General features: G+C 44.3%; 6 protein-coding genes and 1 long non-coding RNA gene across 11 annotated transcripts in view; 1 reads left to right on the top strand and 6 right to left on the bottom strand.

The window, feature by feature from the left end:
* Positions 1–16485: 16485 nt before the first annotated feature.
* On the bottom strand, positions 16486–52668 carry NUCKS1 (nuclear casein kinase and cyclin dependent kinase substrate 1). Of its 2 annotated transcripts, none has more exons than XM_081297487.1 (7): positions 52442–52668; positions 33803–33852; positions 31189–31294; positions 26526–26581; positions 24222–24374; positions 23291–23437; positions 16486–21890 (listed from the first exon to the last, which is right to left on the bottom strand). In XM_081297487.1, exons 1-7 carry the CDS (start codon positions 52456–52458, stop codon positions 21691–21693), a joined length of 729 nt encoding a protein of 242 aa, XP_081153613.1. In that variant the 5' UTR covers positions 52459–52668; the 3' UTR covers positions 16486–21690. The 2 variants fall into 2 exon arrangements, with proteins under 2 accessions (XP_081153613.1, XP_081153612.1); XM_081297486.1 differs by having other exon boundaries at positions 20898–21890; positions 23291–23440; positions 52442–52665.
* Positions 52669–63779: 11111 nt separating this feature from the next.
* Positions 63780–72917, bottom strand: RAB29 (RAB29, member RAS oncogene family). 2 transcript variants are annotated; one of them, XM_081299686.1, is made up of 5 exons: positions 72309–72917; positions 69453–69524; positions 68549–68730; positions 67089–67210; positions 63793–66809 (listed from the first exon to the last, which is right to left on the bottom strand). In XM_081299686.1, exons 1-5 carry the CDS (start codon positions 72430–72432, stop codon positions 66695–66697), a joined length of 615 nt encoding a protein of 204 aa, XP_081155812.1. In that variant the 5' UTR covers positions 72433–72917; the 3' UTR covers positions 63793–66694. The 2 variants fall into 2 exon arrangements, with proteins under 2 accessions (XP_081155813.1, XP_081155812.1); XM_081299687.1 differs by lacking the exon at positions 69453–69524 and having other exon boundaries at positions 63780–66809.
* A 10781-nt stretch (positions 72918–83698) lies between these two features.
* SLC41A1 (solute carrier family 41 member 1) lies at positions 83699–105054 on the bottom strand. 2 transcript variants are annotated; one of them, XM_081300533.1, is made up of 11 exons: positions 104719–105054; positions 102026–103048; positions 94531–94638; positions 93162–93233; positions 92459–92603; positions 92138–92314; positions 91484–91631; positions 90559–90638; positions 89458–89592; positions 88983–89131; positions 83699–86342 (listed from the first exon to the last, which is right to left on the bottom strand). In XM_081300533.1, the coding sequence occupies exons 2-11, from the start codon at positions 102398–102400 to the stop codon at positions 86157–86159; spliced, it is 1575 nt and encodes a 524-aa protein (XP_081156659.1). In that variant the 5' UTR covers positions 102401–103048; positions 104719–105054; the 3' UTR covers positions 83699–86156. The 2 variants fall into 2 exon arrangements, with proteins under 2 accessions (XP_081156659.1, XP_081156660.1); XM_081300534.1 differs by having other exon boundaries at positions 92168–92314; positions 104719–105052.
* A 9570-nt stretch (positions 105055–114624) lies between these two features.
* On the bottom strand, positions 114625–134929 carry PM20D1 (peptidase M20 domain containing 1). The gene is made up of 13 exons (XM_081300535.1): positions 134673–134929; positions 131988–132074; positions 130324–130556; positions 129575–129661; positions 128932–129065; positions 128396–128515; positions 127341–127416; positions 126836–126897; positions 126536–126614; positions 123592–123663; positions 120340–120508; positions 118423–118522; positions 114625–116983 (listed from the first exon to the last, which is right to left on the bottom strand). The coding sequence occupies exons 1-13, from the start codon at positions 134839–134841 to the stop codon at positions 116860–116862; spliced, it is 1512 nt and encodes a 503-aa protein (XP_081156661.1). The 5' UTR covers positions 134842–134929; the 3' UTR covers positions 114625–116859.
* A 27965-nt stretch (positions 134930–162894) lies between these two features.
* SLC26A9 (solute carrier family 26 member 9) lies at positions 162895–191161 on the bottom strand. The gene is made up of 22 exons (XM_081297849.1): positions 191146–191161; positions 185183–185325; positions 183735–183877; positions 180942–181081; positions 180739–180849; positions 179961–180136; positions 178304–178468; positions 177591–177743; positions 177139–177221; positions 176253–176400; positions 175897–176010; positions 175653–175730; positions 175008–175103; positions 173308–173414; positions 172505–172574; positions 172282–172374; positions 171793–171903; positions 170910–171191; positions 169872–169926; positions 168602–168747; positions 166838–166909; positions 162895–165292 (listed from the first exon to the last, which is right to left on the bottom strand). Exons 3-22 carry the CDS (start codon positions 183857–183859, stop codon positions 165245–165247), a joined length of 2373 nt encoding a protein of 790 aa, XP_081153975.1. The 5' UTR covers positions 183860–183877; positions 185183–185325; positions 191146–191161; the 3' UTR covers positions 162895–165244.
* On the top strand, positions 172536–178219 carry LOC308651104. The gene is made up of 3 exons (XR_014022492.1): positions 172536–172641; positions 176204–176422; positions 178085–178219. It is a non-coding gene; the product is annotated as an uncharacterized lncRNA (long non-coding RNA).
* Positions 191162–214362: 23201 nt separating the features above from the next.
* Positions 214363–221552, bottom strand: part of RAB7B (RAB7B, member RAS oncogene family) — a 29640-nt gene continuing 22450 nt past the window's right edge. For both annotated transcript variants that reach the window (XM_081299683.1, XM_081299682.1), the window contains one exon: positions 214363–214576. In XM_081299683.1, coding sequence (XP_081155809.1) covers positions 214466–214576 — 111 coding nt within the window. In that variant the 3' untranslated portion in view covers positions 214363–214465. The remainder of the gene's footprint in view (positions 214577–221552) is intronic.

Below are 221552 nucleotides of genomic sequence, written 5' to 3'. Positions count from 1 at the left end.
GCTCAGGAGGCTGAGGCAGGAGGATGGAGAGTTCAAAGCCAGACTCAGTAATTAGGCAAGGCCCTGAGCAACTTAGCAAGTCCCTGTCTCTAAATAAAATATAAAAAGGGCTGGGATGTGGCTCAATGGTTAAGCATCCCTAGATTCAATCCCTGGTACAAAAAAAAAAAAAAAAAGTAATAATAATGATGATGATGGACACAAAGAGGATTGGAACAGAAGTGTGCTGTGACCGTTGGAGTGGCATAGAGGACCCTGGAGGGCTGGGGAGAGCTCCTTCTCACTGGTCTCTTCCAAAGGGAGCCCTGTCTATCCTTTTTCTGTCTCCCCGACCCAAAAGGTAATGGGAGAGAGACCTGGGGGAGAAGGCCATAGCATTTTGGAGTCAAGAGCCTATTGTCCCTCACCACCACCACCTCTGGCTGCATCCCTGGCTCCAATTAGAATCTAGAGGAGCTTGGGACCTGGGAGGCACCAGAGGCAGGAAGAGAGATGAGAAGAGAGAGAAGAATCAAGTCCCTTCTCTTCCAAAGAGACCCCCAAGGGAGGTAATCCTTGTTCAGAAGAAGGGAGAAATAGGAACAAGGAAAGGATGTCTCTATTTCCCCCTCTCCAGTGACCTGGGGCTGGGGACAGTCCCATGATAGGATCAAGAGGTTAAGCATCTTTGTCAGATCAAAGGCAGATCTGGACAGAGGGCCCTGTGGAGGGCCAGGCACTTTCTGGAAGGCGTTGGCAGGACCAGGAACATTGGCTGCCTGGGGTTTGGAATCTGGAGGGAGAGGTGGCTTGTGGATGATTTGCATGTGCTTGGGTTGAGGGAGGAGTTTCCTGTCCAGTGTGGCCCCTGTAGCCTTTCCAAAGAGAGCTGCCCACTGTCCATCTCAGGCCTTTAGTAAAGGAAGGAGGAGCTCACCTTGAAGGGAGAAGAAGCAATGAGTGGAGTACCCACCCAGATGGTAGCTGAAGCTACCTTGATTCCTGAGGAGGAGCCCATGGCAGATTACTATAGTGCGTGAAAGTGACACTTAGGCCCCAGAGAGGTGGCCTGCACCTCCTGTAGCCTACTGCCTAGTCTCTCAACTGAGCTCAAGTCCTCCCTCTACTCTGTGCCCCTCTGCAGCCTACCTCTAAAGCAAGCACCTTTTCAGGGGTCTGTAGCTTATCACAATAGCTCTGATGGCTGTACTTCCCCTGGGAGGGGAAACAGCATGGTAACTAACATCTACCCAGGGACTCTTGGTCAAGAACTTTATATATACTACTTTATTTATGTCTTATGAATATAACTCTTAATTCCTAGGAAACAATACTATCTTTATCTTACAGATGAGGAAAGAGAATTTTCAGTGTGGTTAAATGCTTTGCCTAGAACACACAGCTTAGAAGTGGGTGAGGTGGGATCCGAACCAGAGGTGCTCTCAAAGCCCTGATCCTGCCACTATCAGGGCTGCTTCAGTGTCCCTGGGGCCTCCCTGCACATCATTTCCCATACAGCCTTGTGCTGCTGCCCATGGCCATTCCCTCTCGCTCACCTGTATATTGCACCTTTGCTTCCTATAGACAATTTTGTCCTCTTGTAATCCCACCTGCTTCATGCTAATGATGACCATGTGTCCTTTGATCAATCCTTTCTTCAGACGGTGCCTCGATTTTTGGTTCACTGTTTGTGGTAATTACCATCATCCACTGTTACTCTTGCTTTCTATATTCCCTGAAGTCTTACCAAGGAATATGGACTGAGGATCTTGTAGGTGTCCAGCACAATGCTGTGGCTGGACAGAAAAACACATGAAACCTTGAGGTTCATACAAACACCTGTCCATGAATGTCCATAGTGGCCTTCTTTGTCTAGCCCCATACTAGAGACAACCCAAGTGTCCTTCAACCGGTGAATGGCAAAACAAGCTCTGGCACTAATATACCATGGATTACGACAGGGTGTGATGGTGCACACCTGTCATTCCAGCAGCTCAGGAGGCTGAGGCAGGACAAACGTAAGTTTGAGGCCAGCTTTTGTAACTTAGCTAGACCCCTGTCTCAAAAAAAATAAAAAGGTCTATGGATATAGCTCAGTGGTACAGTGCCTCTGGGTTCAAACCCCAGTACTACAATAAACAAACATACCACGGGTTACTACTCAGCACTAGAAAGGAATGAACTACTGATGCCTGCTACCTCTTGGATGGATCTGCAGAGAATTATGCTGAGAAAGACAATCCCCAGAGGTCCCATGCTGTAGGATCCCCTTTATTCAACATTTTAATTCTATTTTATTATATTAATTAATTAATTAATTAATTTTTGGTACTGGAGATTGAAACCAGGGGCACTTAACCACTTAGCCACATCCCCATCCCTTTTAATTTATTTATTTATTTTATTTTGAGACATGGTCTCACTAAGTTGCTTGGGGCCTCACTAAATTGCAGAGGCTGGGTTTGAATTTGTGATCCTCCTGCCTCAGGCTCCGGAGTTCTGAGATTACAGGCATGTGCCACTACATCCAGCTCCTTTATTCATTTTAGAAGTAAACCTTTAGAAACAGAAGAGCGGTTGCTGGGGATTGGGTACCAGAAAGGGAAAGGGAGCGGTGTGATCATAAAAGGGCAGCTTGGGGCTGGGAGTGTAGCTCAGTGGTAGAGTGGTAACACTCACCTCGCTTGTGCAAGGCCCTGGGTTCTACCCACAGTACCACAAAAATAAATAAAATAGAAGGGCAACTGGGGATCCTTGTGACATTTAGAGTCTGGATTATGGTGGTGGGTACTCAAACATACACAGGTTAAAAATTGTGTAGAACTAAAACACACACACACACACATACACACACATGTAAAATGGGAAATCTAAATAAGATTGATGAATTAGCCTGGCACACAGCTATAATCCCAGCTCCTAGGGAGGTGGAGGCAGGAGGATTGCAAGTTCAAGGCCAACCTGAGCAAAACCCAGTCTCAAAATTTTACAAAAAGGCCTGCAGAAGGAGTTCAATAATAAAACATTTGTCTAAAAGGTATATGTTTTATTCCAATCCCTGAAAAAAAAAAAAAACTGGTGGATTGTATCCGAGTCAATATCCTGGTTGTGATATGCTAAAGTTTTGCTATATCTTATCAGTGGAGAGAACTGGGCAATGTTTCTGGTTGTGGGTTTTTTGGTTTTGTGGTGCTGAGGAACAAACTCAGGGCTTCTTGTATGCTGGGCATATGCTCTACCACTGAGCTACATCCCCAACGCTGTGTTTTTTCCTTAACACTGCATGTGAATCTTTTATTTAATCTCAACATTGGCTGGGGACGTAGCTCAGTGGAAGAACATGTTCCTAGCAGGCACAAGGTCCTGGGTTCAATTCCCAGCACCAGAAGAAAAAACAAAGTAAAATAAAAGACTTAAGAAATCTCCTGTCCTCAAGGGGCATGCAGTCTCTAAGGTGTCCCCTGTTTCCTTCCCCTCCCTTTTTCTTTTATCCAGTTCCAAAGTATTTGATGCATAATAAATTACCACCCTGGTTTACCTCAGGGAAGTCGGGTTGCTCAACGGTCAGGGAAAGACCATAAATTCAGGTCAGTCTTCACTCCTGATTTCTCCAGATGCTGTTTCCTCTGTGTTGGCATTTTATTTTTACAGATACAGAGTATTGGGAGGTGGAGGCACTTAGAACCTCCAGGGTGGTGGCCTAGAAATCAGAGGCAGTTGAGAGAGAAGAGGCCAGAGAGACTCTCTCCTGCCTGGTCTCCCATCACCCTGGCTCCCAGCAGACCAGCTTACTGTTGGAACTGAGGGCCGTGGAGCTCCGTGGGGTTTTTTCTCTCCCTCCCTCTCTCTCCAGTAGTGGAAAGAGGAAGGGTGCCCATAACCCTCACATCCTGGACTCTGCTCCATGAGTAACCTCTCTAGGGAAGCAAGAGCCCAGCTGTTTCCTGCCCCTATAACGCTCCCTCACATCCCCCTCACCTTTGGTCCCACAGGGGACTCTTTTTTAAAACCACCTCCCAGGGACTGTGCTGACTAGGGAGGCCCTGCAGGGAGAGGGAGATCCTGCAGCCCAGTCCTGGGACTCCAGCCAACCTCCCCTGGTCCCCACTGTGGCCCCGTCCCACCCCCCCCCCAAGATTGAGGCAGCCGGCTCCGGCTCCGCTTGGTCCCCAGCAGCTGTACACAGCAGGGAAAGGGGACAGTCACACTCCCTCTCACTCCCAGGCAGCAGCTGTTTTTTTTTATTTTGCGAATTAAAAAAAAAAAAAAATTGGCTTCCTAGAGGCGCTTTCCAACACCGGCCTGTATCTGCCACCTAATCTCATCCTTTGCTTGGATTCTTTTAAAGCATCCATGTCCCTGTCACATCCAGAGGCAGCTTTTGGAGGCTTCTGCTGGCAGAAAGACACTGGCCCTGTCCCAGGCTGGGCTGGGCACCCCTGGAAAGGGCAGGGAAGGTGCGAGTGGAACAGCTGCTTCCCTCCTTGTCCTTCCCATGATACCCATGAGCCGGGAGGGGGCATCAGGACCTGGGTTTCCCAGCTCAGCTGAGAAACTATTTCCTTTCATTAAAGAAGCATGTAATTAGCCCGGGGAAGTGGGAGGGCCCCAGGGAGGAACGTATCCTTTGGTTACATTGAGGAGAGAGGGGCTCCGGAGAGATGAGAATCCCCCTTCCTGCCTCCATCCCCCAACATGCAAACACTCCATCATCTGCCTCTGTTTCTCTTGTTGGGGCTCAAAGCAACGCCCCAAAGTGAAGGCCCCAGAAGCAGTTTCTCCTTCCCTTCTGTTTCTTGCCCCCTATTCTTCCCTGAGGCAAGCCATAGAATCCAGAATTCCTCTTTCTCAAGTTGTGCCATAGAAATTAGCACCCCTTTCCCCCCAAACCAGCATAGAGCCTAAAATTATTACTCTAACCTTCTCCCACCTTTATGTGTAAGAGCTAGTTGTAAAGAAATTCTCTGGCCTACCTATTTTTTTTTTTTTTTGTAGTTGTTTATGGACAGCATACCTTTATTCTATTTGTTTATTTTTATGCAGTGCTAAGAATTGAACCCAGTGCCTCACACAAGCACTCTGCCACTGAGCTACAGCCCAGCCCTGGCCTACCTCTTTTGATATTAGGTCATAAGATTCCTACTCCAGGGTTGGGGAAATAGCTCAGTTGTTAGAGTGCTTGCCTTACGTGCATAAGGTCCTGGGCTCAATCCCCAGCAACACACACACACACACACACACACACACACACACAAGAGATCCCTATTCCTGCCCAATGCTGCATGGAGAGACCAAGAAGAATCTGAACAGCCAGCCTTGCTGGGTCCAGTCTCTGACCATTAGATCATAACGTTTTATCCAATCCTATTTTCACACGGCTGTCCATTCTTCATCCAACTTGGGCATAAAAATGGACAGTTTTCCCTGGATCTTTGGGTCTTCAATCTGAAGACTCCCGTGTCACATAAAACTTTGATTAAATAAATTCATGTTCTCTTTTTAACCTGTCTTTTGTTATAGAAATAGGCGAGGGCTGGGATCAACCCTTTTCTCCCTGATACTCTCTTATACACATGTACCAGCCAAACACACAAAAGAAATGCTAGGTGCCCAGGATATATAAGTACCCTTGAGATCTTGTTGAATTAGGAGCACACTGTGGCAGGACACAGGCACAGGACTCCCCCAGCTGTAAGTTGAATTCCCAGAGTTACTAACCCTCTTTGTCCCTGCTTCTGGTCCAGGCTAGGCCTAGATTGCTGAAAGTGCTTTAGTGGTCAAGTCCAGATGAAAAAGCAGAGGACTTTCCTGGGGCTCCTGTGAGCTGGGCAGGGCCAGCAGGGCCTACGGGCTGGGCTTCTTCAGAAAAGCCAGCTTCATTCCTTGACTCTAAGAATAAAGACCCAGGAACAAACAAAACGTAAAACCAAATCACTAGGAGGGAAATGGTAGGACACAATTAGATCAGTAGTTCTCAACTGGAGGCAATTTTGTCCCCTGGGGGATATTTGCCAATGTCTGAAGACATTTTTGATTATTACCACAGGGCAGTGGGTACTATGAGCATCTAGTGGGTAGAAAGACAGGGCTAAACAAGTTGCTAAACATCCTACAATTTTCAGGACAGCACCCCCATAGCAAGGAATCATCTGATCCAAAATGTCATTTAGTGCCAAAGTGGAAGAAGCCGGATTTAGATCAATAAACACTTCTCTGACTCTTTTATGATCAAAATTCTCCTTCTTCCTCATTCCTAAGTGTGCATTGTGGGGGAACCCCACACAACTATCCATGAACAAGATATCACTTCCTGATTGTTTTGAGCAAACCTTTCTTCTCCCAAAGAAAAATATGAAAGCAAAACTCCTAACAAGACTTTTCTCCTTAAATTAGCTTATGCATCAGCTTTTATCCCTTTCTACAGTGACATGTTAAAAAAAAAAAAAAAGAGAAAGAAATAGCCAAATAGTTAAAATTGTACATCCTGGAAGGGAGGGCACAGTCCTGTTTACTTGGTCACCACTGTTTATCCTGAAGTCTGCACTCTACAAACAGTCTGGCAGCTGGGCTAGAAGGGAGGGGTCTTCAGGCCCTCAGGGGCGAGGCCCTCCTTCAGACCCAGCATCTACCCTTTTCCTTTGAGAAGGGTGGGCGCAGGACTCCCTCCTGCCATGAGCCACAACTTGAGTTTCTAGAGGGAGGGGGAGCCGTATGGCCTTTCTGTCCCTGCTCCTTGTCTCATGTTCGCTGTCCATTCACCATCAGCTCTTCCCACCCTGCAGCAAGACAGACCCCCTCAATGCTGCGCTAGCTTGGCAGCTGGAGTCTGTCCACCTAGGCATGGGGGTAATTCCGGGCCTTTGCAGCACACACTGCTAAGCCTCTCCAGGGAGGCAAAGGCGTGCTAGTATATCTTCCTGACTGTAAGACACAAGCCAGCTTCCAGAGAAGCGAGGGAGGAGCAGAAGGGCTGTGTGGGTTTATTTTGCATCTCCCTGCTCACCCGGCCCCTCCACCACAGCATCAGAGAGGGAGGGCCAAGTGGGAGCTCACAGCAACCCCAGCCCATCCTGGCCTCCCTCGCTTACTTTCCCAGGCACAGCTCCCACAGTAAATGTCTCACTAGGGTTACTAGCTACCCTCCGGGAGCCAGGGAGATCTGAGCATCCAGGAGAATGTTGGGGACAGGCCTGGCCTGTGCCCTTCCTAAATCCTAGGGCATTCCAACAAAGAGCTCTGTCTGGCTCCCTTCACAAATATCAAAATGTACACAAGAGGCACCTTGTTTGCCAGAGAGTTTGCAGGGCAAATATAAATAAACAGATAGCACCTGAAGCAAGGTGCACCAGAGGCAAAGAAGGAGGCCATCAGCAGCACTGAGATATGCAGGCTGTGTGATTCTCAGCCCTCGTTCCTGTCCCCTTATTTACCTAGATTGCGCCATCATCCTGAAGAAAAAACAGTGGAGACCAAAAACTTCCCTGTGCAACAAGCATGAACGGCACTGTGGTTCACAGACCAGGCCACACCTGACTTTTGCTATTGATGCTTTATTAACTTCTCAGCCCCCCGCCCCCAGGGGAAACATTCCCAAAAGGCCTCCTGTTAGATGGTTTCAGGTATGAGTCTCAAGACTTTCTTTTTTATGCAGTGCTAAGAATTCTTGGATGTTACTGACAAAGTGATGTTACTGACAAAGTTCACCGTCTCTGAAGCTGGGACTCAGGGGGTCTTGCACCTAGCTGGTTAGTGGAGAACCCCACTCCAACCCAGATTCCTGATTTTCTGTCCAGAGTTTTTCCCTCTCCCTCTCTCTCTCTCTTCATCTATGTTGGTTAATTCACTGCTCCCTGATATTTCTGTCAGAGGCTGCGTCTTCTGGGAAACAAGCAAAGGGAACCAACATGCAATTGATTGATGTTGACCTTAGTCAAAAAGGTTGCCGAACATTGTGACTGTCAACCTACGTGACCTGAGCACAGTGTTTAACCATCTCTAGGCCTAAGTTTCTTCCTGTGTAAACTGGAGATAGTCATAGCACCTGTACCTTGTGGGAGTGTGGTGAGAATTTGAAAAAAAAAATATTTATTTAGTTGTAGATGAATGCACAATATCTTTATTCATTTTTATGTGGTGCTGAGGATTGAACCCAGTGCCTCATACATGTGAGGCAAGCACTTTACCACTGAGCTACAGCTCCAGCTCTGAGAATTTGATAATAGAAGGCAGAGGGAATGTTCAAGATGATCCCTTGAATGCAGCAAGTCCTTCCTAACAGGAGCTACTGTTGTTACCAAGAATTAGTGTTGGGAGAAGTGCAAGTTAACAGCCAAAATGAATTTTCCAGGGTGAGGTGTAGACTATGGAAGACCTAAAGATCTCACTAGAGTGGCTAGGAGTGTTGCTCAGTGGTAGAGCACTGGCCTAGCATGTGTAAGATCCTGGGTTCCATTCCCAGAACCCCCCCCCCCACACACACACCATTTGTCCAGTTTTCTTTCCAGAAAAAGAATGAAAAAAAAAAAAAAAACAGATACACAATCCCAAACCAAGACCTGAATCTGCAGGAAGACCAATAGGCAGGATTGGAAAGTTATAGGATAAAAGGCAGAGGTGCCAGAAGAAGTGTGTGACAGTGGGAGTCATTGAAGAGAAAAGGATAAATTCTCCCTTTGGTGACTCCTACAGAGGTACAGAGCATCTGAAAGTGAAGAAAATTATTTCCAGGAATGGCAAATGAGGATGCAACTCCAGGTTTTAGTTAGTACTGCTGAGCCAATCCATCAGTTAGGTGATGCCATAACTGGTCTGTCTCAGCATTGCTAAGGCCAAACTGCCTTTTCCAACAAGCAGGAAAGGATAAGGATTTAGTTCAGCTGATCCTTTGGCATGATTGAAAGTAGCAGTGTTTGTGTGTCATAGTTACCTGGAGGAATTGTTAAACCCGAATTGCCAGGTCCTATCCCCAGAGTTTCTCTTTTTTTTTGAGGGGGAGGGGTTCCAGGGATTGAACTCAGGGGCACTTGACCACTGAGTCACATCCCCAGCCCTATTTTGTATATTATTCAGAGACAGGGTCACACTGAGTTGCTTAGGGCCTCGCTAAGTTGCTGAGACTAGTTTTGAACTCAGGATCCTCCTGCCTCAGCCTTCCAAGCCGCTGGGATTACAGGTGTGTACCACAGCACCAGCCAGTTTCTTTCTTAAAGGCTCTAGGGTGGGACGCAATATTTAACATTTCAAACAAGTTTCCAGCTGAGGCTGAGGCTGCTGATCCAGGGCCACATTTTGAGAACCACTGATTTAAGGCACTTTTCTACAGGCTGCCAAAGAATATCCAATACCTTGCTTTCTAATAACAGTTGCCTATAGTTACCAGCCACTCTTTCTCATTGATTAGAAAATGAAGATATGTATTCTCAATTAAGAGTTTTATCCTAAAAACAGAAAAAAAACCCCAAAATCCAAAACCAAGAGATCTCTTTTGAGGGGCTGGGGATGTGGCTCTGTGGTAGAATGCTTTTCTGGCCCTGAGTTCGATCCCAAAATAATCTCTTTTGAAAGTCTGATTGACATAAACAGAAACTGAAAATGGTCTGTCCAGTGGATGGAGAGAGGCCTCAATAGCAGTTCTCCTTATTCCTTACTCCACTTCTTCGCCATTGGATGCTTCAAGTTGAGAATCTGCCTTGTCTCTATCTGGCCAAGCTAACATTCCAACTCTAGAAGAATGTTGTAAAAGCTAAGCCTGGGGGCAAGAATGCTACCCTGATTTTCACTCAAGTTTTCCTAATAGCAGACTCTTAAGGGGAACAAAAATCTAGTTCTCACGACCTTAAATGTTGACACTTGTCCAACATGCCTAATGAGAGGAAGCATGTGTCATGCACATTAACGGAACTCAGTGATAGCAACCCAGTTGAGAAAACTGAAATTTTTACTAAAGCCAAAAATGAACAATTCTATCTCATTCAGCAAGATAACATAACAAAGGGAACTTTCAACTTTGGGGAGTTATCTTATCTCTCCCCAAAGCACAAATGATGTTCTTCACAATCTGATGGGAGAGTATGTAAGATAACAGGCTCCTGACCAAATTTTAATATTTATATAGTCTGATTATTACTCAACTTACATTAAGCCAAATATTTTTTTTTTGTACTGGGGAATGAGTCCAGGAGCATTTAACCACTGAGCCACATACCTGACTTTTTAAATTTTTTTTTTAATTTTGAAATGGTCTCATTAAGTTGCTTAGAGCACTAAGTTGCTGAGGCTGGCTTTGAACTTATGATCCTCCTGCCTCAGCCTCTGGAGCCACTGGAATTATGGGCATGCACCACCATTTCTGGCAAGTCAAACTTTTTTTTAAAAAGTCTCTTCTTCATCTGTTGAAATAAGTTCTTTTTCCCCCCAAAGACTGAAGAGAGAATTTATGGGGGGAGAGGCATCTATCTTGTAGCATGTCCCTGGAGTTCAGTTGTCAAAATGCTATTAGTCTATAAAAGGGTCTCAGAATAGGGGCCCCCCAAAAAGCATTCTAGGGAGGCTTTAGTATTGATGGTGTCAATACAAACGTGTGTGTGTGTGTGTACATATATATTACATATGATGTCACTTTCATCTAATGGTTTCAGCTGAGCCCTGGATTCTGTCCCTGATTGTGGATCCAATGGATAGTTTTGTGGCTTCCTTTCTGAAAGGTATTAAGTTAGAAAGACCAAGGACATAGAAATAAGGTGATTTCAAATACCCAAAATCTGCTACTGACGAGTATCTCTAATCAGTTTTCCAGACCAATTAAATGTTCTCTCACTTGAAATATGCCTATATGAGGAAGACCATTTAAAATCACTGGATGAAATTCTTTTTTCCTACTAGAAGCTGAAGGAACAAACTCAAACCAACAGGTCTGTACACTTACTATTGCAGGTGACTTGGGAGTTACTGTCACTCTCCCTTTTCCTTTAAAACCATTCTATATTGAGGGCTGGTTAAAGATTACCTTTTTGCAAGAGTGTTCTTACTAATAAATAACCCATTTATACTTCAGAGACATGTTAAAAGGATTGCAGCACTGAAGGAATGAGGGTTTTTGCCTGCAGTGTCCCTGCCTAGAGGTACATTGCTGCTTTTGTTTGAGGATGATCAGTCTTCAATGCCTGCAGTAACCTGTGTGCATAGAGAGCCTGTTTTCCAAGTGTTGGGTGCACACAGTCTCATTCCTTCACATAATGTCCCTGTGAAGCAGAGAAGAAGTCTCTTATTATCTCCCACTACATGAAACAGAGAGAGAGAGTCATGGTACGGTGGTGGATGGATAGGTGACTTGCCCAAGATCACCCTGCAAATTGGTTTTCTGATTTTATCTAAATCATTCACAAAGCTTCTCCAAAGCATGTCACCAAGTGAGGAAAAGTGACTGGGGGCTCAAGAAAAACAAGTAATTATTTACAGGTGTGGTAGTTCACACCTGTAATCCCAGCTACTCAGGAGATTGAGGCAGGAGGATCACAAGTTTGAGGCCAGACTGGGCAACTTAGTGAGAACCTTTCTCAAAAAAAAAAAAAAAAAAAAGGGGGGGGTGCTGTGGAGGTAGCTCAGTGGTAGAACACTCCTGTGTTCAATTCCTAGTACTGAAAAACAAAACCAAATGAACTCCAAACAACTACTTACCCTAGAGTGAGCATTATGGGCAATTCTCGGTTTTCTGCCTGAATGCCTGTTGCACTTTTTACACTAGTCACAGAAATTCTCTAGAATAATTCAATTTTAAATATCTCATGCTTTAGTTTCTTAAACCATTGGCACATCCCAGATGTGCCAATATCCTGAGAGCCAAAAGATATCTTAGACTGTCTTTCCTATTGAGGAACATGACACAACTCTTCACTCCAGCATAGATCCCAATTTGGAGGCTGGAATATAGTCACCATAGTTGTCATCATCAGTAGATATTGCCAGCCAATTTAGAGGCAAACTATAGAGGAACAGGTGTTCTAGGAACGCCTATCCTATAGCCACTGTCTGGAATTGTTAGTGTGTTCCCCAGTTAGACTCAATTCTCCCAGGGAATGGCATCTGCTTCTCAGCCACTACTCAATGGTGCCGACTTGTGAAAAATGAGTAACCCAGAAGCCAGTAATAGAGCCATGGGGTGAGTAGGAAGAGAATGAAGGAAAGCAGGACTAGAGGATGACCTGCTTTGCTGATGGCCCAAGGCTGGCCCATTGTGCAAGGTCTAGGAAAATACCCACACCCTTGAACGAGATCCCGTCTCTATCCCCTATCCCGTGTACCTGAAACCGCACCAGCATTTGTTACAATAGAGCTTTGGAATCTGCACTCTGCATTGTTCCAGGTTTACCAGGAAATGCTGTTTATCTTGCAGTCCAGCCAACTGTGTGTCTATCTACAGAACAGCTGGTTCCACATTCATTTACAAGCATTATATTTGCCTCAAAAGCACTAGCCCCATGGAAACCAACTGTTCCTTCCCAAAAACAAGAGAAGGAAAAGAGAGAGTGGCAAAATGAGGTCAGAGGCAGGAGGGAAAGACAAAACAAGGAGCTTGGAGTTTGAAATTGAGATGTGGCATGCATTAGGTATGAAGTTAGATTAAGGGGCTCAAGATTATGTTCTAAGATCTAAACAGAATGTCAATTCTTTTTTTGTGTGTGTGGGGAATGGACACTGGGGATTGAACTCGGGGAATTCGACCACTGAACCACATCCCCAGCCCTATTTTGTATTTTATTTAGAGACAGAGTCCCACTGAGTTGATTAGGGCCTCGATAAGTTGCTGAGGCTGGCTTTGAATCTAGGATCCTCCTACCTCAGCCTCCCAAGCCACTTGGGATTACAGATGTACACCACCATACCAGGCAATTGAGTCTTTCTTGATTCCTCAAGACATTTAGTGCCTTATATAAGAAGTTTGTTTTATCATTATTCTTAACCACTTTAGAAGTAAAACTGTTTTTGAAGAGCTTAGTACTTTTATTCCATTATAGCCACAGGTAAGGATTGATTAGGGCTGGGAATATAGCTCAGTCAGTAGAGTGCTTGCCTAGTATTCACTAAGGCCCTGGATTTAATCCCCAGTACCACCACCAAAAATATATAAATAAATAAATAAAAAATTTTTGAGTATATGTCACTATTTACACTTTTTGGTAAAGATCATTATTTGATAATCTATTTTTGGTTAATTATACCACAGTTCATTAAATGGATAAGAATCACTTTTTGCCACATATCCAATCAGCCATGGTTACTAAATTGGTAGTCTTTTTTTAAAAAATTATTTTTTAGTTGTAGTTGGACGCAATACCTTTATTTCACTTATTTATTTTTATGTGGTGCTGAGGATTGAACCCAGGGACTCGCACATGCGAGTCTACCACTGAGCCACAACCCTAGCCCCCAAATTGGTAATCTTTTCCTAACATTTAGGCCATCCTTTTCCCTGGGTCAATTCCTTTCTATCTCCTTCAGAGCCTGACTCAATTTATCCACCCTATCTCTTGTAGTCAGGGGAATTCTGACTACTTAGAGAGGACCTATTCCTGTTCCTACCCAAGACAGAGACAGAGGACACATTACATACCCATCAGACAAGGAGGTAATCTTACATATTGGAATAAAATGGCTTTTGTGTATATATTATATTCAACTTAATAGCTAAAACATTACCAATAACACTAATATATAAGTGTACTCTTCCTTGCTCTACCCGTTCTTTAAAGTTAGATTTCTAAACAAATCACTTCTGGTGCTAGCTTAAGAGTAAATTCAAGGCAAATCTCATTGGATTGGTTCAAGTTACCATTGTTACTTGCTAATTATTCCCAAGATTTTTTATCATGTTTTAAAGTAATTATTTGCTTTACTAGGATGGAAACTCTGACTGCACTTTCTTGCTCCTGACCCCTGAATTAATACACATTTATTTCACAATATTTGTCCAGGACTTTACTATCGAAACAGGGCACACCCATAAGCAACACCAATTTCTCCTGGTGGTGACCCAGTGAAAGCATGTCAAAATGGATAGCTGTTCACTTGATTAAGATAATGGAGGGAAAAAGAGGCATGTCATCAAGATCAAGGAACAGCTGGGCACAGTGGCACACACCTGTAATCCCAGTAGCTTGGGAGGCTGAGGCAGGAGGATTGCAATTTCAGACTAGATCGGGCGCATTCAGGGTGGTATGGCCATAGACAGGATTGCAATTTCAAAGCCACCTTAGACATTAGCAATAAAAAGGGCTGAGGATGTTGCTCAGTGGTTAAGTGCCTGGGTTCAATCCCCAGTACAAAAATAAATAAATAAAAATTAAAAACTGAGGAACACAAGCTACCACATTACCTGGAAAACGGTCTTGGTATTTGTTGTATGCAAATACATATATCAGTGCTTCTTATGCAAGAAACAAGGTTTATGAGCTGGAGGCCAATTTCAAAAGGCAACACCTGTTTCAAAGTAGGGCCAGGAGATCACAGCTGCATTTTGAAACCTTAACACACTATCATTTTGGGAGGCTGTCTACGTAAGTTTGGGAGTTATAAGAAGGGAACACCATGAGATTACAGGTGTGCATGAATCAAGAGATCCTATTTCCCATTTAACATCCAAAAAAGATTGCTGCTGTGTGTACTAGGATGATAAGTGTGTACACTTTCTAATCCAAGTAGTGGCAAGGTGTCCTGATATACAGGATGCAGAGCCAGTACCTGAACGTGAGAAAAAGCAGTCACAGTTGATGTGAAGGACAAACACTGCCCTCTACTGGCAGAAGGCAATATTATGTAGTCAAGATGACTAATCTTTTTCCTCAATAATTGAAAATATAAATAATAAATAATTTGAAAATATCCCCTGCTTCATGGCACTGGGGATTGAATCCAGAGGCCCTCTACCACTGAGCTAAGCCCCTATCCTTTTTTAATTTTTATTTTTTTGTAGTAGAGATTTAACCAAGGGGTGCTTAACCACTGAGCTATATATATCTAGCCTTTTTAAATTTTTAAACAGGGTCTTGCTAAATTGCTGAGGCTGGCTGAGATGACAGGTGAGCTCTACCACACCCAGCTATTTTTTCTTTTGAGACAAGGTCTCCTGAAAGGTTGGCCTTGAACCTGCAATCCTCCTACCTGTCTCCTGAGGGGTCATGGGAATTTTGAAGTACTTAATGAAAAATCTTCATACCTCACTGAAAAGTTGTACTTTTATTAATTTTTGTTGTTGTTTTGCATTTTGGGGGATGGAATCCAGGGCACTGAACTGCTAGGCAAACACTATCACTGAGCCACATCCCCAGCCCTTTCATTAAACCTTTGTTGTAACTCATTGGATTGGTTCAAGTACCATTGTTACTTGGAGATGCCAAAGAACAGCAAAATGCTACTACCAGCTGTGACAACATGACACAAACCTGATTCAAACCCTTGTACCACATACTAGCCCCATCAGGTATCACATCAAGACTCATTCTACTTGAACCAGTCTATTTTCTGTAATATTGGAAGGAAAAAACATCTTGCCTATTTCATAATCATTGTGAAAATTAAATGAGGTAATATGTAAACACAAACTTCATAAGACTGCAATGGGCTGTACAAGTACATTATTAATTACTGTACAGTCAGATTTTTAAATAAGTCAAGGTAGTTCTAAATATATTTTTACCTCCATGTGTTCAATGTTTAGCCACTTGGGGTTTTTGAAATTCTTTAAACCAGATTATATGTCTTTAGTACTGTACAGAAACTTAAAATTTGGTATATTAACCACAAAACACAGATTGAGGAAAAATGGATTGCTAACATTCTTCTGATATCCCACTTTGGGACAACTTTATTAGGAAATAAAATAAACCTAGCTAGTCACTGACATATAACAGCATGCACAAAAGCATTTAATTTCAAAGCAAAGGGGAGCATATAAGTCAGTTACAGTATTTGCTGACAAGGCAAGTATATAAATGAGGGGAGAGACTAAAAAGAATAAAAGCCCCAATAGCAATGTCATAGCCCTGTTCTAACAAGGGAGCTTGTACCATGTTCTTCATTTAAGTCATAAAAGATGATTTAGTGTAGTTCTAATTGGTATTTGAAATTGAATGGAAATATTTGTGAGCATAAAAATTATCTTTTATAATACAGATCGCTGAGATAAACTTTGCCCTTCACAATACTTCCTGTCTTTGGATAAGAACATGAGGAAAAACACTAGTTAGGGATCCTTCTGCACTCAGTCCAGTCCTCCCTCTCTTAGCTCATTACAAATTAGTGAACCCACTGCCTCTTGATTTTGTGCTTTCAAGACAAGATAAGCTTTCCTTTTTCAACAACAGGGGGGTCACTGTTAAAAGTTTCTAAATTATTCAGGGAACTGTTTCTCCCCAAAGTCAGGCTGGACAGAGATATGATGGGCCAAGGTAATCGGCTGTAAGTCAGTGTATTTGTTTTGAAGTATTACAAGAAGTACACAGAGCACACATCTGGGTTATAAAAGCCCTTTTATAAAGCCATTTTTAAACAAAACAAAAAAAAAGTTTACAAAAGAAAAAAAAAAGATACAGAAAAAGAGTTAACTTGCTTCGCATGTCCCCAAAAGAGGAAAAAAAAAAAAAAATAAAGGGGACAATGCCAACATGCTCAACAATAAGGGGTTCTTTTTCTTATTTTTTTTTAATACAAAATACAAGCAAAGGATACACATACTTAAAACAAAGCTCAGGAGCAGACACGCAGTCCTGGAAACCCTTCAATAAAAGCAAAGCGGAGTTTGTTTTTTTCTTTGTCTATGCAGATACATACAGAGACTGGGATATGTAAAAATTAAGTATCACAAAAGACCATCACACGATTCTACCAATGCATGTTGCATCTATAAGCCACGAACATGGTCAACAAAATCATGTTCACTTCAACCCCATTTCACTTAAATTAAAGAAAAAAAAAACTTTTAAATAAAGTGGTTACATTCAAACTTTAACTTCCTTAGTACCATGCTGCAGATTTCAGCACTGTTAAGGTATTGCAAGAATGCCCAACCTTCTGGTGTCAGATCATGTATCTAGCCACACTGCAATATGAAGAAAGGGTCACAGCCCATGGACTAATTAATACATTTAAGCAGGTTCCTTTCTTTTACCCTTCCTGCTCAGAACATAAACGATTAAGGACTAAAATCAAGGAAGACTGGGAATTTTAGAGCTGGCAAAATGAAGTCTAAAAGATGAATCAAAGCAAACAATTACTGAGAACTTGGCTGCTGCTTAACCTGGCAAGTCTGTCTTTCCTGAAGTCTTACAGGATTAGGTGTGTAAGGTTTGCTGCAACACGTTCATGGTAAACAAACTAAGTAGAGCTCTTATTTACAAATCTTGTAACAAATACTTCTGGAGGAAAAAAAGAAAAGAATTCACTAATTTCCAGAAGACAAAGGTTTAACTGCCAGACGTACACAAACACACACTCACACGCACACCCACACGATACTTCAGGGGTTTTTATACATGTTATTTTAGGGCATAAGCTGAGTACTACACCCCCACACCCCATCAAAAAAATAATAAAAAGGAACAACAAAAACCCCAATTTTACCCTCCCCCCCATAATCTAGAAAACCCTCCCTCACCCCTGATGTACAAAGTGTCTGCACAACCGGTGGCATTCTCCCAGCCACACAAGGCATGCTCATACAGATGTCACCAGTCAGTCACTCCATTGGCATGGCAACGGGCAGGTATACGGGATTTTTCCCAATAGTGGTTATTAGTCAGCACCACTGTGAATTTTATCAATTAGGCTTTGAATAAAAGTATAACTTATAGATTTGATATTTAAAAAGAATCATATTGAGTTTGTCTAAGACAAAAGGAAATGAGTTGAGAATGAAACTCAGCTAGATAGCTTGATGTCCCAATATTTAAACAAAAAACCAACTGTCCAAGTAAACTCAGCTTCATCCACAGAGAAAGGAACAGATTTCTACCCTCAAGAGCAACCAGCTTATTTTCCCTACCCTTTGGCAGGAAATGTGTATGTACTACTTGTTCTAAGTCTTTCAGCTTGAATGCCATAAAGACCACAGCCCGGTTTTCTTCCTTTCCAAATTACCTAGGTGAGTTTTTTTCTGTTTAGCTACTGGGGATGCAGCCAAATAAAGACTGACACTCCAAACAGCAACAAGGGCCTCACGGTCTTTTATAAAGCTTTCCCAGTTACTCCTACTATTAAAATCTGCTCTTGCCTTTCTAACCCTTAAAACAGCTCTTACAATGAAGTTTGTTTAAAGAAAAGCATTATTCCCTTCCCCAACCAGTATTCAAAAATCCACTTGTTACTTGAATGTTCACGGACATAAAAAGAACTATTAAAAAAAAGTGACTCAAGTTCAGTGTAGCTGACCATATTCACAAGTTACCAAAAAAACTACTAGAATATAACTCCAAATTCCATTTTTGATTTGTTATCTGTAAGACAATGCTTGAACTTACAAAGAATAAGTACTGAATTTGAGGATTGAACTGGGGCAAACCAGTTACTGTGGGGAAACAAAAACAAAACAAACGAAAAAAAACCCCACAACCCACTATCAAAGCTTCTTCAAGAAAACTCAATTACTATTCTTCCAGATCAAAAGATTTCCACTCATTACCTCCCTAAAGAAGGAATCACCCATTAATTTTCCTTTATAGAATCAAAATGGAGGGGAAATATGAAAGGGAGAAATGTTTTAGAAAGTAGGACAAACCTACCATTACTGAGATTAATATTTATCCTTTGGGCCCACTCCTCTGATTCCAATCTGAGGTGACGAGGGCTAAAAGCAGCAGCAAGTTACCAATGAGTAAGAGGGAAGCTATCCATTTCTAGTTAGGGGAGGGGAGGCTGGAAAAAAAGAACCTTAACAACTAGAATGTAGTGTCAGTCAGCATAGCTGCCGAAATCTGTTACAGAGGTAAACCTAGCACAGCTAACTAAGAGAATTCGGATAACATAAACAAGCACCTTCAAAGTTAATGTCCCACTTCCTGAGCACTGCAAAATAAGACAGTGAATGCTATTGCCACTTCACCATAGGCACACTAGATAAAAAGAGAAGTTCAGCCGAGGGAGGTGCCAATGGCTGGCCACTATTGGCTTATAGCTACAACACATCCTGACATCATTATCAAACCTGACTATTGGGCACCTGTTTCCAGTTGAGTCACCAAAACAGTCCTCCCATTTGCATGCATGATTTGAGGGGAAGACTAGAGTGTTTTAAATCATCAAAAGAGGAGAAAACAAAGGTAATTCAGAGCCTGTCTCACCTGGGGACACAGATCCTTCTGTCCAGCCTATTAGAAATAGAAAATATATTTTTCAACTTAATTATTTTTAAAAGGGACCCTAAAAGAGAAGCCCAATCAAATGCACACAAGTTAACTAGAATACACGATTATCTCTAAAGTATGTGCATATATCACGATCAGAGATGTTAGTGCAGAGTAATGTCTTAAAGAGACAGTTACACACACACAAAATAAAGAGAACTCCTCCCCAATCCTTACAAAACAAAACCTTTCAAAAGCCCAGATGTTTCTAGGAATGTAAGACTTAAAACCCCCAAACAACATAAGTGCATGGTGGAAACACTGATAGGTCTTTTACTTACAAACACAAACCTTTTTTGTTAAAAATGGATATCTGAATAAAATCACTAAAGCACAGAAAATAATCCTTAACACCCTCATTACAATGTTTGCAACCATAAATTTAACCACCATGTAAGATAAAAATCCAACTGCTATTTATGTTCAAGTCCTGCAATTTTTGGCCATGTATTAAAAACTCCTTATTCATTCTTTAACACACAGTGCAACAATGAAATGACTGCCACTGGGTGTTTTTAAAAAATCAAAGTTAAGAATGTTCCTTAAAGTGTCTTCATAATTAAGAGTGAAAATAATTCCTTAAATAACCCTTGTCCTAGGAACACCTGCAAGAAAGTTATATTGTCTGAGAAATACATGCTGTCGTCACTTAAAAGACAGAAAGAAAACAAGAGGAAGATATAGAGGAAGCAAATCTCAATTAAAAAGCAGGAAAAATGCAGAAATTAAATTTCACCATATTTTCAATTTATTATTATACCAGGATCCCTCCCTAACCTTTGCTCCTTTTAGTTCAGGGTATCAGCATATGGAGGATCAAACTTGCAAATCTATTTCCTAACTACTTTCCTAAGGCATGTAAAATGTCTATTTACCAATGGCACACAGGCCTCCTAAATGCAGGATTTCTCTAAGCTTGTTGAGTCTCAGTCTCTTGCTTTGAGAAACATGAGCAGTAAGCAGGGGGTCAGACTAAGTCAAGAAAAGCCAACTCAATAGTATGGAAGCAACATTTAACATACTTCCTATCCTGTCAGTAAGTGAAGAATAGTTAGGAAAAGTGTCCCCTAGTGAGCTGGTAGGCCTGGGGATAGGGGGCGCAGTGGTGTTCTATGTAGCAGCAGGAAGCAGAGATGTACTTCACACCATATTTCTACAAAGAAATGGGAAGATTGGGATATAAAAAGGAAAATGTTCTATAACAAATAACCGCATGGTTCATGGGATCTGAATGTACATTTATAGCATAAAAAGAATTTCAATTCTGTTTTCATAAAGGAAATACCTCAACTCTCTGTGACTGAGTTTCATATTAACCGGAACTTTATTTGCTTAAAACCTAAAACATTGTCAGTTTGAGAAGAAACCCCCTGTGATGTGTAGATTCACCTTACCATTCAAATTCTAGGGTGTCTATTTTCTTTTTTTGATCCTTGGTAAAATTTTATCCAAAAAACAGGATACATATATATATTTTTAAAACATGAACCATTAGAGAATGAAATATGAAATCAAGAGTGATTTCAGTTTTGGCGGCTCTTGTTTTTTTTTTTTTTTTTTTTTTTTCAGTTCCTTAAAGACTGTAGCAGGATAAAAGGATCACTGGCTCCGAGTCTCTTTGAGATAATAAGTGATGAGATAAAAAAGGAAAACCCACACCCCCAAATAAGGTCAGGTAAACCCAATCCCCAACCCCCAACCAGGTAAAAAATATGAGTACTTTTAGTAACAATTCAGAATTCATCTTTATATCCTACCTGCCTCATCAGTGGAAGTTTAGAGTCATGATTTTTTTTTAGACATTTATACTTATGCATATAGACATATAAACTCATATTAGATGACAACTGATTTTTTTAAAGAGTCCAGGCAGAGAAAAGAAGCAATCATTTTTAACTAAAACCTCTCTATGTTTTTGATTACTGTTCAACTTGCTATTGTTTAGCAAAAAGCAAAGTTTCCATAGTGTTCATCTCAAATCTTATTGCTTTACAACTGTGGTATACCTTCCATTAAAAATAAAAAGATGAAGCAGTCAATCCAGTGATTAAGTTGACATGGCTTTCATTGGGAAAGGGGGGTAGTGGCAAAGAGAAGCCCAATAGACAAAAGGTAACTTAAACACTTCAACATACAATGGTTTTCTTAAAAAAGAGAGAAAGAGAGAATGTTATTTTCAACAAATGGAAAAAAGCACTGAAAGCCCATGAGTCAAGCCATAGCCAAAACCATGTTCTATCTTACGTAGATTCTCTTTTTTCCCCCTCTTTTTTTCTTTTTTCTTTTTTTAATAAAATCTCTCCCCAAACCATTATCACTTTTAATCCTCCCCAGACTGGGCTTCATCTTCAGACCCTTCATCCCCAGATTTCTCAGGTGGGGGGCTTGCAGACGTCTTCTTTTCAGGAGGACTCTCTGGTTCTTCATCTTCTTCTTTGGGAGAAGGAGTCTTTTCCTTTGAGGCCTTTGAAGCTGTGGGGCGACCCACTTTCCCTTTGCCTTTCACTGGACTTGGCGTCACTGAAAGAAGAAAAACAATGTTTAGGGAAGAGAAAAAATGTCTTTCTGTAAGAATAAAATCTATAAAACACCAACCTATCTCAATTTCTAAACAAGTCTTGATATATTTCTACAATATGTTGTAGTAGGTTCCAAATATTTTTTAAATTTATTTTTAACTGATATATAAAAACATAAAAATTGTGCATATTTTTATATGGTATAATGTGATGTTTCAATATACATATATGCTATGTAATGTTTATAAACTTTTTTTTGGTGGTGGTACTGAAGATTGAGCTCAGGGCCTCACACATGCTGGGCAAGCATTCTACCACTAAGCTATCCCCCCAGTTCTTTTAAAATTTTTTCTTAATTTGGGACAGGGTCTTGATAAGTTTCCAAGGCTGGCCTAGCATTTGTAATTCTTGTGCCTCAACTTCCTGAGTAACTGGGATTACAGGTGCATGCCACTACACCCAGCTCCTCAAACAGTTATCTAATCATTTATCTAATGTTATCAGTAATACCTTTAATAAAGAAATATGTTACAGAAAATGCATGTCATCCTTAGTGGCTTGTCAAACTATAAGTGTTCAAGATGGAAACTGTTTTTACGTTTAAAAAGCAGGACAAGAAGAGGGAAAGATATGACTTAATGTGCATAGAAACTGAAGCCATCAAACAATTTTTGGTAGTTCCATCATTCCCAACAGCAAGAAGTATTTTTTTTTTTTTTAGGAAAAGTTAAAAAAACCTCTAATTCTACATGGGGTGTGGTGGCTCACGCCTGTAATCCCAGCAACTCAGGAGGCTGAGACAGGAGGATTCCATGTTTTAGGCCAGCCTCAGCAACTAAGCAGGGCCCTAAGTAACTCAGTGAGATCCTGTATCAAAATAAAAATTGAAAAAGGCTGGGGATGTGGCTCAGTGGTTAAGTGCTCATGTGTTCAATCTCTAGTACCAAAAAATGAAACCAAAACAAAACTCGTAATTCTATTTGCCAGAACAAAACTACTTACACAAAAAGCAAATCTAGATTTCTGATTTAATTAACAAACTAGCTCCAACTAGGGAAATATCTGGCAGAAAACATCAGGACTGAGAGAAAATAAATTCATATTTTCAAGAGTGATTTTATTCTCATAGTACAGAGAATGAGGCAGAAACCAGAACTGAGAACTTGAATGCACTATTGTAGGACAATTTCAAATCTTCAGACTGGATACGGGGACTATGATATATATCAGTTGGAGAACAGGGCAGTTAAAAGGTATGCTGACACAGTATTCCTACTACTATATCTGAAACAAATAAGCCATCACCAAATTTTACTTATACCTAGAAGTAGATGAAGACAAAGTACTGGTTCTTAAAATTTTTTGAAAGTAGCAATTAAATTTCACATTTGCAGAACTTACCTGTAGCCTTTAGTCTGGGTTTGGGCATTTTCTTTTCTTTTCTCTCAGGTTTGGACTTCTTAACCATCTTTTTATTTTTCTTTTTTGAACTGCCGTAGTCACTATCATCATCGTCTTCCATTAGGAAATCTTCGTCACTGCCTGAATCTTCTGAGAATAAAGAGAATTTCAACATCTAACTTAATGTAAACATTCTTCCAAATAAACAAAGGGAAAGACTGTGAAGAATGATCAGAGGTTGGGATTTGGGAGTCAAACACTACTGGATTCTATTTGTAATTGTTCTAACAATGTGGTTGGAGTCATCACTGGCCCCATCTGTAAACGGGCTTGGCATGTACCTCACATAAAGGTTACATGGCTGATAAAGAGCTGCTTGGAGACAGAAGGGACAAAACAATCTAAATAAAAACTTAAACCGTAAAATAACTTTTGGTAGTTTTATTAGGCCCATGTAGGACTGGTTGAAACCAGGGAATCAAACTGACCTGGTACTTTGGGCCCGATGTTGAATAAATCAAACAAGGAAAATTACAGGTAAAACAAAAATTCATATCACTAATCTAAATAACCTGTGCAATATCTACACTTTGCTATTAATATTTTTTTTTTTTTGGAGGGTGTCCTACATTCTGTACCAGGCTAAAACACATCTCAAATCACAACATGTAGTCATTACTTTAATATTTGTTCATTTTGTGTTTGAACCTGAATATCTTTAATAAAATAGGACAACCATTACAAATAGTGAATAATGAGAATATCTGAATACTTAAAATATTAATGGGTCATCATCTCTTTTAACAGGGACTATCAACCTAATTTAAGGGGCTGTATGAAACATTCAGTATCTTAGAAAATGCCAAAATAACCAGAGTCATAGACGATAATCGTAACCAACAACCAAAGGACACTAGCCAACTTCACATACTCTCCTGGAATGGTGCCTCATCTTCTTCTTCTTGTTCTTCTTCACTGCCCACATCTTCCATGAGCATTTCTCTCTGCTTAGAAGCTGCTTTAGATGCTGCCTGCCTTTGTTGACGTACATTTTTATGATCATCTTTTTCATCTTCACTGTCCTCTGCAATATGAAAGTTATCATGATGAAAGGATCAAATCATTTTTGCATATCAAAGATGACTGAAAGAGTCAACCTAGTGGCCAATATAGTATGTAAAGACGGCTTTATTTCTTTTTTTCTTTTTGGTACTGAGGATTTAACCACTAAATTTACCACTTAGTGGGGCAATTTAACACTAAGCTATATCCCCAGCCCTTATTATTTTTTGAGACAGGGTTTCACTAAATTGCTTAGGGCCTCTCACTAAATTACTGACACTGGCCTTGAACTTGCAATACTATTACCTCAGCTTCCCAAGCCACTGGGATTATAGGTGAGTGCCATAGCACCTGGCTTTATTTCATTCTAAAAGGGTAAATTCTATCCTTAAAAATTTCTGCAAAATATAAAAAGGAGGAGTTAAAGTTCACAAGGAAAGAACCTGAATAATTCTATATACCCAGGACATTTATAAAAATAACTTAAACATGTAGTTTTAAGCAAATAACAAAGCTGAATTAAAGAGTGAACACATTTCCTATAACATACTTTAAATTTGTATCACTATTTTGCTCTAAAATTCTCAATTACATTCAAACCTATGTTCAGTGTTTTTAGAAAAGACAGAAAAATATTTTAAAGTATTTTTAAGAGGGGATGAATGTTTTCCAGTGATCTTAAGATATAAGACAAAAACCAATGTCAAATCATTACCCTTTACAATTTAGAGGGGCTAGAGGGAACCCTTTAAAAACATGTTTATATCAATTAGCTAAAAATACCTGGGACAAGCTTATAAAAAATTACTTTCACATATTACAATTTAATTAAAACCTTTTTTTTTTTTTCAATACTCAGGGTGTTTGAGAATAAATTTGGTTTAAAGACAGTCTGCCAGGTCCCTGGCTCTAGAACAAGCTATGCTGTATTAGACTCTAGTATAGCCCTTTTAAGCTCTCTTATTCTACTAAGGTTTAGCTGTCATTCTTCTGAAACACTCAGGGTCCTGTGAGCCTTGCCATGCTCAGTGTTCAAATCCTCACAGTCACTGCCAAAAACCTCATCTACAGACAATAGAGAAGAAAGCTGAGTTGGTGGACCCTAAAATAAATTCACCTATTCTTGATATTAGTACAGAGTTATGTATCTTGAAATGCTCAAAAAACTAATAAAGGTAAGATATTCAAGTTAGGATTCACAAGGCAAATAAATAAGTGTATGCTACATTATCTTAAGATCACCAGATAGTATAAAATGTTAAAATGATTTATTTTCAATGTAGGCAGCCAAACAGCATACATATAGCAGGAAAGTAAAACAGAGTGAATTTAGCAGAACCTTGTTTACCATCTAAATATCAGCTAAATAGCTGTCTAGTTAAAAGGAAAACCCAAGAAGACAAAGCAGGGATATAGATCAAAACTAGTGTCTGGGAGCAATAAGGAAAAAAATCCTCAATTCTTTTAAAAGTTAAACTTAACATTTAGTATCAGCAATAAGTCATCAGGATTGAACATTAGTCCATGGAGATGCCTCATTAATTCTTACAAAAAGTTTTCTTTGTAGGTGGTTTCTTTCTTTCTTTTTTTCTCTCTCTCTTTTTTTTCGTGCAGATACTGTGGATTGAACTCAGGGATGCTCTACCATTGCCACTGAGTTATTTCCCCTGATCTGTATTTTTTATTTTGAGGTAGGGTCTTGCTAAGTTGTTGAGACTAGCCTTGAACTTGCCTTCCTCCTGCCTTAGCCTCCTGAGGTGCTAGAATTATAGATGTAAATGTAAAAAAGTGGCACTGAAATTTAAGCCTTTTTGCTTTTCAACCTAGAACTGATAAAGGTTTATTTCACTTAGATTATACACATATATAAATTTAGTTTGAAGTCTTATCTGTTCACGTAGAATGTTTTCAGTATTGACTGTGCATAAGAATAATCTACAGATACTTAAAAACACACAGAAAGCCTCAACAGTCCACCTATATTCATTTAATTGGAAATCTTGGGGCACAACCCAGAGTGCCTGTTTTGTAATAAGCCACCAGGACAGAATCATTATTAATTATTTGAAGTTAGAGACATCTTTGTATGTCTAGTTTTTGCAATAGTGCCTGATGTACAAAATTGCTTGTTAAAATGCCTAATGAACTTATCACATTGAAAATAGTTTAATACCTGCAGAGTGAGAATCATCCTTCTTGGTCTTCACATCTTTTTCTTCTGAGTCCTCACTATAAGGTAAAGGAGAAAGGGTAAACACTTAAAGTCTTAGATCAATGTCTAAATGACCACAGATCTCTGATGTCTGACTTGAGAAAAGCATGAAAATAAAATGTTCAAACAAATGCTGAACAGTAAAATTGCTTCTATTATTTCTTCACTTCACAGTGATGTTGGTGAATAAGCTTAATTTTATCTATTATGGAAAACAAATTGCTTCCAAAGGCCCAAAGTGAAAAAGAAGGTGTCTCAGCACAGGCCTGGTTCATAAGAAAAAGTATTTTCCATAGAGAAAGTAAAAAATATAAAATGAAAATAAAACAATTTAGTTATTTACTAATAATTTTTGCTTCAAATATTTCAGAAACCAAATGACTCAGGAGGTTGAGGCAGGATGATTGCAAGTTTGAGGCCAGATTCAGCAACTTAGTGAGATCCTGTATCAAAATAAAGTCAAAAAAAGGGATGAGAATGTAGCTTAGTACTAAATATAAAATGAAAATAAAACAATTTAGTTATTTACTAATAATTTTTGCTTCAAATATTTCAGAAACCAAATGACTCAGGAGATTGAGGCAGGATGATTGCAAGTTTGAGGCCAGATTCAGCAACTTAGTGAGATCCTGTATCAAAATAAAGTCAAAAAAAGGGATGAGAACATAGCTTAGTGGTACAGTGCTCCTGGGTTCAACACCCAGTACTAAAAAAAAAAAAAAAAGAAGAAAGAAAGAAAGAAATATCAACAATGCCTGCTTTGTACCATGGAGAAAGTAAGAGTGAGCTTACAACCACTGTGCAAAAGAAGCTGAGGAGCTTCAAAGTTAAATGGAAAATTTAAAAAAATATTTATTTATTTTTTGGTGATACTAAGGATTGAAACCAAGGCCTAGAAATATGCTAGGCAAGTAAGCATTGAGCTATATCCCTAGCCTGGTCTCACTGCCCATGCTGACCTCAAACTTGGCAATCCTCTTGCCTCAGCCTCCCAAGTAGCTGGGATTACAGGAATATCCCATAAAAATAACTTTTAAGGCTGGGGTTGTAGCTCAGTGATAGAACACTTGCCTAGCATGATGAGGTACTGGGTTCAATCCCGGCACTACATAAAAAAATAAACAAATAAAATAAAGGTATTAAGGTATTGTGTCCATCTACAACTTAAAAAACAAAAAACAAAAACAAACAAACAAACAAAAAAAAACCTTTTCAAGTCATAAACATTCATGTCCTCAAATCTTAAGTTGGGAATTTTATCATAAGCAAATCATTTGGCACTTACTCTTGAGTGCCAACATTTTATGACTTCATGAGAAATTTTGATGAACAAAAAAGAAACACTCATCTGTAAAACCTGCCATCTTGACCTTCCTTTTTTAAACATCAGGTCTTATAAATCACTTTGGTATTTCCCATAATGTAGACCATAGTCAAATGACAAATTACTGAACTAAAGAGAACAACTATATTTCTTTACCAAGTAATCTGACTCTGAGATACTTTATAATTCTGAAACTTGTGACTATACTATATCAACATTTTTCATGTAAAATAGGGACTTAAAGGTTAGAATTGCGAGCTTACTGGTAGAGTGATTGCTTTTACAAGGCTCTGGGTTTGACTCCCAACACCCCCCCTCCACACACACACAGGCATTTAATTTACAAATATAACCAATGATGAAGAATTATATCATTGTAAACACTATTAGTCTTTGAGCACCATTATGGCAAAGTCAAATGAAAGCTGAACTTTTAAGTGAAGAATAATAGAAAAATCAACACAGCATTATTCTAAGGGAATACACAAGGCATCTAATCCAATGGCAATAAAAATTCAGAGAGATTTCAGAGAGAATAATAAAATCAAATGGTTGCAATAAGAAAAGCTTTAGACTAGATATAATTACATTGATGAAGCATTATAACAGCAATAAGCAGTTCATTCCTAGGAGAAATATAAGTGAATACAATGAAAAATTGTTGTAAATCGCATCCCTGGCCCTTTGGAACTTTGGAAGACTTCTCTCCCAATGGTATAATTTTATATTATATTTTTCCTAAAAAACATATTTGGAAAAACAACAACAACAACAACCCATAAAGCAAAAACAAAACAAATAATAATAATAAAAAAACATTGGAAATTCTTCAACCAAAACCAAAACCAAACAAAAAACCCCTAGATATATGCATATATATACATGCATACACACACCCACCCACACACACACCCACTCCTCCCTCACCCCCCCCCCCTTCCTAGGGATTGAACCTATGGCCTTTATAATGCTAGGCAAATGTTTTACCACCGAGCTACATCCCCAACTTTTTTTTTTTGTAATTGTAGATGGACAGAATGCCTTTATTTTATTTGTTTTTATGTTTATGTGGTGCTGAGGATTGAACCCAGTACCTCACTCATGCTGGGCAAGCACTCTGCAGCTGAACTATAGCCCCAGCCCCATCCCCATCCCCATCCCCAACTCTTTTTAAATTTTATTTTGACGGTCTTGCTAAGTTGCCCAGGATGGCCTAGAACTTGGGATCCGCCTGCCTCAGACTTCCAAGAAGCTGGAATACAGGAGTGTGCCATCACATATGGCTAAATGTATAGATTTAACAATAAGTTTAGGGCTCCAAGTTTCTTAGAAGAAATGAAAAATACTATGTAATTTCTTTGAACTGCTCATCTGTAGTAGAGTTACTTGGAAGTGGCATAGCCTAATGGCTAAAATATGGATTTTGGGTCCAACTGGCAGGGTTTCAAAACCTGCTTGTTCATTTGCTGGGTAACCCATCTAAGTTAACATCACTTAACCTAACAGAGGTGTTAAGAGAATTAAATGATAATGTATATAAAGCATATAATAGAGTCTGACATTAATAGTCAAAGTGGTAGCTATCCTCACTCTCATTATTATCATCATCATAAAAGAAGTCTTGAAGTTATGCTGCACTGAGTATGAGACTGTGTGTGAAAACCTTGGAAAACAAGCAAAAGTTACAAGATTATGGCTTCATGAGGCAAAATTAGTTAAATTAAAACTCAGTTTTAGTAAAACTAAGAGAAGAGAGGGCTTGGAGTGGAAGAGTGCTTGCCTAATATGCATAAGGCACTGTGTTTGATCCCCAGCATGGGCGAGGATGGAGCCCACAACAATGATTAAGTTATTTAAACAAAAGAGAATTGAGTATGAGATAGTAAAACTCTGCAGGCCACTCTACTTAAGATTCTATAAGCTTCAGTTGATTTGACCAGTGATTTGTGACTGAATGAGAGGTCACTTGTTCTTTGCTATCACTACAATGAAAATGTCAATACTGATTTTAATAACCAAGTATACTCTTAAGCAGTCTTTATGATTATGTTGAGGTTTGAGGTAGCAGCAGAGGCATTCTTAGGGAATTCAAATATTTACTTTTTAGTTATAGTTGGACACAATACCTTTATTTTATTTATTTATTTTTATGTGGTGCTGAGGATCGAACCCAGGGCCTCACACATGCAGTAGACAAGTGCTCTACTGCTGAACCACAACCCCAGCCCCCACCAGCACGCCCCCTTTTTATTTTAATTTTTAAAATTTGTTCTTTTTAGATATACATGACAGAGTGTACTTGACATATAATAATACATGATGTATAAATTATTCTAATTAGGACCTCAATCTTGTGGTTGTATATGATGTGGAGTTTTACTGGTCATGTATTCATTTATGACCACAAGAAAGTTATTTCCAATTCGTTTTACTGTCTTTCCTATTCCCATCCCCCATTGCTACCCTTCATTCCCCTTTGTCTAATCCAATGAACTTCTATTCTTCCCTCCCCTTCTCTTGTTTTTTTTTTTTTTTGGGGGGGGGGGGCAGGCAGGGGGCAGGGGCAGGAGTGCCAGGGATTGAACCCAGAGGTGCTTAACCACTGAGCCACATCCCTGGCCCTTTTTGTATTTTATTTAGAAAGAGTCTCACTAAATTGCTTAAGGCCCTGCCTTTGATGAGGCTGGCTTTGAACTGATGATCTTCCTGCCTCAGCCTCCCCAACTGCTGGGATTATAGGCATGCACCACTGCTGCCAGCTTATTGTGTGTTTTTTCTTTTGGTTTATTTATTTATATTGTATCAGGGATTGAATTCAGAGGCCCTTAACCACTGAGGCTCATCCCCAGCCCTTTTTTATTTAGAGACAGGATCTCACTGAATTGCTTAGCACCTCGATGTTGCTAAGGCTGGTGATCCTGCCTCAGCCTCCCCAGACACTGCAATTATAGGCATGCCCCACTGTGCCCTACTTTTTATTTTGACACAGGTTCTCACTAAGTTGCTGAGTCTGGCTTCAAACCTGTGGTCTTCCTGCCTCAGCCTCCTGAGCTGCTGGGATTATAGGTATGTGCCATCAAGCCTAGCTAATCACTTTGGATTTAAGGTTGAATCTGATCAAGCCTCATGACTCAACTCTAGACCTAGAGCATGACCCGAGAGAATGAAATATGCAAAACACTAAGTAGACAGTAAGAACAATCCAAAAAATATAAGGAGATTTCACCAACTTAAAGATCAAAGACTGCCCTCATTTCAGAGTGACAGAATCAGCAAGAATAGAAAAACAATGCCTCTTACCTATCTTCCTGTGAATTCTTTCCAGATCGCCTCTTATTTTTAGCTTCTCGAGGAGATGATCGAATTTTCTTAGCAGGAGGACCTGAATCTCTTCCATAATCTTCATCTAAATAGAGCATTTTTCAAATTCATTTAACTATATTATGTTTACATGTTAAAAGCACCAACTTATATTTACTAACAATAATTATCTCATGTTACTTAGATGGCAAACAAAGGATTTTCCTAATATTTTCTTTTATTTAAAAAAAATTTCCAACCTAGTTTTATCACATTAATTCCATTTTTGTATATTACCCTCTAGTCCTCATATATATATATATTTTATATACCTATAGCCAAATCTCGTCATTTTATATCATTCCATTTTATGATTTTCCCATCGTCAACATCTTCATATTTATTTGAATATTATTATAATAATGTTATGTCAAAAGCATTTTAGAAAGTAAAAAACTTAGAATTCTACAGTCCTAACATAATTACTGTTATAAAGCAAATTACTTGTAAACTAAAATATCAAACACATATAATGTATTCTGGGTACTCTAGCACTTCAGAAAAATAGCTCTAACTTCAAAAGCCTTATACATTACAGAAAATTGTCCTACATCAAAAGGTGATTATTTCCAAAACTATTTACTACACCATTTTACATGTAATGGCAAGAAGATGGAAGTAGTCTGGAGCTTCAGCAATTATTAAGTGACTAGATATATTATAAATTCCATGATGGACTATCATACCATTTAGAGGAATTTTTCAAATGACCTTTAATAAAATTTGAAACATACTTTTAAGTATGAGGGAGATAGGGTCAAAGACCAAGACCTCAACTCCATTCCTACTGTCCCCCTCTCCCAGGGATTGAACTTAGGGGGCACTTGACCACTGAGCCATATCCCCAGCCCCATTTTTATTTTATTTAGACACAGTGTCTTACTGAGTTGCTCAGTGCCTAGCTGTTGCTGAGACTGGCTTTGAACTCGCAATCCTCCTGCCTCAGTCTCCTGAGCTGCTGGGATTACAGGTGTGTGCATCCATGCCTAGCTGTATTGGCCATTTCTTCATCCACTTCTTAGAATTTGGTTCTTGCTTGCAATTATTCTCTCCTGCAACACTAATTATGTGGTAGCGAGGAGTCCTTTTCCACTCCATGTGGGACAGAGTTCAGGGTTAGAATGTTACCATCCCTCAGGAGAATCCACCAGGCAGCACTTCAAGAATTTAATGTCCACTCCTGTTGGGGATGGAGGTACACCCTTAAAATCCCAGCAACTCAGGAGGCCGAGGAGGAGAATGGCAAGTTCAAGGCCAACCTCATCAACTTAGCCAGGCCCTAAGCAAGTTAGCAAGACCCTGTCTCTAAATAAAATACATTTTAAAGGGCTGGAGATGTAGCTTCAATTCCATTTTTAAAAGGTTAAAAAAAAAAAAAAGACTAGGAATTAACAAAAAGGTTGAAATACTATTTGCTAGCTAATGGGCCTTGAATATTCTCTCTGCCTCAGGTTCCCTAACTATAAAATGAGAATAGTAATACCACATCTCATTAATGGGACTGTTCTAAGGAATAAATTATTAATACAAATGTTTAGAGCAAAATTCCTGGAGCAAAAGGCAGCATTTAGTATTTAGTTTTTACTCCTTTGTATATCTTTTTTTTTAAATATTATTTTTTAGTTGTTGATGGATCTTTATTTTATTCATTTATTCATATGTGGTGCTGACAATCGAACTCAGTGCCTCACACATGCTAGGCAAGTGCTCTGCCTCTGAGCCACAACCCTAGCCCTCTTTTGTATCTTTCTGCATTTTTCAAAGCTTTCCCAAGGGGGGGAGGGGTAGAAGAGTGGGAAGGAAGGAAGAAAAGAGGGAAGGAAATACTATGATGAATTAGTTAATAAATCAAAGTTGTTACACAAAATGGAATCCCATTTTAGATACTTTATTATGTAAAAACCTTAACCCTGCCCTCTAATACAAGACACAGGTTTTACTCTGATAATAGCCAAAATTTTTTGAGACGGCGTTTCGCTATGTTGTCTAGTTTGGCCTCAAACTAGGGCTCAAGTGATCCTCCTGCTTTAGTCTCTAAAGTAGCTGGGACTACAAACAGGCTACTGTGCCTGGCTAGCAGGAGATACTTTAAGTAATAAACACTATATTGGAATTATAGGACATTTAACTTTAGGACTCAAAAACCATGTGAGAAAAAAAAAATTAAGTGTTTATTATCTATGACTTACAAGAAAGCTAATTCCCATGCAAATTCAACTTTTATTTTGGTTAACACAAATAATTTGGATAAATATTCTAAAAATAAAAAAATAAAACTTATTCTACCAGGTACGGTGACACATGCCTTAATCCAAGTTGACTCAGAGGAGGCTGAAGTAGGGAGACTGCAAGTTTGAGGCTAGCCTCAACAACTTAACGAAACCCTCTCTCAAAATAAAAATGCTGGGGGATGTAGCTGAGTAGTAAAGTGGCCTAAGTTCAATCCCTAGTACTGCAAAATGAACACATAAAATTTATTACTAAAATATGATATATTAGCTGCCAACTCCACTAGTCAGTCCAACATAAAATTTGTTGAAATCACAAAACATACCTGCATCATCAGATTCCTGAAACTGTGAGTAATCAACAACCTTCCTGTTTCTGTAGAAAGAAGAGAATAATTAACATCATATATATGCAAAACTTTTCCAAGATATCAGAACGTACAATTTATTTCATACGCAGAATTAGAGTAGCTCTCTGAAAATTATTTAATAGTTCCATATTTTAGCCAAAATACTTCATTTAAAAAAAATTTACTTTTTAGTTGTAGGTGGACATAATACCTTTATTTTTATGCGGTGCTGAGGATCGAACCCAGTGCCTCATGCACATTAGGCGAGCGCTCTATCTCTGAGCCACAACCCCAGTCCTTCACATTTTGTTACAGGAAAATGCAGCTTAATTCAAAATATTTCAAATTATTATTTTTATACTGCTCATCTCAGAGGCAGTTCAAATGCCATAAAACTACCTTTCCAAAATACACGTCAGCAAAATAAACTAACTCACCACACCTTCATTATACAGATACCATATTTGCAAGGCAAAATTGTAAATTTTTATTCTTACCGCTATACACATGTATAGTTCATAAACAAAATTACTGCCAAACTTTGTTTTCAAGGCAATAACAATTTTTCAAAAAATACAATAACACTAAATTAAATGTTATACATGAGAAGGAGACTAAAGCTTACTGGTTTAGTCAAAAGATGTTTTTTATTAAAGGGTATATCATTTAAAAATTTTTTTTTTTACTTGTAGATGGACACAATATCTTTTTTAAAAAAATTTACATTTGACAATTCCCACACCTCAACAAAAGTGACAATGTAATAAACATACTGGTTGATTCTGTTCTCTTCAGACTGTTTAATGTCCACAAACTGTTTTAAGTCTTCTTTTTTGGATTTTTCCAGTGCTTTTTCATTATTTTCTCATCTTCCCTGACACTTGGTGCAGTATCACTTGACTTGGTTTGTGACTGAGTCATTCTCAGAAGTGGAACCACTGGATGGGGCACTCTTCCTTGTGGTAGCTTATCATTTCTCCATTGGAGAGCTGTTTGCACAGTACTTGGATTCATTTGAGTTAATGGGAAGGTCTGCAGGGGATGCTTCCATCTCTGCTTTGGCCTTGGAACATTTCTTCTTCTTTGAGGTCTTCACTTTCTTTTCCTTGGGTGTTCCCAAGGTGACGTTATCATGGTTATGATTATTGGATGCATTCTCTCCATTTTTAGTGTTGCATTGTGGCTGGGACCTCTTGTTATCATTCAGTTTTCCTGCCTGTGTGATAATCTCATTCTTGGACGTATACTGGCCAGTTTTGCCACTTTGCAATGGTGTCACACTCTCTTGATGTGCTTCAAAAAAGTTCAACATGACTTGTCTGCCCTGGTTCTCTACTAGCTATGCCATCTGACTCAATTTGAATCTTCTCATTGCCCTGCTTCTAGCTCCAAATCAGAGTGGTCTGGATGCAGTGTACCACTCGCCTTTTCTGGGCATCAACTCTCTCTCCTTCATTCAAACTTCTCAAAATATTCATCCAATTCCTTCAGGATTTCCCTTGGTCACTTACAACTTCTGGCCACTTGTGCTGCACCCTTAGATCAGCAGAGAGGTTTCTGGGACCTTTGGCGGGTCACCAGACCAGGCTGGCTTCCAGAGCTGCTGCCCCAGGTGCCAGCCTCAAACTAATCTTAATTTTTGCTTTCTTACTAAATCTAAATTTGAAATTCCTCCTTTAGAAATATTAGCAAGCTTCCATGTTAGAAACCACACAGACCAGCTTCCAAAAGTGTCTTAGAACATCACTTAAGATCCAAAGACAGTGAGTATAAGCACTGGTTATTTAGTATTATCATGATATGTAAGGATGATATGGGTGTGAGAATTTTCAAAACACACGTGGGGCTTAGCTGTAGAAAGAGGTATTGTCATATCCTCAGTTTTAGAGAGAGAAATAAAAATCTAGAGGAATTTTGCTTTGTTTTTCTTTCTTCTATCAAAAGCCTGAAATATGCTCCAACTAAATGTCTATTAAGCCTTGAGACTCTCTTACTTGGCCCCCTCTGAGTGCTATTTTCCCTTCACTTCAATAAATCTGTACTTTGCCTGTTTAAAAAAAAAAAGTCTATTAATTCCACTTATATGAGGGACCTATAGTAGTCATATTCACAGAGGCAAAAAGTAGAATGATGGTTGCAAGGGGCTAGAAGAAGGGGCATGAGTAGTTAGGATATACTTTCCACTATTAAACTGTACATTAAATGGTCAAGATGGTAAATATCATATTAAATAGGTTTTATCCTAATGAAAATGTAACTATTAAAACTATTTAAAAAAGTATTTGGGGGCTAGTATGGAAATGCCCACTGTGCTCTGGAAAAATGATTATTTTTAATGACAAATGCCATGAAAAATAGTATTATGATTACAATGCATCTTCTGTGTTATTTACAAAACAAAGAAAAAAGGACATGGAAACAAGGAAAGGAAAATACCCAGAAGAGGGACGATTTAAAAACAAAACTTTTTATTTAACAAGTCCATGAAATAAACCAACAGTAGGTAGGATTTATCTTATTTATTTTTTGTAATCTAGGGATTGAACCCAGGCCCCACATAAGCTCTACCCTTGAGTTATACTCTCAACCCCAGAAGAGGAAGTTTGAAATCTTAATCCCTAATAATTGGACTCTAGGTTCCAAACTTGTAGGCATAATTTTAGTTTATCTCGTACTTGTGATATGGCAACAAAAATATCACTCAATTTCTGAGTGTCAAGTATCCATAAATAAATCCCGAGACTACTTTATGCTACCAGAATAGAAAAGGATGCATCATATGAATATAAACTGAACACGTTCATGTCTGGATATCCACATTTATGGCAAAGGGCAAGGTAAAAAGTTTGCTTTTAGGTCAAATTTGAGAGCTCTGTTAAAGCTTATTTTTCTGTTTTATAGAATAATATCCAATATCCTTCAAGTCTTTGAGATCTCATCTCTTGCCACTTGACAATCAAGCAACCTAGAAGTTCCTCCAATCCTGTGGTTTCTTACCACTTGCTCCTGTTGCTTTGTCCCAGAAGGCTGTGCAGGTTACTCCCACTCAAATCCAACCTGACCTCTCAACACTCTTAATCCTTTGATACTATGTAATTTGCTAAAACTTCTGTCTTACTGAACTTAAGCTTCTTGTGGGCAGGGGTTGTCTCTTCTTCATTAGGAACACCAAATTCAAGCAATGTATTTTTTAAAAATATTTTTATTAGTTGTTGATGGGAATTTATTTATTTATTTATTTATTTATTTATTTATTTATTTATTTATTTATATGCAGCGCTGAGAATCAACCCAGTGCCTCACACATGCTGGGCAAGTGCTCTACCACTGAGCCACCAACACAGCCCCTCAAGCAATGTATTTGATGTGTAAATGGATTTAGCATCTGCAAAGGGTTAGGGTGGGAAAAGGCATCAGTGGCAAGGAAGTTTGCAAGACTGTCATTTTCAGCCTATCAGGCATTTGACTAACAAATGCCTTTCAAGACAAAACTGTTTCCTTCCTATGAAATAACTTGTTTCTTTAATAAAATTTCAAATTCAAGGCTAGCCTGGGAAAGTTGGTGAGATCCTGTCTCAAAAACTTAAAAAGGGCCGTGATGTAGCTCAGTGGTAACACACCCAAGTTAAATCTCCAATGCCGCAAAAAGAAAAAAAGGAAAAATCCTACACACAAAAACAACTTAGTTGAAGTCTATTATTAAGTATATTTGCTTTATTCTAATTTTCAAAGAGAACTGCAGAAATTCTATGCAGACAATACTGAGAAATAAGAAACTTTCAAAACTGAATTGAAAGATGATCCCTTCCTTTAAAACCACCAATATTTTAACTTTTAAATGATCTGAAAACAGCCAGAATTTTGAGAATTATGTTATTTGGACCTGAATTATGTTATTTGAACACTACGTCATATATCAATCACAAGAATAGGATCCTAAAAAGTTATACTCCAAGTATGTATAATATGTCAAAATATACTCTATTTTCATGAATAGCTAAAAATAACAAGTTTTTTTTAAAAAATTGTCATTTGTCATAAAAACTATTAAAAGAGAGTAAAGGGGCTGGGGTTGTGGCTCAGCAGTAGAGCTCTCACTTAAAACACGCAAGGCCCTGGATTCAATCCTCAGCACCACATAAAAATAAATAAATAAATAAAGGTATTGTGTCCAACTACAACTAAAAAATAATAAAACAAAACAAATAGAAAAAACAGAGGAAAGCAAAATATGAGTATAGGAATGGAGTCTTATTAAGGGTAACTAGCCAAACCAAATTAAACTAATAAAAAATTGTTAAAAAGGAAAGGATTATTTAGGTAAATGATCTATGGTAACAAGGGCCATTCATAATGACTAGTTATATTAACTTATAATAATAATTTGATTGATTTCTCAAACTATGTCCTGCCTTTTAAAGATACCTAAAAAAAAAAAATACCAATTCTACTAAAGTCAGTCCTCTAAATGTGGGTTCCACATCTGCAGATTTAATGATGGACTAAAAACATTCAGTGTTAAAAAAAAAAAAAAAAGTGTACAGACATTTTTCTTTGTCATTATTCCCTAAGCAATACAGTATATAACAACTACTTTTGCGTGTGTGGTGCTGGGGATTGAACCCAGGGACTTAACGAATGCCAGGCAAGTGCTCTACCAATGGGTTATACCTCAGACCCAGTATAACAACTATTAACACAGCATTTACAGTATACAGACATCATAAGTCATCTAAAGATGACTTTAAAACATTCAGAAGAATATGCATAGGTTACATGCAAAGATACCATTTTATATAAGAGATTTGGGTATTCAGAGATTTTCTAGCCTAAACAGAAACAACATTAGTCCCTCAAAATATTATTATTTAAATTCAAGCCAAAGCTAAACTAACTCTCCAGTGTATAATGAGTAATAACTAGAACTTGGAGGCCCATATTGTAAATTTACAATATATCAGAGAGGTCAAAAACGAATTTCCAAACTGGATTTAAATCCTGACTTTGCCACTTACTAGTGGTATGTCCCCAAGGAAGTGCTTTCTCCTCAATGAACTTCAGTTTTTCTTCACTTTTAAAACAGGAATACCTCTCAAGATTGTTCTAAGAATAAGCGAGTGTCGGGTAGATTATTCTCCAATTAATATCAGCTACTATTTCTTACATCTCCCTATTTTTTTTTTTTTTTTTAGGTGTTGATGACCCTTTATTTTATTCATTTATCCATGTGGTGTGCTAAGAATCGAACCCAGTGCCTCACACATACCAGGCAAGCACTCTACCAATTAGCCACAATCCCAGCCCTACATCTCCCTATTTTTATACTAAGTGATTTTTAACTTTATGGCAAAATTTTCAGGTTACCATTTAGATCCAATGAGGCTGGGGATATAGCTCAGTTGGTAGAGTGCTTGCCTTGCATGCATAAGGCCCTGGGTTCAATCCCCAGCACTACAAAAACAAACAAACAAACAAAACCCCACCATTTAGATCCAAGAAAGCAGCAAGTTATAGCATTTTAAAACCATCAAATGGGTTATAACAATTCCCAATACTCAAATCAACTTGAGTTCCATTTAAACTAGTCTCAAAGTTTGCACCAGAAAGAAAAACTGCGACCCAACAAGGAAAACAATACAAAATCTAGAGCATAAAAGCTTTATTTAAAAAAATTTTTGATTTTTTTTTTTTTGAGGTCCTGAGATTGAACCCAAGGGCCCTCTGCCAGAGCCATATCCCCAGCCCTTTTTTATATTGTATTTAGGTATAGGATCTTTCTGAGTTGCTTTTAGGACCTCGTTCAGTTGCTGAGTCTGGCTATGAATTCATGATCCTCCAGCCTCAGTTTCCTGGGCCGCTAGGATTACAGGTATACACCACTGTGCATGGTTGGCCTTCAATTTGTGACCTTCCTGCCTCAGTGTCCAGAGTCGCTGGGATTAAAAATGTTGCATCACAATGCCTGGCAGAAACAAAAAAACTATATGTATGTATGTATGTGTATATATATAGATATTTATTTATTTTTGGTACCAGGAATTTGGTACCAAGTTTGCCTAACCACTGAGCCACATCCCTGACCCTTTAAAAACTGTTTTTGAATTTTTGAGACAGGTTCTTGCTAAAATTACTGAGACTGACCTTGAACTTGCAATTCTCTTACCTCAGCCTCCAAAACTGCTGGGATTACAAATGTATGCCACCACTCCTGGCAGAAACACAGAAACTTTAAATACCAATTTTGTGCCTGTTCTCACTTAAAAAGCTCATATAACCACTGTATCTAGATTTTAGGTGTAACTTGGGGAGAGAGCTTGGGGATGTAATTTGGTGCTAGAGCATGTACGTAGTATGTGCAAAAGCACTGGGGTTCACTCTCAAGCATCAAGGAAAAAAAAGTTGATTTTGGTCATAACATACCAACTCCTGGATGATCCCCACAGGGCTTTGAACCAGGAAGCTTCCACTTTTATATACATTTAAAATGTAGAAATGAAAAATAAAGTGGGGAGCTAAGCAGAGAACACTAAAGGATCTGTTTGGCATAAATTATAGATAACTCAAAGCAGTATACTTTTGTTCAAACAAAATCTGCCTAGGGCTGGGAGTAGTTGTGCAAGCCTATAATCCTAGCACTTGGGTGGGTTAAGGCTGGAGTAAAAAGTTCTAGGCTAGCCCTGAAAACTTAATGAGAACCCCATCTCAAAAATTAAAAAAGGGCTTGGGAGGTAGCTTTGGTATAGTGTCCCTGGAATTTAATCTCCAGTAGCCCAACAACAAAGCAAAAACCAACCAACCAGAAAACTGCCTAGAAACAACAAATAAAACACAGCTATTTATAAGTATAAGTAGCATGTTAAGAGTATAAACTTGGGGTTAGGAGTATGCTCAAAGGTACAGCGCATGCTAAGGCCCTGTGTTCAATCTCCAAGACTGCAAAAGAACAAAAAGTTAAAAATCAAAAAAAAAAAATTCTAACACTACAAAGAAAAATAAAAAGTATAAATTGGTCTTATAATTCACATTTTAAAAAAAAGTCTCTGGGCTGGGACTGTGGCTCAGTGCTAATGCACTTGCCTTGCGTGTGTGAGGCACTGGGTTCGATTCTCAGGACCACATATAAATAAATAAAAGATCTATCAACAACTAAGGGGAAAAAATATTTTAAAAAAGAAATGTCTCCTGGGGCTGGGGCTGTAGCTAAGTCATAGAGTGCTTGCCTCATGTGTGAGGCACTGGGTTCGATTCTTAGCACACATATAAATAAGCGAATAAAATAAAGGTCCATCAACAATAAAAAACATTTAAAAAATGTCTCCCAAATTATCCATATTTAAAAAATAAAATGTGAATCAAATGTCTAATATATCCCTGAAATTCAACATTATGAAGACTACTGATCTACAAAATCAGATTTTTTTGTGAAACCATGAATTTTGATTACAAGAGCAGTTTCAGAGTTGCTCCATCTAAATCCTCATTTAATTCTCACACTGCTCTAAGAGGAGCTAATTAATATTGTATCAATTTTGCCTGAGGAAAATAATGCTGAAAAAGGCTACATAACTTTACTTCAATAAACAATTTACTACAACAAAGACTATTTTCCAACCTAAGTCCATCCTAATTCAAACTCACATATGCTACTGAGGCAACCTCTAGAACTTTCCTAAACATTATAAAGCCAACTCTTCTGTGGAACTGATTTTATTAAAATTTCTGCACATCAACTATCTGCTCCTTTTTAAAATTTAGGACGTTTACCTTTTTCTATTATTCTATCCCTCAGATGATTAAGCAATCTTACATATCAGATATTTCAGGATAAAAAATGTTAGCTCATAGAGGCCCAGGATGCCTGAACTTAGTTCAGGACAATTTCTTACAATTATCTCACTTATCTTTACCTTCAAGTTCCTTCTAAGATATAGAATTAAAAAAATTTTTTTGTAGTTGTAGATGGACACAGCGTGCCTGTATTGTATGTTTATTTTTATGTGGTGTTAAGGATCAAACCCAGTGCCTCACATGTGCTAAGCAAGCACTCTGCCACTGAGCTACAGCACCAGCCCCTAAGATATGTAATTTTAAGTCATTCTATTATTCACATTTAAAACATCAAGGGCTGGGGATGTAGCTTAGTGGTACAGTTCTTGCCTAGCAAGCACTAGGCCCTAGGTTCAATGTTCAATCCATAGTACCATACATGAATATATATGCAAATACTATATATCTATATATACATACACCCATATAAAATATTTATATATAAATACATGCATACACTATAAATGTGTGTGTGTGTGTATGTGTGTATGTATGTGTGTGTGTGTGTGTGTATATATATATATATATATATATATATATATATATATATATCTTAATCTTACATATATAAATGAAAAACAAAGTTACCAGATACAGGAAAGCAAACAAACAAGAAAATTATAGAAAGTCTGGAGATGAGCCAGACATGTTTTTTAGATAAATGACATTTTTCTACTAAACATTTTACTAACTTGTCTTAATCCACACAAATATTAATTCCTATGTAGTATGCTTTATTACCAAGGCTCAAGATATTTCACTGACTTACCATATTCAGTTCCACTACACAGGAAAATCACACACAAATGTCAATGAGTATAAGATAAAATATTTGCTATATGAGATGGGCTAGAAGATTTTTCCCAATTGAATTTTACTGTAAAACCTATGCAAATGGGGACAAAGAAGTCTCAAATGGTGAAGACTTAGGGGTCTCAGGTTTACACATTATTGAGCTAAAGGATTGCTTTTCAGCAGAGGGTGTTTGGAAACCATATGGAATCTACTCAACTGCCTAACTCAATCACCAGGGACAATTCTGTGGCCTGACCAAGTGAGATGTATTGACTCATTAAAACAAAGCACATCAGTAATGCCAGGCATCTGATATCAAGAGAAAAAAAATTCTAGGATTTTGGGGAAATACAGAACCAAGGTAAAAAGAGCAGGTCTCGACAGGCTCTAAATGTAGGAGTATGTGTTAGAGGGGTACACACAGGTCTGGACTGCAAAGTGGACCAAGGGTCCTATTTCTTGGGAAAGAAGGCAAGGTAGATCTGGAATTTCATGGCTAGCAATCCCTCATCCAAAGCACTGAAGCTGTAAATCAAGACTAGTTCTCTATGTCAAAGTGACTAAGATCTTCCTGACAAAAATGTGATGTTATAATTCTAAACAAAAAAACTTTCTAAGTCTCTGATTTTAAAGAAACCAGGTTTCTTGTTAAGAAAACAGTAGTGACTGAAGGGTGCAGTGGCACACTGTAATCCAAGCAATTTAGGAGGCTAAAGTAGGATTGCAAGTTCAAGGCCAGCCTCGGCAACTTGGAGACACCTGTCTCAAAAAATAAAAAAGGGCTAGTGATGCAGCTCTGTGGTCGAGAACCCCTGGACTCAATCCCCAGCCCTGCCTAGAAAAAAGAACTGTAGCAACTAAAGAACAGGTTGCCATGAAACTTTACAGCTGTGACATGATCTTGGAAGACAACTTCATCTGTTATCCTAGCTCTAAACATAGCAGGATAGGCTGGGGATATAGCTCAGTTGGTAGAGTGCTTGCCTCCCATGCACACGGCCCTGGATTTAATCTCCAGTACTACAAACCAACAACAACAAAAACATAGCAGGGTGGACTTCTATTTTCTCGGTAACCCAATTTTTAATTTCTCATGTAGTTTATTTTTCAGGTTATGATCTTGACAAATGAAGGATTCTATACAACCAAAAGTAGTTGGAAAGGAAATCTCTCTGAAGAGTACCTTGCTTAGTGAAAACTGAACAAAAATACAATTCAAGGCACCTGAAAATATGCAATACCCAGTTGCAACTCTTGGCAGCAGGTGGTCTCTTCATCTAAAGTATTTCAAAGACCTATAATTATGACTACTTAAATGGCAGTTATTTTAAACATGGAAATGCAATTCTATAATCAGCTTCATTTCCTTGACTCTAGATAGTCAAATATTTTTAAAATTATTCTTTGGTACTGGGATTAAACTAGGGGCGCTCGAACACTGAGCCACATCCCCAGCCCTATTTTGTATTTTGTTTCAAGACAAAGTCTCACTGAGTTGCTTAGTGTGGCCTTTGCTGAAGCTGGCTTTGAATTCGTGATCCTCCTGCCTCAGCCTCTAGAGTTGCTGGGATTACTGACGTAGGCCACTGCCAACTGATAGTCAGATTTTCCCACAATAAAAAAAAGGATGCTCTCTTCAACAAATGGTGTTGGGAAAACTGGAAATCCATATGCAACAAAATGAAACTGAATCCCTTTCTCTTACCATGCACAAAAGTTAACTCAAAATGGATCAAGGAGCTTGATATCAAATCAGAGATACAGCGTCTGATAGAAGAAAAAGTTGGCTACGATCTACATACTGTGGGGTCGGGCTCCAAATTCCTCAATAGGACACCCATAGCACAAGAGTTAATAACAAGAATCAACAAATGGGACTTACTTAAACTAAAAAGTTTTTTCTCAGCAAGAGAAACAATAAGAGAGGTAAATAGGGAGCCTACATCCTGGGAACAAATTTTTACTCCTCACACTTCAGATAGAGCCCTAATATCCAGAGTATACAAAGAACTCAAAAAATTAGACAATAAGATAACAAATAACCCAATCAACAAATGGGCCAAGGACCTGAACAGACACTTCTCAGAGGAAGATATACAATCAATCAACAAGTACATGAAAAAATGCTCACCATCTCTAGCAGTCAGAGAAATGCAAATCAAAACCACCCTAAGATACCATCTCACTCCAGTAAGATTGGCAGCCACTATGAAGTCAAACAACAACAAGTGCTGGCGAGGATGTGGAGAAAAGGGTACACTTGTACATTGCTGGTGGGACTGCAAATTGGTGCGGCCAATTTGGAAAGCAGTTTGGAGATTCCTGGGAAAGATGGGAATGGAACCACCATTTGACCCTGCTATTGCCCTTCTCGGACTATTCCCTGAAGACCTTAAAAGAGCATGCTACAGGGATACTGCCACATCGATGTTCATAGCAGCACAATTCACAATAGCTAGACTGTGGAACCAACCCAGATGCCCTTCAATAGATGAATGGATAAAAAAAATGTGGCATCTATACACAATGGAGTACTATGCAGCAATAAAAAATGACAAAATCATAGAATTTGCAGGGAAATGGATGGCACTAGAGCAGATTATGCTTAGTGAAGCTAGCCAATCCCTAAAAAACAAATACCAAATGTCTTCTTTGATATAATGAGAGCAACTATGAACAGAGAAGGGAGGAAGAGCAGGAAGAAAAGATTAACATTAAACAGAGACATGAGATGGGAGGGAAAGGGAGAGAAAAGGGAAATTGCATGGAAATGAAGGGAGACCCTCATTGCTATACAAAATTACATATAAGAGGTTGTGAGGGGAATGGGAAAATAAACAAGGAGAGAAATGAATTACAGTAGATGGGGTAGGGAGAGAAGATGGGAGGGGAGGGGAGGGGGGATAGTAGGGGATAGGAAAGGTAGCAGAATACAACAATTACTAATAGGGCATTATGTAAAATTGTGGATGTGTAACCGACGTGATTCTGCAATCTGCATTTGGGGTAAAATTGGGGGTTCATAACCCACTTCAATCTAATGTATGAAATATGATATGTCAAGAGCTTTGTAATGTTGTGAACAACCAATTAAAAAAAAAAAAGGATGCTCAATTTGACCAAAGTGGTCCTGTGCTAAATCAATTATTTTCTCTACTTGTATACAACATTACAGAGTCCCCTAGGTGCTGTCTCAACCATCCAAAAAACTACTTCTGAATCTTAAGTTACATTTATCCTTGCAGCTAAGAATTTTTAAAAAGGCAAACAATTAATACTTTATAGCAATAATATCTTTAGTTCAAGTAGACAGAAATAAATTCTGGCTATGCAGACTATAAATCACACAACTACATAGGTTCAACATACACATGGACTATAATGAGGATGATGTCCCTGAGTTTTATAGTGTGGTGGCCTTGTTTTACATTTCTGGAAACAAGAGACCAAACACTGCTCAAAACAAAAATCTTTATTTGAAATCATTTTCTCCTTCTTAATAATGAATGCTATTTTTTAAATTTTTAATATCTTAATTTATATTTTTAGGTTGTAAATGGACACGATATCTTTATTTATTTATTTTTATGTGGTGCTGAGGATCAAACCCAGTGCCTCACACATGCTAGGCAAGTGCTCTACCACTGAGCCACAACCACAGCTCCATGAATGGTAATTTTAGAGCTCAAACCAATGAGAAAAGCTTTAAAAAAATAAAATGCTTGCTTTGTTAAATGCAATGTAGTAATACTCCAGTGAAGTTCAACATGTCCATTATACAAACCTAAAAGAGGCTGAAACACATGCCCCCCCCAGTTTCTTTTGCTATGCCATGCTATCTCCCCCAAAGAATTAGTTTTTTATCTCAGTCACCAGCACCTCAAAAGCAAAAGTTTTATCACCAAGACTTAAAAAAATAAAAACTTAACCACTTACTTTTGAAACTTTGTCAAGTTAAACTCCTAATATTAAATTCCTTCTAATTTTAATGGCATTAACAAGTTTTGTTAATAGATGTTGAAACTTTCAATTGCCATGATTTTTCTTTTAGTCTTTATAAAGGATCAGTGATAAGACTCTTTTGTTCTTTGAACAAACTACTTGATCACATAATTCTTTTAATATACCTTGGATTCAGTTTGTTATTTGTCTGTTTGGATTTGTTTTGGCGTCAATTTAAAAAAAAAATATATATATATATATATAAAACAAGCTGTGGGTGGCACACGCCTGTAGTCCCAGCAGTTTGGGAGTCTGAGGCAGGATCATAATTCAAAGCCAGTTTCAGCAATTTAGGAAGGGGCACTTAGCAACTCAGCAAGACTCTGTTTCTAAAAAAACATAATAAAAGGGCTGGAGATATGGCTCAGTGGTTAAGCACCCCTGGGCTCAACCCCAGTATCAAAACAAAACAAAAATGTAAAATAAGCACATAACTTTCTTGTATTTCTTTGGCATATTTTAATCAAGGGAAATGTCCTCATATTATGAAATGTGTAAATGCAATAATACCATTTATCATTTACATTTTCCCTCAAAAGACTCAAACTAATTTCAATTTTTCCCCCTACTCAAGTTTATTCTCATTTAATTGCTTTACATGCTTTGTTCCTTCCAAGAGTGTCCTTTACCACCCTCCCAACTTCCTTAAGGTTAACCCTCCTCACAAGTCCCAATATGAAATGTCATCACCCTCCAAAGACAGTGTACAATCATTGCGGGAAAAACCACACCTTGTGAGGGTGCCACATGAGAAAGATCATAATGGCTTTTGGTTGTTCACATCTGGATTCAAATTCCTGATTTGTCTCTTTAATAGTTAGGTGAACTGTGCCAGGTATTTAATTTTTCCAAGCCCCAGGCCTCACACATGAAATGGGATAATATATACCTTGCTTGAAGAACTACTGCATGATTTTGAAATAGTTGTATAAAGTACCTGGCCAAATACCTGGCACCTAAGAGTTGCTCAGTGACTGACAGCTCTCTTGAGTTTAGAAGTGATTTTTTTCAATTTACGCCATTAAAGGTCCACAATCCCTAATTCACAGTTCAGAACGCCCTAAGTTCTGAAAACCAATTTTTTTCATAATTTACAAACCCATCTCCTCTGTGAATATTCATAAAACTTCATAAGATACCAATGTGTTTGATTATAGTACTACCCCAGAGGTAGTACTTTTATGTTATATGTACCCCATTATCTTTTCTAAATTAAAAAGAAAACCAAAACAACTCAAAATTCCCATATTTGGCCCCAAAGGTTTCAAATCAGGGACCTGCACCTGTAATATATTCTCTGTGGAACCAAATACAGCACATATGCAGAAAGTAGAATGACTAAGATTCAGGCATTCTAAATGCAGCCTTGCTATTATCTGTGTTTAATTCTTTGGGTTTCAAAATCATCACCGGTAAACTGAAGAAACTGATTTTAATGTAATGCTTTTAATTAAAAAATATATCTGAAAATTATTTTGTATAATGTCAAACAACAGTGCTCATACTGAAATATCTTGGCTATGTTTTCTCCAAAAAAATTTCCTATGTGGAGCTAAAATCTATGAATAAAGAATGTATTCATGGGCTGGGGAAGTGGCTCAAGTGGTAGCGCGCTCGCCTGGCATGCGTGCGGCCCAGGTTCGATCCTCAGCACCACATACAAACAAAGATGTTGTGCCCGCCGAAAACTAAAAAAAGATTAAAAAAAAAAAAAAAGAATGTATTCAGGCTGAGGGGTATAGTTCAATGGTACAACATTTGCCTAGCATGAACAAGTCTAAGCTGGATCCCATGCAAAAAACAAAAACAGAAACAACAACAACAAAAAAAACCCTGACCATTTTAACACCAAATACTAGGTAGTAAAGAGTGGTATCATGAAAGAATGCTATAGCTAGATTTGTATTTATTAGATCATGGTTCTGCTACTACTCTATTACCTTGGGTAACAAAAGCTTTTAAGTTTTTCTGGGTATTAAAAAAAATACCCTGGTTAAATATTTTTAGAAAGGATAAAACAAGATAAAGTGAAAGCACAGTGCCTGACTGCATTTTTTCTCAATGAATGTTTATTCAGTAGTCTACTCTATTTTAATCATTGTATTATTATTTCAATTAATCAAATATGTTGAAAAAGTTGAGTGCTTTTAATTTCTCATAAAACCAACTTCCCCATTATTCAGGCTTTAAAAATTATGTTATCCTTTTTTTCCTTCTTCCTGGTTCTGGGGATTGAACACAAGGGTGTTTTTACCACTGAGCCACATCCCCAGCCCTTTTCAGTTTTTGAGACTTCAAAGTTTCAAACCATGTCTCAGCTTCTACAGTAGTTGAGATTACAGGTGTGGACCACCACACCCAGTCTGGGATTGTCTTTTTAGATAAAAGCTAATAATAAAATGTACGGACCCAAGGTTAATAAAGTCATACTCATCTCGCACATATCCATAAACACCAAAAAGAATACCTGAAGAGATATAAGGAAACTGGCTTATTTACAGCCATGACAACTTAAGTGTCATCATGTGCTTGCTTAGTAACAAATTACAAGCTACCTTGAATTTCCAGATTTCTAAGTTTTCCCTATAACTGAGGGCTTTTTTTGGTATGGGTATTACTTTTAGTTGTAGATGGACACAATCTTTATTAGTTTATAATGTGATGCTGAGACTTGAACCCAGTGCCTCCCACATGCTAAACAAATGCTCTAACACTGAGCTACAACCCCAGCCCCAACTGAGGGATTCTTGAAACTTTTTTTTTTTTTTGCTACAAACATATTTTTAGAGTCTAAACACACATTCTTGAAAAGAAAGCAATCTGGATTCTTGGGAAAACTGTTAATTTTCATTGTAATTATAAACAATAAAAGTAACTTGTAAGAGCCTGTTTTCACATTTAAATTTTTAATGGCAAAGACTCTTTGTATTCTCAAGTATTAAACAAAAGATATCAAGCACACCTCTGTTACAAAGAGGAGCAAGACTGACTGACTTGAGTGACTTGGATCATTTTCAACAAGGGAGGAGGATCCCTGGAGAATATACCAAGCTGGGATCAAGAAACCTGGTTTCTAGTTGAGGGCCTGTCAGTAAATCTGAGCTTTCTTTCTCATCTTTTACAAGTGGCACTTTCCTTCCTTCTACACAAGGATTAAGAGTCACAAAGCACTCTCAAGTTAAAAAACACCATATACTGTTTTTGAATCACCACAGACATTATTACTACTTCTCAGGCAGAAGTAAAGTGATTACTATGGGGAATTAAGACTAGGTTCTAGGTTCAATTTTGGGACCTACTAGTAGTATGTGATACAAAGCATGTCATTTGTCCACCACATTAAGTCCTGTGAACTGAGTTGTCTTTTCTTTCTAGTTCCAGGATTATAGTTTTATGTTATTAATTTGAAACTAAGGGTCAACATATTTGAGCTGTCATAAATACTGTAAAAGGTAAAGACAGCTACCTTGTATGAACAAAATTACTTAGAAATAATATATTATGCTGGGGATGTGGCTCAGTAGCAAAGCATATGTTTAACATGCATGAGCCCCTGGGTTCAATCCCCAGCACCATGAAATAAATAATTTAATAAGAAATAATGTACTATATCAACCTAGACATCCATGGAAAACCATGCTGTATCCAATCAGCCCATTATATGCTTTATTTAGATACTGGTGTCAAAGCACCATTAATTCATTTCTAAATGCCCTTTAAATATTTAGGTTTATATTAAAATAAACATTTACAGTAAAAACAAGAACTAGAAAAATGGTCCATGGACAGAAATGTACACCAAATGATGCACTGACATTGATATTTTTCAACACATACTTCTTTTTTGATTGTTTTAAAATCAAGTCAATGTCTACATTCTTGTTGTTAAATGATCTAAGGTAATATAGATTCTTAATTACACTTTGAAACTATCGCATTTCCCTAAGCTAGGAATTATTTATAGCAAAATTTGACAAACCACCAAACTCAAGTTTATTTGTTTCTGTTTTATTATTGGTCATAAGTATATTAAAGACTCTTTAAAAAATAATTACAGAGACTTTATCACTAAAATATAATCAGAAACCAAACTGCTCTGAAATTAATAATTTGAAAGTGACAAGAGAAGCCCACAATATATTGACTTCACTCTTCAAATTATGGGGATAGACAAAGTTTAATTATGTTTAACAACACATTAAGAAAAAGTTGTGCAGAAATCCCAATACCTCTAAAAAATAATAAATGTGCTTAATATATTTATGTCCACAAAGTGATAACCCCAAGTTTTCCAGTAAAAAAGTTCTGTGGATATTTCATTATCTAAATCTAGGAATACAAATTCATCACAACCTAGTGTACTGATTTCATGGCAGGGAAAAATAGTAATTTAGTTTCACCACACAGTAATTACTTCCAGGAGACAAAAGATCGAATCCAGATAAAATAAATCTTTATTATAATATTGTCTAATTACCTGATCCTAAGGAAAAATTTCCTGATAAAATATACTGGCCACTTTCTATGCCAAATAAGTATTCACACTGTAATTTGAAAGAGCCATCTAGAATCCTTACCAAAAAGCCAGCAAAACTTTGTCAGTAGGTGGTGATGTACAGAGATGCGGATTGAAGTTGGATGGCACAGAAGCAGTCAGGTAGTTAGCTCATTCTCTGCATTCCCACCCAGGCATAGGAGTACGCAGTCCCATACCACCACCAGTTGGAAACGGATCCTCTAGTAGGACACAGAGAATGGTGTGCAACAAAACTGTTCCCAGGATCCCAAACCTTTTTTTAGAACTCTGAAAATACTTCCGTTGCCCACAAAACTTGGAAAAGGGAAATCGACAACATGAAAACGTTTAAAAACTAAATATCTGTTTAGAAAACACTATACAAAGTAGCCAATCCTTTATAGTAAGTGTATTTATTACAACAGCTCTCCTCTTTAAGGCCTTAACAGATCGGACTAAACCACACCCCTCCGTAAATGGCACATTCCATACAACAGCCTGGAGAATGGTAGAGGGCGATCCCACCGACCCCTGGGGGAGCAGCAAACTTGTTGAAATTCTGAGACTAAAGTCTGATGGTTAACGAAATCTAGCCCCTTTATGATTAAAAAGTCACTCCGGGGAGGGAGAGGGTTACAGAAATATCCCGAGACGTGTAGGCCGGGTTAGGGCGGAACGAGAACCACACGGGATTTGGATCGTGCTGTTAACCCGCACCTCCCTGAGTACGGACATTTCCCCGAAGGACATTTCTGGTCGGAGGAAAGAGCGAACTTCGGGGTTAAAGTTCTCCAAACTCCGGGGTGGGTAGAGAGAGCCGTGCATTATTTTTGGGAGGTCCAATCCCTCAACTTTTTGCTCCAAGGGTAAAGAACGGGTCCCGCCCACGTCCGGCCCGGGAGGCGGGGCCTGGGGCGACCCCGAGGACGGAGGCGGGACCGGGCAGCACTGCTGCCCCTCCCCCTTTGCGTGGAACACCCTGTCTGCTGGAGCAGGAGGGCGAGTGCCCCCACCTCGACGCAAGGCGCGGGATGAAGGGGCAACACCGTGCTTGCGCCCCTCCTCACCAAATCTGGGGGGGCCGAGCGCGAGTCTGCCAGTCTCCCAAACGGGATCTGAGGGGCCCGCCCCGAGGAGGTGGGGCCTGCTTGGGGGCGCTGACTTCACACCCCTCCCCCTCTGGCCCTGGCGGTTCGGGAACACCCCGCCCGCTCCAGTGCGGCGGGTGGGGGAGGCATCAGAGCAGACCGGAGTCCTGCAGCGGCGCGGGTAGGGGAGGGGCGCGCGCACAGGCGCGCTGCCGCCACCCCCGCGCGCCAACAGGGCCCCCCACGCTCAAGGGCGCGCGCGGGCCCCGAAAGGGAGGAGGCCGCGCGTGGCAACCGGGAGGGCCGATTCTAGGCTCCGTCTCCCATTCCTTCGCCACTCACCCCCAACCCCCTCCAACCCGCTCCAGGCCTCGGACTCGCACTGACCTGACAGGCCGAGACATGTTCGCTGTCGAAACAGGACCGAGTCGAGAAGCCAAAGACCAGGACCCCCCCCACCCCGCGCGCTCGGCGCCCCACCCCCCCCGAACTTCGGCCGATGGGGCCGCTGCCGCCGAACCCCGAGATGCTGGCTTCTCAAACTCCGCCGCTCCTTGGTTCAGGGCCCCTGGATCAGACGAGCCCCCCGCTCCCCCGTCTCTTCAAAATGGATGAATCAAACCAGCCGAAAATGCGCCAAAGCAGCGGCACCACCAAACCCACTAGGGTTTGGGCGCCCCGCCCCAACACGCTCTCTCATTGGCGGCTTCTGCCAGATGCGTCCTGCTTATTAGTCAGTTTAAATCATCACGTCTCTCAGGCCCCGCCCCTCCCCCTGGCAGGCCCCGCCTCCTCCGTGAGGTCCTGTTAATCAAGATGCTCTGAGAGCGCACGGCCGCAAAACAAAAATGGTCGCTGCTCAGCCCGCCCCCTGGCTTCCACTCCAAAGTTGCAGATTCGTCTTGAGCTGTATCTTGAAATGACTAGAAAAAAAGATTTATATAGGGTTCAACGTGGCTCAGTGTTCATGAAATGGTGTTTCATTTCGTCTGCCTTGATCACTTAGGAAATCTGCTAGTAGCAAAACCCGTGGGCTACGCCGCAGATTCGTCACTAAGGGGCTGCTTTAGAATTGGAGGGAAATTCCTTAGGTTCAAAAAATTTGACCTTAAACCCGAAAGCCCTTAAACCTGGCTCCGGCATTACCCCTCAGGAGACCAACCACGCCGCTGAAGTAGAGAATCAGGATCATAATCAAAGATGTCTTCATCCCCAATTTATGTTCTCCATTCTGGACCTTGAGATCCATTTCAGGGTCATTAAAATCCCCGCCTAGAACGTTACTATTCCAAGAAGCAAGAGGTGTATAATAATTTGGAGAATGAGCTCTGGTATCATAAAATGTTTCCTGTGGAATCCCAGATCCACCACTTTATAATTGTATAACTTTCTCTCACTGTGCCTCAGTTTTCTCATCTGTCAAATGGGAAACAAGTACCTACCGCACAGGCTTATTAGGGTTAAATGAATAGATATGTGAAAAGCCTTTAGGACAGTCTGGCATACATAAGTGCAATGTGTATGTGCTACACTTAATTTTTAAAATATGACCACATCCTTGGGTAGAGGCGGGGCTGACTCCCAAATCATAAATGAAGGAAAGTCAGAGCTTTCTGTTTAAATCCACAAACATTTGTTGTGTACTTAAATTTCAGAGAACAGAGATTTCAGAGATCCCTATGGGAACCACTAAAGTTTACCCCACCATTCATTATAAATAGTCTTCAATCCCTGCCACAGAGCCTTTATAACCAACTGAAGATGCAGTCCCCAAATGACAACAAAACACATCACCATCTGCCTCCTGAAAGTCTCCCTTTGTAAAACGTGGCTTCTCTGAGGGAAGAGGATAGTACGGCCAACCAGTGAAACATTAAACAAGTTATCTCTTGTCTACTCCAGGTCCTGCCAACTTCTCCCCTACCCTGCTTTTTCAAAAATTATGGCTAAAAGATTACACAGATGAGCATATTTACGTGTACGGTAGTATGGCATTAAGTACATTTATGCCATTGGGTGATCATCACCATCATCCATCTCCAGAACATTTCCATCTTCCAGGAAGGTAACAGATACTCTGTGCAGGTTAAACACTAACTCCCTCTCCCTGCACCCAGCCCTGGGCCTCACTATTCTGTCTTCAGTGTGTATGAATTTGACTACTCCACATAGCTCCTATAAGTGGAATCACATAGTTTTTGTCCTTTTGTGATTGGCATATTGCACTTAATTAATATCTTCTAGGTTCATCTACCTCATAGCAGGTGACAGAATGTCCTTCTTTTAAAGGCCAAATTGTATGTATATGCTACATTTTGTGTATCCATTCATCATGTCTGGACACATGGGTTGCTCCCACCTATGGGTAGTGCCTGCACATGAGTGTGCAGATATCTGAGTCCCTATTTTTGCTTCTATTCGGTATAGACCCAGAACTGAAATTACTAGATTACATGGCAATTCTGTTTAATTTTTTCAGGAATGGCTGTATGTACCAATTTACATTCCATCAGCAATGCACAAGTGTTCTCCTTTTTCCACATCTTTACCGGCACTTATTTTGGCTTTGGTTTTGGTTTTATAATAGCTATTCTAATAGGTATCCAGATATGTTTATACTAAGTGTCTTACCATTGGTAGTATTATCAGAATACCAGTGCCGAGATTGGGGTGGTGCTGTGATCAAAAAGTAGTTTTGTTGGAGGCTGTTTTATTAGAACAAATTGCTATTATTTTAGCAAACACCGTTATTTAGTATTATGAAATGAGGCAGAAGCAGTCTTGTTAATCATTTATTAGGTAATGAATGGAACTAGCCATAGTCAACATGTCCAGGCAGAGAAAAAGTTCACAACAGGTCTTCCAGGACTTGGCCTGGTTGTGTAGTCCAAGGCCAGCTCATGGATGGCCACTGAATGAAGACTCTCCCCATCTGAGGTGTGAGTCATGTCCTCCCTGTCTCTTCACTGAAGCTTCAGCTGATGCTTCCCCTCCATTTGCTCATTTATTCACTCATATTTCAGCCAACACTGGCCAGGCACAGTGGTGCATATCTCAGTGGTGCATATCTGTAATCCCAGCAGTTTGGGAGGCTGAAGCAGGAGGATCGTGAGTTCAAAGCCAGCCTCAGCAACTTAGTGAGAACTTGTCTCTAAATAAAATATAAAAAAGGGTGGGGATGTGGCTCAGTGGTTGAGTGCTTCAAGTTCAATCCCTAGTACAAAATAGTAATAATATAAGAGATTTCACCAACACTGTCTTTTAGGAAGGAAGTAGCTTAACATTTGAACTTCTAGTTTACTTTTTACTGGACAAATTCAGAACTTCTGCCTATTAGAGCTAACAGAACCTAGAATGCATGCTCCAAGGTAGATTCCCACTACTGCACCTCCAATCATCCCTGTGTGCCTATCTCAACCGTAACAATTTTATTGGAATCTGAAGAAAGACACGGATCATATATGATAGATCAGATTTTAAAAGCACCATCTGAGAACTCTGAAGAGACAGTATGTGTAATAAAACTCTGAAAAGCTATAAAAACAGAAAATGATCAGTTGACAAAAAAGGCAGTTATTCCTTTTCTCCGGAAATGAAATATAGAGGAGGGTGTGATGGTGTGAGCCTGTAGTCCCAGCTACTCAGGTGGCTGAGGCAGGAGGATCACTTGAGCCCAAGTATTTGAGGCTGGCCTGGGCTACATAGTGAGACCCTGTCTCAAACAAAAAACCACTTGGCTTGTTATCCCAATGCTTAATTTCCCCTATGATTTTAATTGTATTTTGAGAAGTAGTCTTTTCCTTCTTCATTGCATATATTAAAGACAGTAAAGGCAGGGGATATATGCTTAGCATGCACAAGGCCCTAGGTTCAACCCCCAGCAAAACAAACCCACACACAAACACACATACACATACACACAGGAAGATCATAAGTTCAAGGCCAGCCTCAGCAATTTAGCAGGGTCCTAAGCAACTTAGCGAGACTCTGTCTCAAAATAAAAAATAGAAAAAAAACTAAGGCAGGCCTGGTGGCACACGCCTTTTATCCCTGTGCCTCTAGAAGGCTGAGACAGGAGGATCACAAGTTCAAGGCTAGTCTCAGCAACTTAGCCTCAGAACTTAGCAAGGCCCTAAGCAACTTAGTGAGACGCTGTCTCAAAATGAAAAATAAAAAGGGCTGCGAATGTGGCTCAGTGGTAGAGTGCCCCTGGGCTCAATCCCTGGTACAAAACAAAAGAAAGAAAAAGAAAAGACTGAAGATGTAGCTTGGTGATAAAGGGTCCCTGGGATCAATTCCTAATATGAAAAAATAAATAAATAAATAAAAAGACAGTCCCTGCTTTTACTGATCACAGGAACACAGAAAGGTACCACTCTTTGAAGACTCTTCTAGGAAGTTAAAGAAAGCCTCTTTAATTTTTTTTTTTAAATTTCTATTTCCAATCTACTGGCTCTGTTCACCCTGCCAACCTAGAAGGAAGAATGGGATCTGTAATCTGTGGTAGGTTTAACAGGCAACACTGCCTTCATAAAGCACAGCACTCACATCCATCCTCAAATTAAGTGCATACAGCTCCATAATAAAGTCTTAACTCCTTAAGCTAGCATTCAAGCTACTACGAGAGATATTTCTTAAGCACAGATCTAACATGACTTTGCTAAAATCCCTCCATGAATTAGGAAAAATATTTGCAATATATAGCAAAAGATCATTGTCCTTAATATATAAAATAAATCACTAAGAAGGAGCTGGGGTGTAGCCCAGTGGTGGAGTGTGGGTTTAGTGTGGAGAGGCCCTGGGTTCAATCACCAGCACAGATGCAGGATGGTGACTCACAGAAGAAATAAAAATGATGAATATACATTACATATCGTTCACTTATAACAAAATAAAAGCCAAATAATTTAGTTTTTTTCACTTCTCAAATCAGTAAACTGTCTTGTTAAAGACATTGGAAAACTGACCTCCCAGACCCTATTAATGGATGTGTATATATGGATATATTTTACAGGGAAATTTGATTCAAAATTTAAGCAAAATGTGTATATCCTTTTGGAGTATTTCTAGGAGTTCCTAAAAAAGTTTTCATGTAAATTCATAAATATATAAAGATAAGAGTTCATAATAGAGGAAAAAGGAGTACCCCAAGTATCCAATAATAGGTAACTGGATATATAAATTATAATATCTCCATACAGTCCTATGTAGCAATGAAAAGCAAGAAAGCAGAATTCTGTGTTCTTACATGGGAAGCTATCCAAGATACATTCAAGAGAGAAAAGCAAATTGCCAAAAGCCATATATAAGCCTGTTCTTATTTAACTTTATTTTTTGTAGGGGGAGGGGCTCACAGCTGGGACTGTATATGTAGAGAAATACCTATAATAATACCCAATCTCTTAATCAATTTTTATTTCAGAGATGACATTACAGAATCCTATCTCCTTTAAAAATATCTATATTATTTAAATAGTAAAAAATTGTCTTTATTCTTGGTCCTACTACAAACTAGCTGTATGATCTTGGACAGGTTCCTCGCCCCCTCTACTCTCAGTTTTTCTATCATAAGCACAATGATCCCTGAAAATTTTTTGGATCCTCATTCCTAGAAACTGTGACTATGTGAGGGGAAAGTAAGCTTCTAATCTGTTGATCTTAAGATGGAAAATTGACCTCGATTATCCAAGTGGGCCCCAATAGAATCACAAGGCTTCCTTAAAAGTGGAAAAAAGGGTGCAGTGGTGCGTGCCTATAATCCTAGCAGCTGGGGAGGCTGAGGTAGGAGGATCAAGAGTTCAAAGTCAGCCTCAGTAACAGCGAGGTGCTAAGCAACTCAGTGAGACCCTGTCTCTAAATAAATACAAAATTGGGATGGGGATGTGGCTCAGTGGTTGAGTGCCCCTGAGTTCAATCCCTAGTAAAAAAAAAAAAAAAAAAAAAAGTGGAAAAAGGAGGGGCTGGGGGTGATGCCCAGTAAAGAGCGCTTGCCTAGTATGAACAAGGCCCTGGGTTCCATCCCTAGCACAGCAAAAAAGAAAAGAAAAAGGAGCCAAAAAGGCCAGAGTGATAAGAGATGAGAAAAAACGGCTTTGAAGATGAAGAAAGGGGGCCCAGAAGCAAGAAAAGAATGCTTCCCTATAACTAAAAAAATGCTGTCCTGCCCACACCTTGATTTCAGCCCAATGAGACCATGTTGCGCTTATGACATCCAGAATAATTAGGTTTAAAAAAAATGGTGTCCTAATATGACATTTAAAAAGACTAGTATTTATGTATTTTTCAATAAGAAAACAAGATTAAAAAAATCCTTTCACAGGTACTACATCCCTTCACTTGGTACTACAAGATGAAGTCCAAATGCTTTGGCATGGCCTACAAAGATATCCTTTATTTGACCCCACTTCAAATGTGTTTTCTCACCTCTACTCTTGCAATGGCCTGATTGTAAAATGCATATGTTGAAATCTAATCCTCAATGTGACGGTATCTAGATGAGATATTTGAGAGGTGACTATGTCATAAGGATGGAGCCCTCCTGAACGGTATTGGTGCCTTTATGTAAGAGGCCTGAGGGAGCTTGTTTGCCCCTTCTGCCAGTTAGATACAGCAAAATTGGTGTCATCTATGAAGCAAATAGCCTTCACTAGGGCTGGTGTCTTGATCTAGGACTTCCCAGCCTATAACACTGTGAGCAATAAATACATTTCTGATACTCAAAAATTACCAAGTTTAACACTTTGTTATAGCAGCATGCACAGACTAATACAATCCTACTGCCACCTCCCCACTTCCAGCTCCAGCTGTGACGAATATCCGCTTTCCTCTGAGCAAGTTGTGCTGTGCATCACATTTCCCCTGGCTTCATTCCCTTTATTCCACCTGTCTGAAATGCATTTCCTTCCATAGCCCTCCAGTTGGCAGACTCATTACTCAGTTTGACTGTCCTGTCTGTCATAAGGCTTTTCTGATCTCCCCTCTCAAGCTCTACCACTCTTAAGTAGTAAAGACTTGGCACTTTCCACACTGAAGAATTCTTTCCATGTCCCTCTGTTTTCTGATCACCCTTCCGGGACAGGAGCCTTCTCCTCCCCAGCCTTGCATCCTACATACTTAAAGAAATACCTGGCACAAAATGGGCATACCACATGGGCCAAATGAATCACCTAAACAAGCTGCCAATCATCTTTCTAACCTTATTTTTTAAAATATTTTTTGTTTGTAGATGGACATAATACCTTTAATTTTATGTGGTGCTGAGGATTGAACCCAGTGCCTTACACGTGCAAGGTGTGTCCTCTACCACTGAGCCACACCCCAGCCCTAACCTTACTTTTTAAAAATATTTTTTTAGTTGCACATGGACACAATACCTTTATTTTATTTACTTATTTTTATGTAGTGTTGAGGATCGAACCCAGGGCCTCACATGTGCCTTACAGTGCCTCACAAGGCAAGCGCTCCACCACTGAGCCACAACCCCAGCCCCTAACCTTATTTTTAACACAAACTCTTTGGTCCATTGACTACTTTCCAAACTTGCCTAAGCATTTCAAACTCCCTTTCTGCCCAACCTGAAATCTTATCCCACCTTTTTCTCAATCATTATCTATCTCAAATTTACTTTAAGAACTCTTTTTTGACCTCTTTCTTCTTTGGATTTCTAGGGCACAGATCTTATATCTCCTACAATTCCTGCTGCAACCCTAGATACATAAATAGCAGGCAATTAGATGTTTCAAGTATGAAAATGATTGAACAAAAAAAGTCTGCATTAAAAAATTAATGGAAAGCAAATTTACTGAAATAAATTAGAGGTCTTGATTGGGTTGTGGAGCTATGGCCAATTTGGGGGTCTTCCTTCTCATTTCCTTAATGAGCAAGTATAAACATTCTTATCATAAAGGTATTAGAAAATTTATCTACCCACTTAACATATTACTCTTTCCACCACACCGAAATTTGTTAAATGGAAAAACTTCAAGGATGCCACCACCACCAAAACACACACACACACACACACACACACACACACACACAGTGGAAAGCACTGTGATGTAGCAAAGGGCTATTTCTGGAGTTGATTAAAGTTAAAAATCACCATTTTGAGAAAAGTCATTTTTTTTGGCCCCAGTTACCTCATATATTTGTCCTATAAGGTCAATGTGAAATAAAAATTTTCTGTGTGAAGTGCTTAGGAGAGTATGTGGTTTGCAGCAAACACACAGATGAACACAGCTACTGGCAGCAACAGTTGAAAATAGAATGGCTGTTAAAATCCCTGCACTTGCAAATAAGAAAAGTGATATGCGAAATTAAATGACAGTCACTGCACGTGGTGACATATCTTAGTAAGTCGAACCTGTCAATTAAAGATCTTAGGACACGTGTGCACTGCATGCTCTTCAGGGTGCACTCGATTTGGCCCCAAATTTAATCACATGTCACTATTCCACACATAAGCATGTTCTCAAAAGCTATCTTAATACAAACCAAGAGTTTAAAACCCCAAAGGACTCAGTTCTGTTTCTCTAAATGTCTAGGCTTATTTTCTAAAATGGGTTTTCCAGGCCAAACGTTTCCCAGAAACCCAAATGACAGAATGGAGATGGGGAATTAGAAGACATGCAGTTATGTCTTGGCTTTATTACAAATGCAACCAGCTGCCTTTCAGCCAGTCAAATTTTGAGACATTTGTTCCCTCAAATGGAAAATGGGAAGAACTGTTGGCCCTGTTGTTTGAAAGATCGTATGAGAGGCCTATACAGCTTGTAGAGCTGAGGGAAGAGTCCTATACAGAATCAGGTATTGGAATCCAGTGCTTTGGGCACTCATCGGAAAATACCTGTCTCATTGCCTTCCTCTTTCTCTCTGCTTTCTCCTCTTTAATTAGCTCCTTATGAGATGGGCCTCAACTTGAATGTGAATCAAATTCAATTTGTGCAAAGAAAAGTTATCAAAATAGTACCCCTCACTCAGGGAGCCCTGTTAAGAGCATGTGATGGTTCATTTTGTGTCTCAACTTGACTGGGTCACAGGGTGCCCAGATATTTGGTCAAACACTATTCTGGGTGTTTTCTGTGAGAGTATTTTCGATGAGATTAATAAATTAGCAGACCCCGAAAAGCAGACTGACTCCTTAAAGTGGGTGGGCCTCACCCAATCAGTGGAAGACATGAACAGAACATAAAGATGTCTTCTCTCAAGCAAGAGAAAATTCTCCTCCTTAACAGCTGAAACACTAGATCTGCCAGGCTGCTGACCTTCAAGGGGACTCAAACTAGAACCCTTCACTTTGCAAATTTGGACTTGATAGACTCCATTACAGTATGAGCTAATTACTTATAATAAATACATATACACTTACCCATCTATGTACCTCCATTTTTTTTTTTTTTTGGTACCAGTGTGATTGAACTCAGGGGCATTAGACCACTGAGTGATATCCCCAGCCTTACTTTTTTTGGTATTTTATTTAGAGACAGGGTCTCACCGAGTAGTTTAGGGTCTTGCGATTGCTGAGGCTGGCTTTGAACTTGCTATCCTCCTGTCTCAGCCTCTTGAGATACTGGGATTACAGGCATGTGCCACCATGCCTGGCTCTCTCCATATATTGATATCTATATTTTTCTACATATCTCTTTATATATTGATATCTATATCTCTCTACAAATTTTTTTTTGGTGTAGTACTGGGGATAAGACTCAGGGGAACTCTACTACTGAGATGCATTCCTGTCCCTTTTTTATTTTGAGAGAGGGTCTTGCCAAGTTGCTGAGTCTAGCCTGATACTTGTGATCCTGCTGCCTCAGTCTTGCAAGTAGCTGGGATTACGGGTGTGCACCACCAAGTCCAGCTTCTCTATCTCTCTCTCTTTTTCACTTATTGTTTCTATTTCCCTGGAGAACTCTAATACAGATCAATACAATTATTATACTGAACCTCTGCAGATAAAACTTGAGTGGATTCAAATCATGTCTGAAATGCCTTAAAGGAAAGAAAGCAGGATTTTTCTAACAATAAAATCACTTCTAGATATATTCTGCAGTCTGTAGTATTTATGGATAAATCAAAAGCACATGTCGAGTTCTTTCCAACATACATTTCTTTCTAGTGACTTCCTACTTATTTCAACTATGCACCTTTGGGGATTATTTGGCTTTAATAGATTGAGTCACTTACACTGCGGGAGTCTACTCAAACATAGTGAGTTAAGAGGAAGGGAGGGGAAAGGGACACTGAGGTTTGTTTTCTTGGGTAATCTGATTTTACGGAATTATATAGAGATTTTTACTTTCTCTAACCATGGTCTTAGATTATGTCAAATGTGGGCCACTGTCTATAAAATGTTGGCAAGAGAAGTCTCTTGTGAGATGGGACAGTGTCCTGAGGACACAGACACAAATCAACAGAATAAAGTTAATATGGAAATAATAGGAAAAAATAAGGAATCCAATTATAACTTAGCTGGGGAGAATGACTTAGGTAAATCACCCTGGACCAGCTTTGGATCATTACTTTTTAAGTGATAAAAAAGGAATTCATCACCCTATTGCTGAGGGCCATCCCTGCCCTATGATTGCTTTGTCCCTACTTATTGGGTCACTTGCTATTCTGTTCAAAGAACAAAGGTGGGCAGTCACTATCCCACAGTTCTGTTCTCAGCCCTTCCTTGGGTTGCTCAGAACACCCTTTAGGAAATTCTTATGACTATATTATTTGTCAAAGACCAGACAAATGACAAAAGGAAATTTTGACTCAACTATAGAAACATCTCTAGGGAGGGGCTACAAAAATGTCCACGTTCTAAACAATTTTACCAGGAGTGGCATCCAAATGATAGGACCTAGCTATTTTTAGTATAGTCACATTTCCATTCATGTAAATATTTTCTTCCTCCTCCTCCTCACCCCCACCCCATGTTACTGGGAATTAGAAACAGAGCCTTGGTATGCTAGACAAGACTCTATCATTGAATTACATCTCCAGTACTTTTTATCTTTTTCAAAAACTTTTATTTTTATTTTTGGTACCAGGGATTGAACCCAGGGGCACTTTACCACTGAGCTACATCCCCAGCCTTTAAAAAAAAAATGTTTTGAGACAGAGTCTTGCTAAATTGCTTAGGGTCTTGCTAAGCTGCTGAGGCTGGCCTCAAATTTGCAATCCTCTTGCCTCAGCCTCACAAGTTGCTGGGATTACAAACTCCACCACCATGCCTGGCATATCTTTTATTTTGAGACAAGTTTTCTCCAAGTTATCAAGGCAGGACTTGCCTCAGTCTCTCACATAGTTGGGATCACAGGTATGTGCCTTTTCTTTAAGGACAGGGGAATAGAGTAGAATTAGTTATATTTCAGTGCCGCCTTTAATGATTTTTCAGGCCTATAATGTTCACCAGTTGGGAGAAAAAAAAATCCAGAAGGGCTGGCGGGCCAGCCTCCAGCAATGCGCAAAAAGGCAGGCAGATCCTGAGTCAGCAAATGGGAAAAGAAAACATATTTGGCTTTAAAATGGTCCCATCTCCAAGCAGTATTTGGGGCATTAAATCAAGTTCTGAATTGGTACTAAGCAACTGGACCTAAGCATTGGTACTAGCAAATTAATTTCTTTAAAACAGAGGTTATAGCGAGCTCGCCTGGCATGCGTGCGGCCCGGGTTCGATCCACAGCACCACATACCAACAAAGATGTTGTGTCCGCCAAAAACTAAAAATAAATAAATAAATAAATATTTAAAAAAAAAACCAGAGGTTATAAAGATAAAATCTCCAATGCTACAATATTCTTGAACTACTGGTATAAAATAGCACCTTAACAAACTGACATTTAAGGCCATTAACTATTAACCACCATGAATATGAGACCTACTTTCCATTTATTTGTGATCTTGTAAAAATCAGTTTTCTCTAAACAAGTGGAATTTGTTACTCTACTATTATCTTCAGAATCACTGTAATCAAAATATTATCTGATGGGCTGGGGATACGGCACAGTTGATAGAGTGCTTGCCCAGCATGCACAAGGCCCTGGGTTCAATCCTTAGCACCACAAACAAAACAAAACAAAACAACACAAAAAAACTTATCTGAAAATGGTAATACAAAAAAGAACTCCCAGGTCTTAAAATATCAAGCAAATTATAATAACTGACATTAACAAACAAGGAACTGGGCACAGTAGGGACTAGGGCCTGAGGTCCTAGTGACCTGGGAGGCTGAGGTAGGAGGATGCAAGTTTGTAGGTCAGCTTCAGCAACTTAGTCAGGTCTTGTCTCAAAATTTTTTAAAATTATAATATTAAAAAGGGTTAGGAATATGGCTCAATCCCCAGTACCAAAAAACAAAAGAAATGGGCTGGAATGTAGCCTAGAGGTAGGGTACTTGCCTTGCAAGTGGGAGCCCCTGGGTTCAATCTTTACATCGAAAATCAGCAACACATCACTGAAGGCTTGGCCCACTTTGTCCTTCTTTTATTTGGCTCCTGGCCTCTTCCTTGGGACTATGGCTTTGAAAGCCTGTGTATATGAGAATCACCTGGAAAGTAACTGAGCAAACACAAACCTAGGATTCTTGTGTGTGTGTGTGTGTGTGTGTGTGTTGCTGGGGATTGAACCCACTGCTCTGTGCATGAGAGGCAAGCGCTCTACACACTGAACTATATCCCCTGCCCCAAATGCAGAATTCTTTTTTGGGGGGTACTGGGAATTGAATTCAGGGGTGCTTAACCACTGAGCCCACATCCCCAACGCTTTTTTATATTTTATTTAGAGAGAGAGTCTTGCTGAGTTGCTTAGGACCTCAATAAATTGCTGAAGCTGGCTTTGAACTTGTGATCCTCCTGAGCCGCTGGGATTACATGCGTGCACACCATACCTGGCAAACCCAGGATTCTTTACACAGTAAAGACCTGACTCTCAATTTTTACAAAGTTCTCCAGCTGTGGTTTCCAAATCTGGTCATTCAGAATTACCTGGGAAGCTTTGACAAGAACAATGTATTCCCAGGCTGCACCCCTGGAAGTTTGATTTACTAGATTTGAGACTGGGATCCCTAAAATCTTAAAACTTTAAGAAATAAAAAAAAAAAAGTTTCCCAGGTGGTTCTCATGAGCCAGACTTAGGACATTTATTTAAGGTCTACCAAAGAATTTAGGCCCGGATTCACCACGAATATGAATAACCTTGGGTAGATTGTAAATCACCATCCTAGGAAGAATTTAACAAATTAAACCGTCTAGAAGTGATTCAGCACTAAAAACACTGCCCAATTTAGTGCTTAAATTACCTAATGATTTTCTGTCTATCCACTCTCCACCCCCAGGCCAAGGCCTGTACATAATATTTGTCTCCTATGGCTGTGCTAGCCACCCACACTGTTCCTAAAGTTGCTGCAGTGGATTCTGTTCTGTTAATCTCGCCCCTTTTTTCTTCCATTCAGGTGCCCCAAAGCTTTGAGGAACAAGGCCCCTTGAGTATTATCAAGCCAACTGATAATACAGCATCATGCCTCAGAACATCAACCCAGAAAACCCAGAAAATCAATGTGGATTAATTTCTTTGTGGAAAGAAATGCTCTCATTACACAAGGCAGGCAATTTAAAAGCTTGACTATTTTTGAAGCTGAGAGAAAATTAATCATGACTAGAAGTTTCAAAAATAGAGTAACTACAGTTCACCACCAAGAGCCCCCAATCCATAGATGTTCATCCCCCATCTTCTACATCCCAGAATCAGATGTTTAAATTCCATGTCCAAGACAGAAAGAATCTGAAAGCAATTGGCCTATGAGGAATTTAGGAAAAGACAATTGATCTCATTTTTCTCTCAATCATATATCAAGTGGTAAAATAAGGTCAAAAGTAGATGACAATTATTTTTTTATTTTCTGGTACTGGAAATTGAACCTAGGAGCACTCTACTTCTGAGATACATCCCCAGTTCTATTTATTTATTTATTTATTTTGCAGTACTAGGGATGAACCTAAGGGTGCTCTACCACTGAGCTATACCCCAGCCCTCCAGCCCTTCTTATTTTTTGAGACAGGGTCTCACGAAGTTACCCAGGCTGGCCTCAAATACTTTCTTTTCCTTTTTTCTTTCCTTCCTTTTTTTTTGTCCCCCGCCTGTACTGTGATTTGAACCCAGGGCCTTGTGCTAGGTAAGTGCTCTAACCACCAAAATACATCCCCAGTTTTTTTTTATTTTTTTATTTTGAGACAGGGTCTCACTAAATTGCTGAGGTTGGCATCAAACTTGTGATCATCCTGCCTCAGCCTCCCGAGTCTCTGGAGTTTCAGGTGTGCACCACCACACCTGGCAGAGAATTAAGACTTTGAAAACACAGATGCTGATTTCTAATTCTTCCCACAAAGTTCCAGATCACAAATTGAGGGATGAAGTGATCATTCTTTCACAGAAGTCACTGACTGGGCCACATGAGCTGGCAGCAAGTCAGAGCCAATATCCAGGAGATGCCGAAATACACATGGGTCCCAGGGGTCTTTTTAAGCCACAATGGCCCTTCTTACTGGATAGCTGGCAGGAGACAGTTCGAATATTCTTAATGAAATTGCTGGGTGGGCCCAATGGGAGTAAATGGAAAGGCCTTCTAGAACTGGGATAGAAACAAGTCAAATCGTACTAGCAGCAGGCCCAGCTGGAAGAGGACTTGGTTTGTAGATTGATGTAGTTCCCTTGGGTAGACAAAGACATACTGTCTTCTTTGGAATTGCTCATCATCTTTTCAATGAGGACTCTACAAATAAAGAAATGAAAAATCCTGAGCAAATGGATGGAGCAAAAAGAGATACAGCAGGCAGATTCATAAGCAGATGACATTCTATAAAGCTATAGGTTTAAAAGCTCTTGGTCCCCAGTCATTATGGGAAAGAAGACAGTATTCCCGATGTTCAGGAGTTGGCATTCCAATGATTCAGTCTTGCTTCATCAGAAGCAAGAAAAGATGGTACACAGGGCAACGGTACATGATGGGTAAATCTCTGTGCCTGTCCCCAGGTCAGCATGAACTACTCACCTCATGGCTTCATTAATATTTTTGTTCTCCTTGACTGATGTTTCTGTCCAACCTGTGAAACCATTCTCTTTACTGAACCGGTCAATCTGGTCCCGGCTTACTGCCCAAGGGGACAGATCACACTGACAAAGAAAAATACGTAAAATGCAACACCATAAACTTCCTAGGAAGAGAAACATGTCTCAGATACCTGTAGGCTTAAAACAATTCTCTACCACTGGCTAAGAACATCAGTATCTAAACTCTACAGTCAACATTCTTCCCAAAGAAAGTCACATTCTCTGTGGGGGGAAGAAAGGGGGAATGGGAATGGAAAAGACAGTAGAATGAATGGGACATAACTTTCCAATGTTCATATATGAATTTGTGACCAGTGCAACTCCACATCACGTTCAACCACAAGAATGGGAAGTTATACTCCATGTATGTACAATATGTCAAAATATATTCTACTATCATGTACAACTAAAAAGAACAAATAAAAATTTAAAAAGGTGAGTTAAATGGGAAAATAAATAAATAAATACATGCATACATACACTGGATCAGAAATACATGTAAAACAGCTGTAGTTTAATTGCTAAAATGTAGAAACAACCAAGTAGTTGATGTATACTAGAATGGATAAATTTTCTTTTTATTTGTTCTAATTAGTTACCTATGATAGCAGAATGCCTTTTGGCATATCATAAATAATTGGAGTAAAACTTCTTATTCTTCCGATTGTACATGATGTAGCATTACACAGGTCATGTAATCATATTTGCATATAGAGTACTAATATCTGATTCATTCCACTATCAAAGAACACATAAATTTTCATTAATATAATGAAATGTTATAGAGCAATGAAAATGTGCAAAACCTTCATATTTTAGCCGTAGATGGACACAATACCTTTTTTAAAAAAATACTTATTTTTTAGTTATAGTTGGGCACAATACCTTTATTTCAATAAAAAAAAACTTTTGCTGCATGAAACAATATGGGTGAATCCTACAAATGTATGTGACATTGAGCAAAAGAAGAGACACAGCAAACTGTGAGCCATATGATTCCTTCTGTGTAAGGTTCAAAGAGGCAAAATCAACGTATTACATTAGTAATTAGGATGAGGTCACCTTTGAGGAAAGGGAGAATAGTGGTTAGGAAAGATCACCAGGAAGTTTCCTGTGTTATTTTCATGTTTTATTTATCACTTCAAATGCAGATGAATAGACATATTCATCAAATGTCTACATTTCAATTTGTTTAACTTTTTGTAAATTATAAGATCTAATATTTTTTTAACAAAAAAGAAAGAAAGAAAGAAAGTCACATTCTCTACACCTCTTCAAAGGAAGTAGAGAAGATCTTGCTAACTCGAAAAGGGGAAACAGAGGCTCACTATCACAGAGCATTCTTAGATCCACTTTCTGACCACAGAGGCCAGGGGTCATTTTCTTAGATTGGCCATGTACCTTGTTGGCCAAGAGCAGACAGGGCAGAGGTTCCCCATTGGGCAGTGTGATCTTGCTGTCCAGGTCCTGTTTCCACCTCTGGCTGTTGCTGAAGGTAGTGGCATTGGTAACATCAAACATAACAACACAGGCGGAGGCATCTCGATAGTATAGTCGTGTCATGGATGTGAAACGCTCCTGCCCTGGGGAGAAGAGAAGTTCATGAGAAGGTGACCCTGACAACCACTTTCAGTGTCCTCTGATGCCCTGCCTGTCCTTCCTTCACTGTGGGCCAGAGCAGTTTGCATATAGGTGGTAGAGGACTCCTGGTTTTCTATCTTGGATTTTCTATCCTTATTAAGCCCAATTATCTCCAAGGCAGATTCTGCACTCTGATTGCTCTAAGTCCAAATCCCTGCCCTGCCATTTGTTATCTATGTGACTTTGAGCAAATCAGACTCAGTACTTCAGATTTCTCATCTGTAAAGTGAAGATAAAAGCTTTTATGATAGGACTATTAGAATTAATGAATCAGTAAATTTGAAATACTCAGAAGAATGGTAGCACATAATACAGATTCACTATTATTATTGTCTATTTTCTGGGGATCTTGTTTCTATGGTCAGCTGAAAACCTACAAAAAGCACCCACCTTCTGCTACGGAAGCATCTACCTAGGGTCTGGACAATCCACCATCTCACAAACCCTTCCATACAGATTGCTTTTCATTTATTCAGGACAAAACATCTAAAAAACATCTGCAAAAGTTCTATCTCCTCATTCCATGTATCCTCAAAGCAGCTCAATCATTCCAGCTTCAGAAGAAAAAAAAAATTCTGATTTTTGCTGCTCCACTTTTTTTCTGAGATCTTGTTGCTTAAACCAATATTTCTTCCCTTGTTCCTCTCTGGCCTTCCCAGTTTACCTGCAATATCCCACAGCTGGAGCCGTACCATCTCGGTGTCAGACCACTGGAGAACCTTCAGAGCAAAATCCACTGAAAAGATAAGTTTATTATACTTTAATAAAATTTACCTTTAAAAAAATCCAGGGATAGATAGGCCAGGCACAGTGAGTGATGCACACCTGTAATCCCAGTGACTTGGGAGGCTGAGGCAGGAGGATCACAAGTTCAAGGATAGCCTCCGCAACTTAGTAAGGCCCTAAGCAATTTAGGGGGACCCTGTCTCAAAATTAAAAAAAAAAAAGAAAAACAAAGGGCTATAAATGTGGCTAAGTACCCCTTGGTATAACTCCTAGTACAGAAAAAAAAAAAAAAACACTCAGATCACATATGCAGTTACAACTCAAGGGGCATGCAACTCTAATCCCATTTATGTATGTGTAAGCCTTGAATGGGCTGAGATGAGCCTGCACTTGTACATTAAGTGTGGGACAGATAATTCATATTCTCCAAAGAGATCTCCAGCTATTCTTCTCCTGTCAAGCCAATTTATTTGCTACTACTTGTCTCCAAGGCTGAGGTCAGGTAGTGACAGTGATTATGAATTCAAGTATTCTCAAATTAAACAGTTTCAGGAGATTTAGGGGATTTTCTCAGGGAGGAGTGTTGGGGGTGGGGAATGGAGGAAATGAGATGAACACGGTCCCATTTCTACTATCCACATTCAATTTCACTGTTGGTTTCTAATTAAATTGTATTATGAAAAAAATCACCCTGGGGAATTCTACATCCATAAGGCTGTAGGTGAGAACATGATATATGAAGAAGGTCCCCAAGGATTCCTAAGAAGAGGGCACTACGTAGATGATGCTTAAGAGTTATGCCGACAGGGCTCAGGTTGTAGCTCCGTGCTGGAGCACTTGCCTAGCATGTGTGAGGTACTGGGTTCGATCCTCAGCACCACATAAAAATAAATAAATAAAATAAAGTACTGTGTCCATCTGCAACTAAAAATATTTTTAAAAAACAGTTATGCTGAAACCCTACCAAATCTGGAGATACTGAGACTCTGAGAATTAAGGATGAACATGTATGGAGTAGGGGAAGCTTTTTTTTCCCCTTCATATTTTAGCTGTAGATGGACATAATACATTTTTTAAAAAAATGTTTATTTTTTAGTTGTAGTTGGGCACAATCCCTTTATTTCACTTATTTATTTTTATGTGGTGCTGAGGATCGAACCCAGGGTCTCGCACATGTGAGGCGAGTGAGCACTTTATTGCTGAGCCACAACCCCAGCCCTGGACACAATACCTTTATTTTATTTGTTTATTTTGATGTGGTGCCTCACACATGTGCTCTACCACTGAGCCACAACCCTGGCCCCAGGGGGAAGTTTTTAATAAGGAAATAGAATAATTCCTGAGGTTGGCAAATATATTCTTCCACATCTGTGACAGAAATAAAAGCCAGATCCAATTATATTATTTACTAAGAAAAAACTAGAACAGTTCATAAAGATGAATAAGCAGAACATTTTAACCCAAATCTATGAAATAAGGTCCCTCATGTTATTTAGGAGTAAGGGGGCAGAGTGGTAAGGATATAGTCTGAAATTTAAACAATTCTGCTGGAGATATGTATACACACACACACACACACACACACACATTTCTTTTTGGACAGGGTTTTTGCTAAATTTGCCCAAGCTAACAATGAACTTGTCATCCTTCAGACTCAGCCTCCTGAGTGTCTGGGATTGCAGGCATGTGCCCAGCTGCTGGATTTTCTTAAGGAGGATATTTTAATTGCAAACTAGATGGTTATTAATTAAAAAGAAAAAAAATCACATGAACCCCAGGACACATTTTCAAAATTTACATTAGCACAAGTTTTTTTTCCTCAACAAAGTTCTTGTGTGTGTTACTGGGGACTGAACCCAAGGACTTGCCCATGCTAGGCAAGTGCTCTACCACTGAGCTACATCTTCAGTCCAAAAAAAATACTTTAAGAGATAAGTTTTTGAGTTACTCTTTTCCATCACCAGCTCTTCTTAGTTAAATATCTTCTAATGAACAAAAAGACATGTCTACCTCTAGAAAAAAACAAACTGCTCAGCTGATTCCAAAAGGCCACTCTTTAGTGAATTAACTCTTTAGTGTTCCCTCTCTTCCTCAGTTTGAGAGGAAAAGGAGTGGGAATATAGGTCAGAGAACTGATATATTTTACATTCTTTGGAGAATTTCTCACATTCTTTGAAGAATCCCTAGGTTACCTTCACTCAAGCGATCAATGGACAGAAGGCAGAGCTTATTGGCTCCGATGGGCATTTGACAGTGTGGCAGACGGCGGAGGCTCTTTGGGTCCCAGTGCTGGCCCAATCCTTGGGTCCTTCAGACCAGTTGGCCCCCTAAATTCCCTTGTCTCGGCCATGTTAAATCCTCTCTACTCCTTCTTCAACAGCTGTCTGTAACCTCCCGTGAGAAGCTGGGCAAAGACCCCGCTGGCACCTAACCGGCCCTACAGAGGGTCTCAGCTGCCTCTGCTCTTCAGAGACTGGCCCTGGACTGCTTGAACGCTGCAGGAGTTCGCAGTTGGCCATTGGTATACAGCAATTGCTCACTTGGACTCTCCCTTCCCCATTTTTCATCTTTACACCTTTGCCCTCTTTCCAGGCAGGCGATTCCGACTGGGAAAACCTGGCTGGGGAGATCCAAGAGAGGCATGCAAACCAAACTTTACTCCCTCGAGGATCCCAGACACCTACTTCCTGACCCCCAACAAGGATCCACGGGCACCACGCACCCGACGTGGTCCCCATTTCGGGTTCCAGTTGGGGCCCGGGTCCTGCCCGCCCCTCCCCCGGAGACGTCTCACCTCCCACGGTGGATTTGTAGTGTTTGCTGAAGCTGTCCTGGGAATATCGCTGGACCAGCGACGTCTTGCCCACTGCGGCGTCCCCCACCACCAGCACTTTGAACAGGTGATCTCGGCTGCCCATGGCCAGCAGGGCGTGCGTTTTCGGGAAGTGGGAAATCGCCTATTTTAATCCGTTTGGCTTTGAGCCCGCTTCAAACTAAAGTGAGGCATTCTCAGACCCCAGTCCTTTTAAGCTGCTCTGACGAGAAAGCAGAAAAGGAAACTTTGTGCTAAACCTAAGTGCGCTTCCTCCCCGTGCGGCCGCAGCCTGGGTGGGGCGCAGGGCGCCAGCTCCAGCTCCGCGGTTTGCACCTTCTCACCAGCCCGACCCGGCTGCCGAGAAATCGGACCGGCACCACCCAGCCAAACCCACCCGGATTTCCCCCGAGAGGTTCCAGCCAGTGCCGGGACGCGGGCCAGCTTATTATACGGCTAGGGACAGACGATGGGTGGCCTCCCCTCACTGAACACAACAAATTACAGACTAGGCGCAGCCCACACCTAGATACCCTAGACCCGGTCCTGCCCCGGCCGAGAGGTGCCTCTGGCCTTCCTACGTAAGTGTCACGTGCGGGCCTTCCCAGAGCACTACATTTCCCACTACACTTCGCGGAGAAGAGACCTAGCCGAATGCGTAGACTTGACGCCAGGCCTCCTGGGAAATGTAGTTTCTTCACTATTTTTGTTTAGGGAAAACCACTAAATTCGAAGGCTCTCAAAACTCCTTCAACCTTCTGGAATCCTGTTTTAAAACAATTGTAGGTCAGTAAAGATCCCTTCAGAGATTTATTCGACACGATCTCACCTATCTAAATCTAAATCCAGATATTTTTCTCATATCTTTAAACATTTTATGGAGTTAAGATTAAAATTTTAAAAAAAATTAAAATTTATTCCATTAATAAAAGTCCAAACTGACACTGGGATTGGTGGCACACACCTGTAATAATGGCTCTTTGGGAGGTGGAGGCAGGAGGATCGCAATTTCGAGGTCAGCCTCTGAAACTTAGAGAGACCCTGTCTCAAAAAATTTAAAAAGCCTGGGAATGAGGCTGGGGATGTAGCTCAGTGGCCGAGTGTTTGCCTAGCATGTGTGAGGCACTGGGTTCGATCCTCAGCACCACATAAAAATAAACAAATAAAATAAAGGCATTCTGTCTATCTGCAACTACAAAAAAAAAAAAAAAAAAAAAAAAAAAAAAAGGTTGGGAATGTAGCTCAGTGGTAGAGCGCTTCTGGGTTCAACCCCCAGTATTGCAACAAACAGAAAACACCCAAGCCTCATCCATTCTGCTCCCAAAGAAGTTCATTTCTTGTTCCTTCGAATAGAAAGACAAGTCTAGAACCTTGTGAACATGGTCTCATATTTTCCGTATCACACTACGCCAGGCAAATGCAGGAAAACTTGACCCATGAGACTAACCATTAGGAAAACTCATGCTAAAAGTTACAACACTTAATAACTAGCCATAGCAATAAAGATCAACAAAAACAAGAGACAGTTCCTCATTCACACTTTCACAATCCCTATAGCAGTATATACTCATATATCATTCTAGTTGAAAGCCAATTTGAGTATACTTCTCCATTTGTTGCTGCTATTGCTCCTGCATAATAATAAAACTACAATTGGGCAAATAATTTTAAGTTTTCAGCCTGTAGTTTTTCTGACTTGCCTGACCTTTAATGAGACATGAGTTTCACCACAAGCAAAATGAGATCCACTTTTAGTGCTTTTCCGGGGAATAGAGGAAGAGAATCTTCATGCTGTGGTATGACAGCCCAGGGCCTGACACCATGAAATTCTACCCAGGACTCCTGATAGAGAGGCTTATAGTCTTTGAGGAAAGAATTTTGCATAGTGTGCAACATATTTAGTTCAAAATGTTTGTTACCGAGGTACATAAAGTTTAGTTCAGCTACTCATCTTTTTTTTTTTTAATATTTTTTAGTTGTCAATGGATCTTTATTTATTTATATGTGGTGCTGAGAATTGAACCCTGTGCCTCACACATGACAGGCAAGTGCTCTACAACTGAGCTACGTCCCCATCCCCTCAGCTACTCATCTTTAAGGATCCAGTCTTCTTAGTTCCTGTTTGCTCTGACATAGTTGACCACACCTTGGCAAGTATTTCCCACATAACTTTTGTGATGCTAGTTTTTCTTCTTCATCCTACTTCTCTGATGATCAACATTTTTAAAATTATTTTTTAAGTCTGATTTTTTTTAAAAGAGAGAGAGAATTTTTTAATATTTATTTTTTAGTTTCCGGAGGACACAACATCTTTATTTGTATGTGGTACTGAGGATCGAACCCAGCGCCGCACGCATGCCAGTCAAGTGCGCTACCGCTTGAGCCACATCCCCAGCCCTCAACATTTTAGTTTTAGGTGGACACAATTTCTTTCTTCCTTCCTTCCTTCCTTCCTTCCTTCCTTCCTTCCTTCCTTCCTTCCTTCCTTCCTTCCTTCCTTCTTTCCTCCCTCCTTCCTTCTTTCTTTCTTTCCTCCCTCCCTCCCTCCCTCTTTCTTTCTTTCTTTCTTTCCTCCCTCCTTCCTTCTTTTCTTTTCTTTTCTTTTCTTTTCTTTTCTTTTCTTTTCTTTTCTTTTCTTTTCTTTTCTTTTCTTTCTTCACTGAGGATCAAACCCAGTGCCTCACACATGCTAGGCAAGCACTACCACTGAGCCACAACCCTATCCCCTGATGATCAACTTTTAATTTCTGGTTTCTTTCCATCCATCTTCCTTTTTGGAGGGATGTCCTTCACATACCAAAGCTGGAGAACAGCCTTCATCATCAAAGATGGGTAATTGGGGCTGCAGTAAACCTGAATAAACAAATTCTCAAGTAAACCTTGTCTTCCACTAGCTTCTACCTCACCTGTATAGATTCTCTTAGTAGAAATCCTAGAATTTACTACTCTAAACCAGATATCCACCTGTCCTGTAATTCCTTTACAAATACATTGTTCTTTGTCTAAAAAGTATTAAAGCATCACGATTTAGTCATTTCTTTGGACTTCACTCTCTTTAAAGATCATTATGTACATGTAAATTTAATAAAACTTTTATGCTTTCTTTTGTTGATCGGGTCTTATGTAAATTAGGTTCCTAGATCAAAGAAGCTACATACAAAGGGGTGGTAGAGTGGATGTCTCTGTCCCCTATATTGGATTATTGCAGTTACATATTCATTGGTCTTTCTGATTCTAGTTTTTTCTCTTTAATTCATCCTATACAACCTGGCCTAAAACACCATTGTTTGTTTCTTCATTGTCAACCAATTGTCTTCCCTACACTGGCTAATCTCCCTGTGAGAGACTGGCCAGGTGTTCAGAGCTTTCTGTACACCTGCTTGCCTCCTCCACTAACCAACTTTATCTCACCTGATCGTAAATGGGAATTTTCCTCTTTCTACAAAATGAGGGCCCTTATACTCTTTAAAAACTCAGTTTCAGTTTTTATTTTGTATCTTTGTTTAGGATGCTTCACTCATCAAATACTCTTCAGGTTTAGCTGAATGCAGTGGCACATGCCTATAATCTGAGCTACTTGGGAGGCTGAGGCATCAGGATTGTAAGTTCAAGGGTAGCCTTGGCAAAATAATGAGACTCTGTCTTAAATCAAACAATAAAAAGGGCTGGGGATGTGGCTCAGTGGTAGAAGGCCAGTGGACTCAATCCTCAATATTGAAAAAAAAAAAAAAACCCAAACCAAAAAAACTCTTAAGGTTTCTTTCCACACATCTAAATCTTACCACAACTGAAATTCTCAAATGTTAGCATGCACGAGGATCATCTGAGGGTGCTTTGTAAATATGGATATTCTGATTCTGTAGGGCTGGGGTAGGGCCCAGAGGAACCTGTTTTGGGCAAGTACTCATGTGATTTTCAGTTCAGACTCTGTGCTGAGAAATGGTACTTCAAGGCCTGACTTCAACATCAACTAATTTTTGAATATTTTCCTTATTATGTCAGCTATTATTCATCACCTGTGGCATTTACATTCTATTTGACTTTTGGTCACCTAATTATGTGACCAATTTATAATTATTTACCTTATAAATAACTCTCATGTTGCAAAGTAAACAGAGACTTCAACATTTTGGCTTTGATCCTGGTAATCTGTGAAAAGAGCTACCATTTTTCCAAATCAGAACCGTAGGGAGACAAGACTTCGGAGGGAAGATTGGCAAGTCTCAGTCCCTCCCCTAAATCACAGAGTTTCCACCAAAGGAGTAATTTTATCACTTTTTTTGGTGGAGGTGGGAAGTGCATTTCTTCCATACTAAGTTGCAATTCTTTTTTTTTTCTTTTTTTAATGTTTATTTTTTAGTTCTGGGCAGACACAACATCTTTGTTTATATGCGGTGCTGAGGATCGAACCCGGGCCGCACGCATGCCAGGCGAGCACGCTACCGCTTGAGCCACATCCCCAGCCCACTAAGTTGCAATTCTGATGGTGATTTCTCAGAGAGACAGTTGTAAATAAGAGAGGGAAAAAACTGTGAAGTGCCAAACAACTGCTTTGCATGTGTATGTTTGGAACACCGTGTTTTGGAAGCTATGCCTTGCTCTCTTGCTATCATGCTTTTGATGGGTGTCTGTACCTCTCATTTTATGCTTCCCACTTTTTAAAAAAAAATTTAAACACATAGAAAAGTTAAAAGAGGAGTACAATGTGTACCAGTACGCCCTCCACTGTTTTACCAATTACTAACATTTTGTGACATCATACCTCTCTTTATGTATGCGTTGAACCATTTGAAAGAGAATAGCAACACTCCAGCCTTGAATACTGTAGCATCCAGTTCCTAAAAATGAAATACTCCTACAAAACCAAAACATTATAATCACACCTAAGAAAATTACCCTTAGTTCTATAATGTCAACTGAGTAATTTACATTTATATGTCTTGTCATGGTTTGGATGTGAGGCGTCCCCCAAAAGCTCAAGTGTGAGACATTGCATGAGGTTCAGAGGAGAAATGATTGGGTTGTGAGAGCCCTAACCCAATCAGTGAATTAATCCCCTGATAGGGATTAACTAACTGGGTGGTAACTGAAGGCTGGTAGACTGTGGCTGGAGAAGGCGGGCATTGGCTGGAGAAGGCGGGCATTGGGGTATGTCTTTGGGGTATGGATTTTGTATGGTGAGCGGAGTCTTTCTCTCTGCTCTCTGATCATCAAGTGAGCTGCTTCCTTCCACCACATTCTTCCCCCACAGTGTTCAGCCTCACCTAGAGCCTTGAGGCATGGAGCCAGATTTCTATGGATGAAGACCTCTGAAACCATGAGCCCCCAAATAAAATTTTCCTCCTCTACAATTGTGCTGGTCAGGTCTTTAAGTCAGAGCAGCGAAAAAAGCTGACTAAAACATTTAACTATGGTCTCCAAATATTTTTCTCTTGTTTCTCTTCCACCACGGATCCAGAATGCAATCATGGCCCATGCATAACATTTGGTTTTTCTATTTCTTTCAGTCTCTTTGAACCTAGGATTATGCTGTCTCTAATATATAGGACCTTGTAGCCATGTGGAATTACATTTACACTAATTAAAATTAAATATATTAAAAAACCAATTCATTAGTCTCTAGCCACATTTCTGTGTGCAATAGCCACATTGGGCTAGTGGTTCCTATTGAGACTGCATAGATGTGTGCTAGTTCTATCACTCCAAAAGGTCTATTGGACAATACCAGTCTATACCACTCATCAGCCTTTTTGTTTGTTTGCTTTTTATAACATTGACTCTCTTTTTAAAGACTCCAGGCCAGTTTTGTAGAAAGTCTGACATTCTGGCTAGGTTGTGGTGGCGTACACCTATAATCCTAGCTACTCTAGAGGGCAAGGTAGGAGGATGGCAAGTTCCAAGCCAGCCTGGGCAACAGAGGGAGATCCTGACTCAAAATAATTTTTAAAAAGGTCTGGATGTAGCTCAGTGGTAGAGCACTCACCTAGCATGTGCGTACATGAGACACTGGGCTCAAACGTGCACTTAAAAAAAAGCCAAACCTCACATTCTGTATCATCTGTTTCCTCAAGATTAGAAAAAATAGGAAAAACTTTTTTTTTCATAGAGAACATGATGCGTACCTTAGTATGTCAGTAATGTCAGGTGATGCCTATTACAATGAATTCAACAAATATTTGCATAAAGGAAATGGTGTCAGGCAGTCTCCTAAGGGCTTGGAAACTTGACTTCAAATCATTTATATAAGGTTCAGAGCCTGGGGATCCACCAATGTCCTATGAACAGAGTGGAAAAATGCTTTGAAATATGAAGTGGAGACCCAGGGGACCTGGTGAGTGGCCCTGCAGCACAGAGGAGAGGGATAGACCTACAGAAGGGTCAGGTGGTGATGTTACAGCTGTCCCTCAGCTCCATGCTGCAGACTCCCTTCAGTGATCACAGCATTTGGTGACTGCTGAGGATCCTGGAAGGCAGCTTGGTGAAATGCCCCCGGGGCCCAGCTAAGCATTCAGGGGGAAAGCTGTGTGTCAAGGTGCCAACTCTCTCTGGAGAATTCAAAGGGCAACCTGCCGATCACTCCTCTATCCAAGTTTGTGCCCAAGTCTAGGGCTACTTTTGATCCTGGGAGGGTCTAGGCAAAACACCAAATTATAGTTTTTACTGCTTTTGTTGCCATATTTGGCTCCTTGTGTGGACACCTTCCAAACAAAGGCCAGGGAAAGAAGAAGGAAAGGAGCAGAAGCTAGAGAGAAGTTTGGTTTAAAGAGCTGCATGTGTGGTCCCAGCTCTCAGTGTAGCATCTGTCAAAGGAAGAAGCTGGAAGAATTCTATTGAGTTTCCTATGTCCTTCAAACTCCCTAGGACACAAGGAAGCAGAGGTTATCGTTCCTGTGGGTCATACATAGTTGCCCACTGATAACTTCCCTCCCCAGGCACTTAGAAATATTAAGCGAGGACACTGACAGAAAGTATAAATATATCTAAAGAAGGGGTGTTGATCTGGGAAGTTAGTGAGCCTGAAGGCAGAGAGAGTCTGCAAAAATCGCATCTTAGGGCTCTGTCTGGTAGAGGGACTACAGTATTCAGGAATAGCTGGCCCTCTGTTAGGTGTCCCTATTAAAGAGACTCAAAAGCCAACAAAAAGACTTTGGAGTTTCAAAACTAATTTCTCTGTTGGAATTCCAGACTTCCCAGGTACCTTCCGGTCATTTGCCTTCCTTGTAGCTTGGGAACAGGTGTGGCTGGAAGGCTGATATGTCTGTCTTACCCACTGACCAACTGGCATCTGAGCTTTTGCACAGGCCTCTATGAGTTTGTGGGTCTGAGTCAGCCTCCCTGCTTGAGATGATTTCTATAGGGACCAGGTTTCTGAGTCTCAGAGCATAGGCCAGGCTCAGAGTCACGGTGCATGTACCCAGTGGGGATCTCTCTGTGAAGCTGGCTGGTGCTCCACTCTGCAGAGCTGTGTCCCACTTCAACTACCTTCCCATCATGGATGAATAAAACCCAGGCTTAGCTGGCATGGTAGCACATGCCTGTAACCCTAGAGGCTCAGGTATCTGAGGTCCCAAACAAAACAAAACAAAATCCAAAAAATTAACAAACCCAGGGTAGCACAGGGTCTACCAACTTCTTCACTCAACAGTTCCTTCACATTATCCTACACTGTGTATTGTGAACATTTCTCTTCTTACTCTGATAATTCAACCAATTCAACCCACATTATGTCATCATTATAATAAAAGTATCTATTCATCAAATCTTCTGTGTGCCCAACCACCCCACAGAGAAAGCATGAAAGCTTTCGCTGTGTGTCTACCTCTCATTATTACTATGTTTTAAAATGAAGCTGTGTGTGGGAACTTCAGGAGACATCCCAAGAGAAGAGTTTGCCATCCTCCATGTGCTTTCCAGGTTTTCTCATTCTGAAAGTGGACAACATGATCCTTACTTTCTGAAGGAAAAAGAGGAAGAATATGGTCCTGACTGGAGAAGGCAGCCTGGCAGTTGTATCTAGTTGGAGGAGGAGGAGAATTCTGGGTAGACCCTGGTGTATTGCAGTAGATTCTGGCTGCCAGTCTTGACCCAGATACAGAAAGATGATAACCTAGGTGCTAAGCCCTTAAAGCATGCTCCCTATTTGTTCACTTCCTCTACCTCACATTTGAACATAACGCAAAAGAAACCGAACTGTGGGTAGATGCATGATGGTTTGTTCTGTCTTCCACAGCATGGGAGTAGAGGGAGAAAGAAGAGTGGCTACACTTAGCTTGGGAGTGGGAACTCCAAGAGTACCTCAGGCTGTAGTGACAACTCCCTCCATCTTTCCGAACCTGTATAGAAGGGTAGTTTGGTTTTTGGCCTGCCACTCAGGAGATCATAGTTAATGTTTTGTTTTGTTTATTTGTTTGGTTTTGGGTCCAGGGATTGAACCCAAAGGTGCTTTACTACTGAGCCACATCCCTGGCCCTTTTTTAATTTTTTTAATTTTGAGACAGGATCTTTCTAAGTTGCTTAGGACCTCACTAAGTTGCTGAGGCTGGCTTTGAACTTGTGATCCTGCTGCCTCAGTTTCCTGAGCCGCTACAATTACAGGCATGCACCACAGCGCCTGGCTAATGTTCTGTTTTTGACACTTTGGGAAGGTCAGTTATTTCTTAAAGCTTTAGTTTCTCTTTTGTTGGATTTCTAAGAAGCAAACACTTCATTTCTGCATATTCTGTGAGGTAGTCAGCACCTTAGGAAATATGCTTGAAGTAATGCACGTGACAGTTGGGTTAGACTCAAGGACAGATTAAACACGTGAGTGTCTCAGATCATTTCCTCTACCTCACATTTGAACATAATGCAAAATATTTGTTCAAAATAAGGAATTTATACCATATGAATATGATGCAGCCTGACCTAACTCTCAACTTATTTTTCACTTAACTTTTTAAAAATGCCACCAACAGCTAGTCATCAATCATCCACATTTAACTAAGTGTGAATATAGCCAGAGTCTTTCAAATTATATTTAAGAATTCTTTTCTGGTTGGCCAAACTATCTTCACTTTTCTGCAATTTCTGTTTTCTTTCTAGTGCTTAAAACAAAACAAAACTTTGAAGTCAGACATTTCCTTGGGAGCCAAATTAGATTTTTTTTTTTAAACCCAGGGCCTTATACATTGGAGGCAAGCACTCTACCAACTGAGATATAGCCTCAGTCCTTAAGATTTATATTTAGATAATAAAATACAGCTCAGTGAAAGCACTGTACTGTGCATTATTCAGTTTCTGAGTTTTAGGGGAAGGAGACAACTAACTTCTGGACACTGTCAATTATGTTGCAAAAATATCATCAGTGAAAGGCTGGTGCCTGGGAGGTGTGTTTTAAAATGTCCATTGGAAGAGACTATTTCAGTGGACAATTAACATTTTGAAGTAATGTAAGGTGTCTCGAAAGCAAACCTGAGATAGGAGGCACCATATTTTTTATTATTTCTGCTGTTTAGTGTTCCTTTTAAAGCTGTACCTGGCCAGTCATCTCATCTGACTCCAAGCAAAGTAGGAAAACAATGGGTTGAGAGATCTGGGTGTGAATATAAGACTTTGGGCAAGATAGTTAACCTCTGAGCCTCAGTTTCTCCCTTATAAAATGGTGATAATAATCTATTTTGAAGTTATTATAGATAATATTGAAGTTGTAAATAAGGCTAATATTATTTAAAAGCATGTTATATACCATAATATAGTCTATTGTAAAACATGATATAAATAATTAACAGGCAATTATCCTTTCTCCCTAACCTTAATAGCCTTTTAACAGATGGTTACTTTGAAGAGTTTTCTAGAGCCCAGGTTTGCTATAAAGACTGGTTTCTGAGGTCAGCACGTGTTCATATGCTCTGTAATATTCTGTAGTCGCCTGTGGGGCCAGCGTTCTGGGTGGGCAGTGGTTCCCATCAGAGGCTTTGCAGTCAGACCTGGGGGGGACCTGTACTCTGACACTGTCTTTTTGTATCTGCCATCTTCAAATAATTGCCTCATCACAAACATGTGCCCCTCCTAAGGTTGTGTGGTCACCCTCTGCACTCAGACTTTTGGTACTGTGATTCCCAAAAGCATCAAGTTCACTTTCTTTTGTAGTGCATGGTTCCTTCTGCAGGATGGTTCTTGTGCTTTTTGCTAGGTTAACTCTTATTCTCTGCAGCCTCCAAGAGGCCTTACGTCCCTGACCCCCATGACTTGACTAGGTGCCCTTTCCATCTACCTGCTCCCTGGGCCACCTTCCATTTAGTCCTGTGGGCAGCATATGGACATGGCCTAGGCATTGGTCTACAGTGCTCCCCCACTGCTATAGCTTGGATCTGGAATGTCTTCTAAAGGTCTCTGTGTCAAAGGTTTGGTCCTTAGCTTGGCACAATTGGAAAGAAGTGGAAACTGTTAAGAGGTGGGGCCTAATGGGAGGTTTTAGGTCACTGGGGGTGTGCCCTTGGACTATGGAAAACTGGTCTCTTCCTCTCTGTTGGCTTCCCGGCCACTATGAGGCAAGTATTTGCTCCCCAGTTAGCTCCCTGCCATGATGTTTCACCTCACCACAGGCCTGAAAGCAATGGGGCCTACTGCCCATGGACTGAAACCTGGAACTGTGAGCCAAAATCAATCCTTCTTCTTTAGAAGTTGATCATCTTAGGGATTTTGTTACAATAATGGAAAGCTCACCAACATATTCACCGTAATATTGATTGGCACTTTTGGGTTTTGTAAGTACCAGGCCCAGAACTTGGTGCTTCATGTTCACTATCTCATTAAAATCTCTTAACTATCCTATATAAAAAAAGTTTATTTGCACAGATAGGAAACTGAAGCTCAGAGAGGGTCAAGGATTTGCTCAAGGTCCTACAGATACAAGCAGGAAAGCTGGGATTTGAGCCCAGGCTTGCCTTGACACCAAACCTTTTGTAGTCAATTGCAAATTTCTAAGGGCTCACGAGGTTGAGCATAGTGAAGACACATAGTAAACATACAACAAATAATAGCTATTATCATTTTGACCTTGTCCAGTTGTAAATCTCTGAATGGAAAAGAACACAACCCAAAGATGCTCACACCCCTGGCACAAGAAAGTTGAGGTAATGTGTGGTGACCACAAGATGATCTCCTAAAAGCAAAGATTCCGCCTTTGCCTTCGGGAATGATTCCGAGCACCACTGATTCTCAACAAATGACTAATGTGTGTTTTCTGTCACACAATCTTTGTACTGAAGAGATGCTTCGGTGCCCATTAGCACTTCGGTCCCTTCCCATTTCTGAGTGAGGAAGGGGTTTGACTTCCGAGGGGGCCAAAGAAATGGCTGGAGTTTCTTTTTGATGAGACACACAGGATGAGAACCATTTAAATAAACGTCCTCTTTATTTTACCAAATATAATTTATCAGTTAAGTTGACATTTGTCAATTCAGTTATAGTAACTATAAATAATTCTCTGAAGACAGTTCTTTAACTTTTGAAGGATACAAGAGTAAACCAATATTGCTCCTTGCAGCCAGGCCAAGGGTACATGCAGTTGGTACAATGGGAGGTGGCGGGAGGGGTAGAAATGAAATCTATTGATGTTAACTTCATTTTCCTTCCCTCTCGCCCCATGGTCCTCCTCTGCTCACACACTCAGAGCAGGGGGTGTGCCTGCTTTCTGCTTTCTAGGCAAAGGAGGACTGATTCTCCAGGGACAGCCTGGCTGAACTCCAGAGATGAGGAAGGTATGAGAGGCTGGAGCAGGGGTGACTGGAAATCACAGGGGTACAGCCTCAGGGTTTGGTGCCTGTACAAGAGTCAGTGTGCAAGTGTGTACTGAGGTGGAAGAAAAGATGAAAGGAGGTCAGAGGGAAGAGCAGAAACAGGCCCAGGCTGGTGTTAATGAACTCTGCTGGACACAACTCCAACTAGATAACCTCTATGATTCCTTCCAGTTCTAAGGCTCTATGATTCCAGAAGGTGGCCTGGGAGGAAATGGGAGAGAAAGAACAGTCTCTAGAGGTCTGGGGCAATTTCCCAGGGTAAGGCCTGGTGCTGGTAGAAGCAGGCCTACTGCCTAGCCTTCTTCCCTTGGAGGTGGCCCTTTAGGTTACAGAGGAGAGGGTTTACGGGGAAAAAGCCTGACAGGCCAGAAGAAGTCTGCATCCTCATGCCCAGATTGGCACATGTGAGTGTGGACAGCTGTCTGAGCTGTTTGGAGCTATGTGCTGGAAAGAGGCAGAGGCTCTGGATTTCTCTCAAGTTTTTTTTTTTTTTTTTTTTTTTTTTTTTTTTTTTTTGCTAGGCTGAGAAGCAGAAGAAGCCAATTGGTGTCTGTACTGCTAGTTCTAAATCCTCTTTGGGATGATTAGGGAGGAGAGGGACAAGAAGGGAGAGTGAAGGATGGTAGTTTAGAGATACAAACACTGGTTAAGTAATGGAACTGGTGGCTTGAGGTCTGATCAGCACTGCAGTGTTGGAGTTTAGGAAGAACAAGGCAAGGCCTGGTGTGGTGAAGGAGAAGCAAATGCCTACAATGAGGAAATCTGTCTGCCATATTGAAAGGGACAGGTGACCTATGTAAGCTGGGGAAGGAGGTGAGGTGAGAGCTGTGATTCCCTTACCACTGGCTAGTCAGTGCCCGGCACAGTACCTAACACATAGTAGGTACCCAATAAATACTGCTTAGTACATGTTTCAGACCATACTTGCTGAACAGCTCATCATGGGGGGCTGGGAATTTGTTGAATGAGTGAATGAATGATTGTGGGCAGGAACCAAGAGAGACTGACCTTCATGACCATGAAAGCATGAGTGATTTTTAGGAAGTAATAGAGGCCAAGGTGACCACATGATTATGTTCTCAGGGGAAACAGCAGCAACCAAACACCCTTGGTTTCCCTCAATCTCCCAGTCATTCTCCACATATCCTTGCTCTGTCCCTATTCTTGGAACTCCACTTGGCAAGCTCTGGGGAAGGTAGTGCTTAGATATAATTAGAGAGGAGGGCTGAACAGAGATGAAGACTCAGACCTCCAGGCCCAGGGAGGATGTGGATCTTGGGAAACCTATGGGTAGACATAGATCCACAGGGAGACCAGGCTACTGCTTATTACTTCCTGGATGACATTCATCTGGAAAACAATTAGAAGGAGTGTTGGTGATGTTGACCAGGCAGTCAGGCAATAGGCACGTGTACAAATTGAACAGTCAGTCTACCTTCCTCTCTCTGAGAGCAGGAGAGCCTAGGTCCAGAGGGCAGAGAGTAGGGCTGGGATCACAGGGGCCCTGAAGCAGTTGTCTCCTGCCCAGTGCTTTGACGTTGGTCCATTTCTGTGTGTGTGTGTGTGTGTGTGTGTTCTATCCCTCTGTTCAACCAAAGAAAGAAAGAAAGAAAGAAAGAAAGAAAGAAAGAAAGGAAGAAAGAAAGAAAGAAAGAAAGAAAATAACATAACCGGAAAGCCAGAACCCACTCACAAAGGTTTTCTCATTAGGGCCACAACTGAGGTTGCTAAAGCTAAGCCATATACCCCCAGATTCCAGACAGAAACCCCCTGCCCCAATCCACCTCACCTGGAGGCACCCACCATGAAATTGCACTTGGTGATTGTCTCAAAAATCTACTTGTACTGCTTATCTCAGTCCATCTGTCCTTCCTGAATTCTTCCTACCCAAACTTGGCTCAATGTATAAAAATTCCCATTGAAAATAATGAGAATTTGGTATCAAAGTGAAGTCCTAGAAAGAGGTGAGAGTGGGGGGTGGGGTGGGGAGAGGAAAACAAAAGAAAAAATTCAAACAGGAAGTGCAGAGGGAAAAGGCTGAGTGGCCAAGTTAGTCCCCAACATCTGTGTCTCGGTCCCCAATGAGCCAGAGGACATGGAAGCTGAGTGCCAGGAGCCCAGTGCCAAGCAGGTCCCCCAGAGCAGTCAAGTACGGTATGGAGAAATTGTCCGGGTCCAGGCCCCGGCCCCACATCCAGTGCACCATCCAGTCTGCGATGTATAGGAGAATCAGCACCTGGAGAGACAGAAGGTCCTGCTTGTAGCCATCCCCTCTCCAGGGGGAGCCAGAGGCCACACAATTGGACCCATTCAGTGTATCACGAGGCTTGGCCAGCCACAAGGGCTAGGCTGGGACAGTGTATTTCCCACTGTGGCAACCTCTCTGTGTTCCTTCACCCTCAATTACCAACAGGCGAGATGAGAGCCTTTTAGAAGGTAAGATGCTGCCATAGCCGGCATCGGCATTACATTCGGCTCCCCAAATTTGCCAAACTAGGGGCTTCCTAACCTGAGTCCTTCCCCACACAGGAATTTAGCCCTTTTGCCTCTAATTCTGGGTCAGCCCATTCTTGGGTCACTCCAATCCTTGCCAGGTTGGCCTCTCCAGGCGCCTGGCAGGAAGCTGGCAGTGGAGTGAGCTTTTCCTGCAGGGCCTTCTCCTCTGGGCAGAGTGGCAATAAGGATAGCATTTGAGGCCACTGTAGGCATGTTTGTCTGAGTAACAGTTGATCATCCCAAGTTGGCTTTCTCCTGACCCTCCCCCTTCTGCTGTTGTGGGCTCAAAGAATGCAAGTTTACTTTAACATTAGTTTTAGCAAAACAGAACTGTGGATAAGATGGCTAAACATAAAGCAGATGATGCACTGCAATTCAAAATGCTGTGAATTATCTGCTGCTTTGATTTATCGGTGCCTTTACTTACCTTCTATTACTACATATAATTAAGAATGATCAAGATCAGAATCATGCTAGTAGGCCCAGAATCAGAAATGCTGGATCTCCTGAATAAGAATCTGCATTTTTTTTTTTTTTTTTTTTTTGGTACCAGGGATCGAACTCAGGGGCACTCAACCATTGAGCCACATTTCCAGCCTTATTTTGTATTTTATTTAGAGACAGGGTCTCACTGAGTTGCTTTGGCTGAGGCTGGCTTTGAATTCGAGATCCTACCATTTCAGCCTCCCAAACTGAGATTACAGGAGTGTACCATGGTGCCGGCTGAGAATCTGCATTTTAATGAGATTCACGCACACTTTAAAATGCACTTGGGGTGGAACTGGGGTTGTGGCTCAACAGTAGAGCGAGACCCTGGGTTCGATCCTCAGCACCACATAAAAATAAATAAGTGAAATAAAGGTATTGTGTCCAACTACAACTAAAAAAAAATATTAAAAAAAATGCACTTCAGTCTAGAATACTGTGCTGGGGCAGGCTGCATCTGCACAGTGCTTGACATGTGGGTTCCTTAAATGACTGTTGATGTGAGAATGGAATGATGTCAGATCGTTAACCCTGACAGTCATCTGAGAGGTTTCACTCTCAACTATACTTTGCAAATACTGTGGTATGAAAATTTTGCCCTAAGAGACTCAGATGCAGGACCAGAGCCCTTAATGAAGGCAGAAGCCAGAGCTGTTACCTATTTTTAGGCAAACTTGGTTGCTCTCTTGTCCTCTGTCAAGGAAGCTAGGGGTGACAGTTCTAGTACCCTTCACGTTCTCCCTTAACTGCACACAGGTGCCTTGCTCTACGGCCCTGACCCTGGGTGAGATCCAGAACCCACGACTTCACACCCTTTCCAGCAGCTGCAGAAAAGTCCCAAATAAAGAACGCAGCCAGGGGGCCCTTGCGACATGCTCCAGGATGGGAATGGCAGCAGCTGTCCTCACTTCTAGCCTTCAGGCAGTCCCAGGACACACACTGGGAGGAGGCGGCAAAAGGATCAGGGAGAACTTTACAGGGGATTAAGTGTCATATTCTGCCCCTCCACAGATCTAGAGAAAAGAGCAGAGGTGAGAGTGGCCCCAGGGCTTCACCTTCCAATCTCTGCCAAGGAAGGAAGTGAAAACCTCCAGTGCAGACCCTCAGCATAACCACCCACCCCTCCTTTTCCCATTAGGGGTTTTATGTGACCCCACTCGCAAGGGAGCATGGCAACTTGAGTAACTCCTGCTGGGAAACAGCATATGATTGGTTCTAAGCCTAGCCCATGCTAAGATTCCTAATACAGCCTTTCTAAAGTTGGGGGTGGGGAGGTTTGGCAAAAGGGGACTCACTACATAGAAAGTGTCACAGTATTATGGAATGGTAGGGTAGATGGGCTCCTATAGATGGACTACCCAGTGCAATGGTTTTGTCGCTTTTTCAAGCTGTGGAGCTTTTTATTTAAATGAAGCCCAGCATGCAAAACAGAGGGATCTCCAAGTGGAACTCTGTGGTTAGGCTAGTGATGGTGGTAGCAAAGCACACTTGCTAAGCACCCCTTCCTCTCAATTTGCAAATGTGGGGGCTGGGGTTGTAGCTCAGAGGTAGTGCATTTGCCTAGCAGTGTGAGGCACTGGGTTCGATCCTCAATACCACATAAAAAAATAAAATACAGGTATATGTCCATCTACAAATAAAAAATAATAAATCAATTTTTAAAAAATGTACATTGCTGAGGCTCAGAGAGGTAAAATCACTAGGTCAAAGTCATGCAGCATGTTAGTGATTCTGCTGGAAACAATGTCTATTCTTCTGAACTCTGTTCAGTATTTATCAGCTACCCAGAGCCAGAGAAGGAGGTGTCTGATGGGCCCAAACTGGGCCACCTTTTCTATCCAGGAAGGGAGTAGCCTTGGCCTTTTCCTGTACTCCTGCTCTTGCTGGGCCATACCTGGAGCAGTGCAGCTGTCATGTAGAAGATGATGAAGATGAGTGTGAGGGTGGTGTGCCCGCCCTGCATACAGCTGATGGTATAGAGGAACACCAGGTGTCCTGGGACCACAAGGAGGAAGAGGACCCGGGCTGAGCGGGAATTCACATCTGTAACCAGAGAAGAGCGGGTATGAGGTTGGTGGGGAGAAAATTTCTGGTCCCAGGCCACGGTCAGGAGGACCCTCACCACTCCCAGGCTGCAGACAGCTGACTGTCTCTATTTCTCCACCCTGTGGTCCCCAGTCCCTAGGATGTCCCAGGAAAGATAACCTTCTGGCCTGGGCTCTGCCCTTCAGAACAGAGGGCAGTTTAGCAAAGGAGAATCCTGGACCTGGGCCTCCCCAGCTTAAGCAAACTACATGATTATAAACCCCTCGCCCCCCAAAAAACTCCAAGGCTGGAATGGGACCAGCAGACTATGAATCTGCTGTTACCAGGACTGAAGAAGGTGGTACAAGGGCTGGGGCAGCGGCGAGGAGCTTGCTCAGAGTTCTCCCCTGGCATCCCATTCATGTGGAGGAAGGTGGAGATGCGGCTGGCCTGCACTGCCACCAGATTGCCCCCAACACCTGAGGGAACACACAGGACTTAGGCTCAGGGTGGTGGGGAGAAACAACCTTCTTACTTTTTGTGTCCATCTGTAGAGGCCTCAGTAGGCACTTCCCAGTCCCTAGTCCTCAAGAGAAGAATACACCCCTGGTTCCAGTGATCTTCTAGGTTCCTCCCTGCTATGGCAATGTGGTGGTCCCAAGGGACCCCAGTGTGACTATGAGAGCAATGGCAAGGAAACAGGCAGATCTGCAGACTCAGAGCCTGATGTTCCACCAGGACAGTGAGCACCTGCCTGCCCACACAGCACAGGGGACAAGCCCTGCCTTACCTTGTATGCTCTAATGCTCCGAGCAAACCCGGGCACCTGGTGCTTATGCTTGGATTCCTTTTGGTAATCAGTTTCAAGTAGTGTTTTGAGCTTCAAACTCAAATCTGGTGCTTTCCCCAGGTTCTGTGCTGGTTGCTTTGTTTGCCTTCACATTCTGACCTAGTCTTGCTCTTTTCAGCCTTGCCCTGAGTCCTGGATGGCAGATTTATAGGCAGTCCCAGGACACATGGCTGGGAGGAGGCGGCAAAGGGATCCCCTGGCCATCTTTGCTGGCTGCCTCCACCTGGGTTTGTGCAGTGGGAGGTATCAGCAGGTGAACAGATGGTGGGGTAAAGAGGGGTCAGGTATTTCTTTCTGGATCCCTCTCTGCTTTCTGACAGTGGCTTGTCCATGTTGATGGGCTCCTGCAACACGATTCTCTAGTCTCCGTGGCCTTCAAGCCTGAAGGCTCTCCCTTTGTTGCTAGTCTCTGGGTACCTCAATATCCCTTTTGGGTCCTTTTACCCTGCCCCTACCTTGTGAGAAGTCTCTTCAATATAAACTCTGAGCTGGATTCTCTTGCCTGCTGTAACTTGGACTAAAACAGAAATCCACCCCCTACCTCCCCTTCCCCTGTCCCTCTCCTTCCCCTTGATAGCTGATACTCAAACCTCACCATTGATTACAGGTGTGAAGACAGCCATCCCTGCAAAGTTGGGGTCTGAGACGGTCTTGTCCAAGATGAGGCCTCCCACACTAGAGATACAAAGACAAAATGACATCAAGACCACTGAAGGGTTCTTCCCTGGTCTCCGGGATGAAAGGAACAGACCCACCTAGCCTTGGAAACAAAGGAAAGCATGATAGCTCCTCATCTTTTAGTCCTCGCCTCCCTTGCCAGAACCAGCTGCTGCTCAGAACACCCTGACTTGGCACAGTGAGCCCAGAACAAGCTGATGGTGCCAGGTCAGGCAGCCACTTCCTGAACCCATCCCCCAAGCTGGTTTGAGGAGCCACCTGCAGGGTTGCCTGCCTGTGAGGATCCCTTCATTCTGCCTGCTTGGCATTCATTTTCCTTTCTGGTAACAGCACTAGGCTCCTCCTCAGGGAACCACCTTCTCAAATTCAGGCACTGTGGTCCAGATGACACTGTGTCAATGATAGCTCAGCTCCTGACCACCCATTGGTTCAGGGATAGTCACGTGACCAGGTGAGACCCAATGAAACTCTATCCTAGGACTTTGAGCAACTGTTGGGGTAAAGAATCTCTCTTCCTGCTGGACTTGGGAGGGGTTAGCAAAGTGTAAACCTGGGCTGTAAGCCATCACTGGGAAGAGCAGAGCCAAGAGACAGACTCTCCTGGGGCCCTGATGACATCATATGTGCCCATGAATCCAGTGGTGCTTTTTTAGTTTCCTTGGTCAAAATACCCTACTTTGGAATGAAACCTAGTTCAGGTGGTGCCAGTCTGCTGCACTGGAAAAATGTGAGACTGATGTACTATTGAATGCATTTCTGGAGTCCTCCCTAGACCCTTCTCTCCAGGGGTTTCAATGGAGTCTACTGCAGGGTGTAGGTGGAAACTCAGGGCCTGAGCCTACCTGCTGATGGCCATGGCAATGATGACAGGCTCCCAGCCTGAGTACAACACCTCTCTTGTAGCTGGGCTCCGTCGGGCCAGCACCACCCAGACAGGCAACAGGGCCACGAAGAAGGCACACACCAGGGGGTAGATGTATCTCCAGTGATCTGAGAGGGCAGAAATCAGAGGGAGATGAGCACTGTGGCTCCCTGCTCCCTGCCCCCACCCAGGCTCAACCTGCACATGTTCCAACAGACCAACAGATCACCAGCAATAATACACTGAACACCTGTACAACCTCATTTAGTCTTCACTGTCAGCCCAAGAGGTCAGCAGCACCAGCCTTGCTCATTTTGTAGATGAGGAAACCAAGGTAGTGAGCTACCCTGACACTGAACTTACTAGAGGCAGAGACCAGACTCCAGGCCTCTAGATCTCAAAGGTTATTATCTCCTATTCACTTCTTCAGCTTGCAAGAAGATGCCAGCTTTCAGTTCCTTCCTTTATCCTTTCTGCTTTATCCCTCTAAGGGAAACAAGATCCACAGGCCCAAGCAGGAATATATTTCTGATACTTTATCTCCTGTCTCTGCTGCCTGCATGAATTTGAATCTGTTCAAACCAAGCAGTTAAGAATATATGACCACATCTCCCAATCCCACCCGAGAGTCCACCTGAGCCACTCTCGGTGGCCTCAGCCTCACTCAGTTCCAGGTAGAGTCCCCAGCTGATGCCTGAGAGCAGTGCCAAGGTGATGAGATCGCCCAGGCTGGCAGCAATGGGTGTGGCCACGTTGTCTGGGTTGATCCCAATCTTTCGAGAGCCAATGATGACTCCAATCATGATCATACCTGGAGAGGAGGGGGAGGCGGGCCAGGCAGGGTGAGTGGAAATAAAGGGGTACTAAGAAAGGAAAAGAGAGAGTGGAGGTGCCAGGCATAGTCAACAACTCTGGGGCAGCCTTCCTTACTCCTGCACTCCCTTCCCTTCCTTACCCAGCACCAGAGAGGCAATGAAGGCTGTGGCTACACTGCTGGCACACAGCAGGAAGGCATGTGGGATGCTAAAGTGGCCATCAGGGATCCAGCCAAACACGACGGCTGCGATGGATGCCAGGAAGCCCACCACCGTGGCCTGCACCTGAGGAGAGGAGTGGGCAGAGGCTGCTTAGCTGAGGGCCACTGAGCACTCAGCAGACTCTTCCTGGCCCTAGGCAGTCCCAGGAGGCAGCCTGGACTGGATTGTCCAGTCCTCCCATGCTGGAAGGATGTCTTTATTTATTTAGTTTCACACCAGACACTAGGACTGGGCAGTGCACCCTGCGGGAGCCCAGGACACGTTCCTCTGGGAACGGGGGCAGAGATCAATAAACCAAAGACTTCAGCCAGAGTCAAGGCCTGGGATTCAAGGGGAAAGATGTCCAGTCTGGAATCTGCGTGGCCTCCTGGGGAGATGGGACAACAGTGGCAGCGGACACTTTAGCACTCCTGAGACTGCTCCTACTTAAAGGCCCCTACTCCACCTGAATGGGAGATGCCACGGCTCTCCCCATCTTGGTCATTTTCCTGCTTAGCTTAGAGTTACTTTGCAGGGTGCTAGAGATTCAATCAGGAGCCAGCTGGGCCTGACCTAAGTCTTTTAGAGACTCATGATTAAGGGGGAAGCTTAGCTCATTGGCTTCTATGCTGGCTCTCTTACCTGGATGAGGGCCATGTTTCCAGTGATCATCCTCCAGAGCTCCTTGGGTGTGTCCATTTGTCCAATGTTGGCCTGGGAGAAGGAGGATGAAGGGCTGAAGCTTCAGGCTTGAAAAGGCCTGGGGCTCCATGTGTTAGACCCCTGATCCAATCAAGAGGCAGTGCATGTGGCCTAAGACTCTGGGGCTAGGACATGAACGTCCTAGAAATCGAAGCAAAGGTGGATGCAGTGGCACACACCTATAATTCCAGCTACTAGGCAGGTTGAGGCAAGAGAATTACAAATTAAAGGCCAGCCTGGGCAACTTTGACCCTTTCTCAAAATAAAATTTTAAAAGGGGTGGGGTGTAGTTCAGTGGCAAAGTGCTTGCCTAGGAAGTGTGAAGACCTGTGTTCAACTCCTAGTATTGCAAAAACAAAACAAGCCAGGCACTGTGGCACATGCCTGTAATCCCAGCAGCTGGGGGAGCTGAGACAGGAGGATTTCAAGTTCAAAGCCAGCCTCAGCAAAAAGTGAGGTGCTAAGCAACTCAGTGAGACCCTAAATAAAATACAAAATAGGGCTGGGGATATGGCTTAGCGGTCGAGTGCCCCTGAGTTCAATTGCTGGTTCCAAAAAACCCAAAAAGAGTCCCCCTCCCCCCAGCTTAGAGGGTTGGGAAGGGGGCTCCAGAGGCAGCTGCATCTCTTTCTTACTCCCAGGACATGTGAGTGGCTGGCGTAGGACTGGGGCTGCGAGTGTTTGGGAAGGACTGGGTAGCATGGGCCAGGAGCAGGGTAGACAATGTTGGATGGGTTATGTTGGTGCCCCCTTCTCTCTGCCACCTTCTCCAGATTCTTGGCCATGCAGGGACATCAGTGGCCACCTGAGTTTTATTGTCACCCACTCTGTGGCCCTGTATCTGGCTCGTCCCTGAATGGTCACAGCTGGTCTAAGGGATTATGGGAGGTGGAAGTGATGAGCAGTTCCTCCCTGACTATTTCCTTAAAGAACAAGATGCCTGGGGGAAAGGGAATGGGCTGGGAGGGGGGCTGGGAGGGCCTGGCTCTGCTCCTGCCCAGCTGCAGAGCAGGGCTGGAGATCAGAGGCGGCCCCCACCTGTGCGGGTTGAGAAACCAGCATGGTGCCCGCCTGTCAAAGCTGTACAAACAGTCACGAGGCAGGTTGCGAAGCAGGGGTTGGGGCAGGCATCCAGGGATGGCTGGGACATCCAGAAACCAAGCCTGGGAACCACCCATCCTGGGATCTCCCTACACCTGCCCAGGCCCTCCCTTCCCACCCTAGTCTATGCTTCAGGAAGGCAGAGTGGCCCTCTCCCAGTCTCTGGCTGTGTTGGCCAGAATCTTCTCCTCCTAGCCAGGATACTCACCGCAGTGGACAGCCTCGATGCCAGGGTCATTTCCAGGTTCCCCTTGAGCCCCAGCAGCGCAGGCACCAGGATGAAGACCTCCGTCACCTTCTGGAAGACCTCCCAGTGCTATGAGGTGAAAACAGAGCTCAGGAATTTCAGCGTCCCAAAGGACTGGCATTGAGGCTGAGCAGATGGTTGGGATCAGGGTCTTGGGAAGGAAATGGGGTGAGCAGGGAGACAGCACCAAGCACCTTCCCTCCAAGAACCTGGAAGCAAAGCAAGCTTCCTAATAACATAATCCCCATCCCGTCCCCAGATTGGGGTGACCTCTGGCATGGCTCTACTTCCTCTGCAGCCAAGGGGAAAAGGTGGTGGGGACCCACATGGCTGAGCCACCTCAAGCTGGCTTACACCCCAGAACTCCTTTGAGATCCCTGTTCCAATTGCGCGTCCAGCCCTTTGCCTTTAGTCTAGTTTCTCCCTGGCCTCAGCCTTGGGTGGTGTTGTCTCAGCTGTGGAAAGCTGGGCTCCATGGGGCTGGGAAGATTAGAACGTTTGTTTGGTTTCTATCTCCAAGGGCTCTGGGCCTCAGCCATGGCGACGCTCCTGAGCAGGCTCTGAATTCAGACTGTGCGGGTCGGCTCTAAATGCTAGTCATCTAGGGGCTTTCTTACACCTCTGCACTCCCTCAGCCCTCGTCCCCTTCTTGGCCTTAATGGGCAATGTGGTTTCCTTTATTTATTTTTAGAGTGGAAAGCCTCCAGTTTTGGAGAGAGAGGAGCTGGTGGGCGGTAGGTGGCCGAGTGGATGTGTGCAGGTTGGTCTGGGCGTCGTGGCCTGGAGGTGAAGTGCTGTAATGGGTGAGGGCACTGGTTGAGAGCCTGGGGTCTTCTACAGGAGACCCAGGGAGGGACCTCATGCTAGCTCCCCTCCACATAGACCAGCTGGGGATCTCAGCTGGGGACCTCAAACTCCTGACTAAAACGCTCAATTCAGGAACCAGATTAGATGGTCTCTAGGGCAATTCTAGCACCATGACTTTATCGTTAAATATGAGCAAAGCTGCAAGTCACAACCACAGTGAGATATGGAGATACCACCCCACACCCACTAGGATGGCTACTATGAAAGCAAGCAAGCGAACAAACAGAAAATAATGAGTGTTGGCAAGATGTGGAGATTGGAATCCTTGTGCACTGTTGGTGGGATTGCAAAATGTTTCACAAAACGGGGGTGGGGAGGTGGCACCATGGTTCTAGCCTGTAATCCCAACTACTCTGGAGGCTAAGGCAAGAAGATCACAAGTTCAAGGTCAGCTGGCAATTTAGTGAAATCCTATCTCAAAAAAAAAAAAATTATAAAGGGCTGTGGATAGAGTTCCGTGGTACAGTGTCCCTGGGTTCAATCCCCAATGCTGGAAAAAAAAAAATTGAAAGCAGGATCTTGAGATATTGATACATCCATCCATGTTCATAGCAGAATTATTCACAACAGCCAAGATATGGATGCATTCAAGTGTCTGTCAACAGATGAATGGATCAACAAAATGTAGTACATACACACTATGGAATACTACTCAGACTTAAAAATGGAAGAAAATCCTGTCAGATGCTACTTTGTGGATGAATCTTAAGGACATTATACTAACCAAGTCAACTGCACAAAGACAAACATTATATGATTCCACTTATATGTGGTATCTGAAGTAGTCAAATTCATTAAAAGGAAAAGCAGAAAGCAGGTTGCCTAAGGCTGTGGGTGGGGGAGGAATTAGTGTTAAATGGATATAGAGTTTCAGCTAGGAAAGATGAACATTCTGGAGATTTGTACTCCAAACACTGTGAATATACTTAATATACTTCAAAATGGTTAAATCAGTAAATTTTATGTGTTTTTAAATATATATATATATATATATATATATATATATATATATATATATTTTAGTTGTAGGTGGACACAATACCTTTATGTTATTTTTATGTGGTGCTAAGGATATAACTCAGTGCCTCATGCGTGGTAGTCAAGCGACCTACCACTGAGACACAACCCCAGCCCTCATGTGTTTTTTTTCTTAACCACAATAATAATAAATTTTTAAAAATGAGTTAAGACTATCAGAGGGGGCTGGGGGCAGGGAAAGGGACTAGAGGAGGCCGGACACTGGGCAGTCTCATAATGCAAAGAGCTCTCTTTTCTTTTTGGGACCTCTTTTTTCTCATCACAGTTCAGTGTGCGGATGTTGGGGGCCATAACAGGAACCTGGGGAAGGGCTCATGTCTTCCGCGTCAGAGCACACACTTGTCTTGTAGACCCTAGGATTCTTTTTATAGTCTGAAAGGACCCAGGACTCTCCTCAAGGAAGCCCCTCTCTGAGGATGACGGAGGTGGAGGAAGCACCTCCCACCTCAACAGGAGCTCCTGAGCTTCCAGGCAGCCCCTTGAAGAGGTGGTCCCTTCCAAACACTGCAAGGATGTGAATCCCTTCTCACTTCGGAGGCAGCCCCAGTGAGCCCCATCAGCCTGAAGGAGCTCAGGGACTGTTACTCTTGGACATGGCCGGTGCACACCACTGGGGTCCCAGCTCCCTGTAGTCCTGACCTCATTTAGTTTTACTGGCTCTTTCTTCCCAAACTGGACAACAGTTCCAGAAGGGGGAAGGGTTCACCTCCTTGCCCCTCCCCTGACGAGGGTGCTGACTGCGAGCTTTCAAAGCACAGCCTCATCTCGTATCCTTGCCCCCAAACATCTGCCCGTCTGCTTCCACGATGCCAGCTCCATGCACAGCTGAGCTTCCCAGTTAGGTGGGTGCAGTGGGTATGGGCTGGCGGGGTAAAAAGCCTGGGGGGAGATACTTCAGGTGTATGCAAGTTGTATTTTCTGAATTGTTTGTAAGAAATTATTACTGGTCTTTATTTTTTAAAATATATTTTTAGTTGTAGATGGACACAATACCTTTATTTTACTTATTTTTATGTGGTGCTGAGGATCAAACCCAGTGCTTTCCACATGTTAGGCAAGCGCTCTACCACTGAGCTACACTTCCAGCCCCTACTTGCCTTATTTTAAGAAAAGAAATGTGTACAGTTCAGTGAAGCCTTTCTGGTTACCATTCTAAGCATCCCCAAATCTTTTCACTTCCTGGCAAACATGTACCCTTTTTTTAAATTACAGAAACATCTAGAAGGAATGGGGTTTTAGGAGGGATAGGCTGAGACATGTAAGGAGAACAAGCAGCCACAGGAATAGCCCCTATGAAGCAGCCTGGAACTCACTACCTGACCCCTGGCCCAGCAAAGTTGGCACTTGGGTCAGAACAGTCAGTTCCTACACACATACATTCTTCACCCACAAAACCCTCTCAAAGATGCAGTTCAGACAGGGAGGCTGTGGCATGTAGGCATGCGCAGGGCTCTGGGAAGAGTGGCTGAGAGGCTGGTGATGTGGAACCAGCCTAGGAAGCAGGGTGTCCTGGGGTTAGGAGTGGGTAGGATGTGGCAGGGACAGACAGTGAGTAGCTCTTCTTCCTCCTTTGGCCTAATTCGGGCCCTTCCTATTCATTCTGGCAGGGAGTGTGTCTGCCCCTGAAGTCAAAGCAGTTAGCCAAGTTGCCACCTACACTTTCCTGCTCTGCTGGGGATGGAAAAGGGTCCAGGAAGCCCTGCTCTGGCTTGGGGGCAGGGGGAGCATCTATGGATTTTCACTGCTTTTCAGAAGCACAGCCCCCTTCCCTTCTCTCTCTCCTTGGTATGGAAGGCTCATCACTCCTTGATGTTTTAGAAGTGGAGGATGAGACTGTTCTTCCCACACTCAAAACTAATCCTGATTCTGAGCAATCACCCTAAGTCCTGAACCTCAGTGGCCCTGCCAGTACCTCTTCCTTATACATCAAACCTGCCTCTTCTGCCCCTCCAGGCTCACACATCCACCCCCAGCTGTCTTCAAGCTTTCTGGCCTGAGTCTCCAGGAGGGTAGCAGCAAGGAGGAAAATCCGAGCCAGGAAGAGATGGAATTCAGACATTAAGAAGACTTGAATTCTTAGATTCAAGCTCTAGGCGCCAGGATGCACAAGAACCTGAGAGATTTGAGCTGGAGCTGACCTTTCAAGGTGAGGCCTGGGTTCGAGGTCAAATTATAGTATCCCTGCCTCCATGGGTCTGAAACGTGTCCCAGAGGCATCCTTGAGGTGTCTGAACAGAAGGGACTCAGGGTAACACCCAGGCAAACAGTATGTTCAAATGTGAGAAAAGCAAATGGGGGTCCCCAAAACAGGCAAATGCAGAAGGGTGGTCAAGGAAGACGGGATCTGAGTGTCCTGCCCAGGAACAGTGGCAGCCATGAGGCCAGCTGCCGGAGAACTGCTCCCCACTCTTCCCTGAGGCTACACAGCCATCCATTCTCATCTCTGTAGACTCTTTGGTAGACACAGAGGAGAAGATATTGGGGCAGGTGTCTATCTACTTTTCTTGGGATCCTTTGCAAAAAGAGGAGTTAAAATAAGGTCCTGGGAGTTCCCCATCCTAACCTAGCTGAAAATCCTAGTGGAGGTTGCACACCACCTCCTGCCATCTCCATCCCCACAAAGGCTGACAGGAAAAGGGAGTGGGATGCGCTGCAGCAGCCTAGGACCAAACTTGGGGGAGGACCATAAAGCACTGGCAGCCTGAAGTTCCCTATATAATCCCCTTCTGAAGCCAACACTGGGCCCAAGTCTGCTTCCCTTCCAAACGCTGCAGGAATTTCTGGCTACAGTGGTCAAGCTGGAGGGAACTGCAGTCCACTTAACCTTTTTCTACTCTGGCTGGTACATGAGCTCCACATTCACTGCAGAGGCTGCTTCGCACACACGGAGCAGACCAGAGGGTCAGTAAGAGGAGGCCTTCCAGGAAGAGACTGGGTCTTCAGCAGCACGGGGGACCCTGGACCTAGGAGGCATCTGAACCAGGGCCCACACAGACTTCTATCTGTTGCTCTGTGACTTTGGGATCCTCTATAGCCACCTCCTCCAGATGGGTCTCTTAGATACTTTCAGGCTGTCTCAATGACAGCCATCTTAGTGTATGAAGGGGGAACACAGGTGTGAATTCTTAGAAATCATTCTGTGTCTGAGATCTTCAGTCTCCCCTTTTGTGGAGGTGGAATAAGAATCTTCCTATAGTCCCATGCCCTGACCTTATGCACTCACCCCCTCCTGTGATCTTGCAGCAGTCATCTGCAGGGCCTGCTCCAGCTCAGCTGTAGTGGGAAGGTTGGGGGAGGGGGACAAGGACAAACTAGCCATTGTCATCCACACCAACTGGACCCTCTGGGGTGAGGTATGTGAAATGCTACTCTGAGGGCAAATGGTGGCCCTCTGGGGGCACATCAGGCAGCATTAAAGGCCTCTCAATGTCTCAGGCTGACAGGTGTAAGGCCAGATTCAGAGGCTCTAGAATCCTCTGCTGTGTAGTATAGGATACGTGGTCAATGGATCCCTCCCTACCCCTAAGAACTTTTGTTCTTGTTCCCTTCAGAAGCTAGCTCCATTGTTCCAGATTCCAATAACTTTGTTCTTCAGGGGAAGATAAAGACTGCAGGCTTAACTGACTGGCAAACCACGGCCATGCTGAAGGTCTCAGATGTTAGTGACACAGGTTCTGGGGACAGATGACCAATGGTAGTTACATAATCATTTTAAGCCATAGTTTTTCTATCTATAAAATAGAGGTGATTATGATTTCTACCTCATGGGACTATAGAAAAGTCCCCCAAATGCTTTACTGTAATTATCCAGAAAATAAAACAACCTTCTGAGTTCACCATTGGATCCTGATTCACCACGCCCCCCTTTTCTTTCTTTTTTGTGGTGCTAGGGATCAAACTTGGGGCCTTCTGCATGCTAGGCCAGCACTCCCAGTCTCATACCCCTTATACAGACACCAACTAGCCCCAAAACTGAAAGAATGAGACCAAGGCCATAGGAAAGGGATGGAAATGGTGGAGAAACTCAGTGCTAGCTCATTTCTTCTCTTTCTCCTTCCCTTCCTCAATGCCCTAGGAGTGCCTATTGGGGATGTCCCAATAGGCACTAGCTGCCTAACTTCCATGTAGAAACTATTCTCATGAAAACAGGTTTGGGGAGAAGGGAGGCAGTATGGGGCATTTTGACACAAACACCATTCTCATTAATAACCAAATGTTCAGGGTTCTCCTGAAGGGCTCAAGGGCTATGTGGACAGTACTGGAGGAATCAGCTAGAACCAACCACATTCAGTACCCTGGGACATAGGGTGAACTCTACCAGCAGTCACTGCATCACTACATGCATGGTTTGTAGTACTGACTTGGCACGGGGAAGTGATGCTGAGCTTTGTGTTCCTCTGGGAGTATGTCAGGAAATACTGTGCAAGTGGGTGGGTGGGGACCTTGGTGGGGATGTCCCAACAGGCACAGGCCAGATCTCCTCCTGCTTCCTTATTTTGAGTACCTAGGACAGAGCCCAGAACTTGGCAGGAACTTGAAACACATTGTTGATTGAATTAGATAAAACTAGCACCTGCAGGGCATGGTGGCTCACACCTGTAATCCCAGTGACTCAGGAGGCTGAGGCAGGAGAAGCACAAATTTGAGGTTGGTCTCAGCAATTTAGTGAGGCCCTAAGCAACTTATTGAGACTGTCTCCAAATAAAAAATTAAAAGGGTACCTTCATACTGTGCTTCAAAAACTTTTACCCAGAAATGCAACTTTATCTCTCTGACCTAGGGTTTTAGGGTAAGTCCCAATTCACAATGAGCTAAGCAGTCACCAGCTCTCAGTTTCCATGTCTTGCCAACTTTTAAGCTTCGTTCTACCCAATACCCTCATAAATAGCCCTCTTTGCCCAGGGCAGGTTCATGACAGCAAGCTGAGGAGCAAAGAGGAGAGACAGTTCTGCCTAGGCCTGGTTACACTGTGTTCCAATTTACAGCACGTAATTAGCTCTTTTAGGTCTTATTATGCCAACGCCCCAAATCGTGCATACAGCGCATGTGCCCATCCCCATTCCCCAAGGAGACTCTGCCAAGGTTGCAGGAAGATAAGCAACACAAATGCCTTTAAGAGCTTTTTCACTTCATCTGAGACCCTGTTGGCAGCTGAATAAATTCCTGCCCAGCAGGGGAATAAAGGAGAGACTTGAAACCGAGCTTTCTACCCTGGGTATCCTTGAAACCTCAAGTGAAGGGGAAAGAAGGCACAAGGAGGAGACCCAGCTAGATGTCTCCTACTGAGCTGGTTTTGGCAGGAAGGCTCAGGAAGCAGCCCTGTCTGTCCTCTCTTCCCTCCCCAAGCCTGAGCTCTGGACTTAAATCTGTTACTGTTAAGCAATACTACCCTACTCAGCTTCTGTAGAAAGTAATGAGACCAAGAAGAAACTGAGGATGTGATCCAAAGGGAAACAGTATTCTAGGAAGCAGCAGATGCTTCTGTCAGGGAGGCAGAGAGGAAGTTCCAAGAGTTGTACTTTCCCAAGGAGTCACCCTGCTCAGGCCTTACCTGCACAATGTCCAGCACCATGCCAGCAGCCACAGTCCCGAAGCCTGCCAGGAGGAAGGGGAACAGCACTTGCAGCCCGATGGAAAAGGAGGTCTCCTTGAGTGGGGAGGGTGGTGCAGGGCCACGGTCCGTGCTGACGTCGTCACTTTCATTGCTTTGGCTGCCGTTCTCCAACAGGGCGTCCTCTTCCCGAATCCCCTTGGCATTGGCACGAGACTCAATCACCACCACCTCCACCCCAGCCCCATCAGGCCCCAGGAACTCTGAGGTCCCGGCCAAGGGCTCTCGCCCGGGGCCATCTGAAGAGCAGGGAGAGGGAGTGGGGCCAGTCCCATTCAGTTGGTGGACGTCCTTCGGCTCCGGCTTAGAGGACATGACGGGCAGGGAGGAGAGGAGGGGGGAACTTTCTTTTTTTTTTTTCTGTTTTTCTCTCCCTAACTCAGGAAAGATCTTAGTCTTGGGGGGAACCCAGGCTTGGGTGCCGCGGGTCCTCTTCCCACGGCTCTCTGCTGCTACCAGGCACTGCAAAAACTGATCCACCAACAGGCAGCCCCATGAAGCAATGGAGCCGGGTTCTGGAGGGGAGCAAGAAACTCCTCACCAGGCTCAGCAGCCCACCACTAGGGGTGCAGATGCCTGCCTCCAGCCAACGGGCCTCTTGCCTGGGGGAAGTCTGTCTGACCTCTTATCTTCTTTGGTTCTCAGCGGCAAGCTCCTCAGGGAAGGGGGCATCCAGAGAAGGACCCAGCCCAAGGCTGCAGTGCCTCTGGAGGCAGCCCCTCTCTCGTAAAAAGTAGACCAAGTTCAGATCTTTCAGAACACAGCCTCCACCTGGGGCTGGGACTCCTTCCGGCTCCTCCTGCTCGGTGCCTTCGGCTTCCCACAGCACCTCAGGCTCCGGTGGTCCCAGGGCAGTGTCTGCTGTCTTTCCCCTCTCTTCCAGAGATTTCCTCCCTTCCTGGGAAGACTTTGTGTCTCCCCAATTGCCTGGTCCTTAAAGTCACGAGAATCTGTATGGAACACCTTATGTGGGAAGAAGAAGAGAAAAAAAAAAAGAAGAAAGAGAGAGAGAGTGAGAGAGAGAGAGAGAGAGAGAGAGAGAATATGTTACGATACAGGAGAGAACAGCGGATACTGGCAGAATTCTCCCCCAAGGCAGTTAACAGTTTGTTATAGAGTTTGCTATTTGCCTTTCTCTTTCCACTAAAATTACTTGGTCCTGCTCGGTTACATCCAGAGGCCCAGCAGGTGCTACTCCTACCGTCCTCCCAACCACTCACCCACTGCCTCAAGAAGACTGTGTGGAAGACCTAGTCTTCTCAGCAGCCTGGGGTGGGCAGGGGTGTCCTCAGGGAGATCCCTTTTGAATTCCAGTAAGATTCAGGATTATTTAAGTGTGATCTCTCTCTCCATGGGAAAATTGCAAATTCAGTTGTAAACTTCCTACACAGACACCCCGCTACAGAAGGTTACTGTTTACCATCACAAGACAGCAACGGTAAGACAGGACACTGATCAGAGTAAAGCCCTCAGACCACCAAACGCTACAGTCCCTAAGGGGAAAAAACACAACGAAACTGGGAGGACTCCCTGGGCAGTGGGGCAAGCCTGCCAAACCAAGGCCAAGAGCCAGAGGCCTACCCACTCCTGCCCTTGAGAGTCAACAGTGTTACAAAAAGCTCAGACGCTGACTCTGGTCCAGGCTTCTGTCTCTGCTTCTCTTCCCTGTGTTTGGCCCTGTGAGCTTGTCAGACAGGACAAAGCAGTTATCTCCATTTGAAGGGAGAGAGGGTAAAACTATTCTTCATTATTATTCATATATTTCAGTAATCTAGGATCCCCCCTGTTCTCCAGATCAGAATCAGTGAGTCTGATAGAGTGTAATTCCTAAAAACGAAAACAAACCCCCCAAAATATCAATAGAAAATAAAAAGAAAAGCAAAGAAGCAAAACAAAAACCCAAGCACCATAAGCTAATATGCACTTGCTCCCAAAATCATGTCTTTGGCTGTCATGGTCCTTCTTTTCTTTGCCTAAAGGGATCCCTGGGCCTTGATTTCACCCTATTTCATTTCATCAGAATGACTCTCACAAATAAAAAATAAATTGAAAGAGGGTTCCCACAGGTAGGATGAACAGGCCCTTAAGTATTCCACACACTCACACTTAGTCAACTCCAGTTGGGGAAAGGCTGAATCAAACCCCAGGAACAGGTCCAAGGGAATTATTTTCTCTTCCTATCAATTCAGTCACCACCAAGACCCCTTTTCCAATCAGTGTACTGGGGTCCTTTCAAAGATCTTCACTAGAGGGCCAGGAGAAACCTCTGAGTTCACTGGCCCATGCCAGAAAAGTTTCTGAGTTCGCTAAAACCTGACACCCCCGCCCCCTCCTGGTTTCCTGGCAGGCCACTTAACCTGAAAGGGGGGCTTGCGGGAGAAGCAGCCGGTCCCTCACCCACTCCTATAGTAAGGAGACTTAGGACGGTCCTCAGGCCCAGAGACGCCCCATACCCTCCTCCCAGAAGGGGACAAAAAAAGACCCGTTTTGGTATCCCCCCAACCCTAAGGAGGAGGAGAAGTAACTGGGTGGCCTCGGACGTCTCTCCAGGACTCACACTCAGCAAATGCGCTACGCGCCAAGGCTCCCGCCCTCCGCTACCTACCCCGGTCCCCAGACCCAACAGCACTGACCTGCCCCTCGCTTGGGAGGAAGGGGGGCGCCTGGTGAGTGGCAGCAGGGGCCCGTGGTCTGGGGGGGTGCAGGGTTCCCCCTCTTCTCATCACTCCTCTTCCTTGGCAGTCCTCCTCGGCCCCCCGCGTGCCCCCCCCCACACCCCCAGCCAAGGCGAGCGTCCAGCCGCGACACCCGGCTGGCTACATTTCGTTTCTGCGTTACAGCGAGGCCGCAGCTCCGCTTCCACGAGTGGGAGGTGACCGGGGAGAGCAGGATATACCGCCTCGGGCCCGGCGGGGGGGGACCTGGACGGGGGAACTGGGGAGCCGAGCTCTCTCGTCCCCAATCGCTTGTTGCCCGCCGACTTGGGCCTGACTGGTTGGCTGCCGGTGGCAAACGTGATCTGGGGCAGACTGGGAGGCACCCCCTCCTCCATCAAAAAAAAAATAAAATAAAATAAAAAAATCAGATTCTGGACTGACAGCTGCAGCAGCCAATCGGGGAGCGGTATGAGGGCGGGCCCAACCTCGGCTCGGCCCCTTTCCTTCGCTTTGTGCTACGAAGGCGGGGCGCCGGGGAAAAGCAGGGCGAGGAGTGACGGGAACTGCGAGCCGGCTGTCGCCGCAGCGGCCAGCAGGTCCCTGCGCGCATCGGCCAGTGGCCCGCCCCATGTCCCTGCTGGCCGACGCTCACTACGCAGTCCCACCGCCATCGCGTCAGCTCCGCGGTGCCGGAGCTCCTGTCGCCTCAGAAAGGCTAGTGCGCCTGTGCGCGGGTACCCGGGCATCTCGAGTGCTTCCTTCGAGCCTCTGGCCTTCCAGACGACCGGCCGACATCCCTGCGGAGCAGCCAACCAGCTCCGGTCCCGCGGGCTCCAGCAGCCATCCGCTGCTCCTTCCCCGCGTCTAGTCCCCGGACCCAACCGTCCTTACCCAGTTCTTGGACCCCGCTCTTCTCTCGCTGACTGGTCAAGTCGCGCTTCCGCCGGGTTCCGCGTTCCTCAAAGCAAATGACTTGGCCTTTACGAATCCGGTCTTAATAAAGTCCCAGCCTTCAAAGGGGTGGGGATGGGCGGGAGGGAGGGAAAAAGAGGTCAGACTCGTGGCCGGGGTCGCACACTCATCACCTGAGGTAAGGGCGGCGGCGGGGAGGGGGGCGCGCCTTCCTTTGACCCACTGAGCCTCGTGGCCGCACGGGTGGTAGCGGTGGGGCAGATGCCTCTATCCCGAGCGAAATGAAATCCAAGTTTCCCTGACGCACCTTGTGGGATCAAAGAGGGGTGTTCCCAAGCTCGCTTTTTGCCACTTCCTCCCTGGGGTGTCCCCACCTCTCCAACGCAGACCCACAATATTCATTCTCACTGGGATGTTTTCGCGCAGGGGATGTGACCCTTCCCCCAAAAGGAACCCCCACTGTCAGGTTTTCCTCTCTTGTCGGTGGAACCTGTGACCAGAGGTTCCTTCCTGCCCTTTTCCTCGCGGAAAATGGCGCACGGGGCATTTGTACGGGAGTTTGGAACAGAGATGTACCTGAGAAGAAGCGTCAGGGCTGGCTATGGAATTTTCAGCACACGTATGCACCGAGGGCACACACAGCAACCTGAGCAAGTCATTCCTTTGGACAGCGATTATAAATACATACACTCAACCAGCCCCGCACCCTCCAATCCAGTACCCTAGGATTAGCAGCTCAGCTACTGGGGCCTTGCATTAAGAGCCTACAATCTTTGGGGACCCAGTGAAGCCAGTCAGTGTCTCAGATCCCAATTTTGGCTTTAAATACTGAGTCTCTGAGCCTGAAGACAGAAGTAGATCTGATACTGGGAAACACTATAGGCCTCCTCCAGAATACCAGGTTTGTGAATCCCTAAGGTTGGGCTGGGAATTATGACTGATGTGTATGTCCAGTCAGGAACTGGAGACAACTTTTCCCTACTCCATTCAATGCCCCCCAACCCACTCTATTTCATCTCGACAGCTTGTTCAGCTACCTATGTATAAAATCTTGATCTTCCTATTTCTTTATTAAATATTTTTTGTAGTTGTAGATGGACAGAATGCCTTTATTTGTTTATTTTTTTAATGTGGTGCTAATCATTGAACCCTGTGCCTCACACCTGCTAGCTCTGTTACTGAGCTACAGCCCCAGTCCTATTTCTTTACATTTTCCATTTTTTAATCCCCCTTATTTCCTGTGGATACATTTCCAAAAAGTGAATGCATTTTAGACATATGGGATAGTGTTCAAAATCTAAGTGCACAGATTAACAAGTCGTAACACAGTGAGTAGACAGACCCACATAGCCACCACCCAGATTAAGAATTTGATCATTATGTGCATCCCAGCAGCCCTCCTTCTATCCCCTCCTGGTCACATCACCCTTCTTCCCAAAGGAAACCTCTCTTTAACACTATCAATTAATTTTACCTGCCTACTTTTGATTTTTATATAAATGGAACCATTCAGTAGGTATTATTTGTGTCTGACTTCTTTCACTCAATAATATGTTTCTGAAACTCATCTATAATATGCGGTATCAGTAGTTCATTTATTTTAATTGCTATATAATATGCCATTAAGTGAATATGCCACAATTCATCTGTTATTTTGTTGATGGTCATTTGTTTCTAGTTTGGTGTTATTACATGAAACTACTATAATATTTTTTGTTCATGTCCTTTGTGCACTTGTGTTCATACTTTTTTGTAAATATACACAGGAATAGAATTATTAGGTTGTAGCACTGGCAAATGTTTAGCTTTAGCAAATACTACTAAACAATTTTCCTTTGTGCTTGTGTTAATTTACAGTCTTCCCAACAGTGTCTTACCATTCTAGTTGTTACATGTTCTTATCAACACTTGGTATTATCAATCTAAAAAGATTAAAAATTTTAGTCATCTTGTTGGGTGTGTAATAGTATTTCATTGTGGTGTAAATTTGCATTTCCTATAGTCAGGTGTGGTAGCACACCCCTGTGATGCCTATGACTCAGAAGACTAAGTCAGGAGGATTGCAAATTCAAGACCAGTCTGGGCAACTTAGTGAGACCCTCAGCAACTTGGCAAGTCCTTGTTGCAAAATATAAAATGAAAAGGGTTGGAAATGTAGCTCAGTGATAAAGTGTCCCTGGAAGAAAAAAAAATTGCATTGACCTCATATTGAATGAGGTTGAACACCTTTTCCTACGTATATTTGCCACTTGGATATTTGTTCAAGTATTGTGTCAATTTTCTATTTGGTTTTATATCTTATTGCTTTATGGGAGTTCTTTATATACTCAGATATGAATTCTTTGTTGATTATTGATATCATAAATACTTCTATAAGTATATAAGTACAGAAGACTTTATTTGGGGGTCTTCTGAAGTGTCAGGGCCACTGGGACAACACTATAATCTATATATTTTGATCACTAGTATATCTCTGGCTCTTGGCACATAGAAGTACTCAGTAAATGTGTTGAGTGAATGATGGATGAGACAGAAGAGTCTTATTTAGGTAGTGTGCCCTACATTGTGCTTGTCCCTAGATTCAAACACCAAGAGGTCTGAAGGAAGCAGATTTCTTCCTAGCCTGGGCAGCTGTAACCTTGGGAAGGGGAAAACATCCCGGCCCTTCTTTTCTGAAAGAGCAGAAATAGCTACAGTCTGTAAAGCAAGAAGCACAGATGTAGGGAGCAGAGGTCACAGATGAAAGGACAGGAACTAGCAGCAGGTAGCAGGCCAGCCAGATACTTCTGAAGGAGAGACTCCTTTGGGGTTGTCAAGAAGATAGTGAAGGTCCCTGGACATTATTGTGGACCTTTGTGTGTCAAAAACCTTCAAAGGTCATGAACTCAAGACAGATCCACTCAAAGTTGGTTAGCTGAAAGCTCTTCCACACTCAGAAACATATTTCCCCTGCAAAGGTGGGTCCCCTGATATTCTGGTTGCAGGGTCTCACTCTTAACCTCTCACTGGGACTGCCCCGCCCCATCTAGCTTTAACTTCCTTATGACTTAAATGTCCATACTAAAGATGGAAGACCACTAAGTCACTTCCAGTCCCTTGTTCTCTACAAAGTCTTCTCACAGGCCTGTGGCATTTTGCAACACTTCCAGCTTGCTGGCTTTCTCTCCAGTGGCCTCTTCTGCTCCTTCGGTTATAGTTCCGAGACCAGGTCTGATCAGGAGTTTGTGATTCCAATTCCTATGGGAAGGAGAGATTGCCTCCTTGCAATACCCTAACAAACTCACAGTGTCTTCTCTCTTGGTCCTCCAGAAGGCATCCAGAAGCTAATGGTAGCTTTGAAAATTTCTAAATAGGATAAGCTTGGGGCACAGTGAAACTGGATGACTTGTCTTGAAATGGCATTTATATAGCAGGCACAGAATTCTCACTTAGAATTTGATTCTACTGGGAGATGGGAGAGAGTGTCATGGGAAGAGGGAATTGTTGATCACTACCAGGGTCCAGTGAGGACCCTATGATGGAAGGGCCCTCTGGGGGCAGCCTTCTTCATTCTTGTCTTGACACTTGTCAGGCAATACATGGTTCAATAAGCTTTTATCCTGAGGTCCTCTGGCCCCATGGCTTTCCTTTAGGGATGGCTGCTATCTACCAGTGCTTCCATGGACTACGTGGATAGTGAAGCATCATAAAATTCCATAGCCCCATGGATTCTAGACCCCCTAACCAGTGTGACAGAGTCACAAGACTCACCTAATATGGTTGGAAACTTTTCTGTCTTTTGTTTTGCTGGGAGAGGGTACCCCCTCCCATTTTCCCCTTGCTGTAACCCCTCCCCTGCTATCTCCCTCCCAGAGGTCAACTTCTTTCCTGCTGCCCAGAGCTGAGGTGATATCCCCTTCCGGCTTCATTCAGTGATAGGAGGATGTAGTGATGGGGGTGGGATGGGGAAGTGTAGCCATCTGTACTCAGCCAGTTGCTGTCCCTATCCCCTTGACTTCTCTATAATTGAGTTCCCTTTTCTCAAAGCCCCCTCATTACCTACCCTGGGATTCTTTGAGGCAGGATGGTTCTGGTGGTTGAAATTGCTGAGTATAGCTGAGAAGCCTTAGCAGCAAGCAAGATAGTCCAGTGAGTTAGAAATGGGGATAGAGAAGTGATCTTCGAGAGGAATGTGCCACAGCTGTGTAATCATGTGGGATGGATTCATGCTCAGCCACGTATTAGGTATGTGACCTTGGACAAGCTTTTTTATGTCTCTGAGCTACATCTATATAATGAAAATATAACTCACTTTCTCAGAGATGCTGGGAGGATTAGTGATAATACAACATTTGAAAAATTCTCGGTATACAGTAAGACAGCTATGATTTCACCAGAGAGTAAGAGCCACAAATAGGGATTAAGTGTCCAGAAGGGGCAGCTCAGGCTCTCTCTGGGCCTCATACTGAATTCTGGACCTCATGGTGTATGTGGGCATGCCTAACTGGACAGGGTTAAAGATGAACCATCTTAGTTAATTGGGGCAACACCCCTACAGTGGGTCACAAGCCAAAGATAAGTAAGCTTTATCTTGTGAGAGCCAAGTTACGAGAAGACATATCTTACAAACCAGATTATCTAGTTTCAAATCACCCTCTATGTTTGTTGCCATTTGATTATTCCCTAGCCCAGGATTTCCTAAACTAAACTGATAATAAAAATCACCTATGGGCACTTCTGGAAATTTTGTTTCCAAAAATCTGGTGCTGGGCCAGAAAATTTACCCTTTTAAAAGTGCCCCAGGTGACTTCCATGATCAGAATTGTTTCAGGAAGCAATGCCTCAACCTGGAAGTTCTTGATCCTGTCATATTAGAACCTCCTAGGGAACTTTAATAAATATATATCTTTGTCATATGAGGAGATGCTGATCTTTACCTGGGTAGGCTCAGAAACTCTTCAAGGGCATAGAGGTAATTTGATTGAATCTAACTGTGTGGGTTTATATGCTCTGAGTAATCATTCTAAGAAGTAGTGTGTTGCAATAGTACAAGTGGAAAGTGGAGTCAGTGAATTGAAGAAAGGGTTGATTTAAAAGTTATTTAAATTAGTCATTAGGAAAATGACTAATTTAAATAACTAGCAAACCCAGTAAGGTGGTGCATTCCTGATTTCCCAGCAATTTGAGAGGCTGAGGCAGGAGGGTCACAAGTTCAAGGCCAAGATCTTGCCTCAAAATAAACAATAAAAAGGTCTGGGGATGTAGCTCATGGAGACAGTGCTGCTAGGTTCAATCCTCAGTATGGGGATGGGGGTGGGGGTGTGAAATTAAGCATAGAATTACCATATCACTGAGCAATTCCACTCCTTAGCACCTGCCTAGAAGAATTGAAAAGAGAAAAAAAAATATTGGTTAGAGGAAACAAAGTAAAGTATCAGGCAGGTAAGAGAGAATGTGGCATTTTCATAGGATGCAGGTTATTCAACATGTCTGGGTGCACATAGAGAAGTCTAAGATGAGATGGAGTCTTTGATGATAAGATCAGTTATACAGCTTAAGACTTTTTAAAAAATGTTTATTCTTAAGCTTTAGGTGGACACAACATCTTTATTTTACATTTATGTGGTGCTGAGGATCGAACACAGTGCCCTGTGCATGTTAGGTGAGCACTCTACCATTAGCCACAACCCCAGCCCTTTAAGACTTCTTAATATGAACTTTATTTTGTTGTGCTGGGGATTGAACCCAGGGCTTTGTGCATGTTAGGCAAGTGCGCCATCATTGAACTACATCCCCACAGATTTCTTGATTTATGTATTGGTTATGTTTTCATAGCTAAATGATGAGTCCTTGAGCACAGGGATTTATGTTTTTAAATTTATATTAATTTTTAAAAATTGCTTTATATTAAAAATTTCCACAATGTTGTTGTCAACATTCATGTGCAAACTTTTGAGTAATTTTTGTTTTCATTTCTTATTCTTTTGTCTTTCTGTCTCTCTTTTTTAGGTCCTAGGGATTAAACCCAGGGGTACTTTACCACTGAGCTACATCTCTAGCCCTTTAAAAAATTTTTAAAAAAATTTTTGAGACAGGATCTCGCTAAGATGCTTAGGACTTTTCAAAGTCACTGAGTCTGGTCTCAAACTTGCAATCCTCCTGTCTTCAGCCTCCCAACTCACTGGGAGGTGTACTACCATATTTGATTACTTTTTTGATATGGTCAACCTGCCATTTTAATTTGGATTTCCCCAATAACCTAATCTAAATAAACTTTTAATTTACATTTCTTCAATTCACAGCCTGTATTTTCCATGCATAGCCATACTAAGTTTTGAAGTCTTAGAAAATCATGACCTCCTTACCACAGAGGCCTTCATGATTTCCCAGACCAGGCTTAGTCTATATGAGGTGTATAGAATAAAACCTTATTGTTGGGCCTCCCAGCTACCTGGGAGGCTGAGGCAAGAGGATTTTGAGTTCAAAGCCAGCCTCAGCAAAAGCAAGGTGCTAAGCAACTCAGTGAGACCCTGTCTCAAAATAAAATACAAAATAGGGTTGGGGATGTGGGCAAGTGCCCCTCAGTTATTCAATTACAGGTACCAAAAAAAAAAAAAAAAAAAGATAGTGTCTCCCTAAGTTGCCCAGGCTGGCTTTAAATTTGTGATCCTCCTGCCTCAGCCTCCTGAGTCTCTGGGATTACAGAGTGAGCCACTGCACCTGGCTCTTCATTCCAGTTTAGTATGTGTGCTGCCAAGGTGAGAATGCCTTAGGTCTTCAGAAAACAAGATAACCATGTCTGAATGCTCCAAAGATTTGTGGGTTATATTACTGTGAACTAAGGAGACAAACAGCTTTTGAGCTCAGGGAAGAATTGAGCTGTTAAGTGCTGAGCTAAGAGAAAAAGAAAATTAACTTGTCAAATCCTTCCTTTCAGATGGTATAGATTCTTGCATGACCTGTTATTTACCATTAGTGCTGAGGGTCCATTTTCTTGCTTCACTTTGAGTTCCAATTTCTGGGTCTAGAGATAAACATGAATTACTATGGTGTTCACAACACTGCATGATGGTTGAGGGACATTTCGTAGTATTAAATAATTTATATTCTTTTCTTTTCTTTCTTTCTTTTTTCTTTTGGTACTGGGTATTGAACCCAGAGGCACTTTACTACATCCCTAGTCCTTTATTTATTTTTATTTATAGATAGGTTCTTCCTAAGTTGTTTAGGGCCTTCCTAAGTTGCTGAAGCTGGTCTCAAACTCCTGATCCTCCTGTCTCTGTCTCCTGAGTCATTGGGATTACAGGTGTGCACCACTGCATCCAGCTTCTTATTCTTCTTTTGCTTTAAATTGTCAAAAATATTTAATGAGCCAGGCCCACTGGCGAAGTGGCTTAAAAGGTTAAGGCAGGAGGATCGCAAGTTCAAAAGCAGCCTCAGAAACTTAGTGAGGCGCTAACCAACTCAGTGAGACTCTCTCTTTAAATAAAATATAAAAAGGGCTGGGATATGGCTCAGTGGTTAAGCACCTCTGGGTTTAATCCCCAGTACCAAAACAAAACACCCCCCTACCCCCACCATCAAATTTAATGAAATGTTCAGTTCTTGGATAAGAACTTTTGTCTCTTCTGAAAGAAAAAATACCAATGGCCATGTTTTTAACAACCTAAGTACATAATCAAGGAACTCTAGTCCGTCTTTACTCTCTCCTTTTTCCATTCTCTCTGCTTATGAGTATTTTGATTTACTTCCCACCTTGGGTAGTGAGGTGTAAGAGAGTTGAACCAAGTCCTTTGGTGGGTGTAGGGGATGTGTAAGGAAAGCTGCTGGAGCTTTTCTCTGTCATTTAAAGACCAGGTTTCTTTCTTTCTGTCTTTTTTTTTTTTTTTTTTTTTTTTTTAAAGCTAGGTCTGGTAGCAAGTTTCTTGCACCAAAATTGCTATCTCTGTTTTCTGTGGTGAAAACTTGTGAAAACCTCTGTCTAGTCTAAGAAAATGGAAAAAAAAAAGTACCTGCCCGCCATGTAACCACTCACTGTTATATAAATCTGCCCGCCGCCCCCCCCGCCCCCCCCCCCCCCGCACCCCCGCCTGGCACCCCCACTGGGTATTAAGTTCAAAGAATTCCCAGACTCTGAGGTCCAGAGATTTTTAGTCATTAGCCCCTCCGGACTGTGGCAACTAAAATAAAACTGCTTCCTGAAAATTCCTTGGGTGTCCAGCCTCACCTGTCCTACATCACCATCCTGCCCTGAGACCTTGAGGCTCAGGCCAGCATTTTGAGCCATTCTCTTCAGAAGCACCCAGGGGCCACTGGGCTGGAATATGTGCTCCTAGAGCTTGGATTGAGAGCAGTTCCCTCTCAAGGGCCTTCCTTCCCACTAGAGGGGTTGGAGAACTATCCTTTATAAAGTTGGAAGAAGTGGTGAGGCTGAATAGCAACAGAGTTCTCTCTTCATTCTTCTTCCAGGTACTCTGTGGATCATTAGAGACCCAGCTTCCCCAAACTCAAAGTAGGGAAAAAAGCTGAGCCTAGAAGCCGGAGGTCGGGGGGGGGGGGTAAGAAATGCAGATAAAGGACAGGTGTGGATGAGAGGTTAGTCAGGAAAACCTGGAGCTAGAGCTAAGAACTAAATGCACCAAAACAGGCTTTTTCCTTGACTGTCCCCTGAATCACAATGAAGGAGCCAAGTGCCACAGGTTCTTGGGGTAGGTAGCATGGTGAAATCAAAGAATCACTGAATTTGGAGGGTCTTGACCTGCATTTTAATTCTGGAGCTGCCCCTTAAGAACCATGTCATCTTGGGCAAATGACTCCTCACAACTATTAGCACAGATTTTGGATTCAGAAAGACTCTGGTCCTAATACCTGCATAACCTTGGAGCACCTTGAAGTTACTTAACTGTGGAGTCTTAGTAAAAAGGGCAATAACATCTCAGAGCTGTATTATTTTCTGTTTCCAAGAACAAAATACCACAGACTGGATGAGTTCTAAAGAAAGGAGGTTTATTTTGACTCAAGGTTCTGGAGTTCAAGAGTGAGTGCGACAAGGGAGGGTATGAGTTAGTTGGCTCTCTGCTGAGGACCTTCTTGTTGGCAGAGTACAGAGATGGAGCCCACAAAGGCATTTTTCCATACCTTCTGGTCTCTTTCTTTTTAAACGAGGTGCCATGTGATATTTCGATACATATGTACACGTGCAATGTTTAAATCAGGATAAACATATTTATCTCCTCAAATCCCAAAAAGCCACCAGTAAAACAATCATGGGGCTCCACTCTGATGACTTTCATCCTAATCACCTTCTAAGGTCCCCACCTTTAAAGACCAGAGTCTGATTAATTTTCCACTTTCTTAATACCATTCGCATGTGACTTTGGGGATTAAGTTTCCAACACATTAAGTATGGGGAGACACTCAAGCCACAGCAGTGGTTGTGAGGATTAAACAAAAGAAGCCATGGGAAGTAGATTCCCTTGGTGACTTGGGATCATGGGGGAACAGTGAGCTTGGAGCCAGTCCATGTTGGTTTGAGCTGATTGCCCCCAGCTCGATGTGTAACCACTCTGAAGATCAATTTGTCCCCTGTGAGAGGGGTAGCATTACCTTCTTCCTGGGGTTCTTGTGGGGCTCTGCAGAGATAATTGAGGTCCATGGAACTACTTTGTACAGCTCTGCACAAATGTGAAGGATTATTTTTGTTCTTCAGTTTGCCCTCTAACAAAGGCTGAATAAGTACTGAATTGGCCAAAAAAGGGAGGGCTAGGGAAGGAATGTGAATCTTAGCAGGAGCAGCAAAAAAGCCGGAATAATCCCCACTTGTGTTTCTAACACTGACAATTAAGACCAAGCTCCAAGGAGCAGCTTACATCCACAGAAGGGAGGTAAGGAATTGGGGATGGGGGGCACTCAGCGGGGTTACGAGGAGAGGGCAAAGGAACCCATTGCAATCAAACCCCAGGAAAAGCAAGGAAGGTCCTTGCCTGGTGAGGGAAAAAGAGAGGGTGTCTCTCAAGTCCCAGTTCTCTGTGTCTCCCTCTGTGACCCTGACTCCCTTGTGATCCACTTGAGCCAAGAAATGCTCTTTCCAATGCCCCCCACCTGGCAGCTACTGAGCAGATTCAAATATGCTCAGGAATGGAGTCCAGAAAAAAAAAAAAAGACAGGAGCTTTGCTGTCACCTAATGGAGACTATCTTGTGCCTCTTTGTACCCCACTGGCCCAGGGCAGAGCCCCTCAAACCAGTCTCCCCCTCCTCCTCCTTCCTCATGCCCTCCACTTCCCCTTGATCAGTCTGAACCAGACCAGGCCAGGGCCAAGGTCTGCCGGTGCTAAGATCCACTGAGAGGCTGGGTCATGAGTGCCCTTCCCTGGGAAGCTTAGCCCATAGATGTGCCAGGGAAATGTTTCTACAGATTAGTGCCTCCTGGGGTGGGACAGCAGCAGCAGGTGGCAATAACAGGGCAGGGGAGGGAGCAAAGCCCAGAGAGCCCTTGGGAGGAGCCCAAGGACAGAAGCTTTCTTCTCCAGGGCCCAGCCTTCAGAGACAGGAGGTGTGGGGTCCCCCAGACTCCTCACCTCAGGTTTACCCCTCAGTGTTCAGTTGGTGCTGCACAGATCTTTTTATTTGATCATTGGTGGCAGTTATGGTAGCATCAGTTTGACTAAGTCCTGTTCCAGATGTAGAATAAATCGGAGAATAGAGGGAGAGATGCAGAGGCAAAAGAGGAGAGACGAAGAGGCACCTTGTGAGTTCGAGAAGAGAGGGAATGACGGGAAAGGAGGTTCTGGCAAGAAGAGATACATCATGAGCTTTGGAGAAGGCAGTCCAGCAAAAGTACCCTAGATTTTCACTTCTATCAGGTAAAACCGGGTGGAGATTTTTCAAACTGGTATTTGTTAAGTCAGGCCTGGAGGTAGAGCAGTCAAATAACCAGCAGAAATCAGAGGGGTCCCGTCCCTTCCAAGATAGGAGGGACAAGAAGGCAGTAAATGCCAGTCAGCTTATGGATGCAAATGTTGGGAGGAAAAGAAAAGCCAGATTTCTGCTGACCTTCCCTTACTCCTGGCCTTGTCTTCAGTGAGTTGTGGTGAAGAATGGGTGAGATGAGCCATGTATTACAATGTGGTTTTGACCACAACTCTCATTAACCTTGGCTTTGTCTAGGCCCTTAGTTTTGTGTGGGCCCCATGTAAAGCACCCCTACCCCTGCTGGCTCCTCGACTTCACAGTTCATGCAGGTGAGGAACGGGCTTCCTGTCAGTGTCAGAATTCTGGATCAACTCAAAGATGAATTTCACCTGAGTCTGGTAGCCTTGGACAGAGATTTTCTCATTGATTCCATGGATGCTGAGGGAAAGACAGATGCATTGTGGGAGAAGGGAAGAGCCCAGTACGGTAGCACAGGTGGCATTACATAGCACTGTCCCCACCTGTCTCCCCTTCCCCTGATACTGCTGGCCTTTGACCCTTGGGGATGGAGAAGCCATTTGTGAGGTTTCATTTGACCAGTTGGTCATCTCCCAAGGGGGCAGATAATGAACCAAATCCTGGGAGTTTAAATCTTTTTCTGCTCTGAGGTCTATTCAGTAGCTTCCCTTTCAGGGGAACTGTCTTTCTAATTCTTTTTCTTTTAGAACAGAGTCCCCAGCTAGACTTTTTTCTGAGCTTACCCCCCACCCCCATCCTTCAGCTTACTAAGGACAAGGAAGTGTATGGAGGGCAACACCCAGGGCACCTGTTGGGTTCTCTGCTTCACCTATGAACCTTGCTCTCAGCTTGCATGCCCACCAACCTGCCTCCCACCAATACAACCCAACAAATGACAAAGTACACTTGTAACCTCAAAGATGGCCGAAAAGAGAGTAGCTCTCAGCCCTCCCTGCTTGGTTTAAAAAACAAAAACATAAAAGCTACTCTTAAGTTCATACTTAAATACTTTCACTCCATTTCTAGGTGATGTATGGTGGGGAAATCTGATCTAGATGTGATAAGTAGCAGAGCTCAGTGGAAATTATCCTCCCACACCCCAAGGTTCAGAATTTGCTGAAGAACCCACAAAATAGCAGATCACACATGCCTACAGTTGACCTCATGTGTGTTTGCTCTCTCAGAGAAATACTATGGAAATTCAAGATAGGAACACTAGTTTTTGTAGGTAGAGAAAATGAGGTCCAGGAGATTAACATACTCTCAAAGGGAGGAAGAGCACCCAAAGATCCCAATTCTACCAGGTTCTTGCCAATCACCTGATTATCTCCATTCTATTTAAAAAAAATTTTTTTTTGTAGTTGTAGATGGACAGAATGCCTTTATTTTATTTGTTTATTTTTATGTGGTGCTGAGGATCAAACCTAGTGCCTCACACATGATAGGCAAGCGCTCTGCCACTGAGCTACAGCCTCAGCCCTCCATTCTTTTTATTTTATTTGTGGCACTAGGGATTGAACCCTGGGCATTTTATCACTGAGCTTAACTTTTAAGATGGGGTCTTGCTAAGTTGCTGAGGCTGGTCTTGAACTTGTGACCCTCTTGACTCAGCCTCCTGAATCACTGGGATTACAGGCATGTGCCACTTTGTCTGTCTCTCCATCCTTTGAAAAGAGGGGCAATTCCTACAAATTCTGGGCAGTGGCAAGATGAACAATGAGGACAGTTGGCTTCTAAGATGTCTCCATTTTAATTTGCTACACCCTGGCTTCCTCCATTCTGTGGTCTGTCTGCTTGGGAAGGTACAGGTCACATGTGTCTCCTGTGTCCCCACTGTAGCTCAAACCTGTTCCACTCACCTTCTGAAGTCCTGAGGCTGAAGGTAGACAGGGTTGAACAGATAGATGCCAGTGGTGAGGTTGGTGTAGTGTCGGCTGTCTGTGTTACCAATACAAGTACCTAGAAAGGGAAGAAGAAGAGGGCTTTCCATGAGAAACCAAGCCAGAAAGTGGCAACAGGTGGGCTGGCTAGAAAATTAGGACTCCTTGGTCACTATAGAACAATGGCTAGGCTCACTTATGAGCTATGCCTATGTTGGTTTTGTCCTGCAAGCTGCCCTTTTTCAAAACATCAGGAAGCATCATTTCAGCCAGGAACTTGGAATCCTGAAGGCATTGGTGAGATACCCTTAGAATGGTCTGAAGCTAAATGCCCTCTTTCCTTGATGACCAGGGAGGCTAATATCTTTATCTCATACCCACAGCCATGGTTTTGCTACTTTAGAAACCATAAATGTAGCTAGGCATGGTGGCACACACCTGTAATTCTAGCAACTTGGGAGGCTGAGGCAGAGAATTGCTAGTTCAAGGGCAACCTCAGCAATTTAGTGAGTCCTTAATAACTGAGAGTTACCCTGTCTCAAAATAAAAAAATAAAAAGGGCTGGGGATGTGGCTCATTGGTGAAGCACCCCTGGTTTCAGTTCCCAGTACAAAAAAGAAACCATAAATCTTCTTTATCACCTGGTCTATATTCTGTATCCTAGGTCAGAAATTAACACCCTTTGGGGAATTGTACTGCTATGAAATCCAGTCTTCTCTAAGTGGGACATGATTTCCTGTCATTCTCATCCTCTGGGTGATGATTCTGCTTTAGAGTCAAACCTCAGGTTTGGAAAGTTCCAGAATGTTCTCTTCTCAGTCTCCTACTTTTCTGAGGGCAGAGGAGTAGGTCACATCAAGGACTGGGATTTATCCCTGAAAGGCACCTTCTTTGGGAAAAGACACCCTGGAGCATCAATTCAAGTGCAGTGGGGTGATTTGAAATGGTAATTTGTATTTTGTTCTAATTTCTTCTTCTGGTTTCAAATGTAGCTTCATGTGTGGGAGTTTCTGCCAGATGATTTCTGCCCATCTTTTTTCCTATAACAGCTTCACCACTGTGATGAAATGACTGAAAATGTCCCAAAAGGTAAAAAAGTAGGATTAGGGAGCCTTTGAAGGTCAAGAGGGGACAGACCATGTGAGGCTGTGAGGGCCAGGGCTCCTAAATGTTAGGAGAAATCTATAATTAAACCCAGATGGAGGGAAAGTGGACAGAGGCCTTTACACCAGAACATCTCTTCCTACACTGTAGACAAGAGATTCTTACACTGGTCAGTCGCCACTCATATCAGAATCCCCTGGGAGTATTTGTCAAAAAGGCAGGTTCCAGAGTCCTATCCAGATCTGGCTAACTGGAATCTCCAAGAGTGGGTTCAGATGGTCTGCATTTTTAAGATGTTCTCTAGGTGATCCTCTTCCACTCTAATTTTGGAGAACCACTGTCATAGATAGATTTGGATGATATGCTCGAAGTTTGGGGGCTGGGGATGGTCCCAGAGGTTTCTCTGGGCTGATGACTGAACCCTGATGCTGAGCTGTTATCCTAAAGTGAATTGGAATCAGAATCTGGGGAAATCTTGCTCCTCTGTGGCTTCTCCAGAGGGGGAGAATTTTCAGCCAATCCTCCTTTCTCTGTCAGAGGGGCACAGGTCTTTGCTAGACTAGGTTAAGTAAGGACCCAAGCTTGACTGATTTAGTTTATTGTTTCTGCTCCTTTCCTGTTTGCTTTCTCACTTCCACCCCAAAGGGAAAATACAGTTTCAGTCCCATCAGGAGGGGAAGCAGCCAGCTGTTTCCAGGATGAACAGCTGGGGTGGGGGTGGGGCAGTGGACATTGGATAGGAAACAGTTCCAGCCCCCGCCTCTCTCCAACCACAGCTGATGAAGTCATTACCTGGAGTAACAATATTGACTTCTGGGAAGACAGACTGTATGGTCTGGTGGAGCATCTGGTAGCCCAAGGCCTGGTCATCAATGGGGCTGATGGGTAGGGGGTCAAAGGCTCTCAACACGTGGAACTGGACTCGGTCATCAGCCACAATGTTCTTGATGAGTTCCAGGACCTCCATGGTGGAAACAAAGAGGGTTAGATTTGTTACTGAACTGCAAGTACCATATGAATTTAAATGGTCCTGATTTCTCTCCAGCAGAGCCCTGAGGTTTACAGAAAAGACACTTTTTTTTTGTTATTGGTACTGGGGATTTAACCCAGGAGTGCTCTACCACTGAGCTACATCCCCAGCTCTTTTTATTTTGAACATGTCTCCATAAGTTGCCTACACCAGCTTTGAACTTGTGATCATCCTGTCTCAGCCTCCTGAGTCACTGGGACCTCAATTTCAACTGACTAGCAGTAGGTTATGTAAGAGCTGGCCCTTTCTGAAAAGCAATCTATAGCATGGTAGATTTTGGCTAAATATATGGGAGGCTTGTCTAATAGCTGTGAGTCGGCGGGGAAATTTTGTGAATTTCCCCTTAGGTCATGAGCCACAGACTGGGTGAAAGTGTAAAAGAGTCTTTAGAATAGGAATCTCAACAGCAAAGAGGATGATCCTGCTTCAACTAGAGTTCCAGGTGACGAAAGGCCATACATTTTTCCTTCCCCTCTCTGGGCATCCCTGCTTCCTGTTTGTAACCAACTGCATTGCAGCCAGGAAGATGAGCTCAACACAGACAAAAGCTAGGAGTTGGGATGCTTGTATTCAAGTCTTCTTTCTTTGCCTCCTTTCCTCAGGAAGGAACCTGAAGAAACTCCTGAAAATTCAGCCTGAAATGACTAGAAGCAATCAGCAAAATCCCTGATCCCAGGAAGGATATAGACCAGACCCTGATTCTCCTAGTGGCCTCAGTTCTACTCGTTGAGGGCCATTCAGAATAAACCTCCCTTTCCATGTGGAACCCGTTAAACTTCTGAAGACTCCTGCTCCTTACAGAGAAGTGTTGGAGCTGATCAACATCTGGAACATGGGAGATACCAGTGGAAGATGGAGAAGGAGGACTCTTGGGGCTGCCTGTGTTCCCACCAGGTCTACTCGAAGCTCTGTGCATGCAGCCTTAGGCCATGTTCCTGACCCATAAAGCTGGGGCACTAGGGTCATGGCAGTGACCATGATGAATGGGCTTTGTGAGCTTTGATGGATGGAAGATTTCCATTCCTCAGTGGGCAGGTGGGCAGGTGGGCAGGTGGGCAGGGTGGGCCTGGGGATCCCAGGGGTTTCATCAGATAGGCTGGGAAGGAAGGCCTCTGTGGTGGGGAAGAGAGGAGGGAGGAGTGCCATGACCTAGGGAGATGAAAGCCTGCTGGGTGGAAAACAGCCCTTGCAAAGGGCATGGAATTGGAATGAAGCTGGAAAAAAACTGGTGGAAAGAAGCTCAATGAGGGGAATGCAGTGATTTCCTGGCCCTATGAGCCCCTAGGGAATGGACAATGGTTGGCACCTGATGAAAAGCGGCATAGTCAGGGCTCACCCCTCTCCCAGTGCTAGAGGACTCAGGGCAGGCCACTGACCCACTCCCCAATCTACAATGAGGAGTGTGCTTCCCTCCTGTGTGAGGACAGATGAAATCCCCAAGGGGAATAATTTAGGAGAAAGGATCACAGAATGTCCCCTCTTAATGTGTGTCAGGGACCCGTCCCTAACTCATCTGATAATTGTTGGTTGCCTTTTAGATTAATTTGTTGTTGTTGTTGTTTTGCAGTGCTGGGGATCAAACCCAGAGCCTCATGCATGTTAGGCAAGTGTCTACCACTGAGCTACACCCCCATCCCATTTTTGGTTCATTTTTGAAGGGTCAAATTAACCTTTTGAATTCTTTTTGGCTCAACCAGAAAACCAGCATTTCTTACAGATATCAAACATTTTGTGTAACTTCTGCTCACCCTGAAGTTTTCAGCTCAGATGTCACTCTCTCAGGGAAGACTTGTCTGACCCCACAGAAGGTCTGGTTCCTGGAATATTTTCCAATAGCACAAGATTCCTTTGTCCTGACACTCATCGCTGCCTAGGAGGTTCCAATTATGTTAATAACACTGCAGTTTGTACCTCTGGTTCATGTCTCTCTCCAGACCTGCAGTATTTATAATTGCCTATTACTATGTTATATACATCTTAAACTTCAAAGCTGTTGTATTTCTCATTGAACTTGCTCTTCTTCCTGAGTTTACAATCTTGATCAAAGGAATGAGTGCCTGGTCAACTACCCAGGTTAAAGACTTTGCCTTTCAGTACACATCCATATATACATCCTATCCCGTTGGACCTTTCTCTCTTGAAGTGAATGCTCCTTCTTTTACCCTGTGACCTTGGCCTCAAGACATTGCAGAAGCTTCTTTCTCTACTTCAGCATGTCCTCTGCATTGCCACCAACATTATCTCCCTCACAGCAAATCTATCCTGGTGCTTTCTGAAGATTTCTGAAAGTTCCCTCCTGTCCACAGATTAGAGTTCAAGTCCTCAGCATGGCACACAAGGCTCCACCTCCAAGCTACAAATCCATCTTCTACGAATCTTTTATCTCCTACTACTCTCCCCCAGTTTATCCTCTTTAGTAACAACGAATGTCTTACTTCTAGAAAAGTCCTGGTGATCCTTTAAGGCCCCTACTCAAATTTCTAGAGGTCAGAAAAGATTTTTGTTGACCCTCCACGGTAGCATCAGTCTCCCTTGCAATGGTCCTATGGTAATTTGTTCAACCCTAATTGTTATAATCATAGTGTTGAGCTGTGGTTAGAACATTCTGGAACTGAACTGCTAGATGTGCACTTGTTGACTATACTGCTTAGCTGCTGCATTGCTCTGTGTCTCAGTTCTCACCAGGCCAATGAGGATATTGCAGTTGCCACTTCACAGGGTGGCCATGAGGACCTGATGAGTGTGCACATGCATGTATAGCTCAGGAGGGTACCTGACGCAGAGCAAGCCCACTATATATATTTGCTACAATGCTCTAAATTATTTGTACTTGTCTCCTACCCCCAGAATCCAAGTTCCCCAAACCAGAGGTCTCCTATCCTAGCCAAGTAGCAATAGGATGCCTTTAGAACTTGTAGATTGAACAAAGGAGAGACTGGCTCTGCCCTATGTTGTAGCTTAACCCACATCCTGAGGGTCCCACCTCCTTGTTGTCTAGAACATATGACACATACCTCCACAACTGTCTGTGCAGGGTGAATCCGGATGTTGACTGTGGCTTTGGCCACTGGGGGGATGACGTTCACCTAAGGAGAGAACCACAAACCCTGGCCTGAGCCAACCTCAAGTTTTCCACAACGCATCCCCGCCCAGGAAATACCAATTACCACCGGCAGGGGCAGAGGAAGCGAATTTGATATAAAGATCCTGGATTTAATTTTCTTAGTCTGCCTTTGTCTTCTCTGGGTCCTTGACATGGGGTTATATTCAGGCCAGATCTTTATGCTTCTTGATCCTGGAGGGAGTCACAGCTGCCCAGAATGGATTGTTTTCTCTGTGATGACCCTGAGTTGTACCATTGGGAACCTTCTGTGAGCACTTTCTCAGGGCAACCTGGACATTTCTGTTAATGTTAGTGCTTCCTAATGGGCCTTGGTTATAGTATGTTTGAACCCTATGGGGATTATGATGGGGGTAGGACTTTCTTGTGTCCATTTGTGAAATATGACTCTATTCTTTGTTCAAAGAGGAAGAACCCAAGACTAATGGAAGAAGGCATATTTTGGAGGGATTATTTTTTCCTGGAAGGCTGAGAGAGAACAGATTCTCTGACTGTATATCATTTTTTTAATAAGTATGCATAAAAACACATGGCTAGGGACAGATTAGGTGTTACAAATTGGCCTTGTGAGCCAGGCAGGTTGGCGCAGACCTATAATCCCAACAACTCAGGAGGCTGAGGCAAGAGGATTGTGAGTTTGAGGACAGCCTGTGCAACTTAGTGAGACCCTGTCTCAAAATAAAAAATAAAAGGGCTGGGGATATAGCTCAGTAGTAGAGCACCCCTTAGTTCAGTCCTCAGTACTTAAAAAAAATATTAGCCATCCATCACAAATTGGCTGTGTTATTTTTAATAACTATAACCTCTTTGTGCCTGTTTTCTTAACTGGAGAGTGGGACAGTAATACTCCTATGGCTCTTAGAAGGATCGAATGGAGTAACGAATGTGAAAGAGTGGGGGACGAAAACACCATTCAAATGCAAGGATACAGAACTGTTATTCTGGTGAACACTACAGGCAGCTGGTACAGATGGCTTGAATCAGGTGACACACTGAACTCACCAGTCAGCTATGCCAGGACTTAATTCTGAAACACCATTCACTTATATTCAATTTGAGCTCCAGATTACAAGAACTTCTGGAGGTCACATTGTATTCTTGGGGAATAGTGTCCCCAGAAGTTGTGATGGTGGCACTGATAGTTATAGGAGTAGTCTGACTTCCTTCAAGATTTCAGAAAGGGAGCCAGGCGTAGTGGTGCATGCCAGCAATCCCAGAAATTTGGGAGGCTGAGGCAGGATGATCATAAGTTCAAAGCCAGCCTCATCCACTTAGTAAGGCCCTCAGTGACTCAGCAATACCCTGTCTCAAGAGAGAAAAATAAAAAGGAAGTAGCTCAGTGGTTAAGTGCCCCTGGGTTTAATCCCCAGTACCAAAAAAAAAAAAAAAAAAAAAAAAATTTCAGAAAGGTCTATTTGTGTGGCTAGGCTTGGTTCTTTTAACAGAGATCACTCTTTTTTTTTAAAAAAATATATATTTTTAGTTGTAGATGGACACAATATCTTTATTTTATTTATTTATTTTGATGCTGAGGATGGAACCCAGTGCCTCATACATGCAAGGCAAGCGCTCTACCACTGAGCTACCCTAATCCAAGAAGATGCCTCTTAATGGACCATCTGAATGGAAATAAACCAATTAGCTGAAAAATAATTTTGGAATAAAAATTTATCAAAGCATTGAATCAACTAAAATTTATTTCTAGAAAAGTAAGCTTCACATAGAAATTACGAATCAAGCATGGTGACTCCTATCTGTAATCTCAGTAACTTGGGAGGCTGAGACAAGAGGATTGCAAGTTCAAGGCCAGTCTTGGCAATTAGTAAGACCCTGTCTTAAAAATATAAAAATAAAAAACCCCAATCAAAACCCACCAAAACCCAAGAACCAAAAAGCAAAATACCAAAACCAAAACAAAGGGCTAGGGATATAGCTGTGACAGGGGGCACCCCTGAGTTCAATCCCTGGTATACTGCCTCCCCCACAAAAAAAGAAAGAAATTATGTTTGTTAAGGTTGGCCAATATTTCATAGATTTTTGAGAAATGATAATATACCATGTTTTAAGTGTCATATATCTATCACGCACATGATAGATTTTATAAATGGCGGTGAGTTTCTCTTTCAACTAAGAGTAACACCAAGAGAGAGTACATTGATTACTCATTATTAAGTGGTAAATCTTTCAAAATATAGGGAAGATTTAAAAAAGATCTTTGATGGTGGAATGCTTAGAAAACTTTAGTTGACATGTATAAAGTGCTAGGTAAATATAAAGCCTGTTGAATTACAGCTTAAGCACAGGTCAAAGGAACCAACTCCCAAACAATCCTTCTTCACACTAGTGTAATATTTTTTTTGGCATGGGGTAGACCCAAGAGGCAGCATTCCCACTAAAATACACACACACACACACACACACACACACACACACACACCACATTTTTGTGGTAAACCCAGAGGCATTCTACAACTGAGCTACATCCTCAGCTTATTTTAGTTTTTGTTTTGAGATGGGTCTTTCTAAGTTGCTGAGGCTGGCCTTGAGCTTGTGATCCTCCTGCCTCAGCCTCCTGAGTTACTGGGTTTGGGGGCATGTGCCACTGCATCCTATTATACATATAGAATTTGGCCAACAATTTCAGAGGGTTTGTAGGCCTTGACCAGACCCCTTTCTCTTGAGGCTTACCCAACTGATGTCACAGGATAGTTCAGTAGTGGCCCTTCCTATTCAAACTGTAGTCAGAGAAGGAAGGGAAAGCCTTTAGACAAAGCTGCAGGATGGAGGCATGAATGGGCAAGAAGGAGATGGTATATGGAAAAGCCAGGCCATGTTACCTTGATCCCTGCATTATACATGGTAAGCGCTGTGGTGGTCCTGATCAGCGCATTGGTCACATAATTTCTCTCCAATATCCTAAAACAAAAAGATTAAAGTCAGACATTAGGAAGAACTATCCAATGGAGAAAGAAAGTTCATTCACTTTTCCTGAACCTCAAAAATCTTTCAGGCTGAAAGAGACAACCCGTATGTGTATTAGATGTAGTGTCTGAGGCTGAGTTCATTAGTCAGGTTCAAGTGAATCAAGGGGAGGGGTAGGTTTGGGTGGGAGGTGCAGAGAAGGTAAGAATGCTTACCTGCTTACAAGGGGCCCAAACAACCACAGGTTTCTCAAGACTATATTGGTAGGAAAGGAAAACTGAAAGGGAAAGAATGAGGTTAGCAGGATCAGAGGGCTCAGCACAGTAGAGTCACTGTTCCTGCAGCCTGGATCTTCTTACTTCCGACCTGCCTCAGGGCCCTCAGCAATCAGAGGAGCAGCCAACTCCTTCTGCTAGAGACCCAGGCAATTTCTACCTGGCTAGGCTTAGCTGATTGGCCAAAATGATTGCTCAGCACCCTCTAGGTTGAGTGGGAACCAAGTCCAAAAGGGGACCTGGGTGCATTAGGTCTCAGATATGCCCCAGCAGCCCCAAGAAACAAGCCAGATCCCTCATTTTGGCTCAGCCACTGGCTGTGGTTAGATGAGAATGGGCAGAGCACTGGTTAGCACTAGGGCCCTTTTATCACTCCAAAGGTGACTTCTCTGCCACCATTTTGGTCCTCTCCAGGACTGGGGAGGAGTGGTACTCTTTCCCCTACCTCGCTTGCCAGTTGCTGCAACGTTGTCTTCAACAGTCCACTTTTAAACATGTTTGGCATTGGCGTCTGCTCCAGTCTGGAAGAGAAACAGAGTTCTCAAGACTTAGCAAAGATCAAAGAGGAGGGAGATAGGCAGAAGTTTTACCCAGTCTGGCCAGGAGGTCTGCTATCCATGCCCACCCTCATCACCTCCACCACCCAACCATTCTGAAGTCAAGTACTCACATAACTACCTTCACTCCACCAGCAGGAGCTTTTTCTGTCCACCAAGTTCAAGTTAGAGTCCCTTCTTACCCACCTTGCCCTGTGCCCCTCTCTGACATCCTGTCTCATAGCACCTACCACACTGCGGCAGAATTGTCAGTCTCCTCTCCCAATTATGAGTTTCTTGAGGACACTGACTGTTTTATTCCTTACTGTACACTCTCCCCTGGCACAAAGCCTTGACCATGACAGGTGTTCATTTTGTATTTTTTTATATGTATTTTTTAGTTTTTGGTGGACACAACATCTTTATTTTTATGTGGTGCTGAGCATCGAACCCAGTGCCCCGCGCATGCCAGGCGAGCGCGCTACCGCTTGAGCCACATCCCCAGCCCCTCATTTTGTATTTGAATGCAGGTAGTTCTCTTTCCCACTTTGCTAAGAAATCCCAGCCATAGGTGAGTGTTGTTATAGACCCTGTCATTCTCATCCATAGCTCGCCGCCCTTTATTTACCTTTGTCCTCTTGCCAGGGCAGACAGAGAATTTAACCAGCTCTACTAATCATTGACGATCTATGATTTCAGACTGCTTAGCTGGACTCTGGACTACTGAGTTGCCAGCCTAGCTTTTATCTGCTGGTCCCTGCTTGCCATAGGGCTGCACTGATGGATCCTCTTCTGAACCCAGCCCTTGCCTGGGCGCGCACAGTTCTGTCCCTCCTGTGGCCTACACCCTGGTTTCCTAGCCCATCTTCAGGGAAGGAACTTTAGGCTCCTCAAAGCCAAAGTGGAAAAATGCCAGGTCTTTATTTCCAAGTCTCACATGGGTCCAGGTCCTGGAGCGTCTCACCTGCTGAGAGCGGCTGAGAGGATGCCAATGCTTGTCTCCTTTGGGGGTGCTGAAGAGTGGCCTGGAGTCATGTTCACTTGCAGCATGAGGTCAATTGCACCCTTCTCTGAGATGGAAATCCTGTGGAAGGGGATCAGAGATGGTCCTTCTGATTTCTTTTCACCATGAATGAATCCACAGGCCCACAGGCCCTTCTGTATGGTCTGGTGGGCTAGGAGGAAGCTTCATACTGCTTTAAGAAATCTATGCGAGAGGCGCAAAGGAAGGGCAAGGGATATAGCTCAGTTGGTAGAGTGCTTGCCTTGAAAGCACAAGGCCCTGGGTTTAATCCCCAGCACCACAAAACAAACAAACAAACAAAGAAAACCCAGCCACCCACACACAAGAGGAGCAGAGGAAGGGGAAACCCAGGACAGGTTGGAGATAAGGGTGGTAAGGCAACAGGGGTTCCAGCATGGCTTATACATACCAGACTGGGGTCACCTCAAATAGGGTGCAAACTTCTTCCAAGGTGGGGGATGGGGTGCCTTACTCACATGGCAAAGGGCTTTTGGAGATTGGGAATGAATCCATCCAAGATGAAGCCACACTCGTCCACAATGAAGGCTAGCTGGACACCCCTGGCCTGTAGCAGTGCTGACATCTTTTGAGCCCCATTTGTTCCTGATACCTGCAGACATTGAACCCAGAGTCACAGTCTTTTTGGACCAGAAACAGACCTCCATAGATACAGGAGATGATTCTGTTTTACAGAATCCTGGAATGTAAGAGCTGGAGGTACCCAGCGCCCTTCATTTTCACAAATGAAGAAACTGGGACCCAGAGAGTGCAGTGATTTGTCCACAAACTGAGTGGTATTACTGGAAACAAAATATAGCCATTGATTTCCCTGTTCAGTTCTTTTTCTATTACACAAATGTTTCACAGGGTGCAGCTGATGGTCTACCTGCCTGCCTCAGATATTACACAGAGCTTGCTAAATATTCTATGGCATAAGGACCCAGGAACCTGAGTTTTGGTCATGGTCCTTAGATAGTTGTGGCACATAGATACACAGAGAAGTTGGCAGGCCTCTATGCCATATCACAAAGACCCTGGAAGAACACAATGGACTCAGGTAAAGTACCTGCCTCCCCCAACAGGGGCCCTAGAGATAGGTTTAGGGTGAGTTGCCTCTACCTCCTCATCATGGCCCAGAGTAATGAAGAAAGATCTTCGAGGCTTGTAGTTCCTGGTCAGTAGAAGTTCCAAGGCCTGAAGGATTGCCTAGGGTTCAGAAGTACCGTGGAAGAGGAGAAAGACTTATTATCTAAGCAGGGTATCAGGGACAGCTTCTTGCCTCAGTGCTGGTAGAACTAGCATCTTATAGACTCTCTTTAAAGAACAAATTTGCAGGTTCCAGGGGACTAGTTATGGGGAAGCAGACCTCTGCATAAAACCTTCACCACCTGGAGAAAAGTGCCAATTATCAGGACCCTGAAAGGGTCCTTCCTGGGAGATTATCTGCTCTAATCCCTATACACTTGAGAAGTCAAGGTCCACAGAAAGCAAGTGAGAGCCGGGCATTGTGGCACATGTCTGCGATCTCAGTGATTGGGAAGCTGAGTCAGGAGGATCATAAGCCTGAGACCAGCCTTTGCAACTTATAGAGACCCTGTCTCAGAATAAAAAATAAAGAAGGCTGGAATGTAGATCAGTAGTAGAGCTACTGGGTTTAGATCCTTAGTACCAAAAAAAAAAAAAAAATTAAAAATAAATAAATGAATAAAATTTTTTAAAAAGGAAGTGACAACTGATGCCTGGAACCTACTTCTCCTGGAACCAGGAGTTTTTCTACCATCACCTTCTTCCTCTCAGAAGTCAGCCAAACATTCCATCCCCAGATTGATCTTTAGGGACCCCAAGGCAGAGAAAATAGCATTTCAGACCATCACAGAGTTCTTGTTGTCCAGTGTCCCCCGACCATGGATGAAGCCATCACGCTCGAGCCCTGAGAAGGGGGGCACCTCCCAGTCCTCTTCATGGGCAGGCACCACGTCAAAGTGAGCCATCAGCATGTAGGGCTGCAGGCTGGGCTCTGAGCCTTGGATAGTAAACAGGTGGCTGTAGTTTCCCACAACTTCATGCCGGATAAAGCTGGTGTTGAACACTGTAGGAAAGACTAGAGACCAAGGGATATAAAACAAGAAAGAAAGTCAGGTTTAACAGTTTCTTTTGGTCTTTCTATCATTTTGTGCTCTCTCTCTGTCTCTTTTTAAAAATGTACATCCTCCTTTAAGAAATCTCTGGGACAAAGCTAGTCTGAATTTTGATCTGCCTGTTCAATCTCTGAATCTCCTCTTCCACATATTTCAGTGTACTATTATTATGTAATAACATGCAAAGACTCCACCATTAAAATGGTAAATATCTCCAGATCTGGCTCAGTCTGACTTTTAACATGTTACCACATATAGAAATCTCTGAAGTTGAGGATTTTGTTAAAATTTGAACATAGTGGTTCCCAGTATACAAATTACTCAGAGCCAAACATGAGCCCTACATTAAAAAATATTTGGAGTTACTTTTAAGAAAACAGCATTCCTACAGTTTGTGTTATATGGAGATAAAGATTACTGTGTTTGGCTCAAGGTCACACTTCTGTGTGCAGGTGTAGATGTCGCCAGGGTTAATTATTCAGATTATTGGTAGATCTAAACATAGGTGGCTTTAGAGAAAGAGTTTTCTCATGTGAGAAAGAGCTTTTCTCTCCTGTGGGCTTTGTTGGAAGAATCCACATATTCCTCTTCAGATACCTGGAAATAAAGTGGAAGAAGAATGTGGCTTTAGTGTGTCAAATAGATAAAATAGTTTACTGTCATTGTATATTTATTTCCCTATTTTTATCAGCTGTTTGGTAGGGACTTCCAGCCTGGTCCTCCAGTTTGATGACTAAACCATTTGTCCCAGAGTGCTAGAGAAGCAGCTACCTCCTGCTCCTAGGCCACTTTAGAGGGACTGCTTTATAAAGGACTTAGGAGGGGGTCCTCCCAATTCTCCATAAGATTTTCACAGGCCAACAGGGGACTTCTAAGACTCCTTTCCTCCTCAGAGCCATTCTTCCTAGCTCTGTGATCCATGGGTGATGGGGATGAAGGGAGGAGGACTGAAGTGACAGCTTAAAATTGTTGACTGTCTCGAGGCTTAGAAATGTGTTAGTAATGAGTCTGAGTAGGCCTCAATAGGTGGAGTACATGTATGGGGTATAGGTGTGTGAGGGCAGGTGGGGATGGGAGATACACAGGGCACAGTTTTGGACATTTGCACAGGTGGGAGGAATCGTTAGTTCTATGTTTTGATTATATAATATTTATTGAATGACACATATTTAAGGCAAACATTGAGAGAGTTCAAACTCCAATTGACAATTACATAGCTTAGTTCTTCAAAGGGAAAACCTGTAGCGCCTACTCTGCCTCCTTCTCCCTTTTATACCTCCCCTCGATGGGAAAACTCAAAAAAGACCTTTAGAAATTAGACTTTTTTCTCTAATTAGTGACAAAATATGCTTCTTTATCACCCTATCGCTCCTCACCCACAGTGTGCAGCTGACCTTTATGAATGTATTCTCCAAACTCAGCCAGGGCTGTGAAGTTTGACTCTTCATGGCTGAAAGACACTGTTGGAATCTGGATGGCACCTGTCAGAGTTAAACAGACAAAGAGGAAATATTACAGATTATATGGATTGGGCATTTTTGATAAAAAAAAACATTGAAAGCCCAAGCACTCTGAAAACCAAAAAAAATTTAAGTGTCAATAGTATACTCAAGGTGTTTTGGATTTTGGAGCATTTCAGATTTTGGATTTTCAGATTAGGGATGCTCAAGTGGTAAAGTCAATGCAAATATTCCAAAATCTGAAATACTCCAAAATCTGAAACACTTTTCTGGTCCCCTTTGGATAAAGGTTAGTCAACATATAACAATCATTGTTTTTTCCCAAGTCCTCTGTGGGTACGTTGTTTTGATTTTATTTTTATTTCTAACAGTACCAGGAATGGTTTACCACTGAGGCAAATCCCAGTTCTTATTTTAAGACAGAGTCTTACTAACTAAGGCCTCGAATCTGCAACCTTTCTGCCTCAGTCTCCTGAGTTGCTGGGATTACAGGCATGTGCCACTTCATCTGGTTTTAAAAGTTCTTTTGCATTCATTATCTTATTGCAGAGGGCAAAACAATTTTGGGGGCCATCATTATTTTCCCTAATTAGAAGATGAGGAAACAAGTTTAGCAAGGTTAAGTGAGCTGCCAGATGCCAGAGATTGCCCAGGAACAAAGAGCAGAACCAGAATTTAAAAGAAGGTCTTCTGAGTTTTTTTTAAACTAATATAATTCTTTAAGGAAAATAAAGGCAGTAGATTTTGAACTCTGATCCTGAGTAGAAAGTGATTACAAATTGCTTCCTAAGTAAGGCTTCACTCTGCCTATTAAATCATCACTCCCTCTGATAAATCTAGGTTTTATCAATCTCAAGTCTTTGCCCACTGTCCTGGGACCCTAAATCAATGAGGCTTGTATGCTTGGCTGCGTAGAGGGCAGATTGTTCCTCATGGACTGGCTCATCCAGAGTTTCACTGACCTTTCAACCAAGCCAGCCAACATTGGGGCACAAGATGCCTGGGGAAATAAGGATTAAGATGCTCTTAAACAGGTTCTTCAGTCCTTAGTTTCATCTTCCCTATGCAGGTTTCAGTTCCTGACTTGTCATAAAGCTCATCCCTTTAAATCTTGAAGTCTTTAAAGACTGAAAGGATTCTATTGTCAAATGTAAACACCACCGGGGTGGGGGGACACAATGAGTCATGATGACATTTGAGAACACTGCTCAGACACATTCACTTGGAGCAGCTTGGTCTCCAGGGGATGCCTCTGAGCCACAAATGGACTTCTATGTTCAATTTTGCTAAGGATCATCCCTATAACATTATAGCCTGCCTCATAGATGGGAAATTCAAGGTTCAAAAACATTAAAACTGTCTACCCAAGAGCAGACAGAAGCTCAGAACTCAGGTGTTTTGCACCCTGCTGAGAGTTCTAAGCCACATTGCTATGAAGTCACTTCTCTAGGTTTATCTATCTATCATCTATCTATCTATCTATCTATCTATCTATCTATGTATTTTCTTCTGGGTGTGTGCTACTGGGGATTGAACCCAGTGGTGCTCAGCCTCTGAGCCATATTCTCAGACATTTTTTAAAATTTTGAGATAGGGTCTCACTAAATTGCTCAGGCCGGCCTGGAACTTGTGATTTTCCTGCTCCAGTCTCCTGAGTAGCTGGATTACAGGTGTGTACTACCCCTCAGGTCCTACCTTAGGCTCTTATGTAAACATTTGCTTTCTCCAGTGCAAAGAGACTCTGAGCAACTGCCTGCTGACTTTCAAAGGACTATTTATACTATGCTTAGGGAAAGCCCTCTCTACCTCCCAGGCCTATCACTCCAGCATGTGCACAATCCATCTCCAAACATAGGGGGTTAGCATTTGTTCCCTGCATCTGCCTGCACATGTTTATGTAGGCAGTTTCTTTTAATCCACTACTTAATGAAAGGGAAAAGACTGGAGTGAAGCCCCGTGGGAGGAAGGATCTCATTATCCCACAGGATCTAGCACTCAACAGAAAGTTTCCTCTTTTCACCTGGAAAACAGAGATTTAAATGAATGAGTTGTCAGCATTGTTAGGTTCTTCCATTAGGAAAGGGAATTGGGTACATCCCACACCTCAGGAACATTCTATAATGTTCCTGAACAATCTGGAACCCAGTGAATACTCCTGGATATTAGATGTTGACACCCAGTGACCATTCCTTGTTGTGGGACCATGGAGAAGGTCACTTGATCTATGCCTCAATTCCTCTTCTCTGAAGACAATACAGAGATCATTTAGTCTTATTTTAAGATACCACAAGGATTTAACAGATGTGAAATTTTCCAAAGGCTGAAAGTGCTGTTCAAACAAAAGCTGTCGGAACACTGGAGACTGTGTAGGGTGGGAGGAGGACATGACAAGAGGAGCGAAGGTGGAGCCTCCAGGCGAGACAGGGAACACCGAAGTCACAGAAACCAGGTCAAGGGGAAGAGTGGCGAACCCCAAGTCAGGGCATGGTGTGCTGGGACCCGGCTGGGTATGGGGAGGAGCTCCGACTTGAGCAGCGGCCCTTCTGCCGAGGGAAACGGGAGTCACGGGTTGACCGGAGAACCGCGGGACTCAAGCTGGTGAAGGGGACCCAGGTTCACCTTTCAGCGCCTCTTTCATAGCGACGAGCTCCTCTTCGCTGAACTCAGAAGGTATTCGCGACGCCCCCTGAAACTCCCTGCCCTTCAGGCCATTGGATCTGGAGACAATGGCAAAAACTAGCAGCAACACAGCCGCCAGGGCCACCACGCAAACATTACACCGAACCATGCTTCTCTGGAGTCTCTGCTACCTGTCGCCCGTCGCCGAAGTTTGGACCTAAACGCCGAGATGTCCTGCCTGGTTGTGTCACTGCTCCAATTCTCGCTATCTGAATTAGCTCCACCCCATTACCAGATATGGCCAATCACCGCTTGGTTTGGGCTGCGGAACAACCAATCGACGCAAAGACTCCGCCCCAGTCCCCGCAAGGCCTTTTGGGGGTGGTGGTTTCTTGTCCAGTAGCAGGTTACTGAAGGGCGGAGGTGAGATAGGGCTCCAGATGAGGGTAAAGGTCTTGGTGGCGCTTGGCTTTTCTCTGAGATACTAGTTAATGCCTTGCTGTGTGACGGCAAATCCAAACTTTATTTTTTATTTTTTTGGGGAGGAGGGTACTGGGGATTGAATTCTGAGGGGCTCAAGTACTAAACCACATCCCCAGTCCAACAAAATGTATTTTATTTGGGTCTCACTGTGTGGCTTAGCGCCTCGCCATTGCTGAGGCTAGCTTTAAACTCGCGATCCTCCTCTCTCAGCCTCCTGGGCCGCTGGGATTACAGGCCAGTGTCCCTGCGCCCGGCTGCAAATCCAAATTAAAGCGAGGAGAAAGCAAAGTAAGATGAACAAAGCTTACCAGACCGTACTATGGTGTTTGGCTTCTTCTGAAGTTTACGACAACTCATTCCCTATGTTCTGTGGGGGAGCTTTGCGGGTTCCGGACTTGATTTCATCTGAAATTGGAAGATAATTTCTCTGTTTATAGATAATGCTTTGAAATACCATTTAGGAGGGGAAGTGACCCACTTCTGCCATCCCAGCAACTCTGGAGGCAGAGGCAGGAGGACTGCAAGGTCAAGGCCAGCCTCAGCAATTAGCGAGGTCCTCAGCAACTTAGTGTGACAGTAAGGGGAGGGGGGCGGGGGGAGAAAGGAAAAAAGAAATACCAGTTTACCAGCTTAGCGGGTTTGCTTCCATTCAGGTATTTCTTGAAAGTTTGGTTTTTGTTTTTGTACTAGGGATTGAACCCAGGGTGCTTTACCACTGAGCTAAGTCTCCAGCCCTTTTTATTTTTATATTTTGAGAGAGCATCTCACTAAGTTGCTGAGGGTATTGCTAAATTGCTGAGGCTCTTGCTAAATTGCTGAGGCTGGCCTTGAATTTCCAATCATTCTACCTCAGCCTCCCCAGTTGCTGGGATTACAGGTATGTAGCACTTGCCCAGATTAATTTAAAGTATCCTAATATTAATGTTAATAGTGCTTTTTGCCACTCTAGGCAAGTTAACACTAAGACTATTGGTTTGTGTAGAGAGGAATGAGGGGAGGGGTTGGGTAGGACAGAAGAAAGAGACAGACATTATTACTCTCTCTATATATATAATTACACTCCCGGAGTGACTCTGCACCATGTACCAGAGGAATGAGAAGTTGTGCTTCATTTGTGTAAAATATGTCAAAATGCATTCTACTGTAAAAAAAATAAATAAATTTAAAAAAGAAAAAAATATCTTTTGCCCTTTTGTTATGAGATGTTTATTGACTTTTAGGAATCAATATACTAGAGTGGGAAGTTATATTTACATGTTATTTGCAGGAAAATGGGTAGAGATGAAACAAACCAAACTCAGAAAGTTGATTTGAATGTTTTCTCTCTTATGTGAAAGCTAGAGTGGAAAAAGGAAAAGAGGTGAGGGAATGGTTTCATGAAAATTGAAGGGAGATCCATAGAGTTAGAGAAAGGGGACCTGGTGAAGGAACTACTGGAGAATGATATTGGCCAAATTATATTGTTATATATTATATTTTTATAATTGTGTTATTGATTTCCCTTTGATATAAATATCAGGTTTTTTTATTCATTCATCTGTTGGTGGATTCCTAGGCTGGTTCCATGGGTTGGCTATTATGAATTTGTGAATGGCGCTGCTATAAACATGGGTATACGTGTTTATATCACCATAGTATTATGACTTTTATTCTTTAGGATAAATACTGAGGAGTGGCATATTTAGGTCATATGATGGTTCTACTCCTAATCTTTTGAGAAACCTCTATACTGATTTCTATAGTGGTTGTACTAATTTACCATCTCACTAACAGTGTAAAAGTGTTCTTTTTCTCTGCATCCTTTCCAGCATTTATTATTGTGTGTATTTTGTATGTGTGTGTGGGGATATTTAACTACTGAGACACATCCCCAGTCCTTTTAATTTTTTAAAATTTTATTTTGAGACAGGGTCTCACTAAGTTGCTGTGTTAAGTTGCTGAGGTTGTTTTTGAACTCGTGATCCTCCTGCCTCGGTCTCCTGAGTTGTTGGGATTGCAGGTGTGCACTACTGAACCTGGCTTATTCTGTGTATTCTTGTCGGAGTCCAGCTCCAACAGGGGGTCTCAGGAGATGAACCAATGGTGAGGAGTTGGCGAAAGGGAGGTGGAGAATCAACACAGACACCAAAGTGAAGGTGTTGATCCCAATCTTTACTTGTGAAGTTGATCATATATACTTTTCATTTTGACAGGCTCACAGTACTTTGTGGTTACAAAACAGGAATCATTATTCAAAGAAACAAAATATTACATAGCTACAATTAGAATAGAAGAATGTATCTTGGCTTATGCATAAGCAAGCATTTTTCCTTTCTGTTCGTGTTTTGCTTTGAGCTCTTTCTGCTTAGTTAACTTCTAATAATAGTTAGAAATGTCCCAGACTATTGGCCTATATCTTGACTATTCTTTCTTGACTTACTGACTAGAACCTGTGCCATGGTTACGGCAAGTGGTTAACTTGTTATTAATTTTAATCAAACAAGAGTAAGAGCACAGACCATTGTGCACAGGTACAAGAACAAGTTGCCCAGTACTAAGCACTAATCTGTCTTCTTAACATTAATTCTTCTTCTCTAGATTTTAATTTAATTTCTCAAAAACTTCCTTGACAGGAATACAGGGAGTTTCTCATCAGACATTAACAATTTATACTCCACAGCTGAATCATTGCATTTAGAGCAAACAGATCTTAGAAGTAGTTGCATTAATTGGGAAAGTCATGTTTTCTCTTTCATACTTAATGGTCATAGAAGAAATCGCAAGTATACTTATTAAAGGAATACAAAAACAGACCAGCCCATTCCCAGAAACATACTGCGCTCCTCCAGAGGATGGACGCCTTGCGCCATCCACCTCAGTAGGGCCTTGCCATTGCCTGAGTCAGGGATGCCATTCTGATTGATGGCTGCCATTCTGACTGGAGCGAGGTAAACTCTCAGTATTGTTTTGATTTGTATCTCCCTAGTTGCTAACAGTGTTCAACAATTTTTTTCATATATTTGTTGGCCATCTGTATTCTTTTGAGAAATGTCTATCTAGTTCATTTGCTCCTTTATTAACTGGGTCAATATGCTATCTTAAAAGGGTTAAACTTTCCCCTTTTATATTAATGTCCTTTTTCCATCTGGAATTGAATTTTTATATGTGGCATGAGGTCAGGGTCCAATTTATTATTTTTTTTCCAACTAGATGATAACCAATTTTCCCATTCATTTAACAGTTTGTTCTTCCCCAGTGATTTGCAATGCCTACTCTATAATTAGTTTTCATATTTAAGTGGGTCCCATTATTGGCCTAATTATTTCACTGATTGTTTTGTTCATTACTATGTTACTGTGACTATCTTTTTTTTTCCTTTTCTTTTCTTTTTTTTTTTTTTGAGAGAGAGAGAGAGAGAGAGAGAGAGAGAGAGAATTTATTTATTTATTTTAGTTTTTTTTTCCGGCGGACACAACATCTCTGTTTGTACGTGGTGCTGAGGATCGAACCCGGGCCGCACACATGCCAGGCGAGCGCGCTACCGCTTGAGCCACATCCCCAGCCCATATCTTAATTACTATAAGCTTTAAAATATGTTTTAATATCTTGATAAAGCATGCTACTTATGAAATTGGTTACTGTAGTAATAAAAATTACATTAATAAGTTTAAAAAATGTGAATCACAGTTATGTTCCTGGAATAAACTACACTGGATAAACCTACTTCTGGATTCTTTTTAGGATTTTTACAATTTTGCTTATGAGCTTCATTTGGCCTATAATTTTTCTTTTTTTTTTTGTGATATTCTTGTTTGGCTTTAGCATTGAGTGTTTGGTAGCCTCAGAAATCTAATTAAAGAACACAGTAGAGATTTTGATCTGCTCTCAATATTCATCCTCCCTCATTTCTAAGCAACAAGAATCCTGAGTTTCAGCTCAGCATGATTAGCCACATTTCTCAGACCCTTGTGTCTGCTGGGGTTTGCAATATGACTATATTTGGAGAATGAGAGATGAACGGAAGTGTGTTATGTGATTGAGAACATGTCTCTGAGGAGACACTCTTTTTATTTATTTTATTTGATTTGATTTTAAATATTTATTTTCTAGTTGTAACTGGACACAATATCTTTATTTTATTTATTTATTTTTATGTGGTGCTGAGGATTGAACCCAGGGCCTCGCGCGTGCTAGTGGAGTGCTCTACCGCTGAGCTACAACCCCAGCCCCTCTTTTTATTTTTATTTATGTCCAGTGTTGGGGATGGAACCCACGCCTCGTGCATGAAAGGCAAATGCTCTACCTTGATGCACTCTTTAAAAATCCTTTTCTCCACTTTCAGCTGTACTGACTGCAGCTCTAGCAGCTGTGTTGGACTGTGATGACATGGTCCACTCAGGGGCAAGGCAAGAGGTAAGCTAGAAGAAGCCCGAGCCCTTGAAAGCTTCCCGCACTAGCTGTACTAGCTCTGGACCCTCTACTTCTGGATTGTTTTAACACAGTGAGAAATTTCTACCACACTTAAACTACTAAAAAGGAGTAACTTTCCTCCATTTTCTTTTCTTTTGGTTTGCATTTTCTGGAAAAGTGTGTATAAAGTTGGAAAAAAATTCTAATATATTTTTCTTTTTAAAACATATTTTTCTAGTTGTAGATGGACACAATACCTGTATTTAATTCATGTATTTTTATGTGGTGCTAAAGATTGAACCCAGTGCTTCATGCATGCAAGGCAAGCTCTCCACCACTGAGCCACAACCCAGTGTTCTAATAAATTTTTCTAATAAACTCTACAAATAAAATCACCTGAAGTTAATCCGGGATTTCACTTAATGGTTATAGAACTTTTCAGGCTTTTGATTAATTTTTTAAATTCCATTTTGGGAAATTATTTTTATTTTACTAGCCATTTACTAATTTCATCTAAGTTTTTCATTTGTAGTTAAAAGCTTAACCTCTGGAACCAGCCTGCCTGGCTTAAAATCAGCTTCTTCACTTACAAGATGAATAACCTTGGGAAACTTAACTCTCTCATCTCAGTTTCTTTTTCTGTAAAATGGGGATAATAAGAACATGAGCCTCTTAGGGTTTTGGGGAAGATTAAGTGAACTGAAATATGTAAAGGACTTGGAAGAGTACATAGCACCTAGTAACCACTCAATAAATGTAAGCTATACTGTGTAATTAAATATAATAGTAAAATTAATTTTGTTATATTTCTACTTACACATAACAATTTGATCACTCTCATTTCCTAGTATCTTTCCTTTCCCTACCTTTCTCCCCAAATCTACTTGCTCTACTCTACTTTTTCCCTTTCTATTATTGCTCTTTTAATTAGTGCATTATAAGTGTGTGTGTGTGTGTGTGTGTAGGATTCATAGTGGTAAATTTGTACATGAAGATAGCATAGTTTGGTAGATTTCATTCCCCATTCTCCTCTCTCCTCCCACCCCTCCATCACCTTCCTGTAGTGTTTTGATCTCCAGCCTATTTTAGGATATTTACCCCTTTTTATTATTCTTTCCCCTCCCCCTAATACACACACACACACACACACACACACACACACACCACATTATCTTTATCCATTTATCTGCTGACAGACACCTAGGCTGGTCCCTAACTTGGCTATTATGAATTGTGCTGCTATAAAAATTGTTATGCAAGTATCATTATAGTGTGCTGGTTTTAGATTTTTTTTGGGACAGTTGGGTCCTAGTCCAAAGACTAGGATGTATTGCTAGTCTTTGGAGTTGCCTCAAAAGACTCAATGTGCCAATTTGCAGTCCCACCAACAATGTACATGTGTACCTTTCCAACCACATCCTTGCCAGCAATTATTATTGTCTGTGTTTTTAATGATTGCCATTCAAACTGGAGTAAGATGATATCTCAGTGTAGTTTTGATTTGCATCTCCCTGATTGCTATGGATGTTGAATGTTTTCCTCCTATATTTGTTGGCTATTTGTATTTCTTCTTTGGAGACATGTCTGTTTAGATCTTTCGCCTATTTATTCATTTGGGAGGAAATCTAGCCAAGGAGGTGAAACAACTCTACAATCAAAAGTTTAGAACACTGAAGAAAGAAAATGAAGAAGCCCTCAAAAGTCAGAGAGAACTTTTTTTTTTTTTTATTGGTTGTTCACAACATTACTTTTTTTTTTTAATTGGTAGAACTTTGTTGTTCAATGGACAGACAGAGATAATATTGAAAAATGGCCATAGTACCAAAAACAATCTACAGATTCAATGCAATCCCCATCAAAATTTTTCTAGTTCTTCATAGAACTAGAAAAACAGTCCTAAAATTCTTATGGAAGAATAAAAGACAAAGCAATCCTGCACACTAAGCAGGAGGCTGGAAGCATCACAATTTCTGACTCCAAATTAATTTACATAGCTATAGTAGCAAAAGCTGCATGGTACAGGCATAAAAACAGACACAAAGACCATTGGAAAAGAATAGAAGACACAGAGACAAATCCACATAGCTACCGTCATCTAATCCTTGACAAAGGTGCTGAAAACATACATTGGAGAAAAAACAGTTTTTTTTTTTTAAATGGTGCCAGGAACACTGGATATCCATATGTAGAAAAATGAAACTAGAACCCTCTCTCTCACCCTGTACAAAAAATATCGACTTGGGGCTGGGGATGTGGCTCAAGCGGTAGCGCACTCGCCTGGCGTGCGTGAGACCCGGGTTCGATCCTCAGCACCACATACCAACAAGGATGTTGTGTCCGCCGAGAACTAGAAAATAAATATTTAAAAAAAAAAAAAATATCGACTTAAAGTGGATCAAAGACCTAGGAATTAGACCAGAAACTCTGAAACTACTAGAAGAAGACATGGGGCAACACTCCAACATACTGGCATAGGCACTGACTTCCTTAATAAGACTCCTAAAACACAAGAAGTAAAACCAAGAATCAATAAGTGGGCTGGCATCAAATTTAAAACTTCTGCACAGCAAAGGAAACAGTTGAGTGTGAAGAGAGATTATACAGAATGGGAGAGAATCTTTGCCAGTAACTATACCTTCAAGGGATTAATATCCAGGATATATAAATATCTCAAAAAAGCTTTGAACATATTTGTTTTTCTAACTACTAATGTGAACATTTGGTGTCAATTTTCATTTTTTCTAATGATAGTATTTGAGGATATGCATTTTCTTTGAAGCATTGCCTTCCTGCACACCACAAATTTTAGGCACATTTGTAATCCCAGCTACTTGGGAGGCTGAGGAAGGAGAGTTGAAAGTTTAAGGCCAGACTGGGCAATTTAGTGGGACACTGTCTCAAAATAAAAAATAGGAAGAACTGGGGATACAGCTCAGTGGTTCAATCCCCAGTACTGCAAAACAAAAACAAAACAAAAAAACAAAACAAAAAACAACAAACAAAACATTTGATATGTAGTATTTTCATTGTTGTTTAGGTCTAAGTGTTTTTAACTTTCTATGTGATTTCATTTTTCACTATAAGTTGTTTAGAAGTGTTTTTTAAAATATTGTAAATGTGGAGCCTGGTGCTGTGGTGCAGTGGCTGGGGAGAATCCAGAGTTCAAAGCCAGCCTCAGCAAAGGGCGAGGCGCTAAGCAACTCAGTGAAGCCCTGTCTCTAAATAAAATACAGAATAGGGCTGGGGATGTGGCTCATTGGTCCAGTGCCTCTGTAGTGTCCATCATGATATTTTCTTTTTCATCATGGATGTTAGTAATTTGAGTTTTCTTTTGTCTTCTCTTTGCTAGCATAGCTAATGGTTTATTAATTTTATTTAGTTTTTCAAAGAATGAAGTTTTTGTTTTTTCAATTTTTTTCAATTGCTTCTTTTGTTTCAATTTCATTGATTTCAGCTCGGATTTTAATTATTTCCTGTCTTCTACCGCTTTTGGTGTTGATTTGTTCTTCTTTTTCTAGGGCTTTGAGATGTAATGTTAGATCATTTAGTTGACTTTTTCTTCTTTGAAGGAATGAACTCCATTGCAATGAACTTTCCTCTTAGAACTGCCTTCATATATCCCAGGGATTTCAATATGTTGTATCAGTGTTCTCATTTACCTCTAAGAATTTTTAAATCTTCTCCTTGATATATTTTGCAACCATTGTTCTTTCAATAGCATATCATTTACTCTCCAAGTGTTGGAGTAGTTTTATTTTTTATTTTATCATTGATTTCTAATTTCATTCCATTGTGGTCTGATAGAATGCAGACCACATTTTTTTTCTATTTACTAAGAGTTGCTTTGTGGCATAATATATGTTCTATTTTAGAGAAGGATCCATGTGCTGCTGAGAAGAAAGTAAGGATGAAATATTCTATATATGTCAGTTCAGTCTAAGTTATTAATTGTATTATTGAGTTCTATAATTTCTTTGTTTAGCTTTTGTTTAGAAGATCTATTGAGTGGTGAAAGAGGTATGTTAAAGTCACCCAGAATATTGTGTTGTGGTCTATTTGACTCTTGAACTTGAGAAGAGTTTGATTGATGAACGTAGTTGCTCCATTGTTTGGGGCATATATATTTATAACTGTTATGTCTTGTTGATGTATGATTCCCTTAGGTAGTATGAAATGTCCATATTTATCCCTTTTGATTAACTTTGGCTTGAAGTCTACTTTATTTGTTATGCGGATGGGAACCCCTGCTTGATTACATAGACCATGTGAATGGTATATTTTATCTCAACCTTTTGTTTTTAGTCTGTGGACCTCTTTTCTTATGAGATAAGTCTCTTGAAGGCAGCATATTATTGGGTCTTGTTTTAAAATCCAATCTACTAGTCTATGTCTTTTGATTGGTGAGTTTAGGCCATTAGCATTCAGGGTTATTATTGAGACATGATTTGTATTTCCAGTCATTTAAAAAAAATTTTGGCATTTAACTTGACTTGGTTTCTCCCTTAGTTGGCTTTTCCTTTATTGTAGTTCTTTGCAGATTTTCATTGTTGTTTTTCATTTTCTCTTCGTGGAATATTTTGCCAAGACTGTTCTGTAGTGCAGGCTTTCTTGCTATAGATTCTTTTAGCTTTTGTTTATCATGGAAGGTTTTTATTTCATCATCAAATCTGAAGTTTGATTTTGCTGAATATAAGATTCTTGGTTGGCATCCATTATCTTTTAGAGGTTGGTATATGTTGTTCCAGGATCTCCTGGTTTTGAGGTCTGGATTGAAAAATCTGCTGAGATCCAATTTTTTTCTCTTGTGGCCTTAAAATTCTATACTTATTCTGTACGCTAGGCATTTTCATTATAATGAATCTTGGTGTAAATCTGTTGTAATTATGTACATTTGGTGTCCTATAGGTCTCTTGTATTTGATTTTCCAATTCATTCTTCATGCTTGGGAAATTTTCTGATATTATTTCATTGAAGAGATTATGCTTCCTTTGGTTTGAATCTCTGAAACTTCCTGTATCCCAGTAAATCTTAAAATTGGTCTTTTGATGGTATCCCAAAATTCTTGGATATTCTGTCCACGGTTTCTTACCATCTTCATTCTGAGGTCAACTTTATTTTTGAGATTGTATGTTTTGTCTTCATTGTCTGAGGTCCTGTCTTCTAAGTGATCTAGTCTGTTGGTGATGCTTTCTATTGAGTTTTTTATTTGGCTTATTTTTTCTTTCATTTCAAGGATTTCTGTTTTTTTTTTTTCCAGAATCTCTATCTCTTTCTTGAAGTAATCTCTTGCTACCTGTATTGGCTCTCTTATCTCTGTTGGTGTGATCCATGGTCACCTGTATTTGCTCTCTTATCTCTTTGTTGGAGTGATCTGTTTTTGCCTGTATCTGCTCACATAGGTCATTCTTTAATTCCCAGATCATTTTAATTATGTACTTTCTGAACTCCTTCTCTGACATTTCACCTACTTCACTAGCTATGGATTCTATTGTTGTAGTCGCTTGGTTTGTTTGGGACACTTTCCTCCCTTGTTTTTTCATGATGTCTATGTGTCTTCCTCTCTTGCAGTGTAGATCTGAGGTATTACAGCTTCTGCCCTATTGTCTTATGGTGTTCCTACAGGTTACCAATACCTCACCTTTAAAGGGGAGATCAAAAAATATTACAGCACTGAATGTACCTAACTGTGCAGTAATCGATCAGTTAGCTTCTATTTTTACATTTACAGTTTTTTCGCTATAATCAGAAATGATGAGTTTGGTTATCTTCTACCATTGAGTCAATAGGTTTGCCTAATGGTTTATAGTTTCTAACAGTAAGAAGCGGGAGGCTGGGGGCACACGCGGAGCAACAGGATACCAAAGAAAGGAAGAAAGAGCAGCAGAGAGGCCGGGAGAGAGGAAGGGTTCCTGCAGTGTGTGCTGTCCCCTGGGCTAGATTCTGCAGGGCCACTGGGCGGGCATGAACCGCTGTCAAGGTCGCAGCACCTTAAGAACAATGCACGAGCTGGGAAGATGGCCGCCGAGGAGGAAGCAGCGATTCTAATGTCTCCACATTAACGGGTTCAAAAACACCCTTTGGAACAGCGGCAGGCTACACACTGAGGAACCTCTAGCAAAATTCCATGAAGAGGGGTCCTGCCGGGATCTGGTAGGTCTATTAGAAGTGTCGGTTTGTGGCCGCCGGGACTCGGGGCCCTGGAACTGCGGTACTTGCCGGAGAGGGGCCGTCACCTCCCCGGCCCCGGGCACCGCTGGAGCCACGAGCCAGAAAGACACGGACCAGGCCGCGGTGAGGCTAGAAGCCGGGAACGTCGGGGGCGGAGAGAGCGACCAGGGCAGCGCTGGCTGTGGAGGCCGCGGCAGAGAGAGGCGCGGGAGCCCGAGGCTAAGACATACCGGAGAGAGCGAGCCAGCACCCCGCCATCATCCCAAAACAGCGAGAAGAGGAAGATGGCGGCGGGAAGTGAGTAAGCCTCTCCGTGCCCCGCGCCCTGCACCGCCGCGTCTGAAAAGCTGAGACAGACAGCTGCGACTCAGCATTAAGCCATCCGGCTGAGGCGGCTGGTCAGCCCTTCTCATCCTACGGAGGTGGATGCCTGCCAGGCCTTCGTGGGTAGTGGCCGCAGGGTCCAGGCGGGGCTTGGGAGAAACAGTGGGGACCCCTGTGGCGTTGGTCGCCCGGCAGGGGGAGGCGAACTGTCGCCGTTTGCGGGGGACACCACTGTGGCGGAGGGCTGGTGTCGCAGGGCTGCGGCAGAGGAGATAACTTCATTGAAGCCTGCTGCTACAGGTGTGTGGACCCCTGGCTTTCCCTCTCCACGCATCGGGGAAACCTTAAGGGCCCCTTCCAGCTCTCCCGTGAGTGCTACAGCCAGCCCGAGGGAGTCAGAGGTGGTGCGGGACTGCCGCTCCCGCCAGAGCTGACTGCTGAGGTCTCTTGCACCAGCTACGGGGGTGTGGCTACCGGAGGGCAAGTAAAATTCGCTGAGGATTCTCAGCCCCAAGCTCTACAATTTTAGGGTCTGAGGGAATGGCAATCTGGAGGAGTGAGCCCAGTCGTTCATGAAAACAGGGCTCCCGGGAGCAGCAGACCTGGCCTGTAGCCAGTATTGTGGTGAGAGGGGCCTGGCTAGAGGAAAAGTGGAAGTGATTGGACACAAGAGGAGGCCCTAGGCACTCAGGATTGGAGACTCGCCCAGTCTGGGAGGAGCTGCTGCACACTGATTGGTTCCCGCGTACTGACGGGAAAGACTTGACCTGGTGGGCACAGCGCCACCTAGTGGAAGAGAAGTTAATCAAACTCTAAGACGGCATTTATTAGTTTTTTGTTTGTTTTGTTTTGTTTTGTTTGTTTTTTTTTTGTTTTTGTCTTTGTTTTTGTTTATGTTTTTGATTGGGGTTTTTCTTTCATCTTCATTTTTCTATCTTGTTTTTTTTTGTTTTTTTTTTCCTTCTTCTTTCTCTTCTAACTCTAATTTTAATTTTTTTTAATTATTATTATTATTTTTTAAAATTTTTGTTCTTTTTTAGTTCCTATTTCTTTCTTCTTTTGTCTTTTCATTTTTCTTATCCCCCCTTCCTTGAATTCTACCTGCCTACTCTCATTCTCCTTAGTGACTTCTTCCCTTCCCTTCTAATACCTTTCCTCCCAAGCATCAAATAAATTTATAGGAATAAACAGTAACTCAGCAGTCAAACAGAACAAGAAGCAACATGAGCAGCTTCAAGAAACAAGGAAGAAAAGGAGTACAAACAATGCAGGACAGCCTAAATATTCAGGAGGACCTAGAGTCATCAAAAAAATGGTCATATAAAGACCTCAAGGAACACCTTAGACAGATGGAATGGAACCTTAAAGAGGATACAAGACAGCAAATTCAAGCAGCGAAAGAACACATTGAGAATGAATTACATAAACAGCTAAAAGAAGAAGTTAAGCACCTTTATCAGGAGATAGAGATTATAAAAAATAATCAAACAATAATTCTAGAAATGAAGGAAACGATAAACCAAATTAAAAACTCAATTGAGAGTATCACTAACAGAGTGGAGCAAGTAGAAACTAGAACGTCAGATAATGAAGACAAAATATACCATCTTGAAAAGAGTCTAGCCAACTCAGAAAGGCTGGTAAAAAATCATGAGAAAAACATCCAGGAGCTATGGGATAACATGAAGAAACCAAACTTACGAGTCATCGGGATAGAAGAAGGTAGAGATTCAAACCAAGGGAATGAGAAACCTGCTGAATGAAATAATTACAGAAAACTTTCCAGAAATAAAAAAGGAAACAGATATACAAATTGAAGATGCATACAGGACACCGAGCACACAAAATCACAGTAGACCAACACCAAGACACATTGTTATGAAGATATCCAATATACAGAACAAAGAGAAAATATTAAAAGCTACAAGAGAAAGGAGACAGATTACATTGAGGGGTAAACCAATACGGTTAACAACGGACTTTTCATCACAGACACTGAAAGCAAGAAGGTCATGGAACAATGTATTTCAAACACTGAAAGACAATGGATGCCAACCAAGAATTCTGTATCCAGCAAAATTAAGCTTCAGGTATGACAACGAAATAAAGATCTTTCATGATAAACAAAAGTTAAAATAATTTGCAGCCAGAAAACCTGCATTGCAAAGCATTTTGAGCAAAACACTACACAAGGAAGAAATGAAAAACAATAACCAAAACCATCAGTGGGAAGTGCCTCAGTAAAGACAGAGGGCGAGGGGAAAGATAATCACGGAGAAACAAACTAAATTAAAAAAAAAAAAAAAGGATAAACAATCAAACATGGATGGAAGTTCAAACCATATATCAATAGTAACTCTGAATGTTAATGGCCTAAACTCTCCAATAAAGCGACATAGGCTGGTATCATGGATTAAAAAAACAAATCCAACAATATGCTGCCTCCAGGAGACACATCTGATTGGAAAAGACATACACAGCCTGAAGGTGAAAGGATGGGAAAAAATATACCACTCACACAGTTCTCGTAAACAAGCAGGAGTGGCCATCCTCATATCGAATAAAATCGACTTCAAGACTAAGTTAATCAAAAGGGATAAAGAAGGTCATTATATACTGTTAAAAGGAACCATTCACCAACAAAACATAACAATTATCAATATTTATGCACCAAACAATTGTGCTGCGACATTCATAAAACAAATTCTCCTCAAGTTCAAGAATCAAATAGACCACAACACAATAATTATGGGTGACTTCAACATACCTCTTTCACCATTGGACAGATCCTCCAAACAAAAATTGAATAAAGAAACTATAGAACTCAATATCACAATCAACAACCTAGACTTAACTGACATATATAGAATATATCAACCATCATCAAATGGATATACTTTTTTCTCAGCAGCACATGGATCCTTCTCAAAAATAGACCATATATTATGCCATAGGGCAACCCTCAGTAAATATAAAGGGGTGGAGATAATACCATGCATTTTATCTGATCATAATGGAATGAAACTGGAAATCAATGATAAAAGAAGGAAGGAAAAATCCTACATCACATGGAAAATGAACAATATGTTACTGAATGATCAATGGGTTACAGAAGACATAAAGGAGGAAATCAAAAAATTCTTAGAGATAAATGAAAATACAGACACAACATATCGGAATCTATGGGACACAATGAAAGCAGTTTTAAGAGGAAAATTCATCGCCTGGTGGTCATTCCTCAAAAAAAGAAAAAACCAACAAATAAATGAGCTCACACTTCATCTCAAAGCCCTAGAAAAGGAAGAGCGAAACAACAGCAAATGTAGCAGAAGGCTAGAAATAATTAAAATCAGAGCGGAAATCAATGAAATTGAAACAAAAGAAACTATTGAAAAAATTAACAAAACTAAAAGTTGGTTCTTCGAAAAAATAAATAAGATCGACAGACCTTTAGCCATGCTAACGAAGAGAAGAAGAGAGAGAACTCAAATTACTAACATACGGGATGAAAAAGGCAATATCACAACAGATGCTACAGAAATACAGAAGACAATTAGAAATTATTTTGAAAACCTATATTCCAACAAAATAGAAGATAGTGAAGACATCGATAAATTTCTTAAGTCATATGATTTACCCAGACTGAGTCAGGAGGATACACACAATTTGAACAGACCAATATCAATGGATGAAATTGAAGAAGCCATCAAAAGACTACCAACCAAGAAAAGCCCAGGACCGGATGGGTATACAGAGGAGTTTTACAAAACCTTTAAAGAAGAATTAAAACCAATACTTTTCAAGTTATTTCAGGAAATAGAAAAAGAGGGAGCTCTTCCAAATTCATTCTACGAGGCCAACATCACCCTGATTCCGAAACCAGACAAAGACACCTCAAAGAAAGAAAACTACAGACCAATATCTCTAATGAACCTAGATGCAAAAATCCTCAATAAAATTCTGGCGAATCGAATACAAAAACACATCAAAAAAATTGTGCACCATGATCAAGTAGGATTCATCCCTGGGATGCAAGGATGGTTCAATATACGGAAATCAATAAATGTTATTCACCACATCAATAGACTTAAAGATAAGAACCATATGATCATCTCGATAGATGCAGAGAAAGCATTCGACAAAGTACAGCATCCCTTTATGTTGAAAACATTAGAAAAATTAGGGATAACAGGAACTTACCTTGACATTGTAAAAGCTATCTATGCTAAGCCTCAGGCTAGCATCATTCTGAATGGACAAAAGTTGAAGGCATTCCCTCTAAAATCCGGAACAAGACAGGGATGCCCTCTATCTCCACTTCTATTCAATATAGTTCTCGAAACACTGGCCAGAGCAATTAGACAGACGAAAGAAATTAAAGGCATAAAAATTGGAAAAGAAGAACTTAAATTATCACTATTTGCAGATGACATGATCCTATACCTAGAAGACCCAAAAGGGTCTACAAAGAAACTACTAGAGCTAATAAATGAATTCAGCAAAGTGGCAGGATATAAAATCAACACGCATAAATCAAAGGCATTTCTGTATATCAGCGACAAAACTTCTGAAACGGAAATGAGGAAAAACACTCCATTCACGATATCCTCAAAAAAAAAAAAAAACTTGGGAATTAACCTAACAAAAGAGGTGAAAGATTTATATAATGAAAACTACAGAACCCTAAAGAGAGAAGTTGATGAAGATCTTAGAAGATGGAAAAACATACCCTGTTCATGGATAGGCAGAACTAACATCATCAAAATGGCGATATTACCAAAAGTTCTCTATAGGTTTAATGCAATGCCAATCAAAATCCCAACGGCATATCTTGTAGAAATTGACAAAGCAATCATGAAATTCATATGGAAAAATAAAAGACCCAGAATAGCAAAAGCAATTCTAAACAGGAAGTGTGAATCAGGTGGTATAGCGATACCAGATTTCAAACTATATTACAAAGCAATAGTGACAAAAACAGCATGGTACTGGTACCAAAACAGGCAGGCGGACCAATGGTTTAGAATAGAGGACATAGAGACTAATCCACAAAGTTACAACTATCTTATATTTGATAAAGGGGCTAAAAGCATGCAATGGAGGAAGGATAGCATCTTGCTGGGAAAACTTGAAATCCATATGCAACAAAATGAAACTGAATCCCTTTCTCTCGCCATGCACAAAAGTTAACTCAAAATGGATCAAGGAACTTGATATCAAACCAGAGACTCTGCGTCTGATAGAAGAAAACGTTGGCTCCGATCTACAGATTGTGGGGTCGGGCTCCAAATTCCTTAATAGGACACCCATAGCACAAGAGTTAACAACAAGAATCAACAAATGGGACTTAATTAAACTTAAAAGTTTTTTCTCAGCAAGAGAAACAATAAGAGAGGTAAATAGGGAGCCTACATCCTGGGAACAAATCTTTACTCCTCACACTTCAGATAGAGCCCTAATATCCAGAGTATACAAAGAACTCAAAAAATTAGACAATAAGATAACAAATAACCCAATCAACAAATGGGCCAAGGACCTGAACAGACACTTCTCAGAGGAGGATATACAATCAATCAACAAGTACATGAAAAAATGCTCACCATCTCTAGCAGTCAGAGAAATGCAAATCAAAACCACCCTAAGATACCATCTCACTCCAGTAAGATTGGCAGCCAGTATGAAGTCAAACAACAACAAGTGCTGGAGAGGTTGTGGAGAAAAGGGTACACTTGTACATTGCTGGTGGGACTGCAAATTGGTGCGGCCAATTTGGAAAGCAGTTTGGAGATTCCTGGGAAAGATGGGAATGGAACCACCATTTGACCCTGCTATTGCCCTTCTTGGACTATTCCCTGAAGACCTTAAAAGAGCATGCTACAGGGATACTGCCACATCGATGTTCATAGCAGCACAATTCACAATTGCTAGACTGTGGAACCAACCCAGATGCCCCTCAGTAGATGAATGGATAAAAAAAATGTGGCATCTATACACAATGGAGTACTATGCAGCAATAAAAAATGACAAAATCATAGAATTTGCAGGGAAATGGATGGCACTAGAGCAGATTATGCTTAGTGAAGCTAGCCAATCCCTAAAAAACAAATACCAAATGTCTTCTTTGATATAATGAGAGCAACTATGAACAGAGAAGGGAGGAAGAGCAGGAAGAAAAGATTAACATTAAACAGAGACATGAGATGGGAGGGAAAGGGAGAGATGAGGAAAATTGCATGGAAATGAAGGGAGACCCTCATTGCTATACAAAATTACATATAAGAGGTTGGGAGGGGAATGGGAAAATAAACAAGGTGAGAAATGAATTACAGTAGATGGGGTAGAGAGAGAAGAAGGGAGGGGAGGGGAGGGGGGATAGTAGGGGATAGGAAAGGTAGCAGAATACAACAATTACTAATAGGGCATTATGTAAAATTGTGGATGTGTAACCGACATGATTCTGCAATCTGCATTTGGGGTAAAATTGGGGGTTCATAACCCACTTCAATCTAATGTATGAAGTATGATATGTCAAGAGCTATGTAAAGTTGTGAACAACCAATAAAAAAAAAATTTTAAACTGTATACGGGGTAAAAATGGGAGTTCATAACCCACTTGAATCAATCTGTGAAATATGGTATATTAAGAACTATGTAATGTTTTGAACAACCAACAATAAAATAATTAAAAAAAAAAGCGGGAGGCTGGGGGTTGGGTGAGATGTTTATGAGGTGAGATGTGAAAATGTAGAGATATTAGATTATATGACTAGTGAAAGGGTAATCATAACAAGTTGGCTGTTAATAGGAGAAATAAGAGATAGGCAACCCCATGCAATACTCCCTGTTATCTCAGCAACAGGATAACTGTTAGCACCCCTAGTAGAGATACCTCTGGTGCAGCCAGGCACACAGGGACCTTGATGATGTCTTACCAGGTCCTTATTTTTGTCCCTTGATAGATGCAGCAATATCCCAGTTTTGTGTTGGCAGCAGTCTCAAGCCTATATGTACCCTGCTGTTGGGCTGTGGAGCTAAGCTTTGGTGAATAAGGAACCTTTGCACGGGGTGCCTGTCCATACAGGTGTTGGGGGGGCCTCTCTCCAGGTGGCTGGGCTGCATTTACAATTTTAAGTTGGTGGTTGCTTTCTCTAAGCACTTTGAAGATACTATTTTATAGTCTTCTGGCTTCCATTTTTCCTGTTGAGAAGTCCAACAACAATATTTATTGATTTATTTATTGTGGTACTGGGGGTTGAACCCAGGGCCTTGTGCATACTAGGTAAGCACTCTACCACAGAGCTACACTTTTAGCCCCAATTATTGATCTTTTGTAGTTTACTTCAAGGTGACTAGATGTCAAATGTTTTATTTTTCCTTTTTAAAGCATTCAGCAAAAAATTTATTCTATTTATAGTCTTGGATAAACATCACCATGATCAATTTAGAACATCTTTACCAACTCAAAGAGAAATCCTGAGTTGAGCAGGTGGTGCATGCCGATAGTCCCAGCAATTCCCAAAGCAGAAGGATTACTTTAGCCCAGGAGTTCCAGGGTAGTCTGGGCAACATAGCAACATCCCTGTCTCAAAAACCAACCAATCCCATAGTCTTTAGCTATTATCCTAAATTCTCCCATCTTCTCCTCTACTTGGAAATAGAATTTATATTTCCATGTATTTGCCTATTCTGGGCATTTCAATAGAACACTGTGGTTTGAGTGTGTCCCCAAAGGAATCATGTATTGGAAGCTTGATCTCCAATGTGGGGATGTAAAGAGGTTGTGGGACCTTTAAGAAGTGAGGCTGGAGGGCTTTGGGCTGTATCTCAGTGGTAGAGTACTTGCCTAGCATGTGCAGCCCTGGGTTCCACCCCCAGTACTGCACCCACATTCACCCCCCGCCCCATGCATACACAAAAGAAGGTGGAGTCCGGCTAGTGAGGGGTCACAAGACTGGCCCTTCCCATAACCCCAGTTGCAATGTGATCTCTCCCTCTAGCTAGTAAATCTACTGTTGGACCCCTCTAATGACCGTGTGTGTGTGTGTGTGTGTGTGTGTGTGTGTGTGTGTGTGTGTTGCTGGGGAGTAAACCCAGGGCCTCACACATGATAGGAAAATGCTTTACCACTGAGTCATATCTTCAGTGCTCTAATGGATTTTTAAAAATTCAGGCTTTCAACTCCATAATTCCCACTTAAAAATAATTTCTCTTGGGGCTGGTTTTGTGGCTCAGCAGTGGAGCACTCATCTAGCACATGGGAGGCCCTGGGTTTGATCCTCAGCACATATAAAAATAAATAAATAAAATAAAAGTATTGTGTCCAGCTATAACTAAAAAAAAATCTTAAAAAATTTCTCTTTATTGACATTATCTCTTTTTACAACATTGTAACCCTACCCTACCTTTACTTCTTTAATCACACTCCCCTCCCAGTTCTGTGAATATATTTATAATGGCTTTTTTGAGGCCTTTGTCTGTTAAATCTGATACCTGGTTGTTTTCACAGTGTCTACTGCCTTTTTTTTTTTTTTTTTTTTTTTTTTTTTGTAGTGCTGGGGATCAAATCCAGGGCCTTGTGCATGCAAAGCAAGCACTCTACCAACTGAGCTATATTCCCAGCCCTGTTGCCTGCTTTTTGTCTATTGTCTGTCTGTCTTTCTTGCTTCCAATTTTTGGTTGAAAATTGGACATTTTAGATAACACATTGTAGCAACTCTAACTATTGAGAATTGTTATTTGGTTGTTTATTTATTTATTTGGTACTGAGGATTGAACCCAGGGGTGCTCAACCACTGAGCCATATATCCAGCCCCTATTTAGTTTTTATTTTGAAATAGAATCTTGCTAAGCTGCTGAGGCTGGCCTTGAACCTGCAATCCTGCTTCCTCTGCCTCCTGAGCTACTGGGATTATAGGCACGTGCCACGACAACCAGCCTAGTTTTTTAGTGGCTGAAGGGATCATTTTAGTGAAGTCTATATTTCCCCTACAGCATTTAGCCTCTGATGTTGCTCCTCAGGAAGGAACAAGTTTTGGGATGCCCATAGTTGGCCCTGGGAAGACAGTGGTATTGAGTGGAAGATTATATCTTTTTCTCTTCCCCTGACTGTTAATCTCTACCAATTGCTGGCTGATTGTTCTATGGTTTTCAACAATGACTTGGGACATAAATTTGTACAAACTAATCCAATTATTTCTTGGCTCATTGGAAGGAATAGTTCCTGAGTTGGAGTTTGATATTTGTTCTGACTCTAGCAAACTCCTTACAACTGTGGTTTTCTCCTGTAAACTGTCTGACCTACTGATTAAGCAGAATCTTTATTAAATCCATAAATCTTCCAGTTGCCTTTTACCACAGTCTCCAGTGTTTTTTTTTCTTTCTCTCTCTCTCTGTGCAAGTGTGCGCGCACGTGCACAGGTATGTATGTGTTGCTGGGGATTGAATTTAGGATCTTGCACATGCTAGGCAAGCACTTAGCAGTGAGCTACACCCCCAGCATCTCTGCTGTTCTTGAGAGCAACCCTTAGGTTTTCTTATCCATGCTCTATTGTGAATGATGTCAGTTCCTTTCTGAAGAAATTAGGACCTGTTTTATGGCCTGCTGATTCCCCCTAGAACAATCTCTGATTCAATCTCTGAATGTGGAGGTGGAGACAATGGCAAGTTTCTCTCTGAGTGACACCGCTGCTCTAGGAGCTTAGCACTTGCTGAGGGTGGTGGTGGTCAGCAGCCTGAAGTCCTCTTGGCTTGCCCTTCCAGTAATGGAATCAAGGCCTCACAAACTGGGGCAGTTACTAGGATCCCCGTAGTCATAGCATGCTGCACCCAAGTGTGAGCCTCTATTGCATATACTGGGAACGGGAGGGAGAAGGGAAACTCCCATCTCTTGCCCACATTCACCTAGGATGTGGCCTCAGCCAATAGTGGCTCGGGGCAGGACGAGACCTGCTGAAGTTATGTTTTTCCTGAGAAGAGTGCCCTTTGACTGGAACTGGGGAGAGTGGGAATCCTGTGTTCTTGGCTGTAGCATCCAGAGTGGTGTCTTCATCTTGCAGTGGAAGAGAGACAGTGGTTTTGGTTCAGATGTCAGAGTCTTACCTTACTTACTAAATTTTCATGGATTTTCTGGAATAAATGTTTTTTTCCCATTTGATATTTGCCCCTAGGACTATTTCTATAGCCTTTTAACTTTTAAAAAATAGTTTTTACCAGTGTCATTGGAGAGTTGGTCTGTGGATCTCCTTGTACTGCCATGCCAGGTGTTGATCTCTCTCCATCCATTCTTTTTTTCCCTCCATCTATTATTGACAAAAATCTTAAAATGATAAAATATACTTTTTCAATACAAAAGTGAGAATCATGTTTAATGAGAAAAAAAGTCCTAGAAACATTTAATTACAGCCAACAACAATACAAGGATGTCTACTGTTAACTCTAGCAAACATTATTTTATAGGTAGTAGTCAATGCAATTAGATAAGAAAAAGAGATTTTTAGGTATAAAATTTGAAAAGGAGGTAAAACTGTAATTATTTGACAACATACACTATACAGCTGACAAAACTACTAGCACCGTCAGAGAATTTAGTAAGTAATAGACAGAAATTAATAGCTGTTATGTATGTAAACAACCAGTTAGTGGAATTTAAAAACAGATTCCATTTGTATGATAATAAATAAGGTAAAAATAATTAGAAATAAATTTGAAAAATGTGTAAGATCTATATGAGGAAATTCTACTGAGATTTTTATAAAAGAAGACTTAAACAAATGGAAAGGAATATTATATTCTTGGAAAACTGTACCAAAAAGATATTCTAGGTGGAGATTAATACCCATGCTGGATACTTAAAATACTACTGTCTTGTGTTGGTCATGTAGCTCAGTCGTAGGGCACTTGCCTAGCATGTGAGAGACTCTGAGTTCAATCCTCAGAACTGTTAAAAAACCAAATAAATAAAATTTAAAAAATTAAAATACTACTATCTTAATCTATTTGAGTTGCTATAACAAAACACTATAGACTGGGTGACTTAAAAACAACAGAGATTTATTTCTCATCGGTCTGGAGGCTGGGAGGATAAGATAGGGCATAAGAAGAGTCAATGATGAGGACCTTCTTTTCTGACATATGGCTGTATTTTCATTGTAAACTCACGTGATGGAGGGGATGAGGGATCTCTGGGTCTCTTTTATACGGGTACTAATTTCATCCAGGAGGGTTACACCCTCATGATGCAGTCACCTCCAAAGGCCCCATTTTAAATTCCATTACCTTGGGGGTTTGGATTTCAACATACAAATTTTTGAGAAACACAGATATTCAGTCCATAGAGACTATTAAATTTCTATAATTATCTGTCAACTATTATACTTGGGTATGGATTATATTCTTATTTTTCAGTAGTTTGAGATTCATTATTATATTTAATTATTTTGGTGTTCAGATTGACTCACGTTTGTTAGTAGTGTTACTGAAACTTGGTTTGGGGCTCATCCCAAAGAAAAACCAAAGACTGAGAGAGATGGGTGTTGGGGAGAAAGAAGGGCTTCATTCAGTGGCTGAAAATGGAGAAGAGGGAGCTTTGCTCAGAAATCAGCTTCTCAGCTCCAGGGGGTTGTGTGGTTATAGATATAAAATAGAACTAATGAAGGAGAAGGATAGGCTAAGGAAGAGAGGAGTATTCATGACTTTTCTGGGAATAGGTAGAAATTTTCCAGAAACTTAGGTGTCCTGTCTTTACTCCTTTTTTTTTTTTTTTTTTTTTTTTTGGTACCAGGGATTGAACTCAGGGGCATTCAGCCATTGAGCCACAACCCCAGACCCATTTTGTATTTTATTTAGAGACAGGGTCTCTCACTGAGTTGCTTAGTGCCTCACAGTTGCTGAGGCTGGCTTTGAACTCACCACCCTCCTGCCTCAGCCTCCCAAGTTGCTGGGATTACAGGCCTGTGCCACCGTGCCCGGCTGTCTTCACTCCTTTCATGGTCTGGTGTTTCCAGTCATGGTGGCTGGTAGTCTTTAGCTCTAAAGGGAGTGGTGGGATTAGGGATGTCTAGGTCAAGTGAATCCTATATTATAGTTGTGGACAAAACATTTCTCAAAATGATCAACGTTATCTTCATGCAGAGCAGAGTAGAATCTGACCAAAGGTTAAGACAAATAAGGAGACAGACAGAATATGAAGGCAGCCACTGAGCATTTTGTCCTATTCCAGTCCCCATCAGACATCTGCAGACCCAGCGAACAGTCGGTATTTTCAGCAAAAGTGGATTCAGATCCCTGAAGAGTAACCAAGGCAACTGTTATCATAATAACCCACACATCAGAGGTGTTATAGCAAAGCTAGTGGGAGACTAATATATTGCCCAGCTGTGTAACTTCAAAAATTAATGTCTTCAAGTCAATTAAGAGCAAGTGAAGCTAGAAGGTTTATTTGGATTTTTCCTTGGTAATAGAAACCATTTTAATCAGGTTCCTATGACCCTGTGACATACTTTTATTTTGGGAACACTTCCTTGCTTTTTAGCATAAGAAGCTATTCCAGATTCATGTTATATCAATCCTGTCCCAGTGGAATTGTCACTGGAGGTTCAAGAAGTTTCCAGAGAGGTGACCTTGACTTAGGACAAGTGAGTTTCTTGGCTTATATTATGGAAAAGAATTTCAGCAGGTGCCAGTCAGACACAAAGATTTATTTAGGAAAATAGGCACATTCAAGGGAGAATGTGGGCCATCTTAAGAGTGAGAGGCTTTTTCATATATTTGTTGATTGATTGTATATATCACCTCTGAGAATCTGTTCAATTCCTTGGCCCATTTATTGATTGGGTTATTTGTTTTTTTATTTTTGGTGTTAGGTTTTTGAGTTCTTTATATATCCTGAGATTAGCGCGCTATCTGATGTGCTTGTGGTAAAAATTTGCTCCCATTCTGTAGCTCTGTATTCACCTCACTGATTGTTTCTTTTGCTAAGAAGAAGCTTTTTAGTTTGAATCCATCCAATTTATTGATTCTTGATTTTAATTCTTGTGCTATAGGAGTTTTATTAAGAAAGTTGGGGCTTAATCTGACATAATGGAGATTTGGGCCTACTTTTTCTTTTACTAGGTGCAGGGTGTCTGGTTTAATTCCTAGGTCCTTGATCCATGCAGAGAGAGCTTTCTATGCCCATCCAACCTAATACAAACTTATTTTGAGATTAATTTATAAAATTTCTGCCTAATGTGATGTTTTGAAAACTTTATTGGAAGCTCATCTGTTGCCTGGAGCAAGAGTCAATGCAGGTTTACAGGGATTTATTTACAGAGACTCACCAATACATCAGATATCCCCCTTTAGCCAAGAAGAAGAAGAAAAGAAAGTGTCTTGTGAGACAGGCAAAGGAAAAAAGACCAAGTCAGGGACTCTTTTTTTTAAATGATTTGTATAGACCAGGTATTGGGTACAAGAGGTAGGGGATAAGAAAGCTAAAACTGCTCACTAAATAGAGTATGCACCAGATTTAGAATTCTAAAAACTAAAATACAGTCTGTTCCAGAAGTCTCTTGTGTGACCCAGTGAGCCATAGGTTATAAAATTGGGGAGGCCAGTACAGTTGGGGATGGCCTTGTCTACCAACCATGTTGGATGCTGAAGCAATGATTCAGGTGGCCATTGTCCATCGATGAGATAGGTCCATGTCCAACATCACCACTATTTATTCCCCTCTTTAGGACCCTTTATTTTTTTTTACCCTTATTTTATTTATATACTTATTTTTATATGGTGCTGAGGATCGAACCCAGGGCTTCACATGTGTTAGGCGAGCACTCTACCGCTGAGCCACAACTCCAGCCCCTCTTTAGGACCCTTTAAAAGGGAAGATTTAGGGCTGGGTTTAGCTCAGTGGTAGAGCACTTGCCTAGCATACGTGAGGTACTGGGTTCAAGTATCAGCACCGCATAAAAATAGGTAAATAAAATAAAGGTCCATCAACAACTAATAAAAATATTTAAACAAAGGGGAAGATTTATTCTCCTGCCTTTAGTCCCAAGTGAGTTTGAAAGATGGACCTTGAAGAATTGGCCTTTAATATAAACAGCAGTGGCGGAAACCCAGAGTCAGGTCTCTGTTCATTTCCTTTCCCATTTTCAGAACAAGCATTCATTCTCTGATTTATATTGGGGCCACGCCATGTTATAGGGAAAAAAATCAATTTCATTTTTCTTTAAGTACTCTGCTTTAAAATAATTCCAATTATTTATTGCACACACAAATGGTGAGTTCTTAGGAACTGAATTACCCATAATCTTTTTATTTGCCTGCTTTGATTTTTTTTTGTATGTGTGGTTTTCTAAGAGAGAGAGAGAGAGAGAGAGAGAGAGAGAGAGAGAGAGAGAAAGAGAGAGAACACCAACAGAAGCAGAAGCAGGCCTCTGGGTACTTTTGGAGTCCCCACCAGGAATGGATTTTTAAGTCTGTCCCATAAAGTAACATCCCTTCTAAGTCTGTCTATATTGTCTGCAAATTATTAGTGGATGATCATCCTCACCCCCATTAAGCAGTTTTCTGGGAGCTTCACAATGCCTGCTAAGCCTCAGGAAAATTAGTCCTTTATGAAAAAAATCCGTAAGAGATTAGGTAACCTGGGTGTACCTGGAAACTTATTATTTTTTGTTGTTGTTTTGGTTTGGTTTAAATAAGCAAGGACACAAAAACCTTGTAGAGTTTTGAGGTACTTTAGGATAGGACAAAGTCAGGTAGGTTTTAATAGAGATTTGTTGATAGCTGACATTTTAGATCAGGAGGAAGGACGAATGCCTCATGGAAATCACCTCTCTTCACAGCCAGGTCTGATGTCAAACAAAACACATCTGAAGTATAGTCATTGCTGTCCCCTGAAGGTGGGGCTGTCATTCTTTCAGTTAGATAATACTAGTAGGGTGGGTATTTATCTTGACTAAAATAAGAGGTCAGAGAGAGAAGAGCATACTGCCCTTCAGAGCTCTTATCTATTAAGGCAGTGGGTCAAGTTTGGAATCACTTAATTCCCCAAGGATCCAGTACAGAGAATGTGAAAATAAATATGAGAATCAGCATGATTTTAGTTAAAGCAAAGAACTGAGAATAGTTCCTAGCCAACAGTGACTATATAGGGCATATTAGTCTATCTGGGACATGAAACATGAGATTACACAGAGTTAGTTTAAAGGGAGAGAGGGAACAGAGGACGAGAAGTCACCCTCAGATCTTGGATTTATAGCAAAAGTGTAAAGAGTTAAGAGATGGACTAATAAAATGTATTGGGTCTGAATGTGGTGATTATTGGGGTTCACTCCTCTTGAATATCACTCCTCTTGAGGGTCTCTCTACCTCTGAGCTACTTCCTCAGCCCTTTTTGGTTTTTATTTTGGGACAGGGTCTTGCTAAGTTGCCCTAGCTGGCCTGAAATTATGATCCTTGCTTCAGCCCTCTGAGTAGGATTACAGGCATGTGCTACCAAGCCCAGGTAAAAATGGAGTTTAAAATGAAAAAAAAAAAATCATCTGATTTAAATGACTCTTGTGTGTCCCCTCCTCCTAAACCTGTTAGGGTAACAGTTCTGAGCAGCTTTCCCTACTAGCCCCTCCCTGGACCCATATCATACTTCTTCCTTCCTGCCCAGGGGTCTTCCCCCATGCCTCAGCAGGGACACCATGGCAACTGTCCGCATGGGCTACCCTTGACTGATGGAAGAGGATTGATGGTTAAATGTTTCACCAGACAGTTTGCAGATGGCATCTCATAGGGCCCTGGAAAGGTGGTTGCCCTTGGCAATGGCTACCTCCGTGATTCTTGCTTGTGTTGGCTTTGCCTTTGTTCCTGTTTCACTCCTCCTACCTGTCACTCTTTCTCCCTGGAATCACTCTTAAATAGCCTGTGCACAGGGGTTTGGTCTCAGAGAATGCTTCCAGGCTAATATGGCATCACTAGAAAAAACCTAAAACTCAAATGGAAGAGATGCTAATCACTCACTTACCCAAATCCCACAGTCCAGCTGAACAGCAGGACAAAGGATAGAGCAAGATTAGTTTATCTGGGATGAATACCATTTTGAAACACACTGGCGTCTCTGCCTCTGGAACATATCTCCCTCCTCCTCCACCTTTTTCTTCCTCTTTTGGTTCTCTCCATCTCTTCGTTCCCACATCTCTCTATCCTCCTGACCCTTCATCTCCCTTCCTTCTTTACTGTGTCTCTTCTCTGGTCTTTCATCTCTTTCCATTTCATCTTATTTCTGTCCCCTCCATGCCTTTGCTCTTTATTTTTCTGAATCCTCTCATTTCCTTCCCTTTCCTACTGTCAGTAATCAAAATTGTAGCCTTGAGTCCCGAGCCCTGCTCTCCTTGCAATAGCTGTCAAGCGGGAGAGGAAAAAGGCAGGGTTCAATTGTGTACTCCCCCAAACTGAAGATCCTCAAGGCTCTGATGAGTTTTGATGTTACTGACCCATCATAGGCATCTCATGAACGTAGAAGAATTGGTAAATGCAGGGTTCACAGTGGGGCTGATGGGGTTTCAATTTTCTCAGTAGTAGTAAAACACAGAGTTGACCCTCAGATCTGATCCTGGGGAGGCAAATCCCTCCACCCAGTCTTCTCTCCCTAGTCTCTGCCTGCTCTTTGTTTGGGTCATGAAAATGTATTCCCAGGAGTGAACACCAGAATGTGGAGAGGATCGAGGAAACTCAAAAGGAAATCTCTGTTGCTTCTTCTCAGGATAGTGCAAAGCCAAGTACTATCCTTCCAGTTGACCTTGAAGGTGACTTGTTTGCCTCTCTGTAAAACCACCGGAACATGTGCATTTTTCATATTTCAAAACCACTTTATTACCAAAATGAACAAAAGGAAAATGACATTTAAATTAAATAAATTATACAAATATCTCAAGAGATAAGTTCCCAGTCCTCCTGGGAATGATGTGTCACAGGTCAGTATCAGCAAGAACAAGGACGGGGGATGTAGCTCAGTGGTAGAGCAGCACTTGCCTAGTGTGAAACCATTACTGTTAAAACAAACAAACAAAACAAAACCATAAAATCTCAACTAAAGTATCAGAACATTCAAAGTTTTGAAATTCTGGATAATTCTGGATTATATTGCTACCCCCCCACACACACCTTTTGCATCTATTCAACATTTGTGTTCTTTCCAAAATATCTCGACACTGAGGTTTTCTTCAGTGTTTTTCCTGGTCCAGTGTGTTTCCAATCACACCTCCACCATGGGCTCCGGAGTACTTTTTGTCCTGGGCATGTCGCAGATCCCTCCTGGAGTCCCTACTCCAGGACGCTGTGAGTCAGCAATCCCCTTCAGCTCTGGGGCTGGCCTGGAGGGTTAATGGTCATTTCATCAAGTCCCCAGGGGATCTAGACAAAAGGGGACTCTGACTAGGTCTGTCCCGAGACTCTGTGACCTTCCCCCACCTCCTGGGCCCAAGCTGGACTTTGAAGGAGGTGGAGTAGGGGAGGGTGAGTTGTCATTGGCTAAGGTTCTTGTCCTCCTGGAATTTGGCACTTCGAGTGCTGGGCACGATGAATCCCAGATAACATTGTCTTCCGCCTTCCAAGTTTTGAGTTCCATTGGCAGCCAGATGGCATAATGAATTCACAGAGAAGCAATGCCCATGGCCAAGAATGTGCTGGCTTTTCCCCAGCACCCTCTCCTTTAACTCTCAGAAGACTTGCTAGCTGACGAGCTCTCTCAATACAAAGATACACAGGTCAGGCTGAAATTAGGCGTTGGGATGTTTTTCCCAGGCTGGGCCAGCCCGACCTGTTGGGGTGGGGGATCATTAAACTGGAAAAAAACTTGAAAAAAACCCCCCAAAACCAAAAAACAAAACAGGAGAATCCAGAAGATTTCTTTGTGCACTTTCATGGAATTTTTACAAAACACTAACACATGAAACCTGTTTGTTTTCAAGTCACCAGTGGGGTCCTCTAGTTACCTCCATAGGCATAGAGATCTTGACCCTGATTTTCATCTGTCCTAGAGGAAGATAGCCCCAGGTCCTGAGGGTGTTAGGACTCCCTGCAGTGGAAGACTCAATCTGGATCCGCTGTTCTCTGCACCTGCACCCAGCTAGGGGATGCACTTGATTCCTGGGGATTTCCTCCCTCTTGTCAGGTCTCCATTATGGCTCTGGGCTACAAGCTGATAAGGGAGAGTTAAAACATGGGCTCTTTGCCAAGTGAAGAAGGACAAGGCAGTTTTCCTGAGGGGAGGCACTTCCCTGATAGGCCCTGAGGTCCGGGGGACTGTTTGCTCTGGGTTAGCATTAGCACCCCCTCCCCTTCCAAGTCTCCAGTACCAAGAGGGATTCCCAAAAGCTTTTGTGCAGAATAATTGATATCTGTTGCTGAGTTATCAGAGGATTCTGCCTGCTACCTTCTCTTCTTTGGGGTTGTTACTCAGCCTCAAGTGGAAGGGAACAACCCCTGGGTGGTGGGTTGATGTTTCAGGAGATCAAAGCAGTCCTTTGAGGGGGTGCCCCTGAGGAGGTTGCGTTAGTGGTCTGAAGGCCCTGGCCACTGCATGTGTAGAATCTGCAGTGCTGAACACAGTGGTCATCTGGGCAGCCTCGGGATGAAGAAGGGACAGAGTCACCCAAAGAGAGAGCTCCTAGGTTCTGAAAAGTGCATGTCTCTGGGTGCAGAGCTGCCAGGCACAGAGTGGGGCAGCTGAAGGAGGTAAGGCTCAGCGTTCTAACCAGGTTCATCCCTGTGTCCTGGGACAGCCAGATCCCCTCTATACCCAGCCATGCAGTCATAGAGCCATTCATGAAGCTTCCACACCAGGTCTGCACAGTGGTACTTGTCCTCTTCTTGGCTCATTCTTGGAAGTCAAGGTGTCCATTGGCTGCCATGGGTAGGTGAGATGAGTGAGCTTGTGGCTTGCTCATTGCTGGACAGGGTCTGAGGGCCAGGGAGGGGGTGACAGGTGGATTCACCAGACTCTGTCTGTCCCTTGGAGGAACAGGGTTTGAGATGGTTCTTTCTAGGGAGGCAGGGAGGGAGGGAGGGGAAGGAGAGAAATGGAGAGAGGAGGAGGAGGAGGAGGGGAAAGTGGAACCAGAGTCCTGGAGGACACACTTCCTCTCCTGTCAATTCCTGTGGTCCTGGGCTTATCCTCTGTGGAGTTCCAGGTGCCAGGTGCTCTGGAGGTCGCGTGGGAACCAGCGGGGCCCTCACAGGGCGGTCAGGGTCTCTGCATGAAACATGCTCCCAAACATCTCCTGAGGGGCCACAGGAAGGATGGGGAAGAGCAAGGGAAAGCGTTAGACCTGTGGGGTTAGGGCGACTGCAACCAAGAGGTGACCGTGTGGACCTCTAGTTAAGTGAGTGAGCGAGTGTGTGTGTGTGTGTGTGTGTGTGTGTGTGAGAGAGAGAGAGAGAGAGAGAGAGAGAGAGAGAGAGAACAGGGCAGAGGCGGGGTTAGCCAGGAGGTGAACTGGGGTACAGCAGTGGCAGGAAGAAATGCCAGAACTGAGTTCTAAATGGCCTCTGGTGTGCTGGGTGACCTTCCACTGGTCCCTTCCTTGTTTTTTTAAATTTCATTTTCTCCATTAGGGAGAACGAGGGTTGAAACCGGGGGACGCTATCTGTGGCGTCGTACAGATGGTAAAGCTGTGAAGCGCTGCCTCCTTTGATAAGCTATTTCAGTCTCATACAGGGTTTCTGGAATGTGCTGGAGATTCCAAGGGGGCATAGAAACCAGCCTGCCAAATCTCTGTGGCTCCAGCTCTGTTTTCCAGTGTCTCCCACCTGCCGTCAGCACTCTCAGAGATGTAGTCAGAGGACCATGGAACTCAAATCACCAAAGAGTGGGAAGAGGCACAAAAAGAGATGTTATTCTTCATAGGTCTAAAGCCAGATTTCTCTAGACTTAGTCATCTGATTTCTTTTGGTTCAGGGTTTTGGAGTAGTACTAATTCTTATGGGTCCTGGGGTGAGAGGACAGTGCCTCTCATTTCTGCATAGCTTTCAGTTCTTAAGGCCTGTTCACTTGTAATAATAATGCATTTGTATCCCCAGAATCCATTCAACTCCACCAGAATAGAATTTTCTAAGAGCATTTTTTTTTTTGTGGTACCAGGGATTGAACCTAGGGGTGCTTAACCACTGAACCACATCCCCAGCTCTTCTTTATATTTTATCTAGAGACAGGGTCTTGCTGAGTTGCTTAGGGCCTCACTAAGTTGCTGAGGCTGGCTTTGAACTTGCGATCCTCCTGCCTCAGCCTCCCGAACCGTGCAGGAGTGTGCGGCAGACATGTGCAGCAGTGCCTGGCAAGAGCAGGGGTCTTTGTTTTGTTCACGGCTAGGTGCCCACCCTGCCACTGCATAAGACAAGTAGTAGGCACTCCATAAATAAACCTTTGAATTAGTGAAAGAACAAATGACTCCTCTTACTGCCCCCCCTACTGCCAATCTTGTGGGGGACAAGTATTATTCATATTTCCCTTATTTTAGATGATAGCGGGACCTCATGGTGTTACGAGACTTTCTCCAGATCACAGTGTGATGGGAGGCTTTCTCCAGAACACAGTAGAGGTAAGAATAGATATCAGTTCTCTAGGACTTGGCCTGGCAACTCTCCCTACCCCCAGGATGCCTTTCAGGGAGTGAGAAGAATTAAGATCTGCTATTAAAAGAAAGAGGAGGGTGAAACTTGGTTTCAAGGTGACTGCTCTGGCCAGACACCAGAGAGTCCTGGGAACACCCTGTATTGTAGGAGAGACCCTCTCCCTCCCTTCCCTTCCCCTTCTTCCCTCTGCTCACCTGTTCTAAGTCCCAGTAGCTGGGGCCGTCCTCCTCTGAATCGTACAAGGAGAGCTCAGTGGCCCCTGGAGCCTAGAGGGAGGGAAGCCAGTGCAGAATGAGCTCAGTGACAGAAGGACAAAGGGGGCACATGGTGGCAAGGAGGACGCATGGCAGACCCCTGTGGGCGCCATGTTTCCCACATAATTTGTCCTCCTGCTCCTCCGTTCACCTGCCTCATCCGCCTCACAAAATACAGCCCAGCTATGGTCTCTCTGACGCCAGGCAGCTGTGCAAAGGGCCTATTCTCCTTTGAGGACCTTTAGAGGGAGGGAAGATTTCCTTAGCTTACAAGGTGATGGGCCATCACCTGACCTTGGGGGATTCCTTTCCTGTCTCTGGAAATCTGTAAATGTAGAATAATCAGACCCACCTTGATGCTTTTTCCCTCACCACGCCATTGAAGAGGAGTGTGTGTGTGTGTGTGTGTATGAGATTTATACATACAAATGTACTGTATAATAGGCAAATATATATTATATACAAATTATTTATAAATATATAAATAATAAAGTATAAATGTATATATATATATATATATATATATATATATATATATATATATATAAACCGTAATAACTGGTCATTATTGGTACAATAACAAATGCTGAGGATTCATCCCTGTCTCCCAGGGGGCTCGGTGGATGGGGTTCATGAAGCAGGAGGGCCTGCTGTTCCCCTAGAGCTTCCCTCTGAGCATGGAGGGCTGGAGCCAAGGCCCTGGGTTTCCCAGAACAGTCTTTCAGCACTTGGAACAGATGGCTTCACCTTCCCCATCTCTTAAGGCAAAGAGCAAATCGTTGCTCTAGGGCCAGGAAAGTCCACAGAGGGCAGAGGAGGTTTAAACAGAGGCCAGGGGAACAAATAATCTGGGAAGGCCCAGGGCAGGGCCTGAGCTGGGAGGGGACTGGTGGTGAGGGAGGGGTGGCTGGGGAGACGGGGGCCAGGGCTCCAATGAAGTGGACTTTTCCTGACTCCTCAGCTTCCTAGAGTCCCAGACAGTGTTATTTGCATCTCATTTGCATATTACTTATGGAACTAGTAAATTAAACCAGAGGCTTGGTCCCAGCCTCCTCATCCATTGGCAGCCTGAAATCTCCAAGTGCTGCAAAATCAAACCAGGCAGACTCCCCCCTCCCCTCCCCTCCCCAAAGGCCCTTTTAGAAAGGGTGAAGGAGGAGGCGGGAGCAATACCGATGATAGGGCAGTGTGTACTATGTGTGCTGTAGGGAAATTAATATTAACAAAGGGCCTTTTTTTTTTAACAAGGTACAAATAGTTTTTGAGTGACAGAAAAGTGATAATTATCATCTAATCCTAAATCAAAACCAAAAGAAAAACGCTGTGAAGTAGGTAATAGTAGTTGATGGTGCCTATTCTACAGATAAGAAAATTGAGATTCAGAAAAGTTAAAATGGCATGATTGGTGTTGGAACTCAAACTTTCTCCTGCATTCTTTCTAATGCCTGTTATGTTTGTTTGATCTATATCTATATCTATATATATTTTGTACTGGTGGTTGAACCCAGAAGTGTTTAACCCTTGAGCCATGCCACATCCCCAGCCCTTTTTATTTTGAAACAAGGTCAAGGCTGGCCTTGAAACTTGTGATCCTCCTACCTCAGCCTTCTATACATGCTATCCAGCTAGCGGGCTGGGCTTTTCTAATGCCCTTTGGTTCTGCTATTTTAGTGCCCTAGGATTTTCCAGCTGCAGGGACCTTACCCCTTGGAAGCTGTGACCTGGAGCTACTTCTCTGGCATTTGCTTGGGCAAAGAGGACTGCATCATGTATGCTGGGGAAGATGTGGTTGCGTTCTAGACACCCATCTTCAAAGACACCTCCATGGCTGATGTCTTTGTACACCTGGGCTGGAAGGAAGCAAGATGACCTTCAGAGAGATAACAGCCTTTGGGGAAGAGGAAGGAGGAACAGAGACGCCCAAGGTTCATGTTCTTAGCGCATGTGGGCGGAGGTGCGGGCAGCATGACATTGGCACTGCCATATCAGTTCTGGACAGCAGAGGGCAACATGGGCTTGAGGATGCTGAACTTTCAACCCAGGGCATAAGGAAGCAGTTTGATTGAGGGAGTCGGTACTTTGTGGTAATTTGAGAGGAAAGACTAGCATGTCCATGGGGAAGTTGCTGCCAATTCTCTCCTGTAAGACTCATCTTCCTCCTGTTCACCTATACCTTTCCCATGTGTGGTTCAGCCCTTACTCTTACCAAATTCTAGGATGGAGTGTCCAGTAAGGGTGGGAAGAATCCACTGAGTCTAACTCTAGACCCCATCCGAGCTGCTTATTACCATTGTAGATTCTCTTCATAAGTCGAGTCTCTGCAGAGCCTAGGACATGCAGCTCTGCTGGCTGGGATCTGACCCTCTGCAGGAAGCTGTGTGTGTGTGTGTGTGTGTGTGTGTGTGTGTATGTGTGTGTGTGGTGCACGCACGCACCCTTCACATCTTCCTGTGTGTATGCACTGGCTGCATTTCCACATCCCTTTGTTGGGCATATGTGCTAACGCCGTGAGCATCCCTTGCTCTGTGGCCCGGTCCTTGGGGGCTGCATGCATATAAGATTTTGAGTGTGCATCTGTCTGTTCCCTAGGTAGTTAGGGCATGTGTGTGCTTTACGCTTCTTTAGATTCATGGACTTTCTGCTTGGGATAGGATCCTCAAGTTCATTAATCAGCCCTCTAATTTACATGGGTGAAAATGGATACCTAGACAGAGAAAGCAACTTGGTTCAGGATACATTGCAAATTAGTGACGGAGCAGATGACAGTCCTGGTTGTCCCTTCTCAACTCTCCCAGTTGGCCATGGAGACTCCTCTGATACTCTCATAATCTGACCATCTCTTATGACTTGTGACTGGATCCCTTATGAGCAGTCAGCAGTTCAGGGGAATGTTGGGGTGCTCTTATTCAGTGCCCCACCAATCTGTCCCCCCACACACACCAGGGTGCCCTACACGTCCCCATGGATTTCTTACCATGGATGTTCACCAAGAAGACCTTGACTCCGATCTTCCCATAGGTGGAGCTCAGCTAGACGTGTGGGGAAGGCGTTGGGAACAGAGAGTGGGGGCAGAAGGAAAGGAATGTTCTGAGTGGGTCTCCAAAGTGACTCACAAAACCTACTTCAGAGGGAAGGCCAAACAAATAAGCAACCCAGGGAGCCCTGGCAGCCAAAGACAAAAATAGCAGCCGAGCACACCACTTCTCTCTGGAGTGTTGGCTGAAGCCTCCTCTAGAAAGCCAGGCGGAAATGGGGCTTTGCCAATGTGCCGGGCACTTAAAGTCACGGTGGCCTTCTTATGGGGCCAGATCTTTTCTTTTCGTAACTTGGATTCCCGGCTCCACCTCTTTCCCGGGGGCTTTGTGGCTTCAGGCAGAAGCCACAGGGGAGGACTGAAGAGAGAGACTAGGGCTGTAGCCGGGCCTGGGAAGCAGGTTCAGGGCCCAGGAGGCAGGCTGAGGCCCGAGGAGGGCAGGGGCCTTCACATCTCCTGGCTGCTGGTGACACTGGCCCACATGATCTCTGTGCCCCTCTGTACCCCTGTGCTGCCTCCTTCTGATCCACCCTGAGGTTTGCTGACTCCCTGACATCAGGGGAAGTCATCAGATGGGTACATTCACTCAAGGTCCCTTGGTTGCCTGTATGACCCAAGGGTTGGGGACAAGGTGTTACTTTTCTTCTCTCCTAGGTTGGCCAGTGAGGGTAGGAAGGGCCAGCAGACTGTGAACTGGAGCCAAGCTAGACTCTACTCAGAGAACCCTGGGGTGGGATCCCAGAGGCCTCAGAGGCCTGGTGTCTGTTGGTGTGGGGTGGCACAGGGGGACCAGAAACTCAAGAGATTGACTATCGTGTGCCGGCTCAGCAGAGAGAATCCTGTCCTGGTCATGTCTGGGGGAAGGAGGGATCCCTAGGGGCCTTGAGTCTCCTTCAGCTGGTTGAAATGAGGGCTCCAGGTTAAGGGGGTGTGGGGAGCAGGAGCGGGGGCCATGCACCCTCTCCCTGGGGGCCTCACCTTGCCCAGGGCTTTGATGCCCATCAAGTCCACAAAGCTGACTCCACTCATGTCTAGGATGAGGGTGTGGAAGGTGACAAAGGGCGGGACACTGGCCAGGGTGTCACTGGGCTCACAGGGGGACCCAGCAGAGGCTGATGGCTCACATGGGGTGGCTGAGGAGGTGTCAGGGCTGAAGGTGATGTAGGATATGCTGGCGCCATTGGCTGGGGTCTGGTTGTTGTTGGGGTCTGTGGGGGAGGCGTTTTCAAAGTCCTGCTGAAGCTCCTGCAGGGAGACAGTCTGGGGGGTGGGGTGGGGGTCAGAGGCAGGGACCAAGGAACCAAGTCAGATGTGGCTATGGCCGCAGCAGGGTGAGGAGCAGGTGGAAGTGAATAGCTCAGTTTGGTGCTGTGAATAAGGCCCAGGGAACCCCACTGGAGAGGCCGCTCCCAGAGCCCCTTCCTGAGGCAGGGCCTGCAAGCCTGGTCTCCCCCAGTCCAGGGAGACAGTCCAGGACCCCTCCAGAGAGGCCCTGAAACCTCGGTTCACTCTGCTCAGGAGGAAGGCCCTGTAGGGACAGCAGAGCTCTTAGGCATTTGTCCACGTCTGCCTGCTCCTCCATGCCTCCCACCCTGGCGTGGTACTCTGGGTTGTCTGGGCACCCCAGGAAATCCATGGAAGCTCTCCATCATCTGGGGTTGCTCATGGGTCCCCAGACAGTGTCCTATCTTGACCAGAACATGGGAGTTCAGTGTCTTCCCTGGGAGCTGGCAGCCCATCACCAAAGAAGATTGCCTGGTGGCCAGCGGGCAGTGCTCACAGATTTCCTGTCTTTGCCTCTTGGTGGGTTACCAGGGCCAAGGTCGGCATGGTGGCTGGGCTGCTCCTGGCCTCTGCTCACCTTGGTTTTCATGAAGAGGGACTTCCTCTGTTGTGTGGGCATCATTCTCTTCTCCTGCTTCCTGAGGTATTTTTGCTTGGCTAGCAATACTTTCTGGGGATCCATACCTGTCTGTAAGGAGAGATTCAACAAGAATCTTTCTTTCTTTCTTTTTTAAACTATTTCTTATGTAGCATTAAGGATGGAACCCAGGGCACACACAGGCTAGGCAAGTGCTCTCCCAGTGAGCTCTATCCCTGGTCCTTTTTGTTTCATTTTAAGACAAGGACTCACTAAATTGGTGGTGGTTGGCCTTGAACTTGTGATCCTCCCGCCTCAGCCTCCCAGGTAGCTATGATTATAGGTGTGCACCACCACACCGGGTTCCAGCAACAATCTTGACCTCCACCTTTGCTGGGGTGGTCTGCCCTTTGCTCCCAGCCCTTTTCTACTTTCGTTTTCTGGTCACTCTTTCTTCAGCCCTCCTGGTCACCAAGGACTGAGGCTTACCTTGGCGACAACCTTTTGCCTGAAGATCTCTGAGTTGGCAAAGTAGAGGGGGGAGCAGTAAGTGACGATCTTAATCCCCTCAATTTCCTGGACCTGTGAGAAGGAGACTGAGCTCAGGTTGCAGAAATGTCTTGACTGTTGTTTTTTTCTTTCTATTTTTAAACACCTCTGCTTGGGGTGGGGGCAAGGCCAAAGAGTGAGGTCATCAGCTTGGATTACCTACCCGATTGTAGATCTTGGGATTCACATAAATGTCAGTGTCCATGACCTGGGCCAGCGCATAGCCATTTCGACTAGAAAAAAGAAAGATGGCAGACAATGCTATGGTGGGCCTGGAAGGATGCTGGAGGTGGAGCCCAGGTGGGGCAATGTTGGAACAGGGTCCTGTCCTCATCCCTGGGCTTGTCTCTGCCAGTCATTCTGCACTGGAGACACATGCCTGGTGGGGATGTCAGGCAGGCCCTTGATGCAGCTCAGGGGAGAGAAAGGGTGAGATTTCACAAAATGACCAGGTTAGGTGGCCCTGAAGTCATCACTTCCTGGTTCTGAGTTCTTAAGAAGAGAAGGTAGGGTTTCTCCAACATTCAGCACCCTCGCTGCCCTGGCCAGATCCTCTCTCTGTGCCCAGGGCCTGTCCTACTCAATCCCTTTATAGGAAGAGCATGGCCCTGTGCTCTGCCCTGGTGCTCTCCTGGGTGGGTCCCCTTAGGTCTTGGGGACTGGCTGTGCTTCTGGAAGGGTGTTGGGTCTCACCCACCAGCTCTTTCTCTACTTTCTCTGTACCCCCAGCCCACTAAGACCAGGCTGGCTTCTTCTGGGGGTTTTAAGGTATGAGAAGTCAGACAGCCCATCCTGTGCCTGCAGTCTTGGTTGGGTCACACGTCCTCCGGCCCTGGCAGCATCTCCAGTGCCTGGGCCAAAAGGTGTCAGGTGCAGCGGGCTGAGCTAGGCCTTGGTGTGGGAGCCCCTAACAGGCTGGCCCAGCAACCCGCTGCTGTGCCTGGGAGTCAGGAGGCTGTTACTTACAACTGAGTCTGGAAGACGACAACCAGGACGGAGAAGGCGACACCCACTGCCACACCGTAGGGCAGGCTCAGGAAGAAGGAGGAGAGGAAGCTCACCACCCAGACACACTGTGAGGAGAGAGATGTCAAAAGCAGGCCTGGGGAGAAAAACTGCCTCTTTCAGGAAGTCTTCCTGGATTAGCCAAGTTTGTTCACTGTCAGCACAACCTCAGACCCATCCTTCCCTTTTGATGGCAGGTTTGCAGTGATTTACGTGTTTGTACTTTGGTTAGATTTACCTGCTTCCCTTATGTTGAGTGTGGCTGCCTGATCATTTTCTCTTTCTTTTTTGGTAGTGCTGGGGATTGAACTCAGAGGCTCACGCCGACAAGGCAAGGGCTCTACCACTGAGCTACATCCTCAATCTCTTGCCTATTTAAAAAATAGAAGCCTCAGCATCCAGAGGGAGAGCATGTATATAATAAGTTTGTGCATCTTGGGTTCAGCGTTTGGTTCTCAGCTGTGTGAGCTGTGGTTTCCTAATCCAAAGTCTTGTGGTCCCAGTCTTGGGATCAATGGGAGATCAATATATCAGGTGCTTGGACCTGCACCAATAGCCTGGGGCCAGGGGCCTTTAGGGATCCCCAAATTCCTCTAAAAGGAATCCATCTTCCCGGATTCCCATAGAGAATTGTGGTGGAAGGTCAAGTGGAACCACAGCACTACGTGTATATAAGAGGCAATTGCATGTTGGGATGAGGAAAAGTAGATCCTTGGGCTGGGAATTGGGGCATAATTTTTCTTCCCAGCCCCATCACTCCCCATCAGATAGCCCACTCTGTGCTCTGGCTTTGAGGGTTTCCTTCCCTGCACTGAGTGGATGAGCTTCTCTTACTGGAGACAGCACAGCCCAGGAGGCTGGAAACCAAGACCTGGGGTTCCCATCCACTCAGCCCAATGCCTCCTCTGGAGCCTTTGATGATTTACTTAGCCACTTTGAGCCTTGATTTTGTCATCTTTGAAGGAGGTTAGCAAATCCTCTCCCTGGCTCAAATGCAGCTAATGCAATGTCATCGGTACCTGGGAGCCTGCATTACTATTGTCCAGTGGGAGATGCACTTGGCGTGCGTGACTAATCAAGATAATAAGTCATGCTGCAGATTGTTTGTGGTTACTTGGTGCTTTCCCACTGTGATCTCACCTAATCCACAGAACCAGTGTCTGACGCAAACATAACTATCACCCTCATTTACAGATGAGGAAATAGAAGCCCAAAGAAATCTAGTAACTTGCTCAAGACCCTGATCCTCTGGCTTTATGTTCCAAACTTTCTTACAAAGTGATTTTCTTGTGCTGTTTTGAACTGTGAATTATAAAAATAAGAGTAACTAAGTTTGATTGAGCACAAATACAACTCTGGCAGCGTGCAGTTTACTCATATGACCTCGTTTCTTCCTCATAAGCAATCAAAGGGTTGGAGAGTATAAAACACCCATTTCCCAGATGAAGAAGATGAGAGTCAGAGAGGTTAAGGAACTTGCTATTGACCAGAGAGCTAGGGAATTACTGAGGTAGAGTTTAAACATAGGATGCCTTGCTCCAAAGCCTGGATATTTAACCACTCAGGGAACAGTAAGACTGGAGGGCTCAATGATAAGCTGGGGCTGTGGGTTGGAGGAGGGGAAGGTCCTGGACAGGTGCCCCGAGCTGCCCACTACCTACGCAATCCAGCTTGCTCTTCCTCCACAGGTAGTAGGGGTCAGTGAGTTGCTTGAGGGAGGTCTTGAGGTTGACAGCTATCAGGGCTCCCAGCACGGCCTGGAGAGGCAGAATGTGGCTCCATGTCACCTGGGTACTCCCTTCTTCCTGCATACCTGACCCTGAGACTGGCAGCTTAGAGTTGGAGTTCTAGAACACTTCTTCTGGCAGAACCCCCAAACCTCTCCGCTCAATCTTAGACTTGGAAAGTGCAGTTGCTAGATCCATGGAATTCACCTGGCCCCATCTCTGTCCTTGTCTCTCCACTTATCCTCAAATGGCTCTTGCTTAAGCCCTGCTAGCCGGGCAGTGCCAGGGCCTGGCACCCTAGGAAGTGCACAAAATGCCTGGGGCTATACCCTAAGACCAGAAGCCTGGAGATTGGGAACAGTCCTGCACCACAAGCTGTCTCTCTAGGTAGACTTTCTCAGGCTCAGTCACCCTCCTCTGTAAAATGGAGAGAATAAAACCTGCGCATCTATCTTACAGGTTGTGATTGAGACTAAGTGTGACAATGACAGTGCTTCATAATTTAAGATCTACCCAACTCCTAGGGATCATTGGTGCTGGAGTCTCTTGCTGTCTTCTGCTCCCCAGCTGGGCTCTTACCTTGGGGAGAGGGTACAGGTAGGACCCCAGGATCAGCATGGTGATCATCACCACCAGAGACACGCACAAGCTTGCCACCTATTCAGAGAAAGAGTTGGGAACAGGGGGGTGCTGTGGAAGTCTTGCCCTTGGTTTTTCCCAGAGATGCCTTTGGTGGAGTGGAGACTGAGTAGAGAGAGGATGGGGCTGGGAAGGTGGGGCTGGGTTCTGTTTCACACCCCCCCACCCCCAGTACAAGGCTCACCTGGGATTTTCCACCAGCTCCATCCACAGCCAGAGTGACAGAGAGTGCGCAGCAAATGACATGGATTTTAAAGAAGGAACCAAAGAAATTGCTGCAGCCCAGGGCGATCATCTCCTATAGGAAGGGGGCAGAGTTGGTGGGAGGGCAGCAACCCAAAATAGTCAGTGTGCATCTAGATCTTGGGTCTATGACTTGCAAGTGACCCTGGTACCATGAAGTCACACACTACCAGTCAAGAAGAGATCAGCCTCTTGGGATCAGAGTCTCCCCAAGCCCTTAGCTCAAAGGGCCCCCATATCTCTTGCAGGTCTCTGTTGGCCCATCCCACCAGCCCTGCTGAGGGCAGCCAAAGCTACCTGATTGGAATCTACGTCATAGCCATGCTTGCTGGCCAGGGTCCGGCCCATAGCCAGGTTGATGACGTAGCCCACGATGGCCAAGGAGAAGGCTGTGCCTATCATGTCCTTCCACTGCGAAACCACGGGTGACACTGGAGCAGGGAACCTGCCGAGGAGCCGGAAAGAAGGCAAGGCCCAGGGGTGTGAGGAGAGGGAAAGGAGTCCTTCCTCAGCCCTCAGGGGCCAGCCAGGGCCCCCTGCTATGCACCAAGGGCATCTCTTCCTAACTCATCCCTGCCAGTCTCACTCACTCCAGCCACGGCGGGAGGGGGGCACACCATCACTTCTGTTTCACAAAGGAGGCAGCCAGGCTTCGAGAACCTCCTCATCACAGAGCTGGTCAGTGGTAGGGCCTTGTCTGTGTCCAGATTCTGAACTCTCGCATTCCCCTAGTTTATGGACTCACGGACCCCCAGTACTTGATGATGTCCCTTGCATGCCTTCTTCTGCTCAGTAGGACAGGCTCTGCCCCTGGCCTCCTGGGGCCCAGCATGGTGCTTGGCACACCATGGATGCCTAACAAATCTGGTTGATCCTAATGGTCACCGTTGTGCATGGATAAACAGGGCCAAGAGCAAGGCAGAGGGCCAGCGGGAGAGGCTCTGCTGAACAGCACTGATAGTATGAGACTTGCAGGGGAGGGTCGCTGTGAAGACCCATGTTCCATAAAGCGGTCAGCCTTGTCTGGCTGCGCGGCTCTTCTTGGTAATAAGTAATAGTAAACATTCTCCAGTGACCAGTGTCATACTGTTTCTAATGGACTGTCACAGAGATCATCTCGTCTCTATCGAATCCCGGGGGGGGGGCGGGGGGGGACCCAGGCCTCTGGATCACCTGGACTCACCCACTTTGGATCTCTCCCACGATCTGCATGTGATACTTTCTGGGCATCTTATAGCTCCCGGAAATAGCTGTTGCCACCACCACCTGCAAATCCCAAGAATTTGCAGAATGAGGATGAGGATTGGCTCTCTGCTGGGGCCAGGGCAGGGGTCTCTCCCTGGTCTCTCTTTTCTTTGGAGGCACCAAATCACACTCTCCTGCCTCCTTTGGACGGGGGTAGGTGGAGGGGGCGGACACACCCACTGAAGGAGCAGGAAGTAGGAGTAGGAAGGGGAAGTGGGAATAGGAAGTCCCACACCCGGGGCATGGAATGGGTTCCATGTAACTTTCTGTCCCCTGGCTGTCAGTGGAGGGATGGGGTGAGGGACAGGTAGGGGTTCCCTTGGCCCTATCTCTTCTCACAGCCCCTCCATCCCAGTCCTCCCAACATCCCAGCCCGGGGCAAGGTCTTACCACAATCATCTCCGAAGGAATGGGGAAGCGGATCTTGTGCATGTAGCGAGCGTTGAGCTCCTTCACCAGCACCAGGAAGGCTCCGCTGATGAGGGCGAAGATGAGCGAGGCGATGTTGGTGTGGGGGAGGTTTTTGCAAATGTCAATGAAGGTCTGGGGGAGAGAGCATGAGGCTCACAGGCTCCCACCCCTCGACCCCATACTATCCCGCTCCTGGATGCCTGACTCAAAGGAGAGATGCCCTGAGTGCTTATGGAGGTGAGCAAAGGCAGAACACAGACCCTGGTCATGAACATTGCCATCTCCCACTATCCTCTCCCAAAGGACATGTGGGGAACTCATGCTAGGATGGAAATGCTTTCTTTTCCTCTAGAAGAGTTCAAACTTAAGGAGGGATGAAAATTAGACTTAAGGAAGGTCTTCCCAAGCAGGGACAGGTTGGGGCTCTGCAATGGGGGTGGGGAACCAATGGAAAGTACATTTCTTTTCTGCAGGAATAAACCACAGAGAATCTCAGGAAGCTCTCGAGGGCATGGGTTCAACTCCCTCCTTCCATGGTGGGAAGACCCGCAGAATCCTCTGAACAATGGCTCAGCCAGCCCTTGCTTGAGAACATCTCAGAATGAGCAGCTCACAACTTCCTTCAACAGTATCCTCTGCTCATGCATCTGCTTGAGGTCTGCCCCATTGGCAGGATGCCTCCCCAGACTCACAAAGACGATGGACCCCGGGCCTGCGTAGGAAGGAATGGTCAATCCAAAAATGTACTTGAGCACGGAGATCAGAATCTGTAGGCCAGCAGCCGTCATGAAGCCCCGGATGAAGGACTCGGAGAGGTAGATGGCCACAAAGCCGAACTGCATGAAGCCCAGGCCCATCTGAGGGGAAGAAAGGAGGTGGCGGGAGAGACTACGATGGGTCAACCACCCCTGCAACCTGACCAGCACAAACCCAGGCTTGGAGCTCCCACTGTGCTGGGACACAGTGGCTCTAGGGAAAAGGGTCCCCTGTGGCTTCCTCCTGCCCTTCACTGTGCCCTATGTGGCCGCTACCAGACCTTTGGTTCTTTATCGGGCCTTTGTCACGTCACTCCTCTGGCTTTGACTTCCTCATCTGCAAAATAAACTTGGTCTCTCTGAGCGCTTCCTCTCTCAGTATGATACCATCACACACCTGATTGCCCAAGCCAGAAAGTGGAGTCACACTCCCTCACCTCCCACATCCCATCTATCACCAAGCTCTGCTGATGCTCCTGGCACAACGTCCACCCCCATCTCCCTCTCCATGGCCACGACCTTGGTCTAGGCCCCTGTGACTCCTGCCTGGGCCTCTGCAAAGACTCCCAACAGGTCCCTCCCTTGGTTCTAATCCAGTTTCCAGCCAGAAAAAACCCAGCGATTCTTATAAACTGCCCATTGGATCCAAAGCCACTGCTTAGGGGACAGACTGACTTCACTGTCTGGCCCCTGATACCTTTCTGGCCTATTCTCTGGCCTTCTACCCTCTGGTCACATCACACTCCTTGCTGATTTCTGGTCAGACTCCCTTTCTGAGGCCTCTGCTTTGGGGTGCTGCCCCCCAGCCCCCGCATCCTTCTATGCTTGATCCTTCAGTCATGGGATAGCTTCTAGTCATCCTTCAAGCTGAGGTCAAATGTCACCTCCCTTTTGAGATTTTCCTTGACTCTCTCTTCTGTGTCCCTGCAGCCATTTGTACAGAGCTCTAGGGGGTTGCTTGTCTCACCTTCATTTATTGGTTGACATGGCTACTTCCTCGGCTGGGCTGGGAGCACCTGAGAACTGAGCCTCTTTTTTATTTATCTTTGTATCCTCAGGGCTCAGTTCTTGGCACATGAACCAACCAAAAAACGCTAAGTGAATGAATAAATGAACGGAAGAGGGGTGCTCTCGGAGCTGCTTCTTGCTCTTGCATTCTCAGGCTGAGCTTCCCTCCCCAAGCCCTGGGGAATCCTTTGCACTTCTTGGGAGAAGCTGGGTTTACATTGTGCACCTGCTGCCTTGGCGTGGGGCAAAGGGGCATGAGGAATGCTGAGAGAGAGAGCTGAGTTTCTCCAAGGGGCAGTGGAAAAAGTCTGTGAGTCTTTTTTTTTTTTTTTTTTTTGGCAGTTTTAAAGCTCAGGGCGGATTCATCAGGTGCCATTGCTGGTCGTAGGAATGGTCCTGACATGGGCACAGGTGAAAAGATACTCTGAATTTTTAAGGTATTTTTTGCTCTGGGATGGAGAAGATGGAGAAGACAGAGCCCTAAATCAGATCTATCATCATATCAAGGGCTCTGGGGCAGGGGCAGAGCAGCCTGGTTTCTTCCCAAGGGGGAACCCTAGCAGGGCTTGGGACTTGTCTACCTTACCTGGATGATGGCGGTCAGGCAGGTGAGTGTGGCCGACACATGCAGCCTCTCTGTCTCCATGGCTGCCGTGTCCACGTAGCTCTCATTGGTGGCATTGTTGAAGACTCGGAATTTCGACTCTGGGGCCAGCTGCAGACAGATGTTACCCACCAGGATGCTGATAACGGCAAAGGTACCTGTGGTGCCCCACCCGGCCAGCAAAAATGAGAGGTTTGGAGCACACCCATGGAAAGGATCCTGATCCCCAGGGGGATGGATCCCTGCACCTCCACCCTCCTCTCCAGCGTGACAATGCCACTGACGTCCAGTCACCCTCTGCACTCTCCAACCACCTATGCTTTTACCTAACAGCATCTCATTGACATATGAGGCCACCATTCACCAGAATCAGAATCAGAGACCAGCCCTGGTGGACAGGCCCCTTTTCTCTAGCTCACCTAGCATCAGAGAACTCCAAATGTCCCTTTAGTGGCCTGCTGAGACCACTCTGGCCCCTGGACAGTGATTTCTCACACCTGTTTAGCCTGTGTAGTGTAGGCCTTATCTTATTTTGTCAAGGTATCCACTCCTTCCAGGGAGGGAGATAGAACAGGTCATGCTGACTGAGCTCAGTGGTTTCTCCAAGGTCACTGAGAACCTGGGACTGATACAGTGACCGTCCCTCCAGGATCAATCAGTACCAACACCAGGAGAATGCGATGGAACCCGTCTCCCCGGGCCATGCCACCCATCCTTTAGGTCCAGGTCATCTTGCCTATCGAAAGAAGAGAGACCTTACCTGGCACCATCTGGTGCACACCCCCCAGGAAGAAGTAGGTCAGGAGAGGGAAGAAGGAGGAGTAGAGGCCGTTGACTGCAGGAAGGTTGGCCAGCAGAGCAAATGCCATGCCTGCAGGGGACAAGGAGATCCAAAGCTTAGGAGCGCTAGAGAGAAGAAGAGGTGGGAGCAGCAGGCCAGGACTGGCTGAGGGGACCCCTCACCTTGTGGCACCTGGATGCATCCCCCACTGAGTCCGCCCAGCAGGTCGGGGATGATATAGTCCTTGATCTTGTACTTGGGGATCCAGGAGAGCACCGGCAGCAACCCAAACACCACGGCTTTAATCTTGGCTGAGGAACAGCTACAGGGAAGAAGGGCAGGTTGGAGAGGGATGATAATTCATCTCATTAATTAATTTACAATTCACTTGGATCTCAGGAAACTGAGCACCCACAGACCACGCGGAGGATTCGGAGAAGGCAGAAACTTTCTCTGGAGAGCTTGTCAATGCACCCTGGGCTGGAGGGCTTCTCACTGCTGACTGCTCACCTGGGACGTCTGCAAGGCTTGGCTTCAAGGTATGAATTTTATGGTGGCTCAGGCTTCTGAGATGTCAGGTCCAACCTGGCTCAGATGGCCTTTCTCTAGGCCTGAGTGACTGAGCCTAGGCCTGACTGCCCTCGTCCAGGCTCCTGCAGCTCTGGGTGCACCCTGTGACTTAATTCTTGCCTTTCCTCTGTCTCAACTCAGCAGACCCCGTGATGGAGAGAGGTCTGTCTCTCTTGTTCCCCCTCATACACTTTGAATGTTACAGAGGTGTGCTTGTGAACTATTTGTTGGATAGAAAGTAAATAGTGAAATGGATGAGCCAGTTTTGACAGGGGGTCGGAGTGGGGGCTATCTGTTGCTCTTTTTTCTTAAACTTCCCTCCAAAAGGAAGGCTCTGTTGTCCCTGTGGGGTGCACTGCAGCTGACTCGCTGACCTTTCTGTGCCATGCTCGAGAGCTGGAGTTCCCCCTGGTTAATGGATGGGTGGAGGGGGAAGAATGGGAGAGCTGTTCCTTGGCCAACACAGGTTAGGGAGAGTTGATCCCTTCCCTGTTTGTTGAGCACCTTGAGGTCCTTTCATGGTGACTCCGGAGCGGCAGGAACAAGGGCTTACAAATTCAAGGGCGACAGCGGGAGGATTGATGACTGGAAGGGGGTGGGGGGCATTTTCTTTTCTTCTCCCAGTTAAGGGAACTCAAATACTCAGGGCCCATCTGGTGACTCACTGGCCTGCTCTGATTAGGCTTCTTTTCCTGCCCGCCACCAATTCCTGCTCTTTACTCTTGCTCAATCATAGTTTCCCTGACACTGGGTCCCCTGGATGTCACCCAAGACTGAAACCAACACAGACAATGCTTTGTGTCCAGAAAAGTCTAGGCAGATTTTCTGTCCCAACTGACACTGTGGAATGGCATTGCCGTCCGCCTCTGACTGTCCAGTCTTCTCTGGGGCTCACAGGTGCCTCCCTCCTCCCTGGTGGAAAGGGAGTTGAAAGGGGAAAATAACTTCATGCATCTCTAAAGTCTGATCCTAGGAGAGGATCAGGGGGTCCTTCTGTAGGGGCTCTGGAGGGTGTTGGTTTGTGGTAGAGGAAACTGGACTCCCAAGCAGACACCTGGCTGGGTAAAGAATAACAGGGTATTGGAGGGCTAGTGCCTGCCCGATCCTCTTGCAACCCTGTCCTATGTGGGTAAATCTGAGGTCTGAAAAGAGCTGGAAGCAAGATCAAAAATATCTGTAGATGCCTCATTAGTGGAGAGACTGATTAGCGTTCTAGACATTCATTCATTCATTCATTCATTCATTCATTCATTCATCAGTCACATATTTATGGAGCATCTTCTCTGTGCCAGGAACTGTCCAAGGCTCCCAGGCCAGCTCCATGGGAATGGAGAGTTCCCTGGCTCTTTTTAGAGTTTTCACCATTCTATCTTTTAGGAAAAAAGCAGACCCTCCTTATTCCCTCAGCATCAGAGCAACCCAAATTTGGGGTTGCTTTGGGCTCAAAGACTGGCGGAGCCCTTAAGTCTGAGGAACACAGCTGCGGGTATGGTGCCCAAACCCTGGGCACCCATGGCTTTGACTGTAACTAGGCAGAGATGGAGCCTCCCAAGGGAAGCAGGGTTGGGCTGGGGCTTTTAGTAAAAACTCAAGTGGGTGATTCCCTCAGCCTGAACCAGTTCCACCTGCATCTCCACTTTAGCCGCAGCCAGTGACCTCAATCCAGGTAACTGAATCAGCTGTTTCTCCCAGGGGAACGAGGGAGCGTAAGCCAGCCCACAGCCAGGCCTGCTCGAGGCCTGCCAGGAGTCTAGGAACGGGGAGAGTGCAGCTGTGGCCCCAGCTCCCGGAGCATGGGTATGCATCGCCTGGGTGTCTTCTTTCTTTGAGGCAAGGCCCATAGTTGGGGTTATCTGGGTGCTGAAAGAGCCTGAGGCTGGTGGCACCGTACCCTGGTAGGTCCCTTTCAGGAGAGCCCGGGAATTTAGGGCCTCCTTTAGGAATTCTCTGGACCAGGTACAGAAAGGAATGTCAAGGAGGGAAAAAGGAGAAAGGGGATGGGATATGGTAGCTTCAGGCGTTTTTTGACAAATGTCATGGAGGGGGGGGGTTCTGATGCTCCCTTCCTCTCCCTATCCTAGCATGTGCATCTTAAGCTCATGTGAAGACCCAAAAGAGACTTGAATGGACTGAGATGATGGGGAGGCCCTAGGCAGGGAGTCAGGGATGCTCTAAAACCCTTCTGAAACTGAATGGCTCTTGCTCCTCCTCCTTATCCTCTTTGCAGAGAGGGGGTCTCAGGACAGATAAGCTTGTAGGCTCTAAAGTTCAGGATTCAGAACCCCCCCTTCCAGATCTTCCCTACCTTCTGTCTTAGGAATCCTAGTGCAGGAGCTATGCCCTGGCTCAGGAAGGATTTTGGCAAGGAGCAGAGGAAAGAGGAGACAGGCTCTGGGCCACATTACCTGAAGGCATTGCGAAGTTTCTCTCCCACTGGGTACGGCCGGTCCTTCTTCTCAAACTCATCATCGAAGAGGGTGAGAGAATATGCGGTTCTGTCTACCACGTAGCGGGGCCTGGGCTGGCTCATGTCTGGGGCATTTACAAGCTTTGGGAGAAGCAAGTAGAGGAGAGTGAGGGGGCATCCCTCCCTAGCGGCAGCCAGGGCCTTCTCTCTGTCTGTTCTTGCTGCAGGGGCGTTTTATTCTGGTCCTCCCCGCCCCCATCCAGCAAGGTGCCTCCCTTCCCACTGTCCCTTCCCGCCAGACTCCCTTCTTTTGGTGGCCTTCCTTCTCAGGCACTGATGATACACACACTTGCCCTGGCTGTTTTGCTTGGCGCCCAGCACGTGGCTGGCACTCCACACCTGTGACATCACCGTCACCCCCGCTGAGCACCAGGCACAGGGGAGGTGGGAGTACAGAGGTAGAAGTCACAGCTGGATTAGTGGATTGATCCTCTGGACCTTCTTGGAGCCCCTACAAACTTCCACCCTGTCCCCAGGTCTCAGTTCCCTGGAGAAGGGTCATGCCACTCAATCAGTCCACTTGGGACAAATAGAGAGAACAGCCTTCCCGGAGGCAGAGGAATGGCTGGGGTGACTTCAGGAGGACCCTTCTCAAATGAGACATCCAGGACTTCACCAACAGGTTTCCCCAGAGGGAAAATGGTGTGTCCGGGGAAATCAGGATGGTTCCGCTGCCGGTAGCCTCTCCCACAACTTCCTGGGCCCAGCCTCTCCCCCCACCCTCAAGGACTGGTGTCCCTCCTCCTCTGCTTTGTGCAACCTCACTGTTGATCCAGGAGCCGAGTTGGGCAGAGCCTGGTGCTAGGGCCCTTGAGGCCCAGAGGGGTTTCCTGTGGGAACCTTCCCCCGCCCACCACTGTCTTCCAACTCCTGGTCCCTTCTCCTTTGCCCTGACCCCCTAAACTGAAAAGATCTACTTGGAGGAAGGAGAGGGGGCAGTTTACCTCCACCTTTAGATGGAGGGTTTATATTTGGGAAGTGGGGAGGGATGGGTGGCTGTGTCCAGTTTGGCTAAAAATCTGAGATGTGTAACCTCACGACAGGAGGGAGATGGCTCTGGACTTCTTAAGGGAGGACCTGGGGGGAGGGGGGAGGTTATCAGAGGGAAGCAGTCTGGTGGGTAATTTTTGTGGAAGGGGACACTGGTGGGGAGAGAGAGAGAGAGAGAGAGAGAGAGAGAGAGAGAGAGAGAGGGAGGGAGGGAGGGGGAGGGAGGGAGAATGAATGAGTGCATTTATTAAGGGTCTGGAGACCTGTTTGTACTCAGAAGGGTGACATTGCCTCTCTGAATCTCAGACTCCTCGTTAGCAAAATGGGGAGCAGCCCCCCTAACTTCACAGCGTTGTTGTGAAGATCCAATGATGTAATGGCTAAGATTTTACCTACATAAAATGTAGAGAATGATACAAATGTTGAGTTTCTGTCCTTAATGAGGTTGTACTTGAGTTAATGAGGGCTGGGCTGGTGCATCCCATTCATTTGGTCTTGGGATCAAGGTCCAGGGAAAACTGCAGGTAAGGGATGGATTCCTGGAAAAAAATCCCATGAATGATACCCCACAGAAGGCAAGATGGGGGCACAAGCATCCCCACTTCCTCTGCCCAGCCCCTTGCCTGGCACTTAGTCAGTACACAACAGATGCTTGTTGAGTGAATCAATAAATGGTGTTTTGGAAGAGACACAGGCAGAAATGAGTAAGGATAATGGCACGTGAGACATTTCAGTGGGAGAAATGCAGGGTGGCATCGGAAAAGCAGCATAGGCTTTACTGCCAGAATGACCTGGGTTCGAACATGGAGGCTGAGGGGTAGTTTCTTCATCCCTAAGTGGGGATAATAGCAGTCCCAGACAGTTGCTATGAGGATTTGACAAGATCTAGAGTGTGAAGTGCTTGGCTTTTCATAGGCATCCAGTAAATGGTAACGGTGATGATTATAATTATTAAGATGGGAAGATGCTCCCTTCTGTACAGGAGAGACTATTACCCCACCTCCAGCCCTTCACCTTCATGAGGCAGGTTGACCTCACTTTTCCTCCACGCCTTCTATGGGATCTGCAAGGGTCTGGCTTTCCAAGTGATGTTCTTGGTGGACTCTTTGGAGGATTTTCCAAGGAATCTGAGCTACAGACCTGGTTTCAGAGAGACTTATATTTTGGGGAGGTGTTCCAGGCCATCAAATAGACCACTTGCAAAGATAGCCCAGCTGGGCATGGTGGGGCATGTCTGTCATCCCAGCAGCTAGGGAGACTGAGGCAGGAGGATTGAAAGATCGAGGCCAGCTTCAGCAACTTAGTGAAACCTTTAGCAACGTTGTGAGACCTTGTCTCTAGATTAAAAAACAAAAATAAAAAAAGGATTGGGGATGTGTCTCAGGGATAAAATCTCCAGTTAAAAACAAACAAACAACAACAAAAAAAACACCCCAAATTTTGGAAGAGATGATGGGAAATTTTGCTTCCATACCCACCAACCCTTCCAAGGCCACTCCCAAAGGCCAGAAGTTCTGGCAGTGCATTGGGAGTGGGGGGCTGCGGTGGGTGCTACTAACACCCCGTCTTACTAAGGCCTACTTTCCCAGCTCCTCCCACCGATTTCCCCATTTCTGCAGTGGTACCTTTCTCCCTGTGTCTCAGTCCTTCCCCTGCCACTCCACCTTGTCCTTTTCCTACCCCTCAGCCTCCATGTTCATTGCTTATCAGCCTACTGTGGTGGTTTCGTCCCTTCTGCTATTTCCTCCCTTCCTCTTCCTCTCTTGTCCATCGCCTCTGCACCTCTACTCTGTCCTTCCACCTCCAAGTCTGGCCTCCCACCTGGACTGTTGCAATTGCCCTCTAACTGATTTCCTGGCCTCCAGCCCTGCCTCCTCCACTCCAGCCTATACCCCTTGCTCAGAAATCGCTGTCTTCCTCATTTCCAGAAGGGTGAAGCCAAACTCCTACTAGTTTTGACAATTTTTGATGTTTCCCCCCCTGGTCTTGTGTGGGTGGGTGGGTGGACTTGTTGGCTGGGTCCCTCTGGACCATCCAGGTGGGTCTGTCCAGCATCCTCTGCCAAACCAATTTGGGTCTCTGCTCACACTTTGCTCTTAACGCCAGTGGCACTGACTGACTCACTTCTGCTTTCCCAGACCTGCCCATCCTTGAGATGGCTTCCGTCCCTCCTCCTCCCGTCTCCTCCTTTTGTCTATGAAACCTTTCCGGACACCCCAGCCTGGAGCCCTCTTTCTCCTCTAGGATCCTCTTCCCAGGCCCCTCTCCAGCCTGAATACCGCTATTGGCTTTGGTAATTCCCGGCTGTCCTTTCAGAGAAGGGAGGGAGGAAAGGGGTGGGGTGGTGGAAATCCTTCAGAGAGCCTCAGGTAGGTGACTCAGGACTGCCTGTACCCCTGTGGGCAGGCCTCCAGAGGCTGAGAACAAGATGCCAGGGAATCCCCTCCGACACAGGCTGACAGGGAAGAGGCCCCTGCTTTCTGCAACCCTGCATCCGTCCCTTCCCCATACTCTGCCCCATTCTTTTCCAGAAACAGGGTGTTGCAGGGAAAAGACTTGGGGAGCTTTCACAACCCCTGTTTTCATGTCTCAGTAAGCAGAACCCAGGGGCCAGTCAGAGTTGGGAAGTTATTGCTCGGAGGGAATTGAGGGCTCCCTGGGCCCAAGCCTCTCATTTTGTGGATGAAGAAACTGAGTCTTGGAGGGAGGCGGGGCGGCTCTGAACCAGGCCTTGACCCCCACTCAAGAGCTCCTGCTGGAAGGGGCTCTAGACTCCCCTAGAGACAACACTGACCCCTGCTTTCTGGAGGCTGCCCCCCCTGCCCCAGTGGCATCCAGAGTGCTCCTTTTGGACCACTCTGGTGACCTTGCTCCCTAGCTGAGGAGACGGGACTGCTGGGTTCCATTTCTTCCATAGAGGGCTCTGCCACCCTGGCCTTAGCTGCCCTGGACAAGGACAAGCAGAATCTCAAATCTGCAGGCTCAGGAGCTGCGCCGGGTCCTGGTGAGGAGGCGACCTCATCATACTTCCTAATCTCAAGAAGAGGGGTGTGGGCGTGTCACTTCGTCTCCAGCCAGTCCTCAGCCCTGGAGGAAGGGGGTTGGGAAGGGTGGGTAAGTGTGGCCAGCATGGTGGGGAGGGCCTTGCTCCTGGGGTGCTCCAGGCCGTGGGGTCCCACCTCACTGTGCTGGCCTAGGGGTAGGAAGGTGGGAGGGGAAGAAGGGAGAGAGGTATAGGGAACATGGCGATCTGATCCCTAGTTAAACACACAGCTCTGCCCAGTGATGTCAGCGTCCTAAAAAAAAAGAGCCCAGTGCTCTGTTGCCATCGGTGCCCTGCCTCCATCAAACAGTGACAGCCCCTCCACTGCCTCCCCTCCCCCGCTCCTGCCAGATCAGGGATAAATAGCAGGTGCCATGTGACAATATTGAGGAACAAAAAGGTGACCCTGGCCCTCCCACTCTGCAAAGGAAAGCAGAGCTGGAGAGACTTGATGGTGGGGGGGGGGGGAGCAGGCAGGGCTTAAGGCAGGTAGGGGGGAAAAAGAAGAGCAGATGAGAGGAGAGAGGGGTGCAAGGACGATTCCTAAGCCCAGGGAGGGGAGTGGGGCAGGGGTTCAGGGGACTTGCACAGTGGCAAGGCTGGGGGATGGGGTGCTGAGGGCAAATGGAGTCTGTGGGGAGCCCCTATAATGAGTTCATGCCAAAGAAAGTGCATTGGGACCTCCTCCCAATCATTTTTGTGACTAGATCTGTCCATGTCCCTAGAGTACTGTGGGCAGAGATGGGCGCTGGCACAGTGCCCAAGTTAATGCATGGGAAGCCTTGGAAGGGTGCCCCGTGGTGAGCCTGCGGTACCTCCTGACCATTATTGTTGCTACTGTCCCCTGGAGGATTCACTTTCTTGCTCGGCCACCTCAGGCAGGTCACTCTGCTTCCTTGCCTTTCTTTTCCCCTCTGCCCTGCGCCACAGCCCCAAGTTCTTACTCTCCAGAGGTCCCCAGGACTGGCTAGAGGAAGAGCAGAGAGGCTTTTCAGAAGCCAGGACACCTGGGGAGCAAGAAGGCTGGAGCCTGTCTGTGGGTTTTGGTCAGGTCTGGAGGTGACTGAAGACGGTCACTGTGGCAGAGATTAACTTCCTCCTCAGCCCTGCCTGGCTGTGTGCGTGTGCGTGTGTGTGTGCGTGTGTGTGTTGGGGGGTGTTCCTTGACGCACCTGTGCCAGGCACGGGAGCAGCCCCGGCTTGGCCAACCTACCCTGGCGTCCTTATCACTGGTTCCTACCTGGCCAGTCGCTGTGTCTGGGAAGAGGAAAGGTCACTTTGAGGCTTCCCCTTTACTCTGAGTGCCTCATCCAGGGTGGGAGTTCCAGGGAAAGAGCAGCCTCTGTCTGGCCAGGGTGGGGATGGGAGCTGGGACAGGTAAGTGTGCTTCTGGGGCCTAGTTGGAGACTCTGTCCCTGGCAGGCAGAGGGAGTCTGTAGAGGCCTATGTACCCTAAAGGCATATTTTTCATACTTTTCTTTCTGAAATTCTCATATTTCCTGGACAAATCTCCTGTCCCCTCCTCACCCCAACCTACTTTCCTCCTCAGGGATGTGTGGGGAGGACCAACGTCCCCAAGGAGTGCCCTGTCTCTGGCTGCTCCAGGACTGTATTGCATGCAGGAGAGAGTCTCACTGCTGGGACCCCCAGATCCCCTCTCCTTATCTCCAAGCCACCTTTCCTTCCCACTCTGGCCTCCCTGCTGGGGACAGGCGGACAGATATTGGCTAGAGGAAATGAATTCCTGCAAGAGGAATGGAGGGTAGATGTTGTGAAGTACTTCACAATAGTGAAACCTGAACAAGGTCATGGGAACAGGCACTTGGGGTTAGACTCCTAGAGGTCTCTGAGGATTTCAGGGCTAGTCTCTCTTGGAAGCAGGGACCTGGACAAGGAGAACAGTAAAGGTCCAAGAATCCAGCTCAGAGCTGAGAGTGGCCGAGTGAAGGGCCATCTCCCTTTGAGGAAGTGTCAGCTCTGTCTTCCAAGTAGTGACCCCCTCACCCTCCAGAGCTCAGTCAGTGTGGAGCTGGTCCCCCAGTCCCTCAGTCAGCTGACTCTGATTATTTAGTACAGTTTAATACACACAAAAAATACCAATCATGTACGAATCTCTTGGAGGTCTGGTCACTGAGAGAGCAAAGAAAGTCCATCTCTGCCCCCAGGATTTCATACAAATGAGCCCCAGAGCTGACTGGACCCCGGAGGTACCTGGGAGGGCCATTCTGGAGATGGAGGTGGCACTAGAGTATGTGTCCTCTGTACTGCCCAGGCAGGCCCTTGTTGGGTTCTGAATGCCAGGGCCGAGATGAGAGAGTCGGGGGCGGGTCAGGGCCTCTGGAGAAGGTTGTCTATGTGAGTGAAGACAGCTAGGGAGGGAGGCCTTCTCTCTCCGCCCCTACTTGGTGGCCTGTGTCACTCCAGGGGCACTGCCTTAATGCTGGTCTTCCTCCTGGCACTCAGACCCAAAGGGGCCAAGTCTAGGTGGGAAGTTGGTACTAGAAAGACTTGCTTGGCCTAGGCTGGTGGCCCTCTGAGCTGATTTTCAGGAACAGAGGCACTTCCTGAGGTGGCTGGGACCCCTCTGAGCTGCAGGGTGAGCTCAGACACTGGGAACCCGTGAAGCTGGCTCTTCATCCACTGATCTGACCCAAACCCTTCCGTGCAGAAGCATTCATCATGGAGTCAGGTCCCCTGGGCCCTGCTCCCCGCTGCCCACTCGCCTGCCTGATGGAGCTGGTCCCTCCCCATCCTCTCCCACTCCCGGTGGTTTCCTCTCCTTCCACTTCTTCCAATTTCTCAAGATTAATGGGGACACACAAGGTTCCATGCAGTTCACACCAAGTGCCCAGAGCTGGTGGAGAAGTGGAGGAGGACCTTTGCAGAGGGAGGGGACCCAGCCACACAGAGCAGGCTGGCAAACAGGCACTCAGAGCTCTTTGCTTCTAAGGCTTGAGAAGAAAGGGGAGGCACCCGAGGAAGGCCACCGTCCCCCTTTCCCTGGAAGGCCTGTGAAGGAGGTTTTGCCTCACTGTTTGGGGGTCTTCTACCACTGCCTCTGTCCCATGCACTCCCTCAACACAGCTTGGCCTTGGCAGCCAAGGTCCTTCCATGGAAGTGGGGACCCCCTGGGCTCCTCGGAGGGCTGCTCTCAGACTCGGGGGCCAGAGAGTCCTTCCCACTGGTGCCCAGGTCGACCAGCAGCTCACCCTGTGACCTGTTGGTTCCTGTCATCCTCCTCTCAGTACCCCTGGTGCCCACCCTCTTCCAGGATGACCCCGGCCCTGTGGGCTGGGCTGGGCTGGATGGGCCTTACCGGTGGGTGAGTGGAGCCGGTTGGGCAGGGCTGCAGGTGTGTCTGGGCAGCGGGCAGCAGAAAGGTGTTCGTGAGGTGTGTGAAAAGGGCTCTGCTCAAATAATCCAGGGAGGCGTTTATAAATAACTTCACCTCAGGGCTACGGGGTGAGCCCCGGCTTCTGATTGGCTCCGAGGGGAAGTGGTTTTGAACACTACACCATAGCTAAGCCTGAGGAGATAGGAAAAGGAGATAAGGGGAAAAGGTCCCAAATGAACAGCCCTTTTTTTGTTTTACTGGGGGAGCAGGGCTGTTTGATGGGAGCTTGGCACTTCCTAAATCCACCCCGAAGACAATAGGTCACATTCAACGGGCCCCTGCCCCACAGGCTCCCCCAAGGCGGCCAGCCGAGGAGGGACACAAGGCAGATTCCTCTCTGAGCTTGCTGTCCTGCTGCTTATGGGCTGGGGGTCAAGCCAAATAGCCTCTTGGACAATGGGAACCTTTGAGGCCACCTGAGGGTGGGACTCTGGAGCTGCTTGCTTTGAAGGTTGTAGATCTGGGGGTGGGGGACAGCAGACCTCTGAACATCCCTGTGGAAGGGCATGAGCCATGTGTGGGAGACCCTGGAGGTCTTTGAAGGTTTGGGGGGCTGTAGCAGAGACCTGGTTCCCAGTTCTGTCCCTGATCTTAAGTCACTAGCGAGTTCTTTGCCTTGGTCTATCCATCAGTGCAATGGGGAAAGCATCTCTGGTCCTCTGACTGCTCAAGTATCAAGTGGAGAGAAGTGGAGGTGTGGGATCTGGTAAGGAGCTCAAGAAACTAGACCTACCACAATTACATAAAAGGTGCTTTGAAGGCTAGTGAACCTCCAATCCACAGGCCACTTCCAGGAGCGACTGCCTGCCTGAGCCACGGTTTTTCCAGGCTCACCCTGCCTTTGGGGGTCAGAGATACCCGCCTTAAGCCCATTGAGAGCCACCGAAGGACCTCAGAAAGCAGTTCTGCATTGCAGGGTGGGAGGTGGGTCTGGGGAGTTTCTTGACATCTCCTGGGAAGGAGAGTCCCCACCCAATGCCACGTGTCCTTTCTTCAATACATGTGGGGCAGGCTGTCCTAGTCCTAAATTGTCTTTCCATCTCTCTAGAAGAAAACAGGGGCTCTGGAGTGTTGGAGAATTAGTACAGGGGTGCTTCCGTGAGGCACCACTGGAAATTGGGGTAAAATAAAAGACAAAATGGGTCAGTTTCAGTACATAATAGAAACTCAACAAATATTTGTTGAATGAATGAGAGAATGGATTGTCTGCAAGCCCAACCCTAGGGGTAGTTTGTCTATGCATTGCTTGTGTGGACCAGGGGAACACCCAAGGTCACTTAGAGTTGTCAGGGTGTAACCAGACAACTGCCTGAAGAAAACCAGAATATAAGCACCTAAGCATGCCCTGCCACCCAGCTGAGAGAAGGATGTATGCGTGGACACTGCCTCTAGGAGCCCTTTCTGGCCATTGCAAAGACTTAGCTGGTTCATTCCTGTGGACTTTTCTGCACCAACCGCATATCACTCAATGCAACCAGTGGCAATTATATGCTCCATTGTCAGTCTTTCCAAAGATGCCTGGGGAGGATGGGCAGGTGGTGCCTGGCTTGTTCCCTTTGGTATCCCTACCACCTAGGCCATTGCCTGGTACATACTAGGAGCGCAATATAGGTTTGTGAGATGGGAGAAGAACTGTGTGATGGAGAATGGGGAAGGGCAGGAATTTGTCCATGGATCATCAAACAGTGTTGTGGGGAGCCTGACTTCCTCTAAACTTTGGCCAGGAAATTCCTAGAAAGCAGATGAGTCATCCGGCTCCTACTCTACTCCGGGGACAATGGCCATCCAGATCAAATGACTAAGTCCCTTTGCTGAGATACCATGCCCACCAGGGAATCATCTGGCTGTACATCATTCTGGGCAGAGAAGGCACAGCCTAGCTGACTGAAGCACCCAGGGCTATCTGAAGACGCTCTTCTTCTCTTTTAAATGACCCATGGATATTTGGGGCTACCAATTGGTCTAGTGTAAAATTTGTTCATGTGAGAATCTCCCCTCATTTTGACCTGCTTTATGGAATGCTTGGCTTTCTTGCAGGTTGTTTAGTTTAATTCCCATACCAACCATGTGAGATAGGCATGTTACTCTAATTTTTTTTTATGAGTAAACTGAATTTGACAAAAATGAAATAACTTGCTCAAGGTCACAAAGATCTGGATGGAAGAGAGAGAAGTCGAACTCAGATATTATGGCTTCCAATCCTCTGCTTTGTCCACTATATCACTTTAATCTTTGAACTCACAAAGCTAAGGATGGGGCCCTACTCAATACCGTACCTTTTGGACACTTTCAGCTTCCCTTTCCAATAACTCCCAAGGTCACCTGGATGCAGATGGCTGGGACTTCCAGAACATGTGCTGGAGTTGGGGACTAGTTAACTTTTTCCCCAACTGTTCTATTGTCTCAGCAAAATCCTGGACAGGCAGGCCTAAGTAATATGGGCAGGAGGGATGGTCCCAGAGGTTCCTTCAAAGTCACCAAGGGGATGAACAGGGGCCTCAGGATATGGGCAAGAGTCACAGGTGGGTGGTTCAGAAAGAAGGAACCAGACCGGAGGCTGGGGAAACAGGAGAGGAGGTAGAGCAACCCTGAGGGCTGACAAGGACATCTTAGGGTATCTTGGATGGGATTAAACTGAGGTACAGAATTCGGGGTGGTGAGGGGAACACAAGGATATGGAGAGAGAGACATATAAATGGTAGAGAAAAAGAGCAACGAGGACTCATAAATAATGAGAAGAGAGCAAAGAAGACATTTAACATTCAAAGCAGCTCAGTCTTAGGTTTTATTAAAGTATATGTTTTTTATGATGAAAGCAGGTGAATCTTAGCTGTATCCTCTCTTTGGACCAGTGTCCATTCTCCTTTAGAGACAGCCGGCTTTACACCCTAGGGTTGAAAGTTATATTGGTTTGCCCATTCATTCGATCATTCATTCATTCAAAACCCCTCCTTAAGTGTCGGGATCCCATCCTGGAGAGACTGAGATTAATAAGACAAAATTCCCATCCTGAAAAGATCTCATGCTGGTGGGAAAGACCATTGTCATATGGAAACATTGGATGCCACGGGAGATGGGAGAGGCACCTAGCTTAGCCCTTGAGGAGAGGGGACAGAGGTCAGGGAAGACTTCCTGTGGAAGGGGACATATAGGCTCTGCTACAAGTAAAGCCCAGACACCTGAGCTATAAGCCAAACGGGGGCCACTCCCTGGAGGAAGTAAGATGGGGGCTGCCCCTGGAAGCACTATTTCTAGAAGGATTTTCCAGCTTGTCTCCAGCCCTCTCTGACTTCTAAATCCCATGTTTGCGTGTATCTGCTGTACTTTTGAGTTGGCACAGTGGTTATTTTTCAAGTGAGCAAATTGAATCTAGGCCTGCAAGAAGGACACCAATTTTGCTACTGCAGTCCATTCTTGGGCCTCTGGCCTTATCTGCACCTGTTGGCTTCTTGCACGAGTGCCCCATGTGGGGCCTGTGCCAAGGGTGTGGGCAGGATCATGTTTGGAGCAGAGTGGCCCAGTGACTTACGCAAACAGCTCAAGGCCAAAGACAGAAAACTCTTCACCTCCTGCCCTGCGGTGGCAGGATCTGACCTGGCCCTCAGGCTACCAGCCAGCTACAGGAGCGTATGTGACTCGAGGACTGCAGAGCTCCTTGGCAATCTCAGGGAGTCAGCACCCTAGCTGTGGGCTGCTCAGGCTGGTCAGGAGATGGTGGGGGGCAAGGTGAGTGTGGTGATGCTAACTAGGATTCACTGTTTCCATATAGTAAACCTGAGCTCCTACTGTATGCCTGACCTGTACTAGGCATCAGGGAGACATGACCCAGTAAAAACCAGTCCTGGAGGTCAAGACCTTGACAAGAACCTGCAGAGGGAGGCTTCCAAAAATGAACACAGCAGAGCTGGGGACATTAGTCTGAATGGAAGCTTAGCATGGCCTCTGAGGCATGGAGGGTCTGGCCAGAACCTTTCTAGAGAGTCAAGTCAAGGTTGTCCATGGTCCTTATACATCTGCGGCCAGAGGAAAGCAAGTGTCACAGAGCCATGGAACAGGGAGATGCACGACCCTAAGCCCATTTGGTCCTCTTCCATCATTTTATGGATTAGATTCCAAAGTCCCCGACAGGACCAGGGATCTGCCCAAGGTCATCGAGAGAGGTGAGGGCAGAGCTGTGAAGACAACTCAGGTTGGTGTCCCTCATCCCCAATCCCAGCCTCCACAAGAGACAAGAGGTCTTGATGCTCTCCCCTGAGCTGGGCCTGTGTGGCTGTGGCTGCAAAGGGACTGCTGGGCTCCATCTGGCTTTGTTGGAGGAAGGTGGGGGAAGGGTAGCCGGACTGTAGCATTGGCCTGGGAGCCCAGGGTGGTGCGGCTCCTAGGTGGCTAGTCCTGCACCTTCTAGAAAGAAGAGTTACATTCTGCTCAGAACCAGAAATTGGTGGCCTGGGTGAGGGTGTTCAAGGAAGTTTGCACAGCGCTGGGAATGCTATGAGCAGGCCTCAGATTAAGTGGGGAGGGGGCGTTCCAGGCTGTTGATTTGATCGACAGGCCTTCTGGCTATGATTCTGGCGTTGGGCCCCTAAGCCAAGCACACCTTAACTGCATACACAGGCTGAAACCCAGGGAGGGCTGAAATAGCTGAATGCTCAAGAAGCATGAGATTGGTACTCCTGGGTTCCAAGGCCTTGTCCTTTCTCCAGGGTCTGGCTTGTGCAACAAGAGCGTTAGGTCAGAAGGTGTGTTTTGTGACTTGGGGACAATCACAGGAAAATGATGCATGTTTGTCTTTTCCTTTGTAGTCTGTGTTCTCTAGGAAGAAGTCTAAAACTGGGAGGTACTTTTCACCTGTCCCTGGGCTGGTCCATGGAATTGCCCCTCCTCCATGACCCCTGGCCCACACATGTCTGTTCTCTGAGTGGCACTGCTGAACTCACACCAGCCAAAGCTGAGGTCTTCCCCAGGCCTTCCATGTTAGTTTTGTCTCCCCTGCAGCTCCTCAAGGCCTGGGATTGTGTTACAGGCCCTCAAGAGGCCTCAGGATGTAGTGGAAAGAGTGGAGAATTCAGGCTCATATCCTGACCCTGGGGTTTGCTAATCATGTGACCCCGGGCAAAGTGTAGGCTCCTCTGAAGCTCAGTTTATTCATTTGTGATAGGGGACAAGTGCAAAAAGGAGGTGCTGTTACAAGGTGAATTTCTTTCCTTGGGACCTAAGCACCTGGCCCGTGGCTGACCACACAGTGCATGACCATCTGCCTGTCTCCATCATTTCTCTGACACCCCTCTGCATTTAGTCCATTAGCCATACCCCAGCTAGGTGACACTCTTTCTCCCCCTGAACAGTGAACATTCCTATCCTACTTCCTTGTCCCAGGGTGCCAGGAGTGTCAACTTCCCTCTTGTGGCCTTCCCTCCTATCCCAGAGATGCAGCCAAGTGGCAGAGTAGGTTCTGGAAGGCTCTTTTCTTGAGCTGCTCTAGCTCAACAAGCTCTTGAACATTATGGGCACCTGAGCCCTCTAGGCTCAGCCCCCTCTGCCTTTTGTCCTTTTGGGAGATGTTAAGAAGGGGTTTGTCTGTGTGTGCGCGCACATGCACAAGGGGGTATCCATGGTGTGGGTACTGGCCAAGAACAAGAATGCTTTCCCAGGAGGAGGGGGACTCAGGACACATACCACACCTTTATTCTTACTCCCTCCTGACCTCCATACATTTCCTCACGTCTTGTGTTCATTTGCCTCGCTCTGGGTGCAGCTGGCCATCTGAAGGGCTGGGATAACGCACCTCCTTTACCCCCTAGATCCCTGGAGCTTCACTACTTGGAATAAACCTGACTTTTTAGGGCTAGACCCACACTAGGAGGGGCAGCCTTTGTGAGAACAGTCTTGCGGGTTGGGGTTGTCTCCAGTTCACACTGGACAGGAGGGAGGATGGAGGGGAGGCCTCTATCCTGAGATTCCTTCAGGGGCTGTGTGGCGGGGCCAAGCCTGGAAATGTATCTACACTTAGCAAAGTGAACCTCATATTTCTGTTTTTTTTCCCACTTGTTAGGTCAGGGTCCTTAGCACCCTGATTCCTTCCTCTCCTTCTAGTGACCTCCCCAGAACCAAGCATTATCAAGGGCAGGTTTTCAGCCCTAGAAAAGCGGCAGGTCCATTCAGGTCCACAGAGAAGCGGTAGGAGATTGGGACCAAGCCAGGACATTCACCTGGGACACACGCAGGGTTCCTCAGCCTGGTCAGCCCTGGCCAACCTAAATTCCATTCTCCCTCTGAGAGCAGAGGGGTATGAAATGAGCTAAACAAGGTAATACCGGAGTAAGGGTGCAGGAGGAAACATTTTGGGGACCCCCTGGCACAGCAGGCAGGCCCTGGGTGGGCAGGACAAAGGTTGGTTGAGTCACACTGGGGTTTGCAGGGCTCAAGAAGCATCTTCACCCCCAGAGTGCAGGGAGCAGGGTCTGGAGGCCCGTCAGCTGGGGCGAGTTCCTTTCAGGGCTGGGCTCCGGCCGGGGCTGCTCACAGAGCCGCATTGTTCCCTCTTAAGCATTTCGCCTGTCTCATCCTGCTGGTACATTTGTTGGCTGTGATTCCCGCTGAAGACATCTTCAGGGGGCAGGCAGGACGCCAAGCTAGTGGGCAGACCTGGACCGATCCACCGAGCAGGGAGCGCAGAAGCAGCAAGAGCTCGTGCCAGCCTGGGATGTGACTGTTGGCGGCTGTTTGCCAAGGGCACAAGCAAGTCCTCCCTGGATGTTCTAACACCACCTCCAGCGCTGGCAAGGAGGCCGAGAGCAGACTGTACAACCAGAGCGTCCTGAGATTGGCTCCGGCTCCCTCAGGAACAAGCTGTGTGATTCTGGGCAAGTGACTGAACTTCTCTGAGCTCTCAGTTTCCTCATCTACAAAATGTGGGTGATAACAGTACCTACATCAGAGGGGTGTTGGGCAAATTAAACACTTGGCCCAAAGTCTGACACTTCCTCCACCCCAGAGGGCTCCATGGCACTGATACTGTCCTTTGTTCTATGCTCTTTCCCCATTTAGTCTGGAATGTTTTCCTTTCTTTTCTCAGTTTTCCAAGTCCTTCAGCCCAAGCCACATTTCCTTGAGGCCTGCCTGCTCAGCTCTCCTAGTACCTCCAGGGGTACCTGGTCTACTCTTCCCTATATGCTGTCAGGGATTTGGCTGTAACCACTCACAAGGGCCCTTATTCCTAGAGCATGGGAGCTGGGTGGGTTGCTTTGTCTCCTTCCTGGACCCAAATGTGCTAAGCAAAGGATCCTGGGAGCATCCCCACAGGCTGACTGGGTGCCCAACCTGGGTTCTGCCCCAGGGCAAGAAGAATCCTGACTCACTGTTCTTCCAGAGATACTTAATGGAGGCCCAAAAGGGGAGCTTCAGCTGCAGGGCTCCTCCCTAGTGGGTGGGCCCATATTCTTGTGACGTCATCACATTTTGCCAATTTGTGCCCTCCTCCGACTCGGGGCTGCAGTCTGCCATGGTGAAGCATGGGAGTCTCCAGGTGTCCCTGAGTAGTTTTTTTGGTTCCCAGTTCCTTCTTACTATTGCCTAAGAGTCACGTGGAGAGAGGACCCCTCCTGAGGCCGTCCTGCTCTGTCCCAGAGCTCCTATCTCAGATCACACTATGACCAGCAGCCACGCCAGTGTGTCACAAAAGTGTGGATGGTGCCATCTCTCCAATCTGTGTCACTTGGTGTTATCCCAACCCTGATGGTGCTGTGGGACAGACTGACAGCTACCACCATCAGAGGTAGGACAGGCGGACCATTATGTTAGGACCTGACAGGGTCCTCACCCATGGAATAGAGAATAAGGTGAGCCAATTCCTGGTGGCTAACAGCTAGATATGTTGGTGACCCAGCTTCCACTATGCCCAATGACAATGGCCTCACAAACGAGAGAGCAATACATGGAAGGAACCTGGACCATGGCGGACCTCATGATTTGGCTCTTTTGAGGAGAGGAAACTCTTACATTCTATAATCTACTGAAGCGATGTTCTCTTCGTAACAGGAGCTTGGTCATTAACACACATTTGGACCTGAGTGTCATTAAGACCCTCATGATAATAGCTCCTTCTGTCTCTGCTTGAAGTCCCGCATCCCTTCTCTAAGGGCTGGATGGATCTCCAAGGCCTTGCTGTGGAGAGAGGCCACAGAGACCCATCTCCTGGGTTCTCCTCCAGGGACTTGGCCATAAGGACCCTTGCTGTAGGGCCAGTCTTGTAAGTATAGGTCCGGAGGAGCCTCTGATTCACCTGCTCCGTAGATTCTGGAGCTCAGTTTGGAGTCAGCAGGACACAGCCCTGCGTAGCAGTCAGAGAATCTTCCTCACTGCTGCCCCAGCATGAGATGATCCACAGAGCAGGGAGCGCAGATGAGCGTGGCTGGATGAGAGCTCAGGACTCCTGCTTGGCTCACCTCGGTCTCCTGCTTAGAGTGAGGAGAGAGGGCCAGCACCAGGGGTCTTTAGGATCAGGAAAGAATCCTGTGGTTTGGTGACTTTTAGGTCCCTCTTCTTGTCTCCCTGGAAACAGCAAGCAGGTGACAGCTGAAATTGTGTTACTAAGACTAAGAAAAACTGCTTTAATAATGTCTTGCAGTTAAAGAGCACTTGGAGTTTCTAGAGTGTGTTTATGTGCATTATCTCACCTAGTTGTGAGCGTGGCCCATGACGTGGACAGGAGCGCTTCATCCCCATGTCCATGTGGTTACTGAGGGTCTGCTAGCCACCCCTAGGGAATATGTGAACTTGGGAAGACCCCAGGGGTCCTGCCTCCTAGCCTGTGCTCTTGTTTCTGCATTCTGTGAGCCTGAAAAATAAGGTGTTTTGATGAGGTTCGTAAAGGGTCGAACATGGAGGATGATATTTAGAAGAGGAGGTGGTGTTGACTTCGCTTCACAGCCCAGGTCTCAGATTCTTTGGTTCGTGGGAAGGCTACCCTTGATGGGCCCAGATCAAGTGGAGGGCTCTGTTCTGCTCCCACACTGTCCTCGTTCCAGTTCCTGCCTCACTCCAAGACTGAGAGGTAAATTGGTCTGTGGCTTAGACCTAGCCAAGGAAGTCTCGAGAAAAGAGGTTCCTGGGTCTGCTGCTCTCAGATGGACTCGCCTGGGGTGATCACAACAGGCTGGCCTCCGGATGGGGATGCAGCATATGGGAGAAGTCCTCAGCTCAGGGAGACTGGTGTTGGGGACTTGCTCTTTCACCTCCAGAGGCCCAGCCACATCAAGTGCTTGGGTGGAGTATAGGGTAAAGGGTCAGAGGGGAAGAAAAATTGGCTTGAGCCCAGGGCCCCTGATTTTGCTGCCCCACCAATTGCACAAACATAGTCTGTGTACTGTATGTTGAGAACAATAGACCCCAGGCCCCATCGGCTTCTATAGAAAAGCAGAATGCAGGATTTAGGTTGGACACAAAGGAGTACTTTCCAGGGTTGGGATATTAGATCAGAGACTGGACAGTGTAGAATCTTCTGAAGTCTGAATGACAGTTTCTATAAACGTGAAAGAAATACTTCTTTTGGGCAGGCAGGTGTTGGGGTTTAGAGACTTGCTAACTGGATGGATAAGGTTTGAAATCCCTGCTAGTGAAAGTCTTGAAGCCCAGTCAGAAGGAAAAGCAATAAAAGAACAAAGTTCAGCAGCCACAGGAACTGGACCCCTTGTGAGAAGAGAGGCAGGGGCCCTGGGCTCTGCACACTGACCTGCTCTTGGAACTGTGAGATGTCGTTTTCCCTGTGTGCAGGGCTCAGTGACAACTGTCAGGATTACCTGTCTGGGCAAGGACAGTAAGGATGACAGCAAGAGGGACAGCCAGTGAGGAGAACAGGAAGTGGGTTGCATTGGAATCCTCAAGAATCTCACCCTGTGAGGTGCCCGAGAGGGGTCTTACAAGGGAGAATGAGTCCCTGACAGTTGATTCTTTTCATTTCTACCTACCATTTAAAAAAATGTCAAACATACAAAAAAAAAAAAAGTGGAAAGACTTCTGCAGCGAGCACCATGTACCTACCACCTGGATTCCACTGGAAATATTTCATTACACATCCCTTTCTCTGTCCCTCATATTTTTAGATGCATTTCAAAGGGAGATGCAGACACCAGTACCCAAGTCGTTCCTTCAATTCTTCAACATTGTATCATTAACTGGAGTTCAATATTTTTCACAGTTATTTTTACTGCTTTGGAGTATACAGTAGTTCATGGTACTGGTATTTAATAGATTTACGTAGTTCCTTAAGTTTTAAGCACGCATGTGGACCTGAGTGTCCTTAAGTTTTAAGGAACTATGTAAATCTATTATATACCAGTACCATGAACCAGTTCTGACAGACAGCTACCCCTGTGTAATTCGAGGCACTGTCAAGGTACACAGAACATGAGGACAACTCTGGAAAGTTCCTGGGTGCCCAGTCCCTAAAAATCCCCATTCCAGCCCCACACAACAACTGTTCATATATATATCCACAAATTTAGTTTTGTTAAATAATTGCATATAAGTAAAATGGAATCATATAATATCTACTCCTATAAAGTTTCAGGGGGCCAGTACTAGGATAGAACCCAGGGACACATTACCAATTTCCCTTTTTTATTTTTCATTTTGGGACAGGGTCCCACTAAGTTGCTGAGGCTGGCCTCGACAGGTTGGCTAACAGGTTGGCCTCAGCCTCCCAAGTCACTGGGATTACAGGTGTGCCACCCGTCAAAGATTTTTTTTTTCTACCCTCAGCACAATGACTTCTGCATTCTTTGAGAAAGAATCTGCTTTATATAAAGTCAGACCTTTTTTTAACCACTCAACTATTGTCCCCAAATCTAATCTTCATTAAGTCCCGGGAAGCAGGGCTGAAGGGCATGGTCAACACCTCAGCGTGCCCATTCCATTTGTTCTTGACCAGCTCAAGATCAAGGGGCCTAGGGCAGAGACACCTGTGAGCTGCGCAGGTTTCCAGACCTCAGCTTCCTCTTTCTGTTACGAACGCCCCTTTGGGGTACCCCCCTCACCCAGTCCATGGATTCTTCCAACTCCAGGCACTAGGGTCTGGCTTCTCCACACCCTCCCCCACCGCCCAGACAAGACCAGAAGGATCTGTTAAGGAGCCATTTACACTAGATAACCGATAGTCCGGTTACACTGTAACTGGACCGCCTTTCACCTTCTACCGCGCTCCCATGGGGTAGTGACTTGGTCAGCTTTTATCTTCTCTGAGGCCTGATAGGCTGCAGCCCTGTGCCTCTCAGACTCCCACTGAGTCCCCAAGGACAGGGAACATGAACATGTCCCCACAGGAGCCTGAAGGCACAACTCACTAACTCAGTGGGTAGAGTGCTTCTTTTAAAAGAAGGTTTATATTCACCCTTAAATGCTCCGCAAAGAACAAGTGCAGAAGGCTTCAACCTGAGATGCCAGTTCCTCTCCAAGGGGACCACTTTTCATCCTCTACCGTGAAGTCACTGCCTTGAGCTTACACATCATCATAATAAATAAGTAACCAAATAAATGCAGGGGTAAATGAATTGGAAGGCCAGACGATCCAAAATAACAAGAATTAGGGAAGGGGTCAGGGGAGGTGGCACCAGCTTCAGGGGCTGGGTCATTGAAGGACTGTATGACCTCAGGAGAGCATGCAGAGAGGGGCCCACTTCACACTCACCTGGTTTATCTGAAATCTCCCCTGCCCTCACCCTGTCAAATCTGCAAGCAAATTCAGGCTCCCTTGGCCTGGGGTTCCCACCCCCAGAGCTTACCTCAGGTTGAGGGGTACAGCTCTATGTGAGCGTTTAGGCACTGGTTGGAAATGAGAAATGGTATGTGGGGAACTAGGGACCCAGAAAATTGCTCTTAGTCCATTCAGCTGGTCCTGAAAGGAAACCCAGGTTGGTCCTTTTACCAGAGCTTTGATGGTGGGTGGAAGTCCCCCACCCCCCCACGGGTCTGCTCCTGGAGGACTGACTGGGCGGTGGAGAATTAATTCTATAATAATTTGCAGGAGAGCAGTCCAGGTTCTCTCTTGACCAGCCCCGTCAGCATCAGGAGGACACTTGAGAGGCACAGACCTGCCTGCTGTTGATCCTCTCCAGCCCCTCTCCTTCCAGCCTGCCCCCTGCCCCTCTGCCCTCACCCTGTGGCTCTTTGTCCCCAGACACATCTCCATCTTAACTACAGTTAGGTTTCTCCAACTTGGTTCTACTTTAGAGCCACCCAGAAGATTAAAAAAAAGAAGTATGCAGATTCTTAGGCCTTGTCCCTAGACATCTGGAGTCACCGTGTCTCAATGGGACCTGTTATATTTTGTTAAAGCTCCTGGGATTTTTCCAGCACACAGAAAAGGGAAGCCCAGACTCACCCTCAGTCCTGCCTTCTTTCTCCCTCAGCCTCCTAAATGCGTCTATGTCTCCTGGTGCAAATGACGTAATTTTGATTGGTAATTGATTTTCACTTCACTTTTTAATTAATTTATTTTTTAAAATATTGTTTAGTTGTCAGTGGACCTTTATTTTACTTATTTATATGTGGTGCTGAGAATCGAACCCAGTGCCTCACACATGCTAGGCAAGCGCTCTACCACTGAGGCCCTCACTTCACTTTTTAAATTAAACACTCTCTGAATGTCTCCTTGCTGTTTCTACCCTGTGACTGACTGCCAGCGTCGTCTTAGCAATAGTGGTGTTGTAGAAGTCATGTCCTTGTGTCCCACATCTGCCCCATCCACTGAGGCTCTAGAGAGAGCAGCTCTCAGAGGAGAGAGAGAGCTGCTCTAGATTTTTCCAGCCAAGAAGGAAATGGTCACGTTGGGGACCTGGGCCTTATTGGGTTCTAGTCTCAGCCCCCTAAACCAAGCTCTTCTTCTGAACAACTTGCTTCGCTAATTTTTTCTTTTTTCCTTCTTATTTTTTCTTCCCATCCATCCTCCTCTTCCTTTATTTTCCCTTCCTTTTTTTTTCTTTTGGGTGATGCCGGGGATTGAACCCAGGGCCTTGTACATGTCAGGCACGCACTTATCAACTGAGCTACATCTCTGACTTTCTTTTTCTTTCTCTCTCTTCCTTCCTTCCCTCCCTCCCTTTCTCCCTCCTTCCCTTCCCCTTCCTTCCTTTTTCCCTCTTTTTGCCTCTTCATAGTCTCCAAGGTGAGGAGGGAGCATTGATAATACACACCAATCAGCACCCCTAACCTGTCCCCAGGCTCGATCTTTTTACTAAGCGTTATGTAAAGCGGCAGCACCAAGAATACTGTCTTGGTCTGTGACCTGCACATAGGGAAATATGCATCAACAATTATGCATTAAATTGTTGGGACATAACCCCTCCTTACCTTTCTATGGCATCTTTGTAGAGACAAAATAGAAAAGAAAAAATGAAAGGAAGGAAGGAACTTGGAAAGGAAAGAAAAGAAAGAAAAGGAAGAGCAAATAAACCAGCTCTAGGAAGAGGGTGGGCAGTACCTAATCCCCAAATAAAATTCTGAGTGCTTGTGAAGGGTGAAGGATAAGTTATTCTGGATTGGGGACATTGTTGTAACTTTTCAAACAGCTGCCACTTGCTGTGGATCATATTGAATGAAGAAACTGTAAATGTGTGCGTTTGAGTGACAACCTGAATTACCCTTGCTAGTTACTTCTTCCTCTGGCAAGGAAAAATAGAAGGTTTTCAACAGAAAAGTGACTGAAGTCTGCAGAAAAATCACTTGAAAGGCCATTGTGTGTGTGTGTGTGTGTGTGTGTGTGTGTGTGTGTGTGTTGCAAATGACCTTGTCCCAAGAGCATTTTACTCTTTACCTGTCTAGCCCAAATGTGGGATAGGAGTGAGATGATGAAACAGAGTCAGGAGTTGGGAAGCCCCTAATGGTGTGGGTGAGAACCACCTCTTAGCCTCACCCTCTCATGACTCCGCCCAAAGGAAGGTAGGAGCTTAACTGGGGAGGGGGGGTACCAGAACCTCAAGGATCTGCTTCCTTCCTGGAGCTCCAGCTGGAATTCATGAGCCTGAGCTGATAGACATTGTCCCTAGGCTGCCCTGTAGCTTCCCAGGAAAATAATTGCCAATTAATGAGCATGCAGGCCCCTGCCTGGAGGCTAGTGTCAGGTCGGCTGCTTCTCCAGGTTGGGTGACTGGTGACAGCTCCCTGCCCTTTCTTCTTCACTACTAGCAGTACTCTCCTTCTAATTTTATGCTCCCAAACACCATATTTCTTAAAGTTCCATCATATACAGAACACTTTTGATTAGGAATTATATATTTTTAAATTTTTCCACATTCCTTATTGGTGCATTATAGTTGTACATAATGATGGGATTTGTTGTTATATATTCATACATGCACACAATCTAACTATATAATTTGACCATTACCACTCCCTAGCACTTTCCCCCTTAGTGATATATATATATATATATATATATATATATATATATATTTCTGTTCCTGAAAGTAATTCTTATTCATTATGAAAATTCAAATGAAATGGTAATATACATATAAGAAGGCAAAAGTCTGCACAATCTAATTTTTCTGAGCTAATCACCCTTAGCAGTTGGACATAAACCTTCTAGATCTTTCTCTAAGTATGCACAGACTGCTTATCCCAGCCTTGTCATTTATTTCCCCATACCTTTGCTCTTGCTCTTTACCCTGCTGCCTGGAACGACCTTTCTTCTTCTTTGCCAGGCTTGCTTCTGTGCGGTCTTCTGAACTCAGCCTACCTTTTCCTGCTGCCACCTCCAGCCTCTGCCAGGTCCCCTTCCCTAAGCCCCTGCACAGCCTTATCATAGCATCTAGCATGATCAATGAATGATTCCTCACTATTTTGTCTTTTTCCCCAATAGAATATAGGATAGTGGACAAGAGGGGAGGCCAGGCTGGCCCCAGCTCTGCTAGGAGCCTTGGCCTCTGGCTCTGCTGGACTGTGCTTGTCACTTCCACATCCTCCATGTCTAGCAACCGCCAATCGTAGTCACAGGTGGGAATAGCAAGGACACATTCAGACAATGTTTGATTTAAAAAGTGATGTGAAAATCATCAAATACCAATAGGTGATTGTTGAATGAACAAGTGAGTGCATGGGAAAGTTCTGGGTCACGGTGGGTGTCCCTACCGTAGGACTTTGGCAGAGGTGGAGGGATTCAGAAAGAGGCAATCACCCAAGAACAGGAGAGTTCTGTGTTGCATTACAAGCTGCCACTAATTCACACTAGCTTTAGAACCTTTGGGAAAGTTCTCTGGGGATATCATGAGGGTAAGAATTTATGAAGTGAGTTTCCCTCTTCCCTCCCACCATGACACGCTCCCAGTGACTTAAGGATGTCACGTAAGTCTCTACCTCCCAAACATCATAGCATCTCCCTGTACCACCACTCTGGGCACCAGGCCTTTACATATGGTCTTTTGGGATACTCGTCCAAATCATTGCACACATCTTTTGTTACATTGGACTTCTTTGGGACTTGACCATTTAAGGATGGGGTGCACATAGTTCTAGATTTTGCTCTTGGGGAGTCCAGTAGCTAATGGTAGAGAGAAGGCTGAGCGATGGCCCTGATTTGGGGGGGTGCTGGGAGAACTCATTGAGCTCTAGAGGTTGTGGGAGGGTCTGGAGGGCTTGTGCTGAGCTTTGAAGAATTTGGGGATATAGAGGGAAGGTCCGTGGGTAGAGGTAGAAGGTTGGGTATCCAGCATGCGTGACAAGGCCAGGCCAGCAGAAGCTAAACACAGTATCTACTCAACAAAGTATGCCTTTGCTGCTAACTTTCCGGCCACCCCCCAGCTGACAGAGAGACAGAGACTGGAGAGACAATGGGCAGCCTTACAGGTCACAGAGGGGCCACTCACTCAGGGTAGAGGTCAGCCACTCCTTGGCTTTCCCCCTTTTAGTCCAGCAATCAAACTTCTTTGCCCACCAGATAGCCAGTCTCTGTCTGTTAGGTGCCTCGGGACTGATGGGAGAGGGCTTCCCTTTCCTGCAGTGGCCAGAGCCAAGGTCCTGGCTCTACACGGCCCCCACCTCTCCCTCCCTCTGCTTCCTTACTGGCCAATGCACCCCCCCCAACAACCCCATCAGACCCTTTGTTCTCCTGCAGAGGTGGCCAAGGCACAGCGTTCCTGAAGAGCCAGACACCTCCAGGAGGCTTGTTAAGAATGACCAGGTCGGACGTCACACGAGGACCTTGAAATCAGACCTTTGGGCCATGAGGCTCAGGAATCTGAATTCTCACAAAGTTTCCAGGAGTTCTTAGGAATAGTTAGTTCTTAGGAATAGTTAATTCTTTTTTTTTTTTAAAGAGAGAGTGAGAGAGGAGAGAGGAGAGAGAGAGAGAGAGAGAGAGAGAGAGAGAGAGAGAGAGAGAGAGAGAGAATTTTTTTTTTAATATTTATTTTTTAGTTCTCGGCGGACACAACATCTTTGTTTGTATGTGGTGCTGAGGATCGAACCCGGGCCGCACGCACGCCAGGTGAGCGCGCCACCGCTTGAGCCACATCCCCAGCCCCAGGAATAGTTAATTCTTAGGAATAGTCTGGAGCCACTGCATGAGATCATCATACTGTCCCCTGCTGGGGAGGGGTGATCTCCCAGGATGCAGGAAGGAGTCTGGGTTGGTGGCGGTGAGATAAGACTGGTTGAAACAGCTGAGTTTCAGAAACCCAGGCAGAAAGGCGGTCCCCTGGCTGGACGCCCTTGAGGTAGAAAATTGTTTTCTCACCTCCTTGCCATCCCCCACCTCCCACCTCTCACCTCTCATAAGAGCCCTCTCCTGCCAGGGGAGCCAACCAGGAATGTTCAGGTTTGGGTCCAAAGAGGAAATCTGAGGAAGGGCTTGGAGATGGGCCAAGAGGAGTGCCAAGGAAGTGGGGAAAGATATTTTTAGGATTACTTATTCCAGAAAAGATGGAGGGGGCACCTTATCACCACCCAAGAACTTGAAGAGGCTTATTATTAGATTCTTGACCAAATAATCGGAGATTAGGGCTTGTGAGATACTGACGCGGGTCCTGGAAGAAGGCTGTGGAGACTTGGAGCCTCAGATTTTTTGAGGACAGTTCATTCATTTATTTCTCAGGTATGGTTTAGAGTCCGTGTGCTGGCACTTGGTCAGTGTAGGGAAGAGAGCCTCCCTTGTGAGCTGAAGGTCAGGTGGGGAGTTTCTGTCTGGCTGGAAACCTTCTCCTTGTCCCCAGCCAGGGGCAGATGCCTGGTGGCCAGCACAGGTGTGGTTCTCACCTGAACAGCCAGGCATGACTTGGATCCCCAAGAGGAGGAAGGATATACCAGGGGCCTTGGAGGGAGTTGGGGGGATTTGTGTGGCAGGTTGCTGGGCCCTTCTGAGGAGTCGCCTCAGAGATGTGGGTTCTCTGTGAGTGCCCCTCCCCTGCCAGTGCCTGGGACACATCTAGAAAGCTGACTGGCTGCCAGTTTCTAAGCATGGAGCCACATTTCCACAGGAGCCTCTTTCCACATGACTAAAAGGTCTGCCATGTCACCAGGCACTGGAGCTCAGAACTGAGGCAGCAGTCTGGCCGGCCAGGTCTGCAAGGTGCCCTCCCTGAGCCCTAAGGCTGCCAGCATCACCTTGGCCTTGCTCTCCCCACAAGACTTCTGGCCTCTCAGATATCCCTGTCCAGTTCAGGCTCCTGGGGGGAGCCTGGTGAACTCAGGGAGCCCCTTCTACCTTGCCATCCCTCTCTCAGGACACCATCTGTCCTTCCAGTTATTTTGGAGGGTGGGTAGAGCCCAGCACTACCAAGAGGCTGAAAGGGGCAGAGGAAAAGCACTGGTCACCACTTCGGAGAGTGGCCTGGACTTGTACACATGAAGCAATGAGGGAATGATTCAAACCCCAAGCTACAAGGAAGTGGGAGTAGAAACCTGGGCACTTCAGGTCTATGTCCAAACCATCCTGAGTCACTTCTGGGAAGTTTCCGAACCTCTCTTGAGTTCTCTCTCTGCAAAATGGGAGGGTGACCTCTGAGGTTCCCTGAAGAAGCGGGGCTGGGTAGAGGGCAGCCAGGAACAAGGGACTGTGTGGAACGAGTATGTACGTGTGGGAGCTGCAGTGAATATTTCATGTAGTTTATTTCATTTAAGCTTCTTAGCAATCCTATGAGGCAGCACTGCTATTATCTCTGTTTTAAAGAAGAGGAAATCGAGGGAAGGCGAATGAGTAACTTGTCCAGTAAGTGGCTGGATGGAGCCTCCATCCTGCCTGGCCAGGTGCCTTCCTTCAGTAGACAGGAGAGTGAAATGGGACCAGGAAGCAGGGTCAATGGCTCCCAGGCCCTCAGGTTCCTTCTCAAGTTCCCTGGTCTCCATCCTGGAAGCAGGTCCCCCCTGTGCCAGGTGGCAGTGAGTGACTGCCCCCAAATCTCCTTCATTTCTTCTCACTGGATAGTCCCCTGCCCTGAGCAGGGATCCATGATTCTCCTCCACTTATCATTCCTGCATCAGCACACAGCAACATTGGAGTTTCAGAGCATTACTTACTCCATCTTTCCGGATATTGTTCTTCCCACTTGCCAGATAAGGGGACCAGGTTTGGGTTGGTTCAGAGATCCACCCAAGGTCCCATGGATGATGACTCTCAGGGTAGTCATAAGATGTCCACAGAAGGCCATGGAAGATTCTCAGTCCTTCCCTCCGGGCCCTTCATGACCCAGCTCCCCTTGGGCCAGAATTCTGAGGACCCAAGGCTGAGGCAGAGTTGCACTTGCCAAAGCCATTCACTCCTTCATTCCGTCATTCGGTCACATCTGTCTGTCCTGTGGAGGACTTGTGCCAGATGTGTGAACACAATAGTGGACTGTCCTTGGGAGCTCAGGGGCTGGGATTTCAGGGGGGCAAGGGAAGCAGGGGGTGAGTAGGCAGTTAGTCACACTGGCAGATGGAGGATGGACACCCAAGCCAAGGAGGCGAGGATGGCTTTCTGGAGGAGGCGAGGTGAAGTCTAGATTGAGATCAGAAGGATGAGTAAAAGGTGGCCTCTGCAAATTAGGCTGGAGGTGGGAGACGGGAATGCTCCTGGAAGGCGGCATCTGTGAAACCCAGCTGGCACCTGCTGCTTGTCCTCAGTGCCAGCCCACGCTACCACCCTTGATACTTCCATGTCCCAACATCTTGTGACACCTGCCCACCCCAGGGTGTCCAGCTCCCTGCTTCCCCTTTAGTGGCAAAACCTGGATGCGGGCACCATGGCACCCACTCTGCCCACTGCCTTGGCAGAGATGCCTCATCTAAATGGGGATCATTTCCCTCTGGAGGTAACTGGAGAAGTGGCAGGTGAGGCGGCAAGGAACATCCTGGCACCGGGCTCTGTCCTGGAGACCTGAGGAAAGCCTTTGTCCTGGTAGCCGATAATGGGTTTCAGGAGAGAGCTTCAATATTTGCTGCAAACACAGGCACAAAGGATGTGGAGGGCTATTGTGGGCTGTCGAAAGAGGAGCTAATCCTCCTGTCCAGAATGGGTTCAAGTGTTGGGCGGGCACTGGGGGTGTTGCCATTCATGAGCAATTGTAGGAGATAATGGCCCAGAGGGAGATAATCTCTATTCAGGTAGAGGGAGGTGGCCAGAGGCACTCCCCAGGGTGGGGTGAAAGGAGACAGCACCTGTCTTACTGCACAGGAACACAGGCAACCTCCCTGTGCCCCCATGTGCCCAGCTTCATGCCTGGAACAACAGCTCTCTCCAATCTGACTTGATTGCCTGGCCAGCTGTCCTTTGCTGGGGTCACTGTGTCTGGGGGTGGGAATGGAAATGAGGGTCAGCTGGGGCTCTTGGGCCTCTTTTTTCTCTGCTCTCTCTCCCTTCAGCTCTTTCCAGACTTTTTTGGTCCACTGCACACAGACAAGTCATTTCTTGGCTCCACAGGGCCAAGGAAAAGAAAACCAGCTGTATTTGCATATCATTAGCATAAAAAGATGGTATTGCAAGAGTCTCTTTTTAGCTCCTCCCTCCTCCAAACCTGCCCAGTCATCTCTGAGTATGATGTGTCAATGTCCTGTCCAGAACAAGGAAATTCTGGTGGCCTTCTGGAAATGGTGTTGCACATCTGTAATGGCCAATGACTCAAGAGGCTGAGGCAGGATGAGCACAAGTTCAAGGCCAGCCTCAGTGATAAAGCACCCTTGGATTCAATCCCTAGTACCAAAAAAAAAAAAAAAGTCTAGCAGGGCTGGTTGGTAAAGGGGTTTCCCTAGGTCCTTCTGAGGATGTGTTGTGGTCAGAGAGCTGTAGGGTCCAAGGAAGAAATCTACAATCCCAAGAAAGAGAAGTCTATAAAACTTGAACCTTTAAGCTTTGCATTAGTGCGGGGGTCTCTGCCAAGATCCTCTCACCTCCAGATCCCTCCAGGGGCACAAACGGTGGTATTAGAAATAAGGAGGAAGAAATGTGACTAGTTTACATAAAATTTGCATATTTCTACATATTTTGATGAATTTGCATGCGTGGGATTATTCACTTTCCCAGAAATTTTCAAGTTCAATAGTTTTGCTTTCTAAAAGTTCCTCTTTTAATTACCATTTATTTATTTATTTATTTTTTAAATCTTTTTTTTTGCTGTACAGGGGTTTAAACCCAGAGCCTCATGCTGGGCAAGTCTTCTAACCACTCAGCTCCAACTTTTATTTTTTTATTTTGAAACAGGGTCTTGCTAAGTTGCTGAGCCTGGCCTTGAACTTGTGATCCTCCTGCCTCAGTCTTCCAAGTCATTGGGGTTACAGGTGTGTGCCACCATGTCTGGCCTTTCTTTTGCTTCTCACTAGCTTCTTAAGATGCAGGTGTGCCTCCTCCTCAGGAGGGAAGAGAGGACTGGGCAGGAGTGTGGTGAGGAAGATAGAAGAGAAGAGGGATGGTACAGGTCTGAGGTCTCTGCCAGGTCCCAGCAGTGCCACCCCAACCCCAGGACACCCAGGGATCCTGAGGTGTGTGTGATGCTCTTACAAAGCCCTCCTTCTGCTGGAGCTTGGTGGCATCTTATTTCTAGCCACAAACTCATGGGAGTAGGGCAGGAGGAGGCTGGGTTTGTCTGCCCAGGGGTGACCAAGGCCACTCAGTAAGAACCCACAGAGCCTGACTCCAGGGCAGGCTTCAGCAGAGACTGACCTGCATCTGGATTGAGAGCCTGGCTGGTCTTAGGAAGCATCTTCCAAACTGCTCGACCATACCCAGCCCCCAATAGGGCAAAAGGCCCCTTTCCCCGGGGGCGGGTATGGGATGGGTAGAGAAGAGGGAAGGAATCTGATCCCTCTTACAGCTGAGGCCTGGAGATCTATCTCGTTATTTCCATTTACAGCCAATGATTGTCATATGGAAGATAAATAAGGTCTGATTCAGATGAAGCCACGCTGCAGGAAACACCTGGGAAGGTGTGAGAGCCTTTCTTGGCTCCCAGCCCATCCCCACCTGTCTGCCTCCATCTCTTCCATCCGTCTCGCTTATCTTCTAAGCAAATTTTAACAAACCACATTATTTTAAGCAAATTCCAATGCTATTCAAACATTGAATAATAATATCCTTCTAGAACATTCATCAGGCCACATCACTTGCTACCTGGAAACCTTTGACGACCCCATATTCTCTTCCACAGGGATTGAGTCCTGCATGGTGTGGTTCTAGCCCTCTTTTCTCATCTCTCCACTTGCCCTGTCCCTCTTTCTCTGGTTCTTCAGGTCCAGCACCCTTCTCCTTGGGGAACCTGCTCAGCTTGTTGCTATTTTGCTTTGTTGGCTCTTCCTCCAGGGTCTTCTGAGGGTATCACCTTCTCATCTGCTTAGGCCTAAGCTCTGAGGTCCCCTCCTCAGGGAGGCCTCTTTACCTCCCAGCCTATGTAGGATGCCCAGCAAATCAAATCTGCACCCACCTTATTTATCTCATGACTAGTTTGTTCTGTCTTCCATATGGACAGAGGAGTCACCTACTTTATTTCTCCAGCATCTGGCAAGGCTTCTAGAAGATAGTAAGTGTTCAGGAAATATTCGTTAAATGAATAAATAAATAGGGATGAGGGTTGGGGTCAGTGGCAGATCAATTTTGAAGTTGGAGATGTGCAATTTCTGATGGGGGTTCTGTCACGGATGGAAGGCCATGAGCAAGTTATTCACCTTTCTGAGCCTACATTCCTCCCCTGAGAATAATAATAATTACACCTCCCCTCAGGTGTAATAATAACGTCTCTACTGAAAGTGAAATTCATCATAGTGTCTGCTAGTGTCTGGCATTAATAGGGAATTCATTACAGGGTGATCATTAATAGTAATAATTTCATTTCATTCTTACACTGTTCTAGGATCTGTTCCTGTTTCCAAGGACTCAGTTTATTAAGCCACAGAGACCTGTAGCCAATGAGGAAACTCTGGCGTGAACCAAGCCCCACAGGAACCAAGAGGCAAGAACCATGCGTTCTCCAGTCTTCCACTGGAGTTGCATTTTACAGCTTACTTAGCAGCACACCTAGTTCGTCTGATTGCCTCCTAAACCTTTAAGGTAGGTAGGGTGGGCCTCAGTATCTCCATTTTACCACAGGAGGGCAGAGGCCCTAAGAGATGACGCCATTGACTCAGCATCAGGCTTGTGTCCTTGCTCTGCTTTACCCGTCTTCCATGGCGCCTGACCCTCCAGACACCTTATGTGGCTAGTAGAGGGGCAGCTCCATGACACTTTGTTTTGTTCACTGTTCTATCCTAGAGCAGCACCTGGCACATAGTAATAAACAGACAGTAAATATATGGGGGAAAATAAACGAAGGGTAGAAGAGCAGGGAATGGCAGATTAAGGCTTGGAATCTCTCAATCTCAAGGCAGAGTAGCTAGGTAAGGGGCTCAGCCATGGGGCCCACTGCCTGGGGTTGGATCTCAGCTTTGCCACATATGAGCTGTGCAACTTGGGTAAGTTACCCAGCTTCTCAGTGTCCCTGTATCCCCATCGATGATAATATAACACCCAGGCCACACCACTGTTGTGAGGACTGAGTTAATTTTCAGGGAGAGTTCAGAGTGGTGCCTGATGCACAAGAACCCTCAGCACATATTTGGTAATTGAAAAAAAAAAAAAAAGACCATTTTGACTCCAAATCTAATACTGTTTCTCTAAGCCATCATATGTAGAGCTTTATAACTTCCCAGTCACCCAAATGGCCTTGATTTTATTTTGTCTTTCCATCATCCTTGTGAAGGAAACAAGAAATTGTTATTACCCCCTTCCATTTTACAGAGGAGAAAACTGAGGCTAGAAATGATGAGTTTGGCTCAAGGTCACAGAAAGTCTTGGAAAAAAATGACCTGATTTCAAATATATTGCTCCACAGTTCCACTGGAAATCCCCTCCACCAGATCTAGCCTGAAACAGAAAAGGAATCTGTATTAGTCCCTTTCACTTTCAGGGTCTATAAAACCATTTAATTTCGTTTAGTCATGGGCTGTTAGTGTACGTAAGAGAAATGTTCCTGGGACTTTAAGGTCAAGGAATACTATGGATCCAAAGAGAAAATCCAAGGGTATAAATGTCTGGGAGCCCAGTGGCCTCTCCTCCCAATGTGCAGTCGCTTTCATGAGCAACTGTCACCACCCAGAGCTGTGGGGCAGTGAAGACAAGATACCCTCCTCCGTCAGGGACCTTTGGTTCAGTTTGGAGGCATGAGGCAGAGTCTTTCTGGGGCTGAACATGTTAGTTACTGCTTTGATTTTAACTTTTTGGTATTGGGGATTAAACCCAGGTGTGTTCTACCACTGAGCTGTATCCCCAGCAATTTTTAGTTATTATTTTGAAAGAGAGTCTGACTAAGTTGCTGAGGCTGACCTTGAACTTGTGATCCTCCTGCCTTAGCTTCCTGAGTAGCTGGGATTACAGGCATGTATCATGGTGTCCAGCTAACTATTTGCTTTTAAAGACGGTAAGCAGGTCCAAGAATCATATGTTTGTTTTAAGTTACTGCAATGCTCACCAGAGGATTTGAATCCCCGAGGTCATTCAGATGGGGAGATAGGAAAAGAATTTATGAATCCTTTCATTTGTTCATTCATTGATTCAGATCTTTTTTAAAAAAATTGTTTTAATAGGCTCATCAGCTCAGCTCTCATTTACTGTATCCTTAACTTCCAATGGGGATTGCAGTGTCCTATGCCTGAAATCACAAATAGATCTAAAACAAATGTCCCCATGACTGATCCTGACCTAATCATAACCACCGTTTATTGAGCATCTACTGAGAGGTAGGCACATGCATAACTGGAACTCTTTGAGGTGAGCATTGTCATCCCTGCTATCCAGGTGAGCAGTGGAGACTGAGATGGGAAGGGACACCCCCAAGGTCCCTCAGTCATGCAAAAACAGTCCAGGTTCAAACCCAGGCCTGTCTGACTCCAAAGCTCAGGCTGAGGATTAAGTTTGTGAATTGGAATCTATGTTTTTTGAATTTAACCTTGATCTTATTTATTTTTATGTGGTGCTGAGGATCGAATCCAGTGCCTCACGTGTGCTAGGCAAGCGCTCTGTCACTGAGCCACAACCCCTGTAAATTGAAATATTAAAGTGCTAAAAAGAATATGTGTCCATGACCTCACAGCCCGACCAGAGGGACCTTTCCAACACTTCAGCTCGTTCCCCTTGCCATTGTTGTGTTCTGCTTTCCTCCACTCTCACCCCACCCTGAATCACAACTGTCTACATTTGGGATCCATCTTTTTCTGTGTGCTTGGTTGTTACCACATCTGTTTCTGATAAACATGTGTGAAGTTAAATCATTGAGCTTTGCTTGGGTTGGGACTTTACGAGTGTCCGGCTGCTCTGCTTCCTCCAGGGCTTGCTGTCTTCCATGACTTCTGAGATTCACCCAGGGATGCCTGTGGCTTTAGTTTATTCGTTCCTCCTGCTGTGAAATTCCACTGTCTGAAGAGACTGCATTTTTTTCCCTCTAATTTCCTATAGAAGGATGACTAGGTCATTTCCAGTTTTTTGTTTTGTTTTGTGTGGTTTTCTTTGTTTTCTGTTACAAACAATAAAGAAAATTCTTGATCCCCTCCTCTGATGCACCCAGCAGAGATGGATGGACACACACACACACACACACACACACGCACACACACACAGTGGAATTGCCGGGTCATGGGGCCTGTCTGAGATGCATTTTACTTAAATACTGCTGAAAAGTGGTTGTACCAGTTTACTGATGAATTGGAAGAGGCTCTTTTAGGCACAGGGCTTAGGAAAGGGATCCCAAATTGAGTAACTGGTGAGCCCTAAGATTAACTTGGGAAATACCCAAGCATATCTAGAAATATCTAAGCATAGTGAGTCATTTATATATTCATTCATAGAGCAGGGCACACACTTGATGGTGTCTCTCTAGAACTGAGCCTCTAAGGTTGGAAACACTTGATTTTTTTTTTAACTCTTGGGGGTACCATGGATTGAACTCAGGGGTTCTTGACCACTGAGCCACATCCCCAGCCCTCTTTTTGTATTTTATTTAGAGACAGGGTCTCATTGAGTTGCTTAGTGCCTCACTTTTTGCTGAGGCTGGCTTTGAACTCACCATCCTCCTGTGTCAGCCTCCCGAGCTGCTGGGATTACAGGCGTGGGCCACTACACCTGGCAATACTTGCTGTTATTGACCTGCACTTCAGGGGAAGCATGGCCTCCTCTCTGGCACAGGAAGACCAAGAAAAGTTCAGGTGACCTCACCCCACTGGGAGACCTGGGCATGGGGGCTTGGAAGAATTTTATGTCGTGTATTTCTCTTGCAGGTGAATCTGAATTTGTCAGTCTTGGATTCAATATTTATTTTTCTTCTTTTTCATTTTTGGTTGAGTAATAGATTCAAATAATTGGAAATTCAAAATGTAAAATTACACTAGGACTGGCTGTCTCTGCTAATCCCTACTTGCCCAGTCCCTCCTATGAAAGGTAACTACTTTTATTGATTTTCCATGCATCCTTCTAGAGTGTTCTTTATGTCTGAGCAAAAACTAATATGAAGTCTTACTTCAGTCCCTTATTACAAAATGGACAACATGTTATACACACAACTCTGCCCTCACTTTTTCAAATAACAATGCGTCTTTGGGATCTATTCCACAGACCACTTCATCATTCCTATTTTTTAATTTGTTCTTTTTAGTTGTACATGACAGTAGAATGTACTTTGACATATTATTCATACATGGAGTATAATTTCTCATTCTTTTTAAAAATTCTTTTTTGTAGTTGAAGATGAACAGAATTCCTTTATTTTACTTGTTCATTTATTTGTGGTACTAAGGATCAAATCCAGTGCCTCTCACCTGCTAGGCAAGCTCTCTGCCACTGAGCTATAGCCCCAGCCCACTACACCACACACACATCTTGTGATTGAGCATGATGTGGAGTTACACTGGTCGTGTATTTGTATATGAACATAGGAAAGTAATGTCTGATTCATTCTACTGCCTTTCCTATTCCCATTCCCTCTCTTTCCCTTCATTTCCCTTTGTCTAATCCAAAGTATTTCTATTCTTCCCTACACGACCCCCTCCATTATGTGTTAGTATCTGCATATCAGAGAGAACATTTGGTCTTTGGTTTGGGGGGATTGGTTTATTCCATTTAGCATGATAGTTTCCAGCTCCATCTATTGACTGACAAATACCATAATTTCATTTCCTTTTATGGCTGAGTAGTATTCCTTGTGTATACATACCACATTTTCTTTATCTATTCATCTCTTGACCACTTCATAATCCTTTTAAAAATTATCTTTAATATATTTTTAAAATATTTGAATGTATTCCACTGATATTTATCACCTACCATGCACCAATCTCTATACTGAGTGCTGAGGTTAAAATGATGAATCAACACGGTTCCTGTCCCCAAGGAGACCACAGAATAAAAGCAACAGCCAGTTATAATAGAGTATCGCAGGTGCCATTTATTCCAAAAATATTGATGGAGTACCAGTCACTCGGCAGGCACTGCTCTGGACACTGGGAGATGGTAGTAAATAGAGCCCACAAAAATCCTTCCCCTTGGTATTTCTGTCCTCATGGTGTTGATGATCTGGCACTAGGATCAGTGGGACGGGGGGCTGTAAGGGCACCTGGAGGACCCTAACCTGGCTGGGGGCTGGGGCAGGCTAACTGGAGGAAATGGTATTTCCACTGACAGTGAGTAGCCCAGGGGGAATCTGCCAAGTTAGGTGTCCTCCTGGCCAGGGCTGGGAGGTGAGAGGCAGCCAGCGGCCCTGGGGAACTGAGAGAAGTTTGGAGCATGGAGGGAGCAGAGGCCTGAGGAGCAGGCAGTGGCTCGTGTGTGTGGACAAGAAGGGTTTGGTCTTCATGGACACCACAGGAGTAGCTGCTTGTGGAGTGGCCAGGAAAGAGGTGGATGGGCGGGCAGGCAGGAGGCCAGAGTGTGGCCTAGCCAAGACACACTAGTTGCCTGGACCAGGGGGAGCAGCGGGATGGGGAGGAGGCTCTGGATCCAACAGATGGTGAGACAGTTGTGTGGACAGGCCCTGGTGGACGTGAGGTGGAGGGAGAGGAAAACTCTTCTCATCTGAAGGACGAGCCCAGTGGCCCCTCTGGGGACTCACTGATATAGACAGGCTCTCAGCGCTGTAACTGCCCACCTGCCCGTCCCTGGAGCCCTCATCTCTGTTCCTGTGTGTCCTCCAGCCTGGTGGCCAGTTATCATTTCGCTTCCCCCAGGGGAGGCTGATTCCCGACCTGCTAAGCCTCTGCCAACTCGTTACCCACACCCACCAGACACGACTAACCACACACACACACACACACACACACACACACACGCACACACTATGCCACACACACACACGCACACACACACAACCTTACCGTATATACACACACACACTATACCACACACACATGCACACACTATACCACATACACACACATGCACACACACTACACCACACACACACACAAAGTATACTACACACAGTATACCACACACACACTATACCACACACACACATGCACACACACTGTACCACACACACACACACACACACACACTATACCACACACACACACATGCACACACACCATACCACACACACACATGCACACACACTTACCACACACACTATACCACATACACACACGTACACACACTATACCCCCCACACGTACACACACATACTATATCCTCCACACATACACACACACTATACCACACACACACTATACCCCCCACACATACACACACACTATACCACACACACAATACCACACACATTCATGAACACACTCTATACCACACACACAAACACACACTATACCACACACATACTATACCCACACATGCACACACACTATACCACACACACACACTACACCACACACACACATGTACACACACACTACATCACACACATACACACACTATACCATACACACATGCACACACACAGTAAACCACACACACACACACACTATACCACACACACATACTATACCACACACACACACACACTATACCACACACACACACACTATACCACACACACACTATACCACACACACACACACACTATACCACACATACACACACATGTACACACACACTACATCACACACATACACACACTATACCATACACACATGCACACACACAGTAAATCACACACACACACACACACTATACCACACACATACTATACCCACACATGCACACACACTATACCACACACACACTACACCACACACACACATGTACACACACACTACATCACACACATACACACACTATACCATACACACATGCACACACACAGTAAACCACACACACACACACACACACACTATACCACACACACACATACACACACACACACACGCACATACAATCCTGGCCTGGCACAGGTCTTTGCCCTCTGCCTGAGCCAATGCTCTGCCAGCCTGGTCCCCTGCCTCAGCTCGTGTCCTCAGGAGGCTGCAGGTGCACACGGCCTCTGCCACGGCCAGGCCTGTCGTGTGCCAGCTTCAGGTAGTTTTAGCTGTTGCCGTCGGTTTAATCTGGGGTCTCCCCTGGATTGTGCGCCCCGGGAATAAGGCGACCACCCTCTAGGTGCCTGCCATGTGCCCCGTTCCTCAGGGAGCAGCTCAAGGAGTCACCGTTGGTGACAGCGGGGGGCAGGCCAGCATGCGGGCAGTGTAAGTCAAGCAGCAGCAGGAGTGGGGCATTCCCCCACCCACCCCGCATTTGGCACCCAGCTGTGCCCGGCCCAGGTTTATTTGGTGATAAGATTTGGCTGTTTTCCCCAAGCCCCAAGGGCATGTGCCACCCAGAGCCCTGTCCTGGATTCTTCCTCAGCACAACAGCCCGGAGCAGGGCCGCCATGGGCGTCAGCAGCCTGGGCCAGGGGACCTTGCTGATCCAGAGCCTCTTCTTTGAAAGGGTGGTGATGAAGGGTCCCTGGGACCGGTCGCCACAACCCCCACCCAGCCCCCAGTGGGTACCACTGTGACAGGCCAAAGCCACAGCCTCCCTCTGACACCTCCCCTGGGCCAGGGGGGGCGGGTGGTCCACAGGGTGGGCCTCTCAGAGGACTTCCTGCCAGCTCAGTTCACCTGCCTGGAGACCTGTTGGCATGTCCCGGAGCTGTGATGGATGAATGCTCTGGGTCCTGAGACCCCCAAGTCCCCACCGCATTTGGAACATGCTGTCCAGGCCTGACTCTGCCGAAGGTCCAAGTGTGTGGTGCGGCCTCGGCTGGGCCTCAGGTTTGGGCTCTGGCCAACGCTCAGCCTTTTCCCTTCAAGCTGCGGCCCAGGAGGCCTGGCCGGTCTCCTGTCATTCTGGAAGGCACTGACAACTAGTTGTTGTTCAGGGCTCACTTCATGGACGTAGCCAACCAGCCCTCAGAAGGACCCATTCCTGAGTTAAGCCTCTGTCGTTGTCACCTTGAAATCCTAAATAATTTTCAAATAAGGGACCTGGAATTTTGATTTTGTATTGGGCCCTGCAAATTATGTTGCTCATCTTGGTTTTTTTTTGTTGTCTGCCCTTTAGTATCCTTTGCATTTTGAACTATGTAGATGTGGTTGTTGTGTGTGTGTATGTGTGTGTGTATGGGGCAGGTACTGGGGTGCTGTACCCTTGAACTACATCTCCAGCCATCTTTATTTATTTATGTTTTTTATTTTGAGACAAGGTCTCATGGAGTTGCTGTGGTTGGCCTCAAACTTGTAATCCTCCTGCCTCAGCCTCCTAAGTCACAGGGATTACAGGTATGCACCACTGTGCCAGGTGTAGATGTGGTTTTTTAAATTTAAAAAGTAAATACAATCATCTTTCCTTATGTGCAGAGGGA

Source organism: Spermophilus citellus (genome assembly GCF_964194105.1).
Source record: "Spermophilus citellus genome assembly, chromosome: 6".
Taxonomy (NCBI): Eukaryota; Metazoa; Chordata; class Mammalia; order Rodentia; family Sciuridae; genus Spermophilus; species Spermophilus citellus.
This window is presented reverse-complemented; position numbering and strand designations above follow the sequence as displayed.

Excerpts from the sequence above, each read along its gene's own strand:
- RAB29 (XM_081299686.1), bottom strand. The coding sequence starts at position 72,432 with ATGGGCAGCCGAGATCACCTGTTCAAAGTGCTGGTGGTGGGGGACGCC. Across the intron at positions 68,731-69,452 it reads CCAGCTGTGGGATATTGCAG|GGCAGGAGCGTTTCACATCC; the intron begins GTAAACTGGGAA and ends TCTTCTCCCCAG. Across the intron at positions 67,211-68,548 it reads GTCTGCTCTTGGCCAACAAG|TGTGATCTGTCCCCTTGGGC; the intron begins GTACATGGCCAA and ends TTTCTTTGTCAG.
- NUCKS1 (XM_081297486.1), bottom strand. Across the intron at positions 31,295-33,802 it reads TCAGGAATCTGATGATGCAG|ATGAAGATTATGGAAGAGAT; the intron begins GTATGTTTTGTG and ends TGCTCTATTTAG. Across the intron at positions 23,441-24,221 it reads TGAGGCACCATTCCAGGAGA|AAGATTCAGGCAGTGACGAA; the intron begins GTATGTGAAGTT and ends CTTTATTCTCAG.
- SLC41A1 (XM_081300533.1), bottom strand. The coding sequence starts at position 102,400 with ATGTCCTCTAAGCCGGAGCCGAAGGACGTCCACCAACTGAATGGGACT. Across the intron at positions 94,639-102,025 it reads TGGTGCTGGACATTGTGCAG|CACTGGGAGGTCTTCCAGAA; the intron begins GTAAGGCCTGAG and ends TTCACCTCATAG. Across the intron at positions 92,604-93,161 it reads GAAACATGGCCCTCATCCAG|GTGCAGGCCACGGTGGTGGG; the intron begins GTAAGAGAGCCA and ends TCCTCTCCTCAG.
- SLC26A9 (XM_081297849.1), bottom strand. The coding sequence starts at position 183,859 with ATGAGCCAGCCCAGGCCCCGCTACGTGGTAGACAGAACCGCATATTCT. Across the intron at positions 178,469-179,960 it reads GCCTGACCGCCATCATCCAG|ATGGGCCTGGGCTTCATGCA; the intron begins GTAAGGTAGACA and ends TCTTCCCCTCAG. Across the intron at positions 171,192-171,792 it reads CCCTCTTCATGAAAACCAAG|ACTGTCTCCCTGCAGGAGCT; the intron begins GTGAGCAGAGGC and ends CCCACCCCCCAG.
- PM20D1 (XM_081300535.1), bottom strand. The coding sequence starts at position 134,841 with ATGGTTCGGTGTAATGTTTGCGTGGTGGCCCTGGCGGCTGTGTTGCTG. Across the intron at positions 123,664-126,535 it reads TGTATAATGCAGGGATCAAG|GTGAACGTCATCCCCCCAGT; the intron begins GTAACATGGCCT and ends TTCTCTCCTTAG. Across the intron at positions 116,984-118,422 it reads CAGCCTCAGGACTTCAGAAG|CATCCATGGAATCAATGAGA; the intron begins GTGAGTGGAACA and ends TCTTTCCCTCAG.